The following is a 288,358-nucleotide window of genomic DNA, read 5'->3' as shown; positions in this document are numbered from 1 at the left end:
ACCTTGTATAACAGGGCGAGTCTTCAACAGGAAAAGTACCCTTTGGTAGCTGATGCGAACCGACCAGGGAGACATCCAGCATCCCCTTCCCTGCCCAGGCCTCCACCAAGTCCCCTGGGACAGCTGGAGACAACATCCTCCACCCACACCTCCGGGGCCGCCTGGGGCAGAGGCCTGGCAGGAACACGGGGTTCCACAGGGGCCCTTCCAGAGGGAGGGTGGGAAAAGGTGAGTGACTTCAGAACAAATAACCTGTGTCTGGTTGGTTTAGGGGCGTGGCTCTTTTCTTTTGCAGCTGTGCTCTCCCTAAAGGTTTTCCACCCCCAACCCAGGAAGGTGAAGCCGCCCCCGGGGGTCAGAATGGGCTGAGCCATCCCATGGGTGCCACTGGCCTTGGTGAGTCAGCCCCTAGAGAATGGTGAGCTGGCTCCTTGAAGGGAACAGAATGGAGGCTAGTGCTTTGGAGGGAGGGAGAAGAGAGTGGCTCAACCGGAACTGGGGTGTGTTAGTCAGCTCTTTATCGCTGTGACCTAGTTACTTGACAAGAACTACTTAGGAGAGGAAAGATTTATTTTGGCTCAGGGTTCCAGGGCTCCAGAGGGTTCAACCCATGGTTGGCTGGCTCTGAGGCAGAAACAGCATGGTGGAAAGGTGTGGCAGAGGAAAGCATTCAGCTCATGGCAGTCAGGAAGCAGAGGAGAGAGAGAGGGAGAGAGAGAGAAGAGAATGTGTGTCCAGGAACTAGATACAGTCCCCAAGAGCACGCCCAACCCCGTGACCTACTTCCTCTGCCATTCCCCACCTGCCTATTTTCCACTACCTCCCATCAGTCCATTCAAATGATCAATCCATCAAATGGATTAATCCACTGATAAGGCTAGAGCCCTCATGATCTGATCACTTCTCAACCCCGCCCCCTGCCCCCCACTCTGGACATTGCTGTACCAGGAACCAAGTCTTCAACACATGAACTTTTTTTGGGGGGGTGGGGGGTACATTTCAGATCTAAACTGTTACAGGGGGCCACCACAAAAGGGGCAGGGGATAGGTATTGGAGTCTTACTCAAGCAACACAAGGTCAGTCTTCATCTTGTCAGTAGCTCAGTGTCCTGGTTTGGGGGTGCAGAGGAGCTATGCACGGTATACCTGGAGACTGAATTCCTTGCTGGTGGCACAGGCCTAGGGTAGTGGCCACAGTGGACAAAGACCCAGTCCTTTCTCAAGTCGTAGAGAAGGACTCAGCTCCCAGCCCCTGGGTGACCCTGAACATGACCCACTGAAAATGACCTTCCCAGTGGAGGCAAGGCATGCAGATGGAAGTGAATCCCCTACTGTAGTGGGGGGATTGCAGGGAGACCTCTGCAGTGCTGGACTTGCACTGTAGGAATGAGTTCAAGTATTTATTGCTTGTCAAAGACAATTGTTTTTTTAAGAGTTTTGAATTTTTTATTTGAAAAACAAAGAAATGTTTCCTGTACCAAGGGATTGTGGAAGAAATGGTACTGTGTTGGTTGTCTTTGCTGGTGCTGATTTCAGGAATGTCCATGTCCTGTGTCCCCAGTCATGCTTCTAGAGTCCCACTTTTGCTTCTTTGAATTGCATCAGAGCTCAGCCAAAGGGAGGCTCCAAATGAGACTAAGTAACAGCTCACTTTTATAGAGAGGTGGGGAGGAATCGGCTGATCTAAGCTCTTGAACAATGTTTCATTTCATCTCAACAACTGCATGAGTTAAAAGCTGTTATGATCCCCATGTCATGGGTGAGGGTTATGAGAACAGATGATACAAGGAACAGTTCAGAGTGGCAGGCTGGGTTGGAGGTGGGAGGCTGGTGCCAGTCTGGATGTGGCTGCTGCCCAACCAACTATGATCGTGACTTGTAACTCACCACGGGGCCTCCACTTTTCCATCTGCAAGCGGAGATGGTGTAGCCCGACACTGACCACCTCCCTATTTGTTGATTCCACCTGTGGTGACGTTCTATGGGGTGGGGAGGAGCTCATACTCCAGGTAGGCCTGAGTCAGAGATGTGAGTTGAGCACCTGCTTCATTTCTCTGAGTCTCAGTTTCCCCATATATAAAATGGAAAGAGTTAGACTTTATAGTTAGGAAGAATGAATGAGCTTGTAGGGAGAGAGCCTTGTGTCTGGGGCTGGATCAATGTCACATCTTTCAGTTTGGGCTGCATCAGGCCTTTCTTTCCCTCTGCTGGTGGGGAGTAAGATTGGAAGGCCCTGGGCTCGCCTCAGCCTCAGCCATTGCTGTGCTAGGCACTGGGACACACTTGGCACTGGAGACTCCCCTTGTCTTAGGGACCCAGATAGTGTCCCTCTTTCATCCCACTGTCACTCACACACCTGGCCTCCTCCAGGTCCATCCCTCCTGAGCACTTCTCTGTGCTCAGCACTGGGAAACAAAGATGGAGAAGGCCCAGCCCCTGCCCCCAAGGCTCACAGTCTCCTAGGGACACCCAAGATTATAATATCAGATACCAGCACCGTGGAGCAGGAAATAAGCTACTCCATGTCCTCTCCTCTGAGTCAAGAATGAGCTGTAGTGAAAATATTTATGACAAAATGCTAAGTGAAAAAAATTCAGTGTCAACCATGTGTATGAAATATCTATGATTCTGTCCATAGCTTCCATGAACCTGGCAGCTGAGGTTGGGACCTTTGGAAGGAACTGGGGAAAATGGGTAGGGATAGTGCATAGAATTTTATATAGTTTGCTTTTTATTTTAATGCTAAGTTTACTTTTTAAGAAAAGTTGATGTTGGGAACGATCCCAGTTCTATAGCCTTGGAAGCTGTGAGGGGGCTGGGACTGGTCCCGCTAACCAGCTCACCCGGTAGAGCATGCTACGCGGCCCCAAGAGTCTGTGGGTTCATCCCCACACGTGTTTGTGACAGGTGCACTTGTAATCATGATGTAATCTTAGTAAGTGTGGAGTTAACCAAGGAGAGATGAGGGGCATAAGAATGAGTGGTTTCTTCCTCTGATCTGCAGGTTGGATGCTTTACAAACACTTGAGAAAAGTAAGTTGTTTTATAAAAGTCAATGTCAAACTGGACATGGGCACGACAGCTGTAAAAGGTTGGAAACCCATTTCCAGAGGAACCTCAGTTGCTTATTTCACCCATGTCTTTAAATCCTGGCTCCACTGAAAGGAAAACAAGCCGGAAATCCCAGCTATGCATTATGGATGTGATTTATGCAACAATAACAACAACAAAAATGCTGATGTGGACTTCACTGAGTGGCTCATTCTCAAATTCAAGGCCTGGAGCCCGACATCAAAGTGTGGTCATCAAATGTGTTTTCAGTTGAAAGCTTTAGATTATCAGGCCCATTTCCTGTTTTGGTCTTATGTTGCTGTAACAGAATACTACAGACTGGGAACTCTGTCATGAACAGAAGTTTATTTGGCTCATGGCTCCTGAGGGTGGGAATTCCCAGATCAAGGGGCCACATCTGGGAAGGGCCTTTGTGTTGTATCATCCTATGGGGGAAGACAGGAGGGCAAGAGAGCATGTGTAGGAGAGAGAGAGAGAGAGAGAGAGAGAGAGAGAGAGAGAGAGAGAGAGAGAGAGAAAGGCTGAGCAGAGGGGAATAGAGTGCCCTTTGTCGGGAACCCACTCCTGTGATAAGTAACCAGCCCCTGTGATGATAGCATTAGCCCACCCTTGAGGATAGAGCCCTCATGACCCAATCACTATTCTTAGGTCCCTCCTCTCAGCACTATTCCATGGGGAGTTAATTTTCCAGCACATGGACCTCGGGCGCACATTGAAACCTTGGCAGTTTTATTTTATGATTCCCACTTTGACCGTCTTTTTCGATTAACCTATTCTCCCTGGGCCAGAGGGTTTGGCCGTAGACCTGTGTTTAGCAGAGGCCCTGTGTCTGCCATTACCTTTCTTAGGGAGATTCCTGAGATATTCCCTGTTCAATTCTGGTCCCCTTGAGGAGGGGCAGGTTTTCCCTTCATTGTCTGTCCCCTCCAGTGTCGAGGTGTGCTGGGCAGTGGGTCACTCTAAAGTCCACTAAGGGCCCAGCTAGGCCCATCCCCTTCCCCTTTGTCCCCACCTCTTCCCCTCAGATGACCTCTGGCGGTGGGGTGGGGGGACTTTACTTACCTCCTCTGTCCTGCAAACACAGATCTGAATCTCCTGGCTGTACCTCTGAGAAGACTTTACTGTAACCTTGAGACTTAATTGTGATCTGGGAGAGGGAAATGGTGCTGTGGGCACCAGTAAGCTTCAAAGGGAAGAAAAGTCCCCAGAAAAGGCTCCAATTCAACTCAGTGTTTGGATGACTGGATACACGAGATGTGGCCTAGTCATTCAGTGGAATATTACTCAGCCTTAAAAGGAAGGAAGGAAATCCTGACACAGACTACAGCACAGATGATGAACTTTGGGACCTTATGCTCAGTGGAATCAGCCAGTCTCCAAAGGACAAATATGTATGATTCTACTTACATAGAATTCATCAAGTCGTCAAATTCAGACACAGAGAATAGAATGGGGATCGCCGGGGACTGGGGATGGGGTGGGGAGTTGTTGAGCCAGTGCTGAGGTTCAGTTTGAGACACCAGAACACACTCCAGAGATGGATGGCGGATGTGGTGACACAATAGAGGGAATTTATTTAAGGCCGCTGAGCTGAACACCTAAAAACTTACTAAGATGGTAAATTTTATGTTATGTATATTTTCTCATGAAAAACAAAGAAAAAAAAAAAAAACAAAATGAAGACCAGGGCTGGGCTGGGCATTGCTTCTCAGTGCTTGACTTCCCTGGGACACACCCTGATTATTTCTGGGGGTGGGATTGAGGATACTGTTGAGTTTTTCCTTGAACCTTGATATGCTTAATTAATGCTCGGTTAAAGTAAAAGTACTCATTACTTTAATAATTTGGGGTGTGGAGGACAGCATGTTAAGAATTAAAAAAAAAAAAAAGTGAGGGTATCCGGTAGGTCAATTGCAGTTCTCAGCCTACTTCCTCCCAGGGCCTGGGTCTCTTCTAGGAGGGTGGAGGTGCTGGGGTCCCAGGGTGAAGGGCAATTCTAACCTGAGAAAGACCTAAAAGGCCCTCCCTGCACCTGTAACTTTAACCTTGATGGCTTCCACTTCCCCCTGTGCCAGAAGAGAGGGTTGACCCCTGCTTTGCAAACCCTCGAATTAAAGATGGAACAGTCTCTGTCCCTGGAGACTCAGCCTGAGCCCATGGATGGATGGCGCTTCCTCCTTGGGGCTGGAGAAGGTGGTGAGGAAGCCATCTCTCTGGTTGTTGGAGGGTGGGGGGCATATGTGGCAATGTGGGTGCACAGGTATGGGTATGGATGCAAGTTCACAAGTGGATGTGGCAGGTCCATACTTGTGCACAAAGTGCAAGCGAACACTTGTGCACACACACACACACACATAGGGGACCAAAGTTCCCTGAAGCCCTTCTGTCTGCTAAGCCCAGGAGGAACAGTTTCTTCCGGGCTTTCCTCTCTTGGCCTTCTATCCCTTTTCTATGCAGATCATGTCAGTCCCCTGTCCTTTGTGGTGTCTAGGGTACAGAGGTGAAAGCCAGCCCTGAGGCTCTGTGTCTAGTGCCTGGGAAAATGCCTGTCCCAACCCCTTAGGGAGCCTGTGTCCACTTCCACTGTGGCTTTAAGCCTGGGCCCAGTCAGCTCTTGCAAAATATATCCTACAAATTAGTATACCCAAGATATCTGTCCACTCATTTTGTGTTTTAATAGTAATTATTTGGAGTAGTTAGGTTGAATGTTGTAACAAATAGATACCCCAAAGTTACACTGGATTGGAGGAGTTCTTTCTGTACTTCAAATGTTAATTCATTTGTTACTTGTAACTGTCACAAATTCCATCCGCTTGCAACTTATCTTTACCCTCTATTGCCATGGCTTTTGCAGCCAGAAGTTCAGAAATGTCATGTGGCCAAATTAATCTCTTGTGGTCGGTGCATTTTTGTTTTGGACTTGGGAATTGACCCATAGCTGAGGCTGCAGCCCCAGTCACATGGAGTTGGACTATGTGTAAGTTGCATGCTCAAGGACAAGGATGGGGGCCCAGGCTGCTCCGGAGGAGCTGCCAGTTCAATCCCTGCACCCCCAAGGGCAGAGTAAAATGCCTGCTTCTCCCCAGCCCTGGCAGGGGCACTGGGCTCTCTGCTGAGTCAGAGCCCCCCACCGCCCGGCCCACTCTGCTGACCATGCCAGGTGGGTCCCCCTTTACCCACCATCATCTGCTCTCCTTTTGGGACTGCAATTTGACTTTTCTGCTCATGTGCTTCCCCATAGTTGGACTTGTTCAGCCAAGCACATGGCCGGTCTTCTAGGCATTAGCTCCTCTGCCACCCAAGGGGAGCAAGCGGATGGAATTTGCAACTGTTATGAGCAACAAACAAATTAACATTTGAAGTACAGAAAGAACTCCTCCAATCCAGTGTAGCTTTATGTGTGTGTGTGGGGGGGGGGTCTATTTGTTACATCATTCAACCTAACTACTCCAAATAATTACTATTAAAACACAAAATGAGGGGCTGGGGTTTGGCTCAGTGGTAGAGCACTTGTGTACCATGTGTGAGACACTGGGTTCAAACCTCAGCCCCACATAAAAAAATAAATAAATAAAATAAAGTGATTGTCCACAAAATGAGTGGCAAATATCTTGTGTATACTAATGTGTAGGACATATTTTGCGAGCTGACTGGTCCCAGGCAGAGCCTCAATGAGTGGTCCTCAGAGGCAGTTCCTGAGGACCCTGGGACGTGACTGTGTGTGGCACTTTCCAGGAACAGGTCTTTCTGAAGCTGGGTCTCCAGAACAACTGCGACCCATTAGGGAGGGTGTTTAGCTGGGCTCTGGGCTTGTCAACAAGGATGATGGAGGTGGAGGTGATGATGATGGTGGTGGCGATGGTGATATTTTGTTTTTTTGGAGTTCACGGGGACTGAGAGAAGAGATAGAGTTTGGAAACGAGGAGGAAAGCTGGGGAAATGGGTTCAGCACATTTCCCTTCTATCTGTGGGCAAGGAAGTGCCAATCTTGGGCTCTCTTCCCTATCTCTTGGAGACAGACAGAAATGTCAATGACCTCTGCTAAGGGAGAAAGAAAAGGAAGTAAAAAAGAAGGAAGGGAAGGAGGAGGAGGAGACCGGGGGGGGGGGGGGGAGGGAAGGAAGAAGGAGGGCAGGCCCTCTGTAGTCCTAACAGCCCAACACATGGCCTCCCTTTGGGTCACATGCAGATTAACTTTGTGTTGGCCAGGGCACATGATGCATTGTGTATCTTTGTAACTTAAATTTTTTTTTTGGTGCTAGGGATTGGACTTGGGACATTCGACCACTGAATCACATCCCCAGCCCTATTTAATACTTTATTTAGAGACAGGGTCTCACTGAGTTGCTTAGCACCTCGCTTTTGCTGAGGCTGGGTTTGAACTTGCAATCCTCCTGCCTCAGCCTCCCGAGCCGCTGGGATTACAGGCGTGCACCACCACGCCCAGCTCGTCAGATCTTTAAGAGCTCTATGACACCATGGAGTAGATAGCCATGTAAGAATATAATGTAACCATCTTCTATTGTTGTACATAGGGTCATTTCCCGGGTCAGGTTAGATGTTGTAACCATTGCTTCCTCTCAATTATTTCCTTAAGTTATACTATCAGAAATGGGGTATCTAAGTAAAAGAAGATGAATATTTTTATGGTGTTTTAAAAGATAGTTGGCAAATTTCTTTTCAAAGATACCATGTGCTAACGGGTAAAACTTAAAATAAACTTCATATAATTTTAAAAGAAAGCTCACCAGAATGTGTCTTCAGCCCTTGTAAGGCTCTGGCCTTAGGGTTTCTGGAAGGTTCTAATCAGAAGCTTTATTTGGGGGGTGGGCAGGGTGGAGCAGGCGGAAGGTTCATGGCTGTCTGACTGATAGGGTTACTCCGGACGGTTTCTGGCTGGTGTAAGAGCCTCTTATGCAGGCTCAAGTCTGGGGAACTGGCATGAAGCTGGTGGGGGTTGGTGTCTCAGAGCTTATACTTTAGTCAGGGAGGAAAAAGCAACTGAGATGGCTGCCCAGAGTGTTAGGCCTTACGGCCCCAGGACCTCTTGGGGTACAGGCAGGTCTGGCTTCACTAGGACCAAGGAGTACTCTGAGTAGGTGGGCAACTCTGCCCAGACCAACAGCCCATCTAGAAGGTTCTTGGATGAGAGGCATTCTGTTCCCAGCTCGAACACAGCAGGGGCCTTGGGGAAACCATAGGAACAAGAGTCCATTCGACACCACAGTCAGAGGGGCAGCCAAACAGTGCAGGCAGTGTCCCCTGCCCACCTAGGACCTTTCTCACTGTGCCTGGGCCCTTCCAGGGGCAGACAGGGCCTCAAGGCTCAGGAGCAAGGGGGAAGGTGTCCCCACAATGTCTAGGCCTCAGACCCACGTATGTGCCCAGCAGAGGCGCCTGCCTTTTCTGTGGTTGCTGTTCCAAAACCCAAGCCTTCTCTTTTGCCACCTCAGATGCAGGTCAAAGCATCAATCAGCAGGCGCCTGCCCAGGACATGACAATGGGCAGTTTCGCTTCCCCTCAGGGAGCTGGGTGGAAGGCTATGTGGGGACAGGAGCCTGCAAGGACCTATGTCTCATTACTCAGAACAAATGTCAGATAAAACCCAAACCACTTCCTGGGTGGAGGTTGCAGGTGGGGGGCGGCAGGGGGTGCCTGGGGTGTCAGAGACTGGCTTTCTGACCTCACATCTGTCACCACTGAAGTGGGCTTTGGGGCTTCTCAGGTCAGCAGTGTTGAGGACGCTTTCCTAAGACTTTTGCAGCCAAGCAATTCCAGGTCAGCACCATCAACAATAGCTAATACTTAGAAAGGGCTTTTCACTTCCTAACTCATTGCTAGGTGCTATTCTCATTACTCCCATTTTGCAGACAAAAAAGCTGAAGCACAGCAAGGATAAGGAACTTCCCTGAGGTCACGTAGTTGGTGAACTGGGAATCAGACCAAGATAATCTGACTCCTCCTGTTAGTGTGATTTTGGGGTCCTCAGGGTTGCTTCGAGTATCGGCTGTTATTTGCTACCTCGACTCAAAAACTTGGTTGGCTGCTGTAACTGGAACGGAGGTCCAGTTGCTCTCCCCACAGTTGGCCAATTAAACAGAGACACAGCTGTGATTCAAGGAGGGTGTTTTATTTGAAAAGTCAGCTCAAATAATTTAACTTCCTGATTTTTCCTAGACTTAGAGGTATAATTTAAACATCCCATGGTCAACACTTGTTCTACATGATCCCTCTTATAGCTGGGGATGGAGCTTAGTGGTAGAACATGTGCTTAGCATGCACAAGGTCCTGGGTTCAATTCACAGCACCACAAAAACAAAATAAAACAGAACCCAAAAAACTCTCGTAATAATTTGGCTTGATAATTTATTCAAAACAGGGGTTTAAATAAGTTCTTCCTTTTTTTTTTTTTTTTGGTAGTGGGGATTGAACCTGGAGCTGCTTTACCACTGAGCTACATCCCCAATCCTTTCTTTATATATATATTTTTTTATTTTGAGGTAAATTCTCACTAAGTGAGAGCCTCACTGAGTGGCTGAGGCTGACCTCAAACTTGTGATCCTCCTGCTTCAACCTCCAAGTTGCTGGGATTGAAGGTGAAGAATACTACTAGGCCCAGCAAGTTCTTCCTACCTTTAATCTAATGAAAGAAATCATTTCTGGTGGTTAATGTTTTTCCCTGCAGAACCTTACCACATATTTTATATGCTTATGTGGTACTAGGCAACCTATCTAGCTCAGAGCTGCGTGACAGCCCCCATGCAGCTATTATAGAGAATTTCTTCCATGCAGGACCAAGGCCTCACTAGATTATCAACAATGCAATTCTACAGTGTTCTATTCTTCAGGAACAAAGTAGGAAGGTTACCTGGGCAAAGGTGAGATGAACAGGAATGCCTGCTACAGTGGCAGTAACTTCCACTGGCAAAAGTTGAAAATTTAGAGAATTTATACCTTTTCTTTTATTTTTTCCCTTCTTCAAGAAGTTGCTATATATTTCTGTACTGATAATACCTTCACTGGATCAATAAATTCAGTATAGGAATGGAAACTTCTGTCTAAAGAGAAAAAAAGGCACTATTTTTAGTCTTGGATTATATTTAAAAATGTGATGGGAATAAAATGTTACATTACTTTGTGTTCAGATATTTAACATCTAATTATTTGTTTATTTGTTTGTTTGTTTCTGGGGATTGAACCCAGGGGTTTTTAACCACTGAACCACAATCCCAGCTCTTTTTTTATTTTTTATTTAGAGATAGGGTTGAGTTGCTTAGAGTCTCACTAAGTTGCTGAGGCTGGCTTTGAACTTGCAAAAATCCTCCTCCCTCAGCCTCCCCAAGTTGCTGGGAAAACATTGTGTGCCATCATGCCTGTCCCATGTATCTAATTCTTGAGATAAAAATGATGCATTTTTATAAGTAAATGGCTTTATTTCTTCATTTTTCTTAGTGCAACCCTTTAATTTATACGTTTTGCCATCAGCACCTTTTCATGCTGCCTTATAAAGATTTTGTGTTGAAGGCTGAATATGTGGAGAGGAGATATTTATGATTATGCAGTGAGTATATGTAGTCACTAGATGAATACTCAATATTTGATTTGGAAGGTATCCATAACTAACTATGTAGGAACGTACTGTAGGTACTTAGATATGTTCATTTAATCCACTCTTACTCATGGAGAACAAATACCTGTTTCCTTTAGACACAGCCATTGCTGGGGCGTTCTAAAGGTTTTCTATGATAAATATAATAATGCATCACTTGCAGGTGAATCAATCGAACCCTCAAAATAATGACATCCACAAACTGAAGCCAAGTTGTACTTTAAAAATTTAGATTGTAAGTTTCCTCTCTTCTTCCTTTTCTTTTCCCCTTCCTTTTTTAAAAAAAGAATATTTTAAGTTGTAGATGGACATAATACTTTTATTTTATTTATTTATATGTGGTGCTGAGGATCAAACCAGGGCCTCACACGTGCTAGGCAAGTACTTTATCACTGAGCCACAACCCAAGCCCTGCTTCCTTTTTTCTTATACTTAAAAATGTGATGAGAATAAAATGCCACATCACTTTATATAGAGATATTCAACGTATCTGTATATGTTATAGGTGTCTCAAAGCTATTGCCTTCTCTGAAAATTTGTTTCTAGTTCTGGAAAAGCCTATAAACATGGCCTTCAGTTGCCTTCCTTAAAACACCAGTGGTTTGAGCCTGGGCTGGTGGGGCATACCTGTGGTCCCAAGACTCAGGAGGCTGGGGCAGATGAATCACAGGGCCAGCCTGGGCAACTTAGCAAAACTCTTAGCAACTTAGCCAGACCCTCTCAAAATAAAAGATAGGGAGGACTGGAATATAGCTTGGTGGTGGAGCACGCATGGAATCAATCCTTAGTACCCAAAGCCAGAAACAAAACAAAACCCTACCAGTGTCCCCGCTTCCTGGTGCTGGGGATGGAACTCACGAGCTCTCTACCACTCGGTCACATTCCCAGCCCTGTTCGTTTTTTGTTTTGTTTGGGGACAGGGTCTTACTGTTGCCCAGGCTGGCCTGAACTTGTGGTCCACCTGCCTCAGCCTCCAGGGACGCTGGGATTGCAGCACTGTGCTCCCACCAGCGAGTTTAAGGAAATAATATTGATTTTAAAATTCAGTTTGGATATATTCAGTTTCGAGATTTATGTGGTGAACATTACAGGGAAAGGTCTAATAAAAATGTTGGGATGCTCAGGATCTGATGTGAGACATATATATATATATCGCCAAAAATTTCCTAAATTTGATAATGAGTATGTCCAATGATAAATGAAGCTAAGTATTAGTACTAGCAGAACAGAAAAAAAATGACAAAACAATTTAAATGTTAAGCATCCTATTCACCAGACTGGTACTGTTGCCAGCACTGTGGCTATAAAAATTAACTTCCGGGGGTGGGGGGAGATGATTTCTAGGCTCTGTCCTAAGTGCAGTATGGCTAATCCCAAAATGAAGGTGCATGGCTGGGCCTGTGATCCTGGCCACTTGGAAGGCTAGGGCACAAGGATCACAAGTTGGAGGGCAGCCTGAGCAACTTGGCAAAACCCCGTCTCAACATAAAGGTTAAGGGGGCTGGGGATGCAGCTCCGTGGTAGAGACCCCCTGGGTTCAATCCCTGGTACTGAATAAAAAAGAAAAAAGAAGATACTACAGGAGTCCCACGTCAGAGAGCACACTTGGAGGGCAGAAGGTTCTTGGAATTCCTGGCAAATTAATCAGTAAAGAAGCAAAGCAAATAGCTACAAAATAGTGCTTTGTGTAGCTGGAAACAAAAGCGTGAGGCAGACAGGGGTGGAGGGGTGACAGGGTCAGATTGTGGAGGCCTGGATGAGGAGCTTGCACTTTATCTGTTGATAATGGGGAACCCCTCAAAGCTTTCAAGCAATGAAATGATGTCATTTTTAGTTTTAGGAGGATCTGATTGTAGCTCCATATGGAGCAAAGATAACAGCAATAAAACATGGCCCTGAACTAGGGCACGTATAGCATTTAACTATGTGGGTATATGTAAGTACAAAGATAGATAAATTTATGTGTGATCCCAATGATGGTAACATCATGAGTTATTGTAAAGTTAAAAGGTCATTATTATCATCATTATTATTATTATTTATTTTTTATTTATTTTTTTGCTGGGGAAGAGTACCGGGGATTGAACTCAAGAACATTTGAATATCGAGCCATATCCCCACCCCTATTTTGTATTTTAAGTAGAGACAGGGTCTCACTGAGTTGCTTAGCACCTTGCTTTTGCTGAGGCTGGCTTTGAACTCATGATCCTCCTGCCTCAACCTCCTGAGCTGCTGAGATTACAGGCGTGTGCCACCATGCCCAGCAGGCTGATACTTTTTGAAAGATTCTTTGGTCTTTTATAACTCTCCTGAGATATGTATTCAAATCCTCTGCTTATTATTCTCCCAGTGTATTCTTTTTTTTTTTTTTTTAGGGAGGGTCCTTCCTTCCTTCCTTCCTTCCTTCCTTCCTTCCTTCCTTCCTTCCTCCCTCCCTTCCTCTCTCTCTCTCTCTCTTTCTTTTTTTCTCCCTAGGGATTGAACCCAGAGCTTCACATACGCTAAACAAATGCTGTACCACTGAGCTATGTCCTCAGCCCTTTTCATTTTATGCTTGTGAGATAGGAACCTGCTAATTGTCCAGTTGAACTTGAGATCCTCCTGCTTCAGTCTCATGAGTGGTTGGGACTACAGACAGGTGCTATGGTGGCCAGCTTTCTTTCTCCAAAAAAATATAGTCTTCATATATTAAGGAAAGTCCTCTGTATATATATTTGTTGGAAACGTGTCCTAGTTTGTTTGAGTTCTTTTGTCACTTACTCTTCAGGTACTGAAGCCTGAATTCTTCTTATCTCAGCACTAGTGATAAAATTTGCCCAGAAGATTCCCTAAACCTACATAGGACGTGATGTCCCCACAGTCTCTCTTTCTTCTTCCAAGAAATTAAATCAAACTCTTATATGAGCCAGGGGCAATGGCACAGGCCTGTAATCTCGGGGGTGAGGAGGCTGAGGCAGGAGGATTAAAGGTTCAAGTGAGGCTTGGCAGTTTATTGAGACCCTGTCTCAGAGAAATAATTTAATAGGGGGACTGGGATGTAGTTCAGGAGTGAAGCACCGCTGAGTTCAGTTCCCCCCCAATCAATCAATCAATCCTAAAGATTTTTTTTTTTAATTGGAAAAGAAAGAAAAAAAGAAAAGCAAGCTCAACATGAAAAGAGGGGGACTCCCGGGACTGTTGTCACAAAGCCCTTCTTGCTGGGAAGCTGACTAAGGGTGGCGTCTGTATAGGCGGCTGATGGGGCATCCCTGATGCTCGGTTTCATTTCCAGTCTTTTTATGTTTTTTTGCAAGTAACCATAGCTAACCGCACCTTCTAAATAAGCCTTACACATAACAATTCTAAATTTTAAAAATCTACTGGACTTGGGTGGTTTGCCTTCGGCCTAGTTTTGAGATTAAAGATTAGAACTTTGGAGCAATTCAAAATAATAGCACTGGTGGGAGACAACACCTTTCATCTGCTCTTTTCTGGGGGGCCCCTCTGTAAGATGCAATTCTATGAGAAACGTCTAGAGGAATGCCTAGGCTCTGGTTTCATCTCCTGTTATGGCTCTGATTTGTGGGCAAAAATTTGCATCAGCCTAGAATAAACTGTGTGTGTGTGTGTGTGTGTGTGTGTGCGCACACACATGTATGTGTGCACATGTATGTGTGTGTGATTAATCTTGCAAAGATCTCATTATGAAACTCCATTCAGCTTGCAGCCACCAGCAAAGGATACTTCTCTAAGCACTGTCACATTTCCTTCTGTCATTGCTTGATGGCTTCCTGTGTCTGGGCTCAATTCATTCCCAGTGGGAGCTCCATTCCAGATTTTTTCTGATGTTTCCCCAACTCTACAGACTAGGAGGGCATGTGGTCTGTGTCTCACCATGCAGCAGGTGACTGTCTGGCCAAATGTTTTGCCACCATATAACAGTGGTGACCAATATCCTGTCCTACTGTGATGGGGTCCTGAGTATTTATCCCTAACCTTCTCCACTCTCCACTGTCTGCTGCCAATTCGGGCTCAGGAGTGCATTTGGCTGCTAGCAGCAGAACACCTGAGTAATGGGGAGGCATTTATTAATCTAACCCAACAAGAAGTCTGGGGATGGGGCAATGTTCGGGGTGCTAGGAGACTCAGATTCTTCCTTTCTTTCTGCTCTGCAATTCTTCCAAATCAGGCAGAATTCTTAACTGGTACATTTATGTTGAGTCAAGAAGATTAAAACAAAACAGGAGCTTATTGAAAGGAATTTTGAAAAAGGTTACAGTAGAATAAAAAATAAGCCCCAAGGACCAACACCCCAGATTATAGCCCTACAGAACCACATAGAGAGGAAACCACTGTCACCTTACAGAGAGAACATCAGATACCACAGTGTGTCTGCTGCCTGGAGCTCGGCTGCAACTGACACTGCTGCCAGCAAGTGTCCAAAATGACTTGTGACCACTGCTGCCCTCTGAAGCCTCTTTCCAGACGGTGGCCCATGAGGTTGATCTGATTGGTGGAGCCAGGTCACGTGCCTGTGCCCAGCTGCAGAGGAGGCTGCGAAGGGAGTTTTCTCAATTCTACCTCAGAGACCCAGGACTCTTAAAACTGAGAAATGCCCCCAAACCAAGTCAGATGTGAAGTGAGAGGAAAACACGGCAGGGCGCCTCACTTGCTGTTTCCACCTCTTCACTCTGCACGCCACTCCCTCTCGCCTTCTACTCCATGGCCACACTGGAATTGCTCTCCTCAGTCACCAGTGACCTTCACGTGGCTAAATGCCCCGCAGGTCCCTGTACCCCAGAACCTCTCAGCAGAACATCCCTGTCCACCTCCTGCTTCTCTCTTGCTCTCCTCCTCCGCCTTCTTCCTACTCCTCAGCCACTCCTCTGTCTTCTTAGCTGGCTCTTCTACCTCCTTCTAAATCTCAATCGAGGGTCTTATTTCTAGTTTCAGTTCAGATCTCTCCTCTGGGTTCCTCACACTCACAGATCACTTGACATTCGCATTTGATTGTTCCACCCGTCTCTCAAACTTCATGGGTCCAATGCAGAAGTCCCAGTTACCCTTTTCAATCTGTCTGCCCTTGATCAGTGTAACCCCATTTTTTTCGCAACTGGTACCACCATTTTCAACCCAGCAATTTAAGAGTTATTTTTAATTTTTCTTTCTTCTTTCTCATCTCATTTCTAGGCTGGCAGCAAGTAACATTGGGTCCTATCTTCTAAATATACAGTAGCCCCCCTATTCACGGGTTTTTTGTTTGTTTGTTTTGTAGTTTCAAGCAACTGATACCAATAGTGGTCTAAAAGTATTAAAGTTTAAGAATAAACAATTCATAACTTTTAAGTTGTGTACCATTTTGAGTAGTAGAATGAAATCTTACACTACCTCATTTCTTTTCTGCTGTAAACGTGAATCATCTCTTTGTCCAGTGTATCCACACTGTATATACTACCCACTCATTAGTTACTGAGTTATCATATCAACTACTGCCACATCACAGTGCTTATGTTCAAGTAACCCTTATTTTACTTAACAATGGCCCCAAAGTGAAAGAGTAGTGACTGTAGGAAAGTTTTTTTTTTTTTTTTGATGGTGGTACTGGGGATTGAACCTAGGGCCTTGTACATACCAGGCAAGCACTCTACCATCCAAGCTATATCCTCATCCCCAGGCAATTTGGATATGTCAAAGAAAAACCATAAAATATTTGTTGTCTTTAAGCAAAAAGGTAAATACTTATCATAGTTATGTAAATATGGGAAATATCAGTATATAGAGAGTTCTGTGCTATCTGTGGCTCCAGCTATCCACTGGGGGTCTTGGAATATATCCCCCACAGATAATGGTGAGCAATTATATCTTGATTCTCCCCACTTTTCCCTATTTCTACTATTACCACTCTCTCCCAGTAACTGTCAGATTTCACCTGAATGTTCCCAAAGCCTTCTATCAGGTCTCCCTGCTTCCACTTTAGTTCCTTATAATCATTCTCCTAAGAGTCACAGAAGAGATTTATTCCTTAAATACAAATTTGAACACATGGCTCCTCTGCTTCAGCTCTTCCAAGGGCCTTTGGATTAACTAAGAATAAAATCCACACTCTCTACTGTGGCTAGCATGACCTATACCATCTCTCCCTGCTCTCTCACTATGCTCCAGTTGGCTTAATCTTTCAGAAGGCTGAACACGACAACTTTTCTCCTGCCTCTGGCCATTTGCACATAACTACTTCTCTGAGTGTAATGTTTTTTCTTGCTCCCTTCTTATGACTGGCTCATTCTCCATTCTCCCAGTCCCAATTTAAATGTCATAGTATCAAAGAGGCCTCTGATTACCCACTGTTATTAGCCTCTCAATTCTTTATTTTCTTCATAACATTTGAATGCTTACTTGATTTGTAATTATTTTATTTGTCTGTTTCCAACTTCAATACCAGGTCCATCCTCAGATTTAACTCAACACCTGGTACTCCAAAAAGTCTTTATTGACCCATCTGGCCTGAACACTTGAGCAAATGCTGCCTGTGGGATGTATTTTTTTTTTTTTTTTTTTGTGGGGGAGAAATGCTTTTGCAAACCCCATAGCCTGCTCAGCCCACATGCTGCATTCACAACAAATTGATTTGATCTTAAACCTTTTAATAACGAGCAGGGAAATGCAGCCAACCAGCTTACTCTCAGGTGTGCACGAGCCCTGCCTACCCCATGCCTTGAATGGATGCTCTATGGTTGACCACACACTTGTAAAAGGCAGTACTCTGGAGGCCTCGGACCTCCTAGTCATCTGACATGTTGACATGTGCCGTGAAAATTCTTCAAGACCCAGGTAAGTGTATGGGGAGTACATCTCTCAGGCAGGTCAAAGGCATTTTGATTTACAATGTGTTGCCCTTTCCCTTTGGGTACAAGCCGGAGCCCATGGACAAAATGGTTCTGTTCAGGTCTGTCATTATAGGAATGATCCTGTGCAAACCCCAGATCACTCGCTTATAGCATCAGAAAAGGAACCCTCCACACATTGACATTTTATGTGTAATATTTATTAAGCACTAGCTGTATGCCAGCACCCTCCCACCACATGTCTCTATTTACAATCCTGCAAGTGAATGGGTCTGTTTTACAGATGAGGCCTCCTGCAGCTGAAGTGAAAGAGCTGGACCTGTGGCCAAGCCCCCTGCCCCTGTCAGCACCTTTCCAACTCCTCTAAAAAGAAACTGGAGCTGGGAAGGCGGCCTTTGCCTGGCTTCTCTGCAGGTGAGCTCATGCCTTGGGGGTTCCTGGGTTTGTTCCTGTTGAGGGGGTGGAGACCTGGCAGCCTCGAAATTGGGGCCAGGAGCACTGCTGCGGTCTGGCCACAGTAGGTTCTTGGGATGGGGAGTCTCTGTGGCTCCTAGAGACCCTCAGGGGGTCTGGGCCAGGCCCAGCATTTGGATTGACAGCCTCAGCACTCCTGGGCAAGTGCAGACTCTTAGAGGAAGAAGGACCTGGGAGGACTCCTCCACACTCACCAGCATTTACCGCTCACTCCACAGAGTATTCACACCTACCAGGACACTCATTACACCACTACACCAGTTAATGTTGTTGCTATAGTTATCAGTCAGCAAATTATTTTTATATAGAGGTGGGAGAATGTGGCTCATTAATTTCTGTACCCATCATGCCTGAGAAGCCTAAAGGCCAGAGGTATAGAATGAACGGATGGATAGATGGATGGGTTGATGGGTAGGTGGGTGGGTGGATGAGTCATGGGTAGATGGACAGATGGGTGGATAGGAGGATGGGTGATGAATGAAAAAATGGAGGGCAGGGAGTGAGTTTGCCTCTAGTTGCTCAGTCAGCTTAGAGTCCAACAGCATCCCAGTCCCTCTCACCTGAAGTTTCCTGTCTTCCTCCTCAGCCCTGTCCATAAATGCTGATCTCTCCTCCCACATGGGAGCACAAGACTTGGCTGGTGTGGAGGCCCTGGGATCAGAGACAGTGTCCATCCCATCCATCAGCAGAGGTGGGGCCAGGCTGTGGTGCTTGGCCACCGGCAGCAGCAGTGGTGGTGGGGAGGCAAGAAGCAGCCGTGCCTGGTGACCTGCTGCGTTAGGACCCCGCCCTCAGCTCTGGTTTCTCCTGCCTTTGTGAAAGTGCAGCCAATGGAGCTTTCTGCAAAGGTGGAACGTTCTGTGTCTGCCCTGCCCAATATGGTAGCCACGATCCTCATGCAGCTGTCAAAAACTTGAAGTGTGACTATGTGATAGAGGAGCTAGCTTTTAAATTTAAATTTGAATTATTTTAAAATTGTATTTCAAGAGCCCCAGATGAGTAGTGACTGTCATACTGAGCAGCACAACTTTGGTGGCCTGGGCTAGCTCTTCTTTTTTTTTTAATATTTATTTATTTATTTTAGTTTTCGGCGGACACAACATCTTTGTTTGTATGTGGTGCTGAGGATCGAACCCAGGCCGCCCGCATGCCAGGCGAGCGTGCTACTGCTTGAGCCACATCCCCGGCCCTGGGGTAGCTCTTCTTCCTAAAATAATTTCATCCAAGGGAGGTCCCAGGACAAGGAGGCCACTGACTCCTAAACCTGAGAACCCAAGATAGACCTGGGGAGGGGCACCACACTGAAGTGATGTTGGCAGGCATGGCCACGTGGGGCCCCAGGTGCTCCACACTGTCTCACAGGAGCAGAAGCCTTGCTCAGAACATCTCGCGTCTGAACACGCTGTGGAGAGACTACTGGTCACCTACCCATATGGCTTCACTGGGTCCTAGTGCTTCTGACTTCTAGCTGGGCATCTGGCCTCCTGGAATAAAGACCACCTGTCCCAGCCTCCCTCAAGCTGGGACCCTGTGACTTCATTCCTGTATAAAGGGTGAAAGCGGAAGTGCCGGGAGCCAGTGATTGGGAAATATCCCTAAGATAATCCTTCTTTGCCCTTCCTCTGCTTCCCCACATCCTGCAGCTTGGAGCACAGCCCTCGGGGCTAGAGTGTGCATCCAGCTGTGAGGACCAGGGGGCAGCCTGGGGGAAGGTGGAGGGACAGCTGGATGCAGCCTCAGTCTCACCTTTAGTAGCACTAGCTCACCTGCCATGGTGAGCAACCCCAGCAGGGCGAGGTTTCCCAGGCCGCCTCTCCTGTCACCTCCTGGCTCCTTGTGTCCCTGATGTTCTTGGCCAAGCCTGAGAGGCCAGGGCCAGGTTCTCTGTGTGGGTGGGACATTGGCTTTGCACATGTCTTTCCTAGTCTGTTGCTTATGGTCTACACTTTGTCCTCTGAGCCTCTCATAACCAAAACCCAAACATAAAACTAAGAACTTTTATCTCTTGAAAAGCTGGGCTCTTGCAGTTAAGCCCCAGCTCTTAACAGAGAGTCTCTTCCCAGAGTCTCAGTAGCCTCTTGTGAAAGTCCAAATGTACAAGGGCCTGCTCTGTTCCCTGCTGCGTTGCCCCCACCCTGAGGACAGTGAGTCTGAAATAACCACCTACCTTGATGGTCTAAATGTCGGGGTGGTATAAAGTACAAAAAAAAAATATATATATATCTCCTGCAAACAGAAAACAAAGTACTTTGTTAATATGTCAAAATATACTAGTCTTCGCTTATCTGCAAGGGATGTGTTCCAAGAGCCCCGTGGATGTCTGAGACCATGTCTAGTACTGGATCTTGTGTATATATATATAATAGACATACGATATGTGTATTATGTTCTTTCATATATATGTATGAATATACATTTCATATATATGATAAAGCTTGATTGATAAATCAGGAGAAGAGATTGAAAACAATAAGCACTAATAAAATAGAAAAATTGTGACTATACAGTAATAAAATTACCAGCATCACCACTCTTGCGCTTTGGATCCATCATTAAGTTAAAAGGGTTATTTGAGTACACGTGCTGCGATCCTGTGACAGCTGGTCTAACAGCTAGACAGACAGCCGGCCGCTAAGAGATGGACAGGCAGGAAGGGTGTGCGGTGCGGATTCTCTGGGCAAAGGGATGATTCACGCCCCAGGAGGGCAGAGTGGGGCAGAGTGGAATTTCATCATGCTGAGGATGGCATGCAATTTAAAACTTATGAATTGATTATTTTTGGAATTTTCTATTTTCTATTTTCAGACTGAGGTTGACCACAGGTAATTGAAACTCAGAAAGTGAAACTTTGGAGAAGGGAGGATGACTGTATTATCCTGCCACAAACAGAAATAGCTCCCTGTGCGTGGACAACGAGACTTTATTTCTGAAACGGTGTGTTCTGTTAATGGACAGGAGGCTTTTGGGGCCTGAAAGGTATTTGGATCCCGTGGGGACAGGTGGGGAGCAGAGTGGAGGGAGGGGGTGAACTGGTCTGAAAGGTTGAAGCCCCTTCTGAAGTCTTTTGGGGTCCACCCCTCAAAGCAGATGCCAGCTCAAGTCAGGTCCTTCAACACACTCACACACATGCCTCGCATGCATGCACACTCGTGTGTGTACACACATGCACACACACATTCTGTCTGCTACCACTTTGGGCCGATTTGATGTTTTTACTCTGTCAAAGAAAAACATTTCCATTTGTACCTTGTTAGGCCCTGGAGACCACAAGGGAAAAGGGAACACACATGTTTCCTCTTTGACCATTACAAAGTTCAATGTGTTTCAGCCATAAATTAGGCCCTCCATGCCCCTGCAGAAGCAGGGGGGTCTGCAGCCACCCCAGGATCCCCCTAAGGGTCTGGAGGTTACAGAGGTGATGCAGTTTTTCCTAGAGCAGTGGGTGGGCAGGGGCTGGAGCTGCCGGGTTGTGAAACATGCTTGTGATAGCCCCAAAGCCCACACAGGTGCCTGGGCTCTTCTCAATTAGGGCAGCCCCTCCTGCCAATCTCAAGGCCCAGGGGCCTCTCGGGCTCATGCGCATTACATCAGTGTGTCTGTTCTTGGGAACAACTGAATAGTGGAGTGGGATCCTCTGGGAGGTTGTAATTGAGATCTAAATGTTCATGTTTAGGAGTGAATGATGGAAGGCCAGGCCTCAGTAGGTGGGTGGGCGGCCCTACTTCTGTGCCTCGCCCAGGACTCTCAAAATTACTCATACCCTGGGTTTCAAGCCCTGACTTCAAGGGTCAGATCAAGCACATGAAGAGAGTGCTGGTGAGACCTCCCATGGAGCACCATTACTAGAAGGGGCCAACCTAGAACCTGCTCCCAACCCAGAGAGCCCAGAGAGGCAGGAGTTTTGGATGTTAACCCACTCTGCCTGAGCTACCAGTGGGAGGGGAAGGACCCCCAGCCCCTCTCAGGGTGCCAGGTCTTTCTTCCATCAGGCCCCAGCAGCAGTGAGCACTGAGGGCCAGATCCTGGGTTCCAAGTTCCAGCTCCACCCTGAGGATCCAGGGCTTTTTGGGAGACTGGCTGGTTCTGGGTTTGGAGCAGTGACAGTTCGAGGTGGTCCTGGGCAGCTTGTGCTAGAGGTAAGGAAGTACTCAGAGATTTCTGAGGCAACTGGAGTATCAAGATACAGCACATTCATAATTGAAGATAAAGTATCAAGTGAACAGACTATTGGGTCCACTGTGATAAGACAAGAAAAGTCAAAGAAGCACAGAAAGAAAGAGAGAAAATCCTTTATCATCACTGGAGGGGAGCATGAGGTCAGCATTGCAAGCCTCTTTGTGTCACTGGGTCACTGACTCCACAGGTACCCTGCCGGTCCTCATGGCCCCGCTGAGTGAACCAGGCTTGTCCTTTGGACCAGAGTTAGACATGGGCACTGGTAGTGAGGGATCATGTGACCAACCCCTTTATTCTCCATGTGGGGCATATGGATGCCCAGAGAGGGGACTCTTGGGTTTGGGGGACAGTGTGCGCTATGCCTTGGTGAGCACAGGAACCCAACTTGCTTAGGAGGAGAGGCCACCTCCCACTCAGTTTTGGATGGATGTGCATAGCTTATGTCTATCCCTGGTGGTCATGGGTGAAGACCCTGAGGTCAGAGGGGTGGGTGAGTCTTCCACAGTCAGCACAAGCACTCCAGGCCTGTGTGCCCTGCAGTCCAGTGTTATCCCTTCAGCAAAGCAGACACTGAAACCTCCAGTCCAACCATGTTCTTCCAGGGCCAGACACCACAGCTTAATGGTCGGTGGAGTGTTATTCCTGAGCCACTTTAGAAAAATTAAATATTTTTGAGTTGGCAATGCTTGCACATTGGTCCAAAATCCAAAAGGCATATGGTAAAGATCTTCTTCCCCATTCTACTTCCCGATACTTTTCCTTGGAGACAGCAGGGGAGTCATTTTCTGTATATCTCTCTAGAGGTATTTTGATCTAGTCATGCAGATCAATTATAGTTTCCTTTAACCACTTTCAACCCAAGGGACAGCCTACTATAGCCATTTCTCTTCCTTCCTTCTTTACTTTCTCCTTCCTCTTTGTCTGTCTGTCTGTCTGTCTGTCTCTCTCTCTTTTGTACTGGGGATTGAAACCAGGAGCATTTAACCACTGAGCCACATCTCCAGCCCTTTTATATTTAGAGACAGGGCCTCACCAAGTTGCTTAGGGCCTTGCTAAGTTGCTGAGGCTGGCTTTGAACCTACAATACTCCTGCCTCAGCCTCCCAAGCTGCTGGGATTACATGCAGGAGGGCACCACTGGGCCTGACAGACTTTTTTATTTTTTAATTTGTTCTAATTAGTTATACATGACCAGTGTAGTGTTATTGGGTAGAACACACTTTGACACCTCATACATAAATGGAATATAATTTCTCATTCTTACGGTTGTACATGATATAGAATCACACACATAGGGTAATAATGTCCGACTCATTCTACTATTCTTCCATGCCTCTCTGTCTAATCCACAGTACCTGTATTCTTCCCTAGCCCCTGCCCTCTTATTGTGAATTAGCATCCACACACCTTTCTTTCTTTCTTTTTTTTTTTGATTCAGTGCATGATGGGATCATTTTTCACGAAGAGCAGCCTCTTTCATTTGAATGGTGGATGGTATTTTGTCACAGTACCTGTTGCTGTTTGCAGAACTTGAGGAGGCATCTTTACATGAGGTTCCACAAGGCCTTGGGTAGATACACTAGCATTTACTTAACTAGCCCCCTATTTTTAAAATAAAAAAAAAACTGGGATAAAATGCACATAACAAAATTTACTACTTCAATAATTTTTAGGTGTGGATTTCTGTGGTATTGAGTATATTCACATTGTTGTGTCCCCATCACTATCATACATCCCCACAACCCTTTTCATGCTGTAAAGTGGAAACTTTGTATCCATTAAAAATGAACTTTCCATTCTTTCTATCCCTATGATTTTGACTCCTCTAAGGCACCTTGTCTGAGTGGAATCACATAGGATTTGTCCTTTTGTGACTGGCTTCTTTTACTTAGCATAATGTCCTTACAGTCCCTGTATGTCACATTGTGTGCCAGAATTTTCTTCCTTTTTCAAGTTTGAGTAATATTTCATTATATGTATACGGCATACAATGCATATGTTGATAGGTGCTTGGTTGCTTCTATGCTTTTGTTACTGTGAACAATGCTGTTGTATACAATTTTCTCTTTGATGCCCGTCCCACTGGACCAGGACCTCATCTTTATAACCTCATCTAACCTTAACTTACCTCCTAAAGACTATCTCCAAATAGTCATATGGCAGGGGTGGGGTGGAGAGTTAGGATTTCATCCCAGCAAATTATTTCCATATCTGGATATTGTCAAGTGCCACAAAACCTAAGGTTCAGTGACCTACAGACTCAGCACCTTTGGCCCAAAAGCCTGGGCATGTGAGAAGCCGGGCAGGTCCTGGTTTCATGATGCTTTGCCGTGACCTCTGCTTGACATGCTGGCCGTCTCAGAGCTGCCAGGCTCTCGCCCAGCTCTGTTGGGGCATGAAATCGTCTAGTTTTGTCTTCCTAATTAACAGTCACAGATGCAGCATGTCTTGGATGTGCTGCTTATTATTTTTGATAAATGGCTAGCCTCTCCAGAAACTGCCTCCAAGACTGCTGTGTCTGAAATCCCACTCGTTCTAGTGGATAGGGAAAGGACGCTTTCATGGTCGGGTTAAATGCGACGTGATCTTGACCTTAGGAGCTGCCCCTTTTCTGAATTAGTCGCTTCTGCAGGCGTCATTCCCCTCTGCAGATACAAATCCATGATTTCCAAAACCTCTTGGAACCAAACCACTATTTGGCCACCTTGGCAGTTCCCCGGCTGGAGGGCTAATCAACTTTGACATGTGCTCAAGAGCAATTCCTGTTAAGAGATGTTGCTTCCACACAATTGCTCACAACCCTGCACATCCTTGGCCATCCATCATCCACACATGTGCATTCCTAGAAGTGTATGTCATGAGGATGGCTTGGCAGGCAGCATCCTCTGTCCTTCTTTTGTGTGGCTTCAAAGTCTAGAAGGTGAACAACTGGATTTCCTGCTTCCCTTGCTGCTAGAATCCCAGATGGGAACTGGGTTCTGCCCAGTGGTGTGCTGGCAAATGCTTAACAACCAGCCCCCCCCCCAAAAAAAATAGTAAAAAGGAACCCTCCCTGGCATGGAGTGCTTGCAGTCGACTCCTGCAGTGAGGATACCCCCGCCGTGGTCTATTTCAATCATGCTGGTCACGTGGTGTCTCTGGACGCAGGACTGGAGTTGCTGTGCATGCTTGGCTCTGGCTGGGGAGAGCCGGCTCCGGCGCATCCCGACTTCTGCCAATGCATCGCACGCTGCTAGGATTTGGGGCCAAGACTCCTCCTGCTGCGTTTGGCCGTTTCTCCTGGCGAGCAAAGCCGTGAGGCTGTTTTTCCTGTGGCAGGGTTCCACTGGCCATGCAGGGCGTCCGAGGGGTGAGGAGGCAGCTCGGAGGCCGCCCTGCTGGCTGACCGGGCCAAGGTGGCCGCGCCTGGCCGGCTGGTCCCCAAGCCCTTGGAGCATCCTCCCACAGGCCCTCCCCTGCCGGCTCCTCCAGCCTCTCAATAAAACCGTAAGCCCCTCATTTCCTGTCTGAACCCCGTTTTGCTCGCAATGGTTGAGTGGTTTCTGTTTCCTCTAACTGAAGCCTGCTGATAGGAAGTGGAACCCGAAACCACACTTTAATTTTTTTTTTTTTTTTTTTTTTTAAAGCAGGCGCGTCCTCTAAACGGAGCAGAAGGACTTCACTAAGCTGGGAGGCCCTGGAAGGCGACCATGACAACTCTGGCGCCTCTTAAGTCGGGTCAGTTCCCTGGCTCTGGAGAGGAAGCTGAGAGGGACACACACCCCGTCTAGATGGCTCCACGGGCCACCTACACACACGAGGCACAGCTAGTTAGATGGTGGGTTCTCCTAGTCCCATGTAACCGCACGGGAGTTCTGAGAATGTGCTGTTTGTCACTGCAAATGTCCCCGAGGCTGAGTGAACTGAGTTAACGCAGGAGTTTCTCATCTTCAGGGAACAGACCACTCCCCAGGTGACGTGGGCAGGAGGGACCTGTGCACCTGGGATCCCAGCAGCCTAGTGAGGTGGCCTGACGTGGGACCTGTAGAGGCTTTCTTTTGGCAAATGAAGGAGCCCCCTGTGTTAAAGGCAAAGGCCTCCCGGAGAAGGAGCCTGTTGCCAGCTCTCAGCACCCTAGCAGGAGTGAAGTTCCAGGTCCTTTCTAAGCTGGGAACAGGCGCAGGGTGGAGGCCCAGGCCTGGTGAGTCGAACAACGGGACTGTGGGCGTGCGGACCACACAACGGACACCCACGGAAGGGCTAGTCTGGATGGGGCCCCAGGAGGTGGGAGCTGAGCCCTGGAACAAAGTGGCTGAGAACTGAAATCTGGCAGAGTTGGCCTCGGGCAGCTCTGACTCTTCCTGCGAGCCCTGGACAAGCCTCTGTCCTCACAAGTTTCTCCTGAGGATGGAACAAAATAGATTAGGGACATAGAAAGTAAGGGTCCAGGGTGGGAGCTGTCCACCTGGGTAATGAGGTGCACCGTGTGGGAATTGAACCAAGCTGAACTTGACCAAGGCCACTGGGGCTTTTCCCTCCCTCCCTCCCTCCCTCCCTCCCTTCCTTCCTTCCTTCCTTCCTTCCTTCCTTCCTTCTTTTTTGGTACTAGGAATTGAACTCAGGGGCCCTCGACCACTGAGCCACACCCCAGCCCCATTTTGCATTTTATTTAGAGACAGGGTCCCACTGAATTGCTTGGCGCCTCGCTTTTACTGGAGCTGGCTTTGAGCTCATGATCCTCCAGCCTCAGCCTCCTGAGCCACTGGGATTCCAGGTGTGTGCCACTGCGCCTGGCTCTGCTGCGACTTTTCTTATACTGGACACACTGGACATGACTACAGACTCCACCCACAAAAAAAATATATTTTGTTGGTCTAATTTCTAGACAGTTACTAGGGTTATTGTATCTATATGCCCCAAATCAATAAGATTTTATTTCTGACCTCTTAATAAACTTTGTCTTTTACATGACATTTAATTTGGAAAACTCCTAGATGTATAGCTGGTTTAGAAACATGCTTTCCTACAGCAAGTTGTGAAGGATCTGAAGCCACCTTGGATATAATTCCTGCCTCCAATCTCCGGGGTCCTCTGAATTCTCACATCTATCAAAACAGCAGATTTAATAGAACCACGTTAGCCCAGGGATTGGAAAGAACGTAGATTCACACCCTGAGTTACTTCAAGCTGGTCTTTCTACGTGACCTTGAAGTTTTTATTAGTGCTTACAATTTAAAATGGTGTAAGGGCAAACTGCAAAGCGTGTGTGGATTTTAAGCCACAGATGAGCTGTTTTACTGTATTGGAACGTTATCTTTAACATTGAGACGTGTGCCTTTAAAACTAGTATTGCTAAGTTGGAACGTGTTCTCTTTAATTTAATACTGGAGTGAATCAAGAAAATTAAATATTACAGAAAATGTAGTACTTGCCCAAGTTTTATTTTTTTGCAGATATTTTGGCTTTTTTTTAATGACATATAATTCATATTCCATAAAATTTACCATTTAAAATTGCACAATTCAGGAGTTTTTACCTCCCACTGTTGGTTTTCATTGTTATTTTCCATTTCCTCTTCCTGTAATGTTTTGCCAAGGATGTTTTGAAGAAATGGTTTTCTAGCTGCAAATTCTTTTAACTTTTGTTTATCGTGGAAGGTTTTAATTTCATCTTCCATCCTGAAGCTTAATTTCGCTGGAAACACAATTCTTGGTTGGAACCCATTTTCTTTCAGTGTTTGAAATATGTTATTCCAGGATCTTCTAGCTTTCAGAGTCTGTGTTGAAAGATCAGCTGTTATCCTGATTGGCTTACCCCTAAATGTGATCTGCTTCCTTTCTCTTGTAGCTTTTAAAATTCTCTCCTTGTTCTGTATGTTGGGCATCTTCATTATAATGTGTCTAGGTGTGGGTCTCTTATGATTTTGCACATTCGGCGTCCTGTAGGCTTCTAGGATTTGGGGTTCTGTCTCATTCTTCAAGTCTGGGAAGTTTTCTCGAATTATTTCATTGAATAGATTGCTCATTCCTTTGGTTTGAAACTCTGTTCCTTCCTGTATCCCAATGACTCTTAAATTTGGTCTCTTGATGTTATCCCATATTTCTTGGATGTTCTGCTCATGGTTTCTTACCAGTCTTGCTGAGCTGTCTATGTTCTTTTCAAGTTGAAATACTTTATCTTCATTGTCTGATGTTCTGTCTTCTAAGTGTTCTACTCTGCTGGTAGTATTCTCAATTGAGTTTTTAAGTTGGCTTATTGCTTCCTGCATTTCTAGGATTTCTGTTTGTTTGTTTTTTATAACCTCTATTTCCCTGTATAGTTGATCTTTTGCTTCTTGGATTTGTTTATGTAATTCATTGTTGAAGTGATCTTTCATTGTCTGATTTTGCTGTCTGATGTCTTCCTTGAGACTCCAGATCATCTGAAGCATGTATATCCTGAATTCTTTATCTGACATTCCATCAGCTGCAGCTATTACCTCTTCTAAAGTTGAGTTGACCTGCAATGCTTGTGGTCCTTTCTTTCCTTGTCTCTTCATACTGTTCGCGTTCCTTTCTTCTTGGTGAAACTGTTGTGCTATTGAATTTTCCCCCTATATATTTATATTGGTCTTGTATAGTTGCAAAGTCTCCCTCGCAGGCACGGGCGGCGGCTCTGCCCCTCCGCCAATTGGGGCAATGTGCCTACCACGCCGGCAGGCCGCTGGGCCTGCTCTGCCAGTCGGTAGCAGGTCCGCCGTCCTTGCAGGCGCGGGCGGCGGCTCTGTCCCTCTGCGGGCCGCTAGGCTTGTTCTGTCGGTGGTCGCAGTTCTGCCTACTTTGCAGGCGCAGGCAGCGGCACTGCCCCTCTGCAGGCCTCTGGGGCTGTACTGCCAGTGGGTCGCAGGTCTGCCTACTTTGCAGGCGTGGGGGGGGGGCGGCTCTACCCTTCCTCAGGCCACTGGGCCTGTTCTGTCTCTCGGTTGCAGGTCTGACCTGTTCTGATGGTGGTCTCAGTTCCGATTACCTTGCAGGCGCGGGGGGGAGGGGGCGGCTCTGCCTCTCAGCAGGCCGCTGCTCCTCTTCTGCCGGTGGGTCGCAGGCCCGCCTACCTTGCAGGAGTGATTGGAAGCTCTGTCCCGCCGCGGGCCACTGGGCCTTTTCTGTCTGTGGTCACCCTTCCCCTACCTGGCAGGCGAGGGGGGTGGGGGGCGGCTCTGCCCCTCAGCAGGCCGCTGGGCCTGCTCTGTGTTTGGTCCCAGTTCCCTCTACTATGCCGGCGCAGGGGGAGGGGGCGGCTCAGCCTCTCAGCAGGCGGCTGCTCCTCTTCTGCCGGTGGGTCGCAGGCCCGCCTACCTTGCAGGAGTGATTGGAAGCTCTGTCCCGCCGCGGGCCACTGGGCCTTTTCTGTCTGTGGTCACCCTTCCCCTACCTGGCAGGCGAGGGGGGTGGGGGGCGGCTCTGCCCCTCAGCAGGCCGCTGGGCCCGCTCTGTGTTTGGTCCCAGTTCCCTCTACTATGCCGGCGCAGGGGGAGGGGGCGGCTCAGCCTCTCAGCAGGCGGCTGCTCCTCTTCTGCCGGTGGGTCGCAGGCCCGCCTACCTTGCAGGAGTGATTGGAAGCTCTGTCCCGCCGCGGGCCACTGGGCCTTTTCTGTCGGTGGTCACCCTTCCCCTACCTGGCAGGCGAGCGGGGTGGGGGGCGGCTCTGCCCCTCAGCAGGCCGCTGGGCCTGCTCTGTCTTTGGTCCCAGTTCCCTCTACTATGCTGGCGCAGGGGGAGGGGGCGGCTCAGCCTCTCAGCAGGCGGCTGCTCCTCTTCTGCCAGTGGGTCGCAGGCCCGCCTACCTTGCAGGAGTGATTGGAAGCTCTGTCCCGCCCTGGGCCACTGGGCCTTTTCTGTTGGTGGTCACCCTTCCCCTACCTGGCAGGCGAGGGGGGTGGGGGGCGGCTCTGCCCCTCAGCAGGCTGCTGGGCCTGCTCTGTGTTTGGTCCCAGTTCTCTCTACTATGCCGGCGCAGGGGGAGGGGGCGGCTCAGCCTCTCAGCAGGCGACTGCTCCTCTTCTGCCGGTGGGTCGCAGGCCCGCCTACCTTGCAGGAGTGATTGGAAGCTCTGTCCCGCCCTGGGCCACTGAATTCAGGAGTTTTTAGTGCAACTATTTCAATATTTAGTTCCAGAACATTTTTGCCACGTGAAGATGAATCTCAGACTATGAACACACCCCCCTCATTCGTACTTCACTCTCTCCAACTCGAGGCCACCACACATCTGTGTGTCCATGGATTGGCCTGTTATATGGGCATTTAATAGAAATGAAGTCATATACTATGTGATCCTCTGGGTCTGGCTTCTTTCACTTAGCAAAATGTCTTCAAGCTTCGTCCATGTTGTACCATGTCAAAATTTCCTTCTGTTTAATGCCTGAGTAATATTCCACTGTGTGTTTATACCACATTCTCAGTTGATAGGCATGTGGATTGTTTCTACCTTGTGTCTACTGTGAATAATGCTGCCATTCATAAGATTTTGTATAAACCAATATTTCCATTTTTCTTGGGTATATGTGTCAAAGTGGAATTGCTGGTCATGTGGAAACTCTGACTTTAAATTTTTTTGTGGTACCACAAAATGTCCTTCTAAGTAGCTGCACTGTTTTAAATTCCCACCAACAATGGACAAGAGTTTCAATTTCTTCATAATCTCACAAAAATATTTATTATCTGCTTTTTTTTAAAAAAAAATTGACATGTCAATTATCAAGAATACTAGTAACAATAAATGTTGATGAGGATGTGGGGAAAAAGGCACACTCATACATTGCTGGTGGGACTGCAAATTGGTGCAACCACTATGGAAAGTACTATGGAGATTCCTCAAAAAACTTGGAATGGAACCAGCATTTGACCCAGTATCCCATGCCTTGGTCTATACCCAAAGGACTTAAAATCAGCATACTACAGTAATGTAGCCACATCAATGTGTATGGCAGCTCAATTCACAATAGCTAAACTATGGAACTAAACTAGTTGCCCTTCAACAGATGAATGGATAAAGAAATTGTGGTATATACACACAATGGAATAGTACTCAGCCATGAAGAGAAATTAAATTATGGCATTTGGTGGTAAATGGATGAAACTGGAGACTGTCAGCTAACTGAAATAAGCCAATTCCCAAAAAAGCAAAGATGGTGGGTGGGGAGTGGAGGTTCACTGGATTAGACAGGGCAGGGAGCAGATGTGGGAAGGAAGAGAGGAGGGGAGTGGGAAAGACAGTAGAATGAATTGGACATGACTTTCCTGTGCTCATATATGAATACACGACCAGTGAAACTCCACATCAGGTACAACCACAAGGCTGGGAAGTTGTGCTCCATGTATGTATAATGTGTATAATATGTCAAAATACGTTCTACTGTTATATATAACTATAAAGGACAAATAAAAAAATAAAATCATGCTAAGTTAAATTAGCCAGTCCCCCCCTCAAGAAAAAAATTTCGACATTCTATTTGGTGTGATGTGACGGCTCATTGTGGCTTTGACTTACCTTTCCCTAATGCCTTGTCGTGTACCATTTGGCTATTTGTCGTCTTCTTTGGGAAGATGTGTATTCAGCTCCTCTGGCCATTTCTTTCTTTCTTTTCTTTATTTGCTCACAATAGTTCTACATAACAGGGGCGTTAATTTGACACATTCATAGATGCGTACAGCATAATTTGATCTGTTTCGATCCCCAGTACTTCCCCCTTTCCCTCTCCTCCTCCAGCCTCCCTCCCCCTGATCTTCTTCACCTACTTGACTGGTCTTCTATTTATTTATTGTTTTTATAATCGCGGCAATATAGTTTTACAAAAAAATGGAATTCATTGTGATATGTTCAGACATGCATAGAGCATAATTTGGTCAATTTTATTCCATGGAATTGAATGGTCTTTTTATTCTTGAACTTGAAACATTCTTTAAAAAATTCAGAGACCACCAGAAACAAGTCCCTTATCAGACGGATGATTTGGAAAACATTTCGTTCTATTTTGTGGATCGTCCTTTCACTTTCTTGGTATCCTAAAGCACAAAAGCGTTTAATTTGGGTGATGTCCAACTGATGTATTTTAGAAATTTCGGTGCTTAGGGTATCCTCTTTAGGAAAGTGTTCTTAAACCAAGGTCAAGACACTTTATGCCTGTTTGCTTCTAAGAGGTTTTTAGTTTTAGGTTTTTACATTTGATCATTTCATGTTACTCTTGTGTGGTGTGAGGAAGGGGCTCAGAGTCATTCTTGTGTAAGTGCATATCCCTTTGTCCCAGGGTCATTTTTTGAAGACGATTCTCTCCACATTGGCCTGACACCATGTTGAGAATCATTGCACCATAGCTGTAGCTTTTTGAGATTTTATTTGTTTTCCCCTCAACTGCTTATTTATTTATTTCTTTTAAATTGAGTGGCACACTTTGGCTCCTCCTCTGGTTTCGGTTTGTATTCCTCCCTCTCTTTCCCTTCCCCGGGAGTTGGCTGGTGCCTTGGTTCTCTTGCACATGCCTGCTCCAGCAGGCTGGCTCGGGCTTCTTCATAGGGTCCTGGGTTCCAAAGGAGTGAGTGCCACCCAGGCCACATTCTATCAGCCACAGAGTCACAAGGATTGGAGAGTAGAGGGTGGAGAAAGAGATTGTGCGTCTTGATGGAAGAAGATGCAAAGAATGTGCAAAGAATCTCTGACCATTTTAAATTCATCACGATCTCTAAAGACACCAATGTGTAGTTATTAAGAATGAGGAAATTCCCCTGAAGAGTCATACAACAGTATATGAAGAGAAAGGACTTTTTTTTTTTTTTTTTTTGGTGGCACTTGGATTGAATCTAGGGTCACATGCCTACTAGGCAACCTCTATCTCTGAATTACATTCCCAGCCCAGAAGGAGACATTTAATAGAGACCTGGATGGAATGAGAGAATAAGGCATGGATAGAATATTTAAAGCAGGTGGGAGAGCATGTGCAAAGGTCCTAAGGCAGGAAAGTGTTTGGTATATTTGAGGAGTAGCACAAAGATCGGTTTATGGGAGCAAGGTGGGGCTGTTGTGAACATCAGTGAGGTAAAATATGCCAAAGTGTTTTATTATTATGGGATTTTATTATGGGATTTTTTTTTACTGTATATAACATAGTATGGAATAATAGGTGGACTGTTTCTCACTACTTCAATTTTCTCCAGATGTTTCCAGAGGATGGGAGGAAACAGAAAACAAGATGCATTCAACAATAACACCCAGCGAGGTCAGGGGCCTCCATAAAGTACTTTCCCCCGAGGGCCTCAATTCTACTCATGTCTGCTACTCAAAGCTGGTGCTGCCTCAGCACCTTGGCCAGTCCTTCCAGTAGACCCAGCACCTGCCCCAGCCTCAGCCTGGTGGTCCTCCCTGTGCGCTGCAGCCGGCTGGCTGCCCAGTGTGCAGGGCCCCAGGACCCAGCTTCTCCTAAGGCTCATAGAGGTGCCAGTGCAATCTGAGAGGTGCAGAGCTTGCCCACGGGCTGCTCAGGCCCTGGGACCTGTCCCAGGCTCCCTGGGAACACTGTCCTGCTCCGAGCCAAGGTGCTTCCAGATCCAGGGGAAGCTCAGGTGCTGGCTTGGTCACTCACTGTTGCTCTGTGACTCTCAGTAGGTTACAGTTTGGATCTTGAATGTCCCCCAAAGGTTCATGTGTTGAAGCCTTGGTCCCCATCCTATGGTGCTACTGGAGGTAGTGGGACCTAATGGAGGGGGCTTTTGGGCCCCTGGCATCTTCTTCTATTTGGCCACTATGATGGGAACAGATCTCTTCTTCTACTTTCTTTTTTACTGATGACAAATCAATTTTATGAAACACTGTTAGGGAGAAAGGGAATGTTTCCAATCCATACCAAAAAACAAAACAAAACAAAAGTAAGTGAATACATTTTTGCTGGGAGCCATTAGCCAAGTAAGTAGGTATGACAATTTCCTTGCCAGCGTACCCCATGTTGCAGTGACATTGAATGTAGGTGACCTTGCTCAAGGACCAGGGCGGATTAGGGTATTCCGGGTTTAAGATAATCGTGTTTAGGGCGTTCCCAGTTTAGGTTCCAGGTTTAAGGTTTAAGATTATTCCTCCTGGGAATAGGGCGTATCCTGCTGCCTGAGTTCCCCTTGAGTTCTCACGGGATTCAGACAGTATATTTTGGGAGACAGAAGCCCAGTGGGTGTGGATTTGGGCAGAGAACGTGGATTTGGGCAGAGAACGTGGATTTCCCCAGAACGTGATTGTAGACGGCTGGTGTGAGTTCGGGAATAAAGAGTTGCTGTTTGAATCTACAAGCTGTGTGGTGGCTCGTGATTGTGTGCCCAGCCAGACTGCAGCATTTGTGCCCAGCCAGACTGCGGCACATTTTAACTCAGCTTTCAATTCTAGATGTTTAAGAATATTACCAGACACTAGTATGGCAGTATGTATAAACGTGGATGATCCTGCAATCTGTATACATGGTAAAAATAAGAATTCATAACCCACTTGACATATCATATTTCATACATTTGAATCAAATGTATGAAATATGATATATCAAGATCATTGTAATGTTTTGAGCAACCAATTTAAAAAAAAAAAGAATATTACCAATGTGTGTAAAGAAATGCTCACTGGTTTTCTGGGCCCACTCGTTCCTCCTAAAATCACTCTCTAAATGTGTCTGCAATCTCCCACTTTCCCAAGTCCTCTAGGAAGAGTGTGTGCATATTTAAGTTCCAACCCTCCAGCCCTGTCTCTGAATTTCACATTTCACGTGGCTCCTGGCACATTGGCATATTCACACGTGCGTGCCTTTCTCCTGTCTGTCTGCTGTCACTCTGTTTTGGTGGATGCAATCCCCACATCTTCAGAGGGCAGGTTGAGCTTCCTCGCAGGCAGTGATGTGACACTCTCTTGGTTGTTACTTGAATTTGTGTGGCGTGTTTCCTGCTGCATTCTTGAGCAGGTCTCTTCTGCCACAAGCTGTGGCTATGGTATACTGGGCTGCCACAGGCCCAGAGCAACAGGGCTAAAAGACCATGGAGGGAAAGCTCTAAAAACAGAATGAACCTTTTTCTTTATGAAGTTGATTATCTCAGGTATTTTGTCATAGTGATAGAAAGCTGACTAACTATCTCTTATGGTTTTGTGATTTTGTCTATTACAAAACAATAGGAGATAAAAACAGGATCATGGGCATTGAAACGTATTTTCAATTAACAACTGACAAGTGTTTAATCCACAAAACACAGTAGAAAATGTAAGTGCTCTTCACGACGTGACTTATCATGGGCTTATTGAAAACTTTTTCCCACGGCGTGCTCCAGGGTTACAGGTAACTGGCTGGCAGCAGCTTCCTTTAGTCCTACTTGGAAGACTTTGGAAGATTCTAGGTCCAACTTCGTCTGGAGAGAGAGCCACCAGGAAAGCCCTCTGGGCGTGGTCATCCCAGGGCGCTGGGGCCTCAGGACCTGGGAGCTGCATCCACACACAGGCCAGGTAGCCAGCTCTATAGGAGGCAGCTCAGGGACCAGTGTCAGTCGGGAGCTGGGCCCCACTCTGGCTCCCTGGCTGCCCTTGCTCAGCCTGTACAAGGTCTCTTTCATTTCTCACTCTTTCTCTCTCTCCTCCACCTGCCCTTTCTGTTTCGGTTTCTCTTTCTCTTGGCCTCGCCTCTGTGTCTCTCTTCTCCCTCTCTCTCTCTTGCTCCAGATTCTTGAAGCAGAGCCTCTACTGTCCCCCCTCTGGCCTCCTAATGATGAACTCCGTGTTTGGAAATCTCGGGGCTGGGGAATAGCAGAGGGGAGACTTTCTCCTCTCCAGGCCAGCTCCATCCCTGTTGGAGGGTCTGGCCCTGCCTGCCCTGTGGCCCTCCTCCTGTGTGGCCTCTGGCCTCGGCCATGGGCCTGTCCCTGGTGTGTGGTGCCTTGGTGGGACCTGCACAGCTGGAGCACGCCACCAGTGCTCTGGCCAGCGTGTCTCTTGCAGGCCTGCCCACGCTCTTGGTTCCTCTCTGGGGAAACACTTTATTTCTTGGTCTTCTGTCCTTCTGCTCTATATCTAGTTGCTGTTTCCTCAGACCCTGGGATGTAGGGATGTAGGTGGACACCAGGGCCTGTCCTCTTGAGTGATGGGGCTGCCAGAGCCATGCCAGTGTCACAGTCCAGGGAAACAGCAGGCCTCTAAGTCACAGCGACCCAGTCTGGCTGAGCCGCACAAATGTGGTGTTTCAATATTTATTTTTCATGGCCGCTGGTTAAATAGCAGCTTTCACGTTGGTGGGGGTAATCCTGAAAAGTAAAAATAAATTAGACCTTCACCTTGTCAGTAAATCCGACCAGTCCCTGCTGGGGGAACTCTGGGCCTAGTGCCCCAGATGTCCACGGTGAGTGGTGAGCCAGAGATCGGAGGGCCCAGGCCGGGAGCCAGGCTGGCCTGTGACCACGGCTCCTTACTGTGGCCCTGCCCTCCCTGGCTTCCTGGCGGGCCTGTGCCAGCTCAGTGGCCTCCTGCTGGGCTCCTCCATGGCCAGTAGGCCCAGCAGCCAGGACAGGACACAGCAGGGCTCACACAGGCACTCTCTGACCTCCCTGACCTCAGCCTAGGTCAGCAGGTTCTGGCTGCTCTGAGAGGCCCGTGTGACCCCGTCTGCACCGATTGCCTCGGAAGCTGTCGGGATCCGTTTGCCACTGGCTCCAGGTCCTGGGCTACACTACTGGCCACCCTCGATCTGACCTACGCTGGCCCTGAAATGAGGAGCAGCTCGCGTTGGAGGACGTGGCACTCTGCATCCGTCCTTTACTGTTGATCCGAGAGTGGGGTACGGGGATCCTCGCCCCACAGCAGAACGGGCAGCTGGCCTTGGTGCGTCCTGGGGGCTCTGCCACAAAGTCCACAAATGAGACCTCTCTTGTCACTGGGCCTGGCATCCCCCCGGAAAAAGGACTTTCTTGGATCAAGGTTGTGCATCTCATCTGAGAGGAAGCTGGAGGGGCGGGACTGCCCCGGGAGGAGGGCTGCCCAGAGGACAGACCACCTCAGGCCTACGGGGCTCCTGCCTCCTGCTACGCGGACCCTGCCATAGTGACTGCTGGTCCCGGAGACAGAGGCTTCCCTCCCTTTTCAGCTGTGAAAACAGGCTGAGGGGGCTGGGGTTGTGGCTCAGCGGGAGAGCGCCTGCCTTGCACATGTGAGGCCCTGGGTTCGATTCTCAGCACCACATAAAAATAAATAAACAAAATAAAGATAATTGTGTCCAACTACAACTAAACATAAAAAAAAGCAAAGCAAAAAAAAAAAAAAAAGAAAACAGGCTGAGAGGAGCCAAGACCCTTTTGGGCTCATAAAGGACAGTGTCTCCAACACAGCACTCTCGGTATCATCCACTCTCTTCTGAGTGTCCCTTTGTTAAATTGCTTATTATCACCTGTCAACATCTATCACTGCTTTCATCAAACCCAAATGGAGCTGGGCGAGGTGGCGCACACCTGTCATCCAAGCAGCTCAGGAGGCTGAGGCAGGAGGATTGCAAGTTCAACGCCAACCTCAGCAAAAGTGAGGCACTAAACAACTCAGTGAGACCCTGTCTCCAAATAAAAGACAAAATAGGGCTGGGGGTGTGGCTCAGTGGTCGAGGGCCTCGGTACCAGAAGAAAACCTAAATGGTGCTGGGTCACCCTCTGAACCCATCTTAGAGGGGAAGAGTCTCTTGGTCCCTAGTGTTGACTTCAGTTGTTTTTATTATGCTGTTACTTAAAGACACACAACTGTGAAGTCAAGCCCAGCCCCCTGATGTGTACAGCTGTCACAAATCCATGCCACCCAGACCAATTTTCAAATTAAATGCAAACAAAATGAAAAGAGGAATGAAATTCAAATGAAGAGATTTACTCAAAGAGGAGGGGACACAGCTTGCTGCAAGGTGGTGTCTGCTTCTGCACCAGCTCCCCCGGGCCCAGCCCACGGGTCTGTGGGTCCTTTCCACCGTCGTCACCTGAACTCCGAGGAGTGTGCGCCTGCACAGCTCTGGGTGTTGTCACGGTCCTCCCCTTCCCTGATGGCAGCCTACTGGCCCACTAGGATCTGACCACAGCAAGGTGAAATTGTTGGGGAGCACCGTGGAGCTGGGGTCTGTGTTAGTGCTGTGACCGTGTCCTGTTCCTGAGCAGATTCAATTGTGGGACCCTATCCAGGGAAAAGCTGGGGCAGGACTGGATGGAGGGACCTCAGGGCTTGGTACGGGGCTGGGAGCCGTGCGCTCGCAGGGGAAAAGCTCAGAGGCACAGGCAGTGAAATTCCTTTGCCCAGATGGTGGGAGAATCTTGTGGCCTCCAACTTACAGCCACATGTAAGTGGGTGAAATCTGAATGACATTCTGGTCCTTTGTCCTAGGGATGGGAAATTGGCCCTTACAAGGGCAGCGCGTATGCCCGGCTCCACAGGTCCCCCTGCAGGCTGCTGCCTGGTGGCCTGGGCCCCTCAGAGCCAATCTGTTGCTGGTTGTTACAGGCCTTGGAGGTCCTGCTGGCCTTCACTGCTCCTGACCATCCCCAGCCCCTCGGAAGGAAGGTCAGGGCAGCCAGGCAACCAGGTTCTTTCTTTCTTTCTTTCTTTCTTTATTTATTTATTTTTAGTTCTCAGCGGACACAACATCTTTGTTGGTATGTGGTGCTGAGTATCGAACCCGGGCCGCACGCATGCCAGGCGAGCGTGCTACCGCTTGAGCCACATCCCCAGCCCCAGGCAACCAGGTTCTAAGGAAGGACTGACAGACAGGGGAGGGCTCCCCACCCCGACCTGAGAATGACTGACTGGTTGGGATACCAGCCCCACCTCCTGGGCTGATGGACAGAGCTGATGTCCTGTCTCTCATCTCCCTTACCCCATCCAGCCTCCTCTTAGAGTCCCACAGAGTGAATGGGCCTCCAAGAAGTGTGAGACCCTGTGTCTCTCCAGCCTCCTGCTCAGAGCCTCTCTATCCACTGGCTAATAGTCCTCGACTCTCTCAATTGCTCTCTGCTATGGTCTGAATGTACCCCCTAAAATTCATAAGTTGAGATTTAATTGTGAAGATGGTGGTATAAGGATGTAGGGCCTCTGGGAGGTGATGAGGTCACAGGGCAGAGCCCTCAGGAATGGGGTTCGAGCCCTTATAAAAGGACTTGAGAGAGTGAGTTCATTCCTGTGTTAGTCAGATTTTTGTCACTGTGACAAAATGTCCAAGAAAATCAACTTGAAGAAGGAAAGATTTATTTTGGCTCATAACTTTGAAGGTTTCATTCCAGAATCGCTTGGCTCTGCTGTTCCTGGGTCCCGTGAGGCAGAACATCATGGCGAGGAGCATGTAACGGAACGAAGCTTCTCACTTCATGGCGGCTGGGAAGCAGAAAGAGTGGGAGAGGGAAGAAGAGGCTGGGGGCAAGATGCGCCCTTCCAGGGAGGGCCCCCATGACTGACGTGAAGGACCCCCCTCCACCTAGGCCCCTCCTCCTGCCATTTCACCACCTCCCCATCGTCATTCAATCATGAGCCCATGAAAGGACTCACCTACTGATGAGATGAGAGCCCTCGTGAGCCCATCACTGCCACCTAGGTCCACCCCTGAGCACCGCTGTCCTGGAGACCAACCTTCAACACATGAGCCTTTGGGGAACATTTCAGGTCCAAACCACAGTCCCCTTCCATCTCTCCGTCATGTGGGGACACGGTGTTTATCTCCTCTGGAGGATGCAGTGACATCCCCATATTAGAAGCAGAGGATGGACCCTCACCAGACACTAAATCACCTTGGTCACCTCCTTCCAGCCTCCAGAACTGGGAGAGATGAGTTTTTGTTATTTATACCTTTACTTTATTTATTTATTTTTATGTGGTGCGGAGGATTGAACCCAGCGCCTCACACATGAGGGGCCAGTGCTCTACCACTGAGCCACAACCCCAGCCCCTAATTTTTGTTATTTATAAATCACCCAGTTTTTACATAAGTCTAAACAGACCAAGCCACCTTCTCTGGTTAACAGCTTCCTAATCTGTGAAATGGGTCCATGTATGGATTCCAGGTGATCCCGATCCTCTGCACTTTATTCTCTCTGGCTTTGAGACGTATAGAACATGCGTCCTTATCGTGCCTGAGTCCCTCACTGTGGGCAACCCACGGAAGCAGTAACTACATAAAAGCTCTTTGGAAGGATTCCTGGCAAGGCCAAAGTTAGGTTGTAGCCTTGGATCTGTTTTGGAAGTGAATGATGCACAAATTATTAATAAAGAAAGGCAAAATATTAGAATGTTCATGCCCAGAACCATGCTGACGAGCAACAGAGAACAGTGCACACACACCTCCCCCTTCAGATCTCTGCTTCACAAGAGTTGCCAAAGTATTTACTTTTCCAGAAAAGAACCTGCCTCTGGATAGGGGAGGGTCCTCTGGATAGGGGAGGGCAGAGCCTATTCCTTGTCAAACTATGGGGATAAAACGGCTGTTCTTCAGCAGGTAAGAGGAATCTTTTTAGTTCCTCTCATGCAGAGACTTGCCTTTGATAAGACCACGAAAGCGAGAGACCCTGGATAGAGCCATACCTGAAGCCATCTACTCAGACATCTCAGTTATATGAATCTATAAGCCCATGCATCCCCCCTTTGCTTCTTACAGAGGTGGCTTGCAGCTGAAAGCATCTCAACAGGTATAAAGACCAATTATGTATGGAGTAAGAGGAATAAGAACCTATTCACCTATCTACTCACAAGCTGTTCTTGTGCTAGGCCCTGGGTCAGGGGCTGGGGGCACAGGGCGAATTACATTCTCAGACACAGCCAAAGTTGCACTGAGTATTGAGGGGAGGACCAGGTGGGGGATGACTGCGTCAGGCAGGACATCCCAGAGGAGGTGACATAGGGCTTGTCAGAGAAGAAAACCTGGGTAGGCACAGCCCATGCCGTTGACTAACCCGCAGGGTGTAAAGAAGCCGCAGGGCTGAGCTGCGGCAAGCCTTCCCTGCACTGGGGGAGGGTAGAGGGTGGGAGGACAACTGCTGCCCCCACAGGCTCTTGGGGGGGGGGGTGCAGGGCTGGCCCTTCTGCCTGGAGTGTTGGCAGAAAAAGCAGGAGAGAAACTCAGGAAGACACGCATGGTTGGGAACAGCGGGAGGGAGGAGGGGAGAAAGCCATTTCTGTCCAGCCCCAAACGGCAAAGAAATGACTTTCTTCTTACACAAATTGGACTTCCGTGAGTGCAGGGGGTGGCGGGGGCGAGGCTTCATGCCGTGTTTTCTGATGCCTCTCCTGGGCTGAGCAGGGCCTGAGCTGCCCGACTGCTCATGGCTGGTCAGGCTGCCCCAATGCCACAGCCACTGACCCTGTTGGCTCAGCCCTGGGTCCCGGGCTTCTGTGTCCAGGCTGAAGAAACTTGGCTCCTATGCAGTTTTCCAAATAAAGTGGTTTTTATAGAATTGGGGTTGCTGCTTCTCATATTATTTATGCATTTCTCCCCCCATCTCACTTCCCCAGGGCAAGTCACAAAGGGGCCTTTGTTCTCTGCAAGTTCAAAGTCAGCTCCTCCAAAGGGAAACTTAGGGGCGATTACAAGGAGGAGGCTCAGTTTTACAAGGGCTGGCTGTCAGAACAGAAATATGGTTCACGTCAGGGCTCCCGTGGTCTGCAGGCTGCAGAAGCCGTGTGAATAGATTTCCAGTGTGACGGGTCGGGGGGTAGCACAGCAGACCAGGGGCAGAGGGGGAGTAGCTCGCGGCTGCCTCGGCACATACTGCCATCCTCCTGGCCTCAGTTTCCTCGCCTAGAGAAATGGGCGTTTACGCACTGAACTCAAGCAGAGCATTCAGGTCAGCTCCTTGGAGTGGCTCTCAGAACAGGGTAGTGGGGCTCAGGTGTACCCCACATCCACTCCTGCCCTCCTCAAGTTTTGAGGGATTGCATACCCAGATCTTTGTTTAAGGGGAAAAAAATTAACAAAAGTTTGCAAAGGGCCGGCCTAGATGATCCTGAAAACCCTGGGGGATGCTGGACCCCAGAGGATTGTGAGGGGCAGAGACTCAGAGCCCAGGGACACTGTGCAGCCAGCCTTGATCAGGGCAGCTAGCCTCTCTGGGCCTCATATATCCTGGAAATATGTTTGTCACAGCTGCCCGATAGGAGCCATGCCTGGGGTTGGGGGCCTGCACTGTTTAGAAGTACAGAGGTGGTCAGGCCATCCCCTCCTGGGGCACCTACTGCGTGTGCCAATCTTGGACAGATGGGAAAGCTGCCTGTAGAGCCTGGCACCCTGGTATCCACACCTTCCCTCCCTGAGAGGAAGTGCAGCAGGGGCTCAGCACCATCTTCCTGGACTGGGACTCGGGCTCTAACCCTACGGGATGCTCCAGCTCTGAGACTGCAGTGGGGAACAGGCTGCAGAGAAACAAGGAGCCACAACACTTGCAACCTCAGCCAAATTTGGCTTCTTCTTACCATGGAGGCCCCCAGGGTGGGGGGCCTATAGGGATCTTGGTTGCCAGCCTTGTTGTGGGGGTCGGGACACAGCAGACCCAAAGGGACCCTTGGTGAGGATGTTCCAGTTTTCTCTGCCACACAGTTGTCCTAGGACTCATGCCCAGAGGGGGGGTCCTTGAGGCAACAGCCCTGGTCTCAGATGCTCTGGAGTCTGGCCTCTCCCCACTCCCTTGGTGGAGCCCCTGCAGGCCTGGCCACCAGGCCCAGGGTCCAGGCCCTTGCAGCTTTCCCTTTGGCTCCTTCCCAAGAAAGCCTGGGAATTTGAAAATGGTATACCCCAGCTACCTGTGCTTGCTATGGTGGCTGTTCTCCAACCACGGTGGGTGGAGTCAGAGCAAAGAGTCAGAGCTGCACTGGGGAGGCCAGAGTGTGTTTATGCAGGTCCATGATGGTGCAGGCAGGAAAGAGTGCTGAAGGTGGGAGAGAGAGGGCTTCAGGAAGACAAAACCCCACTTAGCCTACACCCTCTCAAGAGACATTGCTCTACCTGGGGAGGCCTCTGGGAGAAGGGAGAGTGGCAGGGAAGGGAAGTGTGGAGAACGGTGATTTGAATCATGGTCTCTCTGATTCCAGCTGTGTTGGGCTGGGAATTTCCTGTGCAAAGGTGCAGGTCAAGATGGCCCAGTTGCTATGGTGACGCCTACGGAGTATGCAGAGCTGAATCAGTCAGGACCTTGAGCTCAGGCACTAGCTCCTGGGGATAGAAAATTCTGAGCATAAAAAGATGACCCCAATGTCTCGCCAGTCCTGCATCCTTCAGACTGCCTGCTTTGAGGAAGCTTTCCCACAAAAAACCTTTTGATGAAACATATATAAGTGTGCTGTACTACCCCTGGGTCATTCATCCTCCACCAGGGATGATGACCCACCTGGCACCAGCTTTTTCTCAACGTGTGTCTGTTTGTCTTTTCTTCATTCCACATCAACTCTCACCAGGTTTTGAATTAACAGCCATGGCTGAGAGCAAAGATGGGGCAGCAGCAGGAAGGAAGGGGGAGAAGGAGGGAGGTAGCTTCATGGATGTCAGAAGTGGAGGGTCTTGGAAGTCCTCCCCACCTGGTCCCAGGATTTCAGATCTTTCCAGAGCAGAAGCCAGGCCCACTTGGGGGCTGATCATGAGGCCCATGCATGGCTTCTCAGAAATGGCCCTTCCAGAGGCTGTCAGACTGTGGGTGAATCCTGGGGACCTGAGGCTTGTCCCTTGGGCTTCCCTATCTCAGCTGCTGCTGGCCACTGATTTCCCTGGTAGACATCTGCTCAGGGAGCTGAGATGGACAGGTCCTGGAGAAGTCTGGTGCAGGCCAGGGGCATTCTGGGAAAACTACAGCTCAGTGTTGGCTCCTTCTCACACCATTTTGCATAAAAGCAGTTATTTCCACATCACAGCAAGGCCACCTGTGGGTTTCAGGTAATCTCTGGGGTTGTCTACCCTCAGATGCAATGCACTGTGGGAATCTGGAGGCTCCCAGGTCCACCTGGGGAAGGTGCTGGGCTGCAGATCTCCACAGGTCACAGTGAATCCCATTTTACACACAGGGAAACCAAGGTTCCCAAAGCTGGTAGAGGTTAGCATTGGGGTTGCAGGTCATGCCAGAGGCTGCTGCCTCCAATCCTGGGTGCTCTTTACGATGTGATCCGGGAGGGGCACTCATATTTAACATCACACCACAAGGAGCTGGCTCGACGCCATGTACTTTACCTAGTACCTAGATAAACTAGATACTAGTTAAACTAGTTACCTAGTTTAATCCCCACCATGTCTAGACAGTGGGTACCAATCCATTTTGCAGATAAGAAACTGAGGACCAGAGAGGCTAAGCAACCTGTGATTTAGGATCACAGCTCAGGTGTGCTCCACCTCAGAGATCTCATCCTGTGGGGCTCTGATGCCTTCCTGTGCTGCCTCCCCTAAACCTCTGCTTGGCTGCCCAGAAGATCCCCTGGGGAGCCTAAAAAAAAAAAAAGGCTTCGTGACCTAGGTGACGGGTTTTCTCAGAGCTCCCTGGGGCCTTCTCTGCAGCCCCATTGAAGTCACAACTCAGACAGGAGCCTTTTCTGCTCCCAAGGCCAGGCAGGCCGCAGCTCTCCAGCTGGGGAGCAAGTCAGGGAGCTTGCCCTGGCCTTGCATGCTTTGAAGGAGGTCAGTCAGGGCCGGTTCAGCCTGGGCCTCTGGGATTTTTCTCCTTGGATTTGGGATGTCTGCTCAGAGTGAAATCTCAGCATTTCCGGCAAACAGGCTGGGCCTATGCCACCTCCTCCAGCTTCCTGACCACCCAGCCTCCTGCTGGATGCTTCCCCACCCCCACCAGCACCTGTGTTCCTGCCCGCCCAAGCTCTTCCTCCCGCCTGTCGCCATCTGGCACAGCCTAACTCACTTATTGTGTGCTTACTTATTTATGTCAGTCTTCCCACCTGAGCAGATCTCCTTGTGGAGGGATCTCATCTGCGGTGTCTTTCAGGATGTTCCTTGGTGGGTCTTGGACCCTGGGAGGCATGTGGTCTGTGTGTGGAGCAAATTAATGAATGGAGAGGGCGGTCTGCTGCACCCTGATCAGAATGCAAATGTCATGTCTGATTTGAAGCTAAGCCAGGATCCCCATTGACTAAGCCACTCCTAAGAAACCCTTGGCCTGAACAGGAAAACACCGAATGAAATGTCCTTCCAGTCCAAGAGCCTGTGGTCCTACCTGAGACTGGAAGGGGCTGGCAGACTCTATGCCCGGTCGGAAAGGGCTGGACCCTGGCATCTGGGAGGCTCCTCTCACCTTTGTACCTTAAAGCCATCCCTAGGCTGCTTCCCTGAGTAGGGGGTAAACAGGTGAGATGTGCACATCCCTTGGTGAAGGAGAGACTGCCCGAGCTGAACATTTCATGCTTTGCACTGTAAGTTGTGCCCTTCAGCTGTGGCAGATGGACACCCTGATATACCCTGCTCTCATTCCCAGCATGGCTGTGGCTGAGCCGCACACACTTGAATTCAAAGTGGGCAGCCAGGTACCCAAGTGGGATGCTGCCTGCCAGCAATGTGGGTAACCCGGCCCCCCTCGCAGAGGCCTGCTCAGCCATTGACGCCTTTCCCGAAAGTGCAGGGCTGGCCGGGCAAGAGGCTCTCTCTAACCCTCAGCTCCCAAAGCTCTCTGAACCTCTGTGTTGGAACCACTGTGACCTTTACAAAGCCCCCATGCCTAGGTCCCCATCAACTAAGTCAGAGGCTCTGGGGTGGCCCCGGCCTGTAGTGTCTTCGTGCTGAATTGCTGGATCCAGCTTTTGGCTGTTTCCTGTGGTGGTCGGCAAAGGGCAGTTTGGTGATACACAGGAATACCAGGATAGAGTTTTTGAGGTTGGAGTGGTCCCAGGAAAGCTAAGGTGTCTGATCATCCCCTGATAAAGGGAAGGCCGGGAGTATCAGGGAGCGTTTCCCAGCTAGGTGAGGTGGGGACATTCCGTTCATGGAGGAGGATGAGGACTGAGCAGAGCTGGGAAGTAAAGCAGGTTCTAGAAGGGGAGGCTGGTCACACTGGAGGTGTGTCCTCGGCAGGTGCCAAGGGGCCACTGTGGGGGGTGGAGTCAGAAGGTGTGCTCCAAGAAAAACACCGGGGGAGGCTGGTCACACTGAGGGGAGCCTCAGATGCCCCATTAGGGAGCTGGAGTTTTAGGCTGCAGGTAAAGGCAGGAGCAACTCAGTCCTACTGCGGTGGAAACCCAGGAGACATCCCAATAGTTATAAAAGGCCACAGGTGGCAGGTTTTGTCAACAGGTCACCTCCTTTGCATCACGTGGGCCCAGTGCTTGTCACGCTCCACCTGCTGGAGCTGTGGTGGTCTTGAAGCAGCTGCTACCGAGCCCTGGCTCATCCTCACAGCTCCAGACAGTTCCAAGCTGACTATCATTCGTGGACCTTAGCCAGATAAATAGGTCACGGAATACGGGTCCCTGGGCTGCAGCACCTGGCCAGCCTGGGCCATATGGCAACGGCTCTCGGGCCTTTGTTCAGGGACCCCACACCTGGCTGTGGAGGAACCAGCTCCTCATAGCTGGGGGTCCCTCCAACCTGAGCTTCAAGGGAGATGCCTCATGAATTGTGCAGGAGGTTAATTGAGACAGGGTGTCATCCCGCAGCTACTCGCTGGTACCGATAAGGCCCTTGAATACCCAGGCCTCACTTTTCAAGATATTTGGTGATATGATGGATTATTTTGGGGAGAGAAATTTGGAAAGTCTCATGCACAAATAAATACGTAAATAATAAATAAATAGTAAAGACAGACAGACTCTCTCTCCACACGTGACCTCTCATGGTGTGCTTTGACTGAGCCCTCCAGCAGTCTCCTCTACGTGTGGTAGGGTCTTCCCACAATTTTGCAAAGCAGTCTGTTCCCTTGTCCCCACGGATACCCTTTTCTTGGACTATGGCAACTAATTCTTTGACTCCTGATTTCTCTGAGCTGAAAACACTGAGACTTTTTTTTTTCTACCAGGGATTGAACCCAGGGGTGCTTAGCCACTGAGCCACATCCCCAGTTTTTTTTTTCTTTTTAATTTTGAGACAGGATCTCACTAAGTGCTCAGTCTGGCTTTGAACTTGCAATCCTCCTGCCTCAGCTTCCTGAATTGCTGGGATTACAGGCATGAGCCACCATGCACGGCTGAGGCAATTTTAAAAAATTGCATAAATAATTTTACAATGCATTATGAAGTCAATAAGTGTCTCTCAATCAATTCTGGGAGTGTTGTTGTACTGTTTGTGCAGTAAGTATCAGGAGAAGAAAGACAATTTCAATGCCAGTCTGTTGTTTTCATCTTATAATTTTCCTTTTCATGATCCTTTTTAGAATTTGTGTGTGTGCGTGTGTGTTGTTGGGGACTGAACCCAGGGCCTCACCCATGCTAGGAAAGTGCTCTTCCACTGAGCTCCACCTACCATATTATGATCTTTATGGTTATTTCTTCAATGCTGCTGTATTCTTCTAGGAAGTAAGCACATCCTACTTTACTGTCTTCTGTCATTAGCCATGTACATGATTTCCAGTTTTACCTGAAATAAATAACACTGCAATGAACATCTGTAGGCATGTGACTTTTTTTTCTTTCAAAATATATCCTTATGGGGCTGGGGTTGTGGCTCAGCGGTAGAGTGCTCTACTAGAACGTGTAAGGCGCTGGGTTCAATCCTCAGCACCACATCAAAATAAATAAATAAAATAAAGGTATAAAAATATTATATTAAAAAAAGAATACTATTAGAAAATATATCCTTATGATGAAATTCTTTGATTGGAATTATTGGGTAAAACAGAAGAGGCATTTTCAGGGCTCCGTAAGCGTGATGTCAAGAGGCTTCCCGCCAGCACACAGCCCTGATGACAGTCTGTTTGTGTTTTTTTTCAAGCTTTGCATTCCACTCTTGGTTCTCAGGAGCAGCAGTCCCTGCACCATCCTCAGGATGGTCACTCTAGGAAGACAGTATTGCTCTAGGTGCATTTTACTGCATGTAGGCTTGTTTTTTTTCTTTCTTTCTTGCTTGCTTTATTTCAATTTTAAAAAACATAATAAAAAAAAATCCCTATTTCTAATCCGCTTTCAGCTCTTCCCAGTCATTCAGTTCAGACCTTGATCTGCAGTCCTCCAGACCTTCCCTCCTGGCCTCGCGCCTCCAGCCAGCCCTCCTCTCCCCTCCTCTCTCTCCTCAAGCTTCAGAATTGCTTGGTGGCTTGCTGCGTGTGCATACTCCTGCTCCACTCCAGATCTGGGCACCCGGAAGCTCAGAGAGTCAGGCCTGGGGACTGAGACCTTTCCCAGTTCCCAAGTGAACCATCCTGTAAGAGAAGTAGGCTTGTCGTGGCCTATTCCCAAAGTTCTGGCCTTGCCTGCTCTCTTGTCTCATTTTCTCCTATTTGCACCTGTACAATTTGCTCTCCAGTGGACCCTCTTGGGGGCAGCTTCAGGGCATAAGGATTGGTGCAGAGTCTCAGAAAGGAGGACGAGGATACAGAGAGGACAGGTGGTCTGCACCCAGCCTGGCCCTCACCCATCCTGTCCTCAAATAGGCCATCATCATGGAGTTCATCAGGGTCCAGTAACATCAAAGAGCTTATCAATCACCCCCAAAGTGCATTCACACCACACACAGAGATGCACACGTATGATGGGTCCTGTAAGTCACTCATACCTCTGCCTTTTTCGGCATTGGCTGTGCCTTGCTAGGCCTTTCCTCTGTCCTTCTCAGTAATTGGCCCAGAGAGGCCCATCTCCTAGGATATGGTCCTTTTATCAGCCTGGAGCAGGCTCTTGATGAAATGGTTTGGTTCTCTCAATGAACGCCAGCTAAGGCCAAGTGTTTCTGGGAAATTGGGTGCCTAGTGGAAGAGAAGCAATTGGGTAGCAGGGAAACCCCAGGTTAGAATTGAAAATTGACACAGAAAATCCTACTTCATACATCATGCGTGTGTGCGTGTGTGTGCGTGTGTGTGTGTGTGTGTGTGTGTAGTCATCCCTTGGTATTCATGGTGGGTTGGTTCTAAGGCTTCCCTTTAGATACTGAAATCCACAGTTGCCCAAGTCCCTTCTATAAAATGGCATAATGTTTGTGTTTATCATATCCTCCAAATACTTTAAACCATCTCTACGTGACTAAGAAACCTAACACAATGTCAATGCTATGTACGTAGTTATGTTGTGTTGTTTAGGGAATAATGACAAGGAAGAAGGCCTGTAAATATTCAGTAAATATGCAATTTTCTTTCTTCAAATATTTTCCATTAGTGGTTGGTTGAATCTACAAATGCAGAACCAGCATATGTGGAGGGCAGAATAATTCCTCCCCGCACATCACTGCAAAGGCTTGGCACAGACTCAGGTACTGCTGGATCTAGGAAGTGATGGTTGAAGTCAGACCCTGCATGGCTTCACTCTTGGAAAGGCCTGCCCCCACCAGGAGCTCCAGGCTAACAGTCACCTCCATGGGAAGAGGACTTTCCCCCCATTGACTCTGTCTAACCAGTTCCTCAAGATGGTCTCCCATTGACCTGGATCATTGCCTTGGATCATATGCCCATTGTTATGGTTTATATGTGGTGTCCCCCAAAATCTCACATGTGAAACAATGTAAGAAGGTTTGGAGGAGAAATGATTAGGTTATAGCCTCAACATAATCAGTGAATTAATCCCTGGTGGGATTAACTGAGTGGTAACAGCAGGCAGGTGGGGTGTGGCTGGAGGAAGTGGTTCTTTGGAGTCTGGAGTCTGGAGAGTGGAGTCTCTCTCTGCTTCTGATCACCATGTGAGCTGCTTCCCTTTGCCACACTCTTCCGCCATGATGTTCTGCCTCACCTTGAGCCTTGAGGAAGGAGCCAGCCTTCTATAGACTAAGACCTCCAAAACTGTGATCCCTTAAATAAACTTTTCCTCCTCTACAGTTGTTCTGATTGAGTCTTTTAGTCACAGCAGTGAAACAGTTGACTAAAACACCCATCTTGACCCCATATCTACAGCCAGGGAAAGGACTGACTGGAGAAGCCTCAGTCATGAACTTAGCCAGTTTGGTGCTGTGATAACACACTGCGGTAGACTGGAGGGGTAAACACAAATTGGTGTTTCTTACAGTTCTGGAGGCTGTAAATCCAAGATCAAGATGCCAGCAGATCTGGTGTTTGGTGAGGGCCCACTTCCTGGTTTGCAAACGGCCATCTTCTCATTGTGTTCTCACATGGCTGAGAAAGAGAGGGAGAAAGCAAGCCCCTGTCCCTCTTAAAAGGGCCAGACTCCCATGTGAGGGCTGCACCCTCCTGACCAATCACCTCACAAAAGCCTTACCTCCATATACTGTCATGTTGGGGAGTAGGCTAAACACAATAAAACGTGGGGGACATAAACATTCAGTCCATGGTAGGCTGCCATATCACAGCCTGGGAGGCTCAAATAACAGACGTGTGTTTTCTCACAGTTCTCAAGACTGGAAAAGATCAAGCTCACTTACAAATCAAAGTGTCAGCAGGGTTGGTTTCTTCCAAGGCTTGTCTCCATGGCTGGATAGACCCTCGCCTTCCCCATGTCTCCACACAGCCTTTCCTCTTTGTGGGTCTGTGTCTTACTCTCTTCTTTTTAGAAGGGTATCAGTTTTATTGGTTTAGGGCCCACCTGTATGATCTCATTTACCTTAATCACCTCTTTAAAGACCCTCTCTCAAAATATAGTCACATTCTGAGGTTCTGGGAGTTAAAACTTTTTTGGTGTGTGTTGTGTGTGGAGACACAATTTGTTCTGTAACAGAAGATAAGGTTCCCATCCCTAGATGTGCACCCAGGCAACACCTGCATGGATTTTTGTCCCCCCAAGATTTAGAGCTTTTTTTTTTTGTGGGGGGGTACTGGGAATTGTACTCAGGGGCACTTGCCCACTGAGCCACATCCCCAGCCTTATTTTGTATTTTATTTAGACAGGGTCTCGCTGAGTTGCTTAGTGCCTTGTTTTTGCTGAGGCTGGCTTTGAACTCACCATCCTCCTGCCTCAGCCTCCAGAGATGCTGGAATTACAGGCATGTGCCACTGTGCTCGGCTAGCGCATGGGTTTTTGATGGTCCCGAGGTCTGACTTCTGTGATTGGCATGACCTCCCCTAGTGTCCCACATGAAGGGAAGGAGAGGGCCCTGGGCAGGGAGATGCTAATGGAGTAGGTATTGAGGGGAAGGGAGTTCTAACTCTGAGGTGTCAAATCAAATGTCTGCAAATGGGTAATGACCATATCATTTGGCTAATATTGGTAGTAAGCAAATCATCCAGCTGGCCTTTGACATCAAATGACAAGACTGGTTTTAAAAAATAGCCCTTTGCGGGCTGGGGTTATGGCTCAGTGGTAGAACGCTTGCCTAATGCTTGCTAGTGTGTAAGGCACTGGGTTCGATCCCTGGCACCATATTAAAAAATAAATAAACAAACAAATAAAATAAAGGTATTATGTCCACCTATAACTAAAAAAATATTTTTTTTAAATAGCCATTTGCTAAAGTATAGTCAGCCCTAAAGAGAGAATGATTTACTTCCTGAGTGCATTTTGGTCCATGCTGAAAGTCCCCTGAGAATGTGGGGAGAACAATGTCAGTCATTTTGGATTAAGTGCTCACTGTCTGTGGGAGATGTGTGAACTGGTTCTCACAAGTTGGCCATGAGAAAGGTCAGTCCCTTGAGTGGGTTCAGTGGTGGCTCCCAGAAAAGTATGTCCACATCTTAATTCCTGAAACCTGGGAATGTGGCCTTAGTTGAAAAATTAGATGTACCGAAGTTAAAGATTTTGAGATGAGCTCATCCTGGATTATATGGGTGGGCCCTAAATCCAATGGTGAGCGTCTTTATAAAAGAGACAGAAGAGGACACACAGGCAGATAGAGGACACTTCCGTGTCATGGGGGCACAGATTGGAGTGATGTAGACTCTAGGAACATCAGGAGCCTTGGAACAGGCAGAGTGAAACACCCCCAGGGCCTCTGCAGGTGAATGGGGCCCTGGGACCCCTCAGATTGGGACATCTGACTCCCAAACTGTGAGATAATAAGTTCCATTGTTTTAAGCCACTAATTTATGGTAACTTAATTTGGCAGGCCCAGGAAACTAATATAGTCCCTGAAAATGACATCATTAAGATCTTTGGATCAGGGGGTAGTAATTAAATGGAACTTGATTAAATTGAATTGATTGCCTATTTGAGAACAGCCTGCACTTCAACCCAGTGAAGTAGACACAAAGAAGAGGATAAGTGAGCCGTAGAAGAGTCTGTGAGAGAGGGTGGCAGCCTGCGGGGCTGGGTGCAGAACCCAGCTCTGCTCTGGTGGCATTTGCAGTCTAGCAAGGCTGATAGGGGAGGGGTCATCAGGAACAATCGCGCCATCAAACTAGTGGTGGGACAGAGGTGTGGAGATAGGAGAGCTTATACTGGGGACTAGAGAAGAGTGATGTTTGGATTTTGGAGGGTGGCGCGTGGGGGCCTGGAGGAAGGGGCATGGAGTAGTTGGAGGGCAAACGTATTGAAGGTACAAAAGCCCAGTGTTCTGCATAGGCCAACTACCAAAAGGCAAAATTATAACAGATTCCGTTTAAATACCTTAATTGGCTTTTATTTATGATTATAAAAGAGAATAAGTGCTCCAATGAGCTGAACAGAGAGCTTGGCTTTAGAGACAGAGAAGGGCTCAGGAAAGCAGAAACAGCACAACAAGGAGATTGGTTGCTTCACGGTAGCTTTTCTTATAGAATTAAAACAATTTCTTAGCCTGATAGCTCAGGTAAACTGGGCTCTTTGTGATTGGTTGCTGTGGATTACCTGGGGCTTGTTTATTTTTATTTTTTTTAAACTGGCCTGTTTCAAAGTTCAGATTGGTCATGTGGCACTTAGCATGAGTGGCTCCATTCTGGTTTGGCCTGGTCAATTGGGACCTCGTGCAGGAGGTTAGTCCAAAACAAAAGCCTCCTATCAATTTTATTTTGCAGGGCTATGACTGACAGCTAAGAGGACAGACTAGATAGGACCTCACAGGCCATGCTGAGGGTTGCTGGCATCACCAAGAAAGAGGAAATGCCAGCTTCTGACATTGAGAGCTGAATTGGCTCCCTGAGCTGAGCTTGTGTTGTTGAAAGTGCCTGATGTTCCCAGCCCCACCCTGGTGTCCTCAACCTCACAGAGCGCCAGCATCAGGCCAGATCCCCCTTGACTAGGATGAAGCATAACAGAAAGAGGTCCCTCTATCAGTGTGCCTAAGCATAGAAAACCCAGCTCACTGTGCACAGGACAGAGTGCAGAGATGCCTGTCAGCCCTCCTTGCAGATAAGAAGTGTGGGGATGTCCACTCTCAGAATCAGCCCTGCTTTCTTTCTTTTTTAAAAAATATTTTTAGTTGTAGATGGACACAATACCTTTGTTTTATTTGTTTATTTATATTTGGTGCTGAGGATTAAACCCAGGGCCTCACACGTGCGAGGCAAGCACTCTACCACTGAGCCACAACCCCAGTCCCTTGTCCCTTTCTGATTGCACCCGATTTAGAGCAAAGCCTGCCTGTTAGAACCCTGTCCCCCCAAACTATCTCCTCAAACGAAGCCCTTTTCTACCGCCTTGTGCCGGGCACCCACGGCTGCCCAGGTGTGCGTCCTCCCAGTGACATCAGGCAAAGCACACACCTGTTCGACTGTCATGGTTTCTGGTGGCATTTACAAGAAGCCAGGGGTTGGGGAGAGGGGGATGTGGGCACCTTCCTCTTTTCCTCCATTTCCTCTTTTTTTTTTTAAATTTAAAGCAGAATTTATTATAGAAAAATATTTCTCTATCCACATAAAAGATGATTGCTTTTGAAGATTTCTTTTTTCTTTTTGAGGTATCTTGAAAATTCTTTTTATTATTTATATATGACAGTGGAATGCATTACAATTTTGTCTACTTTTCTTTAAAAAAAATCTGACTTTCCTCTTGCTTAGGTTCTGACTCTTCCTAATCAGGGAGCAGAGCAGAATAAACAAACACAGATTGGAAGCTATTATTTGACCATTATTGTCATTGTCACCTGGGGTTGACTCCCTCTCTTCTCTGGGCACTGAGTTCTTCATGGGCTGCCTCAAGTCACTTGTTTCATCCCTAGCTCAGTTGGGCCAGGACAGCGGGCTGGGTTGCAGACAGGCCAAAGACAGTGCCTGGAGACAGCGTGAAGACATATGGCTTGTTGGGGAAGGCTTTCAAGAGATCAGTGACTGCTCCAAGAGGAGTTTAGTGGCGACAGGCTGACTGACATCATCTCTGTCCCTCACAGTGTCTCCTCCCCCTCTATGTTTTATCCAGATGTGGGCAACTGGATAAGTGACACATATTCTTTCCACGGTTCCCTCGGTTGCAGAGGGGTCTGATTCTCTGGGCTGTACGAGCGCCCTCAGCAGCAGCATTAGCTTGCTTGGTTGTAATGAAGTTAAAGATTTTGAGATGAGCTCATCCTGGATTACCTAGGTGGGCCCTGAATCCAATGTCTGACCAGCCTCCCAAGGAGCACCTGTCCTGGTGTCCTTGCGAGAAAGTAGCTTTCTACAGTAACACTAACTTGCCCTGGTTCCCATTGTGTGCAGGAGAAAGCCAGCGTCCTTAAAATAATATGTATTGGACTTCCCAGCCCAGGCTTGCTCTCACTGTTTCCCTAACGTGGAGATTTTGGAGTGGGGGCGGGGGGAAGGGGATATTCAAGGATGTGGTATTTTACTATCCTCCCCTTTTTTAGGGACAATATACCACTCTTCCTGGGGAAGGCTCTGCTGGCTGGGTGAACTTGACCAGAGTGAACTCACTTCCATAAGTGTGTGTGGGGGGTCCCTCCAGCTCTCTTTTAGCTGCTCCACTCATGTCCCTATCCACTGCTCATGGCCACGTTGCTAAACCATGGGTCCTGACTTTGGGGGTGCCGTCCGGCCTCGCCTTCAGTCTGCTGTCAGAGCTGTGTGCAGGCCCATAGTGTGTCCTCAGATTTTCTAGTTATGGAGGTATTGATGCACCTCATGGACCCTCTGTGTGGGTAAGGACTCAGGAGCCTGCAGGGCCCGTCTGGAATGTGGAGTGGAAACAGCTGCGGTGCTGCTTCAGAGAAACTTTTGACGTGTTGGACGTGCTGGGCTCCCAGCATCTCCACAGGGCTGCTCTGTCTTGAGCGGGTCAGTAGTTCTGGGCAGGAGGAGGGAGCCTGGAGCCCTTCCCATTCTCCTTTCTGCCCTCATCCCTGGGAAGGACCTGTATCCCCTACGTCTCAAAATGTGCCCAGAATGAATGAGCTTTTGTGCCTTTTACTCCTGGTTCATTCTTGACTCTGCTCTTGGGCCTGAGGACAGAGGGTTTGCATCTGTCCCACTTCTCCTGGCACAGGGAGCCCCAGCTGTCACAATGGAGTAATGCTGGGGAGCTAGTTTTTTTTTCTGGCTGAATCTGCTGAGCAAGGGTCCAGAGTGCCCAGGACATAGGGCTTCTCATGGTGAGGAGCAGCTGTGACAGCCACCTGCACCCTGGGAGCCTTTATCATCCTCAGCTCTAGGCAAACGGACCCAGGGTATCCTCCTGACAAGTATGACCATTTTGTCTGAGGGGACATCCCAATCTCCCAGCAGTGGCAAAGCAGGCTTCCAACTCCTCAGCTGCTGAGATGCCTACTCTGCCCAGCAGGGAGGGGAAGCCGTGCCAGAGCCCAGCTGTGGACAGTCTGCAGTGTCCAATGCCATCACTTAGAAAGGGTGTGCATACAGCCAGGGACCAGCATGCCCAGGAGAAAGAAGCCAGTTTTCTTCCAGGAAGTTCCCGCCAAATCACACTTATTGAAGCTCTTCACTGAATCCCAAGAGAAAGACCCTTTGCTTCCAGCCCTGAGTGTAGGATTCCTGTTCTCACGCAGACTCTCTTCCAGTGAAATTTGGAGGGGGGCCTGGCCTTGAAGCCTGCCACCCATTGTGTGATCCCAGGCAAGTCACCAACAGGAAATCTCTGAGTGTAAGTTGAGCATTTTGTTCTGACCAAGAGATGGAGATTAAAAATATAATGAATACATTCAGGAGAATATAGAAGATCAGGCAACTATAAAAAAAAGAACCAATTAAAAATTTTCAAGACTAGACATGTTTGTCTAGCCTCTGTTTTCTTATTAGCAAAATAGGCTAATGTACATTAAGCAGTTTCTAGATTCCAGGGCTGTATCTATAGCTCTCTTACCTCTGGCATTTGATTGTCCAAACACTGTGGTGGCCACATGGATAATGACTATGCTAGTGCCACTGGCAAGCTCCATGGGTCACTTATTTTCTTTATTCTGATGCAAAACTCCCCACTCCTCAACTGTAGAGATGGCTCCTCCTGTTGCTGGGGGTCCTTCCTGTGGATGGTTCTTAATTAGGCTTGCCAATTGGGAGAGAGTTAACTGCTAATTTCACACCCCAAATTAAATGTGCATAAACTCGTGTAACCAACAAGAGAAAAGAACTAATATTTTACTGAAAAATCTACTTGGGCTGAGTGATGCACACACATTTTCATATTGAATCTTCACAGTAGTACTGTGAGATATGGTTTGAGCAGCCCTAATCTGAAATCTGAAAGGCCCCCAAATCTGAAATGTTTGGAGCACTGACAGGATACTACAACTGAAAAATTCTACTCTATGTGAATTTGTTTCATGTTCAAAATGATTAAAGATTATTAAAGAAACTATAGGATTACCTTCAAGCTATTTGTATAAAGTATACAGAAACAAACAGATTTAGTCCAGTCCCCAAGATATTTCAATGTAAATTATATGTAAATAGACGTTATATTGTCTTGTTTGGGGAATAATGATGTCCTATAAAAAATCTGTACATTTGGTGTAGGCACATTTTTTTCTCCAATACTTTTGATTCATGAGCACAGGGGATAAGCTGTACATCAGAATTTTTACATATATGGTCACTTGTGTGCTATTCTCCAGTTTTGATATCAACTTTGTGCTGTTTTTGGAAAATATATTGGTTAATTTTTGTATGCTCTGAAATAGCTGACCTCACATGGTTATTACCTGTTTCTTGGAGATCAGATAGAAAGGGCCTGTAAAAATGGCTGAACCTTGGGGCTGGGTTGTGGGTTAGTGGTAGAGCGCTTGCCTCGCATGCATGGGGCATTGGGTTTGATCCTTAGAACCACATCAGTTAATAAAATAAAGATATTGTGTCCATCTACAACTAAAATTTTTTAAAAAAATGGCTGGACCTGAGTACTTTTTTATTATTATTATAGTTCAGTCTTTTTTTTCTATTCAAAATCTTTTTATCTTCATCTACCCAAGTTTTTAAAATATCTTCTTAAGAACTTTGGGAATGGGCTGGGGTTGTGGCTCAGCGGTAGAGCGCTCATCTCACATTTGCGAGACCCTGGGTTTGATCCCAAGCACCACATATAAATATAAACAAGTGAAATAAAGGTGTTGTGTTCAACTACAACTAAAAAATAAATATTTTTTAAAAAAAGAACTTTGGGAATAAGTTTCAATAATTTTGTCTCCTACTGTTTCTTTTAGTGCTTTTCTAACTAACTCATGCTCCTTTGGGGTTTTCCGTTGTATGGTTTTGCCATTCCTGCATCTAATCTCCCTGTCTCTTCACTCTTCCTTTATACATTTCATGACTTTGCTGTTTTGTGCTACATTCTGAAGACTGCTTTGGCCTTAAATTCTGGGAACTTGCTTTTCAGGGTTGTCCGTTTGTATTTGGACAAACATGTTTAGTCTTGAAGATTTTTAATTGGTTCTTTTTTTATAGGTGCCTGATCTTCTATACCTTCTGAATGTATTCATTATATTTTAATCTCCATTTCTTTGTCAGAACAGCTCACTTTCTTTAAGCATTTTATTTTTTTAGTTTGATACCTCTCTTTTGTGACGGATTTTCAAGAAGTGCTCAACCTATACTCAGATTTCCTGTTGGTGCATCTATAAATAGTTTATCTATTTATCTCCAGCAATTGTGGGTGAGAGGTGGGACTGTGCAGCCAGGTGGTGTGGACCCCTGATTCAGCACCCTAACAGTCAACTGGGGCTTCATTCTGTCCCCTACGCCTTCCCTGAATACATTGGAAGTACCCCAAAATTTGCTTGGATCCTATCCAGAATCTGGGCTTTGGTTTCCCCATCCAATCAAATCCCAGCTCTTTTATAACTCTGGCCCCTGAGGGTATTCCTGTTCGGGATAAATGGATCATTCAAAAACAGAGGCTTAACACAACAGTCATTTTGATTGTTGTCTCTCATGGCTCTGGAAATTGACTGGGTTCAGCCAGATGGCTCCTGTTCAGAGGCTTTCATTGCAGTCAGTGTTTGGGGAAGACTCATGGGGTGTCAGGTGAAGTACCTACACACACCATTTCCCTGTCTTGGGCTTCCTTGCAATATGGTGTTTGTGCTCAGCCAACAAGGCAGAAATGGAATCAGTTGTTATGAGTCACCTTGTCGTTTGGCTTCATTTCTGCTGCAGAGACCTGCAAAGGTTCCGGGAGAAGAAAATTTCTGAGAGTGTCAGAGTCTTTTGTTAAGAAAGGCCTGTGGGATGGAAGATCTTCTGTAGCCATCTTACAATCAGGAAAATCCCCCCTTCCCCTAGCACTGCCAGGAATTAGTTTATTTTCTTAAACACATTTTCTACACTTTTTTTTAAGAATTTAGGCAGGCACAGAACCAGGAGGCCAAAGCTTGTGCTTATCAGTCACCTTGACATAATTGCACCTCATGGTTAATTGATTCTTAGCCCCACCCCCATACCCCCGACGCCATTCTATTGTGTTGTTCATGCCATCTCATCTTTTTTGGTGTGCTAGCAGAAGTGGTACTGCATAAATGCACTCCCTGGGGAGAGCTGGTATGGTGCAGGCTTGAGGTGGAGGCCTGTTCCCCTGACCTCATCCAGTAACTGGAAATGGGGTCCAGTTCCAGCAACAACCTGTGGACCTCAGGGCTCATACACTAACTCAGCTGGCTTCCTCTATCTCCAAAGTCTCATATTGTTATTTTTTTTTTCTAGGGGGTGATACTATGTATTGAACGAACTCAGGGGCACTCAACCACTGAGTCTCATCCCTAGCCCTTTTTTTTTGTTAAAATTTTATTTAGAGACAGGGTCTCACTGAGTTGCTTAGCACCTCACTGTTGCTAAGGCTGGCTTTGAACTTGCAATCCTCCTCCCTCAGCCTCCTGAGCCACTGGGATTACAGGCATGCTCCACTATGCCTGGCTTCAAGGTCTCTTCTTGACCACCAAGATCCCACAGAGGGGAACACTCCAGGGAATTCTCACTTGTGCTCCTCCATACTAGAGGGCCACTGCTATCCAGGAGCTGATAGATAGAATTTCTGGTGGGAATGATTCAGTCTATTTTGAATTCTCTCTTTTTAAAACCCCAGAATGAGTGCTCACATCTTGTCCTTGGTGAATCCAGTCAGTAGCGTGAGCATAGTGTGCGTTAGCACTGGGCTGCCCTTGTTTCTCTCACTGGCTCAGTGTTCCTGCAGAAGGAGGCTGGCAGGCTGCTCATGGTCCCTCCAACATGGAGGTGTTGCATGGTGAACTGAAGTCTGCACCTGTCAGGCTTGGGGAGAAGTGGACGTGAGAAGGGCTTTGCAGCCCCCTGAGGCTACAAGAAGGGACTGAGAGCTCACTGCCTATGCCTGGGCACCATGGTGGGAGCTCAGGGGTGGAGGAGATGGTCAACTAGGCTCAGCTCAGCAGGGCTCCAGATTTGCTCCAATGCATACTTAGGACCTAAATGACGGGAGGAACCTCCAGACTCAAGCTCCTGCAGAGAGGGAGGCTCCTAAAGAGAGTTTGCTTTCTTTTGAAAGAAGGGAAGCCTGAATTCTGTAGTAAGGCCCTTCATTCCATCATACTAATCTTTTCTCCTTCCACTGAGGTCGGGGGTTGTGTCACACGCAGCTGGATTAGTGCTGTGTTTGGTCTGATGTGACAATTAATTAATTAACTCATGTGACAACATGAAATCATGACAAATGGCCTCTTTAATCCCAAGATTTCTTAACTTTTCAGAGAAGAGGAAATCTGGCAACTACATAAGATCATGGGAAAAAAAACCGGATCTTTTAAGTTCATTCCCACATGAAACCTGCTGATTGAACAAAATGGGCAAATACATGCCTGACCCTTTGGTCACAGGCACAGAACTGCCCAGAGCCATCTGTTCAGTGAGGCAGGACTGTGAGTGGATGTTTTGAAATCTGCAAGGGTTCCTCTTTGAATGCTGTTGACTCAACTCTGCCTGGATCTCTGCTCCTTCAGGCCATCTGCAAGTAGCACTGTGTCCTGGAGCAGCATTTTAAAAAGCTGATTTGGTTCAGGCTTTTAAAAAATCAAAACAAAACAAACACCCACCCCCGCAGTGAACAACAACTTTTTCCCAGGCTGGCCAGTGCCGTGGCCAGGTTGCCCCTGGTGACAACACTTTTTGAGTTGGCGGTTTCTCTAGGCCTTTGTTTCCCAAGTGTACAACGGGATGGTAGAGGGTCAAGGTCATTTCCGGCTTCACATTTCTGGGAAGCCAAACCCACACCTCAGGGCCTCTCTCCTACCATTTAGTCCGGGATTGGCATCTTGGCTGGGGAGAATAAGAGCATCTGTATCATGGTTTCCCAGGGCCTCTTGCCTGCAAACAGATAATCTGGTGGCCAATGAAGGCAGCTGCTGACCACTTGTGGCCTTGGTTGCTACTGGCCATTTAGGTCCCTAGAGCTGGGAGTCTTGCCCAGGCTGCCCAGCCCCCTGGCAGACCTACCTCTACAGCCCCAGGGACCTGCTTGCCATCATTTTCTTCTTTCCTGGATACTTCCATTCATCTGTCTACTCCTAAAGTTCAGAGCAGGTGATAGAGTAGAGTCTCAGCGGCAGCCAAGGCCAGAAACGAGTGGTGAAGGCAAGGTGTATTTCCTCTCTAAGTGTGCCACCCACAGCAGCAACAATTTGCATTTGATGCTTCTGAGCTTTTGGTTGCCATGGTGACCCATGACTCTTGAGCCCCCATTTATCCATCAGGCCCAGAAACACCCATCACATCCTGGCAAATCAGTCCTGGAACTCCACCAGTGTGCATGGCCAGTCTTCAGTCACCAGTGCCTTCCTTAGTTCCAGAGAGAAAGGTCAGCTCTGCCTGGCTGGGCCACTGACTTGTTCCCTGAGCCAAGGTTATGGGGGCTCATGGTTAAGCTGTCTCCCACCCCAAGAGTTAGCTCTCACAGTCCCTGAGCCTGTGCTCACATGCTGAAATAACTCACCAACCAACCCTTGACCTCCCAGGTCCCAGCAGCCTTGTGGAAGTGCAAAGAGCAAGAAAATAGGCTGGTACAGTTTTCTGAACTTCTTGCTTGGCCACCTGTTCCAGTTACTGCTGTTTCATAACAAACCACCCCCAAACTTGGTACATGACAACCACTTTTCTATACTGTAGTTCTGTGGGTCTAGAATTTGGAGACAGTGATCAGGGTGATTTGCTTCTACCCTGTAGTAGCTGAGACCTCAATTGTGAAACTCCATGGCTGAGGAAGATTAAACTGCTAGAAACATCTGAAGGTGTCTTTTCTCAAGTTTGCAGCAAACCCCGGGATGATGGCCGTTGATTGGCACCTCAGCTGGACTGAAGGCTAGAATGCCTGCACATGGCCTCCTTGTGGCTTGAGCTTCCTCACAGCATGGCGGCCTCATCATAGTCAGACTTCTTGTCTGGTGGCTCGGAACTTCAGAGGTGAGCACTCAGCTTCACTGCCTGTTCTAACTGGGCTTTGGAAGTCATGTTGCTTCACTTCCAGCACATTCTGTTGGTTACAAGAAAACTGCAAGCTCCCAAGAGTCGGGGGGAGGGATGGAGACTCCACCTCTGAATGGGAGTACAGGATACCTCTTGTGGCCATGTAATACACTGCCTTCTGGCTTCCCTTCCCACTTGGCCCCAGCCACAATCTGCACTGACTATCTTGGCCAGGCTCTCCCCTGCCTTATCCTTTTCCTAATAGCTGCTGAACAGACACCTCACAGGCCCAATAGTGACTGGGCCACAGAGCAGGGTTGCCATGGTGACCCATGACTCTTGAGCCCCCATTTATCCATCAGGCCCAGAAACACCCATCACATCCTGGCAAATCAGTCCTGGAACTCCACCAGTGTGCATGGCCCTTGTACCTCTATCTTTTTCACTGAAGCAGGTTCAGGGTCAGCTATAGCCCACAGGGCATTCCGTTTAGTGGAATATCCTGGCCTGCCTCCTTCACTATCCACGGTTGTTCATGTGATTTTGGGTCTTGTGTTTCTTGGCTTTTAGCTTGTGGTTCTGGAATGAGGGGAGCCAGGCTGAGCCTCATCCCAGAGCCAAGCAGTGTGAGACCCGGAAAGCCCTCCAGTAACCCAGAGCTTCCCGGTGGACAGCCTCTCTTCTGTGCCTGACTTTAGGGGGCTTTGGCCATTCTTTCCCCTGTTTAGGGAAGGGGCAGGCTGCCCTTTGCAGAATAATTTCTGTGTGACTGACATTATGGTAACTGCAGATACTCCTCTGTAGCCTTCGGTGGCTGAGAAGTTCTGAGGAGTTTTGCTGAGAACAGTGCAAGGATTAGTAGGTCCATCTGTGAAAACTTGGGGCTCTTTAGAAGGAACTCCAGAAGGAACTTTTGGCCAGAAATGTTCACAGGAACGTTTTCTCTGGATTTCCAGATTCTATCTCCACTATTTCTCTATGTGCCACTGACCCTCAGATCCTCAAAATGACCCCTGTGGACAGAGGTCCCCTATCTGGGTTTGCACCTGGCTATGGGGCCACATGCCAGAGATACTAAAAGCAGGTGCATGCACAAACCGTGACATGCACCCTTGTAAGCAAACACTTGTACATGTACACACACCAAACTTCACAAGCTTGTGACGTATACAGAAAACCCGAGTTACAGTAAAACAAAATTTGTATCACACAAGGAATGCAATATGTCAATTAGAAAATTCCAAGAAGATAATTTTTCCCTTCCACCCAGATGGCCCTCAAACCCTCCAGGGCTCCTTGGGTGTCTGTATTTACATCCACAAGCAGCCACAAGTGTTCCTTCTTCCCTAGATGGGATCCTACTTGGAAATACTTGGTAAAGTAAACTCATCAAGCCCACAAACTCTTCTCAGAGGGCCCAGGAGCACAGGGGCATCCATTTCTCAACTGGCCCTGTCCCCTGTCTGGGCCAGGCAGAGATGGTGGGAGGACAGGGGCCCTGCTGCTGGGTTTAGGGCGCCCCCTGGCTGCAGTCAAGGAAACTGCTTCTGAGAGCTGGCCACGTAGGGATGAGGGTGTAGATGCTGGGAGGAGAGAGCTGGGGAGGCAGGCAGCGAATTTCCTCCTTCCCTAAGCTCCAGAGAGGGAGAGGAGCTCTTATATTTTGGCAAACAGTAGGTTTACTTGGCCAAGCCCTGGGTTGCTGGCCACTGTGGTTGGTTGAATTCTTTCCTTGCTGTGGGAGGGGCAGGGCCCAGACCGGGGCTTTCCCCAGGGGCCCTGCCATCTGTCTGGTTTTAGGGAGACAACCCCAAATTTCTGGAGTCACAAGGAAGCCTCTGCACCACAACCCCTAAGCCTCTACGTTCAGGGCTTACCCTCCTATCTCCCCAGAACATGCAAATCCTCCTGATTCTAGAAACTAATCTCAATGCATTTCCTTCCTGAGGAGTGGGGGAGGGGAGCAGGGTTTAGGGAAGTTTTGTCCACAGCCAGCCCTGCCTTCAGCAATTAGAGTTCCTCCGTCGGGCCTTGTTGTTGCTTGGGGTCTGTGAGACGGGGGCAGTTGGGTACAGGAGCTGAGGAGGAGAATGTCCTTGGACAAGCCTCTGGGGTTGGGTCTCCTCCGTGGCTTAAGTGGAAGTGGGCATGAGGCCAGATGTGATGCTTACCCTGAGCATGCCAAGGTCTGGAGGCTGTGAGAGACAGCGTGTGCATGGATGTGGGTGGCATGGGTCTTCAGCTAAGGTCTGTGTATGTCCCTAAGAAGTACTGGCAGGAAAGGCTCAGGGGCCTCCTGCCTGCACATGGCTAGTGTGATGGGACCCAGGGTGGGAGCTGAGGCATCTTCCTGAAGCCCTGGTCCTTGAAGGGACTTTGCCGTGAGGGGTTTGATCCCTATGGTGTCCGCTCTGCACATGTCCTTTCAACTTGTTCTAGGTCTGGGTAGGCCCAGCCTTCTAGAACCTGGGTACCACCTGGACATGCACACTCACGGGTGAGTCTACTGCAGGGCACAGAGAACTTCCATTTAACTGAAGCCCCCTTGTGTGTCCCTACTGCTTAGTGCCACCACGTAAATCTTGAATCATTTTCCTATCCTGTCAGGGAGGAAAAAAAGATGTCAGAGGCTGAAAAAGTTACCTTGGATCTGAGTGGGCAATGGGAAGAAACAGGATTGGAACCTGCGTCTGTGTCTCCAAACCCTACCTTGAGCAATAGTCCTTAAGAATGGGTTCCTTTGGTTGGGGTACAACCCTAAGAGGGAGATTTGGAGAAAAATCCTGGGTATTGGGTTTTTGGAGTTTAAAGGACTAAGCAGAAGCCCCTGTTCCTGGCCACACTTCCCATTGCACAAGGGTCTTGGGCTCTTCCATTCTGAGTTGCCCATGGCCTCCATCACAATGGAGCTTGGGAGTTTGCTGAGTCCATGCCTTTGGATCTTCGTCACAACCTGAGAGTCAGGACCTGTGGAAGGGCTGGAGGTACAGGAGAGAGGGGCTGCCACAGGCCTCTCACCTAGGAGGTGGAGGAAGGAGCCAGGTTCTGGTTTTCTGACTCTTGTCCCAGAGGTGGCTCATCACAATGCTCTCTGTCTTCAGTGGATCTCTATTTGGGTCTCTGTTTCCCCAATTATGACCTCTGAAACTAACAGTGAATGAAAGGGTAAACAATGTAGGAAGCCTAAAGTACAGGAATCCAGGGGGCCTGGGCCTTGTGTGGGACCTGCGTCTCTGTCGGGGGCATTTCCCCACCTGTGAGAAGGCTGGCTCCAGCTCATTGTCTGCTCAGTGGGTCCGTGGAGGAGCAGAAACTTTGCATAGAGTGTTGCAGATACCTAGTGTACCTGAGATCAAATTTTATTTTTTATAAATAAAATACAGATAATGAGTTGATACACCTTCACTTCTCCAGTGGCACTGATTGAAGGCTCTGGTGCTTTGATGCAGCTGTGTCAGAGGTGGAGGTGTTTTCTAGTTCCTTCCACCTCATTCTCATGCCTCGTTCCTCCTCTGGTTGCCCACGGCAGACCTGGGTAGAGACTACATTGCTCAGAGGAAGGGTTGACATGGGCTGGCCTTGAGGATGGGGGAGTCATTCTGAGCTGGGGGTGGATGTCATCTCACAGCGCATCCTGCGGGAGGCCAGGCTGAGGAGGAAGTGAAGAGGCTGGCCCCTGTCCCTATGTGTGGACGCCAGGAACACTGAGCAGAGCTGTTTAGGATCTTCTTTGGGGACTGGCCGGTGCCCAGAATTCAGGGTGCAGATGTGTCTCTCCAGGTGCAAGCCTTAGCCTGCCTCACACTCTATTGAGACAGACTGTCAAGTGCCTGGAATGACACCAGAGAGGGAACTGAGTCTGAGCCCAGGGGAGAGAGACTTAAAGTTCAAAACCTCAAGTATTACCTGGAGTCATCAGAAACAAGTTTCTATTCTGGCCGCAAGCTGAATAACCACAGACCCTCACCTATTCAGACCTCCATTTTATCAGAAAGCAATGAAACAGTTAAGCCAGCTGGTAGATGGTGCTCAAGGGCTGGGAGGATATGTACTGAAGCTCATGAAACTAAGGAAACAGATTATTGATGCTCCAGGGTTGTAGGAGAGTGGACACTCACAGCTCTTGCTGTGTCTCACTGTGCCAAGTCATCCTCCACTGAATCCTCCCATTTTACAGATGAGGAAGCTGAGGCCCTGCTATAGTTTGAGTAAGTGTCCCTCAAGGTCTATGTGTTCCAGTCTTGGTCCCCAGGATGGTGCTATTGAGAGGTGGTGACTTTTAGGAGGTGGAGCCTAGTGGGAGGTCCTTGGGTCTTACCGTCGTGCCTTTTAAAGATATCTTTGGGTCTCTGGCCCATCCAGTCTTTCTCTTTGCCTGCTGGGATGTGTGCTGAGCAGTTGGCTCTGCTGTATACTCCTTGCCAATACCATCTGGCGCCTCCCCAGAGGCCCAGATCAATTGGTCTACCCAAACTTGGACTGGAACTTTCAGAACTGTGAGTTAAAAAAAGCCTTTTCTTTTATGAATGAATTGTCTCAGATATTTTGCTATATTAATGGAAAGCTGACTAACATGGGCTCCAGGAGCTACAAAGTGGCAGGCCATTGGGGTTGGAGTAGAGAATTGCCAACTTCCCCAAATGATGAGAGTGACAATAAGGGCCCAGGTCATGGCCACAGGGGGGCTTGCTGTGCACTGAGCTAGTTAAAGAGTTTGTTCGTCAGCAGGGGACATAGACAGTGATGAAATGTTGGTGCTGCAGAGATGGGGTCCCTGGTGCAAGCTGGGAGTACTCGGAGGGACCATGCCTTCTGGGAGCATGGTGGCTGGTATATCCCAGAGCTGATGGAGCTAATGGAGACGTGGAAGTTGGGATGCCAAGGAGCATGTGGGGACAGGTGTCAAAGGGGATATTCATGACAGTCATTAATCCAGGCAGCAGAGCCAGCAGAACACACGGGGACACCAGCATTTACCAAGTGCCTCCTGAGACAGCTCAGTTGTGCAGGAGGCAGCAGCCTGTGTAAAGGGAGAAGTGGGCATGTGAGTCTGGGCCCTGCCCTGCCCTCGGCTCTCCTAGGATGAGAACTCTTTGCCCATCCAGACCTCTCCTTGTTGCCATTTTCCTTGAGAAACTCCTAGCATGGGAAAGACAGAGCAGGAGACATGGCATGTGTGTGCAGGATGGTGCTGGTGTTGAGGGCTGGTGGCAGGTTGGGGGCACATACCAGTTAGAATGGGCTGGGGGAGCTCAGGTAACAGCACCTTCTAATGTTCGTCAGCAGGGTAACAGCACCCCGTGGCCCCAGCCACAACTTTACTTACTACTCTTGACACATATCCATGGCAGGTTGTCTGGGTGCGTGTCTTTCTAGGACATGGGCCATGAAGACACTGCAACTCATGCTGTGGTTCTAGGGCAGAGGGATGGAGCAACCTGGGGTCTCATACAGGAAATGCAGGGCTCTGGCTATGAGTGAAGATGGGTGCCCCTCCCCTCAATACTCATTTTCTGCACTAGTCACATGGCCTCTCCCCACCCGCTGACTGACCACCACGGACCAAGGAATGCACCTTGACCATCTGGAACAGCAGTGATGACAGCCTTGGTGGCAGAGACCACCAATGGTAAAGTGGACATTTACTTTATTTGTATTCCAACCATTATTCTGATTTCATTTTTCAAAACATGTATTCCCAAGTGAGACTTCGAAATACCCCAGTCATCTTATCCACTTTTTCACTTACTCTTTTTTTTTTTTTTTTTTTGGTACTAGGGCACACTTAATGACAGAGCCACATGCCCAGCTCTTTTTTTTAAAAAAAAATTTATTATTAAAAAAATATTTTTCTATTTTAGATGGACAGCACATATTTATTTTATTTGTTTATTTTTATGTAGTGCTGAGGATCCAACCCAGTGCTTCATACATGCTAGGTAAGTGCTCTGCCACTGAGCCCCAGCCCCAAACCTTTATTTTTTATTTTGAGAAAGGGTTTCACTTAAGTTGCTTAGGGCTTCACTAAATTGCTGAGGCTGGCCTTGAGTTTGTAACCCTCCTGCCTCAGCCTTCTGAGCCACTGGGATTACAGGTGTTCCCTGCTGGGTCTGGCTTCGTTTATTCTTTCAGGTGTTACACCTTAACTTGGTTCAAGCACAGGTGTTAGTCATGCTGGTACTTCTGAAGACACAGATTTGGTTTATAAAGTGGAACCTTTCACAACAGGACACTTGTATTTCCCTTAAGTAGTTTTCAGACAAGAGCTTGTGCTGCCCAGGGGGTCCTTCCCAGGCAGGGGAGGGGGTGTCAGGATGGGGGATAAGGGAGTGGGTCTTGGCCCTGGGTTGGGGGCTGGGCTGGGGCTGTCTCACACATGGCTTCTCAGTGGAGTAAGAAGAGCTGTGGCTGTTTCGTGGAGAAGCCAGGGCCACAGAGGTGGGGCAGCTTGCCCAGGGTGGAGGCCTTAACCTCTCAGGACATTAAAGCCATCGTACCCTATATTTGGGGATTGAGCAACTAGGCTAGACCCCTGCCCCCTCTGCAGCTGTGGTGTGGGGAGGCAATGACTGCTTGTTGTCCTGGAGGAATCGCAGCCCATACCACACCCTGCACTTACTGCCCAATTAAGCTCTGGGGCACGTCTGGCCCCACCGCGTTCCACTCCATCATTGGCTCTGATCTCTCTGCCTGAACTTGCACAGAGGTTTGTTAGGGCCAGCTCAATTGCTAACTCACAGGGCTCTGGTTGGGTTAATGGAAAATATATCTGAATATTTAGGAATTTCATTTGGAAGCCATTATTGAGAGTTGAAAAACATGGGCTTGAACAAGAAAGTGGGTTTTTTCCCCCCATTATGTCATGAGAAGCCTGCAGGTGGGCAGCCAAGGTTGGCACGAAGGGTGCCTCTCAACACCAACCCCAGGGAGTGGCCTGAAAGGAAGAGGGGGGAAAGGGACAGGGTCAAAAGGTCTCTTGCTGACCCCAGTTCCCCTTGATGGTGCTCATCCTAATCGTATTCTGGACACATCCATATCGCCCCTGGATGGAGCTCAGCCTCAGGACCACCCCACCTGCAAAGTCAGCTGGGAGAAGAGGCACCAGCAAAATCAGGGTCTGTTACTGAGCAGAAGGGTGCAGCTAGCAGTTTCTGCCACAGCGATTGTCAAAGTGTCATCATAACTAACGATCCCCCTGCCAACTCTTCAGTTCTGTCTGGAATACAAGATATCAACAGGCATTTAGAGGTGGGAGGCCCCAGGGCCTGACTTGCTAGAATCCCTGGCTCTTTCCAGGGCAGCAGCCTGCTGATGCCTGGGGATATTTCATACCTTGCTGTTTTCCCCTGAGCCTTGGGGAGTTTCTGGGTCCACACATCTCCTCAGGGGCTTCCCTGGTGCTTTCGGTAGGAGGAATGGCAGGATAATAGCCCTCACTCTAGCCCTGAAGGCGTTGAGCAGGGAGGTGGGTCTGCTAGCCTTCCCACGTGTCATTGCAAAGATCCCATGAGTTTGAGCAGTCAGCATCCTGGGAAGGTGGTGGCAGCCCTGCTGATGAGTGGTTGTCCAAAAGGCCACTGTTTTTCCAGGTGCAGGGCAGTGGGTGGGAGGAGGCGTGGGTGTTGTCTGCCGGTAAGCAGAGGCCTGGGCCCTGCACCTGGGCTGTACACCACCTCTGGCAGGAAAAGGGTGTACCAGGGGCAGAGCTACTTGGCCTTGGCTGACTATCCCCAACTCCTCACACCTGACCCCTCCTGTGTCCAGCACTGGGGGCTCTGTGCCTGTAGCCCAAAGACAGCCAGCATGGTGACAATTCAGCCATGAGCATGAAGATCAGACAGACACAGCAGGATTGTTGGAACCTCAGACCCTCCCTACGGAGAGACATCCACCCAGGAGAGGGGCAGAGGGAATTCCTCATTATCTCTAGAGACTAAGGCTTAGGCACATCCTTCTTGGGGTCCAGGGGTGAAGTCCCTTTCGGCCTGGATCACCACCATGAAAAGGCACCCATTCAACTCAGAGTGCAAGGGGGAAGGTACAGAGTAAAAATGAAGGGTCTTGTCCTCTAAGGAGCCCTTAATTCTCCTCCCCAGAGGCAACCTATGTCCACTAGGTTCTCGGGCATCCTTTGGGATACTCCTCATGCACACGCGCACGTACCTCTACAGACTTTTTTTTTTTTATGTAAATAGCACTGCACTGCAAGCTGCTTTTAGAAACCCATCACACTTATTATGCCTCAGAGAGCATTTCAGACCAGCACAGTTAGCCCTGCCTCCTCCTGGAACGGCTGCTCGCACTGTTGCACGTACAGGAACTTCATAACTTCTCTCCTGAGAGTTTTGGTTGTTTCCTGTTTAGGGCCATCAGGAATGATGCTGCGATGAACATCTCTGTTCTATATTTTTGAGCACTTTCACAAATATTTCAGGATCAAATGCCTAAGTGGAACTGCTTGGTCTAAGAGTATTGCATTTCAAATTGTGGTAGATTCTGTGACAGTACCCTCTCATGGGTGGCTCCAAACATAGACTTCCTCCTCTTTAGTCCCTCCTCCACTCAGCAAAGTGCTTTTGAAAGATTATTTCATAGTCCTGCTTAAAACAGCCAGTAGTTGCAATGGAGACCTATACTTATCATTCTGTCCCTGGTGGGCCCTGGGCTCCTCTCTTCACCGTGATCCAGCCACACCAACTTTCATGATCCCTCCAAGGCGTCAGCTCAGTCCCGCAGAAGGGCCTTTGCACATGTGACCCCTTTCAGCTGCTGCCGAGATCTCCACACAATGCCTCCGTCTCAGATGGCACCTCCACATGCCAGTCTTTCCCAGCCTCAGTTAAATGTGGCCGTAGGCTACAAGTTTCCTGATTGTATTGGCTAGCATGCCTTTGATTTCATCTGTGTGTTCATAGCCACCTCTCCCAGGAGAAGTGAGCTCTTGGAAGCAGATATTCTTGTCTCACAGAATATTCTCACAATACAGATTCTCTTGCTTCCCAATATTCTTGTGATTTTCACTGGGTAATAATGACAGTGCCTGATAGTAGATACTCAAGAAATAATTGCTGGCCCTTTGATCTTTTCAATGTGTGGGTAAATGGCACCGTATCATGACTTTTTGCTTACAGTTGGGTGAGGTCCAGCTTTAATGTTTATGGGCCTGTTTGCATTTCTTACTAATTCAGCTGCCTGCTCACACCCTTCACCTTTTTTTTCCTATTGGGTTTTCTCATTCCTATTGAGGGGTACAGATGCTTCAAACATGATAAGTGAGCTATTCACCTCTCATTTCTGTTGCTATTTTTTCCCACTTGATTGCTCACCTTCAGACTTAGTGGTAAGTTTTCTATTTAAGTTTCTATTTTTTTTTTATGTAGTTAAGTTCATGAACCATTTTCTGCATAATTTCTAACCATGGTGTGAAGGGTCCCTGTAGGTTCTCCTCGCACCAGCATGGACCCAGGTCAGGAGGAGAGTTTGGAGAGGTAGGTTGGGTGGTAGAGGAGAGATGGTGTTCTGGCAAAGTAGTCTGGCTGCAGTAAACACAAGGCACAGGCATTGGGTGGGGCACATACAAGATCTGGTTTGCATTTGGGGGGTAATTAGGCAGCTGTGGGGCCCTGAGAAGAGAGGAGAGGGAGAATGGGGATCTCTAAGACCATGCTGAGAGGCCAGGATGGAGCAAGACTGTGGAGTGGGCAGGAGGTATGGACCTCCAGTTCCCCAGGACTTGGCCCAGGCTTGTAAAGGGAAGTGGGGGATTTGTTTTCCTAGGTCTGTGACTGACGGTCTTTGTCTCTGCTCATGGACACCGGTATGAGGCAGCCTGCAAGCTGGTAGCAGAGGGCTGAAAACGGGCTGTCCGTTCCCACCCGGGTCAGTGAGTGAGCTGGGAAGGACCCAGGTGTGTAGCTGTCCCAAGCACTCAACAGACAAGAGACCGCGGTTTCATTCTTGAAGGTCTGTTTATTTTCAGATAAAAGGAGTCACATCTGTCTGCACACCCCACAAATCATAAGTTGGACTTTTATAATTTAATTTTAGAAAAAGGTTCATCACCTTGAGCTGGAATGTGGTCTCACATTTGGACTTCCACTCTGGTCAGGCAGTCTCAAATGGCAAGTCTTGGCAAAGATGGGGATATGGGTGCGTACGATTTACAAAACTGCTCCCTGTCGTGCCCATACATCCCCGGTTAACGATTTCACTTTTCATAGTCTGCTGTCCATGTGTGCAGTAAATGTTGAACAAATACATAATTTGGTAGAAGCCCCATACCATGTGATTTCACAACCAGAGGCCTGACCACTGAGATATTACTTAATTTGCTAAAGTGATAAACATGTGCAAACAAACAGGGCTTGTGCTCAGCTGTGTCCAAGTTTATCTTACTAAGCATAAACACAGGGCCCTTTGCAAATCCTGCTGACTAGGTTTCTCCTTCCTTTTGTTGGTGGGAGAAGAATGTAAAGGCCATCGGGTGCCCTCACACGGGGTTTTCCGGCCGTGGCACTTAAGGGAGCTCATTCATTCCCTAAGCTTGGGCGACTCTCCGTGCCCAGGGTCCTTCTGGGGGTTTCTCACACAGAGACTTTGCCCAGATAGATACCCGATCTCAGCTCGCTCAAGCAGGGCCCCATGCTCTGGGGATTTGAGCTTGGGAAATGGGCCGAGTGACTGGGGTCTCTACGGGGGAAGGGCCAGGGGTCACAGCCCTCCTCCCATCCTGCCCCGAACGGCTCCTTAACAGGGAGGCTCTAGTGTAATTCCATCTGAGACAGGGAGGGCCCATTATGCCAGGAAGGCCTGGCCCCCCTTTGTGGGACCCAGCCTAGAATGGGGTCCCTCCCACTCCTGGAAGCTCATGGAGGAGGCCCCTCCTGACCAGACCCCACTGTCTTCCCTTGGGCTCTAAAACCAGCAATAGGGGGACAGGGTATTCAGGTAACTGCCCTGCAGAACCTGAGAACTCCCAAACCACAGCCAGGCAGGTAACTTCTCAGCACTTAGCAGCACAGGGTTCAGGGCAGAACTCCATCCGTTCTCTGGATCCTGGGAGGGCTGCAGACAGGGGGCTCAGGCGGCACCCCTGGGGCCAGCTGGCTCCACGCTTGGGTCCTTCCACGGGAATTACCTTCTCTTGCGTGTGCAAGCCTCCAGCCGGCCCAGCTCCTCGTAGGACTGGTAGAAAATGTCAAACTCCCTGGCGCCCCAGCCCCTCCAGACAGCCAGGCACCACTCTGTGTTCTCGTTTTCAAAGCCGCACACCACCGTGTCCTTTGCCACCACAGCTGCGTCCACCAGCACCCTGCAGAGAAAGGGGGTCTGAGAAAACCCATAGGGGTCCCCACTTAGTGGGGGACAGTACAATCACCCTGCACACCTTGGAGTGGACAGAGCTGGCTAAGGGGGTTGTGTGTGTCCCCGTCTGGCTTTGGGATGTGCTTGGATGCTCCCATGTGGTTGCAGCCCGGAGACTGAGCTTTATATGAAGAGTCCCGAGGGGCTGAGGGCAGCAGTTCATGCTAATGGAAATTATTGGAAAGGGACCAAGACCCTGGAAGGCCACTGATGCAACCAGAGCAAGCACCTTTCGTGCCTTCTTCGACCTTGAAGTGTTCAGAAAATACCATTGACCTGAACTCCTGCTGGTGAACGGCCCACTATGAAGTCTGGGCTTGTCAATTCCCTTGCCAAAAGCTCAGTGGGATTCTTCTTCTCTCACTGCACTTCCATGTGCTTGGAGGACACAGGGTAATACATTAGGTAGAAAGCCTGCTGCCCCACAGTCATAACTGTATACGATTTTTTTTGGTTTTGTGCATGATCTGTGTGTGCATAAGTTTCCCTTTGGGCCACAGTAGGCAGCTCCTCCATGGACTTCCTCTGCTGGTGGTCTCTCTATGGGCTGGTGGCCCACCTCTAGGAATGTAACTATCTATGTCTTCTCTTTCTGGGTCCAGTATATGTGCCTTGCTGAGCACTGAGTGCCTTCTGTAAATCAGGATGTCCAGAAGCCTTCCACTTCCTAGTGGCCTTGCCAGGTCCTGACTCTGAGCTGCTGCCCAGGGTCTTTTTCCCTATAACCTGGCTTTTTAGAAAAACCTAGCTTTGGGGGATGAATATGAAAAAGAATACCAGGTAAAACTTAAGGGACACTAATGACAGGAATTCCAAGGTTCACTGAGCTGGGTTCTGCAGACCCACTTGATCCCAGAAGTCCAACCTGCAAGCTGGGAACTAGTTCAGCTCAAGGCTTCTGTCCAAATCTCAGCCAGGGCTGGGGATCAAACCCCAATATCACTTCTATAAGCACTCACTGACCAAGGGTCACTGGCTCCAGGACTCGCCGAGAAAGCTCAATGTTGGTGGTCAAAGGAGTAGAATTGCCATGGATGTCTCTTTGGTCATAGTTATGCTCTGGGGGAAACAGACTGAAAGGGATTTCTCTAGCCCCTTATGTTCCAGACGAAATAAAACCCTTGCCCGTGGATTTCTGCTCACACTGCATAGAAACAAGACTAATATGACGTGGAGGTGTTCCAGTGTGTGCATGTGTGTGTGTATGCACAAACACACCCACATGTGCCCACACAAATATGTTTGAATGGAGGGCGCTTTTCACAAGAGAGATTTACCATGTGGGGCCTCAGAGTCAAAGTGAGGAAGCAGACACCACTAGAAACTGTAGTCCTGCGCCAGTCTTTCCGTGGAGACCATGTTCTGGACAGGCCTTCCCGCCCTGACAGCCTCCTGGTGGACACAGACATGCCTGTTTAGAGTCATGCCCCCAGGCTTGGAGATGGCAAAGAGTGGAGTGTGCCTGTGTCATCTGGCCCTGCCTGGTGCTAAATGGGTAGGAAGGTCACCTCTGGCAGGGCTCTCCTCCTTGGCAGGAAGGATACTTTGAATCACCTGGAGGGATCCCTATTTTAATTGCAATTGGACTCTTGTCCTAGAGGCACCCACCCAGCAAGGTGCTTGATCTACAAGTGCACTGGGTACTCCAGAAGCAGATGGCCCTGGCCAGTGGCTAATGCTCTATATACTGGTATTTGCTGAGCTCCTGGGAGCTGCCTGGAGGACCCCATCTTGTTCCTGTTTTACCTGTGGCTGCAACCACATGTTGTTGGATGGTGTTTACTTGTGGGAACAGAAGGGCAGGAGGGACATCAGGCTGTCCTATAGGACCTGGGGTGGGGTCTCAGGTTCCCTACACTGCTCCCCTGGATCCCACAGAAGCCCCTCCCTCAGCCTTACCCATGAGGAGTCAGCTCTCGGGCTTTTAAGACAGCAATGACACGTCCCCGCTGGGCACCTGAATCCTTCTCCAGGCCAATGACAATAACATCTCCGCCACGCCTAAGAAACCAAAACCAAGAGGGGCAAGTGTTTGTGCATGGCTGGCCGTGCTCTCTGGGGGGATGGTGCTGTGTGCTGAAAGGCATGGCCGCCAAGTAACAAATGTGCAGTTTCTGCTAAGGTTTTAAGTTACGGAGAAGGTACAGCCTGTGAAGCAGATAAAGAACGTTCCCAGCAGGAAACCCAATCACAGTTGACTGTGGCTCTCCTTTCGGGGCACCATAACTCTCTAGTGGGCAGATGAGCTTTTTCTCTGTGGCCATTCTAAGATTTGCTAAGGAGATCACTCCAGATTCCAAAACTGAGGGAGCAAATCCTTGGAAGAATAGGCCCTGGTGGGTCTGGACATTATCTTTAAAGGAAGCCACAGGGTTCTGCTCGCCTCATCCCCAGAGCAAGAGCCGTGGCAGCACAGGATGGCGACCCTCCGCCCCCACCAGGAAACTTACCTGGGGACCCAGATGAGGTCTTTGACAGCGAGGACCTTCACAGCCTGCAGGTGCTGGCTGAACGTCTCCCCGTCCATGGGGGTCAGGTCGTGCTCAGACCTGTCGGAGGCAGCACTGGGCTCCTGCAGCCTGTCTGATTCCTCATAGTCAGTGGAGAAAGGCACACTGGAACAGCTAGCTGGGGAGCTGGGCAGGCTGGAGAGGGACCTGGTGGCCCTGTGAGGTGGGGAAGAGGAGTAGGAGGACATGGAGCAGTAGTCGGTCAGCGAGTCCTGGTGGGTCAGGATCTGCGTGCCCAGCTCCTCGCTGTACATTATGCTCACGTCTGCGATGAAGTCTCCATTGGGCCCCTTCAGGCTGGTTGTGTGGCTGCACGGGGGTTCCGGGCCTGAGGGTCGCACGGGAAACATGTCCCTAAGGGGGCTGGGGTCCCCGCAGAAGTATCGGGCACACAGCTGGTAGGTGGCCGAATGGTACATAACCAAGGAGTTGGCCTTGTCGTCCAGGCACCAGACAACCTCCTCCCCCCTGCAATCTGAGCTGCACACAACTGACATGACAACTGAGGGGGCCACATAGGGCTCCAGCCGCCTGCTGATGTCCAGGGCTATGCAGTCAATGACAAGGAGGCCCGGCCCGTTGCTGTACCAGACCTCGGACCCACTGTTGACCACCTCCATGGCCTTCACTGGGTAGGGGTTCTGCCGTGTGTCTTCGTCAGGGATGCCAAACTTGGACCTGTTGGCTGTGTGGGAGCACAGGTAGCAACAGCTGTCATTCGGGGTGCCCCGCACCACGGGAAACACAGCTACAAGCCCATCAGCCAGGCCAGCCAGCACCAGGAAGGAATTCTGTGGGGAGGAGAAAGGGACGCATGAGGCCTTTTGGTCCCCCCATTCCAGGAAAGAGAATGCAAACCAGACTCATTTTATATTTGCCCCAGGTGGGCACATGATTTCCACTAATGCACCCAGAGAAGCAAAGCTCTTAGAAAGGCTGGGGTTGCTAGCAGAAGCCTTTAGGCTAGGGTACAGAGGAGGTGCAGCCTTGGCCCAGCAGAGCCACCCCCAAACTCCTTCCTATGTGGCAAAGGATGTGCAGCAGAGGAGCAGGGCCTACATGACCAAGTGTGGATGGATGTCAGCTGGACCACGTACCCACCCCTGCTGGGGCTAGCTTCCTGCGGCATGAGCAGCAGGAAGCTGCCTCTCCTTTGAGGCCACCAAGACCTCCCTGAGAGGCAGAGCATGGTGCCCTCCCTCCTAGGAACACTGCTTAATAACATGACAGAGCTGTAGGCATCCTGGGGGTTCACCCACGCTGGGCAGCATGCTCCATGAAAGCAGAGACCACGTCCCTGTGCCCACCACTGTCCCCTGGGCACTGGCCTGGCACAGAGAAGAGCTGTCTCATCCATCTCTGTGGCCCTGGTACTCCACAGAGTTTTCTCTTCAAATGGATAATACATGTTTGCTGAACTTATTCTGGAAGAAATCCCTCCCAACTCAACTCTCTCCTAAAAGTATGTCCTGGCCTGATTTCCAGCTTGACTCCTCCTCTGAAATGCCCACGGGACTGCTGACATTGATGGGGTCTCTAGGGTTCCCCCAGGCCTGCAGTGGAGCATGATCTCTTCTGCAGTCACCCAGCGGAGGTCTCTGGGCAGAGGCCAATGTTGCAGGGATAGTGTTGAATGCTGGGCCCACCCCAGGCTTCCCCAGGGCAGCAGGGGTGGGCAGAGCTCCACAGAACAAAGGCAGAGTCAGGACGCAGCAGGATCCAGGCCTCCTGCCAGGGAGGGTGAGGGGCAGAAAGCAGCTTTGTTGGGAGTCGGGGCAAGTCAGGGGGTTGGGCTGTCCAAGGTAACCGAGTGACTGGCCTGGGACTCAACATCCAGGGAAAGAAGCTTGAAGAAAGTTTATCAAAATCCACCTTCGGGATTTTTGGAAGGATTTTAGAAAGCGGCCAAGGCAAACAGGCTTGCAGTTCTATCTGCAGTCCTGGTTCAGCCTGGCCCGCGTGGTGAATGCCACGTCCTGGCTGGGTGAGAACGTGCACGTGCAAGAATGCAGGGGTCTGCCCTGCATGGCCGTGGGCAGGACGGCCTCCGAGAGGGCGGGCACCCCTCACAGGAGGCTCTGCACAGAGCCGGCTTTATTCCCCCTGGTCGTGTGGGAGGTGGCACCCTGGCTTGGGGCTCTGGCCAGCGATGGCCTTCAATAACGCTTTGTGTCCTGCTCTCCTGTGCTCTGGTACAGGCCAAGCTGCCCAGCCCCAGGCATGGGGCCACAGTCATAAATGATCCTGAGGTTCATTTCATACCTGTTTCTTCTTCTTCATTTTTAAAGAAATGAAACTGGAGCAGGGTGAAGAGAACTCATATATTTTGCAACTGTCAGGGGGTCGTAATAACACAAGTGCACCCGCCTAGAGCTCTGGGAACGTTAAGCCCAGAGATCCACTTCACTATCTCTTAATATCCCCGTTTTACAGATGAGGACACTGGAATGGAATGATGACACTCAACACGTTTTAATAAGTGACACCAGGAAATGCATGCATTGGCAAGGGTGTCTGTGAATCAAACAGGTCCCTGGGGCGGAGTCAGAATTGCCTGAGCAGTGCCTGGATCCCAAGAGGGCCACAGAACCTGGGAAAGTCAGGCAGCTGCCCTCCACACAGTGCAGCTTCTGTTGGTGGGTCATGGCCCCTGCGATCTTGAGAACTGAATAGGAGGGAGTATAGAAGAGGTGTGTGTGGAAGACTGTTCCTGGCAGAGGCTGGATGGAGAGGTCCCAGCACAGTGTACTGCAGTATGGGGAGGGTCACGGAAGCCAGTGGGGTGGGGGGTCTCTAGATAGCTCAAGGTGTGGCATAGCTGGCTGAGCCTGGGTTGAGGAGAGCACTACTTGGTCAGGCCTGGGAGGTTGAGGAGATGAGTCTGCCAGGCCACCCTGGGCAAAAGAAGAACTGAGGTCTGGGGTGGACAGTGAGAGGCTGAGAGGAGGCAGACAGAGGGGAGGAGAACTGGCTGCCCTACAGGTGAGAAGCTGGACCTGCCGGGACATGGTCACTGGTACTGGCCAGTGCTGGTGGAGAAGAGACTCCTGATGTCACTGCCATCACAAGGGCCTATGTGCATCTGGGGGCTTGGACCATTTGCTCCAAAATCACTGTCAGGGGTTGTGGCATTTGCTTGGGGTCAGTAGGCTTTCTATGCTAATGATGGCTAGCCACCAGTGTCTCTAAGGTGGACTAAGCCCATGTGCCCGGGGCTAGGTGATCCAAGAGGGTGTGGCTCTACTACTCCCCAGTCCAGACCAGGTGGGAGGCAGACCTGAACAGGGAGGGGAAGTCAGAGGCTCGCACGCCGCCCCCCCACTCACCTTTTTAATAATAGGTACGGCCAAGAAGCAGGTGACAATAGCTGGAGTGTCCAAGGCCCGCTGGGGTGTGTTCAAAGGGCACATGCCCTTGAGGCTGTAGATGTAGATTTTCTGGTCCTGCAGAGACAGACGAGCCCACTGTGAGACCCCGAGCAGAAGGGACTGCCATTTCCTACCAGGGTGCGCTTGGCCTCAGGGATCTCCTTTGTTCCTTAAAAACTAACTTGGGTTTCTGGTTGGTTGTTTATATATTTCTGCTCTTTGTAGAAACTTTGAAAAATACAGAATAGTCCAGAAGATAATAAAATTGCCCATAATCCATTATTTAGAGGAAATTACTCTTGGGGTTATAGGACACAGCACCTCTGTGGGTCTTCCACGGATGTTTATGTGTGTATGTGGTACTGACAAAAGTGGCATCATAATACAATGACAATACGCCAAGGCAGAGCCCTTGTTCTCACTTCCTCTATGAAGGATGATGTTGGAGCACCTCTTGATGGCCTGTCACTTGGGCGTACTGTAATTTGGCAAATCTGTTGTCAGAGAAACTCTAAGTTTTCACTACTATGACTTATATGGGCATGAGTATTCTTATAGATTTCTCCGTGTGTGGGTGTGTCTTGTTTACTTTCTTAGGATAATTCTTAAAGTTGAAATGACCAAGTCTTAAGTGACATGACTATTTTGAAAATCTCTGGTCTGTATTTCAAACATATTTTCAAACATCGCATAGAAAGATGGCAGCAACCTATCCCTTACCATAACTCCAGAGCATTTGTTTTGGGGCATTTCTCCCCAGAGTTTTTTAGAAGTCAGCTCCTTGGCCTTTCAGTGGTTCCCCTGATGTGAAGGCAAAAGGTTTTAGAGCTTAGAGGATGTGCCGTGTGGAACCAGCACATGTCACCAACCTTCTGGGTTTCTCCTCCTGCTGAGAGTCTACACCTGACTCTCCACCTGAGCTTGGCTGCCAGCAGCAGGTGGGGCTGAGCTCCTTGCTCACTTGCTGCTGCCTCGGGGCTGATGGCACTGCTCTGAGGATGGCCTGTGGATGACCTGGGGTTCCCTGAAAGTCATGTTGATGTGGGCATCCTTTATTTTTATGTATCTAGTTCCCCTGAAGGCTGCACTCTGGTAGAGCCTGCTCTGGGGGGTTACCTCGGTGGCAGTAGGCGGTTACCTCGGTGGCAGTCCACAGAGAGCTCTGGACCTTGAGCTGACAGCTCATCTTCATCCCAGCACAGGTCATCCTCTGCACTTCCAGAAGGCCTTTCTCAGTGTTTACCACCGTGTAGTTCCTGCGATCAGCAGCAACATGTGGTCAATTCCCCGTGGCCAAGGGGCCACCTCCCTCACCCATGCCTGGTATATTATATAATATAATGTGTCCTTGGAGGAGGACATCACCTTTGGGCCTTGTTTGCCCCTGGAAACTAGAGCACATCTGAGAGGTCAAGGTCCCCACTTTATGCCATTGGGTGGGCCTAGGTTCTGCCTGCTCAGTAGTGATGCTTGAACATTGCAGGGAAAGAATATTCCCAAAGGAAGAAAGATTTAAAAAAAAATATGTATTTCTTAGTTGAGATGGACACAATACCTTTTATTTATTTATTTATATGTGGTGCTGAGGATTGAACCTGGTACCTCACACATGCTAGGTGAGTGCTCTACTGCTGAGCCACAATCCTAGCCTGACTTTTTTTTTTTTTAATGACTTTTGAGGGTTAAGAAAGTTGTTCCCAGCCTGAAGAAAAGTCACTTCCACCCAGACCACTCACTATCTAGCTATCTTTCAATGGCTAGACTGTGCCCACAAGGGTGGTCCCTTGAGCCGAGTAACAAGGCCAAAGCTAAAGACAAGATGGGTGAATTCCAAGTAGCCTGGTGTGGAGTCTCCAACCGTGTCCCCGTCATGAGTCCTCTGAGAGCTAGTGAGCAGTCATTTACGAGAGCTGGACCTTGGGTGAAGGCCTGGCAGTCCCAGCACCACTGCCTCCCTGACATCTCGGGTAGATGTCCCCTGTGTCCTCTGTACAGAAGAGGAGGTGAAGTCGGGGAGGCAGTTAGTTATGCGTCCCAGAGCGCACAGCTTTTCTCCCCAATTCCAGAGAGCAAGTTAAGCTAGTGATCAGGAATCCACACTGTAAGATGTTTCCTGCTGCCATGTTTTGGGAACCTCGCCATCTTTGACTGATAACACGTGATTTGCAGATGATAAGAATGGGCAAACAAAACAGCAAACCAAACTTCCTTCAGAGTAATATTTGTCCACATTTTCTCCATTCTTTTTCCTCACGTTGCAAACAGCTTTCACTTAGAAAAAAATTGAAATATGAAAGACAATAAATGTTATACCCCTATTCCTTCCAGTCAGAATTTTGTCACAGGTGGATTGTGTTTATCAGCTTGCCCTTTCTTTCCTCCTGCCTCCTTTCCTTCTGTAATTCAGGGATAAATCACAAGTTCTGCTCCACCCTGACTCTCCAGGCTCCCTGCCCTGTGCATCTGGCCGGAAGCCCTCCTCCCTTCCTGTGAGCTTGTCCTTCTTCAGGCTGGTGGGGAGCTTTCAATAACCTTCATAGGTCAACAAAGAGGCCTCTCTCTTCCCTCTGGGAATGAGCTTTCTGTGTCCTGAGCAGAGCTATCTCCAATACCCCATTGTGTGTACAGGACTGAGAAGATAAAGAAAGCATCCCCAGGTGTGTGGAGCGGGGCCCAACCCAGCACCAGCAGGACAGGTTGGCTCCGGAATCCCTTTGACTATCTCAGAAGTCTCTGAGGACATTTTGTTTCTCATGTGTCAAATGTCCCAGGTTCATGTCCCACCCCAGACCTGGAATTGGCCACTTCTCCTCTGAGGTCTGCTTCCCTTCATTACTTAGAGACCACCATCTGGTCCTCGGGGTTCATGGGTATTTGGTTGCTTATTGTTTCTAGGTCTCTTCAGTGGGCACCAAACCCAAACATTTCCCAAGTCCATGCAATTTCAATTCAGAACTATAAGGTTTCTACTTACCTTAACATCCCATTCCCATTTTAGCTCATGCTGAAAATCATGGTTTCCAATGACAACAACATAATTACTCATTAACTTTACCCCACAACCACACGATATGTTAGAATAACAATAACACTGCCACCAAAAATGTCATTACTGAAGACAGTGTAATACACAGTCATCTCCTGTATCCACAGGGAATTGGTTCCAAGATCCACTGTCTCCATACACTCAGGTCCCTTATAAAAAAATGGCAAAATATTTTCATACTATCTTCCCACGGAGTTTAATCCTCTAGATGACTTATAATACTACAGTGCAAATGCTATGTAAATAATGCTCATACTCTATTGTTTAGGGAATAATGACACAAAAAAGTTTATACATGTTCAGTGCAGATACAATTAAAAAAAAATTTTCCCTCAGCAGTTGGTTGATCAGTGGATAAGGAGGGCTGGAGGGCAGCTGTGCAAAACTGCTTTTTTTTTTTTTTTAATTTTTTTTTTGGTACCAGAGATCAAACCCAGGAGCACTTTACCACTAAGGCATTTTTAAAATTAAAATTTTTTTAAAAAATTTTGAGACAGAATCTCACTAAGTTGCTTAGGACCTTGCTAAGTTGCTGAGGCTGGCCTCAAACTTGTAATTCTCCTGCCTCAGCCTCCCAAGGTACTGGAATTACAGACATGTAAGTGCCACTATGCCTGGCTAAAAAATTGGTTTTTATTTTATCCTTAGAAGTATCCCAGCAGGATGGTATACTTATTGTCCTTTTTAGAATGACTCCTTTCATTAAGGCACCATTTTTTTTAGTGTGTGTCTATGTCACAACCCTCTGTCCCAGTGGCATAGACTCTGATGCACATGGTACCCAGACTGACCAGAGAGAATGGCAAAGTCCATTCCATTGGTCTCATTACTACCCAGGCTTCACTTTGTCTAGCCTTCCCTCACTTTGGCACCTGAATATGTTTGCCACAGGGCTCATCAGAAGGCTACTGTCAAAGATGTCTCACTAGGTAAGTGAGAGGCAACACACACTGGCTGAGACTGAAGGTTCTCGCACAAGATGGTGACTTCTCAGGGATTTGTCTTTGACACTTCCTTTCTCATGCCCTGGCCTCTGTGTCCTGGGACCTCCTGCTTGCTCTTCAGTGGTCTCTTCCCCCTCTATCCCAGCCACCCTTGCCCAAGGCTGCATTCCAGATCTTGCTGCTGCTACTGTGTCCCTCCTGCCCATGCCATGCCAAGCACCTGCTGTCTGACCACCTCCTCCAGGCTTGTCGGCTCACTCCGCCTCACACCATTACTCCCTGAAACTCTCTTACTCTACCTCGACCCTTGGCCTTCCCTGGTTTATGGCCTCACTTAGGTTCCAAGTCCTTCTCTGTCACACAATCACTTCCTTGAAGGCACCCTGCTCCTGTGCCTGACAAAACCCTGGCTGCTGAAAACCACCTTGTCTCCCCTTCTGCAATTTGAGAAGCGGAACAAGCTGGGGAAGGTCACATAACCAGGCTGGTGGGTCTCATTTCAAACCCAGGACCTCCAGCCTGAAGTAGGCCTCAGCACCACCCTGCGGCACCCTGGACTTCCCCAGGCCCATCGTGTACCCTCTCCTTCCTTCTGGAATATCCACAACCTCCCTCACTGCTTTTCTTCTTCCTGCCACTTCATTGAGTAAAGGAGCTACAACTGGACTTCCTATTGCAGGGTGACCCTCCTGCCTGGCTCTGGGTCCCCTCCTCTCACTCTGCAGTGACTTCACTGCCCACTGCAACATTATTTAATGTCCTGCATCACCAGGATGCAGACGGCTTCCTCTCAAAGCAAACTCTCCCTGACTTGTGTTCCCAACACACCATCCTTTTTTCCTTTTTTGCCTCTCTTAACCCTAAAACTGTACCGTGTGTCTGTACATACTCAGTTTTCTCTCTTCTTGCTCTCTTGAATGGACTCTCACAAAGTCTTGTTACCCTCTGTCCATTAAACAACGCTCACTGTGGTCATCGCTGATTTTCTGTTCTCCAATCACACCCCCAATACCAGTAGGACAGGACAGGCATCCGGGGGTTACCTGGATTCTTCTTTTCCATCCCAAAACACCACGGTGTATTCCTGGCCCTGGGATGAGAAGAAGGCTGTCTGCTTCCCACAGGGCAGCATGTACATGAAGGTGGCGAAGGTCGGGTCCTTCATCTGGCTCACCACGGACAAGGCCAGCGGGCGCTGAGGGACAGAGGTCTCCTGGTCATGAGCATGTCCATGCCAGTTCTGCCCATGAGATCCGCTGTCTCAAGTCAGGTGGGCATGAAGGAATTTGTCGTTCAGGACCAGATCCTAACAAGAGGCTCAGAGGATTTCAGGCACCAGAAACATACCCAGTTAGGCTTCTGGGTCATCATTGGCCAAGCATCTTGAGCTCAGCTGGTCAGGTCAGCCTAACCCCAACTATTTCATGCCATTCCTGAGGATATACACTCTTGTGAAGGGTTTTTCTCAGACCCTGTTTATTCTCAGCACATTAAACTAGCTCTGTCTGATTTGATAAATGAATTTAACCTTGAAACGTGGGGCTTCTCCCTATGAATAATAAAATAGCTTTACTACTGTACTGTGAACCTTGTTTCTCACAAGCAACCATTCCCCCCATTACTTTACAAAGAGATACTTAGATTCCCTCTGCTCTTGCATTAGAGGTTATGTTACTATAAAGGAATTGGTACACATGTTGAATTGTGCTCAAAAGTTATGGATTTCAGAGCATTTTGGGTTTGGGGATTAGGTATACTTAACCAATAAAGTCTATGCAAATATCCCCAAATCTGAAAAAATCAAAAGAAAGTTCATTTTTCCTGAGAATAATACACAAAATGATACTGGGTATGTTAGGGGCATTAAATATCTCTCTATAGAAGAGGTGATCAGAGAAGGTTGCCTGTGATTCTTAGTAAAGGGTGGTGGGCAGCCATACACACATTTGCCATTGAGTCTGCCACAAGGACAGGGGTCCCAGGCCCCAGGCACTGTGCCCGCCTTCCCCTCTGTACCTTTTCTGGTTTTGTGTCCCAGCACTCCATCATGAGTGCCTGGAGTCGATGGAACTGCACTTCCTCTGGCTGCCCCAGAATGGGGCGGATGCCCTTGGACAGCTTCTTGGCAATCTGAAGCTGGTGGTGGCCCAATGCAGGACGCTGTCCCGACAGCAACTCGTAGAGCACCATCCCATAGGAGAACATATCTACCTGGGCAGAGAGGCAACCAAGTCAGGTCTCCTGCCTGAGCCCAGTGGCTTTTGGCAAGCTGGCCCTGAGGTGGAGGAGCAGGGAGACAGACACAATTAAACAAGGAAAACATGGGTCCTGCTAAAGGAAGACCACCAGTGATCCCTCCACCAATTCATCCATCTATCTCCATCTGTCCATCCAATCAACCATTGGTCTTTCTGTCCATTTATCTACACATTCTCCCATCTACCTATTCATGTATCCTTCCAACCACCTGTTCTTTTATTTATCTACCCATTTTCTATCCATCCATCTACCCATCCACGCATCTATCTGACTACCTGTCCTTCTGTGAATTTATCCATTCATCTTCCCGTATTTTATTCTTCCCATCCACCTATCTATCTGACTTCCTGTCCTACTGTCCATTAATTCATTCATCCCATCCACCCACCCATCCATTCATCCTTCTAACCAATAAACTCACAGTGAGAGCTTGCTAACCTCTAGGTATTGATTAAGGGCCATAATGATGGCAAGACCCTTGGCTTAACAGGTTTTGCAGAGGGGCTGTGTATGTAACTCATAGACTGGGAGTATCTCCTAGATTACAACCTGTGTCTCTCATTTTAATTTTCATAAAAAGGCCCACCAAGGAAAGAATTATACAGGTACCTGCATAACTTATAAGGGTCAAGAAATAACTTTCAGCAGGAGAATGGCTGAGAAAAGACTGGAAAAGTTTTAATGTGACTGTTTCTAATTAAAATCCAAGTTTTAGGGTGAACACCTTATCTGTGTTATGTGCTATGAAGAAGCTCTGATTTCTGTTGCTTTGATTTGACTTTTGTATCTTGAGCAACAAACACAGGTGCCAAGTTGATATGCTTAGGTCATTCTCAAAGCAACTAGTCAATGATCCATCTAAGAATCACCCAATAATCAGAAATTGCAGATGAGGGGAATTTCTATGCTGGGTGATTAATTAACAAGGCCAGTACTAGATGCAGCACAGTGTGGCAGAGATAATTTCAAGTTGTCTGAGTACTTGCATCTACCAGTTATCAGGGAAGAAGATAAACATTAGCTATTGTCTGAATTAAGACTGGCTATTCTGGGGCTGGAGTTGTGGCTCAGTGGTAGAGTGCTTGCCTAGCCCGTGCAAGGCCCTGGGTTCGATCCTCAGCACCACATAAAAAAAAAATAAATAAATAAATAAAACAAAGATATTGTGTCTACCTACAATTAAAAAATATTTTTTTAAAAAAAGACTGGCTATGCAATTGCCTGGGGAAGCCATAATGGTCCTGCTAGAATTTTCTGTCCTCTGGTTTGGCATTTGATTTGGCCAGCACCTTGTAGCCAGCCCCTATGGGCTAGTAGCCTTTATCACATTTACTCTATCTGCTTCTCAAGAGCACCCTGCAAGGATGGTCTTCTGTCCTCATTTTGTACATCAAATGTCATAATTGAGTCCCAAATCCAGAGCCAGTTCTGTCTCAGACTCTTTACAGCCTGTACAATGTTCATGAATTGAGGTTTGACAATTCTGAGCCTAAGGAAAAGTCAACCTTGTCACGAGCAGATAGAGGCCCCTGCGTCCTTCCCACTTAAGCCAGAACCTCCCTCACTGAGCAAGGTCAGAGCAAGGTCAGAGAGAGAGAGAAAAGTGCTGAGGGGCTGCTGAGCTGGGAAGCTCCAAGGGACCGTTAGGACTGTTTGGCTGGCCTCAGAAGGGACTTGGGGCGGGGCCAGGGACAGCAGTGGGTTGGGCAGGTACCTTCTCATCATACACGATGCGAGGCCTGATCTCTGGGGCCTGGTAGCCAGGGGTGCCCTCCACACCCAGGGCTCCCTCATGAAAGGACTGCCGTGAGATCCCGTAGTCAGACAGCTTGATGTTGATGTGTTCTTTGACATCCAGGGACCACACCAGGATGTTGTCCGACTTCAGGTCGCAGAAGATGATGTTCTTTTTGTGCAGGTAGGCCAGGCCTGAGGCAATCTGGTAGGCTATTTTTTGGGTGAGCATGTGTCCCAGGGGCATAAAGGAAGAATCTTGCAAGAAGAAAAAAAATATAACAACTTTAAAATCCATCAAAATTTCGATTTTTTTTGGAATAAAATGAACATTGTGGTAACTGTCTCCCATTCTTCCATTCTCTCTCCTGCTATCGTTTGTTCCCAAAGGCCCGTGTGTTAAAGTCTTGATTCCCAGCCTGTAGCACTACTGGGAGGTGGTGGCACCTCCGAGAGGTAGGACCTAGTGGAAGAAAGTTAGGTCACTGGGAGCATGACCTTGAAGGGCCTAAGGGGACCCTGGTCCCTCCCCTCTCCCTTTCTGCTCCCTGGCCGCCACGAGGTGGGCTGTCTTCTCTCCCACCATGATGTACTGCCACCACTGGCCCAAGGCAACAGGGCCAAGCAACCAGGGATTGAAACCATGAGCCAAAATAAATCTAGCCTTCTTTTAAGTGGCTTTTGTCAGCTATTCTGTCTCAGTGGTGAAAAGTTGGCTAATCCATCTCCCAATACTCTAAGTCCCACTGGTGCGGGCTATTTTTCAAGATGGACAGAGAATGTTCTTTTTAAATGAAATGGTATTTCAAATAGAAATGCTCCTGTGAGAGCTCCTTTCATGCCATCTCATGCTTGGAATTGCTGGTGTTTTCACTACAAGGGCAAGGATTCAAAATCCCATTAGTTCATGTCAGGTCAGGGTGGTCTCGCTCTGGAGAACAGAGCTGCAGATACAAGAAGTTCATTTTAAATTTTCCCTTTTCACGGAGGGAGAAGGGACTGATTTTAATACCATTTCTTCTTTAGTCCAAAGATACCAACTTTCATTCTTTTGGCAGCTCTTTGGAGTTTAGTCAGCATTTCTCAAGGTAAATTCCTTTTAAATTTCTTAAAAGATTCAGATATGTTACAACGGAACCCAGGGTCTCAGACTTGACAATGGTGGGCAGCATAGTGCCTTAGTCAGAGAAGGGATTTAGTTTCGTAGCTGGTGGGCTTGGGGTGCCAGCTGCTATAATTTGGGCCCACCTGGGGCTGCCTCATTTAAGCTCGATGCCCTCTCTGGGGGCTATTATTATCTCTCTTATAGGAAAGTAAAATAAGCAGGTTATGGCAACCAGGATTTGGAACCTGGTTCTGGGACTCTAGAGTGGGAGGTCCTCAGGCCCTACCAAAGTCACCATCAAGGGTTTAGGCCTGGTGGGGAGCCTTGCCATGGGACTGGGTCACTGAGACCACCTGTGGCTCTCTACTTTTGTACCCAGACAGCCGGGTCAGCCTGGGGGGAGGCCTTGGGCCCACGGCCTCCCTGAGGCCTGCCCTGCCAGCCCCACTGCCCTGGTGGCCTCCTGGAGGCAGGGCCCAGGCAACCCCCTGGAGGCTGTCCTCTGAGTGGCCCGTACCTTTGGCGTTCTCAGACAGCACCGTGTTGAGGCTGCTGAGCGGGGCGAGCTCCAGGGCGAAGCAGAGCGGGTGGATGCTGATGCCGATGAGCGACACGATGCAGGGGTGCTGCAGGGCGTGCAGCATGCTGGCCTCCTGCCGGAACTCCGAGAAGTTCTTCATGGCATCTGTGGCCCGCAGGTGCCTCAACATGGTGTCTGTGGGGGACAGCATGGCCTTTAGCCACCCAGGGAGGACAAAGGGCTTGGGCATGGGTGAGGCAGCCTCCCAAGGGCCACATGACAAGGGGGGCCTCGCAGGATGGGAGGGGTCAGGTGGGGCAGGGATTTACATCTTAAGGCACACACTGAATAAGGGATTGCAATGTCATTGCCCAGAATTTGGCACCAGGGGGTGGTACCGTGGGCTGATGCTAAGCCCCCTCCTTTTCAAGCACTAAATGTGGCCCTGTAACTTTTGGCAGTCGCCGAGTACCCACTAAGGGCCACCTGGCCCTCTTGATGGAGGACTGCCACATGTGCCCACCCTTGTCACCCAGAGAGGGCTCTCACCCCAGACCCATGGTTCGCTACCTAGGAGTCCCAATTATGTCTTCTTTCTTTTGCATCTGTGGCATCTCACTCAGCAGCTGAGTCAGGAAATGTCTGGAACAAGTCCCCTTAACAAGGCCCCTTCCTCTGTCCCCTCAAGGATGCTAAGGCTTAGGTTGCTGCTAGTAGCCAGGATCCCTAAAGGTGGAAACCCCAGAGCCCAGGGCCACTGGCCTGTGACAATCATCTCAGGCCAGAGGAGACAGGTCCGGGAGGTGGTGGGTGATTTCCAACCCTACACTGTAAACTTCTTCCATTACCCTTAAAATTCATGACAGCCTGCACGAGACCCTGGAGGGGTCAGGACACTGCCCGCCGGGTGTGACCCGCATACACAGAATCAGCTGGGCCCTAGGCCACCAGGCAGGGTGCATGCAGGCCCTGTTTGTCCTCTTGTGTTCTGACTGTCTTGTCCTCTTGATTCTGTCTCTCCTCTATGTTTAGAAGTTATAATAGGTGATTGTTGGGGGTGAGAGTTTAAACAGCATGAAAATCTGCGTGATCAAAGGCACTGGCTGTGCCAGATCTGTGTGTGCAGCCACTTGGTTCTTAAGTATAAAGGTTTTGTTTTCCACATTGGGTCCTTAACCCATTAGAAATTTATGGTGTGCAATAAGATTCAAATCTGCACTCCATTTGGCGTGTCTTCTCCCCTGACCTGCTGCATCATCTTTGCAGTCCGCCAGCTCCCTGCCTGTGCAGGCCTAGGCCTGCCCCAGAAGGAAATGGCCTTAATGTCTGCAGATTCACGTCATGACATTTTCAGGGCAGTCCTCTGCGCTTTGTCTTCTGTTGTCAGTGTTCTCAGTTCTAGGATTTTCTCATTGCACGTGCATTTTACAGTTAATCAAATTACATGTAGATACGCCCTGTTGGGATTCAGAGGAGAACTAAATGGAATGATACGCTGGTTATTCCTTGATACCACATGGTTTTTATTTTATGGTTTTTATCATGGAGCACGTTTGCTAATGGGTCCTTGTTGTATATAGGGAGACTGCTGAATTCGGATGCTCTTCTCACATCTAGCAATTTCAGGAAGCCCTGATTGGCTCTGACATTTGTCAACCAAGTCTGTTAGATCTTCTACGCAGAAAGTCACAGTCTCTTCAGACAATAATAAGTTTGTCTCTTCCTTTCTATGTTCTGTATATTTGTCTGTGATTCTAATTTTGCTACCAGGAGTATAAATTAGCTTTATGACCGCACAGTTGACCTATTCTGAGCCAGGGGCAGTGGAAAATGTGATTTTCAGCAGGCTGGATGGAGGACTGGCTGGGCATTACATGGCACCATGGTTGGAACATGTCCCCTGAAGTTCACATTTTGAGAGCTTCATTCTCAATGCAATAGTGTGGGAGCTGGAGCCTCATAAGAGGTGACAAAGTCAAGAGGGATCTGTCTTCACAAGTGGATTCCTGTGGCTGTCTCAGGAGTGGAGTATTATCACAGAAATAGGCTTATTATAAAATAGAGTTCGGCTCCCTTTTTGCTGTCTGGCTCTCAGACTTTCTTAACCTTCAAAGGCCCTCACCTGATGCCAGAGCCACCCTCTAGGCCTCCCAACCTCTAGGACCTGAGTACGTTTCTATTGCTCAGTAATCCCCAGCATGTGGTATCGTTACAGCAGCAGAACAGGACTAAGACAAATGGTGATGGGTTCTTCTTGGTGGAGAATATTCCTGAACCATCCATGATGCTTGGGGCTGAGTATGCTGCCTCTAAGGTGGGCAAGAGGAAGCTCCTTTCTTTGTGGTTGGGCAGTAGGGGAGAAGCATTCCAATCCATCCACTGGGAGTGCCCACCTTCCTATGCTCTGTGCCTGTGCCCAGCTCAGAGCAGACAGATAGGAAGGTGGTCTCTGTTCTTGGGGGGCTCTTGGCTAGACAGGAGACTCATCTCTAAGAGTGACCCCTAGGCCTCACATGGCTTGGCCTTCCAGCCAGTCCCCCAAACTGTCAAGCATGAAGCAGAGCTGCCTTGGGGCTCACGCTGGCCTTGCCCACCCTCCTTGCCTCCTATACCATATGTGTGTCACCTCAGGTGCCCCTGAGGTGGCATGGAGTTTGACCAGAGAAAGCAAATATCTGGGGGGAAAGTAGTGTTGTGGTAGGGCCCCTGTTACCTGCTGGAACATTAGCAAAATTCTTAAATTTCTTGATGTGGAATCGCTTCACAGCCACAGGCTGGCCCTGGTACCGGGCTCGGTAGATGACAGTGCCACTGCCACCTTGGCCCAGGATGCTGCTCTCGTCCTCACTGTGCTCCAGCTTGCTGTTCTCCAGGAAGAGCCTGCAGCATACACAGCTCAGGGTCAACCCAGTGACCACACCCTGGGTCCTGGGCCAGGTCCTTTGTTCCCCACGTGAGAGTCACAGTTCAAGCTATCTGTGTGGATGGACCAATCTGGGTTAACCCTGGACCTGCCACATGCCAGTGGGCAAACCATACCTTGCTAAACCTCAGTCCCCTCCTCTGTGAAGTGGGCTCATAATAGGAGATGACCAGGACATTTTGATGACACCAGGCTGAGGGTACCAAAAATGGTGGGTACAGAACTAGGATCCCTTTGGATGTTTTACTCTGAAAGATTTTGTGCTTGGACAGTTAGCATCCCTCAGACTTACTCACACTGAGCTTGTCTCTCTACTTTTTATTATGCCAAGACTGTGTATGCTGCCATGCGCTGCCTGGCCAGGGTCCCCACTATGCCGATTTCACCCAAGGGCAGGGAGCGTCAGCCACCTCACTGGTCTTTGTGTTCTAATCCTAGTGAAGAAAGATTTCGACCAGGCTTTTGAAAATACTAGCAATTGCTCCTGGACTTGGCCTTCTCTGCAGATTCTTGGGGAGTCTGGAGGGTCTTGACTTAGAAGGCCAGGGCTGCATGGACCAGTGGCCTAGAGACTTCCCGGCAGCCCAGATGGAGGCCAGGACAGAAGGGGCAGGATGGCAGGTCCTCTGTGGGCTTTGATGCTCAGAGGCTCTAGGGCTGGCATGCAAGGCCTGGGCCTTCATGGGTGCCCTTTGTTACCCCAGGTCTGAGCCGTTGCCAGGATTCTCAGAGTCTGCTTCTCATTCCTTGAGACTCCTCTTTCTCTTCAGAAACATTACAGTGAAAAGGCAAAGCAGGGAGCCAAGAAGGGAGGAGAAGGCAGCCAACCTGCTGAAGTTCACCTGAGTTCCCCAGCACCCTGGCAGGTCCCCATCCAGGTGCCCCATCCAGGCAGAGGTGAATCCTGCACCTGGGCCTTCCTGACCCCACTGGCCTGGCCTGCAGATGGGGTTGTTTTCCATGACTTTAGGAACAGGTTTGTGGTTGTTCAGACTGCACAGCTCAATCACATCACCATCTACACCCACTGCAGCCCTTAGGGGCGTCACAAAAGATGGGCTGGAGTTGTTCTCCAAGCACTCAACAAAACCACCTCTCACCAAGGACAGGCATGGGGAGCTGTGGGAACACTGGGGATCCCTCTGGGGCTTTCTGTTAGGACCTGCACAGATTCAGGAACTATATGCTTTTGTAGGAGCCACAGGGCAGAGTTCTGCCTGCCAAACTCCAAATTTGGGGGGTGTGATGGTTTGGGGCTGTAGTTGGGCCCCAGATGAAGTCTGGAGCACCTCTGTTGAACTGTGAATCCTATTCAGATTGTCAAGGTTTCCAACTTCCTGTCAAATAACTTCATTTCAGAATTCTACTACAGCCTGATTTGATTCAAACCAACAGGAACAGTACAATCTGGCTTCTCAAATTCCACACAGTGAATTCCACATTCAGTTGGGGTCTCTAAGCTAAGATGTAAACATAGCAAAGTACAACAAATGAAAATTCAAAAATTTGAGGGGGTCTCTAATTGGGCACCTCCCTAAAAATATCAACCTGATATTTTTATCAGATTGTATATATGTATATATTGCATGTATATATTAAACTTCCCATGATCTCTGATAACTGAGAATCCTCCTCATGTTAAAGATCTAGGAATGAAGGGAAGTCATTTTGCAAGAGTCATTCATTTGTGAGATTATTGGGGATATGAAAAGAACTGCAGGAATTATCTAATGTAGGATGCATTTCCTTTGTTTATTTACTATTATACTTTTGGTGCTGGGGATGGAACCTGAGCCACATGCAGGCTAAGCACGTACTCTATCACTGAACTCTACCCCCACTCCTCCTCAATTCAACAGTCAGCCAGAAGCATGTTTTGGAACCCAATTCTGCAAATTCACAGAGTATTCCACATCTGCTTGAAGTGATATAGAAAATGAGAATACAAATATTCTTGTGGGAAAAAAAGGGGGGGAGAGTTAAACGTTCTTTAAAGAAACCAGATACAGCATGCATCCCTTTCAGCGAGAAATCAATAGGACTTTAGAACTCCAAAAATGCTGGGAGCCACTTGATATCTAATCATCTCCAGGGAGACCAAATCACAGATTTGGTTTCCTATCCACCAAAGAAGATGCCATGTTTTACTGAGGACTTGGATTTTGTTGCCATTACCAATTGGGTGGGACCACAGAATACTTCCTCCAGCATCTTCTCCCAGTTATCAGTCATGAGCACAGGTAGAATCAACTGTAGAGCAGTTAGGGGACAAAATGCTCAGCCTTGGGGCTGCAGTTGGGAATAAGAATTTGCCCAAAGAGTAAAATGAGACTAGGTTTGGGAGCATTTTCCTTCCTAAGGGGCTGGAGCACAGCTTTTTTACCTTCCATTCTTCTAGCTGGCAGAGAGATAGGAACTAGAAGAAGTGAGGACTAGTTCAGCAGAAAGGAGCTCTAGCTCATGAGAGGGGAAGAAAGGGCAGTGGTCCCAGATAGCTTCACCTGCGAGGTGCCCAACTGGGCATGTTTAGGCTGGTTCCCTTTTAGGTTCCCTCCTGGTTCCCTTTTAGGATGGAGACCTGAGATCTGATGGGAAGCAATGGCTGCCACCTCAAGTTGGCTACCATGGAGTGACCTAATGGAAGGGGTCTGCCCTGGGATTGATGGGCACCTGCATGGCTAGAAGCATAGCCCTGTGACCTGCACCTGTGTCCTGGGAGGGGCCCTGCAAGCATACCTGGCTGGGAAGTCTGTCATGAACAACTCGGGCACCAGTTCCTGGAGTGGCACAGGGAGGTCTGGGTGTCTAGGGCAGGTGATAAAGTCCCGCTCGATGGCTGTCAGCACACAGTCTTCCATGTCGAAGTATTGCACGCCTTCTGATTTCTCACTGGGATCCTTGTGCTGGGCCCAGGAGGTCTCACAGACAGGGCAGGGCACATATTGCTCCATGAGGGGTGTCCCATCACTTTCTGTGGCTGTCAGGGCTAAATGGGGACAGAGAAGGAGAGCTCACAGGAGGTAAGGTGGCTGCAGGTGGGTCTCCTGAACAATAAGCACCTTGCAAACCTGGACCAGGTGGACCTTCACAGCAGGGGTCTGGCCGCCTTGCCTGGATCCCAGGGAGAGTCCAACACTGAGTGCCATTGTTCATTGTGAACATCCATATTCATCATGAGTCCAAAACTCAGTGCCTTTTTAGACAGTGCTATTGTTCATCATGAAAGATGTTACTTGAGAGTAGGTAAGGATGCACCTAAGAGCTGCCTGGTGGTCTTGGTCCTGAGCAGGGGCCTTGAAACCATGCACCCATGGAGAATCTGGTGGAACAAGTGAGAAGGAGGGCGGGAAACCCACCTTCATGGCTGGGGATGAATCTGAGCTATACTCCAGCCATCCAAACACAGCTGGCATAAGGAACCATTCTTAATATTAGACACAGAAGACTTGAAACTACTATGATGCTTTCTAGAAGAGCAATACAGGGAGAGGGAATCATGAGTACAAAGGATAGTAGACAAATCTAGTCATCTGACATGGGTTTCCCTGAGCAGAGGACATAACTTTTCTGTGTGCCTCTGATGGGTGCAAAGAAACACAGGTGTGCAGGCGCCCTTGGGGCTGGCCAGCAACCTGCTCTGTGCAGGGTTAGAGGGGAATGCCTACAACTTCCTGTGTACATTTGACTTCCACAGGCATCCCACTGGGAGTGGCTCTTGGCCACTGGCTGGTGGCGCTGGCTCCATGATGCCTTGGCTGAGGTGCTCACCTGAGTCCTTCTCACCTCAGGTGATTGTCTAATGAGCCCATGGGTCAAATTCCCCAGCAACTGAAGGTGGGGGGCACTATTGGATGGGGAGCTGCAAAGTGCCCAGAGGGCTGATGTCAGCCTAGGGACCCCCCTTGGATGGCCAAGAGCCCCCAAATCCTCACAAATACTGGACAGGCTTCTTTGAAAGCCCCTCTCTAAGCCATTGCTCCTTGTAGGTTACCCTCCTGCCAATACCCAAGGGGCCCCAGCCGCAAAGGAAACCAGACCCTAAAGGCTGGAATGTGTATTCAGCAACACCCTGCCACTTCTGTAAGCACTTTTCCTGATGCTGTCTTTTGGATGCAGGGATCTTAGGCAGGTGAGGAAGTGGCTCAGAGAGGCGGAGGGACTTGTCTGAGCAGGTAGTTGGTTCACTGGAATCCCAAACCTGCTCTGCACTGTCTTGGCCTCCAGTTTTCAGAGCCTGACGGAGAGCTCACCAGTCTCTCGTCTCCTCCCCATCACCCCTGACAACCTCTTCCCTGCGGGCCCCTCTGGGTGTTTGTCTCCACTCCAGTAACAAAACAAACAGAGGACCTCAACAGCACTTCAAAAAGTATTTTCTTTGGTTGAACTGTCAATGACAAAGCTGATCCAAAGGGTCTGAGAAGGGCCATGTGGGTGGTTGCTTACCACTGAGGAGTCGGGGAGGCAGGGAAGGACAGGTGCCCTCAGCTCTGCTGCTCCCTTCCCTCCCTGCCAGGGGCAGACCTCCGTCTGCCAGCCCCCTCTAATTTCAGCCCCTCTGTCTTCACGGTGTGGAGTAGCCACACTTGACTCACATGGAGCATGTCCTTGGGCCACGCGTGGGATCCAGAGTCACCTCTCTTCCCAGGGGCCCGAGTGCTGGCACATTCTCTGAGGGGCCCAGTCCACACCTTCTCACAGCATTCCCTGCCCAAGCCCAGAGCTGGAGTCCCCTGGGGTTAGGTCCCTTACCAAACGGCTACCCCCCACCTTCCCTAACACACACTGGTTTTCTTGGTCTGAATCCTAGTGGAATTTCAATTTCCCCAAAGACACAGCCCCATCTGGTTTTATAAAGAAATAAAAGGATAGTCAAAGGCTTGGTTCAAGAAAGTTCTCTTACCAGGAAACCACTGATCGATCAGGGAATTGACATGATCCGTGATAAAAGCCATCGCTGAGAAGTCCCTCATTTCTGACTGGCAAATGATTTTAATCCCTCCACTTTTTTTCTTTTTCCAGTTCACATCGGATGATTCCACGCTGCAGCCCAGAAATGAAAAGGAGACCACTGTGAGTCTGCTGAGGTGACTTGGGTGATCTCCAAGGTGGACCCCGCCCTAGGGACCCGGAGGGGCCCCATGCCCTGCAGGACTGCTAGGAGACCCCTCTGCTGGGCACTTGTGTTTGTGGGTCTGTCTTGTCCTCGTCTCCTTCCCCACGCCATCCCCACCACAGTGAAGTGGCCATAAGGAGGAGGACTTTGCTGTCAGGATGCTCAGGGTGGGCTCTGACTCTCAGATGTGACCCCGACGGAGTCTCTTCTCTCTCTGAGCCACCGTGGTCTCACCCGCCGTGGTAATGGTGAGCTTTAAAGCAAGAACATCTTCACGGTATCTTCTCACACAGCTAAGGATTCTTTGGAAAAATTCATTGTAAATATTAAATAATCATGTGCGTTGATAATTCATTAAGTCTGTTGAGCTAACTTCATGTGTGTGTCTCTAAATAAATTAATTAATAAATAAAAAAGAAGAGAAAGGGCATCTTGTCATCTTGTTAGGCCCCAGCGTGGGATTGAAGCTGAGGATCCCTCGCACCCACTCGTCTGGTTTCTCTCAGAACAAGGGGGTGGGCTGGTGGTCCCACCTCAGTGACTGTGGGAGGTGCCCACTGTTCTTATTGCTAGCTCAGTGGCTGCCCATTTCCCTCAAGTCCTGGGCTGTGGCTGCCACATCTGCTCTGACCATTCCAGTCCTGCAAAAGGAGTGTGGAAGGGGTGAGAAGATGGGGACCTCGGGGACATTCACAGAGAGGCTCTTGCATTTGTAGCAAGCTGCTGTGAGGAACCCCTCTCAGGAGCACTCTGGTGAGGCATTTCCCAGGGGGCTGTTATGGGGATCCTTGTCCCAGCACCTTGCTGAGCTGGGCTGGTGGGCTTCCAGATGTTCCTACCTGAGGTAGCCCCCATCAAAAGTGACCAGAAGCCCCTCCTGCCAATAGATGGTCTGATTTCTTTTCACTCTGAATGTGCTACAGCGATTTCTCTGGTTTCCCGTGAAACTGTAAATGGTGACTTTTCTGTTCCTGCTTTTAGTATTCTTCTTGTTTTCAAAAAGCTGAAAGACAGACAGAAAAGACCCTGCTTAAGCATTCCGTGCTCGCCGCTGGCCCTGTGCAGAGCTCTAACGAGGCCTGGGCGGCCTCATCTTGATAAATCACCATGGGCTTCCCACCCTCTCCTCCCATGCCTGCCGCTCATCCCTGCTGCCAAATTAAACGCTGCATGATCTGTAGGGGTCTCCTGGGTACCCTGGGAACAGATTTTCCAAACGACTGAAAGTAGACTTTTCTTTTTAAAAAATCTTTTCCCTCTCTGGCTTCACAAGTAAAAATTTATGTTAGAAATGTGGGCAAGGCAGAAAAACATGAGAGACCATAAAACAACAATTTAACACCCAGAAGACAAGTCATTAATATTTAGTTACCTAGAATTCCAGGATTTTAAAAAATTTACATATACATTTAAAAAACAGCCTATGTTGTATTTCTTTTCATTTTTAAGATTATCTTTATTTTATTTATTTTTATATGTTGCTGAGGATCAAAGTAAAATTTATTTATTTTTATATGTGCCTCATGCATGCGAGGCAAATACTCTACTACTGAGCTACAACCCCAGCCCTGTATTTCTAATTCTAGTATAATTTTGGGCTGAGGATGTGGCTCAGAGGTAGGTCTGTCTGTCCACCGCGTGTGAGGTGCTGGGTTCAATCTCCAGTACTGAAAAAAAAAAAAAAAAAAAAAAAGGATACTTTTAAAAAACATCACTTTTCCCATGTCATTAAAAACTCACTCGGGACTGGGGTTGTGGCTCAGTGGTAGAGCGCTTGCCTGGCATGTGTGAGGCCCTGGGTTCGATCCTTAGCACCACATATAAATAAAGAAAAAGTAAAAAATTTCACTGGCAACTAAAAAATATTTTAAAGAAAACTCAACATTCATTTTGCTAAAGCTGTGAAGTATAGTAATTTCTCAAATCATTCCCTTCTTTTGGACGTTTATATCAATGCCAATCTTTTGCTTCCTCAAATATGGCACGCTGACATGAAAAAAGCACAAAGATTTATCTGGTTCAAAATGATTTCCTCAATTCAGGTATTTAGCTGTGGGGTTATTGATTGAAGGGGCTGAAGGTTTTAAGGCTCTGGTTGCTACAGAGGAACTGGCTTTTGGAACCTTGAGACCATCATACACACTAACCTCCAGTGTTCCGCCTCTGGGTATTGAGGTTCACTCTTTGCTAATTTGATAGGTGAAAAGTGGCATCCTCTGCTGCATGAATTTGCATGCCTTTGATTAGAGATGCAACTGAACTCTTTTTACCCCTGTCACTCATCTGAATTTCAATAGGACTTCTTTCCAAAGTTTGGGTGGGGGATGCTGTTGGGAAGGATGCTTGCCTCTGCACCCAGCTGTGCCCTGCTTGTGAGCTCAGCCTCCCAAGATGATGGTGCTGGTGACCTCCCACTTAGATGCAGCAGGATGCAGAGTTCAAAGCGAGGGCAGAGGGAAGGATGAGACCTTGGAGAGACAGTGCCTGCACCCCACTGCACCTTCCAGGCGTTATAAACAAATCTCCTTTCTGCTAACACAGGCTGCCACAGTTCCTATTGATTTTCGGGTGCTTGCATTTATTTTTCTTCCACTTTAATAAAAAGGGAAGATCAAAGAACAGCTTTATGGAGCCAAGAATTTATAATTCAGTAAGCGTGTTCTAATTAGAAAGTAGCAAAAGTAAGCTCACACAGAGATCAATGTCAAAAGGATTTAAAAGGCCAGATTTATGCCAGGGGTTAACAAACTGTAGAGTGCATTAGAATTCTTTGTCCAAATCAGATAGCTGGGCCCATCCTGGAGTTTCTGAGGCAGTTGGGTTTAGGTTGGGGTGCAAGAATTAGCATTCCTTGTTTGTTACTATGCAAAGCTAATTCTGCTGATTTGGAACCCCAATTTGAGAACCACTGCTCGGGGCAAATATTATTTCCATAGTATTTATGTTGAATGACAGCAGGCCACTGCTCCATAACCCTAGCTGAACCCACAGGACAAAATTCCTTAGGTTAGGTCTTTTTTGTTAACTAGACCAAGTGTTCAAGGTTGGCTGCAGAGTGGAATCACCAGAAGGCCTTAAAAGATACCAATAACTGGGTGCCCACCACCAAAGATGCTGATTTTTTAATTTTTGTACTAGGAATTTTATTTATTTATTTATTTTTGGGTACCAGGAGTGCTGTACCACTGAGCCTCATCTCTAGCCCTATCATCTCCCAGCAAAGAACCATATGTTGAATTGGACAACCTACCAGGCACGGTCCTTAAGCCACATTAACCTCACTCCCCCACTGGCACCAAGGCCAAATTTGGGGGCCAACAGAGGTGAGGCAAAGAACCTCACCCCCCCACTGGTGCATAGACCTATCCACAAGTATGGCTGTATGCTGGACCGGTAGTCAGTGACGGGTATGATTCAATTGCAGTGGTATCAACCTAAGACAGGAGGCTGACGCCTAAAGGTCAGTTTTCCGATGACGGGTAAGAACCATATGTTGAATTGGACAACCTACCAGGAACGGTCCTTAAGCCACATTGCTTGTTGTTTAATTAATCAGAAGGGGGGAGATGCTGGGAGCCATTAGCCAAGTAAGTAGGTATGACAATTTCCTTGCCAGCGTACCCCATGTTGCAGTGACATTGAATGTAGGTGACCTTGCTCAAGGACCAGGGCGGATTAGGGTGTTCCGGGTTTAAGATAATCGTGTTTAGGGCGTTCCCAGTTTAGGTTCCAGGTTTAAGGTTTAAGATTATTCCTCCTGGGAATAGGGCGTATCCTGCTGCCTGAGTTCCCCTTGAGTTCTCACGGGATTCAGACAGTATATTTTGGAGATAGAAGCCCAGTGGAGGGGGATTTGGGCAGAGAACGTGGATTTCCCCAGAACGTGATTGTAGACGGCTGGTGTGAGTTCGGGAATAAAGAGATGCTGTTTGAATCTACAAGCTGTGTGGTGGCTCGTGATTGTGTGCCCAGCCAGACTGCGGCATTTGTGCCCAGCCAGACTGTGGCAAGATAGGGTCTTGCTATGTTGTTGAGGCTGGCCTTGAACTTACGATCCTCTTATCTCAGCCTTTCGAGTTGCTGCGATTACAGGTGTGTGCCACCACACCTGTTCCCATAGATTCTGATTTGAATGGTCTGGGGAATGGTCTGTGTTTGTTAGAGCCCCTCTGGCTGAGTCTAGTGTACAGCCAGGATGGCAAGACCATGCGTCTGAAGTCATGGACCAATGGCATCACTTGGGGAATAGTGAGAAATGCCAATTTTTGGTCCTGGGCCACATCACTGGGGGTGGGGCCCAGCAACTTGTATTTTCATTAGAACAAGCTTTCTGGATGATTTGGAGGTGGGATGACATGAGGAACCCCTGCTCTAAAGGGGTGTTCTAAGTCTGGTGGAAACTGATGGTATTCACAGGATGGTTCAAACGGTTTGTGCCTCCTGGTTCTACCTCAGTGGCATCTCTGAAGGAGAAGAGTCTTCGATCTGGTCCCACTGGGAAACAGGACATCTTCCCTCCCTCAAGGGTGCACTGCAGGTGCCCCCCAGAACCCACAGCTACCTGCAGGTCCATCTCGGCCAAGCTGATCAGCATCCGTGCTATAAATCTTTGCCAGAAGCCAACAGGAACGAAGCTCATCTTAAACACCCGCTGGATTGTGTTGGCTGTGGGGTGCCGCATGCCATGGGTGTCCAGGCCAGGTTTGGATGGAAGGAGATGTGGCAGGAGGTAGCTGAAATACATCAAGGGGACTGGTGACCAGCATGGACCAAGCTTTGCTGCAGGCCCCTGACCCCCTGGCAGAGAGCCTGGCCTGGGAGTCTGCTTCTCCAAGTGACTCAGGCTGTCCAAGTGCCTTCCACATAGGGCCTTTAGAATTCTATTTTTAGAACGACAGGGTGGTTTACATGCTGAGAATAACTGCTCCAGAGGAAAATGAAGATAGCCATAGTGAAGGTATTTACCAAAGTTTCTAAGAGAGAGACTAGAATGATGTTGAGGGAAGATGTGAAAACATCTGTGGTCATAAAAATGTCAGACACAGCAAATTGAGGTCGATTCTCGGCAAACTGGGTTGTGGTTGGGAAATCACTTAACATTGACTTTGGTTGGTGGAGGAAAAACAAATACAGCTGCACAGTTCTAAGGACAATGCAGATATCGGGGTCAGGGTAACATCTTTTTGGTCTTCGAAGCTATTTATTGTTCTTGGCCAATTGAAACAACACAATTGCCTTAAAAGTTCGAAGGTGGTTGTTTTGCGCAAAAGAGGGATGTTTTATGAGAACACTTATGGCCATCGTAAAAATGCTGCATCACTGTGTGACTGAGGCGCTCATGTCTGTTGTCATGAAACCTGGGAGGTCCTCCCAAGAGCGTGCCTGAAAACTAGCATCCTCTGTGTGCTGTGGGGGTAGAAGTAGGACAGGCACAGGGTGACCGCAGGCAGGGGCGTTGCGGGCCACCCTCTGGGTGTGCAGAAGCTAGAATCTTCTCAACAAACCTATGCCTTCAGTTTCAATCTTCTAAAAATAAATCCACTGCATTCCAGCAAACATCTTTAGAACAGTTGGGAAGAGGCTCTCTCCTAAAATTTTATGCAGCTGGCCCTTCGTAGTTATAGGTTCCATATTTATAGATTCAACCAACTCAGATTGAAAATGGTAATAAAAAAGTCTATACATGTACAGACTTTTCTTGTCATTATTCCATAAACAATATAGTATAGCAACCATTTACACAGCTTTTACATGATATTAGGTATTATAAGTTATCTAGAGATGATTTAAATTCTATGGGAGGATGTGCATAAGTTCTATGCAAATACCAAGCCATTCTCTATGAAGGCTCTTGAGTATCCATGGATTTTGGTATCCTCAGGAGGTCCTGGTACCCTATGGGTATTGAGGGATGACCATTTTAAGAAAAATTCTGTGACAGCCTGGAGGCCCAAGCACATAGGTGCAAATCCCAACCCTGACTTGCCTGCTCTGTGTTGTGAGCCCCATGGGGAGGTCAGGGTTCCCACCTGGCAGGTTGGTGAGGATTGACAGGGCTGTGAAGGTGACCCAGTGGACACAGTTGATGAGGTATTAGGTCCTTTTCAGTCACCGCAGGTCTTAGGTGAAAGGACATTCTCAACCACTGGGCTCGTGCCTCTGTCCCCTCTTTGGCCTTCTCTATCTTAGCATCCTGTCTTATTTCCTCAAGTTTTGGAAATTCCATATTTTTTTTAATATGCTCATAATTCTTCCCCTACACAGGAGGCCCTCACCAGAACCTACTATTGCTTTTTTTTTTTTCTGTTTCATCTACCCATGTCATGCTCAGCCTGTGTCTCGTGTGACTGCTTACACTGGCTGGCTGTGCTCTGGGAAAGGGCTTCCTGCTTTCCTCTCTCTTTGTGGCTATGTGCCTGGAGAAGGGAAGGAGCATCAGGTATCCCAGGGGCTACAGTACACAGCTCAGTGCACAAACAGAATCGGTGCTTTGTGAAGGCAGGGATAGATATTTCTGAAGGCAGGTCTGACTTAGAAGTCAGTAAGGCCAAAGTCTCTAGACTCTGATCACAGAAGCCAGATCTCAAGGGGAGCAGAGTCCCTGGAGAGAACAGTATACCTGGCTGAAGAGCAATTAGGAGCCGGGAAGGCTGTCCCAGGGGGTGAGCAGACAGTGAGCAAGATGGAACTAAAGAGGTGAACTATCTATGTATTTGATGAACACAAACAAGTGAAACCTAGGCAAGAAGTGGCGCCTGCAATGAAAAACTGGGCTGGCTAGTGGTATACCACTGAGACGGCCAGATGGTGGGGTTAGGGCCCTTGCCAGTGTCTGCTGAGAGCTCAGGAGTTTCCACCTGCAAGAAGTGCATATGTTCCAAGAGGTTCATGAATCCCCTGAAGGTTTTCCAAGGGACTGGAGGGGTTCATGGGCTGCAGGTGGAAGACCTGCCAATACATCTGTTTGCATTGATCCAGAAACTGTAGCAAAGTCACTGACCTTACAAAAGCTTATGATGTAAGGAGCTGGAACTCGCCTAGGACACAAGGGAACCATTATGGCTGTGCTAAGATGGAAAATGTTCTGCTATTCGCGGCACTGTGCAGAACCAGACACCCCAGCTGTGAGTACTTAACGCAAAGAACTAGCAACAACAGTACTGCTAATACCTGATGTCTTGGGAGTTCTTAGGTGTAAGAGAAACTGTGCTAAGTATTTTACATGTATTATCTAATTTAATGATCATGACAGCTATGAGTAGGTAACAGTGATTATCCCCATTTTACAGAGGAGGAAAAAGAAAATAGTTGAGATTCTTGGACAGGCTGGTTTTATGTTCTCACTCCCTGTACAGTAAGCTTCCCTGGGGACCCTGGTGATGATCTGACTGATTTTTAAAAAATATTTATTTTTTAGGTGTAGATGGACACAACACAATGCCTTTATTTTTATGTGGTGCTGAGAATCGAACCTGGGTCCCACCCATGCTAGGCAAGTGCTCTACCGCTGAGCCACAATCCTAGCCCCCATCTGACTGATTTTTGTGTGTGTATGTTGTGCTGGGAATAAAACATAAGACCTCATGTATGCTAGGCAAGCACTCTACCACTAAGTTACTTTCCCAATTGATTTTACTGTTCAACCAAATACGTAGAAAGATCTATATCTATACATATACATATATTGATATATCTGCTCTATATAGGGTACATAAATAACTGGCTCATATTTATTGAGCACTAATATTTCTTCAGTCCTCTAACCCATTGATAAAATAAGTAGAAAGTTATGTAAACTCACTGAGTACTTAACCTTGAGTTTTTTGTGTACCAAACTTAACCTTGAGTTTTTTTGTGTACCCTGAATTCCTCTTGAATTTAAGGACATCTTGAATTCCTCTTTGGGATTTCTCTTTTTAGGTCTTTGAACATGACCTCCATGAAACTGAAGCAGCAAGAATTTGAGTCTCCCTCCCACAATAAGGCCAAGTTGAAAAATCTGGGTGGAGCCTCAGGACAAAGGGGCCCAGTTTGGCCCCCAGGAACCTGCGTCTATGCCAACAGAATTTCTGATCTGGCCTCATAACAGCTGGGCCAGCTTCCCAGGGGCTTCTAGTGGGCATCCCATTGGGCTCTAGAGTTGGGGGAGCAGGGGGTGATATATTCTATGGCAGGTGTCTAACAAACGTCTGTGGATTAAGGAGACCAGCTGCTGCCTTGTGACCAACACCAGAATCAAACCCTGGAAGTGGACGAATCAGACTAGAACAAGAGCCCTTGAGCACCAAGTTGTTGTAGGTCCAAGCATCACCTGTAGACTGGGAAGCCACCAGAGGTCTGATCCCCATGTGCTCCCTCCAGGCCTGGACTGCTTGGGGTTCCACCTCAGGATAGGGGGCTTTGTAGTTCAGCTGTTCAGGAAGATGCATCCTGACATGAAGTAGCCCAGGTGATACATGATCCCTAGTATAACCACTAAACACAATACCAAGAAGAGTAGCTAAATAGCCATCAGAGGGAATGAAAATACTAAAAACAATTTTATTATATAAAAAAAGGTAGAAGAAAGTGAACAAAATAACAAAAACAGATGGAATAAATAAAAATAAATGAAAAGATAGTAGGCTTAAACACAACCATATAATTAATTACATTAAATGTAAATGAATGAAATATTCCTATTAAAAGTCAGAGACTGTCTGATAATGTGCTGATAGCAAGAGACTCATTTTTAATATAAATAACTAGAGAAGCAGCTAATAAAAGGATGAAGGAAAAAATCCATTTAAAATAAAACGAAAGAAAAAACTGGCCATTTTAGATTCAGAAAAAAATAGACTTCAAGAAAAGGACGTTACCAGAGGTAGAAAAGCTTTATAATGATAAAAGGGTTAATTCATTACAAAGACATGACAATTACAAGTGTGCATGGAAGAAGGGGCCTTGAGCAAAAGAATGCAGCTTTAGAAGCTGGAAAAGACAAGGAAATAGACTTTCCCCTAGAGCCTGCAGAGGGAGCACTGGCCTTGGGATACCTTGCTTTTGGACCAGTGGAACTGATAATGGACTTCTGGCCTCCAGAACTGTAAGAGAATACATGTATGATTATTTTATGTCACCAAGTTCACGTTACTTGTTACAGAAATGTGTAACAGAAAGTGAACACAGAGGGTGTACATTATCTGATTTCAAGGCTTACCCTGAAGCCACCATAATCAGTGTAGCTTGTTACTGGTACAAGGATAGGAACAAAGATTAGTAGAACAAAGTAGAGTCTGGAACTAAACCTGCAAGGCCGAGTTTTGATAAATGAACCAAGGTAATTCAATGAGGGGAAAATGGAAATATTTTCAATAAACGATTCCAGAACAACTGGATAAACATATAGAAAAAGTGAATCTTGGTCCTTGCTTCATACCATATTCAAAAATCAATTTGACATGGATTATAGGCCTTAAAGTAAAAGCTAAGCTATAAAGCTTCTAGAATAAGAATTGTCAAGATCTTGTTATAAGCAAGTATATATATGTGTCCCCACAGTGTGTGTGTGTGTGTGTGTGTGTGTGTGTGTGTATATATATATACAGATAGGGAAAAGAGTTTGCAAATCATGTATTTGGGAAAGAACTTGAATCCAGGACATATAAAGAACTACAAGTAAACAAGAATAAGGCTAACATTCTAATTATAAAATAGACAAAACTTGAATAGATACCTCACACAAAAATATACTACATGAAGGGCCAACAAATTTGTAAAAGGTGTTAAATTTCATTAGTTATGAAGAAAATGCAAAGTAAAACTACAGGGAAATACAATTTCATATCCACCAGGTAAAATTAGAAAGACTGATAGCAAATGTTAGAGAGGTAATAAAGTGACTAAAAAATACAACCTCTTGAGGGAATTATTGAGCAGTTTCTTATAAAATTAAGCTTAACTCATTCACTTTATGACCCAATAATTCCACTCCTCCTATTTACCTAAGAGAAATGAAAATACATGTCTCCAAAAAGACTTGGGGCTACACACAGCAGCTCTATTTATAGTAGCCAAAACCTGGTACAACCCCAACATCCACCAACATGTGAATGCAATAAATACACTGCTTTAAAGCTGTACCACGGAATACTACTCAGCAACAACGAAGAACAAACTTCTGATTCCCACATCAGCCTGGACGCATCTCAGCACATGATGTTTAGCAGGAGGTGCCACTTGGAGAACATATTGCATGATTTCTTCCAGTTATGATATTCAAGAAAAAGGAAGGTGTTGGTGATGGAATCAGAGCAATGGTGATGGCTAATAAGGACAGGAGAGTATGTGGGGGAACTTTCTGTGGTGATTGAATTGTGTATATCTTGATCTGGGGAGTTGGTTACCTGCTGTATGCATTTGTAAAAACTGGTTGTTTCAGATGTTGATGATCTGTACATTTCACTGTAAGCACAGTAGTCCCCATCTTTTCTGCAGGGGATAAGACCTGCAGTGGAGGCCTGGAACTGATACTAGTACCAAATTCTATATATGCTATATTTTTTCCTATATATACATACCTACCATAAAATTTAATCAGAAAAATTGGCAAAGCAAGAGACTGACAATAGCAATTAATGATAAAACAGACACATAAAAATGTCACAAAAATGGTCATATGATTGCTGGCATCACTACTTATATGCATTGGGGCCATTTTTAAATAAAATAAGGGTTACATGATCACAAGCAAGGTTACATCACCACAGTCAATCTGATAACTGAGATGGCTATTAAGAGATTAGCAGGGGGATAGCTTATATAGAATGGATACAGTAGACATAAGTGATTAGCAGGGGGATAGCTTATACAGAATGGATACAGTAGACAAAGGAATGATTCATGCTCCTGGTGAGTTGGAACAGGATGGCACAAAGTTTCATCATATCACTGAAATGGTGTGCAATTTAAAACTAAGGAATTGCTTATTTCTGAAATTTTACATTTCATATTTTCAGACTGCAGTGGAAAGTAAAACCTTGGATAAGAGGAGACTACTGTAAGTTTTACCTCAAATTAAAAAGAGAAATATATGAGTGTCACAATTAGGAAAAGTCCAGTCAACAGACTTTCTTCCTTGACGGGTGGCAGGGCCATGTAATAGAAGGGTAGAGTAAGGAGTGGGTGTCAAGGATTCAGAAAGAAATCTTGAGCATATAAGTTCCAGTTTCCAAGAAGGGCAGTGTGGAGGATGTTCTCAGTGGGACCAGACAGCATAGGAGAGAAAGCTGAGCTGAGTGCCATGTGATTCTTCCAGGTGGCAGCATTTGGAAGCTCAGGCATTAGGCTCTGGAGGGAGGTACTTGCAGGAAATCTGGGATTCTTTTTGCAAAGTGCAAGAAGAGCAGGGCAGCTGACTTGATGGCTCAGGCTAAGTGCAGAGGAGGATTCTACTCAGGAAGAGGTTGGTGGCAGTAGAGGAAATTGTCAGGGTCACTGCGTCAAGAAGGCTGACCAGAGGTCAAGGTTCTGATTACTTTTAGTGGAAGACAGGGAGGGGCAACTAAGGCACCCATTGGCTTTCTTGGCAACCAGCACCAAGTCAGGAGGTCAATGGGTGGCCCTTGAGGAAGAGCAGGATGCTGCTGAGAAGGAGGAAAAGGAAAAGGAGGAGGAGACTTGGTTTCATTTTGCTTGTGGTTTAGGACTGGGAGACCTGTTCATGTCACAGACCCAGGAAGAGTCCACAAAAAGAGGCATTTCACAGAATATCTCTGCTTGGCAAAGGGATGCCCTGTGATGATGGAACCCTCAGAGTAGGTGACAATGTTGCTCCCATAAGTTCATCAAACTAGATTGCATTTTGAAGCCAGGCTGTTTAATTAGGAAATACATCCTCATTGGTTATTTTTACTCACCATATAACCAAGCCACCAAACCCCCTGCCAAACTGAACCCTCTTCCAAGTAATTTTAATGCCATTCTTGTATGTTTTCCTAAATCTTTTCAATGAATCGATTTCTTTCAACTTCCCTACACAGGAGGGAACCACCAGCTGGGGGGTTAGCTGTGCCTATGCCTCAATACCCTACATAATGCAGCAGGTCATCACCAGGTGCTGGCCTGTCCCTGGGAGTGATGGTAGTGGCACCAATCCCTGGAGGTCTTGTTCAGGCCATCAGTGGCTCCAGACCCCAACTCCCTCCTCCAGGAAGCAAGACCTGCACAGGGTGGTCTGTGGCCTCACCTGTCATTGGCGACGGGCAAGGCGATCTCAAACTTGGCCAGAAACTGGAAGTACTGCTCCTCGGTTTGCTGCGTGAAGCCTGTCCCCACCAGCAGCATCCTGAGGTCCTCTGCACGGATCACCCCGTTCTTGGCCACCGACCTGGAGCCCTTAATGTTGAAGATCCTCTGCAGACACTCAGATAACCAAATGGGATCCAGGAAGTAGAGGTTCCTCAGGCCGTGGCTGGTGTCCGGGAAGTGCAGCAGCGTGCCGGTTTCTATGAGGAAGCTGATGGCTGTGGGAGGAGAGCAGGAAGCCGCGTTGGTGATGGGGTGAAAGGGAAGCTAGGCACTAAGTTTTCCTGGGAAGAATCCAGTACTGACATGCTGAGCCCCTCAGGTGGGACAGGGAACCTGAGCTCCATTCCCTGGTGGCACCGTCAGCATCCTGAGCTGACGGCCAACTGGGCTTCTACAGCAAGTTGTTATTTTCAGATCCAGCCTTTGCAAATTGCCCTACTTGCTAAAATTTGTATCCCCAAAATACAATACTTGAGGTACTTTTTCAGACACGGATAGACATGGGCTGAGCTGGGGGAAGTTTGAGTTGCCCGCCCAGGTGAGCATGTTCCCAGCTGAGGTTGAACAAATGATGTTCTGCCTTGTAGCTGCAGCTCTGGTAACATAAAGGAGTGTCTATCTAGTGGGCTATTTAGTGCCATGTTTTCTGAATTTTTGTACTTTCTGCTAGTGATTTTGTTGTTTTCAAAGGCCCCCAATTCCAGTGTTGAAATGCTGTGTAGTGTTCCTGGGCACCAGAAAGCTGCAATGTACTTTACGTAGAAAACACATAGTTAGATAAGCTTTGTTCAGGCATGAGTTTTAGTGCTGTGGACCATGGGTTCCATGTTAATGAATCAACAGTATATATTACATAAGACATCTTAAACAGGAGCACACATAAAGCAAGCTTATGCATTGATAGGTTGATGATAATGTGGCCAGAGACTCAAAAGAACCTAATTCTATCTTTCCACAGGAGCGATGGTTCAGGATTCACTAATTCAGTGGTTGAGGTAAATTTATAGTCTATAACTACCGTGAATGATGAGAACTGGTTGTAACTATTTAACCTCTGTCTCCCTACTAAACTTCAGCCCCGGGGGCTATGGCCAGAGCTATGTTCTCAATGGTCAACATAATGCTGTTATAGAGCAGCCATGTGCGTTCTCTCTGTCCAAGAAAAGAAGATGTGTGGGGGGGGGATGATGGGAAAGAGAACACCAGGCAGAGTTTTGGAATCTCTCATTCAATATTGGTTTCCCTGCTGTGCTGAGGTTCAAGCTAGAACTATCAAGTACAGGTGGTTGTGTTTCTCACACATTCCCTGGTGACCCTGGCCCTCTGCCCAGCCTCCCAGCGTTTCCCATGCTGGTGCCCACCCCCTAGGCCCACCAGACTGCAGGTCCTCATAGTCTTTGATGTCGTTGCCAGGTGTCTGCTCCACCAGCTGCTCCAGCTGCCTGTCCGTCAGGTATTGCACGTCGTCGCCAAGGCTGCGGCGCTGCTGCTCTGCCAGCACGGCCTCCTGCAGGCTGAGGTAGCTCCTAGGGACCTGGAGGACAAGTGGACGAGGCTGGTCCCAGGGTGTGCTACAGCTTCTCCCTCTCAGTCCTGAGGATTCAGGACCCTCTGTCCCTCCACCTCCCCTGTCCCACCTGGAACCCTGGATCCTTAAACTCAGATGCATGTTTTACAACATAGAGAGAGAAGTGTCCCTATCCCCAACAGCAGGAAGCAACCCTGTGGTTTAACTGAGTGAGGGGGTACCCACCAGCCTCCCTGCTAGTCGCTGGCAGCCGATGGTGCTGCCCACGTCCTTCATGTTGCACGTGACATGGAAAATCAGCTGCCGCAGCCCTTCCTGGCCTTCCAGACTCTTACAGGAAATCTCGCTGTGTGTGCAAAAATAATCCCAGCTTAATCACCATGCCACCCCTCTCTGCGAAGCACTTAGCGTCTTTGTTTTCCCAAAAGATTTATCCTGAACACTGGCAAGGGTGGAAAACTCATTAAAGGTGACACAGGAAGTTTAAGGAGGCTTTACTCTGTGCGAAGCACCATGCTGGGTACCCCTCAATACATCACTTTGGTCTGTCTTCCCAGCATGCCCATTTACAGAGGAGGAAAGTGGGGTACAGAGATATGATGTGAACCCCTGGACACAGCTGGGAAGGAGCAGACTCAGGCTGGACCCAGGGCTCTTAACCAGAGCCAGCGCTCCTATTATTGCAGACCCTCCAGGGCTATCTCAAGGCCATCCCAGGAGTCCCCAAAAGCCTGATCCTGAGAGCCAGGCTCTCAGGTCTGCAGACTGACTCACATACCAGCATCCACGGTACTTCACCCAGAGGGAACCCAAGAACCACCAGTGCAATTACACCAATGCATGTTTTATTCTTATTAGGGGGCCCTCACTTAATTCATTAAGCCTCAGTTACATGTCTTCTAAGTGGACAAAACAGCCCCTGTAAACTGCAGGCTGTCATGAGAGTCCATCGACAGGATGTTAGTGATAAGCCCAGAGCGATGGATCCAACCTGCCTGGCCCACCCCTCCTCACACTCAGCAGCTCCTTCCTTCCCCCATCCCCAAATGTGCAGCTGTCAGGACCACTAAGACTCAACAGGAGAAGTGGGACCTCGCTCCTCCGGGGTCTGTCTTTGATCAATGATCTGCAAATGGGAGGGGTAGTGTCCAAGTTCACGTCTCTTAGTGACATGGGAACCATGCACTCTCGTTACTGGCCATAGTGGGGAGGGGAGGACACAGAAAGGAAGTACAGAGAGGCATTTCCAAGCCCTTCCCTCTAGATATCTAGAGGATTCTCACCCTGCCCAGGGCTGGTCTGCTGAGCTGCCACCGGCTACCTGAGGAGCCCATCCAAGCATCAAGAGCCTTCTGCAGGCAGGTCCCAAGGAAGATGGACACATCGGCCACCAGAGCACACAGAAGCAGGAGCAAGCACGAGGATGAGGGACACTCACTGTAAGTGTTTGAAAGTGATGTCTGGGAAGCCTGTGGCTCTGGACCCGGAGGGCGAGCGGCACAGTGCCAGCACATAGGCACGCAGCGTTGCGATTCTCTCCACTCGGAACTTGGCTTCAATTAAGTCCAGGTGTGTTCCAACCACCAGCACCACAGCATTTGGGGCCTTGGCCTGTGACAGAGGACCCCACGGTTGAGAGCCATCTCCATTCATGAACAAGGATGGGAAACAGCTCCCCAGGTGTTCAGGTGAGCTGCCGTCACCATCCTGCGGCCTATTCCCTTGAGGGCCTGTTAGGCATTGAGAATTATCTGAGGTACCCTATGACCTTCTCCATGCGGAGGGTGCTGAGTTAGTTCAGCCTATGGTGAGGGATTTCTGATCCTCCAGATATTCCCTGACTGCCTAAGGCTGTGAACTGGCATCAGGCCTGCCTCACCTTTAGGGCTGGGAAGAAGCTCAGCTCTTCTTTCACACTCTGGGATGGGGGCTCTTGAATTAAAGGTTAACAAGAAAATTACAAGAGCACCCCACCCTTCAGGACCATGATGCTGGGGCCTTCTGTGAAAGCAAGGTGGTTTTCCTAACACTATCCTTTTTTTTTTTTTTTTCTCAGTACAGGGGATGCTTCAGAGGAGTGGCAGGACCCCAGTAATGCTCCGAGAACTGGGAATCAGAGAGAAGGCCTGGCATCTCCTCACCTCGATGTTAAGCAGCCAGAACTGGAGACTGGCCACGGCTTCCTCTCCCAGCGCCAGGTTCCAGACCACCACGTATAGGGCCTTGTCCGTGAAGAAGCACTGGTTGACGGTAGCCATGCTGGCGGGGCCCCCGATGTCCCAGACGTTGAATTCCACGGACTCAACCTACTTGAGCAACAAGCCACCGCAGGGAGGCATTTTAGAGACCATGGTCTTAAGAAACCACATTGAGAAAACTGAACTTTGAATTCTGTATTTGGGGTCATGTCTGAAGAAGACATAACCATGGGAAAGTTCTAGACCTCCTATCATGTCTCTTTGGAATCAGTAAGCCAGGCAAGGGAAAGAGGCACAGTTGCTTCAGGGTGGGCTCTTGGGGGTTTCTGCCTCTTGCTAACAGAGCAGGGCCAGACAGGCCCCCGTGGCTGGGGTGTCTGGGAAACACTGCAGGGCATTACGCTGGTTCTGTCACAGCTGCAGACTTAGGAGACATTTGGTGGGAGGATGCCCCCGCTCTGACCTCCTGGTCCTCATCAAGGTTTAAGCTCCCTCTGTTCAGAGGGTGGCCCCCAAACTGTGTAGGTCAGAGGGTGGCGCCCACCAAGGAGGATGGGAAACTCCCCTGATGTGGGAACCCAACACCAGAGGGGCTGTTGGATGCTGGGAAAGGCTGTGTAAGCGGTGGTTTCTCTATTGTGGAATGAGGTCACAGCTGGCCTGAGAAGCTAAGGCAGCAGCAGGCTGTAGCAAGGAGTCTCTGCGAGGCAGTGCTTTGGACTCGAAGACAGACAGCACGCTGACCTGATTTTGCATAACAATGAAAACGGACAGCTGTTCTCCACCAGCTGAAGGTCAGCCACACACAGAGTGACTGAGTTCAGCACTCACAGAGCCAGAGGCTGTCCTTCAGTTAAAGGAGGGGGAGTTTCATGATGGCAGGAAGGATGTGCACAGGAAAAATAATATAAATTCACCCCTTAGGCCTTGGACGGCCATTTGCTAAAGAACAGCTGGATGGAAATGAGACTGAGTCATTGTTAAAAAGTCAGAGCCAAAGAATGTGGAAGATCCTGGTTATTTTGGAGACCCTTTGGATGGGTATTAACTAGATTCCTTGCTGGGGTGTACTGGGTGGGCCTAATATTAATTATCTGATTGTTCTGATCATAACAGATGGGACTCTACTCTTTGTTTTTCCAAGCTGGGGGCTGAACTCAGGGTCTCACACACCTTACACACACTCTCTACCACTGAACGACAGCCCAGCCCATTCTCAAGTGGGCTGGTTTCTGAGTCTGTGTTTGAAGGTACATTCACCTTAAACGCCTCATTTCTTGAACTGGGTTTCCTTTATCAGGAAAGATGTTTACAGTGAGACCCATCTTCAGCTGGCTCTGTGCTTGGGGACTCTGGACGAAATCATGCCACATCTGGACATGGCCCTTCAGTTTTTCATAGGGAAAACTCCTTGCGCCTTGGATTCCTGGTCACCACGGGATAGCAGAAAAACACAGGCAGCAGCTGAGGCTGACACTGTTCCTAACCTGAGCACAGAGAAGAGCCAACTGCCTGGTGCTATGTCCCGGGGAGGGAAAGCCCCCACCCACCCCCACCATATCCAACAAGTTCTTTTTTCTCTTTCAAGAGCAAGAAAATGTTCATTTCCATTTGCCTGGTACTAAATGGAAAAAAGGGATGATGAATAGGTTCAGTGAGGGCTTTATTTTAAATAGAACTTTTCAGATCTTGGGGTGAAAGGCAGAGATCATGAGGGATAGAGCATTCATTTTAGGTGTGCTTTATCTAAGCTTCCCTGTTAGAGAAAAGACAAATGCTGGGGTGTTTCACTGCCTGCAGGGGTACTTTGTTCTCAGCCCTGGGAGAACCCCAACCCAGATAATTTGAATCTAATCTCTGGGGCCAGGAAGTAGCAAAGCTTGAGTACTGGTGTCTTTACAAGTCCCCCAAGGGAATCTAATGGTTAAGCCAAGGTTAAGACTCACTGCCCAGAGCCTCAGCTTAATTAGAGGAGAGAAACTACAAGCTCCCATCAAGAAGTGACTTGCTGCTGCCTTTGACAGAGCTGGTTTGGAATATCACATAATGGCCCCTGCAAACATCCTGGGCCTTGGACAGCTGAGAAACCCTGGGCTCTTTGGGAAGAAAGAAGGGCCTTCATGAATGTTCCTCCCACCCACACGGATACTGCACGCCGACCATCCTTGACCTTGGCTTTGGAGCCTGCTGGCCTCTGGAGCTCCCACTTGGTGGTCCGGATGGTGGCCTCACTGTAAGCCACCTGGGGGACCCTGCCCGTCTGTAAGATCTCCAGGAGGGTGGACTTGCCCTGGCGCGGTGGACCCACGATGATCATCTTCATCAGCTTGCATTTCTCTGCTTTCCGCAGCTGAGCACGCAGGAAAGACAGCATTGCTTTGGGACCTGTGCAACGTCATGAAAGGAGAGTGGACATCACTGCTAACATATAAAGGGAACATGCTCACATCTCTTAGGAAGAAACTAAGTCCTGTTGGGAGGGGACGTTTCTCATGTGTTCTAGGGGGATGGTTAAAGAAGATGATTGGATCTGGTGGAGACAGGGTGCCATACCATTCACCCCAATGATGACGAGTCAACGTTAAGAATCTAGGGACAATGTCCTTGCTGCCTAAAAGGTCACAGCTTTACTGCCTGGCCACTCTCAATATAATGACCCATGGTAACTATTGCTCTAGGGACAGTTCCATAGCATCTTCCAAATCCTGAAGCTGGAGCTGGACCCTGTGAGTCATTCACTGTTTCCACCTCTAGAACCTAGCAGGTGGACCTGGGTTATTCTTTTTTTTTTTCAAGGGTGACAAGGAAGTGATGCTCTGGGGACAGGATATGGAAGTCCTACCTTCCTTTCTGATCTCTGCAGGCACATTGCTGATGCTCAGGTCTTCAGTGTCCAGTTGCCATAGGTTGCCCAGCTGTCCCAGCTCAGGAGGGAGCTCTCGGAGGCCAGGGTTGCTGAGGAAAGAATACACATATGTGTGCACACACGCATACACGCATGCACATGCAGCTCCCATCAGCCTCTGCAGCCTGAGGAGGCAACCACTGGCCTCCACCCCAAGCCCTGTAAATCAGGCCCTGATTTCAGGTAGCCCATTTGAGTACCAAGTCCAAAGCCTTTCTTCCCGGATGCTCAGTGGTAGAAAGGGCAGTGCTGTCTTTTGCAAGTCCAAGTCCCTGTGGCTTAGAGCTGGATGCCCTCCTCCAATTCCCCTCTCTTATCTTCCAATTACATTGCCATCAAGAGAATTACTGCCTCCTCTAGGAAAGGCAACACATCTTCAATATTAATATAGTATTTCATATTTTCATCAAATTTTACACACTGCCTAAAAGCTCCAGCAGTGTCCAGCACACAGTGGGTGCTGCGGAAGAACAAGGACGCAGGATGGAGTGGTCCTCGTGACAGCCCAAGTAAAGCAGCTGAAGCAGATATCCTTCTCACTCTGCCCCACCTCTGGCCCATGCCCACTTCTGAAAACCCCACTACTGCCTCTACTGACAGCTTCCCTGGAGGCAGAGCCAGCAGACTTCTCTCACCACGCACTTACTTTCCCAAGTAGAGCTCTGACAAGCTCTTCAGCAGGCAAACAGATGGAGGGACTGCGTCAAGGTGGTTGTCATTCAGACAAAGGACTTCCAAAGACTCACTCAGGAAGGCCGGGAATTCCAGCACACACGCTGTGAAGACAAGACAAAGCAGACCGTCGTGTATTTTTAAAATAATTCTGGACCATGACAGCATGGAGGCCAGGTGGGTATGTAAACCAATACAAGCTGCAGAGGGCTTTGTGGCAAACCCTTCAGAGTACAATGCTCATCTCTCCAGTAAGGCAATTCTCATTCCACAGACATCCTTGCATGCATGTGTGGCGAAGATGTGGCAACAACGATGCTTGATGGCATGCTGCTTGCAACAACAGAGAGAGGACAACCTATGTGCCCTTTATTGCCACATGTCCACAGGGAGTTGGTTTAGTGAATAATGGAATAATATGCAACTATTACAAAGCATGGGGCAGTTCACGTGTGTAGGTCTGAAGTGATACCCAATAGCCAGTGATGAATTGAAAAAGCAAGATGCAGAACCAGGTTTCTAGAAGGCTTATTAGTGTGTCAGAAAACATCTGCAGACATGCACACACACATACACTCACAGTGTGTGTTATATGCATGTACATATACCACACATGCACAAATGCATATGCATGAATGTTACAGATGAAAACACAGTTGTTAGCAACAAAAAAATTCCACAATTGTCTCTGGAGGAAGGGTCTTATTAGAGGATTGACTGTTCAAACCATGCCCTTTGGTACTGTTTGAAAATTCTGTTTTCAACTATACTTGTATTATTTCTTCAATTAAAACAAAGCTAGTTAACTAAAAAATAATACTGTGGGCTAAGTCTTTATGTTGCCTAAGATGGCACTGAAAAGCGGGCCAACCCTTTAGTATTCAAGGGACTTCATTAATTAGGCTAATTATGAAATTACCATTAAAATCACGTCAAATCTGCCGTTTCCAAGGTACCGGAGTGTTTGCATTGAGCAAAAACGTGCAGTTGGGGAAGGGAGAGAGCTTGGAAAAGGACACTAATGGGAATCAGAGGTTTAGATTTCTGCAAAATCTCTGAAGTGTCTTCATTCTCTCTGGGAGCTTAGGGAATTCAAGATAAAAGGAGTGCCTCAAAGTCCCCTCCCTGGGTTCCCAGCCAGATGCAGAAGATGAAGAAGCTAGAATTCTTTTGTTGGGCTGAAGCCATGTTTGGTTGCCTTTGATTCCCCCCACCCCCAACCCCAAGCTCTGGCGTTTCTCCACACGTGGAGCTGTAGTATCAATAGTAATGGGACAACCTGACCTCAGAGAACATTCTGGAAGAGAGGACTGTGGCATACCAAGCTCGAGGTCTGGGAAATGTACCCAGCTGGCTATAATGCCAATGAGACTCACTGCAGGGGCCCCGTGGAAATACAGTTGCAACAGACATTTAAAGATGACTTTGTACTAGACCTCGTTCCATAGGAAGATGTTCAAAAAGGCTGCTGCTGCTTCTTTTTTTTCCTCTTCAAGGAAAAGGGATGATCAATGTCAGCCTGCATTAATTCACATTTTTCACGGAAGAACATCCATCAAGAGAAAGATTTGCTTTCTTCCCAGAGAAAGGGAACATTCTGAACACCTGGCCTCTGGGCTTTCCAATTCTGAAGGCTTCCCCCTGTGTTTATGAAGCCTTTTTAAGGAATGGATGGGTGGAGTGAGGAGCTGCTGTCCCAGACGGAGCAGCACCTGCCACACACCTCCTGGCCCAGCGTGGAGAACTATGGAAACGGGGCTGGCAAGAGCATGGCTCGAGGTATTTATGAACTGTAATTATTTATTCATAAGTTATTTATGACTCTGCTGGTCTGAATTTTACCGTAAAAACGGCCATCCAAATTATTTTTGGACAAGGCTACTGCAAAAATATGACCACTTGAATGTACGTAAATCTCTCTGGAATTTCACTATCCATCTGCAAACAAGTTGTCTTTTATAGATAATTCTTTACCCCAGGGTCAACATCCCTGAGACAATAGCCCTACTGAGAAAAAGGGTTCACAAGCCACCCTGCCCCCGCCCTCCGCCTTCTTTTCACTCAAGTTCAATCTTCTAGAAGAAATTGAAAAAATCAAGAGGCCTTTGTCATTTGCCAAAGCCATGACCCACCTCGGCCAGGAAACCTCCTGGGGGTGTGGCCTCTTCTCCCCGGTCCTCAAACAAGCTCTTATGGGTCACCGGCAAAGCCAATTTCATCAGAATGGATGCATGTTCCTATGGAACTTGCCATGTGTACTGGAAACTTCCTGTCTGGCATTTTCCCAAGGGAGTGGATGGTTCCACTGAGTCAAAGTCCCCTAGAAGGGATTCTGCACTTCTAAACTCCAGTTAGGTACCTTCTAACACACAGGGCTCAACCCACATGTGGCTTGCAGGATCAAGATCCATCCCAGATCCTCTTTTCATGCCCATCACCCCACTTGGCATCAACGAGAAGATGGTGTTTGTTTTCTTTTCTTCCCAGCCTGCACTCAATTTCTGATGTCCTAAGGCCCTTCATTTAAAAGGGACCAGTTATGAAATTCATAATTGCAATCCTCTATTAGTGTGGTGAAGGATCTTTTCATCTGTCTCCTGGCAGTTGTGCAAACTGCTTCTATCTGTTGCTTCATTTTTTTCCCCCATTTTTTTTTCTTTTGCTTATTGGGATTTTTTTTTAATCAACTGGTAAGCATTCTTTCTATATTAGGGACATATGCCAATTTGTGTTGCAATAATTTCTGTTGTAAATGTTTCTTTTCATCCTGTTTGAAAGATGACTTTGTTTATAATACCTTTTACTTTTCAATTTTTACAAAGCCAAATATATATTTAAAAAAAAATAATTTCTGACTTCCCGGCTAGCTTTTGAAGGTCTTCATCACCCCTATATTATACATATGTTCTCTTTAATGTCATTTCGCTTTTTTCCTTTTTCACTTAGATCTGTTATCCACATGCACATGATTTTGGTTAATGTAAGGTAGGGAATCTAATGTGGATTTTCTTCTTCCAATTAGGCAGTTATACCAACACTATTTATTAAAACAACAAATATTCTTTTCCATTAAATTGAAATGCTACCTTTATCATATATTAACATCCTTCACAGTTGTCCCTCAGTGGTATTGATTCAGGACTTGTCTTCTGATGCCAACATCTGCAGATGTTCAAGTCTCTTATATAAATGGTGATGGTGTGGCATCTGCATAGGGCCCACATACATCCTCCTGTTGACTTTGTCACCTTTAGACTACTGGTAATTTCTAATGCAATGAAAATATTAGGTAAATAATTTTTATATTGTATTGTTTATGGGATAATGACAAGGAAAAGATCTGTATGTTTTCAGGATTTTTTTCCTAATATTTTCAACCCATGACTGGCTTGAACCTGCAGATGTGGAACCTACAGACACAGTCAGCTGACTGGATTTACTTAAATCTATTTTGGACTCTCTTATCTTTTCTGCTGAGAACATTTTTCTTTTTTGATCATATATAAACACACATACTTATGTGTGACTGACCTGTTTGCATACAATGTGTACATACATACACACCAGCCCACCAAAAAGTGCAACAGAGCAACAGACCATTTAGTTCACCTCCTGCAAATGTGTCCTGGTCTTTCTGGCCAATTCCACCTCACACCATTTGTACTTGTGAATATCAATCTATGAAACTGAAGGAGAAATTTACATTACATTTTAAAATTACCTAAATATTGGTTCTTGTTTTAGGAAATAGCACCCTGAGGGATATTTCTGAGTGTAACTGGCTTTAGAAATCTTAGCTTTGATTAAAAAAAAAGTTGATCTCACTGAAGTAGAGAACAGAAAAGTGATTACCAGAGTCTGGGAAGGGTGTGGAGAAGGAAGGATTGACATAGGATGGTTAGCAGTAATGGGGTGCCCACAGGAGGAATGACATATAATGTTCTACAGCACAGTAGGATAGCTATAGTTGACAACAATTAATCGTACAGTTTGAATTGCTAGTAGAGAGGATTCTGAATGTTCCCATCACAGAGAAATGAATGTTGGTGGTATGGATATGCCAATTACCCTGATCCGATCATTACCCATTATATACAAGTACTGAAATGGCATACTGAGCCATTTCAGTTATTATGTTGATTAAAAAGAAAAATGTATCAAAAAGAATAGGTGTAGAAAACATAAAATGTCTTGGCTTTGAGGTTAAAAAGGAAGGATGACTGTTTATCACGAGTCCACACCTTCCCCCTGCACCTCATGGAAGAGGACAAGAACTTTCCCTACAAATATTTTGTGCTAACCTGGCCTTGTTGGGTGATCAGTACAAAAACTCCAGGCAAAGTTCTGTTTCTGATGTGTTGGGGAAGACCACATGCTCTTCCACAATCTCAGACTAGCCTCAGCCTGTGGGACCAAAGGTGGCTGTAGGCCCCAGTGGACATTGCAAGATACTACAGTATGGCAGGAAGGACTTAACAGCACTGGTCTCCCAGCTCCAGGACTGGACTTCCACCATCCTGGGCTGAAATCTCTCTCTGCCACTTGAGCTGGGAAATCAGTCAACACTTGTGCTATAGACTGGAGCATGTCCTCCAAAGGCATATGTGGAAGCTCCGACCCACAATGGGATGGAATTTGGAGATGGATTTTTGGGAAGCAATTAGGTTTAGATAAGGTCATCAGGATCCTAGGATGGAATTAAAATTTTTATAAGAGCTGGAAGACAGTCCAGAGTCTCTGTCTTTCTCCCCCCACCCTCTTCACCATATGAGTACAGAGTGAGGAGGTGGCTGTTTGCTAGTCAAGAAGAGAGACCTGATTCACCAGAACCTGCCATGCTAGAACCCCAACCTCAGATGTCCAGCCTCCAGAATGGTGAGAAAATAAATGTGTGTGGTGTAAGTGATCCAGGCCATGTATTTTGTTATGGTAGCCTGAGCTACTAAGACACCCTGAAAGGCTTGGTTTCCTCATGCCCAGAAAAGAGAACTGCAGCCCATATCTTATCTTTGTAACCTATCTAGGGCGTGCTCAGCATGCAGTAGATGGCTACCAGCATCCCTGGACTCCAAACAGGAAACAGGGCTTCAGGACACCGGCATGGCACACACATGAAATGAGAAACAGGCACTGTTCACCTGAGGATTTTTCAGCCATGGTCATCTCTGGCATTCCAACAGGGCACTGAAGGATAAAGCCCATGACGAGGCGATTCCTCCACTTGGTGGAGCAGGGACCCCGCCTACCCCTCTGGTCTCAGTACACCATCTCTCTTGGCCAGCACCCACCTGCCTCAGTTCCTGAACGCTGGCGGCCTCTGGTGGTGAAAAAGGAAATACGCTTTGTTTTAAGTCCATCTTCATTTCTGTGGGAGGAGGGTACAAGAAGAATCAAAATTTAAGGATGGCGAAACAAACCCATTAATATCTTGGTTGAGACTATATACTGGTCCATGGAGAAGGCAGGAAATTCTGGCAGCAGGTGTCTAGGCTCCTTGCAGCTAATGTACAGACATGGAGCTCAAGGGCTTTTGGGAAAGGTGTTTAGAAAGGATGATCTAACCCCAGCATGACTAGCGGTTTCCATTCTCGGGCTTTTCCATGAAGGCAGGTGTGAGTGTTTGTGTGCTGAGCCTGGCACATTCCAGGGGCTGTACATTACGCGCCCCACTCCCTGCCCGGGGTCTATGTTCTGTTGAGATGCTGAAGAAGTGACCTTCAGCAAGTGACCCAGAAGGCTGCTCTCCAGGGCCCAAAGAGCAGGCTAAGTTCACCCCCCACTTTTTACCTTTTACTGGAAAGTGTTGGGGTGGTTACATTTCTTCACCCAGTAAACACAGTGGTCAGCAAAGGCCTTTGTCTTTTGGATTACAATTGAGGTTGAAGTGAGAGACAAGCTTGTCTAGGAAATGGAGTCGCTGTTACGAGCTGAATTGTGTCCTCTGGAATTCATATGTTGGAGTCCTAACCCTAAAAACTTTACAACATGACTGGATTTGGAGATGAAGGTTGAACATCCCTCATCCAAAAGTCTGAAATCCAAATTGCTCCAAAATTCTAACTCGGTGAGCGCTAACATGCTGTCCCAAGTGGAAAATTCCACACCTGACTTCATATGATGGGTTGAAGTCAAAACATAGGCATGCTAAAGACTTTGGAAAGATTGCCCTCAGATGATGTGTATAAGAAACATAAATGAATTTTGTAATTCAACTTGGGTTACCCCTCAGGCATCTCATTATGTAAATGCAAATATTCCAAGTCTGAAAAACATCCAGAATCTGAAAGACCCAATGATTTTGAATAAAGGATATTCAAAATGTAGGATCTTTAAAGAGGCAAGAATGCTAAAACAAGTTTATTAGGATGGGGCCCTATGATCCAAAATGGCTCATAGATTTGGATACTGACACACAGAAGGAAGACCATCTGCGAACCTAGGGACAAGATGGCATCTATATGCCAAGGAGAGAGGCACAGGGAGAAACCAACCCTGGCACCTTGAGCTTGGACTTCCATGCTCCAGCACTGCGAACAACTCACTGTGTGGTTTAAGGCCCAGGCCTGTGGTATGGCAGCCCTAACGGATGGACACAGGCGCCATCCCTGGGTTTGCTTAACGGTAGCCACATGCACCTTTAGGGGTGTAGAGAGCCCCTGCTTACTTGCCAAGTTGGTTTCTGGAGAGGTCTAGAGTTTTGAGTTGTCTGCAAGTCCACTTCTCTTGAGGTGGCAGTGCTACCAGCTGGTTTCCCTGCAACCTCAGGAACATGAGGGCCTGAGAGAGAATGGGCGAGAGATAAGCAAAGATGGGGGTCAAATACAAAATGGGAGGGTAGTCCAAGGAGAAAAGCCAAGTCAGTTCCCCCACAAAACTCAGCCAAATGGCTGTAGCCACTTTTACAAGGATCCCAACTATACAGGGCTGGAGAGTCTCTGAAAACTCATGAAATTATATCAAACAGAGAAGATGAAACAACGTATGCATGGAAGAGCTTCCCTGGAAATCAGTGAGATCAACTGTCACAGAATGAAAGGAGTCCAAGCACCTTCCAGGGTTAAGGATTTCTAAGAGTCACCATAAGTGGTGGACCTCTCCTTGGAGGAGCGCCTAGCCTGAAGCACACAGGATCACCTCTGGGGAAGCAGCATGGTGCTGAGCACCCTGGGCCTCCATGTTGGACTTTGGGAGTGCTGTAGGTTGGATCTGGAATGACTCCCACAGGTTCATGCGTTAAAGGATCGGACTCAAGTCCATGTGCCATTGTGAGGCAGTGGAGCTCTTACAGGGTAGGCCTGGGCTGGGATTGCAGCTCAGTGGTAAAGCACTTGCCTAGCATATGTGAGGCATGGGGTTCAATCCTCAGCACCACATAAAAATAAATAAAATAATGGCACTGTGTCCATCTATAACTAAAAATATTAAAAAAAAAAAAAAACAACAGAGGTAGGGCCTATAAGGGAGGTCTTCTGATCACTGAGGGTGTGTCCTTGGAGAGGATAGTGGGACCCTACCTCCTTCTTCTTTTTCTTCCTTTTGAGTATCAACCACGAGGAGAGTGGCTTCGCCCCACCACAAGCTCCCTCACGCAATGTGCCACCTCACTACGGGCTCCAAAGCAAAAGGGCCAACCAATTATGCACTGGAACCTCAAAAACTGTGAGTCCAAAGAAACCTTTTTTCATTACAAGTTGGTTATCTCCAATATTTGTTCCAGTAATGGAAAGCTAACACAGGGAAACAACCCCATCGTCCCGCGACCCTAGCACAGCTGTACCCATGGACGCGTTCTCCCCACCTTCCCATCTTTGCTCCTGACCATGTGTATTTTTGATAGCTGAACTTTTCCTTCACTTTCCCCCGCCTGATTTGTCTCAGGAAAATCACATAGATTTCACTGTAAGCTGGCGTGATTTTTCTCACCAAAGCTGAAAACGAGAAAGTGCTATTAGACTTACATCAAGCTGAAAAAGTCCCAGGGGAACTTCTTTCAGTGCATTTTCTGAAAAATCCACATCCTTGAGGTGATTTTTCCAAAAGATAGCCATTTTGTCTGGCAGGGATTCCAGGGCATTTTTGGATGCTTTACAACATTTCTAGGAGTTTGATGAGAAAGAAAACGAATATTAATTAGCTTTCTCAATGCAATGGGGCCTATAAGACGGCTTCCAAATTTGATGTTAAAAGCAAGACCATTATAATAGGGCTCTGTAATAAATGCGGAGTACTGTGGGGAACGAGGCTATGAACTCTCCTTGCCCTCACTGTCCTGCCCTTGCTCCAAGGAAGGGATGGGAACGGCGGCGTTTCCTGGGGAGACGAAGGTGGCTCACAGTCCTTCTCCTTCATTTCAGAACATCCGGCCCATTGTCCGTGGAAATAATGGAACAATTCAGAACCATGCTCTCGAGAGAAGCTGTTTTCCCACACACATATGGTCAGACTAGAAATGTTAATGCGAGTGATGGAGAATTTCCTGGTTTAAAACCAATAGTACCAAAGCACAAATATTCTTTATGCCACTCCATGTTCCATTTGTTTTAACAAGAAAAATTCCCCAGAAACAAAAACACCATTCAGTTGGCAGCGTGGTGAATGTAGATTGTTTCTTGGTCTTATTTTATAGTGGTTGCAAGAGAACTGAACCTCCCTTTGTGGGCAGAACGATCCTCCTCTGCCAGGATGCAAGCTGCTGCTCTGGAAAGCTCTGGGGGTGTCACTGTGCAGCTTTGACACCCAGAGCCAAGAGGGCTGCCTTACAGGTGAGCTGCTGGCCTGAGACACTTTGGCTTGCTGCAATGCTAAGTGTCAGCATCACTCAGCTACAACATGCTGGCGACAGTCCTCATACCCACGGTGGCCACCAAGAAGATGAAGTGAGAGAACGAACTCTCTGTGAGGCTCCCATGACATGCAGAGTTGACTGTGGCTTTCACGATTTTTGCTGGGATACTAACCAAAGGGCAGGCCCAGGGCTCTGGAAATGCCTTCAGGTTGTTTCTGGAGACATTCAGACAACTGAGTGACTTGAAAGAGTGCAGGAAAAGGGCGGGGAGCTCTGTCAATTTATTGTCAGACAGATCGAGTTCCTGTAGCTTCCGAAGACCAATCCAGTTAGTGGCTAGAGGGGAAGAAAAAGCATGAGTTGGTTAAAAATATCCCTGTCAGGGAAAAAAAAATGACTTAATTATATCAGGTCACTGATGATAAAACATACCACTTTCTTCTTCAAACAATTTCTCTAAGTAATTTTTGGAAGCTGTCAGTTTTTGAAGTCTTGAGAGGTGCAAGAACCCGGGTGGGAGGTGGGACAACTTGTTGCTGGAAATGTCAATTTCAAGCAGCCTGTGGTTGGGGAAGAAAAAGTCAAGGCAGAAGAAGAAAGAACAAAACACCACTTTACATATTTCTCCAGAAACAAGGTGTACTTTTTTCTTTTTCTCCTTGCACATGGTTAGAGAGCATGCTGGAAAGGTAGTGCACATGAGTAATTGTTACCAGCCTTGGCATAAAGGAAAATCAAATCTTTCCTTTATGAACCTTAGTCCTGCTGACTAACAGGGATTAAAACCTTTCCCAGGCATTGACAGCAAAGTGAGCTGGTGTCCTGACAGCTGAAGACCACGGAGCAGGGCTTTTAATCTTTTGGACCCTTGCAGAGCCATCCATCTGCCCATCTTAAGGACTTTGCTGCATGGCCCTGGCTCTTTAAGTTTGTGATGTTCAAAGCTCACGTGTGAGGTCCATATGCCGACCCCAAGCTCTTTCCAACATCCTTTTCTCTTACTTTAGAGACTCAGCTTTGGCAACCAGCTTAAATCTGAGGTCTTGCAGGTAGGTATCCTAAAGGAATTAAGTGTAAACCTTCCCCTTTCCATGCAACCTCAGGAGAAAGGCTCAGCCTTCTCCAAGGCCTCCAGACAGTGACCCACACTGTCCATTTGATGTTAAAGTCCTATGGTTTTGACCCTTTCTCTGAGGTCCTTTCCACTTTCTCTGGGAGGAGTGAAATCATCCACTAGTTCAGGAAGCTTCTGCCCATCATCCTGTGCAGGATCGAGATGCCTGTCTTGGTCAAGCAGTTCTGTGCAGCCTTGAGTGAGCTGTATACCTTGAGCCAGATCACCTCTCTAGACCTTTCTGTGTTCACCTGCACAGGGGCCGGGAACTTGTTCCCTTGTGCCCTATAGCTTGTATAACCATAGCTACAACCTCCTGCTCTCATTTTAGACAGAGTTTCTGTTTTCAAAACCACAAAATACAACCAGGGAGCCCCTGCAGGAGGACAGTGGTGACAACCAGCGCGCACCTGGAACAGATGATTTCATCTGATGACTGCACGCCAGGCAGCTCTCCCAGGTGGTTGTCTGAGAGATTCAGCTTCCTGAGGTTGATGAGTCCCCAGGGAATGACTGAGGGGAGGGAAGCCAGGCAGTTGGCAGAAAGATCGAGCTCCGTGATCTGGCAAGAGATGTCTATGAGCCAGTCGAGATCCACCCAGGGCAACCTAAGGTGGGACCACTTCACACGAAGTGCCTGGTGTTAGAGAAAAAGGAAGAGCACAGTCAAGTGGTGAGACCAGGACCAATGCAGGTGTGGAATGAAGCAGGATTCCTTCAAGGGCGAGTCTGTGTGCCCATCCCAGACACAGTCCTGAGATGCTGGGACTATGTCCATCTTGTCTCCCAGTACCTGCCATGGTGGCCAGCACCAGAGGCATATCTGTTCTGATCTGCACCTGCAACCTACAGGTAGTTGCATGGTTACATCAACTCACTCTCCAGCCTCCAGGGGGCGCCAGTGGACTCAGAGCCAACCCTTAAGGGGCTGGTCCCAGTCAGGGCAGAAGCATGGCAGGAATTGTGTGCAAAGGAGGCCACCGAGGCATAGAGGAGCCTCTCCCAGATTGGATATGCAGGTTAAGGACCCCAACCTGGCTTTCTGAGTCCTTTCAGGGCTCTCTTTCCCATGATTAGGGCAGCTGTCTTCTGCAGCCACCCTCACTGTGCCAGACCACGTTGCATGCTTTGTGGACTGACTGCTTCCAAAGTGAGAGACTGAATATACAAATGATCCGTGGTGACACCATATATGAAAACAGAACTCTGACCCAAATCCACAGGAACCTGCCCAGGAAACCAACCTCTGTAGCTATAATAAATAGCCCAGAAAGCTAGCCGGCTGCAAGTCAGATACGCAGATATGCCAGTCTGGTGAACTAAACAATAATTTCTATGATAATTAGTCCAGAATGGCTAAGACTTTATCAATAAATGATAACTTCCCTAATTTTTTTTCCTGCTTTGGACTTACAACCAATCAGAAAAACTAAAATATGCTCCCTAACCAATCCTACAGTATGTCCTGCTTCTTGTGAGCAGCCTCAGCCTTTCAAGGAATAGGCACCCCCCACTCCCACCAGCCACATAGGAGAGACCTGCCCTTTGTTGCTTTCCTATTCCTCTCCTACTTTAAGACTGCCACATGCAAGTGACAGAGACGGATATCCTGAATGTGGTCAGCCCAGAGTGAAGGCTTTCCTCATTTGGTTGGTCTTCGTTTATTTCCATAAGAGGAAGTCAGGAAGTCCAGTGGTTTGCTGGTGTGGGGTGGCAAAAGGGATCTGGTTAAACACATATGAGCAGACTTTTCCTTTTTGATTATCAAAGAATTTGGGGCTCAATTAGGTCTCTGAGGAGAGGAAATCTGCTTTTTGGCTTGCTTCTCCAAAGCAACTGGAAATCTGTAACGGAAAATTAAAGGAGCAGAAATATAAACAAAAATTAGTGCTTTGCAAATGGGAAATTTAAGAACCCACAGGGACTGTGGGAAAAGTACCAATGATGTGGGATAAATTGGCTTTCAAAATCTGGCAGCAGCAGAGGTGTTCTTAGATGGCCACTAGATGGCGGTGTGTACTTGTCTTTATGGCAGCCAAATCCGGAAAGGCTGGATCCATACATACTCCTTCAAGCTCTGGTCTGAACCAAAGGAATGATCAGGCTCCAGTCCCGGCCCCCCAACCCCGTCCCCCAGTCTTTCTTCCCTTTTATGTTAAGTTTGAAAAAAATTTAAAAACTATATTCACGAATTGTTAATATATTGTCACATTTGCTTTTTCTCTTCTCTACAAACACATCCACACCCACACACACACCTTACTGCTTGCTGAATCATTTGTAAGGAAACAATACAAAATAACACTTCACCCCTAAATCTTCAGCACGTATTTATGAAGAACAATGATATTTTAGTATATGAGCATATAATTTTCAAGAAACATCACACCAATATTATCAAGACAATAGTTCATGTTCGAATATTCTCAGTTATCCAAGAAATGTTTTCTATAACTACTTGTGTCCTGATCCTGGGTCCCATCGAGAACCACACACTGTATTTACTTGTCATGTCCCATTATTTTTCTTCAATCTGGAAGAGTTCTCATGCCTTTTTGACATTGTTATTGCCATTTTCCAAGCCATTCCAGTTGTCTTTATAGAATAATGGCCTAATCTGAATTTACTCAATTGTTTTCTTCATTTAGATGAAGCACTTTGGAGACAATGTTGAGTCCTTCCCACTGACTCCCACCAGGGGGCAGTAGATGTCATGTGATTTTACTATTGTTGCCAAGTTGGATTCCCTGGTTAAGATGGTATCTGTCCATTCTTTCATTTTACCTTTTGTGATTAACATACAATCTGTGATTCTCTGACACTATGTGAATACTCTTGCTCCTACATCATTGCACCCAGTGGATTTAATATTGTCACTCTTGCTCTGAATCAATTAATACAATGGTGGTTGCAAAGCTGTGATTTTTTTTCCCCCTAAATGATGTCTGTTTCTACCTTTATTGCTTGGCATTCTTCTGTGCACAAGAGTATTCCCCCATCACATTTAAATGTCATTCTGGACTCATATATCCCTTTTAAAAAAAATTCAAAGCATCATGATCATTATTTCTTTTGATGTCTAAGTTGTCCCCAATTTTCCAGAGGGAGTCCCATCTAGGTGGCTTTTGTGTTCCTTTAACATAGCCCTATCAGTTTCTGGGTGCTTCCTTACTCCCAAGCAAAATGACTTGTTCTAGTTTCTTATGCTGTCCAAGTCCAATGCCTGGAACCAGTCCTGATTCCCTTTAGTGGAAAATGGAATTGAGAAACCAAGATCTGGGTGTTAGGTGTGCTTGTCACTGCTGGAGTGACACTGCTTCTCAGCCCATTGATCTGACACAGCTCTAAATTTACCATGAGTGCGTTCTGATGCCCAATTCAAACTCAGCACATTGTGTTCTTCTTAACCTTTCATTAATTCCTAACTGCACCACCCTTTACTTTGGTATTGTTGGTTTTAATCTATTAAATAAGTGGTTTGGGTCAGATGATGTCCAAGTCACTTTTGGACCCAGGGTATTTTCTGGCTGCTGGTCTGCAAAGCACTGTGGGCTCCCCTCACTGGGGAGTCTTGGGGTAAGCCTGTGATCAACACAGCAACAGGCTGAGAGGAAGGTCACCAGGCAGTCTTTGCAAAGCCAAGTCAAAGAAAGCCTTCTACAGGGCCTCGCTGTCTCCATCCTGAGCTCACAGAGACATACCTAGGTCCTGGGAGTTGGGGCCAGACAGCTGGACGCCAAACCAAGGTGTCCAGATTGCATTCCAACTTCTTCCACTCCCTCTGTATGGCCATGGTGATTGTTACACATCAAACAATTTGGACACAAACTTAAAACAGCAACCAAATGCAAGATGAAAAGGAGGTTTCAAAACCAACCAGGAAACTGGTTTTTGTTTTTAACTTTGACAACAGATTTTAGGTGTCTGTGGAAAGTCTTACAAATAAAAATTTGCAAGACAATGAGAATAAACAAAACAACAGGAAAGAATTTGAATGTTACTGTGACATGAGCTAAATGTGACACAGATGAACTAGACATCCTTGGGAGACAAGTACCGAGGTTGCTCTGTGTACCACGCTACAGTGGTAACCTCCTTACATCTCCATGTCTCCTGACCTGGAGGTGCAGCCTTGAACTGCATAAGGAGCAGGGCTCAACCTCGGTTTGCTTAACTAACTTCATGAGATCTGCGCAGCTTGCAGGGGGAGGTGGACACTTTCTCAGGCTTCATCCAGCTCAACTTCTCCTATATTAATTCCCCCACTGAATCTGTGCTGCACTGACTCAAACCATAGGTCATCTTCCCTGCTCTGACAGGCGGCCTAGCCAATCAGAACCTGGATGAACACACCTCCCATGCCCTGGACTTCCTTTATGGCTCCACGTGATGTACACCATGCAGCAGACACTAAAATGTTTGGGTACAGAGAGAGCACACAGCCCCCAAGACCTGCAGGCCCTCCTTTCTATATAGCTCTAATAAGATCATTCATCTTAAAATATCAACTAGATTATCTTAAAATGTCTTCTAAAATTCCTCCAACTGCTCTCCCACCCTAGCTTTGCCTTCAGCAGAAGATCCTCACGCCTCCAGGATCTTCCCCTAACCCATGTTTCCGACTTCCATTCTCATCCTCTTACTCTACAACCTCTCTCCGCCTGCCCAGAGCAGTAGTTGTCCTACATTCCTGCTGTTTGCGGGACTAATTTGTTCTAGGTGAAAGAAGTGGAGCAGAGGAATCAAGGCTGAAGAGAATCGACAATCAAAGCGCAGACACGGCTTTCCTGGAAAGGAACCACAGGGCTCAGAAAGTGGGTCCAACCCTGGCATTCACAGGATGGGAGTGAGGGGTAAGAGGATGTGGACTCACTATGGGTAACTGTCCCAGGGTGCCCAAGGGCTGCCAGGTCCTCTGGGGCTCCAGGTGTTCCCCCTAGGATAGCGTTGTCATGGTGACAGAAAGTGTGGAGATGAGAAGGCTGCATGAGAAATACAAGGTTGGCTGGGCCTGGAGCCAAGAAAAATCTTGAAAACACTCCTAAGAGCTTGCCTCCTTTAGATGGTGGGTGTCCTAAAGTCAGCAAGGGCTCCAAGATTCCATGGGCAGGGTTGATCTGTTAACTGTTAAGTGTTAACTGTCCTACTAGGCAGTGGGGTGGGAATAAAGCTGCAGCACCACAGACAGAACCAAACCCAGAGAGGTTAGGGTCCAGAGGGAAAGAGGTATGCACATGCACACTTGTGCATGGTGTGCCTCTCGGGCTGCCCTAGCTCAAGGTTCCTTGATCTTCATGGACTCATATGAGTACACAGTAGGTGGGGGGACCACCCAGCTAAAGAAGAATGCTTCATGGAAACCTTCCATGCTTCTTTGGGGTGACCATCCTATCAGAAGAAAATCACCAAGAAGAATGAATGGCCATGTGTACTACTGACTTCCTTAGACACTGGAGAGAGGAGGAGGCAGAGGCTGCTGCCAGGTTCTAGAGTTCCTTTTAGGTCCTACCCCAGCTGGGTTTCTTCATGACCGACACCTGATAAACTCAAGTGCAGAGAGAGGTGGGAAAAGGCAGAAGAGGTTTGAAAACATGACAACACTCTTGGGAGAGTCACACGGCAAAATGGTATCTGGGTTAGACAGAGGTGGACAGACACGTAAGGCTTCCACCGGGTCTTGGGTTGGTTTGGGAACTCTGGATTACACAATGCATTGTCTATCTGGTGCACAGGCATCCCAGGGTGCTTAAATGTTCACAAAATGCCACAAAGAAAGGAGAGAGAATGTCCAATTAAAATGATGTCCACGCACTTGACACAGAAACAGGCCCAGCAAGCCCTGAAGTGCTCATTGCTTATTTGTGTTTAGTCCAGGCATAACAACAATAAACAAGGGTCTGGGGAAGCGCGGCCAGCCATTGCATAATCCAGTCCATGAAGGCTGAACTGCAAAATCAAAGACAGCTGGCTGCAGACTCCCACCAACTCAACGGTCAGCCACACCCACCCCTGTGTAAACAGACGGAAAATGTGTTCTTGTTTGTCTTCCAGCTTGAGCCCTTTAAATGGCAGGCTAAATAAGAGGAAGTACCACTCTCCCCAGAAGGCCCAGAATCATGACTTAGAAAGCTTGTCTTCTTAGGCCTTGGTAGTGACTGGGATGGTTTCAAGAGGATTAGATGTGTTTAAGGGCCATGGGTTCCCTACAGAGTGATGCACAAGGATGGTCTCCATGGAGCCTGCTGTCCAGGGAAGCGATTATCTATCCTGACACAAGGCTTCTGGAAGTCACTGGACACACATGGTACTGGCCACCATGACATCTTTTAAGTTTCGATGTCAGTTAAACCCTACTGGTGAAAGAAAAAAGGGCTCATCGAGAGGCTGGAGTCCACAATGCTTTTTAGCCTGGTTTTGAAGCTCTGGAGATTCAGGCTGACTCAGAAAAAGATTCTTGGCTCCTGGCACAGCCAGGTGTGCCTCTGCCTGATTTTGTGTTGACGTTCACGCCTTAGCAGGTCTCTGCCGACCCCATAAGGCAGAACTCATAGCTCTTCTTGCTCTGTTCCCAGCTCATTGTTCCTGTTGGTTGGTCTGTGCTAGACATCTGTAGGTAATTGGGTCAGGTCCTCCCCACTGGAGACTGAAAGTCCCTCGAAAAAGATGTCCATTCAATTAAGACACACATGTTAAAAAGGCAGGAATACACGGAATGTTCTATGATTTATTTTTCAATCCTTGGTCCATACAAACTCAAGTTTTGGAGGTAAGCAAAGATTCCTGCAATGATGGTGGAAGACACTGTCCCCTTGTTGAGCCAGCCAGTAAGACAAGAGCCATTTTTATAGAACTAGCGAGCAGCTGGAAAAGGTGCTCAATCTACTGGTCTAATTTAAAAGGAATCAACTCTCTCAAAGGCCAGAGGAACAAATCAAAGATACCCCCAAAATAAAGAAGCTCAGAGCAGCAGACCCAGTGACTCTGGGCCCCAGATGGTGACACGTGAAGACTTGTGCCAAGTCAACTGAGCAAGGTCAATGACAGAAGAGAAAAAAATGATGGCTGAAGAAGGGGGTCGGTGCACTTGTGCTGACAGGTTGGGGTAAATTTCAAGCCCGCCAGCAGGGAACCCAGATCATCAGGAGTGGCTCTGAGTGAGAGGGATCCACCTGATAGAGAATGAGCCATGCAGGGACAGCAGCTCTGTCCCCACCTCCTTGTGTATGCCAAGGCTCCAACAGAACCAGAGTAGGCTGTGCCTTGACCTTGACCCCAGATAAAATCCTCAGTGAAGTCTTCTAAATACCTACTTCTCAAGTCTCTGTATCTGGTGGAAACAGGCTGTTAAGGTGAGGGAGGACATTGACAAAGATGGAAAGGACATGGAAACTTGACTGCTGTTGACCTAGCACATGTGGCTGCCCATGGAGGGTGAATCCAGGCTACGTGCAATGGTTGCAAGGTTAGGGCGATGGATTGAACGTGTCCCTCCAAAAAGATATGCTGAAGTCCTCCCATGCCTCATACCTCAGAGGGTTATTAATTAGAATTAGGGTCTCTACAGAGGCAATCAAGTTAAAATGAGGTTATTAGGGTGAGCCCTCCTCCAGGGCGACTGGTGTCCTTATGAGAAGATGACATGAAGACACACAGGGAGAATGTGGCCATGTGACAGGAACGATGCATCTATAGCCAAGGAACTTGAGCATTGCTGGCCAATGCCAGAAGCTGGGAAGTGCGGCAGGACTCCCCCCTCAGAGTCCTGGAAGGAGCCAACACTGCCCAGACCTTGATTTTGAATTCCGGCCTTCAGAAATTCGAGAGAAACAATTTCTGCTGCTTCCAGCCACACAGGTTTTGGCCTTTGGTTATGGCAGCTCTGGGAAACTCACACACATGGTGACACATGAAAGGAGGTGGGGAGGAGGAGTCAAGACCTGAGATTCCCAGGACATCCCACCAACAGAGCCTGCCGATGGAGACGGGAAAAGAAAGTACCAGATTCTTGAAAATCTGCAGGGCTGCCTGCTGAGAGAGTAGGTTAGAAACATACCACTGAAAGGCAGAGAAAATGATAGTAAAATCAATTAGGGGAGAACCTGTGAGGACCCTGTGGTGTAAAAGCAGAACTTCAGAAAGGTCTTGAGAAGAAGAACCACAGAGAAGAGGGAAGGGAGAGATGAGGAAAGGGAGCAGATATCCTTCTAATCTCAGAAGGGTTTCAGTTAATTAAATGAATGCAGGAGAGACAAAAATGAAACCAGTCCTGGCCCAAGAGCATGTTTGCTAAAAATGTTGTAAATATCAGAATTAGCACTGGTTAGCTGCCAATATACTGTAAAACAAACAAACAAAGGAAACATTGCCATAGAAGCTCAATAAATGAGAAATGTTAAACACAAAAACAACTTACAAGACTAACTTCTGACTATACATTAAGTAATAAACACAGCAATCTATGCCTGTAAGCATTCTGTGATGGACAATTTTAGGTGTTAAAAATATTTTAAAAATCCATATAGCTGGAAAAGCATTATTTCTGGTGTTCCACTTCCTATCCCCCACCCTGTGGTTCTGGGGACTGAACTCAGGGCCTCACACATGCTAGTCAAGTGTTCTACCACTGAGTTACATCCCAACTCTTTTTAAATTTTATTTTGAGGCAGGGTCTTGCTTTTGATCTTCCTGCTTCAGCCTCCTCAGTAGTTGGAATTGCAAGTGTGTACCACTCACCATGTGCAGCTGCATTCTTTCTTGTTGGGTCTGTAAGTTGGTGGGCTAACTGGTGGAAGATCCCATCTCAGCATGGGAAGGTACAATCCCATCAGCAAGGGGCCCAGATAGAACAAAGTAGGGAAAGGTGACTTTCTTCCTCTCTCCTGGAGCTGGGATGCTCTTCTCCTACCCTTGGATACCAGAACTCTAGCCATCGGACTCTAGAACTTACAGCAATAGTCCCTGGTTTCTTAGGCTATCAGACTTGACCTGAGCCAATTTATCAGCATCCCATGGTCTCCAGCTTGCAGATGGCCTGTAGGGGGAATTCTCATCATCCACAATTGCATGATTCAGTTCCTCTAATAAATCCCCTCTCATGCATCCATCCTACTGGTTCTCTCTCCCTCTCTGAAGAACCCTGTTTAAACCAGGTACATTTGAGACCAGACTCTGTAGGTGAGCAGTTTGGAAGCTGAGCTAGGATCGGATGGTAACACCCTCTTGGCAACTCCTTTAGGTGTGTGAAAAGCACATTTTCACCCTGACTCTAAGCTTGACAGTAACCCTTTAAAGTTGGTGTACTTTTTCACAAAAAACTCAAGAGAGGTGACCTGTTCAAAGGCCATAGGATCAGGATGGCAATTTGGATGCCTGGTGCTTGATCTATTTCCCTTCTACTGTGCCCCTATGTTCACCAATCATGGGAAAGCTGACGAAGCAATTCAAAGGCACTAGGAGAGAAAAACCAAGGCAGTGCAATCATGATAAAAGACAAAGGACTGCGACGCCCAAATGCCATGATGATGAATCTTTATGTTATGACACAGGACAAAATGGGTAAAAGAAACATGGAAATGCAAGAAAGACATTAGCAGAATGTAAGAGATGAAATACACACAAAAAATAGAGAAATTATAGAATATATATTAAAATAGCAATGGGAGATCGACAAAGGATGGGGGCAAGAGAAAGAATTCTGTTTTACATACACAAGAAGCTTTCTTATCGATTAATTAGATTCTGAGATATAAAGGAAAAGCAAATTTAAAAGGCAGGCTTCCTATGCACCTTATCCCTTGTCATATGTATCTTTTGCCCAGAAGACAAGGTAAAGAAAGAAACTAATGAAGAAAGGAAAACAAATATGCCCGATTGTTTGGACATTAAATATACTCTTTTAAAAAATGCTAGAGCGGATGAATAAAAACCAGCACCCAAGAGAGACACTTTCAGAATATGAAAGCTTCACAATTAATGGAGAAGAGAAGGTACAACTCAGATCACAGTAAAAAAAAAAAAAAAACTTGTAAAAGTGAAACAGAGAACTTGCCTCACTCCACTTTGAACAGAAAGTTAAAAGACAGCAGGAAAATGAAAATAATTAGACTAAGAAAAGAAAGACCAAAATTAAGTTAAAACAATGAGGTCAACACATAAAATCAATTCTAGGGTGTTTGAAAAAATAATGAAACTGTCAAAACTCACTTCAAAATAAATAAAGTATCATTAAACGTAGGCTGTCTCTCTCTCTGTACACACACACACACACACACACACACACACACATATATATATATATAATATATGAAAGCGATACACATAATTTTAAGGACTAAAACATGTGGTATTGATGGAAAAAATAATAAAATAAATGAAAATAGTGAAAACGACACTAAAACAAGTGATGTAAAAATCAGATTTACGTTAAGGGAGATTTTGTCCCCCGCTAGAGATAACAAACCAGCTGGCTACACTGACATGCAAATTTTACTCACAAACATAAAGATACTTTAGAAGGAAAAATACTGTCTGAGATAAACAAGGAAAATAACTAAGGAATCACCCCCAAAGGCTGTTCATCCAATATAAATTGTTTTCAATCAAATCTTTCAAAGAACAAATAGTCCCCATGTTACATAAATGGTTCCTTAATGCAGGACTCACTTCGTTTTATGGGTCAAAACTAGTAATTTTGCAAGGGCCATTAAAATTCCAGCACCGTTACATGTATGTACATGGATGCAAAAAATGTAATAAAAGCTTTAAAAATAGAAAACAACTAGACCAAACTCAAATATTTCACTGTGGAGGACAAATAGGGTCTCAAAAAAACAGCATGGTGGCCACTTAGGGAAAACCCAAAGCACCTTCCAGCACAGGAAGGGAAACACAGTTTTCCTCCTTTAATCATTGGAATGTCAAAGTTATTTAGGAAAATTTGTTACTTTGTCTTCACTAAAATTCTTAAAAGCAGGTAAAGAGAGGGTTTTTATCCCTAAAATCAACATTGTACTTGTTTTTCCTGTAGCATTTCAGTTATTCCTTTTAAAAAATAGGAAACTTACAAGAAATTGCTTGTCATCTGTTCCAACTTAGGAATTTTGCCAAGAGCTATTTGAGAGAGAAAAGCAAGAAATAAAAATAATTGGGTGCAGTTAACTAAGCCATTGAATTTACTAGTAGGAGAATCCTCAGTTTCCTCAACTTTTAAATAAGGACAACAATTTTATCTCACAGGAACGAATAAGAGATTAAGATAGATTACTTGGCAAAGTGCTACTGAAGCTGTGATGGTCTATGTAGATAGAAAGGAGGCCAATGCACATATAAAATTTCAGTCATCCATCCATCCTGCTATTCACCCACCTACCCACCCACCCATCCATCCATTCATCCCCCTATTCATTCATGCAATTACCCATCTACCTATTCACATGCAACCATCCATCAATGCAATACCCAACTCCCATCCATTCATGCAAACATCTATTAATCTTGTTTCAGGCCCTACACTGTGGGGGCACACACAGTGAACAAGAGTGGCCAAGGTCCCTGTTTTCACGAAGCAGTCCAGTCCAGTTGAAGAATTGACATTTAACAAGAATGCCACCCAAACACACAACCCCAAACTTTAGTAAGTGCTATGAAAAACCAAAACCAAAACCAACCAACCAACCAACTAACCAAAAAAACCGGACGGGAAACTCTGAGAGACATAAGAGTGTGTGACCAGGTTGTGGGTTAAGGAAGATTTTCCTGAGGGTGTTGTGCGAGGCTAAGGCTAGGATTCGTAGGGTGTCCCTGGGTTAAAGAACAATGTAGAGTGCTGAAGAGGCAGGCACACTTATTTCCTGGTTGGGAAGGGTCCACCTGCTGGTATAGCATTGGACAGTATTGTCTCTCCTGTGCTATTGGATATTTTGGGTAGCCCCCAATTCTTATAAATGCAGGCTTTCATCGTGTTTGTGATTATGTCCTAGAGATAACTTTCAGAAAAGAAATATCAAACTCAGAGCAGCTCACTGGGGGAGAAAAAACTTGTATAGGTTTTATCATGTGATGCCAATTACTTTTACACACATGGGATCAATTTATAGTGGCAGGATCGTGATACTGGTGCGCCTATTGCTCCACGGCCCTGCCAAATGTCTTACTCAATGTTTCTATTTATTTTTGCTAGTTTAATAGGAGTGACAGTATTTTTAAGTTGTTTTAATCTGAATTTCTGTAATTGCCAGTAAGGTTGTATATGCCATGCCATGATTTGCTGTCTGTGTCTTCTGATGTGTAAATTAACTGCTATGTTGCTTAACTTCTTAGCCAAAGGAATCTGCGAGCAATGCTACTGCCAAGGTGTAGATACGGCCTGGTTGCTTCTGAGTTCTAGGCATTTGGTGATAGTATTATGATATTCATCTAGTGTTAGGACAAGATGAATGCCTACTTGAAAGATGCCTACTTAAAAGATCCATTATTTGGAAACTAGAGAAAACTGACGCAATACAGTTGTCTCCCCTTTCCATGGCAGATGTGTTTCAAGACCCCCAGTGGATGTCTAAAACTACTAAGAGTCTCAAATCCTGTATATTAATGTGTTTTTTTCCTACAACTTTTGATACAACTTTAATTTATAACTTAGGCACAGTAAGAGACTAACAATACAAACTTATAATAAAATGGAAGAATTATATCAAAATACTATGATAAACATTGTGTGAACGCTCTCGCTCTCTCTCAAAATATCTGAATTGCCAGCATCACTACTCTTGTGCTTTGGAATCCTATGAAGTAAAATAAGCTTTACTTGAACACAAGCACTGTGATATCCTGATAATTAATCTAATTACTGAGCCAGTTACTAATTAATTAACAGTCAGGTATCATATATAGCATGGATACACTGGTCAAGGGGTTGATTCACATCCCAAGTGGGATGGAGTGGGACAGTGTGAGACTTTATCACAATGCTCAGAATAATATACCATTTAAAGTGTATAAATTTATTTCTGGAATTTTCCTTTTAATATTTTTGAACCAAAGTTGACTACTGGCAACTAAAACTGTGGAAAGTGAAAAGCACAGATAACAAGGGACTACTGTAATGGGCTGAATTTCTCACAAGGCAAAAGAGAATTGATGGAAAGATGCCTGGAACAGTCCTGAATTTGCTTTCATGACTTTCAGAGGGCAGCTGAGGGCTTTCTCTTCCTCATAAAAGTTGGTGGTGAAAAGGCCAAGACATGGGGATTCAGAGTCTGCTTCCCGGCATTGCCTCTTACCCACGGGAGCCTTGCTGGTTCACAGATTTAAATCTGGGAGTGCCAATTCCCACCTCTTCCACATGAAACAGTACCACTAGCTGTGAGTGGGATATAAGAAACCAAGATGGTGGCACTGGGTGTGGAAATACTGTTGAAAGCACAAAACTCGTGAATAATACCCTTTGTACCAAATATGAGGCCTTACTTAAGACGAGAGTGCCCCCCAGAGGCCTTAAGTGTCTCTCAGGAAAGGCTGGCAGCCCATGGCCATCAGACACACTCATGAGCGTGTGCTCAGCTGACACGATTAGCAGCTTCCACAGGCTCCAGCAAAGGCAGAGAGGCCTCCTTTGCTGCTTCCCACCCCTTTGTGAGCATTCTGCAAATACAAATTACAGATCCACTGGATCACTCAGATGAAGGGCCTTCTTCAGCACAGAAAGTGTGGCTGTGCTCAGGCACTGACACAGGGACACGAGTGGTGGCTTATCCAGAATTTTTCAGTTACATAAGCCAGAGCAAATCCAAAAACATAATAATAATAATAATTATTATAAATTCCCCTTTAACTTCAAGTTATTTGCCAGATTTGAAAGAGGAAATTAACAATTTCCCCACTGGGTTGTTTCAAAATTAATTTTGGCTTTCATTTATTTCCAACACTTAAAACGGCCCCAGCAAACCCTGCAGTGTGGACCTCTAACTGCTGAACGGGGATGGATACTGTGGTTATTCTAGGACCTGGTTAAGCCTTTCCTGGCATTTCTGCACTTTCGTGCTCCTCTCTGGGTGTAAAGCAATAAGCTATTTTTCATGGCAACAGACAGAAACACTGACAGAATGTTCTCCACGAACACAGGCTGTCTTATTAGACATGCAGGCAAGAGTTGGCAGCTCTAAGAGGACCACTGGGCAGCCAGGGAAATGGCTTTGCCAGATCCAGCTTGGCTTTACTTTTGTTCTTTTAAAATACGATGGAGCAGACCAGACCGTGCAGTCTGGCTTCTGGAACCTGGTTACCCAAACACCAACAAAACCCAAGGAGCCAGACACTGGCCATGGGAAACCCTCTGTTGCCAACGGAGGTGGATTCTGGAAGCTTGAGAACCAGGCAGTGCCGGGCCTAGAACAGGCAGTGGAGGGTCACTGTCACCAGACTAGCTGTGGCTTCCATAAAGGCAGCAACGATATTAAAAAATCCCTACTAGCCAGTGGGGGAGGCAGAGCACAAACACACAAAAAACAAAATGGCACAGAAGACGATCACCCTAAAATGTCACTGCATGGCACCCAATGACCTACTCACCAGCCCTGGAGGTAACCCATGTCACGAGAGTCCCCTGGTGGGATTATTATTTCAACAAGGTTATTGCCGTGGAAGCCAGTAAAGTCAAGGGAACTTTCAGGCCACGTATAATGTCAACAGAGCACTCTTCTTATGCCTACCATTAGTAATTAAATATTCCAAACCCCAAATGTCAGTTCAATCCCATGGGATATCTGGAAAGGCAGGAGAGCTTACCTCTGGCTCCTGAGTCATTGTTCCCTTCCAGACCTCTCCAGGCAACCAGCTCCCTCCTCTCCCCCGCCAGCAGCCCAGAGGGAATGTGCTATTGCAGGGTAGAGGTTGAGGGGCAGCCAGACACATCCACTCTAAGGCACTGGCCTTTGAAATTCACTTGAATCATAAAAATAACACCTGCTTTAGGGAAGCCCAAGGAATCCTTATGACTCAGGCTGTGCTGAAATTTCATTTCCTCTTCTGATTCGACCCAGAAAAGCCAAGGAGAAGAAAAGCAACATTGTCTTTTCTTTGTCTCTTCACTGGCAAATGCAACCATCACTTCCGTGCTCTTTGCCACCCTTGACACACATGGTGGGAGTCACCCTGCAGGACAGATCACAGGCTGAGATGCCGACTGTTTCTGCTTTTAACCTCGGGCTAAGAAAACCAAAACCACTGCTCTCAACCCTGGTGCATGTGGGAATCACCTGGGGAATTTTTTAAACTTCTGATGCTGGGTCCCATCTTCAATATATAGATTTAATCAGTGAAGGGTGTGGCCTGAACATTGAGCATTTAAAAACTCCCAGGCATTCTGATGTGTAGAAAAGTGACAGTCACTGGTCTCCATGAAATCTGGGAAGTACATTTCAGAAATTGGAAAAGGGGGAACAGCTCTGGCTTCAGGAGATACAGGCTTTGGTCTGGGCATCAACCTTGTCTAGTATTTGTTATCCTTGAACAAGTCATGTAAATCTTAATACCTCAATATTTTCATATGCAAAATACACTATATTCCCTGTGATTCTTACTGAGGTACAGAGAGGACCAAATATGATGATAAAGGGTTGTGAAAAATATCCGTTATAAAATAAAGGCAAGGGTTAGATGATCATTATTTCTTTTTGCATCATGAGGCTAATAATAATAGTAACCAGTGAACACTGATTAATATTGAGCATTTACTGTGTGCCAGGCCCTGTGCTCAATGGAGAGCTGCCCTCCACAGTGGGTAGAATTCTCTTTGCTTTATAGCTTGAGAAAACCAACCAAGACACAAAGGGATAACAAGGTGCAGAAAGTAGAATGCCAGTATTTTTAGAAACAAGGAAATTAGCAGGAATAAAGGAAGGGTGAAAAAGAAATAACAATAAATATATACAAAAAAGAAGAGTGCTAGGTTATAGATCAATGGTAGAATGCTTGCCTAGTATGTGTAAGGTCCTGGGTTCCATTCTCAGCACCATTTTTTAAAAAAGTGGGAAGAATAAACCAATATGGCAGATCTCATACAAATGTGAAGTGAGTAGGGTCTTCTTTCAAAAGACACACACTCAGGGTAAAAACTGAACACAAAGGAAAAAAAAGAATATAAAAGTCAGAGAAAGCTTCTTCATTGACACAAAGAGAAAGAGGACAATATGGCCACGGGAAGAGTAGATTAACTTAGTTTGTAGTACAGAGGCACCAAGAGGACTAAAGTGTTATTTGATAAAATGAAAATAAATATCTGTAGGTGAAAAGTCACAAACCAGGTATGTGAAGCAGGCCTTATAGAAACATAGAAGAATGAGAAAAAATTTAGTAGAAGTGGTGGGAAATATACATAAGAGTAGATGTATATGTATGTACATTTGAACATGTACAATTATGCATCCATATAAGTATAGATCACTATAACTGTATTTTAGATTCCGATAAAGTACAAATAAGGGCTTGAATAATAATATGAACTATGAGCTACATTTAGAGAAAAAAATAGAAACAAACAAATATTCAACTCAAGAAATCTGAAAAAGGAACTATAGCCAGGTTCCATATCCATGGTTTCTACATGTAGATTTAACTAATCATGGATCAAAATCATTTTAAAAAGACTGCATCTGTACCAAATATGTACAGACTTTTCTTCTTGTTATTATTCCTTAAATAATTAGAAATAACAGCTAGTTATATAGCATTTGCATTGTGTTATTATTCATATAGAGATGATTTAATGCATTCAGGAAGATGTGCATACACTGTGCAGAAATACTATGCCACCTCATAAAAGGGACTTGATCATATGTGGATCTGGGTATTGTGGGGGCTCCTGGAACTCAACTGTACAACAATAATAGGTGATGTCTGTCTATTAGGTAGGTCCTTGCCATGTGCTAGACATTGCTATTAGAATGCAACAAATAGTACCACATTCAATTGTCAAGAATCCTCTGAGACAGGTGCTTTTCCCCTTTTTCAGATGAAGAAAGCAAGACACACAGAGGGAGGAAGTATCAGACAGAGCCAGAGTAGCAAAGCCTGGATTCCATAATAGAAGAGGGAAGTATAGTGCCAGGGTTTTGCTGTGACTTCACCATCAACAACCAAATACCCAAAGAGGACATATGAAGGGAGTTAGTCCAGATGAAGCTGAAATTAACGAAATACCAGATAAAACAAATCGTAAACATCAATAAAATTTTTCAAGTTCCTCAATAGGAACACTAAAATACATAATCATTGGCTGTTTAGATTAAGTTTTTTTTTTAGAGAAAAAGTAAAACAAACAAAACAAAACAAAAACAAAAAACAAACTTTAGCATCATAAATGAAAAGAGAAATATAACTGCAAATCCAGAAAAAGAGTTACAAGGAAAATAAAAGCAGCGCCATAAGGGCAAATCAAAAATATAAAGGAAATAAATGATTTTCTACCAAAATTCCATCTCTTTAACTACATGTTAGGGAACTGATCAATGACTTTAAAAGAAGTCAGCAAACAAAGACTTGCTTTATCTAATTAACTTTAACATCAAAATTTCCTATAAAACATTTCCAGATCATAACAAAATAGAAAGTTCCCCAAATCATGTGAAATAAGCATGATCTTACATCAAATCGCAATAAAGCAATAACAATAAAAAACTGTAGATCAAGTCAACTTCAAATATGGATATAAAAACTGTCAAATGTATATATAAAGTGTCAATAAAGTGAAATAAAGTGAAATCCAGCAGTTAAAAATAAAACAACTAGTGTTTATTACAGGAAATCAAGGTTAGGTCAAAACTATCATCATCATTTATTAAATCAATAAAATAGAAAAACTATATGAATATATCAATAGTGATGAAAAGGGCATTTGACAAAATTCAACAACCTTCCTGCTATGGTTTGAATTTTAAAGGTCTCACAGGCTCATGTGTTAAAGGATTGGTGCCTAAGCCTTCTAGGAGGCAGCCTAGTAGGAGGAAGTTAGGTACCTGGGGCTTGCCTTTCCTTGAATGGGTATTGGGTCCCTTGCCCCTTTCTCTAGGTTTCCTGGCCACCATGACATAAGCAGCTTTGCTCCACTAGGTACTCCCAGCCACAGTGCTTTGCCTCACTATAGGCCAAAGTGATAGGACCAGGTGAGTATGGACTAAAATCTCTTAAACCAGGAGCCCAAATAAACCTTTCCTTCTTTTAAGTTATTTATCTCAGGTATTTTGACACAATGACAGAAATCTGAGTAGTACACTTTCCTAATAAAGACTTTAAGCAAAAATGAAAGCACAGGAACTATCTAAACACGAGAATACACTTACCAAAAGCCTATGGAAATGGTAAATTGCTGACACTAAGACCTTTAAAATTAGAAACAAGATAGATACACCTGCTATCAACATGATTATTCAACTTTCTAAATTTCTAGTGATACACAGTAATACAGAGAATACAGTAAGTTACATAACTATTGAAAAAGAACAGACAAACTTGTTTTCAATTTGCAGTGACTTAATCATATACCTAAAAAATCTCAAGAAACTCTACTAAAAACCACCTGAATTAATAAGAGAAAATGATGACTGTCTAAAACATAAACAAAACAAAACAAACCCTCTTCTCCATCCGAACACCAGTAACATCAGGATGGAAAGGGAAATGGGAAATATATATCTCCCACTGAAATTGTGGGAAAAAAACAATAAAAAAAAAAGAGAGTTCCAAGATCTTTAGAAAGACAAAATAAAATCTCATTAAATGATGTAAAACCTGCATAAGCAGAGTGACTGACCATGGGAATTGTACAAAATCGAACAAGTGTCTAGTCTAATAAGTAACTTAGAAAAAAAAGTGGAAAACTTGCATTAACAGATTGTAAGACTTAAATAAAATGCCTATAATCAAAGTAGTGTGGTATTCACCAGAAAGAGAGGAAGCGGCCAGTGTACCACTACTTGCAAACCCAGAATGTATACAAATATAGGTAGCAATGCTGATGATGACATTTCAATTCAAAGGGAAAGGGAAACCTGAGTTAAAAATATGCTGGATTTCTTAACAGCAAAGGAAATAATCAAGAACGTGAAGAGAGAGCCTACAGAATGGGAGAAAATTTTTGCCACCTGTACCTCAGATACAAGATTCATCTCCAGGATATATAAAGAACTCAAAAAACTCAACATAAAAAAAACCCCCAAATAACCCAATCAATACATGGGCTAAGGATCTGAATAGATACTTCACAGAAGAAGAAATACAAATGGTCAATAAATATGAAAAAAATGTTTATAACATTACTAATAAATAGAGAAATGCAATTAAAACTACTCTAAGATTTCATGTCACTCCAGTCAGAAAGGCAATTATCAAGAATACAAGCAACAATAAACGTTGGCAAGGATGTGGGGGAAAAGGTACACTCATACATTGCTGGTGAGACTGCAAATTGGTGTAACCACTCTGCAAAGCAATATGGAGATTCCTCAGAAAACTTGGAATGGAACAACCATTTGACCCAGTTATCCCACTTCTTGGCATATACCAAGTGACAGTGATGCAGCCACATCAATGTTCATAGCAGCTCAATTCATAATAGCCAAGCTATGGAACCAATGTAGGTGCCCCTCAACAGATGAATGGATAAAGAAAATGGAGTACATATATACAGCCATAAAGAAGAACAAAATTATGGCATTTGCAGGTAAATGGATGGAATTGAACTGGAAACTATCAAGCTAAGTGAAATAAGCCAATCCCCAAAAACCCAAAGGCCAAAAGTTCTCTCTGATATGCAGATGCTGACTCACAATAGGCAGTGAAGGGGAGTAAGGAGTGGAGGGTTCACTGGATTGGACAGGGGAAGAGAGGGGAGATGGGAATGGAAAAGACAGTAGAATAAATCAGACATAACTCTTCCTGTGTTCATATATGAATACATGACCAATACAACTCCACATCACGTACAACCATAAAAATGGGAAATTATCCTCCATGTATGCATAATCTAACAAAATACATTCTACTGTCATGTATAACTAAAAAGAATAAAAAAAATATGATGGAGGGCAACCCTTATAGAGTGCCCCCTCGCCTTGTGGGAGTTCTGTGTCTTTTCTTCTCATTTGAAAAAATCCTACTCTTTTATGCTCATGATTAATTAATTAAAATAATTAAAAAATTAAAACTATATTGGAATAACTGGCCATTCATCTCAAGAGAAAGACAGACATGAGAGCCCCTTCCCTCATACAACACATAATGATAAGAACCAGAAAAAATAAAGTTTAAAAGGTTAAAAAAAACTGGGGGGATCCAAGATGGCGGGCCAGAGGGAGGCAGCATTCTGAGCGGCTCCTTGACCTGGGACTTAAGGAGTGAGAATACTGCTTTTCTGTGAGTGATATTCCTGCTCCCACGCAGGAATCCCAGCCACCATGCGGTGCAGGGCTCCAGGCCTCAGCATCAGAGTGGGTCTCCCAACCACTCCTAAACGCAGGACTAAGGTGCCTGAGGAGGACCATCAGCATTGCACCCATGCAACTTTCGGCCACCCACTGAGCAGAAATTCAGGATGCTGCTCAAACGCAGGACCCCAGGCAACTACCCACAAGCAGGATCTCCCGCTGCCACTTCCATGTGGACCCCCATCGACAACTGAAGGGCTCCCCCTGTCGCCTCCATCTTGGGATTCTGCAGCAGTGGAGATAATCCCCTACACGTGGTAACCTGCATGCACCTGGGAACATCACACAGGCTCTGAAGAAAGCCAGCAGCCACACACTGCACACCTCAGAGCTAGTCTCTGAACTCAGAGTCCACATCCAACACCATCACCCCACTCCCCCAACCCAATGCAATACCCCATCACTGAAAACAACTGCCTCCATCTCGGGTCACCTTCGTCAGCATATTTAGTGGGGGCAGCTCCCAGTTTGGAACTCTGGCTGGCCAGAGTTTCTAGCTCCTGTCTCTCCCCAGCAGCACTAACCTGGCACAGTGACTGCCTAACATGAAACAGCTCTCAGGGGGCAGGTGCACAGTGTGTCCAAAGTGCCCTTACTGCTTCCTAATAAGGGGCTGGAGAGAAAGGCCCCTTATTAGGGAGCAGTAAGGGAGAGAGTGAGTGTGATACAGTTTAGAGACTCACACAGAGACCAGGAACTGGGAGGTCTTCAAGTGACATAAGGAGATATGACGAGGCACTCACATCACATTAGTGGGCCCAAAAAGAGATCCTTGAGGTGCAGTCTCCCTCGGGAACCAGCAGGTGCCACGCCCCACTTCCAGGTGCCCCCCACCCAGGACCAACCCTCCACCCTGGTTACTATCACTGTCCTGAGGGCAGAGATAACTATAGTGGTACTCCCTTTTCTCCACAGAAAATCTTAACTGGGCTTCTCCATGGCTGATTTTGAGGCTGTCATCCTCAAAAAACTCTTTTGTGGAGACTCCATAAAAGAGTTCAATGTAGATAAGCTTCCTATTTTTGTATTACCCTATTTTACTTGACTGCTAGCCTGGAAGAAATCAGCACTCCAGGTGCTGGACACCCCCTTACTAGTTTTTCACAAACATTTATCCAGTATAGTAGTTTGTAGAAATGTGCAAACAAGGCCTCTGGCCTTGAGCTGGGGCTTCACAGAGATGTCTACATTTTTAAGATAAGTTACCACCTAGGCTCCATGGTAACAGCTGGCAGGGGGAGGAAAGAGAGGGGAGAAGAAGCTCTCCCCTTCTCAGGTGTTGTCCTTGAAGGGTTAACTTGCCCAAAACAGTGAAAGAAAAAGATGCTTTTATGTGAACTTCTGCAGACTGTGAATTTCTGAGCCCCTCCCCTTTCATGCTGGGTATAAAATTCTGAAACTCCCTGAACTCGGGGTTCAGGGGATTGATTGATTACAGCAAAAGCTGTGCCTTCTGAACCTGGCTGCAGCCAAATAAAACCATTTCCTGCTACCTTTGGTGCCCTGTTTGTCTGTCCCTATGACAATACCAACTAACAACAGATGACCCCATCTATTGGATGAGAGGAGAAGCAGGAAAGAGACTGATCTCCAACCAAAACAATTCTTATCTCTTCCTTTGAGATTTTTTTTTCTTCTATTCCCTCTCTACTTTCCCGCCCTCACATCCCCAACATATGGGAAACCAAGTACTTTGCATGAATTAGGATATTGACGACTGGGATGACTGAACAGTATATTATAGTTGTGTTATATATTCTTTTTTAATATTTATTTTTTACTTGTAGTTGGACACAATACCTTTATTTTATTTATTTATTTTTATGTGGTGCTGAGGATCAAACACAGGGCCTCGCGTATACTAGGCGAGCACTCTACCACTGAGCCATAACCCCATATATATATTTTTTATTTTTTTCTCCAATTTTTACTATTGGAATATTTTTCATTTTTTAATATATATATATGTGTTTTTTTTTTAATGTACTCTACTGTCTTCCCACTTACTTATCTATCCAAAATTACTTCCTCTCTATTCTCCTGCTACTAACCTTCTTCTTTAGATTTCTCTTTCACAATTCCTAAGATATAATAACTCTATATCCTCACCTCCTACCTCCTCAGCATATCTTTCTACTTCACCCCCAGTTCTTGTCTACCATCAAAACTGTTAACCCTTTTACAAACCTACTGATTATATTGTAGATAATAATTGAATACACCATTGATCACCATTGTGACCAAACTGTAAATGTCTTAATTGCAACAATTTGTTTTTAGGTGGTATTTTGTTTATTTTGAGATCTTATAACATTATTCTTCCCCTCAAAGGAGAGGTATTGGAACCTTACAGGGGCATATAAGCCTATAGGGTAAAAACCTCAGATCCACAGAGCTAGAAAGGAAGACACACAATCAACATGAAAAGACAAGGGAAGAAACATTTCAAGATACCACATTATTGGAATCCATGGCAAGCCTTGCAGAAGAAATTACAGAGAAGGAGTTCAGGATGTACATAATTAAAATATTCTGTGAATTAAAGTATGATATATGAGAGCAAATACAGATAGCAAAAGATCATTACGACAAAGAGCTACATAAACAAATAAGGAAGCAAAAGATTATTTTGGTAGGGAGATTGAGGTTCTAGAGAAAAACCAAACAGAATTCCTTGAAATGAAAGAAACAATAAACCAAATTAAAAGTTCAATTGAAAGCATCACCAACAGAGTAGACCAACTGGAAGACAGGACCTCAGACAATGAAGACAAAATATATAATCTTGAAAAGAATGCGGACCACACAGTGAAAATGTGAGCAGAACATTAAAAAAATATGGGATAGCATAAAAAGACCAAATTTAAGTGTTATTGGGATAGAGGAAGGCATAGAGTTCCAAACCATAGGAATGAGCAATCTATTTAATGAAATAATATCAGAAAAATTTCCAAACATGAAGAATGAATTGGAAAACCAAATTCAAGAGGCTTATAGGACACCAAATGTACAAAATCACAACAGATCCACACCAAGTCACATTATAATGAAAATGCCTAACATACAGAATAATGAGAGAATATAAAAAGCCACAAGAGAAAGGAATCAGATTATATATGGGGGAAATTAATTAGATTATGTGCAGATTTTTCAACCCAGACCCTAGAAAGCTAGAAGATCCTGAAACAACATATATTGAGTGTTGAAAGAAAATGGATGCCAACCAAGAATCTGGTATCCAGCAAAATTAAGCTTTAGAGTTGATGATGAAATAAAAACCCTCCATGATACACAAAAGTTAAAAGAATTTATAGCTAGAAAACCTGCACTACAGAACATCCTTGGCAAAATATTCCATAAATAGGAAATGAAAAACAATAATGAAAATCAGCAGAGGAAGGTATTAGCCTAAAGGGAAAAATTAATCAAAGGAAAAAATCAAGTCAAGTTAAATAACAAAAATAAACAAAAATGGCTGGGAATACAAATCATGTCTCAATAATAACTCTGAATGTTAATGGTCTAAATTCACCAATCAAAAGACATAGCCTAGCTGATTAGATCAAAAACAAACAAACAAAAGACCCAACAATACAACAATATGCTGTCTTCAAGAGACTCATCTCATAGGAAAAGACATACGCAGACTGAAGGGGAAAGATTGGGAAAAATCATATCACTCATATAGACTGCGGAAGCAAGCAGGAGTTTCCATCCTCATAGCAAATAAAGTAGACTTTAAGCTAAAGTTAATCAAAAGAGCTAAAGAAGGACATTTCATACTGTTCAAGGGAACCATACATCAATAAGACATAACAATTATAAATATATATGCCCCAAACAATGGAGCATCTATGTTCATCAAATAAACTCTTCTCAAGTTCAAGAGTTAAATTGACATAAGACAATAATTCTGGGTGACTTTAACACACTTCTTTAACCACTGGATAGATCTTTCAAACAAAAGCTGAACAAAGAAACTATAGAACTCAAAATACAATCAATAACTTAGACGTAACTGACATATATAGAATACTTCATCCAGAAATGAGCAAATACACATTCTTTTCAGCAGCACGTGGATCCTTCCCTAAAACAGACCATATATTATGCCACAAGGCAACTCTTAGCAAATATAAAAATGTAGAGATACTACCCTGCATTCTATCAGATCATAATAGAATGAAATTAGAAATCAATGATAAAATTAAAAAAACTACTCCAACACCTGGAGATTAAATAATATGCTTCTGGATAAACAATGGGTTGCAAAAGACATCAAGGAGGAAATTAAAAAATTCTTAGAGGTAAATGAGAACACTGATACTACATATCAAAATCTCTGGGTCACTATGAAGACAGTACTAAGAGGAAAGTTCATTGCATGGAGTTCATTCCTTAAAAAAAGAAAAAGTCGACAAATAAATGACCTAACACTATGTCTCAAAGCCCTAGAAAAAGAAGAACAAACCACCTACAAAAGCAGTAGAAGACAGAAAATAATTAAAATCAGCTGAAATCAATGAAATTGAAACAAAAGAAACAATTGAAAAAATTGACAAAACAAAAGTTGGTTCTTAAAAAAAATAAATAAAATTGACAAACCCTTAGCCATGCTAACAAAGGGAAGGAGAGAGAAAATTCAATTTCTAGAGTCAAACGATTTGCCCAAATTGAATCAGGTGATATACACAATTTAAACAGATCAATTTCAAGTGATGAAATAGAAGATGCTATCAGAAGCCTACCAACCAAGAAAAGCCCAGGTGAACACACAGCCGAGTGCTATAAGACCTTTAAAGAAGAACTAATACCAATACTCTTCAATTTATTTCAGAAAATAGAAAAAGAGGGAGCACTTCCAAACTCATTCTATAAGGCCAATGTCACCCTGATTCCCAAAAAGGCAAAGACACATCAAAAAAAAAAAAAAAAAAAAGAGAGAAAACTTCAGACCAATATCCTTAATGAACATACATGTAAAAATTCTCAATAAAATTCTGGCAAATAAAATACAAAAATATATCAAAAAAATAGTGCATCATGATCAAATGGGATTCATCCCAGGGGTGGTTCAAAACAGAAAGCAATAAATATAATTCATCACATCAATAGACTTAAAGATAAGAATCATTTGATCATCTCAAGAGATGCAGAAAAATCATTTGACAAAACACAGCACCCATATATGTTCAAAACACTAGAAAAACTATAGACAACAGGAACATATCTCAACATTGTAAAAGCTATCTATGCTAAGCCCCAGGCCAACATCATTCTAAACAGAGAGAAATTGAAAGCATTCCCTCTAAATACCAGAACAAGACAGGGATGCCCTGTTTCACCACTTCTATTTAAAATAGTTCTTGAAACATTGGCCAGAGCAATTAGACAGGCGAAAGAAATTAAAAGGATACACATAGGAAAACAAGAACTCAAATTGGCACTATTTGCCGACAGTATATTCTATACCTAGAAGACTCTAAAAGTTCCACCAGAAAACTTCTAGAACTAGTAAATGAATTCAGCAAAGTAGCAGGATATATCAACACCCATATATCAAAGACATTTCTGCATATCAGTGATAATTCCTCAGAAATGGAAATGAGGATTACAATAGCCTCAAAAAAAAAAAATACTTGGGAATCAACCTAACAAAGAGATGAAAGACCTCTACAATGAAAACTATAGAATGCTAAAGAAAGAAATTTAAAAAGACCTTAGAAGATGGAAAGATCTCCTTTGTTCTTGGATAGGCAGAATTAATATTGTGAAAGCGACCATACCACCAAAAGCACTATTCAGATTTAATGCAATTCTAATCAAAAGACATTCCTCATAGAAATAGAAAAAGCAGTCATGTAATCCATCTGGAAAAATAAGAAAACCAGAATAGCTAAAGAAATCCTTAGCAAGAAGAGTGAAGCAGGTAGCATCACTATACCAGACCTTAAACTATACTACAGAGCAATAGTAACAAAATGGCATGGTATTGGCACCAAAAAAGACTGGTACAGAATAGAGGACACAGAGACTAACCCACATAATTATTTTATATTAGACAAAGGCACCAAAAACATGTAGTGGAGAAAAGATAGCCTCTTCAACAAATGGTGCTGGCAAAACTGGAAATCAATATGTAACAAAATGAAAATAAAGCCCTATCTCTCACCCTGCACAAAACTCAACTTAAAGTGGATCAAGGACCTGGGAATTAAACCAGAGACCCTGCATCTAACAGAAGAAAAAGTAGGCCCAAATTTCCATCATGTTGGATTAGGCCCCAACTTCCTCAATAAGACTCCTGTAGCCCAAGAATTAAAATCAAGAGTCAATAAATGAGATAGATTCAAACTAAAAAGCTTCTTCTCAGCAAAAGAAACAATTAGTGGGGTGAATAGAGAGCCTACAGCTTGGGAGAAAATTTTTACCATTCATACATCAGACAGAGCACTAATCTCTAGGGTATATAAAGAACTCAAAAAGCTAAACACCAAAAACCCAATAACCCAATTAATAAATGGGCCAAGGAACTGAACAGACACTTCTCAGAAGATAATATACAATCAATCAACAAATATATGAAAAAAATGTTCAACATCTCTAGCAATTAGAGAAATGTAAATCAAATTACTCTAAGATTTCATCTCATCCTGGTCAGAATGGCAGCTGTTAAGAATACAAACAACAATAAGTGTTGGCGAGAATGTGGGGGAAAAGGCACACTCATACACTGCTGGTGAGGCTGCATATTGGTGCAGCCAATATGAAAAGCAGTATGGATATTCCTTGGAAAACTGGGAATGGAACCAGCTATCCCTCTCCTCAGTGTATACACAAAGAACTTAAAAACATCATACTACAGGGACACAGCCACATCAATGTTTATACCAGCACAATTCACAATAGCTAAACTTGGAACCAACTTAGATGCCCTTCAGTAGATGAATGGATAAAGAAAATGTGGTATATATACACAATGGAATATTACTCAGCAATAAAAGAGAACAAAATCATGGCATTTGCAGGTAAATGGATGGAGTTGGAGAATATAATGCTAAGTGAAGTTAGCCAATCCCAAAAAACCAAATGTTGAATGTTTTCTCTGATATAAGGAGGCTGATTCATAGTGGGGTAGGGGGGGAGAGCATGGGAGGAATAGATGAACTAGATAGGGCAGAGGGGTGGGAGGGGAGGGGAGGAGGCATGGTGGTAAAAAAGATTGTAGAATGAGATGGACAACATTACCCTAAGTACATGTATGAAGACACGAATTGGTGTGAATATACTTTGTACACAACCAGAGATATGAAAAATTGTGTTCTATATGTGTAATATGAATTGTAATGCATTCTGCTGTCATACACAACAAATTAGAATAAAAAATTTAAAAATGTGAAAAACATGAGTGAATAAAAGTATCATAAATTCTTTAGGAAAGTGTTTATATAAAAGTGGCAGGGATATACCCTTTCTATCCAATCTGGATGCCATAAAGAATAGAAACATATTTCATCATATATTCTTAAATCTTTGTTATCAAAAAGATAACAGACAAAAGAAAACTAATAGTCTGGGAAACATATTGGCAACATATAGGATCTACAAAGGCTTAGAATCCCTAATATATGAAAGACTTTCCAAAGTGGAATGAAAGAGATAAAGATATTTGGAAAAATAATCAACAAACTTTAATAGGCAGTCCATAAAATCACAAAGAGCGTATGGACATTTGAAAAAACATTCAATGAGTATTAATAATTGAAACACTTAATAGATATCATTTTACCTATCAGGTTGATAGGAAGGAAAAGGCTTTGGGATATCAAATGCTGGCCAAGGAATGGGGATAGAGAGTCCCAGATGTTGCTGGTCAAAGTGTGGCTGACCACCATGTGTTTGAGGCGGTGATTCCAAAGCAGTCCATTTTTAGAACTCTGATCATAAGCAAATATACCCTAGTAAATCAGGCTACATACTGCAAGGCCCAAACCAGGAATACTCCAAATGTGAACCCACAAATGAAGGGCTGAGGCCACTAAGCTACACTGACTCTATAAATCTAAGGCACGTGTTTAAAGGAACAGGTTTGCAGCCACCTTGACTGATCCAGAATGAGTCTGTGAAAGAGTAGTAAGTTTTAAGGAGTCAAGTTGAAGATACATAATGCAACGTCATTTTTGTTTTAACACAGAAAACTAACGAAGCCCTAGAGAGGTTTATAACTGCTTTTATAGCTTTGCATAGGGAAAGATGTGACGAGATCCTAACCAGGTTGCTAAATCATTTACTTCAAAGAGGGAAGGACTGTAATTTTTATGACTTCTCTCCTCTGCTTTCACTTGTTACAACACATGTAACTTAATTTCAGAATTTAATAAAGGAAATTTAAAAACCAGTAAAAAATTATGGCCCATTTAACCGATTTTGGGAAAATGCCCAAAGAAGGCCTTGAGAAAGCAGTACGTGAAACCCCGATTTGGGATCCCCCTGCACAGGCAGTGAGTACTCACAGATTTTCCTGGACGACTGCTGGGCAAGTCACTGGCTTCGATGAAATACTTCCTGAGGAGATGTTTGCTGGGGTCAGGGCTGTCCAGTAGGATGTAGGAACAGAAGAAAGCCCCGTGTCTAAGCAGGAATATGGCAATGTCTTCATTCCCTAAGGGGACAAAGCAGAAGGCAAAGGGCATTCCCGCGTGGACTGCGCCACTGTTGTCCAAGATGGCCAATTCCACAGCGCGGGGTGGGAGCTGAGCAGCTCTTATCCTGGGTGAGCTTCTCTATGACGTCCCCAGATGCACTGAGTTCCTGGCACTGAGAGGATTTCTGTGAGACTCTGCCCTTTGGAGAGTCATACAAGTCATACAATGTCACCCTCATACAAGGGTGACATTTGGCACAGTTGGTCCCCATCACTGAAATTCCCTGACCAGGGAGAGTGAAGGTAGGAGGAGGGAGGGAGTCAGGGAGGGAGGGTGCAGACAGTTTGAAAAAGAAACAGAACAGGGAGTTGTCTCCACAGAGGTGCCGTCAGAGTCAGGGATGGGGGTGAAGCCATAGTCCCACATCTGGAAAAGGGACAGTTTTTAGGGCGGGACCCACCTGACTTGATGGCTGCATAGAGGGGCAAGCGGACGATGACAGGGAACTCGTTCTTCCTCACCGCATAGCTCTCTGGGTCGGCCCCGTGGGTCAGCACCAGGAGCTTCACCACCCCCAGGTGCCCCCGCTGGCAAGCCAGGGCCAGCATCCAGTTCAGCAGCCGCTGGTGGCTGCAGGGACCTGGTGAGAGATGACAGGACAGGGGGAAAATGGCACTGGAGGGTACTGGTTGCTCACACTTGACCGCTAATATAATTGAGCTGTTCTGTTTCTAGTTGAAAGTTGCTTCTGTTGGGTGGACAGTGTTTTCTAGAATTGTCCATCTGAGTTGTATGTGACGTTTCCCCACATCATTCATTATACTTCCACCTGCTGGTCAAATAATGCCAAGTGAAGAAAAGCAGGATTCACAATGACACAGTATATTTGGAAATTAAGAATAGAATAAACTTCTCCAGCATTGTGATATTCTCTCTGGGTAGTAGGATTCTGAACTTTACCTGGACCCTTGACCTCATCCCCGTCTTGACTTTGCTCCTACAGCAGCGTAACAAACAGGAATCAAGCTCTGGAGACAGGCAGTTTAGGGTTAAACTATTTTAGGCATGTCATTTTGAACAAATTCCTTAACCTCTCCACCTCAGTTCACCCAGAAGTAAAATGGGTATAATAACACTCATTGTCTAAAGCTTAATATGAGAATTATATAGCATAACGTACACAGAGTGCCTGAATCGGTAAATCTAATTCACTATGTTACGTTATCACATTATTAGAGTACTAACAATGCTCTGCTCTTTCAAATTTTCTGCAATGAGTAATAATTTTCTTAAAAAAGCTTTGACAAAAGAAGTTAGGTCTAATTCTGCAGGCTAAATGATTTAGAATTACTCCCTGAAAGAACCGCCTACTTAATTCCAGGATGAAATAACTGTAGCACATTGAAGAACAGGGACAGTGTGGGCTGAAGAATGACAACATCTTCATGTTCAAAATAGCACAGTATCTTCTGGACCAAGTTGCCATGGAGAAATGACCTCATCTTCTGAAACTCCCCAGCAGCATCATGACATTTTCTCTTTCAGAAGTGTAAGGTTCTTAAAGATCAAAGTGTCCCCAGGCATGGAGAGGGCAACCTTCCCCTCCATGATAGGACATTGACCAGCAAATGGAGAGGAGGATGGCAGGAATTGGAATTCATCCCATAAGGCATCTGGCATAGTGTTTGGGCTGTTGGTGGTGCTAACTGAATGTCCCTTCTTCTGTTGCTAACAAGAATAAATGATTCAAGGCATATTATCAGAAAACAAGTGCTCCTTAATCTATTTACTGAAGGGATATCTAAGTAAGACAAATACAGTAAGTGTGATGCTAACACCTTTTGAGATGTAGGTGTGTCAATCTCAGATGGCAGGTGCTATATTTCAAAACTACCATTTTAAGGTGAGGAAACCAAAGCTCAGAGAGGTTGGGAATTTGTTGAAGGTCCTGGAGTTGGTAAAAGGGCAGAGTTGAGACTTCAATTCTGCTTTGTAAAAAAACAGAGTGTTCTATTAACCACATAAACCCCCTACTTGTATTCTCTGAGTCCTAAATTCCACACTCAGAGAACACCCCATTTTGGTCTCTACCCTTCCTCCTCCCTGATGGCTAGCAACCAGAAACTACATCATGATATGCTTCAAAGGACACTCTCTTCACCCCACCCCTCAAACTCCTTTGCCTCTAGCTACCTCTTATCTTGGGTCCTACTTAGCTCCTGACCATGGCTGCCTTCTTCCTCTAGCTTGGGAATTCCCACAAAGCACACAGAGCCTTCTTCCTTTCTATCTCAATATCCTCTGCTTGGCCAGGAGCTATTAAAGGACTAGAATAACTTAAAAAGAAAATCTCCATGGCTCTGAATTTCAAAGGGTGCTCAGTACTTGGCAAATATTCAATAAATATGAGCTGTAAGATTAAGTGGTGGAGTCAGTTGGTATAGATTCTTTGGGGCTAGAACAGGGTCCATCCTGGGAATTCCTTAAGAGAGAGCCATCTTTTGGCTCCTATAGGGTGCCAAGGCTCCTGTTTTAACCTATAGCGGTAGTGATGCCAGCCCAAACTTGTCCATAATTGCTGAGCCGTCACCATAGAAACTATAGGAGACCAGGACACCCTGAGTTTACCAGAGGGAGAATCACAAATGCAAAACAGCATGGTACATCCATACAATGGAATATTATTCAGTCACTGAAGGAGCTATGAAGTTATGAAAAGACGGAGGAAACGTAGGTGCATATTACTAGGTCAAAGAAACCGATCTGAAAAGGCTGTCTACTGATGATTCCAATCACATGACACTCTAGAAAAGGCAAACCTATGGGGACAGTAAAAAGATGAGTGGTAGATGCCCATAATCCCAGTAGTTTGGGAGGCTGAGGCAGGAGGAGTGCAAGTTCAAAGCCAGCCTCAATAACTTAGTGAGGTCCTAAGCAACTTAATGAGACTCTGTCTCAATAAAATATATAAAAAAAGGCTGGGGATGTGGCTCCCTGGGTTCAATCCCTGGTACCAAAAAATAAAAATTAAAAAATAAAATAAAATAAAATAAACCAGTGGTTTTCAAGGGTTGGGGGGAAGGGGGAGAAAGAAACAAATGAAGAACAGGATATTTGGGGCTGTGAAACTATTCTATATGATAAAGTAATGATGGAGAGATGTCATTACATATTTGTAAAAACTCATAGCCTATGAATAAACCCTAGTGTTAGCTATAGACTTTAATAATAATTTTTTTTATTTTTTAAAATTTTAATTTGTTATATATGATAGCAGAATGCATTATAACTCATATTACACATATAGAGTACAATTTTTCATATCTGGTTGTACACAAAGTAGAGTCACACCATTCGTGTCTTCATACATTTACTTAGGGTAATGATGTCCATCTCATTCTACCAACTTTCCTACCCCCATGTCCCCTGCTTCTCTCTCCCCCACCTTTGCCCTATCTAGAGTTCATCTAATCCTCCCATCCTCCCCCCCACCACATTATAAATTAGCATCCTTAAAACTGAGAAAACATTTGTTTTTTTGTATTAATGCTAATACTTAGCATTATATTCTCCAACTCCATCCATTTACCTGCAAATGCCATGATTTCATTCTCTTTTAAAGCTGAATAATATTCCATTGTATGTATGTACCATATTTTCTTTATCCATTCATTTACTGAAGGGCATCTAGGTTGATTCCACAGTTTAGTTATTGTGAATTGTGCTGCTATAAACATTGATGTGGCTGTATCCCTGTAGTATGCTGTTTTTAAGACCTTTGTGTATAGACTGAGGAGAGGAATAGCTGGGTCAAATGGTGGATCCATTCCCAGTTTTACAAGGAATTGCAATACTGTTTTCCAGAATGGTTGCAGTAATTTGCAGTCCCACCAGCAATGTATGAATGTGCCTTTTCCTCCACATCCTCACCAACACTTATTGTTGTTTGTATTCTTAATAGCTGCCATTCTGACTGGAGTGAGATGAAATCTTAGTTTTGACTTGCATTTCTCTAATTGCTAGAGATGTTGAACATTTTTTCACATATTTATTGATTGATTGTATATCATCTTCTGAGAATTGTCTATTAAGTTCCTTGGCCCATTTATTGATTGGGTTATTTGTCTTCTTTGTGTTAAGATTTTTGAGTTCTTTATATATCCTAGAGACTAGTACTCTATCTAACATTAATATCAAGAATTAATAAATGGGATGGATTCAAACTAAAAAGCTTCTTCTCAGCAAAAGAAACAATCAGTGAGGTGAATAGAGATCCTACAATTTGGGAACAAATAATAATGTTTTGATGTTAGATTATTATTATTATTTTTTAATATTTATTTTTTAGTTGCAGTTGGACACAATACCTTTATTTTATTTATTTATTTTTATATGTTGCTGGGTATCGAACCCAGGGCCTCACATGTGCTATAGACGAATGCTCTACTGCTGACTCACAACCCTAGCCCTTGATGTTAGATTATTAATTGCAAAATGTAGGAGACTAATATAAAATGGGGAAACTGTGTAGGAGGAAATATGGAAACTTGTACTATCAGTTTTTCTGTAATCCTAAGGCTGCTCTATTTAAAAAACCCAAGCTTTATTATCTATAGTCTTTATTATTTCCCCATGAGTCAATGGGAGTGAGACACGGGATTGGTGCTGTGGTTACCAGGCAGTTTCAGTTAGATTGTCAGTCGGATGCCCCAGATTTACTCATCTCCTTATTGGTGAAAGCATGAAGAGATGAGAATTCCTGGTAGAAATGTAAGAGGGTCCCCTGAGAGGTGGTAAGGAGCTCACGTGCTGTGATTTACCTGCTAAGGACTCAAGCAATTCATGTACAACTTCAGTGTGCCCCAAATGTGCCGCCACCACAGCTGGGTTGTCATCGGTGGGTTCTGTTGGCAGCTCCACCTGTTTCTCGGAGAGTAGATACCGGACCATCTCCAGATCCCCATGGGCTGCTGAGATGCTCAGAAGTTGACCCTGGTCAAAACATAATAGTGCTTCAGTGAGACCAGCTGTGTTTGGGATTGCCAAGTGAATCAGCTTGAAGTGTTTCACCAAGCCTGTGGGCAAGACTGGGGCCTCTTTGCCAGGATGACAATGCCTGCCATGAGCAGCCGTGCAGGCTGGAAATATGGCTGTCGGAAGTGAGAGGAGGACAGTGGAAGTTCACCTGGGACTTCAAAAACCTAGTGCAAAAGGGTAAACCAGCTCATTAATAATTCTATGTTGATTACATACTGAAATAATGATTAATTTTTTTTAGTTGTAGATGGACACAATATCTTTATTGTTTATTTATTTTTATGTGGTGCTGAGGATTGAACCCAGGGCCTCGCACCTGCAAGGCAAGCACTCTACCACTGAGCTACAGCCCCAGCCCTGAAAGAATGATTTTTTATCTACGCATAGATGTTCATAGACTTATGATGAGCTTATGTTCCCAATAAACTTATTGTAAACTGAAAATGCACTGAACCCATTTAACCTACCAAGCACCCTAGCTTAGCAATGCAACACACTGTCCCGAGCCAGCTGTTTCTCCGCCTGACCCTGCAGCTAACTGAGAGCTGTAGCTCACCACTGCTGCCCAAATCATGAGAGAGGATGGAACCGCATATCACTAGCCTGAGCAAAGAGAAAAATTCAAAATTCAAGTACAACTTTCACAGAATACAAATGATCTTCACACTATTGCAAACTCCAAAACTCATTGTCAGTCTTTGAAAATTAGAGACTGCCTCTTTTCAGGTTAAATGAAATAATGTTATTACCATTTCTTCTGTTTTCCTTTATTTCCTCATTGTGGCTTAGGAAATTTGTTAATGCATATGTGGTTCACATTCTATTTCTACTGGACAGCACTGCTGTCAACCATCTGCTTCATAAGCACAGGGAGCATAAGAGTGTCCCCTCTCATCACAGACCCAGGGCTCAACTGCCAACTGATTCAGGCTGATTGTACCTTACAAAAAGACAAGCTCTGTGAAGGACCATTTTGCAAGGTATTCATAAAAGAAATGAGACAGGTGAGGGCAAGCCACAGATATGAACCAAAGGACAAAGATCATTTAGGAATACACAGTGGGATTCTTTTTAAAAAAAATATTTATTTTTTTAGGTGTAGTTGGACACAATGCCTTTATTTTATTTATTTATTTTTATGTGGTGCTGAGGATCGAACCCAGGGCCTCGCACAGGCTAGGTGAGCGCTCTACCACTGAGCTACAACCCCAGTCCTCCACACAGTGGGATTCTTGGTTGGTAGTCCAGAGGAAAAGGGGATAGGCTGGAAACTGGACACGAGCCTAAGTTCCTACTTCATCCCAGCCATTTTGAAAGGTAAAAACTGTATTGAGACAGGAAGAATGTTAATACATGGACAGGGAATAGAGGTCCCCAGAGGTTTCATACCTCGCTCAAGTTCACAGAGCCCAGAAGTGGCTGTCATGGACTAATGTAAACATGGCCCTGACTTTTCACAGGCTCCCTGGGTGGGCAGAAAGGCTGCTCAGGTGCAGGCTGGATACGTATGTGAAGTGTGTGACTGCACTACTGAACCTTTATGTCCTCCTGGAATGTGGCTGCTTCTTGTGGACTTGACCATTAGCATCGTCAAGGAGGCATGTAGGGAACCCAAGGTGGAATGAGACAACCAGCGGCATCAGAACAATTATGGAGGACCTACTGTGAGTAAGAGGCACTTCTGAGCAGAGAGGATGGCAGGGGTGACTTTTGGCTTCCAAGAATTTAAAGTTAAGTTCAAGGCAGGAATGTGCATAAAAGAACCACCAACGAGCACATGTTATTTGCTGAACAGTTTAGAAAATAAGTGTCTTGGGGTAGGGGATGTAGCTCAGTGGTAGAGCACATGCCTTGCAGGCGGGAGACTCAGTTTGATCTCCAGCACTGCAGAAAAAAAGAAAAAAAAAAGAAAGCCAGGGGTCTGGAGTTCGCTTTAGGGTGAGACGGGCAGAAATGGGAAAATGGAAGCCAGGGAAGGGAACTGATATTTGTCAAGCTCTGACCACATTCCAGATGCAGCACAGAGTACTTCATATGATCACTCTGATCCACATACCAGTCACACAATGTTGTTACCTGTATTTTCATCTTGTAGATGAAATGAAAACTTGTCCATGGTCAGGTTTTATGATCAGATCCCCCCACCCCTACCTCAAGTTGACTTGCTGTCTGTGCAGCTCCAAAGCCCATGTTCCCTTCATTCCATCCAAGAAAAAGAGGGATTTGGAGGACAGTTCAGTTTCAGTTAGTGGAATGAATGGGTTGCAATGAGCGATGTCAAGTGAGACAAGGGACATTTTCAGGGATGGAATGATTTGGAGGACAGTAGAGAGTTGTGTATTTAATATGACCAGAAAAGAAAAACCTACTGCCTGCTGCTCTGCCCAGGGTGGGGCCCATTAGCCCTGCCATTCCAGGAAAGCACTTGCATTATGGAGAAAAACCACAGTGATTGATTAAACGACTAATACAACTAACAGCCGTCTAGACTCCAGTGGGTTATAGGCTTAAAAGCTCCATCCTCAAGAGTTGGTAGGAGATCTCACTAAGCCAGCCCAAGGTCAAGAGGGATCCAGAAGGTGGGAGGAGCTGGAGCTGATTCTCTGGCTGGAGACAGCCCAGAGGCTCTGGAGTATGTATTTAATTTAATTTAGTAAAAAATAAAAAATAGATGACTTTCTATAGCTCCATCAACTAACGCCCCTCTGCAAAGGAAAGCTCTCTCACAAGCTTTCCAGGGCATGTTTATCCATATACACTCACAGGTAGTCTGTGCAAAACCAAATGTTCTTTTTATCTAACTCATTATAACTTTTTATCAGTTTATTACATAACCTAGAAGAATGAAAAAAATTAGAAGTGCTCAGTTTCATGAACTCCCACTTGATCGCACCTGTGTGACTGGTCCCAAACCAAGGAGCAGAATAGTGCCCTGAGCCCAGAAGGACCTCTATGTCTGTTTCCTGTCACTGCCCTAACAGGAGGAACCACCATCCTGACTTCCCACACCAAGCATTCGTTTTTGTGAGTTTTTAAAATCTATGAAAGTGGAATTATATTTCACTTGTTTTTATTTTTTCTTTTCACTGTTAAATAACTAGAAATTCACGGGATGTTGCAAAAAATAGTAAATGAGGATCTGATTAGCCTTCATTTGGTTTTCCCCAATGGTAACATCTTACCATCATCAAAACTGGTAAGACCATTTTAGTAAGACCTGTGTATATAACTCTGACACTATGTCACACGTGTAGACTTGTGTCACCACCGCAATCCAGACATGAAACTTTCTTTTACCACGGGAATCTCCCTCCTGCTACCCCTTTTGAGTCTCCACACCCTGAGCTCCAGGCAACCACTAATCTCTCTTCCATCTCTGTCATTCTGTGGAATTAAAAGTGGAATCATATGGAACATGACCTTGGGAGGCTGGCTTACCTTCCACTCTGCATAATGCCCAGAGACCTACTGAGTTGTTGTACATTTCCATAAGTATCTTTATATTGCTTAGTAGGACTCTGATATGTTTAACCCCTTGTCAACTGAGAGTTTTTGATTACATCTAGTTTGTGACTATTACAAATAAAGCTGGCACAAACAACCGTGCACTCATTTTTATGGGTACTTAAGTTTCACTTCTCCAGAATAAATGTTCAGTTCAATTGCTGGCTCATAATGTAAGTGTGCTTCTAGTTTTTTAATATACTACTAAACCACTTCCGGAGTGTCTTCATCACTTGACATTCTCACCAGCAATGTATGAGAGATAGTTTCTTTGTATTCCCACAAGATTTTTTTTTTTCACTATTTAGTCATTACAATGGGTTCACAGTGATTTCTCATCATGGTCTTAATTTGCATTTCCCTAATGGTTAAGGATATTGAACAGCTTTTCATGTGCTTATTTGCTCCCTATATACCCTGTTAAAACAAACATTTCTTCATGAATTCATTCATTTCCGAACTGGATTTTTTTTTTTTTTTTGCTTTTTAGTGTTAAAGTTTTTAAAATTCTTTATATTTTCTAGATATGAGAACTTTGTCAGGTGTATAGTTAGCAAATATTTTCTCCCTGTCTACAGTTTGTCTTTTTATCCTCATAAAAGAGAATTTTTCACAGCAAAAGTTTCTAATTTTGAATCATCTGATTTATCAACTTTTTCTTCTATGGATTGCTTCATTCACACATTTTCTATATAGGTCATCCTCTGCAAATAGAGGACAGTTTCAGTTTTTTCCCTGTCAGATGTATTTCATTTCCTTGCCTTATTGTACTGGCTAGGACTTCCAGTATTACACTGCATAGTTTCTTATTGAATATAATTATAACTATTCTTGAATGGAACTTGGGGTACTGTATTAAGAGTGGACATCCTTGCCTTGTTCCTGATCTTAGGGGGAAAGAGGTCCTTCACCATTGCTATGGTTCAAATATGGTTTATCCCCTCCAAAACTCCTATAGAATCTTGCTTATCATTGTGGTGGTGTTGGGAGGTCCAGCCTTTAAGAGGTGATTAGGTCACTGAGAGGGATTGATGCCTTTATCAAGGGAGTGTGTATGTTCTGAGAAGACCAAGTTGTTATTGGGTGAACTTGCCTCTTGTGTTTCAATCTCCTCCACATGCATCTGCCTGTTCTTTGCTTTTCTGTCATGTTATGATGCAGCAAGAGAATCTTGTGAGACTCCAGAACCATGAGATCAAAACCTCTCTTCCTTATAAATTACCCAATTGTGGGTATTTTGTTAATAGTAATAGAACACAGACTAAGACCACCATCAGGTATGGTATTAGTTGTAGGTATTTTGTAGATTTTAGATGAAGGAAGTTCCCCTTTATTTCTAATTTTCTGAGAATTTTAAAGTCATGAATGGGTATTGAATTTTTCAAATGGCTTTTCTACATAAATTGATGTAGTAAAGCAAATATTCTTCTTTGGTCTATTAATATGGAGGATTATGCTGATTATTAAATATAGAATCAGTCTTATATCCCTGGAATAAGCCTCTTTGGTCATGGTGTGTATAATTCTTTTCATTTACTGCTGAGTTTTTGCATCTATATTCATGATGGAGACTAGAGATTGCTCTTTTTCTTTTTATTTTTTTGGAGGGAGGGTCACTTATACTGTCTTTGTCTAGTTTGGGGATTCTGGTAATATTGGCTTCATAGAAATTTTGGAATGTGTTCCCTCCTATTTTCTGGAAGAGACTATATGGAGGATTCTACAGTGAAATCTTCTGAGCTATAGATTTATTTTTTAGAAGGTTTAAAATTACAAATTGAATTTTCTTAATGGTTAAAGAATTCTTCAAATTATGTGTTTCATATTAATTAAGTTGTGGTAGTGTCTACTTTTGAAAGATTTGTCCATTTTATCTAAGTTGCCAAATTTATGTACATAGAGTTGTTCACAGTGTTCCTCTATTATCCTTCCAAAGCCTCCAGGATCTGTAGTCATATTTCCTGTTTCCTTCTTCATTATTGGTGATTGTCTCTTTTCTCTTGTATTTTCATTTTCATTCAGTTATTTTGTTTTAAATTTCCTTTGAAACTTTCTCTTTGACCCATAGATTCTTTTAAAGTATGTGGTTAGTTTCCAGTCCTTAGAGATCGTCCCATTGTCTTTTTGTTATTGATTTCTATTTTGATTCCACTGAAGTTGGAGAACACATTCTGTATGATTTCAATTATTTTAAATTTGTTGAGGTTTGTTTCATAGCCAAGGTTATTGGTTTATCTTGATATATGATATGTGGACATTTGAAAAGAATGTGTATCTACTGCTATTGAATGGAATGTTTTATAAATGTCAGTTAGATTCTGTTGGTTGATAGTGTTGTTCTGTATTCTGGATGATTTCCCGTTTAATTGTTCTATGAATTGTTCAGAGAGAATGTCAAAACTTCTAGCCCCTAACTACAATTGTGACTTATTTAGTTCTCCTTTCAGTTATATCAGCTTTTGTTTCATAATTTTGGTAGCTCTGTCATTTGGTGCATATGCATTTAAGACTGCTATGTTTTCTTGGTGGATCAAGTCCTTTATCATTATAACCCTATGTGTCCATGGTAATTTTTCTTGCTCTGATACCTACTTTTCTGGTATCACTATACTATAGCCCCTCTTACTTTCTTTTGATTAATGTTTTCATAGTATATCTTTTCCCATCCATCTTCTTTCAACCTACATATATCATTGTATTTTAAATGAGGTTTTTTTTTTTCTTTACAGACAGTATACAATTGCTTATGCTTTTTTAAATCAATTCTGGTAAAGTCTGTCTTTAAGTTCATGTATTTTGACCATTTGTGTTTAATATAATATTTAGATGTTAAGGTTTAAGTGTACCATGTTATTTTGCTTGATTGTTTGTTTTCTGTTTGCTCTCTGCTTCATTTTTCTGTTTTCATTTCCTGTCTTCCTGTGAGTCCCTTAAAAATTTTTGAATTTCATTTAGATTAATTTATAGTGTTTTGAGCATTATCTCCCTGCATAGTTTTTTAGTATTTGTACACATTACATATTATATTATACATACAATACATAGATACACATTATATCATAGATACATAACTTATCAAAATCTACTGTTTTCAACATTTTACCAGTTTGAATGGAGTATAAAAACCTTACCTCTTTGTATCACTTGACCCTTCTTCATTTATAAAATAATTCTCATCTTAAACATTTTCTTTCTATATATTAAGAACTATGTTAGGTAGTGTTATGGTTTCTGCTTCAATTTTCAAATTGAAAATTTATTTCATTTAACTATATTTTTGCTGTTTCCATATTCCTTTTTCTCTCTGGGTATTCTAAGCTTCCTCTTTTTGTCATTGTCTCTGGGTCTACAAAATTTCCTTTAGACATTCATTTAGGGTAGAGTGTCTGGAAATTAATCCTCTTAGTTTTCCATTATTCCAGAATGTCCGTATTTTCCCTTCATTCCTGAAGGCTATGTTCTCTGATATATGCCATTCTGAGTTGACCTTTTTTTTTTTTTTCCTTTCAGCACTTGAAAAATGTGCCACTTTCTTCTTGTCTTTTGGTCTCTGATCAAGAATTCACTGTCATCTGAAATGTTTTTTTCCTGCGGTCAATATATCTCTCTGGCTGCTTCTCGATTTTTGCTTGCTTTGTTTTCTTAAATTTGACTATGATATCTTAGGAATGGATTTCATTAGATTTGTTCTGTTTGGGATTCATTCAGCCTCTTATATCTGTTTTTAAAATTTACCAAAAAATAAAAAATAAATAAAATTTACCTTCTTTTGGCCATTTTTCGGAAGTTTTCAGTACTCTTTCAGTCCTGCCTTCTTTATACTCTCCTTCTTGGACTTTGATGACATGAATATTAGCTATTGGGTCTACTCATTTATTTACAGCCTATTTTTCTCTTTCCCTTTCTGTTTTTTTTTTTTCTATTTGGGTAATTTCCATTGTTCTACCTTCAAAGTTTACTATTTCTTTCCTTTATCTTCTCTGTTCTAGAATTGAGACCATCCATTTTTTTTAAACTTCAGCCATAATATTTTTAAGTTCTAAAATTTCCATTTCGTTCTACTGGTATCTTCATTTTTTTTTTTTTTTTGCCAAAACGTCCCTTTTCTGCGATTTTCTATTTTTTCATTTATGTGTGCTCATAATTTGGAAGCATTTTTTATGATGTCTGCTTTAGAATCCTTGTCAGATATTTCTAACTTCTGAGTCATCTTGCTGTCAGGGTATGTTTGTGTCTTTTTTCATTGAGTTTGAAATTGTTATGGTTCCTCATATGACTTTTTCTGTCTTTTTTTTTTATTAGAACCAGAGAATTTGGGAGATATATTTTAAGACTCTGAATCTTATTTAAGACTTGAATATAGACTCTACTAACTGCTCTGGTATGTCAACAAGGGTGCCACCTCATTACTATACTAGAATTGGTTAACACCCAGGGGGAGGGACTCCTAATTATTGCCGGGCACAGGTTGGACTTTGGGTTCATCATTAGGCTTGCTATAATTCCTTGCTGGCTTGGAGGAGGAGGAGTGTCTCCTTACTGCCAGATAAGTCAGGAGAAGATGGAAATCCAGGTTTCCCACATGGTCTCCACTGATAGGGGAGATTTGTTACCACCTGGAAGGGATCAATATCCTAGCTCCTTCCCAGACACCCTGGAGGTAAGGAAGATTGGGAAAGATTGTTACACACTGGCAAAGGTGAAAGTCTAGGCTGTCCACCTGGCCTTGGCAGATGAGAGGTAGGGCTGGGGTTGCAAGTATTCCTGTGGTATGTAAGTTGGCTATTGCCTATAAATTTTCTGCTTGCCCCTTGCCTGTTTTTTTGGCTCAAGACAATAGGTTTTCCTTGGGCATTGCCTGTATGAGTTTGTGAAAACCTCAACATTCTTATTTTGTTTTGTTGGAGTGCCACATGGTTTTCTATGGCCGGGGCACAGACATGTTTATGTAGCCATCTCCTCCTGTGGATGGAACAGTTAGGCCATGGGCCCATACAGAATGGGGGCCCTTCCCAAACACACTGTGAATTCACAGTCAGAGGGATTGCAAATGCCCTCCCCTTAATTCTCAAGCATGTTGTACCCTGAGACTCTAAATCATGTAAGAAATGCTTCTCCCATGGAAAGCCCTGCCTCTGTACCCATTAATAGTTACCTAGCATAGCATACTTGGTAACACAAAACAGCAATTCTTATACAATGTAAAATTGTTCTCTTTGTTTTCCATTTTTCTTGGTCAATGTACCTTGTCAGAGATTGATTGTTTAGCTCTTAGTAACCATTCTCTAACTTGTACTGAACTAGGGTTACTTTGACCCACTTCCCTTCTACTTATGCCAATCTGGAAAGTCCTGTGGGAAATACCAATGTACCCATTGCATAGTCTCATTACCTGTCCAATTCAGCTTCTGTACCTGTTTGCTTGCAGCAATGTCAACCTGGATGTGGCTTTTTGTCTTTAAATATCCTAAAATGCTCAGGCTCAGGGCTGTTCCTAGCAGAGACAGTTATCGGTCCTGCAAGGGGCAGTCACAGTCCGGCCGGCTAAATAAAGACTCTTCAATTTGGACAAAACTGGGACTTGGTGTGTTTTCTGAGCGACCTGCCCCACAACAATACATTCTCAATTCCTACAAATCTATGCTAAGAAAATAACTTTACAATAAGAAAAGAATTATGCAAAAACATTCAACACAGTACTGTTTTGTAGTAGTAAAAAATTAGAAATAATCCAAATATCTAAACAAGAGAAGCAGCTGGGTAAATTATGGTCTCTCTACCAGATGGAATATCACACAGCCATCAAAGGTGACATAAGGAATTTATAGTCACGCAGAAAAATTTTGACATATTATCTAAGAATAAGAAGTACATGCAAAACCATATTTATAATATAGCTATATTAGAAATAACAACATATGCTCAGATCAGCAAGCTGGAAGAAAAATACACAAAAACTGTTAAGTGGGATTGTTTGTGCTAGAAGCATGGTTACATTTTTATTCTTTTCCCCTTACTTTTACAGCTTTTCTAAATTTTCTTTTTTAAGCTTGTGCTATTTTTATAATGGAAAAAAAGTGTAAAAGAATACAGTTGGTTAAATTCACAGATGGTATTTTATTCTTTACATGTAAGTTACCCCACCTGTGTCTTTTAAAGGTCTGATATTGAAAGAACATCATTATCCAAAGTGCATGTATGAAGCCACGAATTGGTATGAATACAGTTTGTATACAACCTGAGGTATGAAAAAAAGTGCTCTATATATGTAATATGAATTGTAATGCATTCCACTGTCTTTTATAAATAAAAAAATCATTTACAACCAAAAAAGAAAGGTGGCAAGGGGTCTGCTTCTGTGATGACAGTCCCTGAAGAAGTTGACTTAGAAGGAATGGTACCCACAAGCAAAATGAGGTATTTTCAGGACACAATAAAAAAAAAAATCCCCATTACGATCATGCCAATTATGGGCTGGGGATGTAGCTCAGTTGGTAGAGCGCTGGCCTAGCATGCCCAAAGCCCTAGGTTCAATCCCCAGCACCACACACACACACACACACACACACACACACACAGACACACACACACACACAGATGTCAATGAGAAATGAATCTTAGCAGTAACCCTCATCCAACCCAGGACTGCAGTGGTGGCCCTGGGGGTACAAATCCCTCCTACCTTTTCCAGCTGGGATGTGCTCTCCTCATAAGCCTCCTTGAGCAGGTGGTGGGCCCTGCTGAGGTCTCCCTTCTTGTATGCGGTGTGAATGTCTTCTGTCCTGGGGGACTGTGCTGTGGAGTCCCCGCCTGTTGCAGACAGCTTGCTGCCCATATCCCCGGCACCTGCATGGGAGGAAGCACACACACTGTGTCACTGTCACTGCCAGTATGCTCAAGAGTGACTGGAGATGACAGCAGAGGGATGTGCTGTCCGTGACATAATTCTGGGGGCTGCAGGAAGAGAAAGGATTGCCCTGAAGTGCTGTCGTCACCAAACTTCGTCACACTAGGGACCTGCTGCCCTTCAGGAAGAGACTTTCTGGGGCTGGTGCCGAAGCCAGGCTGTCTGCTCACCAGGCAGTTGAGCACAGCTCTGGGGATTCTGCCGTGAGTCTGCCACCTGGAGCCACTCCAGAGCCCAGGGGAAGCTGCCTGGTGTGGGGCTGCTGGCTGACTTCACAGACAGCAGGGGAGGAGCAGGGGCTTTGGGGGGAGAGCAGGTGGCCCAGACAAACTGCCCCACTGCTGTGTCATTCTGAGGGTGTGGAAATCTATAGGCTTTCCCAAGCCCCTCCTCCCTGTCTAGAAAACCCCACAGAGGCACAGGACTTAGGATCTGCAGCACTCACTTCACTCCTGCCCATGAACAAATAGGGCACGCCATGATCTTGGGCAATTCCCTGAAACTCAGAGCCTCCAAATGTGATCAGACCAAGGGTATGACTGGCCCAGGATGTCCCTAAGATGCCCCCTGGTTCTGTCACTCTGAACTGAACTGTGGCTCTTCAGTAAAGCATTCCTGTTTTCTAACAGTGGACCCCAAGGGAGGAAGGTACTGGGCTGCTCCAAGCCAACTGAGCACCTACTGCTGCTTGGGAGGAGAGACCAGTCTCTAAGAAAGCTTCAGTGCCGCAGGGACATTTGGTGAATGTGGACACTAACTGAGCAGCTGGGACACTGTTAAAACCCTGCTGGGTACTGAGACAGAGAAGTACGGCCCCTCCCCTGATCAATGTCCCACTCTAGAATAGAGGTTCATAATTAGGTGTCTATGGGACCACAAAGGATGACAATTAAACTTCAGAAGTTCCCCAGATATCTTACAATGTACACAAAATTCTCTCTCTCTCTCTCTCTCTCTCTCTCTCTCTCTCTGTGTGTGTGTGTGTGTGTGTGTGTGTGCGCGCGCAGTTTTCTCTCATGAAAAAATTCAAGGTTTTTACCAGATTTCTCAACAGGTCAGTGAACCAGGTCAGTGAACCAGAGTTAGAGCTTTCTCTCTATAGATGTTGCAGGAAAAACTCTACAGAATGAGGACTCAAATTCTGATTGTGTTGAGTGGGAGCAGAAATAGGAAGATAATTCTATTCTATTAATTTTTGGCCAAGTTTGCAAAGCCAGGAAGAGACAAACTGAGCTGGGGGTAATCAGTTCCATCGTTCTGTTGTCTCATTGAAGAGATGAGTAAAACAGGCTTTATCTTGTCTTTTTCTTTCTAATGTAAATACTGAGTTGACTTACAAACACATGCATCACAAAAGTAAATCACATAGTAGCAGCTAGCATTTGGAAAATTAGAAAAAAATTTAATTTATTTAGAGAAGAATATGCTAAACTAGGATTTTAAATGTCTCCCAAAGCCCTTTGATAAAGGCTTGGTTCAGACACTGGTGTTATGTGGAGTGGTGGAGCCTTTAGCAGGTGGGGGACTAGTGGGAGTTCTTAGGTAATCAGAAACATGCTCTTTTAGGGGATTTGGGGAAACATCTCTTCCTTGCTCTCTCTTTGCTTTTTGGCTATAAGGTAAGGTTTTGCTTCACCATGTGCTCCCTCCATGATATGCTGCCTTGCTACAGGCCCCAAACAATAGGCCATTCAATTATGGACTGACAACTCCAAAACTTTGAAACAAAATAATGCTTTTCTCTTTATGAGATTTTTTTGTCTTGGGTATTTTATCATAGTGATGGAAAACTGCTTAATGCACCAGAAAAATGACAAGCTTAGAAATAAATTTAGCAAAAGTCAGGAAATATCTATACACTGTAAAGTATTGCTGAGAAGAATTAAGCAAGAACTTTATAAACGGGAAGACTTCTAATGTTTGTGGATTAGAAGAATGTTAAGATGTCAATTCTCCATGATTTCATCTATAGCCTTAATTTATACCTAACATTAATTCCATTAGGCTTTTTTTTGGTGCAAAAATTGACAATCTGATTCTCAAATTCATATGTAAATTTGAATAACCCAGAATATTCAAACAGTCTTGAGAAAGAAGAAAGATTGGAGAATTTACAGTATCTGGATTCAAGGCTTACTGTAAAGCCATGGTAATCAAGACAGTGTGGTACTAGTATAAACTAACAGCTTCATGGATATAAAAGAGAGTTAAGAAATAGACCCATCCTTGAACATACAACTGATTTTCAACTGGGGTACCAAAGAAGTACAGTGGGAAGAGCAACATCTTTTCAACAGATGGTGCTGGTATAACTGATCATCCTCTTTGAACAAAAAGATCCCTGTCCCCTGTTTTCACCATACATAAAAATTAGTTTGAGATGGATAGTGGCTACATCTAATGGCTAAAGTCACAAAGCTCCTAGAAAAGCACATAGGAGAACAGAATTTGAGAGGAAACAGTTTCTTGGATAGGTGCTTTGGTTTGGGTGTGGTTTGAGTATCCCCCAGGGGTCCTCTACGATTAAAGGTTTGTTCCCCAGGATGTCACCATTGCAAAGTGGTGGAGGCTTTAAAGGTTTGGGATGCTTGGGAGCTTCTCAGGTCGTTGAGGGTGTGAAGAGGGTCATTCCTATGTGACCCCTGGTAGTTCTCATAGTCCAAGATGTGATTGCTTGTCTGATTCTGTATGCACTCCATCATCTGCCATTCACCAGGAGTCCTTAACACACCTGACCTGATGCAGGGACTTACACCTCTAAAACTGTGAGAAAAACCTTTTTTTTTATCAATTGCCTGTGTCAGTTATTTTACTATAGTGAAGAAAAACCACCACCGTGAAAGGAAAATTGCTGAATTATTCTTCATCAAAATTAAAACATCAGCTGATCTAAAGGTACCACTTAAAGATGAATAGGTGAATTAAAGACTGGAATAAAATACCTATAAAATGTATGTCTGAAAAGGAATGGTATCTACCGTATAAAAACTCCTAAAACTCAATAATAATAAAAACAAGCCAATTAAAAATGGGCAAAGATATGAATGGTGGAAGATATTCAAAGGGCTCAATATTGTTAGTCATCAAGGAAATACAAATTAAAACCATAATGTGATACCATGATACTCCCACCAGAATGGTTAAATTTTTAAAAAGACTGACAGTATTGATAAGGATAGAACAACCAGAATGCTCATGTTTTATTGATTAGAATGTAAAAGGTTACCACCACTTTGGAAACAAGTCTGGTGGTTTTAAAAAAAACTAAATATATACTAACCCTCTGAGCCATCAATGCCATCCTTAGATATTTATAAATATACACCAAAAGTTATACAAGAATGTTCAGAGCAATTTCAGCCATAATATTTCCAAATTGTAAATAGCCCAAGTGTCCATCTATAGGAGAATGGATTCAACAAATGTGGTACAGTAACTATTCCACAATAAGGAGGAAATGACTGACAGGAATCTCAAAACCATACTGCTGAGTGAAAAACCATACATGAAAGTGATGCCATTTATATTCTATTCTAATCTAGGTTGGGGGAAAAAAAACTCAGAAGAGTGGTTCTTGTGGGCAGGGTAGGCAGTGACATTTTTCAGGGAGAGGGGATAAGTACATCTTCTGGGTCTATGACTCCAAGTCTTGGTGGAGTTTGCATCGCACAGGTGCTTTTCTTGTCAAAACTTGTTAAAAAGTCCATTTAAGTTTGGTGAATTTCACTTCACATACATCTTACCCCAAAACAACTACAAAAATATCAAACATTAGTCAATAATATGCCTACTCAAGTATATAAGGTTGAATTACACAGACACTTGAACCTACTTTGAAATGCACTAAAAATGAGATTGCAAACATGTGGGACAGCAACTGTAGAACATGTTTATGGTGCGCCATGTGGGGGCAGATCTGTGTACTCTGGAATTCCATTCTTTTTTTTTTCTTTCTCAGTTTTCAACTTTATTCTTTTAATATGTTTTGGTCTCCAGAATGTCCTAATTTTAATTAAGTTCAATTTGTTACTTTTCCTAAATCATGAGTCTCTTTTATGTCTTATTGAAGAAATATTTACCTACTCTGATGCTATAAATATTCCTCTAATTTTTCACTTAAAAGCATTATTATTAACAATTTACATTTAGGAAGTGTAACTACTTGGGAATGAATTTGGTGGAGTGATCAAGGTTAGTTTTTTCATTATGTAGATATTCAGTAAACCAACCACCATTTATTAAAAAGACTCCCCTGTTGATCCATTGTAACGCAATGGCAGCTAAATTAATGTACAAATGACAATTTTCCTGTGGCTCTGTTTCTTGATTCTTTATTCTGTTCTAATTTTTCCAGTCTTTGGTCAGGACCATATTATCTCTTTAGCTCACCTCATTGTTTCCCTTCTTTCTGTATTTTTTGGTTCCTCAAATTCTCATTCCTGTGATCCCTCTGATATCTTCATGAACTTGCCTCCCTCCCCATTCTCGAGTTTTTATATATTGTTCTTAGCAGGATGGTTGGTCTCTCAATTTTCTCCATCAAAACTTAAAGTGGAATCCTAGAGCCATTGTTTTAAAACAGATCAGATTGTATCAGTCCTCCAGTAAAAATCCTGGGAAGTCTGTCATTACCCATAGAGTAATATCCAAACTCATACCAAGTCCCCAAAGAAGTCCCCTGCCTACCTTCCTTCCATCTGGTACCATTCTGTGTCTTGTTCACTATTTTGCTCAGTTGGTGTTACCTCTCTCTGGGGTGCTTTCCTCAGGAACGTTTTATTATTCAGATCTCAGTTCAAATGTTATTTCTTCCCAGAGGTTTTCTCTGATCTATCATGGTAGTATAATCCTTCCTTGCCCACCCCTTTAGTGTCACATCACCTGACTTTCTTTTCTTTTTTTTTTATTATTTATATATAACAGTGGAATGCATTACAACTCTTATTACATATGTAACTAGTTCCATTCTTTACTATGTTTTTGAAATTTTTCACAATACCATATTTGGAGGAAAGGTGAGTCATAATATCATATCCTAAATAAGACCTGCCATATGACATACAGAATGAGCTCCACTATGGACCCAGAAATCCTGCTCTGAAGGAAGGCAGAGCCATGCTGCTTACAGAGGAAAAAGTCCTTCTTGCCAGGATCTTAACAATTCCCAAAGCCGTGGTTTGCACTAGTTCCCAGGGAATTTTTTGTTCTGAAAATCCATGAAAATGGATGGTCACCAGACAACTGGGGTTATTCCTCAAATGTCAGTGGAGGGTTACAGGGTCTGTGTGGAGATTACCAGTTTCTTTGGCTGGGTATTTTTGGAAAGAGGAACCAGGAGAAGGCTTAGTGTGAAGTGGTAATACATGTGCATGAAGCAGTTTTGCTTTCCAACATGCTTGGACAATCCCCATAAATTATTTATAGTCAGAGACCCTGAGACATCTGAGAGCAGACCAGAGGGAGAGAGGCCATTAGCAGAGGCGAGAAGGAGGTAGAATCACCACAGCATCCTCCATCAGAAGGGGGCACTTAATTATGTCATGACTCATCTTTCGGAATTAAACAAATATTCTCCTTATTTAGTAAAAAGCAAGTGTATGTGTGTATGTGTGTGCATGCACGTGAGAGAGTAGGTACAAACTAATCTCTTCTGTTTGGTTTAAGAAAATAAATACAAGTGAAGCTCAAGTGAAGGGACATTGTGAAGGTGGGACTCAGGTCACATGCAGGTCACATGGTGAATGTGAAATTTACAAGAGTGATTTAAAAATATTGCCCGTGTTTGTGGAGTAAATGACATAATAAGAATCTGCAACTTGCTCAGTTCTCTTTACATTGTTCAATGTTGTGTTTTTTTGGTTTCAAATCTGACTTTCTTAAATTGTCTGGACACCACACGGCCACCCTCACTGATCCTGTGAGCTGGAACTCTAGTCTAATCAAATTGTTGGAAGGACACAATGGGGCTGGGAAAATACCAGTTGATGTGCAGGCATTTAATCTGTGCGGCCAATCTCATTTAATTTTAAGAAATCGTAAAGAGAATGGTTAGCAAACCAAACCAAACCAAAATCCCCCCAAATTCTAATAGTAAGCATTAAAGATGGGCTGTGGGGAATTAGGAACAAAATTAGGAAAGACTTTTCTTCTTAATTTTCCAAATTATTTACAGTGGAATCATAACACTGCTTTATTGAAAACTAAGAAATCACACAGGTAAAAACAAACACATCCTCATTGATAAAGCTAAATAATGCATAAATATATTACAAAAAAGGGCAGAAACTGCTCCTTACCAATGTCAGACATCTTCTTTCCTTGGAGGAATATAATTTCATAGAATTTTTCCCCCCAAATTCTAGTTTTGTATCTGAGAATTGGTTACTTTTGATTTAAACTTTAAACCCTGGGGAATGGATTTATACTATTCGAGATTATTCAGGTTTTTACACTTATTTAAATTTAGTTATTTGTCCTTACTCATCAATTTGTCCAAATAGATTCTTTTATGCCATAGCACATCACAGTTCTAAATATATTCCTCATGCAGATTTAAAATTCATATTAAAGCATATAAACCTCCCAGACTGATTCTATTTCAATGAGACATTAATGTTCCAAATAAGTAGCAAAAACCACAAGGAAAATCATAGTAAACTAAACATTAGAATAGTTTAGTTGCAAATTTTTAAAAAATTCCCTTTTTTGTTTTATTATAATTCGTGTCACTGTTTTCCTATGTAGCAATTAAATTTTCAAACACACAGAGAACTACAAATGGGATTCCCACTTGCTTTTAATGCAAACTAATATATTTAACCAAGTACTTACTTAAGTAAAGAAAGAGAAGGATGAACCAAAAGCATGGTTCATTTTTTAGTGGTGCTCCTTGTTTGATTTTAGTAGAGTCAGAAGTATGAACCAGTGAGAGAAAAATCTATATGTAGATTTTAATGTAGCAAATGGCTAGAGTTATGGACATAGTACATAGAGTTAGTCGAGAATACAGAACATTTACAATACACTCTGGGTGAATAAGTGCACTATTCTTGGTTGATAATAAATGCTTGACTTGGCTATATCCTGGTACTTCAATGTGCTAGATGTGGAGTAAATTAAAGTTCATTATGTGAAGAAGTATTTTAAAACCTGTACAACCAGATTATCATTTTGTCCTTGATAATCACTTTCAATTTAGCATCCCATTTATAAATAAATACTTCCAGTATTTATGTTCCATTTAGTCAGCCATTTCAAATAGAGACGAGTATAGTTGCCAATAACTCAGTCTCTAAAGACCATTTCCTTAATTCTTGTTTTAGGAGAACAAATTATTCTGACTATAGAAATCGCTCTTTAATCTTTCATGATTTTGAGGGCAATAAGGAAACAGAATTATCCAGATATAATAGGGTAACTCTTGACTATAGGAACCATGTCACTTATTGCGATAGCTCAGTGTGCTATTCAAGCAGACCCTGAAAGACACCTCCTTTGTCTGTCAGTCTCTGAGAATGTTCTGTCCTGATGTCATCCTCACCTTTTCTTCTAAAACAGAATTTACTAAATCATCTCTCCTAATACAATGATTGGAATAAACTTCTCTATCAACTATTTTACTCTACAAATGCACAGCAATGGAGAGGTGATAGGAAAGTGGCTTTAATTCTGTTAAGTTCTGACTTTGGCTGTGTGTGTGTGTGTGTGTGTGTGTGTGTTTTCTCTCTTCCCCATCAAAAAAAAGTATGTACAATGGAAGACAAATACTGTTTATCAGTTCAAAACGGGTGGCATTCTCACATTTGAGAGGAGCATATTTGTCTCTTTGAAAGGACACTGCCATTTCATGTGCACATCTGTGAAATTTTAAAAAACTGCATTCCCCTCCATCAATAGAGTAACAAAAAGTAAAATTGCTCCATTGATCCAGAGCTCACTGCATAACAAACACAAGTAAGTAAGCTTTAGGATGCTACCAACCTGATCATAGTTGTTTAATGATCTTCCTGTGCCATCCTCCACAGAATCCCCAGTGACCACAGTGCCGGGGACAGCAGGATGGCCTGCCTTGGAACTGATGCCCTCCCAGCCTCTGTGGCCCTGGGTTTACAGTCCTACAGCGGGCCGGGTGCTTCTCTCTTTCCCAGATATCACCCGAAGGTTTCAGCCTCAGCAGCAGTTTTCATCTCTGGGTCGCGTTACTGTGAAATCCAATCCTCTATTTCTTCGGGGAAGATGCAGAGGTTGCAGGGTGTGTATAGGGGGAGGATGACACAGCCCCCAGGGTGACCCTCCGCGGTAATTCCTCCCTGGCTCCAGATGGCTGATCCTCAGCACCATTCTACCAGCCACTCCACCAGATCAGAAAAGAAAGCAAAGAGCAAGGGCCGGCTGGGAGCTGACACCGACCAGCTGTAGCTGAAAGCAAGCATATCTCAGTCCAGCAAAGCTTCCCTGCACAAACTTACAACTTCTCTGTGCCTATTTCCCCAAACCATTGGAAATTTTTTGTTAATAAAAAGGAGACTGGTGGTTACATATACAGAGAGTCCATGGGGAAGGGAGAAGTTGTGTCAAAATCCTATTTTTCTTTAGCAACAAAAAATACAATTATTCCTAAAATAATTGTTGTATTCCCTTGACAGTGAAATTTTTACAAAATGCATTACCAGCTAGAGGGTGGTGCAACTGGCCCATTGTATGGTATGACAGCCATTGTGGGAGACTTTGCAAATGACATGACTATTTCAGAACGCAAGGAGAAAATCCTCTATGAGAATCCCCGAAAAGGTTGTGCTGGTTCACTCAGTCAGTGGTTTTATCTCCTCAGTATTAACCTGAAGAATAATGTAGCACTGAACTGTGAAACTGCTCTCTTTAGCTAACTGTTGAGGGAAGAACCAGCCAATCAGGAAACTGGTCAATGCCAGGGAAGTAGGGAGTGGCTTAAAGTGATGCCCACGGCTTGCAGGAATGGGACTGATTTCCGTGATTTAATTGAATGTTCACGGCAAAACTATGAAAGAAGTGTCCGGGCAACCATTTCACAAATGATAGAGGCCAAGATGAGACATTGGCCTACAAAGTTTTAGAACTAGAGAGAGGCTGGGGCAAGAGTAGAAGCAGCACTTTCTAACTCCAGAGCCCGTGGAGTTTCCATTCACCTGCTTTCCAGTGTAGGACCTCCTATAATTTCAAATGAGGGACTATTATGCAGCCATTGAAACTGATAATAATGAAGATCAAGGAGTAGTATGAGAGGTACTTAGCTTATTAAGTTTAGGCATAGGATACGGGACATACACTAGAAAACACAGAAAAATACTTAACAAAGAACACTGATTGACAGTCTTAAAAAATCTACAGAATGAAAGCATTAATTTCAGGTTTGCAGACTATGTGTGATTTTTGGGAAAAAAGCAAGCTCCTTATGAGTATATATAATATATACAGTCTTTTTGTTTGTACCAATGGAGTCTCTCTCTCTAGAACACCTGAAAGGTACACATAAAATGATAATGATATTTACCTTTAGTAAAGGAAATGGCTAGAGTCTTTTTCTCTTTGTGTTTTTCTGTGTTTTCAACCTTTTTCTCTTTTTGCACCAAGATTATACTGCTTTTGAAATTAAGGAAAAAATATATTAAGAGACAATATATCCAGCAAAAAATGAGCTACTTTCAACCTGGCTTAATGAACTCGTTCTGTGATGGGATTATCTTCACAGAAGCATCTTGTATGCACTTAGATACACCCATATGTTGTGCTAGAAAAAAAGAAAGAGCAAGAAAATCTCATGGAATAGTAATTGATGCAAATGACCCAGATTTTAAAAGATAAAATAAAATGGTCTATAATAATACTTCATGTTTCAGCAATGCTATTTATTGAGCCCTGTCAGATGCTCTGGGAAACACCCTGCTTACATCTGTCTTCCTCTCAACACCCATGCAAGGCTGGGCTTCTCAGTACCACTTAACATGAAGTGACCACTGCTCTAGGTGGTTAGGGAAGCTGCCCACTCAGTTCCCAACAGCAGAACTTAGACTTGGACCCTTGCCATCAAAGCCCACACTTCTGCATTCTAGGCTGCGCATTCCCAAGCAAACATGAGATCCTTATTCTGCATATAATGTAAGAATTAATCCTGCATGGTAAGGACATGGTAACTAAAAGGTGAGATGAACCTATCTCGTTGGATGGAAAAACCAGAGAGGAAATAGGAAACAATTCCTCCATGACTTTTTCATGGTAAAAGGGAAACACAGCAATCCAGAGTTACAAAGACTAATTCTTTCCTAAATTTCGATCCTCTTCCAAAAATTCAGTTACTTAGTGCTTATTCATTCTACAGATATTTAATATCTCCTATATGCTGAGCTAGACCCTGGGGACACATCTTGCTGAGACAGGCAGGAACAGTTCAACTGCAAGCTGTATTTTCCCCAAAGTTTGCTTTTAAACATCTACAGCAGAATCCATGCCCTTTATCCAGCTAGGATGCTTGAAGGGACTTGGGGTGGTCAACAGATTAAAAACTAAGCTGGTAAAGAAGGAAAAACCACTTGAGAAATGAAAATCACAGAAACAGGACAGTTCCTTTACATCATACCCCATGACTACAATATAAAATGGTATAATATGAAGACATAAACGATTTAAAAAATCATTCCTAGTCTAATATTCAAGGAAATGATTGTGGTTATAAATACTGGATACTCTCTGACACACCAATCCTGCTTCCAGAGAACTGACTCCAAGGGAATAATAATTCTACACATTTAAAATGCAGTCTGAAAAAAACTAAACAAAAGCTATATGCATAAATACCATTAATCAAAGAATGGAGACTATAACAATTATGAAATGCATTAAAGTAGAGAGATACAAGTCAGGTGTAATGGTGCAGTTACTTGGGAGCTACTTGGGAGGCTGAGGCAGGAGGATCTCAAGTCCAAGGCCAGACTAGGCAACATAGCAAACCCTGTCTCAAAATAAAAAATTGCAAAGGCTAGGAATGCATCTTAGTGGCAGAGCACCCCTGGGTTCAATCCCCAGCACAGAAAAAATAAATAAATGAAAGTAGACATATAGCAACTACATACACAGGAAAACCAAACCAATAAAGAAAATCCAAAAATGACTGTATTATTTTCTTATGCAGTGAAATTTGAGGTTATTTTTTTGAAAAATGTTTTCCACTATTTTTTCTGATCATTTTCCTGTTACTACTATAATGATAAAATTTTTAAAAATATGCTTTTCAGGTTAACGAAAAAATTTTTTTTCCCTAATTGAACCCAACTTCCTTTTGGCAAAGATAGGCACAAAGGAAGAGAGAAAATATCTCAAATTAAAGGGAACATTTAAGATAAGGCACCAAGCCAGGAGTAGTGGTGCACGCCTGTAATCCCAGCAACAACATGGGAGGCCAAGCCAGGTGGATTGCAAGTTCGAGGCCAGCCTGGGCAACTTATTGAGATCCTGTCTTAAAATAAAAATTACAATGGGCTGGGGATGTGGCTCAGTGCAAAGTACCCCCGGGTTCAATTCCCAGTACCACAAAAACGAAACAAAACCATGAGATGAGGCACCAAGATTTTTCCAGTAGTGTCTCCTACTGAGAACTGTGCTAAATAAAACATGTGGCGGACAGAAAGAACCGTATTCAAATAGTGAAAGTTGGGTTTAAGCCCCAGCTTGACTCTTGAACAGCTTCCTGGTCTTTGGCAAGCATTTAAAAATATCTGAATATTACCATTTATTGTAAAAGGAGAATGGCACATATAAAAGATTGCACAAGGTTTGCCAAATAAATAAATAAATAAAAGAACAGCCAGCACACGAATGGGCCCTGCCCCTTATCCCCACTCCAGGTGCCTATGAATCAATTAATTGTTCTCTCATTTCCTCCATGGCCCTCAGGTTTCCCCTCCCTTTTCTGGAAAGAGCTCCTGCTCCTTCCCCACTTATTAAAATACTCCTGGTCCCTCGGGACCTCACACAGATAATGCTCCCCAGGGAGGACTTGGGGAATTTCCCATTGGGCTTCCTTCTTGTCCTTCCACCTGTACGTGGTCTGACTTGGATTGTGGACTGCCCGTCTTGTGAGGGTGCCTGTCAGCCTCCTGCTCTGCCCATGCGCTGGGTCCCCACTGCTCATTTCCATGGATGCCTTGTTCATTCGAATTGACATGACTGATCTCAAAGGCTTGAGGAGTGAGAACACCAGACATCATAGTTTTTAGACCATGGGCCAAATATCTAACAATTTCAAATAACAGTAATAGTAGGGAGCATGTATCTAGAGAGCACTAAGGGTAGGGCTGAGTTCTGATCACTTGCCATACTCTTATTCAGATGATCCCGACCACAAGCCCTCTGAGCTGGGTGCTGTCGTCATCTCTAGAACCTAGCTGGCCATGTGCCCTGTGCACAGCAGGTACTCACTGCAAATATCCTGACTTCAATTTATTGATTCCCCCCTCCCAGAGCTCTCTGCATGTCTTAGTGAAGGGTTCAGCTGTAATCCTGTCCTCTGAGTATTGCGTATTATGGCCCCCAGAGCACAGAATGCTCCTGGTAAAAGAGAGAATGGCTTCACTGTGGCCTGCGCCCCTGGCTTGCCCAAGAGTCAGGCTGTTTCTATACAACACGTGTTGGGCTCATATTAGGTCAAAGTTCACACTGTTTCATGATAATATTCTGGGACTTTCCAATTCATAAAAGGATCTGAGACCTTAGATACACAAACTGCACAGGACTATATGGTTGCAAAGTATTCACAGAGAAAGAGGCCCCAAAGCACAGAGAGCTCCGGAGAGGGACAAAAGAGCGGGACCAAACATGTCGCAACTAATCTCACCCCCTACTGTTTGCACCCAGTTCTGGGGCCCTCCATTGCCTTCTTTTCCCTCCTTCCCTCTACCATCAAACAGGAGATGACAAGAGCTAAGAGGGTGTGTGGTCAGAATCAAATTAAAGCGAGTACGATAAGTGATCAGAACTCGGCCGAACCCTTAGTGGGCTCTAGATAGGTGCCTCCTACTATTACCTTTATTTGAAATTAAGCCAGACATTTGGCCAGTGTCTACAAACTATGAATTCTGGGGTTCTCATCTTACTCCTTAGGCATCTAGGATCAATCATGTCAATTCAAATGGACAAGTTGGTGGTTTTCAGAATCTTATTTACTCAGCTCTGGGTCAGATATGAGTGAGGCCAAAAAGCAGAAGACAAAAGGCTTCAGTGCTAGGGAGCAGAGGTCTGAATGCACCCAAAGTGCCCGAGCTTCAATTCCAGACAGGACAGCATTTGTCAGTAGGCAAGTTAGAATCCTACCTGCTGCCCCGCATATGGCTGAGCCTCAATGAACATTCAGTACGCACACGATATGTTGAATGTTGAAATATTGAACCCTAATTGTTTACTTTGGCAGTGCTCTTATCTAAAAATGCTGCTTCATACCACTACCAAAAAATCAACAAACACAAGGGAAGACAGCATAAGAGGGGGGAAGGAAGAACAGAAGTACAGAACAGTAAAAAAAAAAAAAAAAAACCCCAAGGAAATAGCAAGAGTAATTCTTTACATAACAATAAGTATTTTAAATGTAAATGGATTAAAAGTTCTAATCAAAAGATACAAATTGGCTGAATAGATTAAAAATAACACAGGAATCAACAATATGCTTGCCTATAAAACACTCACTTTACCTTTAGGGACATACACACTCTAAAAGTGAGGGAAAGAAAAAATATTCTATATAAATGGTAACTAAAAAAGTTCAGGGGCCAGGCATGGTGGTGCACGCCCATAATCCCAGTGGCTCTGGAGGCTGAGGAGGAGGATCGTGAGTTCAAAGCCAGCTTCAGCAACAGTGAGGCGCTTAGCAACTCAGTGTGACCCTGTCTCTAAATAAAATATAAAATAGGGCTGGGGATGTGGCTCACTGGTCGAGTGGCCCTAAGTACTCCCCCACCAAAAAAAGTTCAGAGATGGTTACCCTACATCAGACAAAACAGACGTTCAGTCAAAACTGTCACAAGAGATAAAGAAGGCCACTATGTAATGGTAAAGGAGTCAATTCATCTTTAAGGTATAACAATCTTAAGTATATACACACCCAACATTGCAGCACCTAAATATATAATGTAAATATTAACAGAACTGAAGGGAGAATAGATGGCAATATAATAATAGTAGGGGCTTTTAATACTCTACTTTCAATAATCAATGGATCATCCGGACAGAAAATCAATAAGGAAGCAATGAACTTGAATAATGCTGTAGGCCAAATGGATCTACTAGAGATATACTGAACATTCCATCCAACAAGAGAATACATATTCTTCTCAAGTGAACATAGAACATTACCCAGAAAAATCATATATTGGGAGGTTGGGATATAAAAGAAGTATTAACAAAGTTAAAAAGACTGAAATTATATCTATTACTATTTCTGACCACGTGGTATAAACTAGAAATGTGATCATAGGAGGAAAACTAGAAAATCTACAAATATGTAAAAATTAAACAATATGCTGTTGAGAAATCATGGACCAAGGAAGAAGTAAAATAAGAAATGAACACGTATCTTTAGAAAAATGAAAACGGACACATAACATACCAAAACTTAAGGGATTAAAAAAAAAGGAGTTCTAAAAGGGCAGGTTACAGCGTTAAGTACCTTCAGTATAAAAAGACCTCAAACAATAAATTTATACCTCACGGAAATACAAAAAGAACAAACAAAGCTCAAAGTTAGCAGAAGGAAGGAAAGAAAAAAATTGGGCAAAAATAAATTTAAAAGACTAGAAAGACAATAGAAAAAAATCAGTCAAACTAAGAGTTGTTTTTTGCAAAGAAAAGCAAACAAACTTTTGGCTATACCAACCAAGAAAAAAAAGAGGAATCACTAAAATAATTATAAGTGAAAGAGGAAACATTACGACTGATAATATAGAAATACAAAGGATCAAAGAGACTATTATGAACAATTATAGATAAAAAATTGGTTACCTAAAAGAAATGGGAAATTTTCTAGATATATGCATCCCACTAGGAATGAATAATGTAGAAATAGATAATGCATCTACATCAATAATGAATAAGAAGACTGAAACAGTAAAAAATCCTCCAATAAAGAAAAGCCCAGGGCCAGATGCCTTCAAGGGTGAATTCTACCAATGTTTAAAGAAGAATGCCAATCCTTTCTAAACTGTTCCCAAAACTGAAGAGAGCAGAACACTTCCAAACTCACTTTATGGGACCAGTATTATCCTCTGACTGACACCAGATAAAAACACTACAAGAAAAAAAAAATAGGTTAATATCTCTGATGAGCACAGGTGGAAAAATCCTCAACAAAGTACTGGTAAACTGAATTCAATAACCACATGAACACCATGATCAAGTGAGGTTTATCCCTGGAATGTCGGAATGATTATTCATATGAGATCAATAAATGTGATACACCAACAGAAAGAAGTATGAAAACCATATGGTCAGCTCAATGGATGCAGAAAAGGAATTAGGTAATATTCAATATCCTTTCACAGTAAAAATTCTCAACAAGTTAGGTACAGAAGTAATGCACCTCAATGTAATAAAGGTCATATTTGATAGATCCAAACTATCATCATACTCAAAGGTGAAAAACTGGAAACTCTTTCTCTAAGATTAGGAACAAGAAAAGGTTGCCGACTCTCATTACTTCTATTCAAAATAGCCTGAGTCAGAGCAATTAGGCAAGAAAAGGAAATAACAGGCATAGAAATCAAAGACGAGGCATTCAAATCATCTCTGCAGATATATGAAGACTCCACCAAAACACCTGCTAGAACAGTAAAGTTCCAGGACACAAAATCAACATAAAAAATAAGCTGCATTTCTAGACACCAACAACAAACTATCAGAAAAAGAATTTTTAAAAAATCTCATTTACAGTAGCTAAAAAATACTTAAAAGTATATTTAACCAAGGAAGTAAAAATTCTGCAGGCTAAAAACTATGACATTGATGAAAGAAATTGAAGACGACACAAATAAAAAATACCCCGTTTTTATGGATTGGAAGAATCGATATTGTTAAAATCTCCATATTTCCTAAGTTGATCTTTAGATTTCATGCAATTCCAATCAAAGTCCAATGGCATTTTCAACACAAAATAGGGGGGAAAAAAGTCCTAAAACCTGGATGGAATCAGAAACAAAACAACCCCACAAATGGCCAAATCAATCTTGACAAAGAAGGAAAAACCTGAAGACACCACACTTCCTGATTTCAAACTGTATTACAAAGATGGAGTGATCAAAACAGTGGGTTTCTTGCAAAGCAACAGACAGATGGGCCAATGGAATAGAATAGCAATCCCAGAAATAAATTCACACATAATAATCAATTAATTTTTGAGAAGGGGACCTGGAATATACAAAAGGAAAGGATTATCTCTTCAATAAATAGTATTGGGAAAATTAAGTCTTCAAGTAGAAAAGAATAAAAGTGGACCCTTATCTTATATCATGCACAAAATTGAACTTGAAATGGATTAAAGACTTAGATCGAAGACCTGAAGCTCCTATAAGTAAACACAGTGCAAGAGCTCCTTGACATTTTTCTTGGCAGTGATTTTTGGGATATGACACCAAAAAGCATGAATAAACAAGCAGAAGTACATCAAAACTAAACAGCTTTTGCCCATCAAGGAGTCGATCAACACAGTGAAAAGGCAATCTACAAAACGGGAGAAAATATTTGCAAGCCACGTATCTGATGGGGGTGAGAGTTCAAACTACATACGAAACTCATATGATTCAGTAGCAATAACGATACTGCTACTACTACTACTACTACTATGATCAATAATAATTTTTTTAAATGGGCAAAGGATCTGACTATACATTTTTCCAAAGAAGATACAAAAGCACAAACATACATGAAACTGTACTCAACAATGCTAATCTGGGAAAAATATAAATCAACACTATGAGGTGTCTTATGGCTTAGATCTGAATGTCCCCCTAAAGGGACATGTATCAAAGTCTTGGTCCCCCTCCAGCAATGTTCAGAGGTGTGGCCTTTGGGAAGTGACTGGATATGGGGGCGCTAACTTTTCACTGGATTAATACATCAGTGGGTTCATAGCTGAAGAGACCATTGGGAGGTGGTGGAAACTGTAGGAGGTGGGACCTACTTGAAGGGAGTGGTCCTTGGGGTACCTTCACCTCTGACTCTTACACAAGATGCCACCTCACCTGTTAGGAATGGCTATTATCAAGAGACACAAAGTGTGACAATGGTGTGGAAAAAAGTGAACCCTGTCCACTGTTGCTAAGAATGTAACTTAGATATGTAACTAAGTTACATACCCAAAGGAGAAGAAGTAAGTAGAGACATCTGCTTCCCCATGTTCACCACAGAATTCTTCACAATAACCAAGACACAGAAACACAATAACCAAGATACAGTAAGTATCTGTCGATGAATAAATGAACAAAGAAAATGTGTGACACAACACACATACACACACTGAAGTAGTATTCATCCTTTTAAAAAGAAGGAAATTTATTGCTTTTTGTGGTGACATGGATGAATCTGGAGGACATTATGTTAAGTGAGATAGAGCAGGTACAGGAAGACAAATATCACATAATATTGCTTGTATGTGGAATCTTAGAGCCCAACTCAGAACCAGAGTAGAAGAGTGGCTTCCAGGGGCTGAAGGGTTGGGGGAATGGAGAGGTGTTGCCCAAAGGGTGCAAACTTTCAGTTGAGAAGTTCTGGGGATCTAATGTATAGTATGGTGACTATAGTTAATAATCCTGAATTGTATACTTGGAATTGCCTAGAGTGTAGATCTTAAGTATTCTCACCCCCACATACATGTGAACATGTACACATACACAGACACACACACACACACACACACAGATAACTAGTGATGTGATACATGTGTTAATTAACTTGATTGTGGCAATTATTTGACAATGTAGACATACATCCAATTATCATGTTGTATACTATAAATATATATTTTTTATTTGTCGATTATACCTCAATAAATGGGAAAAATAAATAAAAATGCTGTTTTGAGAGATCAGCTAAGGTTCAAATGAGTGACCTTAGAATTCATGAATTTTGCCAGGTGTAGTGACACATATCTATAATCCCAGCAGCTCAGGAAGCTGAGGCAGGAAGATTGCAAGTTCAAAGCTAACCTCAGCAAAAATGAGGCACTAAGTAACTCAGTGACACACTGTCTCTAAATAAAACACAAAATAGGGCTGCGGATATGGCTCAGTGGTTAAGTGCCCCTGAGTTCAATACCTGGTACCATCACCCCCCAAAAAAAGAAAAATTCACAAATTTTGTTCGAAGATCTTGCTTTAAGCTCAATACACAATAGCTAAACTACAGAAATGATCTAGATGCCCTTTAACAGATGAATGGATAAAGAAAATGTGGTACATATACACAATGGAATATTACTCAGCCTTAAAGAAGAATGAAATTATAGCATTTTCAGGTAAATGGATGGAAATAGAGAATATCATGCTCAGTGAAATAAGCCAATTGCAAAAAACCCAAAAGCCAAATGTTTCTCTGATAAGTGGATGCTGATCCATAGTGGGGCAGGGGGATAGAGAACAATGAAGGAACTTTGGTTTGTGTACTGGGGAGTACGGGAGGGATGGGGCTGTGGGGATGGGAAGGATGGTAGAAAGGAACAGACACTATTACCCTGTATACATATATGATTATACTACTGGAGTGACTCTGTACCATGTACAGCCAGAGGAATGAGAAGTTTTGCTCCATTTGTGTACAATATGTCAAAATGCATTCTACTGTAAAATAAATAAATTAACTATAAAAAGATCTTGCTTTAAAATATGGGAAATGTCCAATAACATTCCCAGAAAAGAGGTAAGCTTTATAGTTAACATCATTGTAAATCCTAGAGGCAATGTCCACAGTTAATTTTTTGGTTACTCACTGTAAAAATCCTTGATGAAGGGATTTTGTGATAAAAACTGGATGTTACCAGAAGCCAGACGATGATCTGATAGCATCTCCAGGGAGAAGTGCTAGTGTGGCAAGCTGATCCTCTCCTTCTGAAGGAGAGTGGCCCGGGGCTGCTGTCAAGTCTGGAGAGCCACGTCTTCAAGTGAACAGTGGGCTAACTCATGGTGCTTATATGAGTGCATGAACATGTGAAAAGAGACTCGATCAGATCCACTCCTCACATGATACACTAGTACAATTCCAAACGGATCAGAGATAGGGTGTAAAAAATGAAACTTTGTCAAGTATTAAAAGTAAACACAATGGGCTGGGGTTAGACTCAGTGGCAGAGCACTGGCCTAGGATGTGCGAGGCCCTGGGTTTGATCCTCAGCACCACATAAAAATAAAATAAAGGTATTGTGTCCCACTACAACTCAAAATATTTAAAAAAAGAAAACATGATTGAATTCCCTTTTAACCTGGGAGTGTGTAAACCTCTTAACTTACTTAAAATCCATTCACTTTTTCTATTTCTATGAAACATGTCATTGGGATTTTCATAGGTGTAGTGGCACCCCTTTCTCCATAGAAGTGTCTTAACTGGGCTTCTCCAGAAATCTTCACCATGGCTGATTTTGGGACTGTCAGCAAAAGAGTCTCCACAAAAGAGTTCAATGTAGATAAACTTCCTATTTTTATGTTGCCCTATTTTACTTGACTGCTAGCCTGGAAGAAATCAGCACTCCAGGTGCTGGACACCCCCTTACTAGTTTTTCACAAATGTATCCAGTATAGTAGTTTGTAGAAATGTGCAAACAAGGCCTCTGGCCCTGAGCTGGGCTTCACAGAGATGTTTACATTTTTAAGATAAGTTACCAACTGGGCTTTCATTTTTTTTCCATTTAAAATGATGTTGGGACACTAGTATGGCAATATGTAAATCAGTGGATGTGTAACCGATGTGATTCTGCAATCTGTATACGGGGTAAAAATGGGAGTTCATAACCCACTTGAATCAAAATGTGAAATATGATATATCAAGAACTATGTAATGTTTTGAACAACCAACAATAGAAATTAAAAAAAATAAGGAATTCAGAATGCTTTTTCCTATGGAAAAGCATAAACTGTGGCTAATTGTAGATGAAATAGTACTGGACAGCATGATACTCAAGCATGTTTTTTGCTAAATGGATCATTTTGACGTAACCTAGGACTCCAAGTACAATTGAAGGACACATTCCACACTTCAAAAACAAAAATGTATGTATAAATAAAATTTGGGAAACACCAGTTTCTGAATCTCAAAAAAAATAAAATAAAATAAAATGATGTTGGCCTTGTGGTTATGTGCCCCTGAGTTAAGTGCCTTGGGTTTAACACATATAGCTTTTATAATGTTGAAGTATGTTCCTCCCATCCCTAGTTTTTCTATTGTTTTAAATATGAAGAAGTGCTTTATTTTGTCAAATGCTTTTTCTGAATATATTGAGATGATCATATAATTATTATCTTTAAGTCTATTGATGTAATGAATTGTGTTTATTGATTTCTATATGTTGCATCCCTGGGTTGAATCCCATTTGATTGTGGTGGAATATCTTTTTAATATGGTTTTGTATGTGATTTGCCAGAATTTTATTGAGAATTTTTGCATCTATGTTGTTCAATAGGAATATTAGTCCGAAGTTTTCTTTCCTTGATGTGTTTTTGTCTGGTTTTGCTATCAGGGTGATACTACTCTCATAGAGTGAGTTTGGAAGGGTTCCACCCTTTTCTATTTCATGGAATAATTTGAGGAATATTGGTGTTAGTTCTAAAATCCCAATGAAATTCTTCATGGAAATAGAAAAATCAATCATTAAATTCATTTAGAAAAATAGAACACCCAGAATAGCCAATGCAATCCTTAGCAGGAAGAATAAAGCAGGTGGCTTCACTATACCAGACCTTAAACTATACTACAGAGCAATAGTAACAAAAACAGCATGGTACTGACACCAAAGCAGACATGTAGACCAATGGTACAGAATAGAGGACACAGAGACTAACCCACATTACAGTTATCTCATACTAGACAAAGGCGCCAAAAACATTCATTGGAGAAAAGACTGTCTCTTCAACAAATGGTGCTGGGAAAACTGGAAATCCATATTTAACAAAATGAAATTAAACCCCTATCTTTCACCCTGCACAAAACTCAACTGAAAGTGGATCAAAGAGTTAGGGACTAGAACAGAGACCCTGAGTCTAATAGAAGAAAAAGTAGGTCCAAATATTTACCATGTCGGCTTATGACCTGACTTACTTAACAAGATTCCTAAAGAGCAAGAAGTAAAGTCAAGAATCAATAAAGGGGTTGTATTCAAACTAAAAAGCTTCTTCTCAGCAAAGGAAACAATCAACAATGTGAAGAGACAGCCTACAGAATGGGAGGAAATCTTTACCACATACACCTCAGAAAAAGCATTAATCTCCAGGATATGTAAAGAACTCAAAGAAACTCAACACACACACAAAAAAACCAAATAGCCCAATCAATAAATGGGCAAAGGAACTGAACAGACACTTCACAGAAGAAGAAATACAGTCGATCAACAAATAGATGAAAAAGTGTTCAACATCTCTAGCAATCAGAGAAATGCAAATCAAAACTACTCTAAGAATTCATCTCACTCCGTCGGAATGGCAATTACCAAGAATATAAGCAACAATAAATGTTGGTGAGTATGTGGGGAAAAAGGTACATTCATACATTGTTATGTGGGACTGCAAATTGGTGCAACCATTATAGAAAGCAGTATGGAGATTCCTTAGAAAACTTGGAATGGAACCATAATTTGACCCAGCTACCCGCTCCTCAGTTTATACACAAAGGACTTAAAATCAGCATATTGGGGGATGGGGTTGTGGCTCAGTGGTAGAGCACTTGCCTCGCATGTGTGAGGCACTGGGTTCGAACCTCAGCACCACATTAAAAAAAATAAAACAAAGGTATTTGTGTTATCTATGTCTAAAAAATATCTTTTTAAAAATCAGCATACTACAGTGAGACAGCCACATTAATATTTATAGCACCTCAATTCACAATAGCTAAACTATGGAACCAACCTAGATGCCCTTCAAAGATGAATGGATAAAGAAAATGTGGTATATATACACAATGGAATATCACTCAGCCTTAAAGAAGAATGAAATTATGGCATTTGGAAGTAAATGGATGGAACTGGAGAATATCACGCTAAGCGAAATAAGTCAATCCCCCAAAACCAAAAGCCAAATGTTTTCTCTGATATGCAGATGCTGATTCACAATAAGGTCGGGGGAGGGAAGAATAGAGTTTCTCTGGATTAGACAGAAGGGAGTGAAGGAAGGAGAGGGTGATGGGAGTAGGAAGGACGGTAAAATGAATTGGACATTATTACCCTATGTGCATATATGACTACACGACTGGCATGAGTATACATCACGTACAACCAGAAGAATAAGTTATACTCCATTTATATATGATGTGTCAAAGTGCATTCTACTGTCACGTATAACCAATTAGAGCACATTAAAAATCATGTAAAAAAATAAAAACCCATTTGCAAGAAGAGATTGGCCAATTTTTAATGTGGTCAGATTAAAAGCATATACTTAAAAAACACTTTAAAAAGTGTACGATTCAGTAAGTTCTAATGTATTTACAGAGTTCTATGATCATCACACTCTGATGTTAAAACACCCTGCAAAGATACCCCAGACCCATTTGCAATCACTCCCCACTTGCCTGGTCCCGGCCCCTGACATTCACTCACCTACTTTCTGTCTCTATGGATTGGCCTATCCCACAGAGTTCATGTGAACGGAATCATACAGTATGTAGTACGTGGCTTTTATGACTAGCTTTTTTCACTTGCATGTTGACCTAGGTTTCAGTACTTCATTCCTTATTTTATTGATTGATTGCTGGGGATGGAACCCAGGGCCTTGCCCATGTTATTACTGAACTACACTTCCAGCCCCATTCCTTATTATTGCTGCATACTATTCCATTGTACGGGTATACTAGACTTGTTTATCCATTAATCAGTTGATGGATGCTTGTTTTTCTCCCACCTTTTGAACATTAAGAATAATGCTTCTAAGATAATTTGTGTATGAGTTTTTCGGTGAGCATGAGTTCAGTTCTCTAGGGTATATAACTAGAAGTGGAATTGCTGGGTCATATGGTAACTCTATGTTTAAATTTTTGAGGAACTAACTGCCAAACCATTTGCTAAACCAGCCTCACCATATTACACTTCCATCTGCTGCCATGACCTGCAAGGATGTTAATTCAGAAACCAGAGAGGGGCAATGGAAGAAGAAAAAAACACACACAAACATTGAGAGAGAAAAGTGGTGGGAAATTGGACTGTGATTCAGAACAGTGACCCAGAGCTGGCTCCCCATGTTTATTATATAGGTTTTATCATCAAAATTTTTTTTTTGTGAGAAAGTTTCTGGAAAGCAGGCAGGCTTGAAGGTCACAGTGCGGATGAGACATTATGGTTACCTTGCTATGTTCAGAATCCTCTATCCCTAGGAGTCAGTGTCTGTGATTCAAGGTTAAAACTGATCTCTCTGGATGTTTTCCCAGAAAGACCAAGGGCTGACGTCACCATAGCAACTGGGAAATGTTAACCCTGTACTTTTGCACAGAGGAATGTTAACCCTATACCTTTGTACAGGGAAATCTCAGTACAAGCACACCACAATCATGAGGTAATCAGACACCTTGATTCACATCTCTGTGCCCCACAATCTGCGACGTACAAGGGTTCCAATTTCACCACATTGTCACCACCACTTGTTACCATTTTTTTAATGTCATCCATTCTAGTGGGTGTGAAATAAATGGTTTTGATTTGCATATCTCTGATGACTAATGATGTCGAGCATCTTTTTGTGTACTTATTGGACATTTAAATTTCTTATTTAGACAAATTTAGATCCTCTGTTCATTTTTAAGTTGGGTTGGTTTTTTTACAACAATGTGAATATGAGATCTTTGTAAGATATATTTGCAAATACTTTTTTCCTATTGTATTAGCTGTCATTTCACTTTGCTGATGATATCTTTTCAAACATAAAAAATTTTTAATTGATGACGTCCAATTTACCTATTTTTCTTTTTATCATTTATAAGAAACTATTGCCTAATTCAAGGTCATGAGATTTAGTTTTGTTTTCTTCTAAGAGTTTTATAGTTTTCTCCTTTACATTTAGTTCTATGGTCCATTTTGAGTTAATCTTTGTACATTGTACTGGTGGGCTATTATGGTTTGGCTGACTTGTGTATCACTGCAGGCTTGGTCCATAGGGTGATGATACTGGGAGATAGTGGAAGCTTGGGAGGTGAGGCCTAGTGGAAGGTCCCTAGGTCATTAGAAGTGTGTTCTTAGAAGGCAGTTCTCTGTGTAACCCCTTGGTAGTTCTTGAAGAGAATTGCTATCACAATCTGACTGGCCCCACCAGCTCTCTCAGCTCCTGGTTCCACAATTCATTGCTGGTTCCCTCATGTGCTTTGACTAATGCCATCCCCCATGATAGGATGCAGCCAAGAATGAGCTGACGCCAGCTAAATAAACCTCTTCTACATAAGTAGCCTGTGTCAGGTATCTCAAATAGTGACTCAAAGCTGACTGATCCCTGGAAGTCTAACTTCATTCTTTTGCATGTGGCTCTTCCATTGTCTCAGCACCATAGGTTGAAAGGATGAATACTTCCTCATCAAACTGTCTTGACATCCTTGTCAGAAATCTTTAGACCACAGATATGTGGGTTCCTTTCTGGACTTTTAATTCAATTCTGTTGATCTATATGTCTATCTTTATGCTGCTTCCTGGTTCTACCTAGTCTTGATTATGTCGCAGGGTAGTACGTTTTGAAATCCAGCAGTGTGAATCCCAACTTTGTTCTTTTTTAAGATTCTTTTGGCTACTCTGGGTCTCTGGCATTTCCTATTTTTAGGATCAGCTTGACAATTTCTGTAGAGATTTCCACTAGGATTTTGATAGGAAGGAACTACATTGGATCTATAGGTCAAATTGTTATCATAACATTAACTAAGTCTTCCGATCCATGAAAATGGATTATTTTTCCATTTATTTACGTCTTCTTTATCTTCTTCCAATAATGTTAGTTTTCAGTGTATGAACCTTATACTTTGTTATATTTCCAATTGTTTTATTCTTTTTGATGTTATTATAATTATTTTCCAATTTCATTCACAGATGATTCTTTGATAGTGCATATAACCCAAACTGATTTTTACATTTTGATCTTGTTTGCTGTGAACTTGCTGAATGAATTTATTAGTTCTAGTTGAAGTGTGTGTGCATGTGTATGTGTGTGTGTGTTGTTTAGGGTATTCTATATACAATATCATGCATCTGCAAATAGAGACAGTTTTACTTCTTTCATTCCAATCTGGATGTACTTTCTTTCTTTTACTTGACTATTGCTCTGGCTAGAATATCCAGTGTAATGTTGAATAGGAGTAGTGAGAATGGACATCCCCCTATCTAGCTCCTGATATTAGGGAGAAAGAATTAAATCTTTCACCATTAAGTTTGATGTTCATTGGTCATTTTTAATAGATGCAGTTTGCCAGGTTGAGGAAATTCCAGCAAATGAGAGTATATTTTGAGGTTAATTAAAACAAAAACACAATATGCCCAAACTTGGGTTATGCAGCTAAAGCACTGATTAAGAGGAAATTTATAGCTGTAACTGCCTGTGTTTAAAAAAGAAGGAAGCTCAAATCAATAACCTGATCATCCACCTTAAGAAACTCTAAAAATAACACACTACCTCCAAGCAAGTATAAGGAAGGATATAACAAAGACTAGAGCAGAAGTGAATAAAATAGAGAACAGAAAAACAACAGAGACAGGAACTTTGAAAAAAATCAACAATACTAACAAATCTTCAATTAAAATGACAAAGAAAAATAAAGTGGAAGGTGTAAGTTACAAGAGCAGGAATGAAAGAGGAACATTACTACCAACATTACAAGAATTTCAAAAAGATGATAGGAGACTACCATGGACGACTGTATACTAACAAATTCAGTAACCTAGAAGAAATGGATAAATTCCTAGCAAGACATGAGCTAGCAGCCTGACTTGAGAAAGGACTGAAGTAGACTTTAACAAGTAGAGATTGAATCAGTAATCAAAACTCTCCGCCAAAGAAAAGCTAGGTCCAAAAGCCTTGACTTGTGAATTCTATCATATGCTTAAAAAAAGAATTAATATCAACTTCCCCAACACTCCTCAAAATAGGAGGGAAAACTTCCTAACTCAATCTATGAGGCTAACAGTACCCTGACCCCAAAGCCAGAGAAAGACCTCACAAGAAAATGGTAGAACCATATCTCTTACAAATATAAATGCAAAAATCTCAACAAAATACTAACAAACCAAATCTAATAACATAAAAAGGATTATACACCATAATCAAATAGGATTTGTCCCAGGATTTCAAGCTTAGTTTAACATCAATCAGCATAATACATCATATTAATAATGGAAAAAAATGCAATCATCTCAGCAGACATAGAAAAAGCACTTGATAATATTTAACACCCTTCAATGATAAAACAAACAAACAAACAATGAGTAACTAGTGATGGAGATTTGTTTGTTAACCCACTGGTTATTTAATAGTAAGTTATCAATTTCTGCATATTTGTGAATTTCTCAATTTTCCTTCTGTTATTGGAATGTTATTTCATTCCATTGTGGTTACAGAACATGTTTTTGTATTATTTCAATCCTCTTAAAATTATTAAGGTTTATTTTGTGGTCAAACATAAAATGTGAACATGAGGGGAAAAAAGAAACCCAAAACGTCACACCTCAAAACTTACAAAGAAGGTAAAAAAGGACAAATGACAGATAGGAAAAAAACTGCAACTTGTATTACAAAGAGTTAATATCACAGAACAGACGTGCTCTCACATTGCTGGAGGAAATGCAAAATGGTGAGACCTGTATGGAGGGGAATTTACCAACACCTAGCAAAATTATGTCTGCCTTTTCACCTCTTTGCCAACACTCTTCAAGAAATTTATACAAACAGACACAAAAGCAAAATGCAAAATGATGTCTGCACAAGGCTATTCACTGCAGAGTTATGCAAGGAAAACAATCAGGATGTCCATCTGTAGAGAAGTGGCTAAATATACTCTGGGATGTCCTTAGGGCAGGTACTACATAGTGGTAAGAAGGAATAGAAAGAGTTCCAGCCTCTAGGGAGTCTGGTCCAGGATGTGATTCTCAGTGCAGATCCCATCACCTCCACCGCAGGGCACACATCCCAGCCCTGCCTGGCCCTGGGGCGGGACCTGAGCACACAGGAAGACTGAGGCTCAGCAGAAACTACATGCGGAGCCTGAACCCCACCTCTCAAGTTGCAGCTGGGCAGTGCTGGGGTGCAGTCCCATCACAGTTCTTTGTGCTTTACTTGGTTCTGACCGTGAGGGGACACCTGTTGGTCCTATAGAAAGGCAAGAGCCATCTCAGAGAGAGGCCTGCTCCCTCCTCCCTGCCATACATACCCAGGGAACATGCTGCCAGAAACTTCCAGAAGCCCTTTTGAAATCTCAGTACATCCATAAGTCATGTTTGGAAGGTGGGATCAAGCCCCACAGGGGGAGGTTCCCTGACTCTACCTCCCAGGCAAGGGCAGGCAGGGTGGGGTGCTGGGGCTCAGAGGTCTGCACTGGAAAGGGGAGAAGCAGGGGCAGATAGACAGATGGACACACACACACACACACACACACACACACCATAGGCTGGATTTAGAGACAGCACCTAGGTCCTTTCTTGAGAGAATGAGTATCAAAATGGGGGACAGACAATATTCTGTGAACTTCTAGGGAAGAAAGGGCTTGGCAACAGAGTTTAGGACGTTGACTGAGTGCTTTAAAGAGAACTCCCTGTGGACACCTTTTATAAAGGGTTAGTTGCTTGATTTTAAGATTCCAGGCTGGAATTTCCTTTGCATGCATCACTGTGCTCATGATGTCATGGGGGCAGCTCACGTTTCCCTGGATCTCACATAAATATTCATTTCTCCTCCTCTCCTTTTTAAAGAAGTGGATTTTAATGTAATTTCTGCAACTTGCTTTTTTTTTTTTTTTTAATTGGCACTCGGGGCTCTAGTAGATTCCTTTCCATGGTAGCTGCAGACCTCACTAATGGACCCTCCAGACATTTCCAGATCTCTGTCATTCCCTGCGATGCTGCCTCAGCAGCCCTGTGAACTGCATTTGTAATTCTGCTCACCAGTGGAAGAAGCAGAGGAGGTAATTTTTTTAAAAAAAATATTGTCAATTTTCTTTCAAAATGATGCACCAGTTAGAGCATTACTTCTTAACTCTATTAGTTAAAAAAAAAGATTTATGAAAAATGATACATTAGATAATATCAAGCTTTCTTGTTTTTTTTCCTCCCCCCAACCTGTATAGCAAAATAACATCTCACAGTGGGTTTTTTTGGTACTAGGAATTGAACTCAGGGACTCGTAACCACACAGCCACATCCCCAGCCCTTTTTAAAATATTTTCTTTTAAGACAAGGTCTTGCTAAGTTGCTTAGGGCCTCACTAAGTTGCTGAGGCTGGCTTTCAACTCGAAATCCTCCTGCCTCAGCCTCCCAAGCTGCTGGAATTACAGGCGTGCATCTTGGCCTCCAGCTTCAACAAGGTTTTAATTAGCCTTTCTTCCACAAAAATGGCATGAATCATACTTTCACGTTTATTGATCATTTCTATTTTTTTTTTCTAGGAACTACTTTTGGTTTTCCTTTTATTTAAAAATTGGAATGCTTTTTTTTTTTTCTCAATGATTTGTCAGTGCTCTCTGCAGATGGAGGGAGTCAGCTCTTCATGGAGTATGTAGAAAATAGCTTTTGCCTGGTTCCTGCTTGGCACTGAGAGGGGCTTTGCTACAAAAACAAAAAACAAAAAACACTTCTAGTTGGTATGTTGTCACATTAATTAATCTTCTCCTTTATGATGTCTAGGTTTTATACTTAGGGGGGGGGGAAAGACCTTCCTTATTCCAAAATTGTCTTAATTTAATCACTTTCCTAATTTTTTATTAGTAGAAATTTTGATTTTTAAATATTTGGTTAGTCTGAAATTTATTTTGGTGTGGAAGTGAAAAAAACATGCTATTCTAGGCTATTATCAAACTTACTAAGAAAAATTGATGTGAATTTTGGCCTATTTTTTAGTTACTCTTCTATTCTTTTATTTTCTCTGTGCTTTTTTGTCTAGTCTCCAACTCTACTCATTACTGTAGTGTTGCAGTAAATTTCATCCCTCCTCTCAGCTCAATCTCTCCCACTTGAATTTTCCAGGCTATTACCATAGGGTTTATTTTTCTTGGTAAAATTAATGTTTTTCATGTTCCCGCAAGAAATCCTGTTTGCATTTTAATTGCTACTACATTGCATTTTAGAACTAATTTGTGCAGAACTGACAATACTCAGCATTGACAATATTAAGAGCATCTCTGATTATAAGTCTTCTTATGCAAGAAGACATGTCATTTTGTTTATTTAAAGGTTCTTCACATCCAGAGTTTAGCGTTTTCTTCAAGTAGATCTTAATATGTTTACCTAGATAAATTTACCTAGATAAATTTTATTGGGCATATTCATTTAGTAAATAAGGGGTGAAAACAGACCATTTTTTTTTCTTATAGCCCCTTGAACATTGAAAGTTTTCATTTCAGTTGTCTTTGTTCTTAAGTGTATCTTGGTCAGGCATTTAGTCATGTATTAGCAAGGTACAGTGCCAGTGCTGATCCCCAGAAATTGATAAGAAAGGATGTGAAGAAAGGTTTTATAAAAAGGTAACTGTACTGAGTTCCTACACAGCTAAAGCAAGCTCAAGCCTCACTCACCGTCAGAGCAAAGCACATGGAAACTACACTGAAGGCTGATGGGCAGCTCAGTGGCTGAGCACCTGCTAAGCATGGCTCATGGCCCCCAGCTGATTCCCAGCACCAAAGGAAACAAACAAACAAAACAAAAAGCAACCCCCCCCCCAAAAAAAAAAAGTAAAAGAAACTTCCCAAATTGGTAACCAATGCTACTGTCAGGCCTACAGAGAAACAGGCCAAGCACACACATTGTCAGGCTAAAGTTAAATAGGAAAAACCCTCACAGAGGGCAATTTGATGATATCTGTCATATTTTTAGAAGCATGTACCCTTTGACCCACTCATTGCTTTGGGAATTTATTATGCAGATATGCTTACATACATGTGAAAAGATAGCTAGGATTTTCATAGCAAATATTAGTCCAATTCCCATTAAGAGAAGAGTATGGGGCTGGGGTTGTGGCTCAATGGTAGAGTGCTTGCCTGGCATGTGTGAGGCACTGGGTTTGAAGAAAAAAAAAAAACCTTCTTCAGCCCCACATAAAAATAAATAAATAAAATACAGGTATTGTGTCCATCAGCAACTCAAAAGAGAGAGAGAGAGAGAGAGAGAGAGAGAGAGAGAAGAGTGTCTATACTAAGTTCAGCCCATCTACCATAGAATATTATGTACTTGTCAAAAAGAACACTGATAATACCTGTTTGGTACAAATGTGTGAAAGAAATAGGAGGTCCAGAATAGTGCTCATGATCGGCTACCTTTTGTGTAAAAGATGGAAAAAACAAGAATCTATATTTGTTTTGCTTGTGTACATATAAAGAAATTCTGGAAGGAAAAAATGATCTAAGAATTGTAGATTGATACTCATGGTTTTTGAATCATGTGACTGTATTGCATAGTCAAACAACTAAGGTTTTAAAATGTAGCCAGGAGCCGCAGAAGGATGTTTCAGTCTACAATGGTGGCCCTGTGAGATTATAATGGAGCTGAAACATTGCTACCACCTAGTGACACTGTAGCCATTACAAGCATCCTAGTGCAAGGTTTTGCTCCTGTGGTGACGCTGGTGTAAGCCCTCTGCTGCACTGCCAGCCAGGTAAGAGTACAGCTCTCACCGTTAGATACAGAAATACTTGATAGTAATAAAGAAAGATTGTGTTACTGGTTTATTAGATTACACTTTCATCATTATTTTAGAGTATACTCCTATTTCTAAAAAAAAGTTGACTATAGAACAGTGTGCTGTGTTATGCTGGGAGCAACTTCATACATCTCCTGTTTACTGCATCTCTCGATTGCACTGTTTCCTCTTGTGGTTGATTTATTGTGTTATTTTGCTTATTGTGGTCCTAGGAACCATAGGGGACACACACACACACACACACACACACATCCCATATAGCCTAGGTGTGTAGCAGGCTCTGCCATGTAGGTTTGTGTAAGTGCACTCTATGATGTTTGCACAACAGCGAAGTCACCTAACATGCATTTCACAGAACACGTCCTAATTGCCCAGGGAATTGTGCCTGAGTTGGCGAGGAGCACATGAGGCCATTCACCCTTCCTTCTCCTCCGCCTGTCTTTACCTTGAACTTGAGGGTGTGTATATCTACCTAAAGATTGACTCCAGCTGATTTGTTTCAACGCTGGGACTGTCATTTACCTTCTGAAGGCAAAAGCAAACGTGCTATATATATAGATGCAAGTCAAGATCAGGGGTCTCCTGTACCTGTCCGAATTCCAGGTTGATGAATTTCATGTGCAGATTTGAGATGAATGCAATGGGTGATTATGATGTGGCCTCTGAAAGGTTCAATTCAATGCCAAAAGCCATTCTCATAAAAGATAGTGCTTAGTAGACGTGACCGCCTGCCTCACAAAGCCCAAGGAGATCTGCAATCTGCAGCGGTCTACACTGCTTGTGGCCCGGGGTTTTACTGTGTGGCCAGCTGAACTGAACCAACACTGCCCTGTGGTGGTCACATCGCAGCGATTTTTCCTGCATGGGAAAGCCCACTGGTATAGTGCAAATTTGCAGGCTAGACAATAGGCCTCTCTCTTTTTTACATGACTGATATTCTGGTTATTAAAGCTAAGCACTCCAAGATTCCTCCCTAACCACAAAAATCCCAAGAATGCTTGGGTTCTACTACCAAGACCCTGCACTGCCAAATCCTGACTCACCGCCTCCCTTCATGATTTTTCTATGACGTGTGTTCAAGGCACTATGAATGGCTTGAGGCTGAATATTTAAAAGATACCAGCCCTTCCAAACAAAATGATCAAAAAAGGCCATGGACTGAGGGAGGAACTAAGCTTATTTTTAGTTAGAATTGAAAAAAAAAAAAAAAAAGGGGAACAAGAGAAAAGAGACATTGTCTAAGGTTGAATTTAGAAAAAGAAATTTCTGATAGCTTATTTTGGCAACTTCCTAACGCTACCGCTTGTTTATTTAAATTTGTAGAAATCTTTACGCCATTAACAACAAAGAAAGAACTTTTTTGTTTTGTAGAAATTTTAGGGAGAGAGAATGGAAATATTATTTTGTAAAGGTGGTTAGCAAATGTTCAAAGGAAACTGATTACTTAATCCTTTCGATACTAGTATTGTCCCCATTTACGAGTAGAGAAATGAGGTCCCCAGAGATTAAGTGGCTTGACCAATGGTAAGATTTGCAAGCCTTTGGCTTGACTGCAGAATTCTTGGCTCCAAAGCACTAAACTTTACTGCCTCCCTAAATTGGTTTTTATAAACAAGGATGGAAAACAATCACTTAGCAAGCTATTGCAACCAACTGAAGTAAAACAAAGAAATTACCCATGCACTTAAAGAAACAGTGACCATCTTGTCCTTATCTTAAGAAGGGTAAATTAATTTATTTTGCAGTGACAATTTAGGACCAGAAGTCTCTCTCTATAAAGTCCCAATTTAGAACATACTAGGGAAGTGTGTGCATATTTTCATTGTCATTTCTGAGTTATTTTGTGAACACCCCAGGAAGAAATACTTTCCTGACTTTCTCAAAAGGGACTGACTGCACAAACTGATTGATGGATGGATACTCTAAGGAGTTGAGTTCTAGAAGGGACAGAGGGGCTTCTCTAGCCAGTGCTCCCTCTTGACCTGCTCGCTGAAAGCAGAGAGCCCTACCACTCTCCAAGACTGCTGCCAATAACCAGAGGGGCTCCCTGCATACCATCAGCCTTGTTTACTCCATGAATTTTAGAACCTCACACTGTATCAAGTGTTTTAAACTTCCATAAGACATACAAGTTTTAAATTTGCAGGGGAAACATTCTAAAAATAAGCAAGGAAAGTTTTACTGTATTGAAAACACTTTGATTTAATGTTAGCAAAACAATTTTAATTAAAACAGTTAATTTTGATGATTTCATTTGACGGATGTCAACTTTCAGCTGTATACATATTTGGAAAAATGAGGACTGACCATGTTTTAAATTCCATGCCAATAATGACTTAGAGCCAAAATCAAAGACATTTTTTTGAAGATCCCCCCTTTTTATCATTGTAATGCTACTATCATTTTTGTTAATAGAAATAAAGTCCAGGTGAGGCTACAAAACTTGTCCACCAGAGAAAAAGAAAAAAAATATAGGCCAATCATTGAGGGTCCACAAGCACACACTGTAGTATTGGCACTTAGCATCCCACAAAGAGATTCCAACTATATGTGTTACAGATAAGGATAAGGATGTACAAGAATCTGGATTAGAACCCAGCTCCTCTGATTGCAAAGCCCACATTCTCAACGTCATTACTCAATGTTTCCTGCAATCTTTTTACTTCAAAGGTGCCCAAGACGCTGGATGACAGAATCAAAACAACAAACTGAGCCTGGGCTGCTGTAGCCATTGCTTCTGCCCAAATATTTAGAAACTATAAAAATGTCCAAAAATACCAATAATATTAGTAGAGGAAAAGACAGAGATCTACAAGAACCAGAAACCAAGAAGCATGAGGTGGAGGAGGCTGCGGGACTTCTGAGGTTGCCTGCAATACACACAGGAAGCAGGAGGCTCCCACAGCCCCGCAGGGATGCCAGCAGAGGGGCTTCAGCGAGGGACCACCCTAGTGTGCAGGCTCCTGTGTTTAGCCCCTCTCCAGCCTGTGCCAGGCAGCAGGAGGCCAGTGGGTCCGCCATGTGGGCTAAAGAGGAGGTGTGTGGGCAAGTCCCAGAAGGTACCTGTCCACTCCCCACCCCATCTCTGCCCAGGAAATATGCTCTCGGTGCACCTCCAAGAAGCCTGCCACAGTCTTTTTGCCTCCTTCCTGCAGGCTGCGGTGACTGAGTGACTGTTGCTGGATTCACAGAAAGCTCTGGGGAATCCCGAACAGGAAGATCAACATCCAACCAGGCACCCACAAACATTTGAGGAAGGGCAACCCCATAAAGGAGAAGAATCAAACTTGACCAATAGAGCCAGAACTCAGAGCAGGCTCCAGAAGGGCAGGAAGAGACCCTCCCCACCCCCACACAGGGTAAAGACAAATTAAGTTCCCTGTTTATGTGGCCAAGGCTACAGGCTCATCAGAAACCAGGCAGAAGATGTACCTATCACAGCTGCAGCTCTCAGGCTGAGTTCCTATGGGAAAATGAGCAGCTGACGGTGACAGTGTCTCTACAAGGCAGGGTCTTGTGAGATCTAAAAGCCTGAGTTACTTGCTGTGCCCTTACGTTATGATGGGGGAACCTACAGATATGCCAGTCACCGAGATGAGAAAGACTTGGGCTCTCTTGTTTCACAATGAAATTTGCAAGTGTCCTTTTTTTTTTTTTTTTTTACCTGGAGGAAAAGACTGAGTCAGCACCCAAACTTTCCTAAGCAGCATTTTGGACTCCAGCTTTCCACCATCTCTACCCACAGCCAGTGTTAGTAGAGCAAGAACAACCTCAGAATAAGCACCCCTGGCAATCTGGAGAGACACAGGAGAAAGTGGAATCCATAAGCAAGAATCAACTAAAAATCTTGGAAATCAAAACTAGAAGAGTTGAGCTATAAAATGCATCAGATGGGCTGCCAAGCACAAAGAACAGGGCCGAAGGACAAGTCAGTAATTTGGAAGACCAAGCAAAGGATGCAGCAACCAAAGATAGAGGTTAGAAGTAGAAATTAAAAAAAAAGAGAATGGAAGATAGAGTTATTCCTAAGAATCGCAGAGGTGCTGGAACCCCTGTAGATACCCAAATCTGCAGGTGATCAGGTCCCTTATGTAAAATGGAATAATATTTGCACATAATGTAATGCACATCCATCCTTATACTTAAATTATCTCTAGAGGGGCTGGGGCTGTAGCTCAGTGGCAGAGTGCTTGCCTAGCAGGTGCCAGGCACTGGGTTCAATTCTCAGCACCGCATATAAATAAATGAATAAAATAAAGGCCCATCAACATCTAAAAGGAAAAAAAAAGAGTATTTAAAAAATTATCTCTAGATTACTAAAAATATCTAATACAATGTAAGTGCTATGCAAATAGTTGTTCTACTGCATCGTTTAGGGAATAATGATATATATAAAAAAGTCTGCATATGTTCAGTACAGACACCATGTTTTTTCCCATATACTTTTGATTGGCAGTTAGTAGAATCCATCCACACAGAGCCCATGGATATGGAACTCACAGATACCAAGGGCTGACAGTATCTACTGAAGTTTTTCAAGACGCATCTGAAAAGAATTCTAGAAGCATATACTCTAATAAATAAGCACAATTGTCAAGTTGAAAAAAGATGAGTTCTCAGAAGTGACAGGATACTACTAGTCATGAAGTTGAAAAGGGGGAGGAGTAAATATAGAGAAAAAGATGATATTATAGAGAAATGCAGAACAAAATCTAAAGCTGGTTTTCTCAAAGAACTAATGAAATCAGCAATTTTATGGAAAGACTGACCAACAAAAAAATAAGAGAGACATGGAGATGGGAGACAAGAGTAGGCTCAAGGGGGTGCACACAAGATTTCACAAGAAATATCTGGAACAAGAGAGGAGACCGAAATGTGCATTAGAGAACTGAAAATCATGAGGTCACCAGAGGAAACAGGGGTCCTTGGAGAAATGGCACACTGCACATCTAGGACAGAAAACGGGCAACCTTGGCCTGTAGCTCTTCATGTCAGAAATCAAAGAAGTCATCAAAGATGCCTGGGGTCATGCCAAAAGACAGAGGAACCAACCTGAAGGACCTATTCACCAAAGAGCAACAACAAATAAGCTAAACTCCATGAGTTCATAATGATAGCCCTCACTGGTCACCTCCGAGAGGTGCTAGTGAATAGACTCATTTTCAGAAGAATGAAAGGGAAGGAACCGAGTCTTAATCCTGATGTTCTCATACAAACTATAACTCAAGGACTGTAGTTGACGGACAGTGCTCTTCTTTAGAGATAGCTTTCTGCTAATAAGTGAAGAAGGAAAGACAGACTTAAAGTCTCACTCCTCTACAACCCCAAGTTATAAAGTTTATCTGAGCAACAATGGGTGACCCATAAAACTATTCAGTGAAAAGCCAAAAATCCATTAGGAGTTTTAATGATCAAGCTGACAACTAAAATCACTGGCAAAATCTAAACATCAAAGAGAAACCTTCCACATTCCTTAACTCCTGAGGTGAGGCCATAGGAAGCACACACACCATGATTGAGTGTTCTTGCCAAAACATCTTCCTGAATCTAATCAAGCCTCTGGATCTAAGAAAACCACAGGGAAGAGGCCACACACAGGGATACCATTGTTAAAGCCCAGACTGTGGGAAACTGCAAAGGATAATGTGGCTTTACCAACAATGAAATCTCACAGAAAAAGAGAGTGAGTGAGAAAGACAGAAATTAAGAGACTTCACTGTACTGACCCAATAAAATAAAAGGATGTTGATCCAACAAATCTGTTGGGGGAAAACAAAAGCAGTCATAAAAATGAAGTAAGAGAGAATCACGGATATTTGAAAATTGACTAGATAGTATTAAAATGAGACTTTTTTAATTTTTTTTAAAGTATGTTAAGTGTATTATAATTTTTTAAAAAAGACTTCTGAGGCTATAAACTCTGTAATTGGGCTCCAAATCATCTGGAGAGAGGGAGAAGGGGAATATACGTAGATCAAGATTGGCCATGTGTGAAAATAGCTTAAGTTAGATGATGACTACAAAGAGGTCCATTAAATTATTCTCTTTAATTTGTAATGTGCTCAAACTTTTCCATAACATAAAATGTTTAAAAACTAAGATAGAACATAATATTTCAAACTTCTGCAGAGGCTCAAGACTTATAGGAATTTTTAAAAATGTTGTTATGAGTCTAGGCCTAAGAAACTGTGGTTTCTGAGGTTTAAAAAAAAGCACGGGGTGGGGGGGGCGGTCGGGGTATTGGGGGGGTTGGATCCGTATTTGTCAATTCTTTGGAAGACAGGGCAACTGGAAGACAGGACAGGGTTGGTGAGAATATTTTGTACTTTTGAATTTTATATCAAGTTTATGATTTACATATTAAAATTAATAACATAATTAAAATATATCTTTTAAAATACTGATGTCACTATGAACTTCATGCTAAAAACATTGGAAAATCCAGATGAAATAGATGATTATCCAGAAAATTGTGTAGTCAAAATTAACTCAAGAAGAAATGAAAAATGTAAGTAAACCTGTGACCTTGAAAGAAAGAGAATCAACGGTCAAATTAACTACCCAGATAAAAGGACAATGCCTAAATGGTTTTATAGGCAAATGTTGAATGCAACTTCTTTGAAAAATACAGTACATACATTCATCCCTTGGTATTTGCAGGTAATTTGTTCTTCAGCTACTTGGGGAAAAAATATCTATAGATACTCAAGTCACTTGTATAAATGACACAGTACTTGGCGTAGAACCTACATATGTCCTTCCATGTAATTTAAATGATCTCTAGATGGCTTATAATATCCAATACAATGTAAATGATATATCAATTATTGTTATACTGTTTTTTTAGGGGATAATGACAAAAAGCCTGTACATGTTTAGGGTAAACACAATTTAAAAAAAAATTGCGGGGCGGGGCGGAGTACTGGGGATTGACAACTGAGCCACTTCCCTAGCCCTATTTTGTATTTTATTAGAGACAGGGTCTCACTGAATTGCTTAGCACCTTGCTAAATTGCTGAGGCTGGCTTTAAACTCACAATCCTCCTCCCTCTGCCTCCCGAGCTGCTGGGATTACAGGTGTGCACCACTGTGTCCAGCCTAAAAAATTATTTTTGATCCTCAGTTGGTTGAATTCATGGATATGGAACTCAGGGATATGCTGGTACAACTTACTTATATTCTATAAACTTCATCTTGACTGAAAAAGCAAGCTGCAAAAAGACTGGCATGGTATGAAAATATTTACTCACAAATTTTAAATATGGAAATTGTTCTGAATGCAGCTGTCATTACCAAACCATGACACTAGCTTCTGCCCTCTTCACCCTTGTCCAATGAGCCAGCTTAGGGGTGTCCCCATCTCCCAGGTGAAGGGAGAGCACCCAAGCCCAGTTTCCCACAGGTCTAGTGCCTCCCACCCTCCATCATCGAGAACTTCACATCCCAAAGTCTCAAGTCGTCACTTATAAGCAGCAGCCACCACAGCTTGCATGTCACTGATGCCTTCTGAGAGGGGAGAGCCAGGCTGGACTCTTTGCTGAACTGAACCCACCTCTGTCTAGAAGACATGCTGGCACACCTCCCTGTGAGAGAGTGAAGCCTGGGGACTACATGCAACTTTATCTCACAGACTCAGGCCTTGTAGTTTGTTTCCTCCGTGAAGCCTGTTTCTTAACCCATGGGTGGTATTGTGGGATTCAACGCTCAATCTTGCCCAACAGGTGGCACCCAGAGAGGACCTACTTAGGAAGAAACAGTCTCATGTATTTATGGACATACACATACTTAGCATGGTATAAAATATGGTAACGATGTCACACTAACTTCCCAACAGTGGCCACCTCTGGAGCTGAAGAAGAGAAAGCAGGGAGAGATCCAAAGGGCTCTAGCTGTACATGTAAGACATTGATTTCTTGCCATAATTTTTTGAAAGAAAAATGACAAAACATTGGTTAAATCCGAGTGGTGACTACATGATCCCTCTTTCACTCACTTCTCATAGCTAGTCCACCAGCAAGTCCATGGTGTATTAAAGAGGGCCACTAACGGTGTGCTGTTCTTCCCATTAGAAGGTGGGACCTATTTCCTTCCCTGGGCTTTATCTGAACAGGACTTTGGATTTGTTTTGACCCCCAGGATGTGGCGGAAGTGGTGCTGTGCCAGTTCTGGGTCTAAGCATTCTGAAGGCCTAGATATTTGTGTTGCTGGACTCTGAAAATTCCACTGCAGGCTGTAAAGAAGCCCAGGCTAAACACTGGATGGTGAGAAAGCATGTGGAAGAGAGAGCAGTCAAGTGGAGGAAGACTGAGGAGCCAGACAGGTGGGGGAAGCCTGCCAGGTCTTAACCCAGAGGAACCTGGGAAATAAGAGTGCCATGTCAGGCTGGTAGGTTCTGGGGTGGTTTGTTACACAACATAAACACTTGGAGCTTTCTTTGGAAACATATTCCAGGTCCGTGTTCTTCTCCCCTTTCTACTTCCTGTCTTGGACTCTGCCTGGTGCCTTGTCGCCAGGGCTCAGGAAACAGCCTTTGGACTCCCTTATTAAGAATACACTGCTGCTCTGGTGTTTCCATAGCTATTGGAACAAAACCTGAGCCCATACCGTGAAGGCTCGCCTCTCTAGTCCTGCTCAATGCTCTTGTCACTCTGTCCAATCACGTGGGCCAGTCTGCTATTTCTCAAACAGGCCAAGATCATTCCCACTTCTCAGCATTTACGTTTTCTGGTGTTTTGCCAGAAATGCCATTTCCTTTGATTTTTATGAGACCTGTCTTTCTCATTCTAATCGCTTGGTTCTGATTAAATGACTTCTCTCTATAGACTCCCTCCCAGTGCTCTGCTAGGTCTGGATGTGGTTCGTCCCCTAAGAGTTCATGTGTTGGAAACCTGGTTCTAGCATGGTGATGATGGGAGGTGGTGGGACTGTTAAGAGGTAGAAACTAGTAGGAGTTGATAAAGTCTTTGGGGGTGCAAACCCAGAAGGGATTATTGTGGTTCTCTTGATCAGTTAGTTCTCTTGACTACAGTTAGTTCTTGAAAGAGAGGGTTGTTATAGAAGAGCAAGATTGGCTTCTTCATGCTCTCTGGCTTCCTGTCTTGCAATGTGATCTTCCCTTTTTTCATGTACTCATGCCACTGTGAAGCCATTCACTGTGAGGCCTCATCAGAGCCAAACAGAAGCTGGTGTCATGCTCTTGAGTCTTTAAATTTGTGAGCTAATTAAATCTCTTTTCTTCATAAAGTATAAGCCTTGGTTATTTTGTTACAGTAATAGAAAACTGTCTAACACATGCCCTAAGCACATATCTCTCCATTAGTGCACCCTGGTTAATTTTCTTTATGTCCCTTTCTGCTCCTAAAGGTGGAGCAAGTTTATTTATTGTTTTTTCCCTGGAAGACAAGCATTATGAGAATATTTTCCTGGTTTCCTAGGTTCTCCATAGAAAGCTCTGACATAATGTTAAGTGAATAAATGTGTACCTGAAGGCTGGGCATATCCTTCTTTGTTGTTTTCAGTATATTCAAAAAACATTCTTCTTCCACCTTCCCATGACTCCTTCCTTTTGGTTAATCCAGAAGATGTGATCACTTGCCCAGGAATCTCAGATTCAATGTCAACATTTCATCCAATGCTACAGTTTTAATGTGGTTTACCACCACAAAAATTCATATTGAAGCAACACCTTGAGACCTAGAAGGAGATGAGCCAGGGTTGCCCTTGTGAAGGGATGAATTCTGGTCTTGAGGACTGGGTTGGGACTCACAGGAGCAGATTAGTTCCTGAGAGAGTGGGCTGTTCTAACAGAGCCCATGATCTCTTCCACATGCAGGTGCTCCTACTACATGAGGCCATCCAGCACAAGGTCCTCATTCGAGCCAAGCAGACACCAGGATATTTGAACTTTACAGCCACCAGAATGATAAAACAAACAAACCTCTTTTCTTTATTAATGACCCAGTGCCAAGTATTCTGTCATAGCAACACAAAACAGACTAAAACAGCCAATAACAATGAAAAATGACCTCATGGGCTTTTTTTTAGCATGATCCTGCTCAATGCTACCCACATCAAGCAGCACTCTCTGGTTTTCCTCCTGTTCTTTGCTGTTTTTTTTTTTTTTCTGCTACAATTAGAAGCACATGAAAGCAGAGGCCACATTCCTATGGTGTTCTCAGCATCTACAGCACTGTCTACTGCAAATTGATATGTAATCATTGAAATAATAGTGCTGACTTAATAAAGAGAAACAAAAATCCAGGCCTCAGATGATGCAAATAATTTATAAAAGCCAAAAACAAAACAAACAACAACAAACTTAAAAAACAAGTACCAATGAAGAAATATCCTTTGCCAGCATTTTCATGGACTTAGCAAGACAGGAACCTGCTCTCCATGTAATTTACAGTCTTTTCCTACAAAATAAACTGTTTGCAAATTTCCCTCATACTGTTTTGAATCATATAAGTATTGGTTTGTCTGGAATTCATTGTAAAAATGTTGACTTTAACAAACATGTTTAACATTCGGAAAAATGAACAGAAATAAAAATTAGCTAAGATGATAGGATTCACATTAATATAAAATAAAATCCAATTAGGATTCCCTGGGAAACTCAAGAACATTCTGTACACATAACATAGGAGTAGAATGCAATGAAAAGAAGCAACTAAGTGCAGGAGAAAGCCTTTAGAAAATAAAAACAAATACCAAAATGAATGTTCCACAGAGATGCTGGAAGATAAAACCAAGGAAATCTTTCCAACTTTAAGAAAGAGAACAAGAGTTGGAAAATCTGAAAGAAAAGATAATATATATCTTAACTAGTAGGAATTCCATAAAAAAACAAGCAAAACTAAACAAAAAAAAAAAAAGAGAGAGAAAAAGCAGAGGGGAAAATATTATGAAAAAAAAAATACAAAGGAATCTCCGGGCCTGGAAGGAATATGTGTCTGATCTACCCAGAGCCAAGCAGCATGAGTGAAAAAAGACTCTTGCTCAGGTTGTTGGTTACGAAATCCCAGAAGACCAAGCCTGCTGGGAAGATCCTAAAAGCTCCCAGAGAGGAAAAGACAGGTTGCCCACAGAACCATGACCGTCAGACCACCTTGGAGGACAAGAGAGCGGGCTTCTTCAAATTCTGAGGACTGGAGTTGTCCAACCAAGAGAGCCCGGTGGAGGGCAAGATGAAGATGACCTCGGGTGGCAGTCTCTTGCCTGTGCCTCCCACAGCCCTTTTTTAGGAGTTCTCTCACTGAGACTTCCCAGTTAGACAAGGTCGTCGGGAAGCAACAGCTCCTGGTGGGAGGGGGAAGGTGGATAGAGGTCGAAGGGATGAAGGGAAAGATGCTCACTCTGGAGAATGGTCCTGAGTCTCTCCAGGCAGAGGCATGAAGATGGGAACAAATCATTTAGTTATGAAGACTCATCTCATAGAGAAAGGTCAACACCCATATAACAAAGCGTGCAGAGAGCTTGGAGTAGGAATGTGAAGGAAATATTCATCCAACATGGCAGGAGGGCAGCAGACCCTGCCCCAGTGGGTCAGCCAGAGAGTGCAGGCACGTTCTCTACATGGAGAAGCGATAGTTACCTAAAGAACTAAATCTAGCAACAGCACATAAAGACACTGACACGGGGACAGGGCCCTGCTAGTCTTCTTATGTTATAATTTTTGTTTTGTACTGACTTGTTGAACCAGGGGTGAGTAGCACTTTGAAAAATGTTAACATGCTTTCTCTGTTACATCTGCTGGGGCTTATGCAGTAATATGCAACCCTTACAATAATAGGCAACATTGAGAAAGACTCTCAAGTGACTTTACTAGGGGATGGTAAAAATCAACCTAGCTGTTTTCACACTCAACTAACGTGGTACACACAGAGAGCTCTGACATACCAATCGTGAAAAAGTTGCACAACGAACATGTTGGACTGAATTTAACCCACGGAAAATCAAGAACACATACCAAAAGAATGATCCTGTGTGTGTGTGTGTGTGTGTGTGAGATAGCGCATGTGCGGGAGCACCCGGGTCTCACTGGTATCATTTCAATCTACAAGAGAATGTGTGGAATTTCATACAAATAACTTTTTCCCTTAACCTTCAGGGAGGAGTCAGGACTAGGGAGAATGCTCCTGCCCTATGCTAAGCAAAGGCTCTTTGTTCACCTTTTATTTTTGAGCCCAGAGGTGCTGGGGTGTTGGCACAGAGACAGGCCACTGCCCTCGGGAGCTGTTTAGACCTGGCAGCTGGGACAGGGGCAGGAAAGCCTCTGGCCTCTGCCCTGGCCTCTTCCCACCCAGCACCACCAGCCCCTGAGTCCTCCATCTCTTAACCTCCACAGGTGTGGGCCACCTGTGACCACCCACTTCTCTCTGAGTGCTCTCACCACTGTCTCAAGTCCAAAATGAGCTACTAACAGAAACTTTAGTGTCATTATTGCCACTTTGTATTCAAATTCCAGCCTGAAATTTACATGATCACATGGTTCTATTTTTAAAATAATAGACTATTTTTGAATGCCTTTAAATATCTCTAAGTCTCTAAAAAGTTCATAGTGCCACAGAAATTAAGCTATTTTTTTTCCCCTTGATTCTTGTGAGACAGACACCCCGACAGGTGATATTTTAAGACAACACTTGGCAACAAGCCCTTGGGTGCTGGATGACAGGTGGGGCTGGAAAGAAAAGTTGCTGGGCACAACCTGAGCCAGGATCAGTAAACTCAACTGCAATCCTGAAAAATCCCTTACAGCTGAAAATACAATTCTGACTAATGTGTGTGGTTCCTTCTAGCACATCAAGGTTATGAGCTCAGGAACATTTTTCTTGCACGTTTCTGGGTGTTCTCTTTGGTTTTGTTTCTTTTCTTCTCTGGACAAATGTCATGAATAAACAGCAAGATGGCTAAGTGGAATCAGGACAAACTGAAGACAAGGGTGGCCTGGATGGTGAAGAGACCAAGAATTGGGACTTCCAAGAAACACAGATATAACCTCAGGGGTTACATCCTGATGATCCCCTTGTAAATTGAAAATGTCCTAAGTTAAAAACGCATTTAACACACCCTACCTCCCAGACATCACAGCTTAACAAGGAGCTCACTATCGAGCATCCCTTGCTCCCCCTGGGACAGCATGGCTGACTGGGAGCCACAATTGACTGCTGCTGCCCAGCATCACACGACAGCACAGGGCCACAAACCTTTGCTTGGGGAAAAAAGATGGTAATTCTGAAATATGGGTTGAACTGGATGCATACCATTTTCACACCACCATAAAGTAGAAAAATCACAAGTAAAAGACCATTGTGAGGGGGAACAGTCTGTCTTGGTAGCTCCCTATAGTCATTCATCAGGAGTCCCCAAAATGTATGTGAAATTCATACACTAGAGTTTAGATTTAAATGTTATGGGTAGGGAGTCTCCATTCCCAGAGAACTGAAGAATTCATAACACTTCCTAATAATGGCTCCTTTGAGGTCTGACTCATGTGGACTAGGAATCCAGACTGATGGGTGACAATCCTGTCCCTGTGCACAGGGATCTGGGGATGTCCTTGTAGGCATCTCCCTGCTCACAGGCCATTGACTTCTTCTTTGGGACCCAGAAAGAGAACTGGAAAGAAAATCTTTTCTGGATGCCGAATGCATACTGCGTAGGCCTGGGCCATCAGGCAGGGCTGCCTGGCCAACTCATGTAAAAGGAGGCAGGCAGGGGTGGGGGCTGAGGCTTGAGGCTTCTGGCCCCTGGGAGAGGGATGAGAGGGTGAGGGTGCACCCTGGAGCCCACCCACAGCACAGTGGAGGAAGGGGAGATGGAAGGCAGCTCTTCCTCTGGTCCCAGGCAGCCATGGCCTAAAGATTTGTTGGAGTGATAGCCAAATGGAAGGTGTTAAGTTGGAAGAGCTGTTAGCTATGAAAGGAAGGGAGATGAATTGGCCTAAAACTGAACCCTCAGCAAGAGCAAGGCATCTGCTTTTAGTTATGCCAAGAAAGGGGTAAAGAGGTTCTGATCAAACTCATCAAGTGGCACTGAGTCCAGTGAGAGCAGGGCACAGACCTACAGCATCAACTTCCTAATAGAAAGGCTGGCATCGTTTGACAGGCAGCCAGCTGCCCATTGCTAAAAGTAAGTAAATGATGAAGCCGAGATCTAAGCCTCAATTAAAGTTCATATTAAAAGCTGCATCAAGCCCAGAGCTGGTGTAGCTGGGCTCTGCTTTGTGGCATGAAGCGCAGCTGTGCTAACTGCCACCTGCATGGATGGATGCTCACAGCCATTGCTCCTACCAGCCGGGCCACCACTCAGTCCTCTTTTCTTCATCTCACTCAGTAAGGGCTTTGTTACTGGATGCTGGCTGCCCTCCCTGGAGAGGCCCAGGGTGCTCCTGCCACCAGGTTGGAGAAGGGTGCCCCATTGACCATGGTCAAAGCCCCTTCCAACCACTCTTCCATGGCCCAGAAAGTATAAGCAGGACACCAACAAGAGGGACATTTAAACATGTGGGCTGTCGCGTCAGCGTAGATCTGTCCCTTGGCCCATAAAGAAGGCAAGCTACGACCCTATGGGCACTTCCTAGTTCAGAGGCAAGAAGAGCCTCTACTTAAGCAAACCACTTGGCACTTAGATTAAAAAGTTAGATTTTTAATACAGATCTGAAAAATGCCAAAGCGGGTGGGGGGGAAGGATATTGCAAGTAGCAATGTAACAACCTGGGATTTGAAGACCCTCTGGAATGTTCCTCCTCCTCCTCTGGTCCATGCTGGGTCCGGCAGCGCGCAGTGCTCTGAGAGGCAGGCAGCTGTGTCAGGGCTTTCAGAGAAGAAGCTAGGACCACTCGCAGAGAGGTGGGGTGTGGAGTGCCTCCAGGATGGGGTCCGCCCAAGCACCCCCACTTTCCACCATCCAGGAAAGTCTCGGCTGAAATTATCTGGAAGTTTCCTCACTTCTCTACTTTCCCGGGTGCCCCACCTCGGCTGGCAGAACAGGTTTTTCCACTCTGGCTGGTGTCAGATAGAGGAGGGACATGCTCAAGAATGTCTAATGACATGTTTGTCAAAGCAGTTGGTCAGCAGCCCTGTCCAGTAAGGAACTTGCTGACCTCTCTTCTGCAGCCTGGCCCACTGGGAACCCATCAGAGCTTTCGAACATTCCTCTTGCACTAAGTGGGAGCTCATTGCTGATGGTGCTCATGAGATTAAGGCTGTGGCCTGCTTCGCTGAGACACAGTCGTGCTATGTAGACATGGTAGGTCACACAGTGGACACACTCACACATCCATGGGCTTTTTTTCCTCACTGTGTTGCTGAGGCTGGCCTTGAACCCCTGGGCTCAAGCGATCCTCCTGCCTTTACTTACCCTATGGGGAAGCTGGGACAACAGCCACGTGCCACCGCACCCAGCTTCATTCATGGGCTTTGAAAGAGTGAACCACTCCACAAACACAGGAGGTGAGGTTGTCCAAGCCAAAACAGGTGCGTGTGAAATACAAAATGCTATTACTAACAAGCTCAAAAGTAAAGCAGGTTTTTAATTAAAAGTTTGGTCTTTTTCTAAATTATTCTTGCAAATGTAAGAACTTTTGTCATTTTCAAACATATCATCTTCTAAGGATTTTTAAAAGCTGAGAGATTTGCCCCTTCATAATTTGAGTATCAGTTGTCTTCCTGCTGGCAGCCATGTTTTCTTAACCAGGATTGGGAATTAGGTCTGGAACAGTCTTCCCTGAGAAGAGATGGGTGGATCTCGGTAGGCAAAGTGGGGCTGAGAAGCAGAGGTCCTCCTGATCCAGGAGATCCACAGAGAGGGTTAGAAGGAACAATCCACCTCTGGGGACCACACTGAGAAAGTGGATCCTGCAGAGGACTCGACTGTAGGTGTATTGAGTCAAACACTCCCCCATTTATTCAAAAAAGACATTAAGGGGAAAGAGGCCCATGAAATAATTTGACCTTGGATGTGAACCCACAAGGCATGCTGGTTAGGTTCTAATGACAAAGCCATTGACACTTACAAAAAATAGCAATTGAAAAATAACCGGCAATATCAGTCTTATGATTACAAAAGTAATGTAACAACAACAGATGATGCATGTTCATTTTAGGAAACAGAAAGACTACAAAGCACACTGACCCCACCCTTTGAGCGTCACTTGCACCTGTATAGGTGTTGATATAGATGGTTCCTGACTAATATGGTTCCACTTACGATTTTTTTTTTAAACTTTACCATGGTATGAAAGTGTACCCACACAACCATCTTGTTTTATAATTTCAGTATAATATTCAACAGATTACATGAGATAGTCAATACTTTATTATAAATAGGCTTTGTGTTACACGATCTTGCTCAACTGTAGGTTATCATTAGTGTTCCAAGCATGTTCAAGGTCAGCTAGGCTAAGCTATGGTGTTGGATAGGTGAAGTGCATTAAATGCATCTTCAACTTACCATGGCTTTATTGGGACATAACCCCATCAAAATTTTTTTTATTTATATATGACAGTAGAATGCATGACAATTCTTATTACACATATAGAACACAGTTTTTCATATCTCTGGTAGTATACAAAGTATATTCACACCAATCCATGTCTTCATACAGGTACTCTGGATAATAATGATCATCACATTCAACCATCATTAATTACCCCATGCCCCCTCCCTTCCCCTCCCACCCCTCTGCCCTATCTAGAGTTTGTCTATTCCTCCCATGCTCCCTCTCCCTATCCCACTACGCATCAGCCTCCTTATAGCCCATCATAATTTAAGGAGCATTTGGTATTTATACTCTGTAAAAATGAAATCCAACATGTGATGTATTAAAATTGGAATCTACAATGGGGGTGTCATAGGGTTCAGTCTCTGAAATTAATAAATTTCTGCTTGTTAGTTAGCTCCAGGGCTAGGGCTCCCAGGCTCAGTCCTGTTGTTACCACCTTTAAAATGTGAGGATGGAGTATGAGCATAAATCTTTATAAGCTTCCTTAAGGGGATTCAGTTACTATCATAATTCTTTAATATACAATTTCCTTAATGCTGAGCCACTGGAAAGAATTTTCTGATGTATTGCAGGCCACTTTCTTCTCTTTTTCTTTGATTTTATGGTTTGTGTGTTAGGTCCCTGATAAACACCTCCCTCACCCACAAGGGTTTCAGGGATGCCACTTCTCTGCCCTGTTTCCTACCCCAAGCAGCTAGCACAGTACCCAGTCCCATCATGTACCCCACAGGAATGATGGGGAGACCTGAGATTCCATGGTAGAAAATGGCTTGTGAGGGCAGAAAAGTCTTCAGAACCTGCTATGGGATCATAGCTGTCAGGGAGAGGGGACGAACCAAGGAACAGTAGAAAACTCAGACACAGATCTTTATGGGAAAGAAATGGAGGACTGGGGATAATCAGTGCTTTCACCTCTAGGTTCACATTAAACATTTTCTGGTTATCTGTTCTACCCCAAGTCTGGAAGGTGGGTTTGGTTCCAGTTTTGTCCAGGGCCCATCATACCCAGGTCCCTGGGACATGTAAGAATCAAAGGAAGATCCCTGGGGACTTAGAGAGCATCATCTTAGTCTTGCTACTCATGAGCCTGAGTGAGAGGAGACAGTTAGAAAGGTAGATCTCCATGCCCAGACTTACTCAATGAGACTTCACATTTTACAAGATCCCCAGGGGACATATGTGTACTTTAATATCCCAGAAATCTTGTTCTATTGTACTCAAACCATTTAGACTAGTTGATTCTCAACTTTGGCTGCATTAAAATTATGGAGGAACTTTTTTAAAATGCCCAGACCACCAAGATACTGTTCCAGTGGGTCTGGATGGGGTCTGGGAATCGGCGGTCACAACACAGTGACTCTGTGGGCCAGGGTTGCCTTTAGATCACCAGATCTTGACCAGGAAGGGGATGGGGCAAAGGCCTCTGCAGATGATACAATCACCTACCCAACAAGCCCCCAGTGGTCCCAGCATCCCTGCCCCGACTCTCATCTCTCAGGACAGCTAAGAGAAGCAGCAGGTGGGAAAGTAAAGCGGCAAGTGTTCTGGAAAGACAGAGGTTCTGCTCCAAAATCAGGAATAGCATTCTATCGTCCATGTCACCTTATCTCACTCTAAGAAAGCAAGATACAAATCAAACACTCTGGCAACATTTGTGCTGGGAAATGTCAAAGAGCAAATACTTCTCCCATTTCATAATTTGACTTATGTGCAAAGAAACCTTCTAGAAACTTCACCCTTATTAGCTTCTAAACATTTGAGATGGAGAAAAATTACTTACACTGAACAAAACATTTGCTGGACCAGTGCCCATTTATTAATACAGTTACAAACACATAGGACCTTTTGAACCCAATGTGTTTAAACCCAACATGTGGGCCTCTCAAATCCAGCTTGTGGGCCTCTCAAATCCAGCATGATGGCCTCTCACACCCAACATGGGGGCCTCTCAAATCCAGCATGATGGCCTCTCACACCCAACATGGGGGCCTCTCACACCCAACATGGGGGCCTCTCAAGTCCAGCATGAGGGCTTCTCAAACCCAACATGGGGGCTTCTCAAATCCAGCATGAGGCCCTCTCAAACCCAACATGAGGGCCTCTCAAATCCAATATGGGGGCCTCTCAAATCCAACATGTGGTCCCTACCAAACCTCGAAGGACAGACTATTAGAATGAAAGTTCTAGAAGCCAGGCCAGGTTCAGATGTCAGTTTTATGATTTATGAGTTGTTGACCATGAACAAATTTCTAGACCTCTCTTACCCTCAAGTTAATCAGCTATAAAACAGAGATAAAAGTACCATATTCACAGGTTGCTCTGAGGATTAAATGAGATTATTTGGTAAAGCATTGAACCCAGAACCTGGCATGTACTAAGATATTAACACATATTTATTGTTAACAATGTCAATGATACTGTGTTGGTGTTAAAAATGGTACAACTTGGGGAAGGGAGGGGGCATGAGGGTAGGAAAGATGGTGGAATGAGATGGACATCATTACCCTAAGCACATGTATGAAGATACGAATGGTGTGACTCTACTTTGTGTACAACCAGAGATATAAAAAATTGTGCTCTATATGTGTAAAATTAATCATAATGCATTCTGCTGCCATACATAATGAATTAGAATTAAGAAAATGGCAAAATTTTAGTGGAAAATCTTTAAAATGTTCATGCCCAATAATCTGACTTTCGTAAATCTATTTTATGGAAATAACCTGAAACTCATGTATAAAAAAGATAGAATGGAATGCTTTTGCAAAGTGTGAACAATTAGAAGCAACTCCAATGTCTAATAGAAGAATAAGGATTAGGTCAATAATTTTATGTAGTAGTCTCATATAAAATGATATTTCATTTAATCACATGAGCTAGGTGGTAACTTGGGTAAACGTCAATAATAAAAAGATTAGGAGGAGAAAGTAGCATACATTATATGCACTTTATAAGTACCACAAAGTTAAAACAATGTCTCTTAATGACAGAGAAGCAGACGAGATGAGAATATGCCCATATGTTAACTGTTCTTAAATGTGGCACAGTAGGACTCTGGGTAATTTTTTCTTTGCTTTTTTGAATTTTTCTTTAATGCAAACACATTATTTTATAATGCAAAAACAAACCCCCATTTTTAAAAGTCCTCTAACCAACATAAAATAATACCCTAATAGTTAAGCCCACAATAAATTTTATTCATGGCCCTTCAATTTTTAGAATTTAAGTAAAAATCCCAAGATATATTTTATGATGAAGAAGCACCAACTAATTGTCATTTTCTTTCCTTTGGTTGAAAACCCCTTGTCCTTATACAGCCTGAACTCCCTACAGGACAAGCATGGCAGCTCACACCCAGGCCAGCATGGCTAGTTCCACTCTTACCATTATGGGTCTCCATGGCGCGTTCTGGACACACGGTTGATCCCTCCGGCCCCACACACCAGTACATGCTGGGTGGTCCCCGCGACATGCCAGCCATCAACCCTCGAGGCAGCCAATCTCCAAAGGCAGGTCCTGTTGTTGTCACCGCCACCGCAGCTGCCCAGGTGGGTTAAGGCACGGACACACAATCATGGTTGAGCAGAGTTTTTTCTCCTTCTGGTGGTGAAAAACATCATAAAATAAGGGATTTTGTAACTCAAGTTCTTTCTTGCACCCCCTGCAAATAATTTCTATTTGTATTGGTCCACTGGTATTTCCTTTCCTTTGCAATATTCTTCTTCACAGTCTATCTGGCCAAACCCTTCAGGTTAGAACTGCGAAAGGACGGAGCTCCCCATATCCCACTTCAGCACTGGGTTTAGATCTTGTCTCCCCAAGAAGAAACCCTAAGCAATCTCAAAGCATTTGCTGGTAAAGGGCTCAGTCATCATTCAATTAACACATATCTCCTGTCTCTTGTCAGGTAGCCAGGCCCTGTGCAGGGCCCAGTGACATCAATACGGCTCAGTGAAGCTTCTGCCCTCAGGGTCTCCTGCTCCAGTTGGTATGGGCAGATACGTGTACAGATGGACACAATACAAGTCCCCGCCCTTGCCCAGGATAGATTCTTCTGGAAGTCAAGAGGTAGGCATGTAATCCCAAAAGGGCAGTCGGGCAACAATCCCAGAAAGAAGGGGTCTGGAAAGAATAGTTGCTGGTTATGAAGTCAAGTTGGGTTGAGTTTTGGAGGCTAACAGAAATAATCCCCATAAATGTGCTTCTCTCCCAATAGACATGTGGCAATGCCTGGAGACATTTTTTTTTTTTTTTTTTGGTTGTCATAGGAGGAGAGCGGTGCTGACAGGCATGCAGTGGGTAGAGGTCCAGGATACTACTAACCCTCCTACAAGGTACAGGACAGCCTCCTGTAACAGAGAATTATCTGGACCCAAATGGTTCCACAGTGGAAAACCTCAGTTAGATGAAGACCAAACTCTTAAAACAAACTGTGACAAACTCCTGAGGCCATGTGCTGCTCTTCCATGCTGGGCTCCCACTAAGTTTGGAAGTCCCCTCAACATGAATGCCCATTCTGCTCTGCTGGTTAAGTGACCAGAAATGTCTGAGGGCACAACTCAGGCCTGGTACAGGGATAACTGCATGACAGGACCATATTACTATATCCAGTAGGTGTTCCAATCCATGTTCCTATAGTCTATTGTATACATAAAGTACAAAGTCATTGACACTGAGACAGACAAGTTCAAAATGGGGAGCGATGGCGCAACCAAAAAAATTGGTAAAAAATTAGAGTCATGTAAATAATGCCTAATACTCTATGTAAAAGCACAGTATGGCTGTCCAAGGTGTGGACTCCCTGTCTCATGTTATCAGTGTGATCTCCAGCTGAAACTGACACTTCTCAGTTTTCTTATCTGTTAAAAATAGACATGCACCCTGATTCTCCCACTACCTCTCAGGTTGCTGACAATTTAATAGGGCAAAATTTCTACATTCACGTTCTACAACAGGGCTGGTGTGGTCTTTATCTGCAATGTCAACATGAGGGCTTGGGTAGCCAGCAGGGCTGAATAAGCTCAGGGTGTCAACACTAGAGGGAAGAGGCTCTGTCTCCCCAGAAAGCAGGTTTTGGGAGGTGCTCTGTACCATGTGGGCACCAAGCAAGCTACAGAGGAGGGCTGTAAGAGCGCCTGGAATTTCTGTCTAAAAGCCTGGGAGTCAGGCACCTGGCCCAAGTGGGCTGAACTCTTCAAGGCAGGAGAAGGTGGGAGCAGGAGGCTCTGACCAGGTGGTCTTGCTTCTTATGAACCTTGCTGAAGCAAAAAAAGGAATGGTTTAGAGAAACACATGTTCTTGAACTTGGGGAGCCTGAAAAAAATCCAAGGAGACAAAGACAAATGACAGAGTTGGATAAAATTCAGGACATGATTACTCTTATAAATTGTGAAACCCATTTTGAAAAATCAACTTGAAAACAGGAATAGGGAAAACCAGCAAGACAGAATCTGTTATAAAATAAAGGCTCCAAATCACACGTTGATTTTCAAAATCAGAGAAGCACAGTTGCCATCTGCTTCCAAACACCTCTCTGAAACAGCTACCAAACATACGTAACAACATCTCAAAGATCCCAAAAGTAGATGTTCCTTCTCAAAACAGAAGTCTTATCATGTAGTGTTTACTCCCCCTAAAAAAAAATCTTAAAAATATTCTACTCTAACCTTCACCCAGAACACTTGGTTCCCCTTTCAGTTTCTTTTTTCAAATCACTGTACTAGTGGAGAACTTTGTCACTGGAGCAGTTTTTATAATTATAATTAGTATGTTGGCTTAGACCCTAAGGTAGAAACTTTAAGATGAAGTAACTCAAGTTTTGCTCAACCTTTGCCCTCAAACAGATCTTTGCTTCCCCCTGCTTCTTTTGGATTCAGACCAATGCAACAAGTCATGGTCATAAATTATATCTTTTCTTTCATTCAATGTCCTAAAGGAGGCTTCAAGAAGTTTCCTGTAGTAATGATTATTTTGATAATTTTTAAACATGTCCTCAGTTTTCTTTTGCCAACCCTTTATATCTGCATTAATAAATAAACTTAAGTGCTCAAGAGCAAAGAAAACAAGGAACCTTGTATTGAGCCCTTTTGGTGAGGAGTGAACTTCATGGAACTGGAAGGGAGGCCAAACAGTAAAGCAAGTAACTGCTTTAAAGTCTTTTTTTTTTTTTTCAGGAAGTTTAGGAAAAACTGTGGGTACAAATGTGTTAGAAGACCCTTGCAAGTGAGGCATGTTAGAAATGTTCATATCCTCTAGCTTTTGGAATCAAAAGCCTGGTCAAGATCAATGGCTCATGTTCTAGACATCTCTGCAGTGCTTTGGGCATCCCCTAATATTAGCTTGCCTACAGAATGTGAGTAATGAGTTTGTGGACATCAAAATATCATGGAGCTGCAGGCTAGAGAAATATATTGTTCTCAATCCCAGATGAGCACAGAAAGGTTGGGGAACAAAAGTGCTCCATGAGTTTGAAAGTACAAATGAGTTAAGGCTCTCCATTCATCAGCTAGTCTCCATGTGCATCATCATGCCTGGGGCACCTCCTGCTCAGTTTTGAGCATAAGGATGTGGCAGTGAGCAGAACAGATATCATTTTTGATCCCAGGAGCTCTGGTGAAGACTGTGAGGTAATTAAAGAGAAAGGAATACATGAACTGTGGAGAATGCTCAAATGATGTAGAACAAGGGATGTGTTGGAGACAGTGGGTTTAGAGAGCGTGGCTAGGAAAGACCTTCAAAGGCCATGTGAAGAGACCTACAGCAGCAATGCAGAGGCCCAGAGCTAGAGAGTGAGCTTGGCCACGGTGACTGGGTGGCAATGGCCTGGTGATGAGATGGCAGATGTCAGACCATCTAGAGGTTGGGAGGGGAAGGAATTTCCTTGGATTTCATGCCAATTGCAAGGGAAAGGTATTGAAGGGTTCCATGAAGAGGACTGATAGGATCCCATTTACCCATGGGGGACACACACACAGACAGCATCATCTGGCTGCCAGACAGAGAAGAGAGAGGGAGACTAATCATACAAGAAAGAGATGGTGGTAGGTTGGACAGGGTGGATGGCGTGAGAAAGAAGATAGACCCGGACACATTTTGGGAGACCCATCAAGATTTGGCAACAGACTGGATTTAGGGAAGAGGGAATAGGATGAGGATAACTTCTAAGTTTTGATTTAAGAAATGGTGTTGGCGGTGGGGACATTCCCAGAAATGTGAAAGCTCAGGGAAAAGAAGTCTGGCTGACTCTAAAACCTTCTTTAGGGACAAACTAAGTGTTGGTATGTAATTAACTTATTTTTTTCCTTTTAAAACCTTAGTAAAGATAATAAAAACCAAACCCTAAAAGGCATTGTGTAGGTTTTCCAAAATCCCTTTAGTGCCCAGATACCTTGCTACCCTGTAAGTGACAAACTTAAAAATAGTGGATTTGGTGATAGGATTGCTAAGAATATAACTATATGTCCCTGTTTCTCTACTTCTTCAACTGTTGCAGGGAGATGTATTTGTAAGATAAAAATTTCGTGGTCTCAAACTATAAACGGCCATATTGAGATGCCCATAGGGGTCCCCAAATTCTCCATCACAGTTTTTCCACCGACCTCCAGCCTTCCCCTGGGTCCCTACCAAGGAAGGTCACCTGCTGAGGCAAGAGCCATGGCAGATTTTATTTGGACCAAAGGTGTTACTCCTGGGCAAGGAGCTCTCTCTCCGCAGACCTGAGCAGGGGAAAGACGCCCTCAGCCATCCCATAACACCAGACTACTGGCCCAAAGAGAGACTTTCCTTCCCAGCACACATTCGTCTGCACTCTTCCCCATGCTCCATGCTCGCTCTGAGGTCTCCCCAAGTTAAAGAATGGTTTTCTCCAAAGGCTGAAGAAAACCTGCTGACGCCCTGATGTTTCCTACTTTTGTCTCTTGCACTGCCTCCCTCCCACCCGCGCCGCGCGGAGTTGCGGGGTTCCCTGCCTGGGCCCCCACACACTCCCTAACCTGCCCGCTGGTTGGGGTCCGGGCGCGGCCAGAGGAAGCAGGGCTGTGAGGCGGGGGTCGCCCCGCGCTCTCCACGCCCCTCGAGCTGTGGTCCTTGCCCCCTGGGTAAAGGCTACCCATGCCCAAGCACGCGGCCGCCTGGGGCACGGGCCTGGGTCACAGGGCACGCGGACGGGTGGGCAGGCGGAGGTCAGGGCTGCACGCGGATTCTGGGCGCGGGCCGGGTCGGTGGGGGCGCAGGGTTCCCGGGCCCGCTGCAGGAGGCGGCCAGGCCCCCACCCCGGCAGGGTGCGGGTCGGAGGAGCACTTACCTGCGGCGGCGGGGTAGGGGCACGGACGCTATGGGACTGCGAGGCCGGACCGGGCGGTTGGACACCAGCGGGCGGGGGCCTGGCGGTTCCACCGCCCTCTGCCCACCACGACTCGGGCCGAGCGCGCCGGGGCCGGGCCGGGCCCAGACGCACTTCCTCAATCCTGCGGCCGGCGGGCGGGCGGGGAGGGCGGGAAGCGGGCGGCGCAAGAGTTCGCAGGGCAAGGCCGCGGCACCCGAGGGTCGAGGGTCTGCAGCTGATGACCTTCTCCAGAATGGGCAAGAGGAGTCCCCTCAATGGCCCGCCGCGCTTTTCCTAGCTGTAAGGAGTAGGTGATCAAGTTCACTGCTTGCCCCTGGAAGACGCCAGGACCCTAGGGCTTTGCAGAGCTAGGTCTTCTTCGGGTTTGGTTTCCCGCTCTCTCCCCTGGGGTCAGGCACAGTTATAAGATTTGCCGGTTTTTTTTGCTCAGTACAACTTTCACACTGCACTCTAGGAGCAGCAAAATTGGCAGGTTAATTCAAACTTGTATGTTGGCCATCTGTTCTGGTTGTAAATATTAAAAAGACAGTGAATATTCATTTCTGTGGATCCGTAAGAGAACAATATAGAAGTATTTTTAAAACGTTAATATTTTGTAAAGTGCTCTTCTTTTGCTAATTTAATTACAGGTGTATATGCGAAGATGTAGCTGTTTGGTGAATCTTTTAATTTTTAAATTTAGTTTTATTTATTTTTTTGAGTGAGGGTTTTCACTGTTGGCCAGACTGGTCTTGAATTTGTGAGCTCAAGTCATCCTCCTGCTTCCACCTCTCAAGTAGCTGGAGTAAAAGTGTGAGCCACCACACTTGATTGGTGAATCATTTTAATGATCTGCCTGGGGCGGGTGGTAGAGGCAAATAAAACATGGTGGAATGTTGGCAATTCACCAGGATTGGACCTGTCATAAGGGTATTCATCAAGTCGTTGAAGCATATAACCAAAAGCAAACCTAAACATTGAAGCCCATGTTGCAGGTAGGATTCAGATTCAACTTCACCTGTCTGTCCATCCAGAAAAGAATTCTGCTCAGAAAAAAGCAGAGGGTTCTACAACCTGGCAGGACCAGTACCTTAGACTATTATGTAATGTCTCTCCTCAAATATTCCCAGGACTTTGCACAAACCACAGAGACAAATTGCAAAAACCCTCACTGCCATTTCACAGAATCCGGGTCCCAGTACGACCTCAAGGACACCCCAGGCTGCGGTTACTTGGTGTCACTCCTAGATTTGGAGTCTAGTTGGCAAGGGGACCACCTGGCAGCTCTGCTCCCAAGAAGCTTCCTCTCAAGGCTGTCCAGTAACAAAACGCCCTTCCAAAAGAGTGGGCACAATTTTGCAATCCCGTTCTCACCACTGAGGTCCTCTTACCAGTTTGCAAGAGAAGCAGTATGATTGCTACGAAAAGTCCCTAGTAATTTGCTGGGCGGGGCAGCCACAGTGTTGCGTGAGCCCCCCCGACCGCCTAGTGGCGCCTCCAGGGCGCACCGCATCGCCATCTACCGCCACCGGGAGGAAGTGCACGTCCAGGGCCTGGGCTGACACTAGGGGGTGTGTGGCCAATGCTGATAGGGACAACTTAACTTCCCTTTTAAAAGAGTTTGGGACTAGGCTAGTAACTGTGCCTAGTGTAGAAAAACATTTGGTATATTCGACAGGAAGATGACCTGTTTGGAGTTAAATGACCATCATTTAACTCTATCCATTAGGCATGCAATGTAACTAGTTTGTACAGGAAATTTGGTACCAGGCAGTTAATTTCTTTCACTTTTTGTCATTTGCTGACCCATGGACTTCTTCCTTTTGCTGAAATCCCACCCAGAGTTTCAGCATCTTCTAGTTGGAATGACCCCTTTTACATCAGCTGGAAGCCACCTACTTCCCTGAACTAACAATCTGCCTTTTGAAGGTACAGTAACTACCTGTTCTTTCTGTGTCTTCTAACTATCTTTCTTCAATTGGATGCTCAGCTTCCTCAGACATTCCTATTGAACAATTTTAAAACACCCCTTATTATCTTGAGGCACTCCACATGGCTTGGGGCAAGGGACAAAGACTTTAGAAAGTCTCCATCCACTAACAGGAGAACCTATGGCACTCCAAAGTGTCCACTTTAAGAGAATATACCCACGCTCACTGGCACACAAGCACACATGTATAACACATGTGTGGTACACATGCTCATGCACACACACTCTACATCCTGTTGTCCCTAGAATGGTTCCCTTCAGGAAGACATATACCAGAAAACTGAATGAAGGGGAACGTCATTTTTTACAATTTTCTGCTTTCACTTGGATTGAGAAATGAGATGTTGCTAAATACATAGGTAAATGCACACCAAACACCTAGGTCATTACAGAGAAAAGTGACAAAGCAGACACTCGTGTTCATGTTGGAGATGCAACGTTTTCCACCAATCCCCATTTTCTACACTCACACCATCATCACTTTGTGAGACTCTAAGAGACTCAGGCAGGTTAGATGATGCCTTAAACTTAGTCAACCAAGACATAGAACCTCTGAGGCTTAGCTCCCTGTCTGGTCAATCCCAAGAGCCATAGAAAGGGGTTTTACACTCAGGTAAACATTGGACCTGATCAATTGAGGAATGTAATTTTATTCATGTCATTGATCCTGTTTTATTACAAGCCATATGGTACAGGAGTTCTCAGACAGGCTTACCACAGAATTAAAATGAGTTTCGTCCATCAATTAAAAAAAAGATAACATTTCTCAAATATCCGATTTTATTTTATCATTGTTGAACACAATCTGAAGTTAGGATCAGAATTCCCAGTCTGATAGACTTATAAGCCATACCATAGGGGTAAACATTAAAAGAAGTGAATTCTAATATTATATAGATTTCCATTTCTAAATACAGTATATTACAGAAGGTTAAATACACCACCTCTGTGCACTTACAGCTATAAAAAGATACATTAACTATATCAATTATAAATAAGGTAGCATTTCATATTAAAGGCATTATTATACAATGAAAGGATAGGAACCCTCTAATGTACTACTAAGAAGGTTAGTGTCTATAGTTACTGGAGATACTGCAAATTCAGTGTACGAAGTCAAATCCTGATTTAACAAGTTATTGGTAGTACAAGTGAGGAGTGTTAACTGCTGGAGAAGAGAAGGTGAATTGCATATTGCATTTCTCTGACAAGGATGACAACCCTAATTCAGACATGATTGTCTTTATACACACTGGTTCTGACAGAGTTTCATTTTACAATTGCCCACTCCAACTTAATCCTCAAACATAAGCACCATTTTTCCTCCAATGAGAAAAGTACTAGTTAGTAACAAGAAAAGTACCCAAAAAACACAACTTAAGTTTGGTTTGGTTTTTAAAGCTATGTGGGAATGCTTTCAGTTTTCCAAGTTAAAACATAGAATTGCACATCATTTGGATACACAAAGGAAGAAATTGAAAATTTTGTGACCTGTTAGTGAACTTCTCAGGTCACTTGGATGAAGACCCAGTTCTTCTATGGAATCCAAGTGTTATTTGTTAATGATCAGAAATTAATACCAAAATAGGACTTTCGAAAAACAGGGCTGTATTCTAACAGCAGTCTTTCCAGTTGTGTACATTTTTACTAACCTAAAATAGGTAATGGAACTAGAGAAAAGGAAAAGTGTATTCACTTATCAGAAACCATTACTGAATGTGGTGTCAATGCATAATTTGTAAAAGGGAGTCATTGTCAAACTTGGGACGTAATTATCTTAGGATTTGCTATGTTGTTGGGGTAACAGAAATTGGGATCCTCAGCAGCAAAGGTGACACTAACATTGTTTTTAGCCAAGAAAGTGCCTTGGTTAAAGTAGCCTATCACATAGTTTTAGAGTAAGCTCCTTGGGATGTTGATATGGTCATATTCCTAAAGCAGTATTGATTTCAAGGTGAATCCCATGTTCAATGTCAATATGCAGTCCTCCAAGACCCATACCTGTGCATGCCCAAGGCCTCTGGCACCCTTCCATGGTATGTGCTTCCTAAAAGCTCCCCACATCAGATCCTCAAAATTTTCCTTTTTAACTTAGTGCTAATCCTTCCCTTCTGTATGATCTCTCCCCTTCCTCAGAATGGGGGGTGGGTATTGTCCTGTGCACAGGCAACCCTGAGAAGACCACAGGTGTGGGACCCTGCTTGCAGAACATGCAGGGAGCTCTTTCCCAATTCCTACTGGAGTCAGATTCAGCAAAGCATTCTGAAGCAACTGCTGGATACTTCGAGTCCTGTTTCTTGTTAGCGGAGCCCTGAGTGTCTTCACTATCTCTCACATCTGGCCTAAAGGCAAAATTAGAAATGGCCAACAGCTCCCTCCCCAGACAGGACTGAATTTCACACACGACATCTGGGCATCCACATTGTTAGGTCAATAAAATGTGAGTGTGAGAGGAGAAGAAAAAGCATTCATTCAATCTCCCGTAGATTGAAAGCGTCCAGAAGAAAGTGTCCCGGGAAGGTCAAGCATTGTACTTTTTTCCTTTGGCGAGTTTGATGTGCCACATTCAGCTGTCCAGAGTTTGAGGAAGGAGCCCTTCTTTCCTTCAAGGGTTCTTGTCATCAAGTTTGATGGTGACAGTTTTCACTTCTGTATATTCAGCCAGGGCATATTCACCTCTGTGATGACCGAAGAGAAGAAAAGTCAAACTGAGAATGTCCATTCACAGTTCTGTGGAAACTGTTCTAATGCCTGATTACTCTACTGGGCAGTTTGGGGTTGAGGGTTCTACAAAAGTTTGAGATTGGGAGGAAAACTCTGAAACCTGAAGAAAGTAATAGCTAGGATGATGATGAGTTTAAGTAACTGGAAATATGTTTAAATATAAAGGTTTTTGTATGTGATATTTTTGAAATAGAAGAATTAAAGGTTCACCTTCAAAAAAATGAAGGGAATTAAAAAAAAACAACACGAGGGGAATTCTCTTGTTCAGGGAATTAAGAATCAAAGAACAGGGCTTGGGTAGGTGAATAAAGAGAAGTCAGGGATCAGAAAGGACAGGGATGGCTCATGCCTGTAATCCCAGCAGCTCAGGAAGGAGGCTGAGGTAGGAGGATGTGAGTCCAAAGCCATCCTCAGCAACTTAGCAAGATCTTGTCTCTAAATAAAGTATATATGAAAGGGCTGGGAATGTAGCTCAGTGGTTAAGCATTCCTGGGTTCAATTCCTGGTATCAAAAAAAAAAAAAAAAAAAAAGAAAGAAAGAAAGAAAGAAAGAAATGACAATGGATTTATAAGTTTTAGGTGGTGATATGGAGCTGCATGAAGAGACAGAAAAGAATGAAGTCTAAGGCTACTGGCAGATGATATGGCCAGGGAATCACAGGGACAGAACACTGGGAGGGCACAGCTGGGGACCAGCATAAGAGGAACGATGCCACCTGGTGGGGTGAGGGGCAGATGCTAGCACAGACTGGACACACAGCCTTTGAGTTGGCGCCCTTGGTGCAGTTCCTTTCTTTAAGTCATACAGGAGTCAGGGGCCCCTTCCCAGCACATGGGCCAGACTTGTGGCAACTCCCCTTCCCAGAACCAAGAAGCAGCTTCGGCTGGGTTTAAATTCCTCTATAGCACCCGCTCTGCTGTTAAGTAAAGAAAAGTTGTGTGCTTATTTAGGAAAAGAGGTAGAAGTCAAAGTGGTCCCTGGAGGCTCTGTACTAGAAAGACCTGAGATAGTCTCATCCCATCCTTGAGACCGGAAGTCCTCAGAGTGTGGTCCCCAGGCCAGTGCTGTATCTTGGAACTTGCTAGAAATGCCTATGCTTAGGCCTTATTGAATCCTGCTGTGGCCAGTAGAAGAAAGGCCCTCCCCAAAGGGTCCATGTCTCACTGCCCTAAACCTGAAAAGACTTAGGTTACATGGCAAAGGGGAATTAATATTGTTGATGGAATTCAAGTGACTAATCAGTTGATTTTAAAATAACCTGGATCATCTGGGTGGGTCATATGATCCTTAAAAGTGGAAGAAGAAGGCAGATAAAGAGAGAGTAAAATAAGACACAGGTGCAGAGAGATGCCACAGTGCTGGCTTTGAAGGTGAAGGAAGGGCCATCAGCCAAGGAGGAAGGACAGCCTCTAGGAGCTAGACAGGGCATGGATACACACTCCCCCAATGGCGTCTAGAGGGAAATGCAGCCTACTGACACCTTTATCTCAGCTCAGAGAGACCTGTGTCAGAGTTTTATCCTACAGAACTGTAAGATAATACATTTGTGTTGTTTAAATTACTAATTTTATGTAAATTGTTACAGCAATAATAGAAAATGAATATACCTATTGAATTAGAAATTCCAAGGATGTGGCCCAGAAGTCTGTTTTAACCAGCCCCCAGTGGATTCTGATGCATGCTCAAGTTTGAGAACCACTAGCTTAGAACTATGAAGGTCAGTCAAGTGCTTTGTCCCTATTGAGCCTCAGATTCATTATCTGAGAAGTGGGAATACTATAACCTCCTTGCAGTTATAACAATTAGAAACAATTCATGTGCTAGATAAAATGTGAATGGTGGAAAGTAATATTGTTATTTTATTAATAACGTGTCACTGAGATTTTTACTTAGTTTCTTAAATATTCTTTCATCATCAAGAACCCATGATAATGAGTGAATTATTTCATAATATTTTTCTAAACACACAAACAGAATGCTAAATTCAACTTCTGTAACACTGATACTCCACTTAAAAAGTCCCTAAAAGTAGATGGAAAACTAATATGTATATATGATGTGTATAAATTATATAATATTCATTATATAATTTATAAACCTGTGTGGGAATAGGTCCTGTTTTCCCCAACATATAAAAAGTTCTTACAAACCAATTGGGAAAACAAAAATGACCAAACAGAAAAATCCAAAAGGACATAGTTTGCAAACCAGAAATGCAAATTCTGAAAAGTGTGAAAAGGATACTCAACCTCTCACAATTAAAGAAATGCACACCAAAACAGTGGTGAGCCTATTTGTCACGTGGCAGAGCAGTCAATTTTTAGAAACTTATTCTGAAAACAATCTTCTACAAGTGCATAAAGATTCACACACAAGGAAACATAGGCATGGTTTGTAATAGCAATACACCTTGGAAATAACACAAAAGTCCATTGCAGGAGACCATCACCAAGAAGAATGGAAAGATAACCAAGACCCATTCTGAAGAGCAAAGAGTAGTTTGCTCTCATTTCATCTAAGACCAGAAAATACTTGATTGCTTTCATAGAAAACCTACAATACGAGCACAAAATGTTGCATTGTAAAAATTCAAGGTTGTTAATGACTTGTCAGATTTCTAAATAAAAGTAAAGAAAGTGATGAAATCCTATTGTATTAGTATATAACTAATAAATAATACAGAATTAAAATCATTCTTGTAGGAATAAGTACATTGATACCCCCATTTTTTTTTCTGTTTCTGTAGTTGTTCTAGTTCAAGTTCTTGCTGCTCTTATCAACCCATTGTGGCTCATCCACCTGGGCAATCAACGTCACTCATGAGCCCAGACTTTCTCCCAATAAACCTCACCAGAGCACCAGGGGGAAGGGACTGGTGACTGTGTTGTTCACTGTCACATGTTCTGAACTTAATGTCATACCTGAGCATCAGAAATGCTCAATAAACACTTGCAAAGTGAATGAATAAGTGAACAAAATGAACGAATGACCAGCAGTTACCTCGAACAAATGAGGTTGAGGATCAGGGAAAGAAGAATTTGATCTTCCCCATGTCTTATTATGTGGAGTTTTTATTACTGTCTCAATTGTATTACAAAGCAAAACACAGAACTTAGAGGGGGAAAAAAGAAAACAGTGACAAGGAAGGAAAAAAACACAGCAGGCTCCATCCCAAGACTGGACTAGAAACAGATCCCGGAGGGGCTCATTGGTGGGCAGCCAGTAACCAGCCCAGCTCAGGCGGCCAGGTTTGGGGAAAACCGTGGAATCTACCGCATGGTGCTCCAGAATGAAAATAAAGGGGGAACTTCTTGCAACATGAAGACATTAATTAGAGATGATTAAAAATAGAAATAAGTTTTGAAGGCAGTTTCCAGGCTCCTTGTAAATATTTTAAAAATATTTTATCAAAAATTTTGGGAAAATATATGTCAAGGATCCAAAAAACAGACATTCAAAAAAGTTTCAACTGCGGCTAACCAGAGGGACAGGGCACGGGGGTGCTAGCGGGTAAGGACACCATCGGAGTGGTGGGAAGGGAGATGAGGAAACCGTGCAGGGAATCAGTTTGGGACATACAAACTAGGCATCAGGTGACCCCATGTGCCTTCCTATAGCTTCTACAAATAAGGACAGTTGCTTTGGGGACTGGAGTTCTTGCTGCCACATCTGGCCTCTGAGGGGATCCGAGTTCCCTAGCCCTCATGACCTGACTGGGTGAAGACAGAAGGTCAGAGGAGGCAAATGACCACATGAGCCCTGCTGGCTTCACTCCAGGTGGCTTCCAGAGGTGACCCTTGCCCAGCAAGGCTCTCTACTGTGGGGGGTCCAGGGACCAAGCTGCCAGCATTTATTCCTTGCTCTGCTACTCACTAGCTCTCTGGGCCATTTGCTCATCTGAAAGCAGTTGTACCCCCTCACAGATTGTCACAGGACATGAACTAACATGCAGGGCTTTCACAGAGCCTCCTAGAGTCTGCTCAGCAAATGCCGGTTGCGATCAGCACTATGGAGGATCCTGGAGGGAACCCAGGTGACCTCAGTCTGGGCCTCCTGTCTCAGGTGGGCAGGCAGTTTTAAGAGTTTATTATGAAATAGAGGCTCAGAGAATGCAAAGAGACACCAGCCGGCCACCAGGGGGAGGAAAGAGGCTGCTGCAAAAGGACTTCATGATCAAGAATTTACTAAAGTTCCTTGAAGGGGAAACCAGTTATAGAAATAAAGAGGATGCTCTCCACTCAGACACGCAGATGACTCCGGGGCATTTGCCATCAGTTAGATTAGAAAGAAGGACTGATATGATACGAGGTCCCTGATTCCATGCAGACTGGTCAAGAGCAATTGCTCAGGGGTGGAAGCCAGCTCTGTTCCTTTATAACAGTATCTTTAAAACAGTTCCTTTCTAACACTATCTTCAAGTATCTACAAGTAGAGCCCTTAAAGGCCCCACCAAGACCCAAGTTACGGGGAAGCGTTTGAGTGTGTTCCCACTAGAAGATGTGCAAACAAGTATAAGGTAATGCATTTGTATATAAATGACCCAAACTGTTTAAATAAAAGGAAGAACTCAAGCTCTTAGAAATGTCCCAGGAACAGCCCTGGGGTGTTGTCACAGATGGTTCCCTAGGAACATTGAGCCTACAAGATGTTTGTCCACAAGGCTAATAAAATCCTGAGCAGCACCAAGAAGGAGATGGGGAAAGCAGCCAGAGCCAGCTAGAAACCACAGCGTCTCCACCCCTGGGGGCACTCCATCCAGCTCTGGACCTGGGCCAGATGCAAGAAGGCCTGTCCATGAATCTCAACCCTACAGAGCTCATTTTCCCAGCAGGCCAGAAAGAAAGGAGATGTTGGAGGGGGTAGGTGGTGGGTTGGAACACACTGATGGGATCTGGAGGCCCAGCAGGACTCCCAAAGTAGTATCAAGAAGGAACTAGATTGACCCATGGTGTGTCTCTTGGGGCCTCTGCTGGGCTCACAAGATTCCAAGCCTGACTTGGGTTTGAATCTATCTTCCTTGCCGAAAGTGGAGATTGTGCATAATGACAGCCTATGCTTGGCAAAAAGTGCGCTTTTTCAGAGCTCTGTGGCCTCCTCTGGCAAGCCTAGATCAAGGATTTAGGGAACATGCCCTGTAGGATGAGGGCTGGCAGGAAAGCTGAGGCTGGAGGTTGGTCTTGTGGCCTGGGGGAAGTCAGGTTAAGGATGAGGGTGGGGAATGGACTGCCAGCCTTCGTGACAGGGCTGCCCCAGACAGAGCGGGTTAGGGGATCAGGTGAGAGCTCAAGTTGCTGCACTGCAATTCTAGTGTATCTTTCATTCCTAGGTGGGCAGGTTTAGGGTGCCAGAAACACTTACAGTTCTCTGCCATTCCCCGACATTTTGAAGCCACCAAATGGAGCCTGTGCATAGAGTGCATTGTAGCAGTTGATCCTAGATAAAGGATGAAAAGATACTGAGAGTTACCTGGAGAAGACCCCACCTGCACCTTGGGTGCTCCAGTAATTAGACACTTAATTGCTTAACACATGGCCTTTGGCAAAATTCCAATATTAAAACTCAGTGAGTTCCTAACTTCTGCCTTCTTCTTTCCACCAGAAGCTAAAATTTGAATATAGTTCAGCCCAGAGCTTTTCATTGGAATAGGAATCAAATGAAAAGACAAGCACAAAGAAGAAAAATATTATGGCCTAAGGGAATAAGAATTAGCTTTGAAATAACACAGACCTGACTCCAAGTTCTGCTTCCTGAACTACGAGACTCTAAGCTTGTTACTCAAACTTGCTAAGCCTCAATCCATTCATCTTTAAAATGGGAATTACAATATATAATCTTTAGAATTACTGGTGAGGCAGGAACTAGTATCCAGACTTTGCAGATGAGCATGTATTGATTTTTGAATCAGAACCAGAGTCAGGTAGTCAGCAGAGTTGATCAAAGGCATAGGCCCTGAAGCTTGCTCTGCCTGGTACAGCTGTTCCCTTTCATATATAGATTCTGCAGCTTCAGATTCGACCAATCTTAATTGAAAATTTTTGAAAATAAGATTGCATCTGTACTGAACATATACAGATTTATCCCTTTGTCATTATTCCTAAGAAATACGATATAACAACTATTTACATAGCATTGATAAAAGTATTAGGTATTATAAATCATCCAGAATTCATTTAAAGTATACTGGATGATGTACCTAGGTTATATGCCCTAACTGTGCCATTTTATATAAGAGACTTGAGTACCTTATACATTCAAGTATATAAAGGTCCAGGAACCAGTCCCCTAAGGTTACTGAGAGATGACTTTACAGTACATGACCCTGGGAAAGTCACTCAACCTCTCTGTGTCTTGGTTTCCTTATCTGTAAAATGTGGTACCTAACACCATAAGGGAACCCATTTCAGAAGGTAGTCATGAGGCTCTAGCAAAGTGCCCACACAGTGGGTGCCACATAATATACAATTAGATGCTCTCTGCTAACAGAGAAATAGCCAAGGACCCAGCCAGCAACTGAGGGGAGCCGACACACACACAAGCACTCAACTCACCAAACTGTTCCAGACTCCAATGCAGAAGCCAATTTCAGGGCTTTGTCCAGGTTTTTGGTGAATATAGCCGCTGTGAGTCCATAGTCAGTGCTGTTTGCTCTTTTTATCACTTCTTCAATATTTTTGAACTTCAGTATTGGCTGCACTGGTCCAAAAATCTATGATTAATTGCAAGAAGAGCAGTGAGAGGCATGTTTGGGTGGAGATGTATGCTCCGAGCAGGTGTTTCCCTGGTTGTATGCCTTTTTCACAAGTTCATGTGTTAGGCATCATCTACATTAAGTGTCTAATAACTGGGGCACCTAAGATGCAGGTGGGGTCTTATTCATGGAGAAGAAGGAACAGTAGACATCTTTCTAGCTGCATGATGGTTGAGCTCTGAAGAAAAGGATTAAAATGAAATAAAAATAAAAAATAACAACCCCCCATATGTTGTATTTGCGATCTGTCTTTACGATCAGGGTTTCTGAGAACCCCCTACCTTGTGGGCAGGTGGGGTGCACAGAAGACAAACTTCCAGGTGCCTTTTTGGAAAGTTATCTCTAAGGGTGTCCCTAAGCAGGGCTGTAGGACTGTGTGGCCCAGCCTCCTGGTGCTGCTTTTCCACTAATGAGGACACCCTAACATGTTTCCATGATATCTCCTAGGGGAGGAAATGGGACAGTGCTCACACAGTCTACAACCCAGCAAAGAAAAGGCAGGGAAGAACTGAGAGCTTGCACATTTAAGGGGTATTCTGAAGGGAGCCTGCAGTGGATTTAATGTTAGGTATGAGTCTGTCTCCGCAGGACGGTGCCCAGTCTCTGGAAACACATTCCCAGGTTCCCCAGGACCTCTCATCATGGGGATGTTTAAGGAGCTAAGCTTCGTGTCATCCTGGCGGTGTTAGTAACCCCTCAAAATCTCAAGGAGGAGCACCTGTCCAGGGAGCCCTCCAGCAGTGCTCATTCTTTCACGTGCCCCAAAAGATCACTGGGTATCAGGTCTTGTCCTAAAAGCCCTGTGCAGGAACGTGCTTCCATCTGCCTACCAGTAGGATTGGAGGACAAGGGTAGATTTACACTCTTATGGGGTCTCCTTAATTTCCATCATTCCCAGGAATGGCCCTGATGGAAAACTTCAATGAGAATTCTTGCTGGGACACATTCCTCGAATGAGCACTTGTAATTTACGCTTTATCTGGAGGAACTCAAGACAACTTTGAGCCCTGAATTTACAGCTGGATTCCTGGCAAGACCCACAGGTGGAGGCTGCTTTCCACACGTGGGCTTCATGATGAACTCAGGGATGTGCTAGAAGACAGGGGAGGGTGGCTACTCCCCAGAGATCCAGAGCAATGAGTGGAGACTGAGGCTAGCACCAAGTCTCTGGCTGGCATCCCATCCTTAGGGTGTGCCAGAGACCTGGGAACAGGGGACAGGAAGTATCTCCTTAGGGGCCCTAAGGAAGAGAGGAAAGGCCACACAGAAAAGACAAATGTTCATCCACAAAGACTTCTGATGTTTCCGGGCCCTTATAGGAGAATGGTTTGAAGGACCCCTGGGGCTACAGCTTTGGCTGCAGCCACACACACCTCCTCTTTGGCAATCCGCATGTTGTCCGTCACTTCTGAGAAGACCGTGGGTTTGATGAAGAGCCCCCTGTCTTCTATGGCCGAGCCCCCACATTCCAGTTTGGCCCCTTCATTCTTCCCACTCTCAATCAGCTCCAGGATTTTGTCAAACTGTTTTTGATCAATCTGCAAAACCCAGAAGGGAATTAAGGCTCCTCCCCGTGGGGCAGGAGCACCATCTTATACTATCAATGGCCTTTGATGCTGGCCTCCCCCACATGCCTTAACCAAGCCCTAAGTCATATAACAACCATGCCTCGCAGGCAAATGTGCCTCCAATGCACAAACCTGCGCCCTTTGGACCAGGGGAGACCTGGGCAATAGGCTGCTCTCACCCTCCCCAGGTTTGGGGTTCATTCACCCATCTGATTCCCTTCTCCATGCTGTGAGGCCGGCCAGGGGGTGAAATTGGTTTGAAGTTCTCATGTTCTTTGCTTTCTCAACACTTTGCACCCCGCTAAAGTGGCTGAACTTAATAAATAAAAAAATATAAATCAGCTAAATTTGAATCTCAGAAAAACAACATATGATCTTTTTTTTTTTTAGTATAAGTATGTCCCAAACAATATTTGCTTGAGACATTTATTAAAAATATAAAAACATTTATAAAAATATTGTTTGGGACATACTTGTGCTAAAAAGGCCTTTGTTGTTTAGATGGAATTCACATCTAATGGGTATCATGTATTTAACCAGGCAATCCTGCTCCCTGCTCACTTAACACCATGGATCAAGGGAACTGTTCTGAAATTCTCCTTTCATGGTGAGGAGACATGAGCAGGAAAGCTGATGGCCCTACCCAGCAACTCTGGAAGCAGAGTAGAGTGAACTTCAAGGTGGAGCAGAGGGGCTGCTCCTTGGTGGGTGTGGAACCAGCTCTTCAGAAAGGCTCCACCTTTTCTACACATACATTTTTTAATTTAAATATCTTTTCTTTTTTATTGGTTCTTTTCAGTTAAACATAACATTAGATTCATTTTTATATAATTATAAAAGCGAATATAATTTGTTCTAATTCAGTCCCTGGTACATCCCCTTTTCCTCCCCACCTCCCTTCCCTGGTTCCATTCCCTCTCCTTTACTGATCTTTCTGCTGTTTACTTTTAGTTTTTTTTTTTGTTGTTGTTGTAGTTAGTGTCTTGTGGATGTACACAATGGTGAGATTCACTGTGGTATGTTCATTTCTGTACATAGTAAAGTTAGGTCAGATTCATTCCTTTCCTATGTACAAATATGAATTTGCCATCTTTTGCTATCTTGTCTAGAGGTCTCCTTGGCTGGAATGTGCCCTGTACTATAACCTAATACCCGATTTGTGGACATGTTACTGTCTGTGAAAATGGTCCCCCTATGGGGAACAGCTCAACTGTAAAAGTGCTCTTCATATTCCCCTCCACTGGCTTTCTTCCTGAAATCCATGGGATCCCTATTCTCCATCATGACTCTGTTGACAGTGCCCTTCCTTGTGGACCAGGGGAGACAGAGCTTTAATAGGTTTACGGTAGCTGAGATTTTTAGCTAGGAGAGCTGGTTTCAGTCTAACGATGTTAAATAGAGAAATAAGTAAACCCAATGGTGCATCTCGGTGACTATCTCCGAGGAGCAGGCTGGCTTTCTTAGAAGGGGAGGGTGTAAAACGTGTATGCCATTTGACTGAAAGACTCATGAAATATGGATCCAGTTTTAAAATACTGAATCTGATCCATACCTCATACCTTATATCAGGAAAATTCCAAATAGATCAAAGATGTAACCATAACCAATGAAAACATACAAGTTTTTCAGTTCTCTCCTGTGGGAGACTGTCCTTGCAAACTCGGAGTGTTGATGGCCTATGACTTGAGATACACAAGCCAAAGGAGAAAAGATTCATAAATTTGAGTACGAAAGAACAAAGGAAGGGAGAAGAGGAAGCAAAATCATAAGCAAAGTAAAAGGACTTTGAAAAAACACTGACAAGTCCTAAAGAAAACGAATCTCTCTAGTGTATCTATGAGGAGGTCTTAGAAGTGATAAGAAAATGACCAATATACGGGAGAAAAATATGTAAAGCATTTTCACATTGGATAGAAAAGGAAACACAAATGGCTTTTAAGTATATGACAAAATGTTTTCCCTTACTATTTGAGAGTAGAATGTACATTAAAACTAAATAAGGGCTGGGGTTGTGGGTCAGTGGTAGAGCGTTTGCCTAGCACATGAGAGGCACTGGTTTAATCCTCAGCACCATGTAAAAATAAATAAATAAGTAAGTAAAATAAGGCATTATGTCCATCTACAACTAAAACTTTAAAAAACTAAATAATAATCCATTTTTAACTCTCAGGTGGGCAAGAATCCATATTCTGTTGGTAGTGTTGGGGAAAAAAGCTTATACAATGTGAGTATGCACAAAAATTGGTTTAATGTGCTGTGGAATGTAATTCAACAATTACAAATGTGTTCTCACTTAGCAACACTACTTTGGGGAATGGATTTCCTTGTGCCTGTATAAAATCACACTGAGGCATTGTGTGTGGCTGCACACACCCACATGTTCATGGGAATGTTATTTAAATTTCAGTGGCTTCATATAGCAGAATTTTACGTGCACGTATAAAAGAACAAAGCAGGTGCCCGTTGACAGATATAGAAAGACCTTCAAATTTCTTGCTAAGATACAACACAGTGCCAAATGGTAGAGCTATCATGGTGTATTTTGCATAAAAATGAGGGAGGAAATCAGAATACATGTCCATATTTGCTTGTATACACATAAAGAAATTCTCCAGGTATACACCAAAAATTAAGAACATGGGATACCCATAGTGAGGAAGAGCAAGAACCAGGGGTGTTAAGTGGGGAGGGTAGGAAAGAGCACTTTCACTACAGACCTTTTCACAAATCTAGGGCTTAGACCACATGCGTGTATTCCCACTTGAGAAAATGATGAGAACACTACAATGGATCCAGTAATAGCTCAACTTCTCTCTGTGTGAACCAAATCTTGGCTTAAAAGTTCCAGGTGCTGCTGTCTCCCTCCACCTCCCTGGGGACCAACAGGACTCACTTAAGGGGCTTCATCAGACCACAGATTCTCACTGGCTGCTGACCATGTTCCGCCCGGAAGACCCTGTCTGTCTTGCAGGCAGCACTGAATCCCAGTGAAAACCCTACACATCTGAACACTCTCCCTGGTGAGTCCATATGGACACACTGTTTAAATCTAATAATCATCCCATGAAACATCAGCTGGTGCCTTACAGTACAGGAAGAAGGACCTGCCAGGAAGTGAGATGACGGGGCAGGGCACATCACCAGAAACATGGAAATACAGCCCTCAGAGGACTGGCCCAAGGCTCAGCTCTACTCTCTCTCTGCCTGGGAGGATGCCTCTGGATCCTGCCCTGGCCAGGTGGCCTGCGTACTGTTTATGCGCCTGGTTGCTCAGTTGCCAAATAAACCTGAATGAGTTTGGAGTGCTCCAGCAAGCGGCTCTCCAGCAGTGGACACTGATCTAGGTCAGCTAGCTCTTTTACAGGCATGAGGCAGACAGGACTATTTAGACAGCTGTAAGTCCTCTCAGAATAAAATCTTATTACCGTGGATGAAAAAGCACTTGGGGAGAAAAAAAAAAAAAAACCAACAACATCCTAAAATAATAAGCTGAGGTTAGATGGCTTAAGTGAGCTTTCAAAAGGACTTTGAACAGCAGCATGAAAGCACAGATGAAATCAACACCCACCGCCCTTGCATCCACGCCCTGGGAAGAGCTTGGTATATCTGGCTTCACGAGTCAGGACTGGAGCCTTGGAAAAAAACTAACAAACAATGACAGGGTAAAAAAGGGTCCTTAGTCTGGGGGTCAGCTCACATATTTCCCACTGTTTCTGGATTACCTCAAAAAATCACAGTGGATTTGATAATGACTTTGTGGTAATGTTTGCATTGAGAGCTGAAATCCAACCAAGGCCATAGACTGCCCCATATTGCTGACTGCGAAGTCTGTGGCTGCTGCTGGGGACGAGGGATGTTGGCCATGAGTGGAGCTGCTTCTCCACCATAGCATGAGGTACAGAGCAGCAAACTCATGAGCTGGAGCCAGGGGAGGGTGGGCACTAAGGCCATAAAACCACCCCTTGTTCCTATTTCCCCAGTTAGACTCTCCCCACAGGATAGATAATAAGACTTGAAGTCACACATAGACATTCATGCCACCTAGATTGGAGGACTGTCATTTCATATTTCTTCCTTTTAAATATATATGGAAAAACACCCTACCTCTCACTGAATAGCTCCTAGGTGTCATGAAATTCTTGTAATATTTATCTGTTACTCCCATTTCCCAGATAAGGAAACTGAGGGGTGGAAGGATCATATGACTTTCACAAGGCCACAGAGACAAATCTGAGCTCAGATCCACAACTTCTTGTGTAAACACGGGGTGCTGATGCAGTGGGTGAGCAGTGAGCTTTCAGGATAGATACCAGCGGGTAAGTCACAGACACGGGATTTGAAACGTCAGGGCTAGAGCAAGGATTTGGCTAAAAGCAGTAAGTTGCTGCCGAGCTCCATTTCAATAATACATGGGATGGTCAGGCTGTCCTCTTTTAAATATTTATCCATCTGCTTCACTTCATAATTAGTAAGAAAGCGATACAGGATGTGCCCTTTTAAAGAGGTTATTAAATCTCATGGTTACCGTCATTTTCATCCTGTCCTTGGCTTTCCAAACCAAGCCTCCAGAGACTTGTTCCTACTGCTCGGAATGCATCCCCATCCCCAGAGCCCTCTCTATCCGGGATTCTTTGGTTTCTGATGGTCATCTTGTGCTACAGCACATGTGAGCTCGAGGGCCTCCAGCCAAGACTGCTGGCTCCTCTGTTGCCCTGGCTGCTCTGTGCTGCAGGGAGACCACGCTTGGCCTGACGCTCTGGTCTGGCTTAGGAGAAGGACAGTACACTGAGAGGACTGGATGCTGCAGGCAGATGGCCTTTTGCCCTGGGAACTTCTCCTTCCTCCGGAGGCCCTGTGTCTCTGTGTGTCCACCCCCATGTCATAGCCCTGCTGAAACCCGATGGGATCATATAGTTGATGGGCTTCTACACAAAAGCCTGTAGTGTGTGGGGACTGTGTAGGGCCACACGTCTGTTCTGTTCAGTCCCCAGAGGAGCACCACATACGCAGACACTTCAGCGGATTACCTGGGGCCCCTGCTCGGTTTTGGCATCGAAAGGGTCTCCCACGGGCCGTTTCTTGGCGTACTCCACGCTCCGCCGGACAAACTCCGAGTAGACCTGCTCCTCCACGAACACCCTGGAGGCAGCTGTGCAGCACTGGCCTTGGTTGAAGAACACTCCCTGATGGGCACACTCCACTGCCAAGTCCACTGGAGGGGGCGGGCGGGCAAGGCAAGAGGAAGCGATTAAGTTGTTAAAGAGGCCTGGCGACAGCTGCAACTCTAATTGCCCACACAAGAAAACAGGCCCCAGGATGGCTGCAATTCAGAAATTAATTTTGTTCTCAGCATTTCCCAGAGAGGATGGGAAAAAAGGATTTTCAGGTCTGGGGTTAAGTAAGTCCCCTGCCTGCAGGACCTCTCAGGACCTCAAATATGTTAATGGGCACAGAGAGGTGTAGCACCTTCCATGCCCCTTGCCCATGGAACTTTCTTCAGCCCTTTTTCTGAAAGACTAACTAATGTTCCATGGAAAAAAACTCGGGCAAGTTTTGATGTGGGCCAATTGTAGGAATTTTTAAAGGACTCAAACTTTTCCACCTTGAGTGAAAGAAGGGTCTTGTAAGTAACCTGATGCCATCTATGACTCAGAAGTTTAAAAAAGGCAGGGCTTTAACCTCAGGCCTGGATCTGAATCGTAGAGCCAGTGCTGAATTAGTTGCTAAAGCCTAGCTAGAAGGCTATACAGACAGATTTGGGGGGGACATGCTTGCTGGGTGAAGATGACAGTCAGATGTCATTTACATTTACAAATTTACAGAAGGGCTATTAGTGCTCAATGGTTGGCTGGTTTTCCAGCATCTCATACTACTGCTTGCTTAAGAAATGAAGCTTCCCTTTACACTGGGCAAAGGCACAGGGTCCCAGGAGGCATTGGAAGGTGATTCATTCCAAGTCCATCCGAACAGCTCTGAGGGATTCTGCCCTTGGACTTGAGAAGGAGGCCATTGCCATTGGCGGGTTTGCCTGTAAACTGTGGTGGTAGCAGGACAGCGCATCATAAAGCTGTTGACCCTCCCTGCAACCACCACCCCTGCAGCTGGGCTGGGTGCCAATTTACACAAACCCTCCCCCAAGACAACTAATTCATTCCTGCACCCTGACAGGAGCTGGGGGTGAGGGCTGAAGTGTCAGGGAAGGGTGGTGTGTTACCCCTGATATTATGTCAGGATTTAATTTCATGGACTGGCACTGCCCAGATTAGGAATAGGAGATGGCTCCATAGTGTGGGCTTTCTTTCTTTCTTTTTTGATCCTTATAAAACCAACTCCCAAACAGAATGTGTCCTGTGACTTTTTGGTTATGGTTGTGACTTTTGTGCCACAAAAGAACAAGAAGGAGAGCTGGAGTGCAGATGAGGACCCCAGACACAGTGGCCCAAGAATGCAAAACAGGAGTCCTGACTCTTTTGGATGAGAGTTTAGAATTCCAAATATGAGCTGCAATAGGGCAACACCCAACAGCTCCATGTGGCTCTAGAGACCATGAGCAATACTAATGATGCCTCCACAAGGGAGCACCAACCCAGGCAAGAAATGGGCAGTCCATCTGGTGCTTGTTTCCTTACCCTGCTTCTCTCCCACTGAAAACCAGCTTCAGGAAAAGGAACTGGTATCAGTCATTCACACCATAGCAAGAAATTGTGCCAGGACCATTTTTTAGCCCCTCAGGGATATTTGCCATTCCAGCCTTATCTGTGTGTGGAATGGAAGGTTTTATTCTTTATGACAGGAATTTCTGGCAGTAGTGAACACACAGGGGAGGCCATTCTTTAAGGCAAAGGTCCTCAAGGTATTGGGAAGTCATACTTTTTGATAGTTGACCCTGTAGGTAAATGAAGGCCCAGTATAGTCCTTTCTATCCTCTTCTAGACATGGCAGCCAAGAATAGCATATATTTTAATATTATGTCATGCAACTCTAGCAAGATTCCAGCCACTCCCTAACTGCTGTGCAGGTGGCTTTCCCAGGGAAGAGACAGTACCCAGACAGACCATGGGCTTTTTTTTTTTTTTTTTTTTAAGAGTCAGTTGCCACCATCTTTCTCTGATTTATCAATCAGGCAGGAGACAAAGAAGGAAGATACAACTCTTCAGAGAGCCTGGGAACACTGCAGGAGATTCTGACTCAAGGGTAGAATAACAGCTGCTGAGAGTGAAGAACACCTGTCTCCCCACTTTCCCTCATTCTCTTGCCCCTTTTCCACCCTACAGGGAGTCTGGGTTGGGGGGAAACTAGGCCTGTCTGCTCCTCAGGGCCCCAACTGCAGCCTGGCAGAGTCAGGAACATGAACTTAATCGTGAGGGGCAGCGTCAGGCAGCTCCTCCAGCTTCTGCCCTGGCCATGTCTTTCTCCAATGTAGCTTTCTATCAGCAATAGAGCAGACGGTGTGATCTCTATCTGCCTGGTCATGGCTGGCAGGCAGCAGGCTGGCCCAAGGCGGGAAATACCCCCACTGACTGTGACCATGTCTCTCTCAGCTGGTCCTGAATGCAGGCCAGGAAGTGGGGCAGGATTTACAGATGTTTGAAGTTCCAGAATAAAAGCCCAGAAGGGACAGAGACTCACAGTCAGCATCAGCACACACGATACAGGGGTTCTTGCCCCCAAGCTCCAATGTCACCCTCTTCAGATTGCTCCGGGAGGCGGCTTCTTTAACCAGCTTTCCAACCTTCAGGACAAAAAACAAGCCAGATTAAACCTTGGACATAACTTAATGTAGCTGAAATGTACATGCTAGCCAGTGTCGTGGACCAGCCTGGCAGGCAGCACTGCAGGGCCAGGGCACTTGCCTCTCGGTGGGGCCCTAGGCCTTGATGGAGCTCCTGTGGCCTCGGCCAGCATCTCCCCTTAGACTGATCTGACAACCTGGAGCCACTCCACTCATAGGTGTGGATGGGAATCTCTGGATGGCCCTGAGATTCGCCCACGGGCATAGCCATCTACTTGCCTTCCCAGAACCTGCCCCTCTGGACCCGGCAGTCTGGCCCAGTGCATCTGAAAAGGGCTCAAGATACTGAGATATTGAGGGGCGACTCCTCCACCTCTCAGTAGTAGTGGTAGTAATAGCTGAAATTCCGACAGCCCAGTAGGGAAGGCGTGGCTCTTTGGTATAATTTGAAGGACGTTTTGAGAATTAGGACTGAAGCTAGTAGTGGGCAGGTGGGCAGAGAATTGAGGCATGATGAAGAAACAGGAGAAGAATCCATCAGACAGCAAACAGTAACACTCAGCCTCCCTCCCGTGTCCAGTGGGGTCTCTCCCATGGCCCAACGCCTGCCTGCCCTGGAGTGGAGGGTTATCCAGCATGCCTCCATGACTTAATTTGAGAAATAAGTAAAGCAAGACACTAAGGATGTTAGAGCCGGAAAGACGCTTAGAGACCAAAGCTGATGCTGAGGCCCAAGAGCTGGACAGCTAGCAAAGGCAGGGCTGAGGCTTTTCTCCCAAAGCCGGGGGAGGAACACATTTTAAAAACCAGCAAGCTCGGACTGGGCATGTAGCTCATGGTAGAGGGCTTGTGGAGTAAGGCTTTGGGCTTCTTCCCCAGCACTATGAAAATAAAATAAAATAGACTACAATAAAATCTTCAAGCTCATGGGTGATGGCCCAGATGAGGTCTGGAATCCATAATGACAATACTAGTCTCCAAGGGAAGTACAAAAGCAAAACCAGCCTGTCCCAGGATGGCAATTTACAGCGAGGTGGGGTGGGGTGTTGAGGGCAGCGGGGCTGCAGGGGCAGTTTAAAAGCACCTGGTTTTGGAGGTGCCCTCCGGCTGAGCAATCCCTGGGACCACAGAGGCCATTTGCTTGGCCTTGGCTTTTGAGTGAAGCAGGCACCTCCCAGCTGGACTTATGGTTACCCAGAGAAGGCACAGGACGTCTGCATAGAGGCGTGGGAGGGGCGGGGACAACTTTGCTGCTGGGTGAGAAGGCAGGGGAGCCCCTGGAGGGCAGGAGCCACGGCTCTGTCCTGATGATTGGACCAGCTATTCAGTTCAGTGTCCTGAGCACCCACTGCCCGTCGTGGCTGTAGGTTAGAGCCCAATTTAATTCTGACTACACTCTTACATGATGCCCACCGTGGCTGTCAAAGCAGAGGACACCAGCACCCTCCTTTAGGGTTCTAGAAGAGGGGGCAGGTTCCTTATTGGATTAAATTAGAATGGAGGTAGGAGTGTTTGTGACATGGGAAGCACTTATTCATTTCTTTTTTAAGTACAGAAGATTATTCTCATTAAAAAAATTCCAAATACAGATGCATATAAATTAAAGGGGACATCTGTGTCTTTTCTCATTTCACATTCCAGGATCTGCCCCAGAGATGGCCATTGTCATTTCTTGGGAATCCTCCCAGATGGTTTCCATTTCCATACACACATAGGTTTACTAATGGGATCATGTTGTAGTTAATTTCCTACAGTTCAGTTTTTCGTATCTCCTAATAGGTCATGGACAGTTGCTCTTGTTATAATGACCGTATGACATTTTAAGAGCAGATGTATTTGTGAAATATGTCCTTGAAGGTTATGAGCACATCTCTCCAAAGCACAGTGATTTCCTTAACGTGGAGTCTCTGAATCAAAAGTTTTCACTTTGAAATTTTTTAATCAATACTGCTAAATCTTACCTTCCACTTTAGGGACAGTATTGATTAGTGTCTGTTTTCCTATATTCTCAACAACACCACTTCAGTTTTTACCAAATGGACAGACAAAAGAAGAGTGTGAATTTCATTTGAACATGCATTTCTCTGATCACCAATTAACTAGGTTAAATTATTAGGCACTCAGTATTTCTCTGTGTTGCCCATTTTCCCATCATTCTTTTTTTTCCTTTTCATTGATTTATAGGAATACTTCACATATGAAGGATACAAACCCTTGGGGATCTGCATACTTTACAATGGGCTTTCTCCCAGTTTGTTAGTTATCCCTTCATTATGTTATTGTGTGTGACATGGATGTCTTACATTTTTAATTCATCTTCTCTTTCAATCTTTTATTCTAAGGCTTCTGAGTTCTATTAAATATTTATTCAGATTGGAAACTAGACTAGTGACTTTTTTAACTGATTGTTATGAACTAAAACATTATCAAATTTAGAAGCAAAAAATATTATATTTGAATTCTTAAAGGAAATAATTGCAGGTCTCAAGTAATATAGCTGCTGCCACTTGTGCCAGCAGTGAGGAGGGGTACCTCTGTGGAGCCAGTGAAGGCTATCTTGTTGATCTGAGGGTGAGAAGAAATTGCTGCTCCCACTGTGGGCCCAAATCCTGGCACGATGTTCACCACACCTGGAGGGAACCCAACCTGGGAAGAAAGCGAGATGGCATCAGAGGAAGAGAGCAGACCAGTGTCAGTCACAGATGATGCATGGGTGGGGAAAGCTGTGACCGTGTGATGTTCCCACGCAGAGCAGCATCCCCATAGCAAGCCTGGGTCCGGGTCACACACACACCAGGACCTGGACAAGGTCAGCTCCTGGGAGCTGACCTGGATTTCTCAACCCCTGCTGCCAGCCCAGGGAGCAGGCAGGGCTCCTCCAAGAGGGAGGGCTCATGAGCAAATAAATGCACAATGATGCCACAAGGTGGCACTGGCCCCCTTGTAGAAAAGTACCATTCAGTGTGTATGTGTGCATGCAATAGTGTGTGTGTGTGTGTGTGTGTGGCATGTGTGAGTACACATGTGCATGTGTATGTCAGTGTGTAGGAGTGTGAACATGTGTATATGTGTGTGCACGTGCATTGAGGGGACGAGAGGCACTTTGTCACAAACTCCCAGGCTCAGAGGCACCTGAAAAACATACAAAAACAGAAGGATGCAAAACATCCTTCCCAAGCAACGCTGTTCACATTTAAATTAATGTTGCAAATAGAACAAGAGATCACTCCCTCCATGTCCTTTGCTTATTCAGCCTGGCTCACACAGGAGCTGGCAGGGGCTGCCACTGCTTTCACACTCACGCCCTGTTTTTGCACATTCAAGGGCTCCTCATAACCAAGAACACTCTATACTGAACAAGATAGAGGATGCTACTCCCGACTTGTCCCATGCCTTACTGAAAACATATGATTTTAAAAAGTGAAAAGTTTGGGACACAGTGCTCAAATCTCTACTTTCCCATTTTTTCAGTCGTTATTTTAGAATCCATAAGTGCGGTCAATGTCATGCTCAGGACCTACATCACTGGCCAAAAGAAAGGGAAAGAGGGATTTATTATCCATTGATCCAACCTTGATCACAGGAATACAGGACATGCATCCCAGTCCCATGGATCCAGCAGAAAAGTGAAAGGAAAGGACCTCTTCTCCCACCCCTCTTTTCTTCCTGTTTCTTTTTCTAAGTCTTTGCTATATATACAAGTTGATGATGGAATGAATAAAATAGGTTGCCAGATGGGTCTGGGAGACAGTGTCCCTGTGGGGAAGATGGTTACCGGCAGAGAAGAGGGCACTGATGGGGAGGCCCCTGGAGCAGACTGGATTGGCTGTGCTACTTCAGCTAGCATGGATAGGGTCATTCCTCCAAGAGAGAAGAGGACCATTTTACACCCCACAACTCCACAGCCCAAAGAACCCCCTGGATATTTGGCTCCCTCTCGGGTGACCTTCCTGCAAATCCTCTAGACAAAAACATTGAGTTTTAAACCATAGGTTTGAGCCCGCAATAAAAGTGGCATGCTCTCACTGGGACCACTGGGAGGGATGGCATTTCTTCCAGCTCAGTGACCACAAGCAGGAGAAAGAAAGCGCAGCTGCCAAGCCAAACACAGGGAACTGCTCGTTTCCCACTCCATCTTGAGCTGGCTGCCACTGTCACGTCCTGTGACAGGGAGCGGTTCCTAGGAGTGGGAATGCGATCAAGAACACATACTATTTTCTTTTTGGATGTCTTACCTCTTTGATTAGAGAGCCGAGATAGAGGGCGGTGAGGGGGGTCTGCTCGGCCGGCTTCAGGACCACAGTGTTCCCACAGCAGAGAGCGGGCGCCAGTTTCCACACCAGCATCAGCAGAGGGAAGTTCCACTGGGACAGAGCACAGGGAAGGCCTTGGGGGCCCAGGTCCATCCCGCCCCCACCCAGGTGCCCAACGATGCCTCTGGGGAGGACACCACTTGCTTTTCACCATTTAGGTTTTGGGTTGATGGGTGACACAGGAGATGCCATGGTCAGAGCTACATGGTTACCCAGTGCTTCCTAAACTGTACCTGTGAGGTCCCGATGGCTAGGTAGCCCAGGAGGAGTGAATTCAGCTGGATCTATTTGACATTCCCCTCCAAAATGTTTGCTGCGGGGGCGACATCCTCCCTGCCTCCTGAGCACTTTTTCAATCCTCAATTCACTCTGCTGACTGCCTCCCTATCCCCCAGCCCGATTGCCACATTGGGCACCTGGGCTTCCCAAACAGATGGGCAGCATCATTGCATGCTTGGGGGCACCTACCAGCATTGGCACAGCCCAATGGAAGCCCCAGCCCCTCAGCAGCCAAGGCTGCTAGAGCAGGCCTCTGCCACCTGACACAGGTACTCATCTCCACTTGACCTCTGGTTCCCACCTGCTCTTTTTTTCCAAGCAGCCCCACTTTGTCCAGGCCAATCCTGTTTGGAACCCCTTTTTCCTGTTGAACTTGTCTTTTTTAAGGCCCAGCTAAAAACCACCTCCTAGGGATACTGGTCATTCCTAACCACTGGCTGGAATCTACCATGCCTTCTGCCAACACCTAAAGCTGGCCTCTTGAGAGAGAAATGGGGTCTAACCTATCTCAAGAGCCCTTGCCTTGGAGTACCAGGCCACCAAACACAGGCACAATCAGTACTGGCACAACGCACAAAACACACACCAGAAGTTGGCTCCAAAGGACACAGAGAAGCTGGGTGGGGTCTATATAAGGGTCTATCAAGAAAAGCTGTCAGACTTACTGGCGTGATGGCCCCACACACACCGATGGGCTCATGCCTGGTGAAGCACACAACATTGTCATCTGGAAGAAAGGTGACCCAGTGGGCAAGAGTACTCTCACTTCATCAAGGTTAAGCATTTCAAGCAGTAAGACAGGAAGGAAACCCGGAAGCCCACGAGGGTGCCAGCTCCAAGCCTTGTCTGTTATACAAGGAGTGATTGGAACTTAACTTCAAAAATGAAGTATGTTCCTTATGAGAGGAATCAGCACAGCACCATTTTGCAGGGGTGAGGGGTGGATGAGAAAATGACTTGGAGGGGCTCTGAAAGGGCCACCTGGGGGAAGGAAAAGACAGAGCCCCAAAGAGACTCCCCCATGAGGCCAGAGTCTGTCCTGCTTGACTCACCTGTGGGGATGGTCCTGCCCTGGATTTTGTCTGCCCACCCTGCAAAATATCTGAAGGTCTTAATACAGCCCTCCAGGTCAATGAAAAAGGCGTGAAGGAATGGCTTCCCTGTGTCCATCGTCTCCAGGGTCTGCAATAACAAGATGACATCCATTGTAGAGGCAGCTTTCTTTTATCTGTCAGGTTGGTAAAGATGGAGGAGAAGACACAGTTCCAGGACATCGATCTATGGACCTCAGTCCCCCGTGTCACTTCAGAAAGCATGACAATAAATCGAAATTGACCTAAGACCAGCCGGGGCTGCTTTTATTGCCAAATGCCTAAGGCTGGGGGCTCAGCTAGGGCCTTGGGCACATGCTGCCCTTGAAGGTTCACCAGAAGCCTCATTAAAGGTCCTCCATGCCATTTGGTCTTCATCTAGACCACAGGGACCTCAGCCCTCTGATCTGGACACGTGAGCTTGGACACGACACGTGCTTTCCAAGGAAGCTCTGGGACATTTGGTAGTGAGAAAGTGGCTTCCTCTAACAAAAGAGAAGGGGAAGGCATGAGTTTTCCCCCTCTCAGCAGGGCTGGCCAGTATGGCTCTGGAAAGGGTGATGAGGCCCAGAAGGCTGCACCACCAGTACAAAGATGCTATGCGTCCTAACTTCACTGGTGCAGCCGGAAGCAGAGCCGGGAGGGAGCAGCTCGTGGACTGCGGAGGGAGGTGGTTACGCAGGGCGAGCGAGCGTGCAGCAGCTCAATGCAGGGATTCTTTTCTATTTCCAGCCTGGGGTAAAGAGAACCCCTTTGTTTCTTAGACAAGCAACCCCAGTGGAGTCCAGCACTGAAACTGCCAGTCATCTGTCTCTGCAGGAAGTGGCCACCCTGACACATAGCCCAGGGCTGGATTCCTGCGGAAGCATCAATGGAGTGAGATGATGATGTAAAAAGGAAGGCAGGCAGGCAGGAAGGAAGGCCTCTGCTCCTATGCAGGGCTTTGACCCTAATGCACGGGCATGGGTCCCATCCCAAGTGCGGCATCTCCATTCCCACTTAAAGGTGCGGATGGTGAAGCTGACAGAGACCAATGACTCAACCATGGGCACCCACACAACCAGCACTGAACTTGGGGTGTCCACCAGCACAATGACTACCATTTGGGTGGCTGCCCGGGGGACATTTGATCTTGGAAGACTTGAGAAGCTTGGGTCTCCTCTATAATACCTTTGCTTCAGGGATGAGCCAACTCCCCTCTAAATTGGGGGTTACCCTGATTAATGCTAGCTGAGAGGCCTTGAGTAAGACCTGAATCTCTCCCTGCCTCCGTTTCCTCACCTGTAAATTAAGAATAACAACAGTGTCTCCTTTCTAGGTTGGTGAGAGTGAGGAGACAGGTACCTAGACTACTGTGTGTGCCTTGCAAGTAGTCCAAAGGAGACCCATGACTATGATTTTCCCTTTAGGTACTATGCAGGTGCTTGGTGACTCTTGCCTGGGGGCTGGAGAAGACAGGGCTGTGAGGGTCCAGGGTGTGTGTCCCATCCCTAGCAGGCGCCACTCAGGCCAGTGTGACATCCAGTAAACTCTTCCTTTGGCTCCTATTGATTCACATTCCAAGGTGGAACTTTTAATTTCCCAGGAAAAACTTAGCAATTGAAAATAATACCAAAAAGGTCTCTAGGACACAGCTACTCCAGACAGAATCTGCCTGTTGATGGAACCAGGAGTTTATTCTTGACTCTTTTCTGGAATAAGACAAGGGAGAAGACTTTAACTTTGTGGGTAAATTTGCAGCGTAACTGTTAACTGCCTCTGATCCTGGCTTTCCACCTTTTGCTGGGTGACCTTGGACAAGTTACTCTCTTTGGTCCTCAGTTTTCTCATCTCTTAAATGGGATAATAAATACTGAGGTCAAGGACTTACAAGCCAGCTACATGGAGAGCATTCAGTAAGTATTGGGTGTTTTTTTTTTATCATTAGCCTCATCATGAACTTTCTGGAGTGATAATATGAATTTTCCAGGTTAGTTTTATGGAATCTGTCCAAGAAAATTTCAGGTCACAATAGGTTCAGACAGAAAATTCTTAAAAAACAAAAAAAAATTCCCAGGTGAAGGAGTGGACAGGAACCTGAGAAACCAAGTGCTAGCTACTGAATGGAACAGTTGCCTCTTAAGCTACTTAACAAAAGAGAAGGGGAAGGCATCCGTTCCTCCCTCTCAGCAGGGCTGGCCAGTGTGGCCCTGGAAACAGCATCTGAGCCCAGAAGGCTGCACCACCAGTACAAGGAGGCTATGCTTCTTTATGGTGGTGGCTCAACCAAAGGAAACCACGGCTACTCCTAAGTTTATTCACATTTTTGGAAAAAGAAAAGTGCCTTCTGAATAATTAAGACATAGCAACCATGAGATACTGAAGAAGGACAGGAACGTGTGGCAGGTGGGAACTGCCCTGCATAGCCTGCATATCCAGGCTTTTAAGCAACAGAACCCAGAAATGGCACACAGGTCGACAGGGAGAAGCTGCAAGAGAGCCCCTGTTTGGATGCTGCCAAAAGGGGCACCCAAAGAGCCAGAGCCTGTGCCTGGGGTGCTTCTGCAAGGGAGAAAAAGTCAGGGGCCACTGGATTCCCCCACATCTGTTTCCAAACATTGACCACAATAAACACCCAGCTCTGTCAAACCACTAAGCCTGCAAGAGAATAAGAAGGAGCGAAGCACTTTCTACTTGGGAACGCAGGAAACCATATCAAGGTGGAGAGTGAGGAGCCCGCCTGTGATGTGGCTGGAGTTTCAAAAACCATATTTGCCTGTAATTCCCTTGTCCCTTTCATGTCGTGGCAAAGAGCTGGATCTTATTTCTTGTGGACAGCGAGGTTCTGATGGCAGGGGAGATTTGCTGGGCGGCGCCCGGAGTTCCTCCAACGCTCCTCAGCTGCTATCAAAACACAGCCACGCTGGGACAATGGGGCGGATGAAGAGGAAGGTGGCCTTGCAGCGCTGCTGCTCCCAGGATGATGCTGACACTGAGGACAGGGTGGGGAGGGGTGCCCAGGGCACATCCTCTCCAGCCTGCTCTGAGTCCACACGACATTGCAGACCGATGAGCTCATGCAGGGTGAAAACAGAAATGTTTTTGAAAAAGCCAGTTTGGCAGCTTGAGAGTCGAGGCTGGCTTTCGGAGCAGGAAGAAACCAGAGGCTCTGTGGAGAGAAGAGCTCGCTCGATTGCTGGGGAGGAAGCTATCCTCACCCGGATTCAGATTCAGCCAACAAACCACTGGCCACTGGGAGGAAAGGAGGGAGGGAGGGAGGGAGGGAGGGAGGGAAGGAAGGAAGGAAGGGGGAAGGAAAGGGGCTCTGGTTTCTCCGCAGAGGTGCCCTCAGGGAAATGCACCCAAGAGTTCCTCTGCCTCCAACAAACATACTCAGGGACAAAAGCAACTCTATGTCCTGGCTGACACCAGCACTTAAACAGGTGCTTCTTGTTCTCAACATCAGAAAAGCTGTTTTGTTTTTTTTTTCCCAAATCAAAGGCCCCAAAGAAAATTCCTCTCCTACAAACTGAGCCTCAAGGTTTAGAACAAGTTTTAAAAACAGGAGTCTGAGCATACAAAGGATGGATGTGTAGGTTGCAAGCCGGTGGCCCTGAAGTGTCCTCTTATCACCCACCTCAACACAAACAAAGTTCTGAGGATCCTGTTAAAGAACACATTTACAACATATGAAGGCCTTCCCAGCCCCGTCTCATGGGGCATTCCAACCTCATGGGCTGGGCAGCAGATGTCCCCATTTTACAGCCGAGGAACTAAGGTATCTAAAAATTAGTGGCCAGTGGGCATGTACCTGGGTCTTCACATAGCAATATTACAACCACTAATATTATAACTGTTATAACCACAGAACTATCATGTAGTTAGTGCTTGCTAAATGCCATGAACTCTGTTAAGGATTTTAAATGGGAACATTCTTACAATGCTTAGAAATCATTATTAGTGAAATTTCACATGAAGAAATAAATCTCAGAGATGTTAAGAAACTTGTCCAAGGTCACATAGCTACTAAGTGGCAGCGCTAAGATTTAAGCCCAGATCTTTCATTCTCTGAGGTTTCCTATAACCAGGCTATCCTGCCTTGACCACCACTCCACACAGGCTCACCCCTGCTCAATTCAGGAGTAATACAGAAATGATTTTAGTTTATTTTTTCTATAAGTGATTTAATAAGTATAAGAGCCCTGCCCCACAACCAGCACATTAAATCTGTAGTTTCATGCATATTATTACAGCAACCACCTCCCATATCCATGGAGGACATATTTTAAGTCCCTTCGATACCTGAAACTGCAGAGAGTAATAACCCCATAATACTATGTTTTTCATATACACACACATGCCTATGATTCAGATGTAGTTTATAAGTCAGACACAATGAGAGATTAACAATAATAACTAAAAGTAAAATAGAACAATTATAACAATACACTATAGTAGTTATTTAAATCTTATAAATTGCTTCTTTTTCTGGAATTTTCCACTTAATATTTTTGAGCCAGGATTGACCCTGGGTGAGTGAAGTCATGTAAAGGGAAACCTTAGAGAAGGGGGGACTACTGTATTCAGGATGAGGTTAGATTGAAGTTTAAAGGAAGTCAATGTGAAAAAGAAAAAATATTGAGTACATAAACATGTAGGTGGGACCAGGATACCACCCAGTCACGGTCCCTACGTGAAATTCCCCAAGTCTACTCACGGCTAGGATGGCGCGGTCCCTCTCCATCAGGTCAGCCAGCTGGTGCAGCAGCCGGCCACGACTCAGGGCATCCAGGCGGCGCCACGGGGAGCCCCTCTGGAAGGCGGCTTGTGCGGCCTCCACGGCCTTGTCCACATCAGGCTGAGTGGCCAAAATGACAGAGTGTCATTTTTGATGCATCTACAGTTTGGGACCACTCTGCTGTCAGTGACAGAGAACAGCAGCGTGGAGCCACTGTAGCACCGAGGAGGGTCCAGCACAGAAGCTAAACTTAAGTCACCCAAATGTAGGAGTGGGGGTGGGACTGCACCAAGGATCTGTCTCCAAAGTTTGCATGGATGTGAGGGAGTGGGGGGGTGCTCTTCTCTTTTTCCTTTGTATCTTAAGTCTTTTACAAAATTTCTACCACGGCCAAGTATTAACCTCCTTTCTGATTCAAAGAGCATTTTAATAAAGTCACCAACCTTGACTCTTTTTCTTGGTGACTCAACTATGAAAAGATTTTCCACTGTGGCCCAAGAGGGCTGATGGTGGGGGGTGGATTTATGCTTCTGTAGATTGAAGAGCTGATCACATTTCAAGAGTCCGCAGTCATCTGAAGTCAGGCAGCGGCTGTGACAGCCATGAAGGCCTTCTTCTGATTTCAGCCTCATTGTACCCCATGGGTACAGAATTGTTGCATCATTTTATGGACAAGGAGCTCTCTTTTGTACACTGAGAATAATTACAAAGGAACTATTTTTTGTTGCGGTGGTGGTGGTGGGAGGGGCTGGGGATTGAACCTGGAGTCTTTTGAGCACTAGGCAAGGGCTCTGCCATGGAGCCACACCTCCAGCCCTGAATCGCCTTAAAACGAAAAAAAGCCAGAGTTATCTAGAAGAGCATCACCTAGCCTCATTTTCAGGAAAATGGGCCTCAAGGTTCTGTTTGCTGATGGCTAATGATCCACCCTGAAGGTCGCTCTGAGTCCCTACCCCTGGGGAGGTGCATCACGCAGTGAACTCAGGACATTAGTCAGGAGGGGACTGCACCAAGGATTGGGACTGTCTCCAAAGTTTGCATGGGGGTGAGCAAAAGCTTTGGCATGGGAGATACTGGGTCACTGGATTCCTTGTTTTGGGCTCTGGGGTGGAGGCCAGGACCTCTCCATCTGCAGGGAATGGGTGGGGGCAAGAGTCTCAGTTTCTTCCCTGATGCCCATGTGGGACACTTGGGAATCATCAAGTGGGAATCCCATTTAATATCATGCCCTCCCTTCCAGGGCTCCTGTGCTACTTTCTTAGAAAACAGAGCTTAGGATAAGAAGTCACATGGAGGGGTGTCCATGTGGGTGAACCACTGTGCATTGCATGTGTATCACAAGACTTTCCCTGGTGGGAGAAAATCCAAGCCTACCTCACCTACACAACCATTACCTGACCATTTCAACATCACTAATACACTCATTAAGAATATCTATTCAGCCAGGTGTAGTGGTTTAGGAGGCTGAGGCAGGAGGTTCTTGAGTTCAAAGCCACCCTCAGTTTAGCAACTTAGTGAGACCCTGCCTCTAAATAAAATAAAATATAGGGCTGGGAATGTGGCTCAGTGGTTAAGTACCCATTGGTTCAATCCCTAGTACCAAAAAAAATGTATCTAAGCTGGGCATGATGGTGCCTACCTCTAATGCCAGTGCCAGCTACTCCAGAGGCTAGGTCAGGAGGATCATAAGTTCCAGGCTAGCCTTAGTAATTTAGCAACGCTGTGTCTCACAATAAAAAACAAAAAAGGGATGGGGATATAGCTCAGTGATACATGGCCTTGGGTTCAATACCCAAGGGTGGGGGGAGAAGAAGAAGAAGAAGAATATAGGCAAAAGGATTGGTTGAACCCAGGAATTCAGGATCAGCCTGGTTGATATAGTGAGACCCCCATCTCAAAAAAAAAAAAAGAGTGTCTGTTCAGTATTCTAGTGGTTGAAGAGGGGGTCATGTTTCCCTTTTTTCTGTACAAGACCTTTAATCTTTCAGGTCAAAATACACTTTATGGCCTTGAAATATTCGTTAGCTTCTATAGGATAAAATAGACCCTGTCTAGCCAACAGGGTTACATAGACTTCAGCTTTACACAATCATGGAAGTTTCTAGTACAAAAGAAATCTGATGGTTACATGATATTATTACTACCTCCACATAACTTGGATTGTAACTCTTTTTTCCTGCAAGTGTATTTTTTTTTTTAAGTGTCTCCTGCCAGAATGCTGCGTTTGGTGAAACACCCCAGCCGGAAATGCTTTCTGGAAAGAGTCTTTAATGACTCCAGGTTCAAATAATTGATAAAAACCTTTCCTTTAGCCACGTGATGAGGATAGCTGAGGTCATCCTCATAGATGGGGAAACATCTATCAAAGGAGAGTGACTCTTTGCAAAGACCGTCTGTAATTGATCCCATTCAAGAACATGTGTCTGAGTTGCACATACCAACGGGCCAGTGCGATTACCCAGGCCCTATCCCCAGGGTGGGCCCAATCTGTCTTACAGCTAAACCACACTGCTTCCTTATCCTTCATTTATCTATAATTGAATTACTGGGGATTGGGGGTGGGGGGGACCTACCTTATCTCCTTCTTCTACTTCACATATTTTCTCTAGAGTTGAAGGGTTATATGTGGCAAATTTTTTTCCACTCTTGGATTCGTGCCAGTCATTGTTGATAAATATCTAACCAGGAAAGGAAGTGTAACGAATTAGGTTTAAATCAAAATCATATAATTTCAACATGCTAAGGACCTTAGGTAACGTCTTATCCACCCTCTCTCCCACCTCCCCCTGGATGTGTTACAGATGAGACCTGGAGAAGACAGAACATCCTGTCACATGACCAAGTCACCAACTTGGAGCAAACTCAGAATTAGAACCCAAGTTGTCAAAGTAGAACTAAAATTGATTGGAGTTTTTCTCAATTATTTTTTTTTAACAATAACCTGGATTCACAAAGGAAAAAGCTGGGTTAAATTGTTAAATAGAGGGTGTAGATTGAATCCTATACCCTCATAGACTTTGGGGGAAGATGAAGCAGGTTTGGGTATAGAAAGTGGTGAGCAATCTGCCTGCCCCCAAAGAGTGTATAAGCAGTGAGTGTCCCTGTCCTTCTTCCTTCTGCAACCCCAGCAGGACTGACAGAACCTTGACTTATAGGAGGATTGTGCCATAATCCTCTAGTCTTCATAAACGCACATCAGCACATCCTTCCCTTGCATACCCTTTTAAAGATCTATTTTCCTGTTCGGCTTGGTAAAAACCAGTGTTGGAATACAAAGTTAAAAATCTGGGATAGAAAATTTTCAGGTTATATTAAGTCATGTAGCAAAACACTGTTGATATCCAAAACTCAAGAAATAATGCACAAAAATCACTTCACTGGAAGCCTCGATTATCCAAAATTACAGCTAAAAAATAAGAATGCAAAAAAAAAAAAAAAAAAAAACCGACATCATGAGCAAACTAAAAAGAATTTGCAAAGCCTATACACGCACTGAGATGTATGTACTATTTACTCTTAGTTTCCTCTAAGTTTTAACCACATTAAAAGAAAGGGCTTTTGGGAAAGAATTAGGAACAGAGATGATGGATAATGTACTAAGCACCTTCTGACAGCACTGAGGTCCTGGCTGCCCTGAGAGAGGACAGATAAGGTCCTGCTGCATCTCTGGGAGGGCCTTGTCAGCACAGTCTGTCACAGGGAAAGACCCCAGTCGCAGAAATCACACACAATGCCTTCCATCATTCCTAAGGACAGAACTAGCGCATTGGGATTTCATTCTTGTATCTAGATGATATCATACACATATATTTGTATTCTGCTTCTCTTTGAGTTGTTTAAAAGAAGAGTTGTATCACTATGGGGCCGATTTCAATGACTGTGAATTTGATTCATTGGGAACACTTGACTCTCCAATGACGACAGACGAGAGAAGGGAGCCATCTCCTCCAGTGTGCGGCTTGGTTACTTCTCTGGAGTAGGCCCTGTTGTATCAACTCCGCAGCTCATCGGGAAGGGAACCCAGGCTGCCTCTGGTGAGGACCATGCACAGAAGAGAGGCTCTGCCTGGCAGGTGGGCAGAGACCACCTGCCCTCTCTTTTGGAGTCCAGAGCTGAGAGCATCTGGTTCCAGAGGAACTCGCCCATTCGACTTCTAGAAGCTCAGCGCCTTCCCTGTGAGGCCGGGCCCCCAGGGAAGCATGTGAGGAAAAGGCCAGGCTTCAATTACAGGTTCATTCTTCCAGCTGAAACCAAATCCAAGAGTCCACTTTTGCCATGCAGCAAGTAATCAGTCGGTAACAGTGAGAAATTAATAAGCGGAGAAGAGGAGTTAGGTTAGAGTGGGGAGGAAAGTGTGGCCGGGAAGAGAGGCCCATTTATAGCAAGATGAAATTTCGTGGGTTAGATAATAGAGACGGTCAGCGAAAATTGCTGATTCTAGGCCTTCCTGGTATCAATTCCAAGGGGGAGGGAAAGTGAGAAGGTGGCAAGAAAGAATATAAATAGGGGGGATGGAAACAGATTGCAACGATCGGATGTCTGCTATACCTCATCTCCAAGCATGCGCCTCCAAAAAAAAAAAAAAAAAATTTTTTTTAACTTGGTTGCTTGTGACATTGATCCATAGTCTTTGCTAACTGACAATTAAAAAAAAATTCAAACCGCTTGACTCTAACCATATCTCCTCATCACAATGTTTTTAATTTAGCAAAGTTATTTTCTTTATCCTACCCTACGAAGCAATCTTGTAAGTGGTTTCTACTGTTGGTTTTTCTCTCCACTAAAACATAACAAAAACGCAAATAAGGAACGTAGTCTACTGACAACGCTGGCCGTATTGTTTTGAACCCCAAATCAGGATAAAGGGTCTGGAAGGGGATTGTTTTTCTTGACTTGTGAACTGGTGTGAAACAAACTTTATCGGGTATAAAATTAAGCAACGTTGAATTGTAGACAGAATTCACATTTTACGGAAGGATCAGCACAAAGCTGGAAGGTGTCCTGAACAGAGGTTGAGATGGTGGTCACACAAGTGAATCCTACTGGCATCATTTTCAGTAATTTCCACTGGGTGTCAGGACACTCAGATAAGCTCAAAAAGAATATGTTTTTCAGGAGATTTGGGGGAATTTTATTTTCCATAAAAGAGATAATATAAACTGGCATTTGAACGAAGCACAAAACTTTAAAAGAGAATCTCTGATGTTGGAGGAAAGTTTATAAAGCAAGAGTCCTGTAAAATGAAAGGGGCTGGTATCCTCTGAGGTCTGTGGGGCTCTCTAGAGGGACCTTACCTTCCCCTCACGAAAATCACATTGCATGACCCTACTCTCAATGTTAAAATCTGGGAACAAGTGAAAGGCTTTGACAAAGACCTCCTTCTGGAAGCTGGTTCACCTTGGAAATCACACCATCAAGGCCAGGGCTCAAACTGATCCTCCAAGACCGAGATGCACCAGTTTTGAAAAATAGCAGACCATTGCTGGCTCACATGTTCCACCCAGCCAACTGCTTGCCCTGGGCCTCCATGCTGGACTTCAGCCTCTCTTCCTCCTCCTCTCTACTTATTCCCTGGGCAGGCAGCCCCACTGCCTCTCAGCCCGAGTCTTCCTGACCAAGGAAGGAGTGTCACCCACAGCCACTCAGGCTGCTAAGGAGAAGCCTCTATGGACAAGAGCAGAAAAAATTAAGCTAGTGGCAGGGACAGAGCAGACAGCAACATTGTCCCCCATGAGTGTGAAAGGTACACATGGCGTCAGGCAGTTGAAGCCCTCTAAGACTCCCAGCTCAATTCCTTCATCTCACTACCTTTCCTTAGTACATGGTAAATCATACATCTTCTTTTTAATGGGCAAAGGGGACACCTTCTAGGACAACAGTCACTCATTGCTCTGTGAAACTCCTAAATTCCTCCTCCAAAAGGGCTGCATTTACACACCGAAATGGTCCTAAGGAATCACAGAGAAAAGGGGAAACTTTTCATGTGTGGCTAGATTACTCGGACAAGACTAATAAGGTACAAAGCTAAAGGACAGTCATACCTTCACTTTCTGTTTCTATAGTTTTACAAAACTCTTTAAAAAGCAAAACGCCACCACCCAAAAATGACAGCAGCCAAACACCGCAGAGTTAGGGTCTGAAAAAATGAAGGCACTATTCTAACCGTTCCCAGAATTTGGGTTGGAATTTTCCCTTCGAGGCTGATACTATTAAGGAAACTACATTAAAAACAATTTTCAGTCTTTGCTGTAGATTACAGAGCCGTCTGAAAACAGTCAATCTAAATGTCAAGTAATTTAAATGTCTACACAGCCCACTTTGGGAATTAAGTGCCAAGAGACGAAAACCTGAAGGCCACACATAATGGCCTGCCACTTTCTTTGCTTGATTAAAATTATTTGAGAGAGATAATTGCTACTTTTGAAAGTAAAATCGATGAGGGAATTTTCTAAGCATTGTGTTAGCTGGAATTGGTAACTCCGGACAAGAGGAGACAAAATTGGGAGAAGTAAAGCCATAGGTGCCTTGGGCCTGAGTCCCTGAAGCGCCCCCTCCCAGTCAGAGCAGAGGGAAGAATCCCAGACAGCCCTGGGGGTGTCCTCTCTCAAGACAGGCTCCTGTCTGCTGCTCCCTAGTTCTCCTTGGCCCCTGCTCCCAGCATCGCCATGTTCCTCTGCCCCAGGCAGGTGATCTCACTGCTTTGCCAGAGTTCCAGATCCTAGGAAACAGCATAAAGAAGCAGAGAGCCCAGCACCGCAGGGTTGTGACAGAGCCTGGGAGCTTCGACCTTGCCACACACAGCATCCCCAGACTCAGATCTGGAACTCTGGGGAACATGTTCTTGGTCTGTAAATACCAGGACAGTTTCATCAGTGAACTCCTTTTTTCTTTCCCAAGTTCCGCTGGTACGCGGGATACAGCTAAGCATAGAAGGTGGCATTGCGTCCCTCATTGCTTCTGAGGTCCTGCTGCCCAGTTTAGGCTTCCCATGTGGTCCTTCCTCTCAGACTCCTGGGAATTCCCAGGCACCTCAGACCCTCCCAAAACCCAACTCTTTCAACCCAGGAAGCCATCCTCAGGGTTTGCAAAGAAACTACAGTGCTGCGAGTCACCTCAGGGCTCACCTCCACTCGCTTTCAAAGAGGGCCCTTCAAGGGCACGTCGGGACTGCCCTGGGTTACAACCCTGCACTGTCTTCTCACCCTGCTTTGAGGCTTAGAGCCCCGAGCCCCGAGCCCCACCGCCTTCGAGCCTGCCTGGGGCGCGGGTTTCCACCCGGGATGCCCCCTGAAGGGTGCGGTTTCGGGAGGCGCTGGCCCAGGCAAAGAAGCTTGGGTCTAGGAAGAGTCCAGAGAACCTCCCGCCTGCTGACTCCTCGCCCCGCGCCCCCGGCCCAGCTCAGCCAGGAGTCAGACAGCCGTCGGGTGGGAGGCCTCCACCTCACCTTGGTGAACTTGACCTCCAAGTTGTGGATGGGGCGCGGCAGGGCAGGCGGCTTTCTGTCCAGCTGCCCGTTCTCCAAGGCCCCGTTGGTGGTGGCCATGGCTCTTCCGCGCTCGGCGGCCCGAGGCGCCTGAGTCTGCGGCGTGCCGGCTCAGCTGGGGCGGTGCGCAGCCTGCTCGTGGGGTGACAGCTCCGCGCTGCTTTATGGAGCGCCCCACGCCTCCCGCCCGAGGGGGCCGTCTAATTGGCTGCAGGACCGTAGGACCGGAGGGCGGGCGGGCGGGCGTGCGGAAGGGAGGGGAGGGGGCCGGCCCGCCTCACCCCACCCCGCCCGCCGCCCGGGAGGGAGCCCGGCCATCCCCCGCCCGGCCCGGTGTCGGCTCCGCGGCCCGCGTGCGGACCGCCCGGGCGGCTGCGCCTCGCGCTCTCGCCGGGTTGTTGCCCTTGGACAAGCTTTGCCAAGCGCCGCGGGGCTCCGGAAGTCCCAGAGGTGGGACACCGAGCCGGGGCAGGGAGCTGGGTGCAGGGACCGCAGCAGCTCTCAGCTGTCTCCCCGCAGCCGGGCGGGTTTGCACCTGCCGCGCCCCCTGCCCCCTGCTGATCCGCACTTTCCCAACTTTGGCCCGCGCGCAGCGGAGGTCGGTAGCTGTGGGTTCTGGTAGCGCCGGAGAGAATGGGCGTCTGGCGGGGCACCCCCAGCGTCGCTGCCTAGGAGCCTACGCTTTGGGTCCAGCTGCCAGGCCAGCGCTGGCAAGACAGATGCCTGCTGCACTCCAGCCCTCCAGAGCCAGGACGCGGGTGTCCACTCTGGGCCCGGCTGGCCCGGAATTTCCCAGCGGCCTTGGGGCATCACAAACCAAGCAAAGAAGGAGAAAGAGAAGTGTGAGGCCCTTTCTGCGTGCGCTGAGCTTTGGAGTCCTGGTGCCTGCTGGGCCTCTTACCTTTGCAGGCGCATACCACCATCCAGTCCAGCACCTGGGGTGAAATTATTTTGATTTTTAAAATGCATAAATTTTACCTCGATTAAAATGATTTAAATTTAAAAATGATTAAAATAAAAAGCAAATTCGATCTTTGCAGCTAATTGTTTTCAGAGTTGAAGCTTTTGTCCTGTATGTTGCTCATAACTGCCAGGGAGAGCGAGCCACATCCAACTTTTCATTTTGCCATTTTGGAAACGCACCACCAAACCTAAGGACTTGCCCCAGGTCCCATGTGAGACATAGAAATGGCTTCTCATGCATGCCATTCCTCAGGTGGCTGGAACAATGATTCAAGGTATGAACTCCCCATAAAAACAGTGATTTTATATAGGCTCAGCCCCTTCAGTCCATCTCCTTGTGCTAGTAATCCCAAGTGATTGACAATTGCGTGTTGGGGCTCTCCTATTTTCCTGAAGCTTCTTCTCAGTGTCCATCTTTGTCCCCTTCCAGGCTGCAGTATCACTGGGTGTCTTCTGGATAGCAGGATAAGTTTTTAAGCTTTTGGAAAGTGACCATCTGACCATCGGCCACCTGATGGTAGAAAGGGCTTGAGCAATTATAGGTTGAAATATGCAGGTGAGGCTGGCAAAGGGGGATAATGGGACTGCCGAGTGGCCACGGCTGACCAACATCTGTGATTCTGTCTTTGATGTTAGGCACACTAACACTAGTGAATCCTAGAGGGAAGCCATCTCTTTTCACAGGTACTCTTGCCAATTCTTGAGCTCCCTGACCTCCTGACTGGCCCTGTGGCTCCCACTTAGGTCTCCTGAAAACTCTGGGCAGATGTCTTGCACCAGCACATCTGACTGGATGCTGAACTCCAGTATCTGAAGACCTGTGGGAGCTATTGACAGACCCTCCCTGCACAATGGTCAGGGACTCTAGGCGGGTGGGTGAACTAAGCTTCAGGGGGTGGCAGCTAGAGAAATTTTGAAACTGAATTCCCATTCCAGGAGTGTATCTGGGATCTTGGATGTATTGCACTTGTCCAAGGCTTAACAATAACAAGAACAATAAATCAGAAAATTTATAGAGGAATTGTGCTCATTAATTGCTGGATAAATGGTGGGGGGAGGGAAGATGGGATTGGGACTTTGAACTCTTCTCCTTTAGTGTTAAGAGCTTGTTTGCTCAAAGCTGCCACTTTACCGGCTGTGATGTCAAGAATAGAAACCGCCTCAGCTCACACCCAAAGCCACCCTCGTGACCTGAGGCTTCTAGCCTTGGGAGCCAATTGCAATGGCATCCATTGGCTCACCTGCAGCTCCCCATGTGATACTAGGAGCTTGAGATCAGAGCAAACACTTAGCAGGCAGCCCTGAGAGGGCAGGTCAGTGGGGTGGGCCTGTCTCTAGGCTTGTCTAGACCAGTAGGCTTTACCTCTGCTCCCCTCAGCTTGCCACTCAGTAGCAGGCATGAAGGTAAATGCTCTTCTTTCCATTTTACAGATGAGTAAACCGAGGCATGTGGATACTTGCTCCAGACAATACTGTCATGGAAGAGCCAAGGGTAGACTGTGTGTGTGTGTGTGGGGGGGAGGGGGCAGGATGTGAAGGAAGGGTTTCTCTTACATTCCTCTGTCCCATTCATTCATCCTTAGGCCTCAGGTGCCTCCATGTCACTGAGGCCACATAAGACATAGTGAAGGTACAAAGTGCTTCACAGGTGCAAAAGCAGTGGCAGCATCCCTCGTAGCTGTGTCTGTCCTAGAAATCAAATCCTATGGTCTTGGCCTCAAAAGTGGTGACCACATAAGGTTGGAGGAGGAGGGAGGACTTGCTTCTGCTTGCAGAGGAGTTGCCTGAGGCTTGTGGTGGTGGATGAAGCCCCTTCTGACCACATCCCTGTCCTGATTCTAGCTGTGTGCCTCTGGTTTGGACATCGGGTTTCTCTGAAGTTTGGATTCCATTTCTGTGATCTCCTTCCCACTTCACAGCATTTGGGGAGGTTCAAGCAAGATAACGCTGTGAAAGAGGGCTTTATAAACTCTAAAGTGCTATGTATTTGCCAGGTCTCAGTTTTCCTATTCTTGGGGACTGGTTCCTCCCAGCAAGCTTTTCTTCTTAGAAGTCAGCCAGCTACCTTCACTTCTCTTTGACTTGCATGAACTTCCCCAGTCAAGGACTGGGGGAAAAATATTTTTATTTTTGCCTTCAGCTCTGCATAGCTGCTTCTGTCTGCTGCTTGGCTTCTTGGCATGTCAAGGGATCTAAGTCTAAGACATTGTACATTGAAGGGTCTGGTTTGTTTGTTTGATAAACACTCAATAAGAGTAAGCAGGAGGGCTGGAGGCTCAGTGGTAGCGTGCTTGCTTAGCTTGCACAAGGCCTTGGGGTTGATCCCCAGCACTGTAAACAAATAAGTAAATTTAAAGAGCAAGCAAAGCTACAGTAAGAGAAGTCAGATAACCTTCCTCACAGTTCAACAATCTTTAGACCATAAGCATTTGTGAGAGATGTTAAGGTATGCAGCAAATGTGATTCATAGGAATGATGAGGACAGCAATGGAGCCCACTCCTTATTCTACTTTATTTCAAACCTGGTGTTTGACTGTTGCTGAAGAATACCCAGGATGCCCAGCATCCCAGAGCTACCTTTTCCCACTGAGGTCAATCCTAGTCATTCAGTGACTAGGAGTCAAGGTCAGGTCTTGGGACCTGTAATATGCACTCTGAACTCTTTCCTGGCTCCTTGGTTAAGGGTGATTTGTTGATATAGGGACACCACTTATAGCTCTGAAGTGGCCTGTGGTGGCTTGAGGGAGGTGAACTAACCTCAGTTTTCTTGAGGTGACATGTGTCCCTGAGGGAAGATCTACTTCATTGTGAACACCTCCCTGCTGCTATCAATGAGGTCGGTTCCACACTTAGTGTGAATGTCCAACATTGCCTAAATTGGACTTGAATGAGCAATTACTTACTGTTCAAACTCATTATAAATCAGGACCCACAAACTTCCCCCACCGTGTTATAACACCATTCTGTCCTCAGAGAACATGCAAACAAATCTGCTTTCCTGCTGAGTTTTTATCAGTATGTTAGTCAGTTTTCTATTACGGTAACAAAACACCTGAGATAATCAACTTAAATGGAAGAAAGATTTATTTTGGCTCATGGTTTCAGAGGTTTCGGTCCACAGTCACTTGGCCATGTTGCTTTGGGCTTGTGATGACCCAGTATATCATGGCAGAGGTGTGCAGCAGAGGAAGCTTGTTCACCTTGTGGTGGCTGGGAAAAGAAAGAAAAAAGAAGACAGAAAGGGGTCAGGGTCCCATTATCTCCTTCAAAAGCACACCCGCAATGACCTAACTTCCTCCCACTAAAGGTTCCACTACCTCCCGATAGCCCAACAGACCAAGGACTGAGCCATTAACCTGTGGGACTTTAGTGGACATTTAAGATCCAAATTCTAGCAATTAGTGGTCACAACAGAGGAAGGAACAAGGGCTTCCCCACTGCCCTTTCAGTTGCTTTCTCTTCAGCCCTGTGGCTCCCTTCTGGCCCAAGGGAAAATCTTGCACGTATGTATTAATCGGAGGTAAATTAGACTTAGACTAGAAAAAAGCAAACAGAGAACTAATTATTCAGAAACAAAGAGAATACATCACAATATTTGTGGGCCTGACCTCACACACACAGAGCCTGGCAGTTCATGGCTTCTCCAACTTTCCCCTAGGTCTACCTTCCAGTGGTTGAGAGTTGCGACAAGGTCAGGAAAGAGCATTGTGGGTAAGGGTGATGGATGGTTGGCCACCCATTTTTTTCTTCTTTCTTTGCAGAGGAATCCTAATTGCTGAGGTCTAGCAATGAACATTATTTACCAGCCTCTCTTGCAGAAAGGTGAAGAAAGAAACGTAAGCTGAAATCTTGGGTTGGTTTTCCATGGGCAGTGTCGGCTGGTGAATTCTTTTTCATGTCTGCTGCCTGGAACAGACAAGAGAGCTGGGGCTGCAGCAGCTATCTTGTGATGAGAAAGTGATTCTGAAATGCAATCAGAAGTCAGAGCAGATACATAGGGAAGAGCCTAGGTCCCTGATGACTCTGGAATCAGTCCTTTAGCCTTGGAATTCCTTCCCTGGATTTCTTTCACATGAACAAAAGGTAAATCCCTGTTTTATTAAAGCCTGCTATTTGGGTTTTCTGTTATATATGAAAGAACTTAATCCTGAGCAATGGAGATAGAATTTTGGTGACCCCACAACATCCACCCCACTGCCCTATCACTATGATAAGAAAAATAAACTGGGCACAGTGGTACACACCTGTAATTCCATGCATGACTTGGGAGGCTGAGGCAGGAGAACTACAAGTTTGAGACCAGCCTGCAAAAGTTAGTGAGACTCTGTCTCAAAATAAAAAAAAATTAAAAGGATTGGGAGCATAGCTCAGTGATAGAATGCTCTGGGTTCCATCCCCAGTACAGAGAGAGAAAAAATGAAAAAGAAAATGAAACTTGAGTGGAATAATTATGTTACCTTTGTACAAAAAGAGCAGCACGTTAAAAGAAATCTCATCATTATCTCTGCCATTTTGACTTCAATCAAAATGTCTAGAGGTACCATCTTTACATCAAGATGGAATAAATGAACTGGTTCATTAATTCACTCACAGTTTCAATTGCCTACACCTGATGGTGAGGTCCTACCTAGGGAAGAGAATTTTTGGTACAAGGGAACCAAGCAGGGAGCCACTGTCCTATGGTGGCCTGGGTGTTGGGTATGCTGTGGAGTGTTAGCTACTTAGGAAAGTACCAACACTGAGAGCTAATGTGGCTGCACAAGTCCCTGGGCCACCCAGTCCAGCACTAGATCATGTAGCAAGAAGTCAGACTTTCAGTTTTAAAGTATACAAAAATATCACTCCACAGAATCACTCTTCTCAATACCACCACAAGACGTTCTCCACGACTCAAGGAGTTGTTTGCAAACTTTCTGACTTTCTTCAGAATTCAAAGGCTCTGAATTTTGAACCAAACTTAAATCTTTTTGGGGTTTGAGTTCAATTTATTCTGGACAAAACATGCTTCCTGGTTAGAAAGAAAATTATTTAAGGGGGCTTACAAAAGAAAGGGTTCAGGAAGATTCTTGGACACAAAGTGATTCTCACTGAACAATTGTGCTGACTTAAGCCTAAGTGAATCAGAAACATACATATTAAATTTCCTTTGAAATTCACATGGGTATAAAAATGTCGGGAAAGGGGTCTTAACAGTGTGCATTTGCCAAACCCAAAATGTTTGAAAAATAATTTGACTGTGTTAAGGTTTGGCAAGTCACTCTTGGGTGCATCGCTCTTGGCCCCATAGTGACAGCCCTTTCCTTGCCCTTCAGCAGAGACCCCCTGTAAAGAAGCATCAATTACCCAAGAATCTTCCCTTGGAATTTTGCCATTATTTGAATCCTGCAGTGGAGACCATGATGGGTGGGGGTGGGGTGGGTGAGAAGAGATGGTTAAAGTCTGTTCTCACGAGATTTCCTGGGGAACTCCCCCTTGTACTTATGTCTCTGTAGTATAAAAATTAATTGGGCAGAGCTTAAGTTCCCCTGTAACCATAAGTCTCTATAAAGCATGTAATATCTTATCATATGTGTAGGTGTACTAATCAGGGAGCATATTCATGTATTTTTTCCTCTAGATTTTCATATGGAATTTTAGTGATCCCACAACATCCATCCCACTTCCAGGGGATTGAATTAATGAGTGTCGGCATTTTCCAATTTATGTTTTTCATTATTGAGCATGTCCACAAGCATTGAGTTTTTATTATATTACATTACATTATGTTATTTTGTATATTAGATTATGCTCTACATGAGTGCAAACATAGTTTATCCATTAAGCAACAATGGGTTGGATGCAGTGTATTTTCCATTGGTGATAGTAAACAAGCATACATATTAGGAATGAAACACAGAATTATAGAAATTACATGGCTTAAAACTTCATCTTAGGAATTCCATAGATACTTCAGTTATTATGAATTTCGCCTCCCCCTTTTTTTTATCCCATTAAGTACCAGATTTTGCACCTGTTCATAATGTCCAAGGGGGCCTACTGCACTTCTCCTGTTGGCCACTAGATGTCATGAGACCAAGTTGAGTAGGAAGTTAGGATGTAAGTTTCTTCTACTGCAACACATACGCACTTCCCAACTTCCAAACAAGCGGCAGAGCAAAGGTTTATTGACAGTAGAGTGTCCAAAACTTCAGCTGTACCATAGACACAATCAGAATTGATGATTAGCGTCCAGAGTAGTCCACAAAATCCCACTTTTAATAAGCCATAAAATAGGTTCCTAGCTTTGAGATCAGACAGATGTGAGAGCTGTTCTCGGCTTGGGGTGAACTTGGGCCTAGCACCTGGTCTTTATGAGCCTCCTCTTCATCTTCTGAAAATGGGATTAATGGTTATTTTTTAGGAGGTCGTGGGGATCCACCAGAGAGCTGGTGTGATGTACCAAGCACAATTGCAGTGAAACGGACAAGAAGACATCACTGTGGCCCAGCTCTCGACTGATTCCTCAGGAAGCCCAGAATAGTGTCCTGCCTGTGCTTGGCCCTTAGGATCACCCCCACCTGGCTGCTCTGTTGGGTCCTCAATACCCACCCTAGCCTCATCCAGTCGAGTACTCTCCACAGGCAAGACCCTCTAATGGAAATTTGTTAAGAGATGGCAAAACAATAAATACTACCAAAAGATAAATATGTTTGAACCCAGGAGGTCAGCCTAGCAGGTAGACAATGGGGAGGACTTTTGCTAGGGTATTTATCAGGCTAATTATTTAAATGCCTTTGGCCTCAGATTCCTTGTGTTAAGAGAAAGATGGTGGGCATCCTTCATAGGATGAGAAACTAGGGCCAGTTCTTGCAGGGTGTATGGTGGATGCTCCATTAAGTCTTCTGAGACTTCTTACTGGGGAGACAGACTACAGTCCCTTTCTTCAGCCTTAGCCATGAAACCTCCAGCTGGGTGGAAAGATTCTCAGCCTTTCTAGAACCTTCTTTCTGATCCTGTTTCTGAGTAATGCTACAGGTTGCTTTTAGTAGCTCCAGAACCCTGGGGACAGAGACTGTAAGGTGCTAACTCCAGGCCCTTACTTATATCTTCCTGGCTTTTGGCTTCTAAAAGCCCAGATTTGCCCTGCTGTGTTTCTCTCTCTCCTCTTTTATCAGCCATCTATCAGGGCTGATTCTTGGCTATAGGGTTTCTTTCCTAGGCTGCCTCTCAGGCATTGCTTGGAACTGCAGCATTGTGTAGACAAGGACCATCAGAGTGTCTGATTCATTAGCTCTGTCTGCTGTGAGCACAGGCAAGCCCCCAAAAAACAACTTTCTCAACTATAAAGGGCACAAGAACAGTCTGAGATCTTGTTAACAGGCATGTTCAATTCATGGATCTAAAGTGGAGCTCAGGATTTTGCATTTCTAACAAGCTACTAACACATGTCTACAAAGTGTTCTCTCTCCTTTGGCAGTTTTGACATCTCCCGGGAGCTTGTTAGCAATGCAGTCTCAGTCCTGGCCCTAGACCCTGAGATAGAATCGTCAGGTTGACAGGAGCCCCAGGAGCTTCACATGCACATTATGGTGTGAGAAGGACCGCCAGGCTGAAGTCTGGCTAATTTAGGAAAAACAATTCCTGCCCACTCAAAATCCATCTTCTCAGGATGCCCCAGATGACTCCTTCTCTTTCCAGTTCTTGGTTTATTTTCAGAGTGGAAATTTGATGACCCACCAAGAACCCAAGGAAAGTTCAGTACCCATCCCTGTCAAGATCCCATCCCATCTCCAAGAGATGGCTTTGCAGAAGTTTAATCAACACAGTTTTATATGACCAAGGTCTAGAAACACCAGGACAATGTTATTAAGAAGAAGTGATATTTTTCATTGCATTGAATAAAAATTGTTCTTTTAGTTACATTACAGTTTGGATTTGAGGTGTCCCCTAAAAGCTCATGTGTGAGACAATGTAAGAAGGTTTAGAGGAGAAATGATTGGATTATGAGAGCCTTAACCTGATTAGTGAATTAATCCCCAGATAGGGATTAAGTGAGTGGTAACTGAAGGCAGGTGGGTGTGGCTGGAGGAGATGGGCATTGGGGGCACAGCTTTGGGGTATATATTTTCTATCTGGTGAGTACAGTCTCTACTGCTTCTGATCATCATATGAGCTACTTCTCTCTGACACACTCTTCTGCCATATTGTTCTGTCCTCACCTGGAGCCCAGGGCAATGAAGCTGGCTGTCTATAGATGGAGACCTCTGAAACCGTGAGTCCCCAAATAAACATTTTCTCCTCTAAAATTGTTCTTTTTTTTTTTTAATCATAGTAGTGAAGAAGATGATTAAACTATCTTGAATTCTGGGGCTTGAGTAAGGCAGGCTCTCTGTGCCCACAGGAGAGGCTGAATCTTACCAAGACAAGATCTCCACTTTGGAACATGAGGACCCCAAGGGAAACAGGGCATGACAAAGAATTCCCCCCGAATGTCAGAATGGAGCATCAAAGGTTCAACTATATAGCCACTGGATAGTCAAGCAGTCAAGAGGTGGCAGAATAAGGAGATAACCGCAAGTATCAGGCCCAGGGGGTAAGACAAGGGCAGAGATCTCTGAATGAGGTCAGAGCAACTGCCATGATTCAGGTGTGTGGTTTAGATGAGGGCTGCAGATGGGCCAGTGGCTGGCAAGCTGTCTTGTGTCCCCAGCCCTGCCCCACAGCAGACCAGGATACTTTGTGAGAGCATCAACTCTAGGCATTGTGTATATGCCAACTTATGGGGGAGCTACATTATAATGCACATGTGACTTTATATATGCAAAAATAGAATTATGCATTTATCTGTGTAGTTACTCCCTTAGCCTTGGTTATCTTTACTAGATCAAGCTCCTGTATTATGTTATGGACTTGAGAGATTAAGTATCTGATTCTGGTTTTCTCAGCTCTAGTATTTGCTCTCTCTTATACCTGAAGTACCTGGCAACCTGGCAGAGGTTGCTAATCCTCAGCTTCCTCCTCTGTAAAAGGAGATGGTTTAGCAGTAGACAGTTATGGGATAGCTTGGTGCTGTGATGTTGGACTATTATGGAAATGGACACTTCCATAAAAAGATGCCAGGGGAGGTTGGGTGTGCGGTCATTCTCTACCTGCTCAAGAAAAGCATCTCCAAGGCCACAGCACATTCACTGGCCAGCATCAGGATTATTTTTGCTCCCAGTGGAATGGAATTGAAGGTTGATTAAGGAGGAGAAATTCTCTGGACACCTGAGCAAAGACTGGAATAGTAATAAATATAGCTGTCCCTCCATCCCTGTGGGTTTTCCATTCATGGCTTTAACCAACCACAGATTAAAAAAAAAAAAAAAAAACATTTGGAAACAATATTACATCTGCACTTGATCAGTGGATTTAGGTATCCACAGGGGGTCCTGGAACCAAGCCCCCATGGGTGCTGTGGGACAATTGTACTGTCTAAAGCAAAACCACCTGAAGCTTGAAGGATCATGAAGGAAATAGAGGAATACAATGTAGCACCATAAGCAGAAGTTATTTTACAGTCAGTAAAAAAGTATTGTGTGAACTCAACTGCAAAAAAGTGGGGGGGGGAAGTGAACAACTTCCAATGAATTACCAAATGGCCCCAAACTATGAAAGTGCTAAAAATAGGTCTAATTTTGGTTGTGACTAGGTAGTTTCTTGCCTACTTTTTGGATGCAAGAGAAAGACCCCAACCTTTTAGAGCTGACAGATTTCCTTCCAGAAGCAGTTTAGAGAGCCATAAATATCTCCTCCACCCTGACAGAGTACCCCATCTCCATGCTGTGTGGCATCCCCATGTGGGCATACTGCATTTGGGGTGTTGATCTCAAGAGGGAAGCCACATTTTAATGATTGCTGTTCTTAAACAGAGCACGCAGCCACGGGCTATTATACAGAGCTATTTCGGCTCTTCCCTGTATATAAGGATTAATAGACTTATTTTTTTCAAGTTGTGCAGGATCTATTGTTTGGGCTATATGTGTTAAATATTTTTAAAAGGCTTGGGTTAATAGCTGGGCATATCATTATTTGTAACAGCCATTACTTACCTATATCGTTTTCTCATCTTTTAAGCCATCCAATAACTTCTTTTCTGCTAACCTTTGTGATTGAGGGAACTTATTTTTGGTAACTTTCCCAATCCACAAAACCAATCCCATCTTAAGGTGGAAAAGTACAGTGTTTAACAATGGCATCACTGTTTTTTCTTTCTTTTTTTTTTTTGTTGGTGACACGAAAATGTTAAAGCCTGACCCTGACACTGGTTGCTTTTGAAAGGTACTGCCTTGTACAAAATAACAAACCAAATCCCAAACTGTCTGTTTACGGTTATCATGGTTCACTTCATTAAGCCATAACTCTGATTGCATTCTTTCTCCTGCCCTACCCTGAAGGCTGAGTTCTGAGGCCAGGGGGCTGGGCCAGCTGGGAACTGTGTGTCTAAAAACACATTTAGGCAAAGGGAACTCTTGGGCTTTGAGGGACCTTCCCTGCGGGGCTCTGCTTCCCCACCCTGAGTACCTCATTTCCTGAGGCTACTGATACCTACTGCACCTGCAGAGATTCAGCTGAGAAAGCCCCCGTGGAAGAAGGTGAGGTGCCTGCCCAGGATAATGATAAACAGGCAGAAATTTTAAAGAATGTGCTGGAGTGAACAGAGGAGCCCAGGGTACTGGGTGACACAGTATGGATGTCCCTAACCCTCCTTCTGGCAGCCCCTCTATCAAATCACCCTTCATCTTGTTGACAGTTTTCCCAGAACCCGTCGTTCCTGGCTACCAATGACAGATATAAAATATTCAGATGAGAAACCCTCCTCAACCTTGAGTGTGCAGCTCCAAACAATGTGCATTTTGGCAGAGTTCTAGCCTCAAATGCATCTTCAGGGTTTGAATGTTCCCACCAAAACAGGTTGGCACTTAATCCCTAACATCATACATCAATGGCATTTGTAGGCGGAGCCTCTGGGGGGGGGGGTAATTAGGATTTGATTAAGTCATGAGGGTGGGGCCCCATGATGAAATTAGTGGCTTTATAAGAAGAAGAGAGACCTGGCAGGCACACTTGATCTGTCCCACCAGGTGATTGTCCTTGGGTCTCTACAGAGAGCCTCCATCAGTAAGGACTTCCTCAGGTACAGCCCCTTGGGGATTTGGCCTTTCCAGCCTCTAAAATGGTAAGAAATAATTTTCTTTTCTTTATGAATTAGTCAGCCTGTGGTATTTAGTCATAGCAGCAGAAAACAGATGAAGACAAGGGATATCTGCTATGGTTTGGATGTGTTCATGTGTTGAGAGTATGGTCCTCTATATGGCAGAGTAAGTGGTGGGGAGACCTTAAGAGGTGAAGCCTAGTGGGGCGTCTTGTCATGTGATCTTTCCTGCATGAGCTACTGCATGATGCTATCTGCCACGAGGTCCTCACCAGAGCTGGCACCATATTCTTTGGACTTTTAACCTCCAACACTGTAAACTAAAAAAAAAAAAAAAATCACCTGTTTTCTTTACATAATACCCAGCAGGTATTTTGTTATACCAATATAAAGCAAACTCAGACAGCATCCCTGTTTTAAGAAACTGAGTGAGGAAGATGAGTGAGGGCGGGTCATGGAGGTAGCTGTGCCAGGCTCCATTCTTACCCTCACTAGTTTGGGACTTTGGGAAAGGCCCTTTGTCTCACGCAGCCTTGGCCTCTTCACCTATAAAATTCTGAGAGCTTCACCTACTCAGGGGTGCAACAGCTAGTCCTTAAAATTGGCCTCCTGGTGTCCACATGTTTATGATGTCCCTTCCTGTGCTAACTCTGGGCTGACCTTGCTACGGTCTTATCTAAGAACTTACTGAGTGATTCTGGTCTCTCTGGGTCTGTCTCTTAAGGTCTTCTAGCTTCTGCTTCTGCACTTTGGGGGTCTCAAGCCTCCTTGTCAGAGGTCCAGATGTTCTTCAGGAGTCACATATGGAAAGGCCAGGTGGAGAAGGGGAGGCCTTAAGATCCTAGAGAAAGACAGGTCCAGCTGTCTCGATGTCCTGGCTGAGCTTGGCCCCTACCCACCTCTACCTAGCTCTCTGAAGACATGGGAGAGAGCAAGGTTTGGGAGAGACCCAAACCAGGCCAGCAGAAGTGCTTCCCTCTGATCCCCAACCAACCTTTATAATCATGAGATGAGTTTAAAATGCCTGTTGTTTCCAGCCCTGGGTGTTGGGGTTGTTTGTTATGCAGCAGGTCACGAGCTATGGAGCTACCTGAAGGTCAGGGACGACAACTTGCCTACACAATTCCATGCACACACAGGGAAGAGTTAATGTGAAATTCCACAATAGTGTGTGGCATGCAGCAGGTGCTCAAAAATGACTGGTTTTGTTATAAATAAATTGACAGGGGTTTCCTGTCTGTATGTTCTAATTAGTCTAAACACTGACTTCTCGTGGGTCCTGGCTTGATATCCTGGATTCTTGTGTCACTCCATGGAAAAGGGACTCCCAGTGAGCACACCCACGGGCAGGACCACACTTCAGGGGCTTCTTGTTCAGCATTTACAGGGCTTCCAGGTACTGGTGTCCTAGCTCTTACAGAGCTCAGAGGAGCTAACACACAGGGTGAGCAATTGCAAGTGTGAGCAGTGCTGTGGAGAAGCACAGAACAGGGAGGTCTTGAAGAAGTTTAGTGTAGTTCAGCTGCTGGTGATGAAGACTGGAAACCACGGTGACTTAGGATAACAGTTTACTTTCATAGAACTGCAGAGATGGGCAGTGTAGGCTTGGCCAGCCAGCTCCACAGTCATTCTTCAGAGGGCCTGATCTCTTCTGTCTTTGATTCCACTCAACCATTTTAGCTTCTAACACCCATCCTCAAGTTGATTCCAAAATGACTGCTAGAGTTCCAACCGTCATGACAACATTCCAAGAAGGAAAGACAGAGAAGAAAGCCTACCTACTGGCTTGATTCTTTTTAATTTGAAGAACTTTCTCAGAAGCATCCTCCCACCCCCAACATCTTTTGCTTGACTACATATATGTGTAAATTTGGGAAATGTAGCGTTTTTGCTAGAACAATTGCTGTCCCAACAATTGTTGAGATCTGTTAGTCAAAAACAAAGGGAAATAGGTATTATTAGGTAAGTAACAGTCTTTTTTTTAATCACAGGGAATACATCCCCCCTCACCGCAGAAGCTTGTGTCAGGGAAATGACATTTTTTTTTTTTTTAAAGCAGAAAGTATGAGTCAATTAAGCCAAAAGTGCTGTGGATGGAAAAATCCAGTCTCTACATAAAACCTAGAGGTAAGGTAAGTTATGGGTCCTTCAAGGAACTCATAGGAATCCAGGGTAGACCTCTTGCCACTGATAGAACCCCCTCTATCTGTATTCAAGGTCTGACTTTAGCTTAAGACTGTGGAACCGTGAGCCTCAGGCTGGGTGCAGCTTAGTGGCAGAGCACTGTGCCAGCTTCTCAATTCCACCCCAGTCCTGAAGGAGGTACATCAAGAATCTCCCCGACCACTCTGCACCCGAGAACAGACTTGGAGGATGAGGGAAGTCCAGGATCCGAGGCTCTGTAACACCAATGGGGAAAGAAGAACTCTCAAAACTAGGAAACACAGACCCTGGCTTTCTCTTTTGAGCAGAAGTGGCCTTTGATGAGGGACAGGTGACCCTCTAAAGCAAAAGCCAGAGAGACCACGGCTGTGAGACTTCTGATAACTTCCAAAAGGACCCAGCAAGCCCTACCTGTTTGTCAGCTTAGTATAATAAATGCATGAAACAATATTTAAAGATGACATCCCTTTTCATTCTGTGTTCTTTAGCAATGATTACCCTAAATTCCTTCTGTTCTGACCCTGCACCTCAGTTCAGCACATGAGGGGGTCTGAAAGGAACTCAGCTAGATATGCAGGCCAGACAAATGTAAAACATGTTCATTTTATTTCTCCTTTTTTTTTTTTTTTTTTTCTTTTTGACTTTCAACAACTGGGCCTGCCAAGCCCACTTCAAGGAAAGGAACTGCATTTTAAGTTCACCCCTTTTTCAGGTTTCCGCCTGTGGTTACCTTGCAAGGCGTCTCAGGCCCTCCGTGTCCCTTTGCCGGCTGCATCCCAGCTCTTCCTGGCTCCATTCCCCAGCACATCTGCTGTGGGCTGAGGGCCCAATAATTGTCCATTAATGGCTCTGTCCAGAAAGGCCTCCGTAGCTGCACAGCTGGAGACGCAATGTACCCAACACATACACTCCCGCTGGTCTCCCACCAACCGTGGCCAGAGAGCCATCGGAAATGGGTTTACTGGGAAACCATTTGCCTTTGTAATGCCATAACCACGCAGCCCCACTCCACCAGCTGACACAGCCCCAAATATTTCCTTCTCTCATGAGCTTCCCATCCTGCACACAGTGGCTGTTTGGAAAAGTGTGGTTTGGGAAGAGGAGGAGAAAATGGGAGCCTGGGAACGAAAGAGTGTTAACACAATCATTAGAGGTCCTGGTTGCTGTATATATTGGGCAAAATGTTTATGGTTGCTCCCTTAAAAAGAGCAATTTTAAATTTGCCCCAGGCATTGGTATCAGGATCTGACTCTGGTTTCTTAGAAGGCACGGCATTGCTTTACTATGCAATAGTCTAACATAACATTTAACCTTTTTTAAAGTTTGAGCCAGGGTATTCTTTGCACATCACCCTTTTGCACACATGCACACACACACACACACAAGGAAACACACAAGAAAACATCCAGTAAGTGATTTCACTCTTGCCAGTGTCCAGGAGTGAGTCTATTTGGTTTTTAGGGAACTCCAAAGAATGGCTTTGTCTTCAGGATCAGTAAGTGTTGTCTGATGCCCATCCGTTCCACTAGACTGTGACATGTCAGGGTGGGAGGAGGTGGCTGGGCTGGTGCAGATGGAAAAGTCACAGCTGTACATCCAGAGTTGCCAAAGACTCAGAGAGACATGCTAACCCCGGGCTGGGATGAGAGCAAGTGCTTTTGGCCTTTTCATAAATGATGCTTAGCAAAACCTTCCCCTCACTATCCTCATCACCTGTCTGCAAAATCCTGTGGAACCACGAAAGCCTGGAGCAAGGGCCACTTTCTCAGGAATCTTTTTTCCTTCCATACAGAATCTTCTACTTTACTCCCCACTTAATGCCATCTTGGGAAACTTCTGGAGCCCTCTGTCAACTCCGTCTATGGTAATGCTTGGTTATTCACATGTGAGTCTCCCACTGGTGGGGAGTGAGGGACCATGTCTTGGTCACCCAAGAATTCTGGTGGTTTAGAATTTCCTAGAGCCCTTTGGTGCCTCAGTGAATGCAACTGAACCCTCAAATCCACAACTAGGGAGGGTGGGGGAAATGTGGCTTCCAGCTCAATTCCCCATTTTCTACCCAGTTTCAGTTCAGACTTGGACCTTACCCTCTAGGCACCTCCTATTTCTTGCTTCTTCCTGAATCTGCTCTGGTGCCAGATCCTACATTGCCACTTTTGGAATCCCTCAGCCCACTTGGGTTCTTCAGAGCACACAGTAGGTTTGGAGAGATAAATATGAGGATATCCTTCCGGTCATAGTTCTTGGAAGCTGGCTGAGCATTTGGGACTGGGGCAATGCTTATGAAGAGGTAAAGAAGTGGTTACGTAAGTGGAGACCCAGAGCACTGCCCAGAGTTCTGGGCAAAACGCAAGATACGGCTGGGGTGTAGGTCAGAGGTAGTGGGATTGCCTGGCATGCACAAGGCCCTGGGTTCCATCCCTCATGCCACAAAAAATAACAATAAAATTCCAGGGTCTGGGAGTAGTTTTCTAGGGACGTTCTGAGGGCTTGTTGGATAACCCATGCTTGGCCCTGGTCCCTGAGGACCTTCTTCCTGGGGCCTGCCATGGTAGGGAATGTACAGACTATGTGCCCCTCCCCGCCAGCCTCTGCCCAGACACAGGCATGTCTAACAGGGCCATCATTGGCTGTGTCCCAACTACCTGTGAGACACCACCAGTCTCTGGCGGCCTATGTCGTAAGTTGCTACCAGATCTTCCTGGGCCTGGCCTCTCCTCCCCAGCTGGCTTGACCAGTCTGAAAGAAAGGATTGCAGCGAGAAACTGCTTCTCACCGGGTTTTGGAAACCACGGCTGGGCATCAGCAAACAGCGTTTGCACAGGGCTGTGTTTCCCAAGTAGATGGTTAATCTCTGGGAGGGTGAAGGGGAAGTGACAGAGACAATAGGAGGCATTGTGTCTTCTCCCAGGAAGCTCTGCTTTGTGTTACTTTCAGGGAAGTTGACTCTGGGGCAGTTCGGGTCTGTTCCAAAGCAACAGCTTTATGTGATTAGTTAGGCCCAGGCCAGGACCATCCCGCCAGCCTTACCTCATTAACAACACCGCAGGGCCCAGGGTGCCATGGGGGGCTCTGTGCCCTAATTCATCAGGCTGAGACTAAGCGTAGGAAGTCGTAACAATTTTCTGAGAGCCAAAGCTGTCGGTGGAGGGAATGCAGCTTTGATGTGGGACCCGGCCCTGATGAGGGTCGACAGCTGGGGACCATCAGTGCTAAGGAAGGTGGCATAAACAGGGATGGCATTTGGGATGTGGGCTTTTGCACCTGGGTCTGATGAAGTTTGATGGGGTTTAACACATGCAAACAGTAGCTTTTGTTCTGCAGGACAATGGCCTTCCCCGACCTGAGCCCAGGCAGGACCTCTGATGGTGGCAGAGTTTCCTCCCCGTCGCCTCTTGTCACTCTCCTTGTCGAAGTTTAATTAGGACAACGAGCTTTCACAGGCTCATTTCTCACTTCACCAACTTTCTAACACTTCATAACGAGGAGGCTGGAGCCTGAGGCTGGGAGAAAGAGAGGGGGCTGTGGGCAAGGGGAGTAGGACCGTTGAGAGGGCCAGGAGGGGCCAGGCAGGGGTGTCGAGTGGAGAAGATCAGAGCAGGCACAGAGGAAGCTCCAAACCACAGAAGATCCTTGGGGAACTGTGGACTGATCTGGGAAGAAAAGAAAATAAAACAAATCCTAACCGGCCTTTGTTTTCTGGGTGGCCAGACAGTAATTTCCCTAAATTCTCTATGGTTCTGGAAAATAAAGCAAAGGATCAATCATTGTTGACTTTGTGACTTTCAGAACTGGATTGTAGGGGTGGGGCCAGTACTTAACACCTTAAAGTCCTCTCCAACCCTTGCATCCTCTCCCTTGAACGGCTCCCATGGTGATCTGGTGGTGCTGAGCCCCTAACCCTCTCTTGAACTAGGTTCCACAGTCTTCACCTGGACTGGGACATGGGAGAGTGAGTTCCCTGTTATAGACAATGGCATCCCACATTAATGAGGCTATTCTGCTGACCTCGAAGGAGATGTTGACTTTGTTGGGCCCAAAGAGTATGAAGAGCTCAGGGTAAAAGGACAGATAATCCCTGTGTCTCCTTGTCTACATCAGTCAGTACAGGTCATGTCATGCTGCTGTAACAAGCACCCACGTGGTTTATTTCTTTCTGAGGCTACACATCTACACATCTACAATGGGTCAGCTGACGGCTCTATATCATACCACCTCCAGTTCTGGCCACAAGTTAGTGGAGTAGTATTCCATTATTCAAAACACTGATCACTGGTCTAGTAGAGGAATAAAAACAGTTGATGACAGCACTCTGATGCTTGAAGTGCCTTCAGAGGTAACAAACATCTGTCTTACTCAATGGTACAGAGAAGTTACATGTGTATATATCTAAATTCCAAGGAAAGGAGATGGGTCATGCTGCCATGTTTCTGGAAGATAGAACCAGGAATATTTGGTTAGCAGTACTAAAAACCTACTGTTTTTAGTTATCTATTGCTGTGTAACACATTTGCCCCAAACTTAAAAGCTTAAAGTGATAACCTTTTGTTTTCTTACTCAGGGATTTGGGAGCAGCTTAGCTGGATGAATCTGGCTCAGGGTCTCTTATGAAGGTGACTAGAGCTGCAGGCACCTGATGGCTTAACTGAGGCTGCAGGGTCTGTTTCCAAGATGGTCATCCACAGGGCTGTTGGCAGGACACCTCAGTTCCTTCCCATGTGGGTCTGTCTTTTGGGAATCCTAAGTGTACCCATGACGTAGCAACTGGTTTTCCCAGGAGTTAGTGAAGAGAGAGAGAGAGAGAGAGAGAGAGAGAGAGAGAGAGAGAACAAGCAGGAAGCCACAGTGCCATTTATGACCTGGTTTTAGAGTCACATAACATTTATTCTATGAGTGAGAGAAGCAAGGTACTAAGTCTAGCCCACACTTAAGCAGAAGGGTATTATACTCTAATGATACAAATATATTGAATTAAAAAAATGATGTTGCTCTGGTTGTTTAGAAAAGTTGTTTGTGGCTAGGATATAGGTCATTGTTATATATGTGCTCAGCAGGGGTTTCATCTCCAGCCCCAGAAAAAAAGAAAAGAAAGTTGTCAGTAAAGATAACAGAATCCTTTCAACCCCATGTCTCCCGTATTTCTAGAACTCTTGGGGGGGGGGCGGGTATTCTGGTTGTCACATTTCCTGGAATTCAGCCTAGTTAGAGCCCAAAGCCCAAAGACTCCTTCTGGGGCCCTCAGAGAGTCTACATGTCAGTGAGAAGGCTAGAGCAGGGCTGTCACAGAGGAGGGCAGGACATCATGGGGTGGGGGTGGGGTTGCTAACCTTGAGGACAGCAGATCTCCTTAAATGGTCTTAGTCTTCACATTTTGGTCAAAAATTAGAAAAAAAAATAAAACAGAAAAAGAGAACATATAGAATTTTATCCAAAGGAAAAGGCTCAGATGACCAATAGGCAAGTACTATAAGTAATGCTCAACTGAGAACAGGATGCAGGGTGCTGGAGGCAGCCTGATCCTAAAAAAGTCTTCCTGTCCCTTGGCTGTGCACACATGTGGCTGAAAGCCCCAAGGGAGTGAGCTGCCAGCCAGGCCCCTTGCCCTGACCAGTGTGGGTGGAAAACGGTTCACCCCAAAAGGCTCCAGCACCTTGTCCAGCACCTGTTTAGCCTGGACCAATAGAAGGTTCTAATAACCCCATTTCCTTCTCTGGAAGGTAAAAAATGCCCCCCCCACCCTTCCCCCACTTCTCTCTCTCAAGCTGTTCTCCTCCTACTTCTCCTGTTGCTCAGTCTCAGAGTCTTTTCTTTTGGGGACAGTTTGCACTCTGACTTCAGTGATGAGACTAATCCCTGGTTGCCATTCAAAAAGTGGTGACTAGACTCCTGGTACAACTCCTTGGAACGTGTTTGGCACAATTTATCAAAGCTGCACATGCTCAGTGCCCCAGGAATTCCTCTGCTGAGTAGACATCCATGGAAAACCAATGCACATGTTCTGTTATGGTTTACATCTGGAATGCCCCCCAAAAGCTCGTGTGTGGAAGACTCAGTACCCAGTGCAGCATGTCTAGGGTGGGACTTTTGGGAAATGATGGGTTCCTGAGGCCTCTAACCTCATGAATGGTTTAATCCATTTGATGGGTGAATCATTTGAAAGGACCAATGGGAGGAGATAGAAACCATAGACAGGTGGGGCGTAGTTGGAGGAAGGAGGTCAGTGGGGGTGTGCCCTTGGGGACTATATCTTGGCCCCTCTTCCTCTCTCTGTTTCTCTCTCTGTTTCCTGGTGTCACACCCTTCCGCTATGATGTTCTGCCTCACCTCATACCCACAGCAATGAAGCTGGCTGACCATGGACTGAAACCTCTGAAACCATGAGCCAAAATAAACCTTTCCTCCTCCAAGTTGTTTGTGTCAGGTATTTTGGTCACAGTGATGAGAAGCTGACTAACACATGCTCAAAGATGTGGACAGGAATGTTCACAGCAGCTTTATTCTTAAGAGCACTATGTTAGTCAGTTCCCTGTTGCTTTGACAAAATGCCTGAGATAAACAACTTGAAAAGGAGGAAAGGTTTATTTTGGCTCACAATTTCAGAGGTTTCAGTGCAGGGTTGCTTGGCCCTGTTGCTTTGGGCCTGTGGCAAGGTAGAACATCATGGTGGGAAGCAAGTGGTGGAGAAAACCTGCTCACTTCATGGTAACTGAGAAGCAGAGAAAGAGAAGGGTCTGAGGTTCCAATATCCCCTTCAAGGATACACCCTCAATGACCTAACTTCCTTCCACTAGGTCCAACTCTTAAACATTCTATTGCCTCCCAATAGTGCAACAGGCTGGCAAAACTCTGACACATGGCCTTTGGTGGACATTTAAGATCCAAGTCATAAAATTCTACCCCCAGCTCCCAAAGGCTCTTACGTTGAAGGTTTGGTTCCCAGCCAATGATGCTGTTGGGAGATGGTGTAACTTTTAGGAAATGGGACTTAGGGGGAGGAAGTTGGGTTATTGGGGCTCTGCCCTTGAAGGGGATACTGGGTTACTGGTCTCTACCTCTCTCTCTGAGCAGCCGTGAACTGAAACCTCTGAAACCATGATCCAAAATAAACCTTTCTTCCTTTTAAATTTTTAATCTTAGGTACTCTGTGACAGTAACAGAAAGCTGACTAACACAAGTACCAACCAGAAAATACCCAAATGTCTATAAAAGGTAGAACAGATAAATAAATTGTAGTATATCTACTGAAAGGAACAGGATACAGCAGTGAAGATACAAAAGTCAATGTGGATGGATTGCAGACACTGAAAGAAAGAAGCTAGAGTTTAAATATCACAGCCCCGTTGTGTGAAATGCAAGGATGGGGAAAACTATTCTGGGAGATATAAATCAGGTGACTTCCTTGGGTGAGGTGCTGATAAGAAGGGGTCTGAGAGTCTGCAAGGGCTGGGAATGTTTTGTTTCTTTATCTTGGTGGTGGTTACACAGGTGTCTACACAGGTGTCTACGCAGGTGAGAAAGGCACCCTTTAAGATGTGCAAGGGAAGGGGATGTGACTTAGTGGCGGAGCCCCTGCCTAGCGTGTGCCAGGCCCTGCGTTCCATCCCCAGCACCCCTCCCTCACCAAGGAGAGCTAAAAGAGGTTTCCTTAACAGCAAAGAGTTATTCCAAAAAAATAAACAAAGAGAAAGGGGGAAAAAAAAAAGAAGAACAAATGTCACTTTGCCTCCTGGACTTTGAACTTTGGAGTCTTTCCAAGAAGAAATAATTTTCAGAGAAAAGGCATTTCAGCCGTAAAACTTTCTGCCTTTCAGGAGGGGGTCCCTGTCCCTTTGCCTCATGTTGAAGTTTGTGCAGCAGCAAACAGTTTCAACTTTCAGATGTCATCTTCCAAGCAATGAGTTCTCATTATGGTCTAATTACCCTGGCTATTGGAGACAGGAAATGAAAAGCTAAGCTATTGAATTTGGTGGAAAAAGATGAGAACAGCTTCCCACTGATATTTTTAAAGTTTCGAAAAAGATCACCATTCAGTCTCCTCAGGGCTATTAGGTACATTTGAAATTTGCCTAATTAAATATTTAAACAAGAAACCCAAGAAAGAACTAATCCAAGAAAGTGTAGTTTCCCTCTTTTGGACAAATAAAAATAAAATGTGTGGGATGTAAGCTATAAATACATTTTATATTTTAAAATGTCTAAGTACATATTTGCTTAAGGAATTTCTGCCCTTCATGGTAAAAAATAATATATGGAGTATATTTCCCTCTGAAAGATATAAATATACAAATAAATATAAACCACTCAATTTTTCTAATTGTGTAATGAGTTCTGTTCAATAGGATTCCTTTTGCTTCTAATAATATAGTTTTCATGAACAGTCTAGTTAAAAAAATTAAAAAGTTGTGAAAGAGATCACAGGGACAGAAACGTCCAAGAAATAGATGTGCTTGCTTTTTCTGTCCAGAACTTTCTATAATAGTCATCTGCCAGCCATCCTCACTTCTACCCCAGAGAGCATTTCTTCTAAGGGGACAGCAAAAAAGTAGATCCCTAACTGATTTCTCATTGTTCTTGTAAAATATATGTTATGCCTACAAGCCCAGAGAATGGGCCCCCATGAGAAGCATTTCCATGTCTTTCTGCTGCCAATCTCTGTGATATTGGATACTACAT

The 288,358-nt window shown here is 44.9% G+C and overlaps 2 protein-coding genes across 3 annotated transcripts; both read right to left on the bottom strand.

Annotated features, from left to right (window-relative positions):
• Positions 1-71,846: 71,846 nt before the first annotated feature.
• On the bottom strand, positions 71,847-226,898 carry Lrrk1 (leucine rich repeat kinase 1). 2 transcript variants are annotated; one of them, XM_027955966.2, is made up of 34 exons: positions 226,720-226,884; positions 221,802-222,017; positions 170,616-170,779; positions 160,213-160,384; positions 155,853-156,032; positions 155,261-155,409; positions 126,684-126,910; positions 125,592-125,719; positions 125,332-125,495; positions 124,333-124,470; positions 123,039-123,151; positions 121,663-121,739; positions 116,349-116,478; positions 115,640-115,752; positions 114,968-115,182; positions 112,741-112,905; positions 112,038-112,210; positions 110,825-110,945; positions 110,446-110,605; positions 109,010-109,286; positions 101,345-101,516; positions 97,623-97,786; positions 96,571-96,710; positions 94,407-94,656; positions 91,461-91,627; positions 88,745-88,942; positions 87,103-87,380; positions 85,146-85,340; positions 84,173-84,324; positions 80,278-80,395; positions 79,098-79,214; positions 75,712-76,562; positions 75,161-75,262; positions 71,847-73,208 (listed from the first exon to the last, which is right to left on the bottom strand). In XM_027955966.2, the coding sequence occupies exons 2-34, from the start codon at positions 221,896-221,898 to the stop codon at positions 73,031-73,033; spliced, it is 6,045 nt and encodes a 2,014-aa protein (XP_027811767.2). In that variant the 5' UTR covers positions 221,899-222,017; positions 226,720-226,884; the 3' UTR covers positions 71,847-73,030. The 2 variants fall into 2 exon arrangements, with proteins under 2 accessions (XP_027811767.2, XP_071464770.1); XM_071608669.1 differs by lacking the exons at positions 71,847-73,208; positions 75,161-75,262 and having other exon boundaries at positions 76,476-76,562; positions 80,256-80,395; positions 226,720-226,898.
• Positions 226,899-229,492: 2,594 nt separating this feature from the next.
• On the bottom strand, positions 229,493-265,507 carry Aldh1a3 (aldehyde dehydrogenase 1 family member A3). Its single transcript, XM_027920659.2, has 13 exons — positions 265,348-265,507; positions 260,477-260,581; positions 257,883-258,023; positions 253,148-253,277; positions 252,761-252,822; positions 251,739-251,867; positions 250,036-250,149; positions 247,401-247,503; positions 244,799-244,983; positions 239,577-239,741; positions 238,004-238,161; positions 236,814-236,888; positions 229,493-231,408 (listed from the first exon to the last, which is right to left on the bottom strand). The coding sequence occupies exons 1-13, from the start codon at positions 265,444-265,446 to the stop codon at positions 231,336-231,338; spliced, it is 1,539 nt and encodes a 512-aa protein (XP_027776460.1). The 5' UTR covers positions 265,447-265,507; the 3' UTR covers positions 229,493-231,335.
• Between the last annotated feature and the right edge of the window lie 22,851 nt (positions 265,508-288,358).

The sequence above is a fragment of the Marmota flaviventris genome, chromosome 2, assembly GCF_047511675.1.
Source record: "Marmota flaviventris isolate mMarFla1 chromosome 2, mMarFla1.hap1, whole genome shotgun sequence".
In the NCBI taxonomy this organism is placed as follows: Eukaryota; Metazoa; Chordata; class Mammalia; order Rodentia; family Sciuridae; genus Marmota; species Marmota flaviventris.
This window is presented reverse-complemented; position numbering and strand designations above follow the sequence as displayed.

Excerpts from the sequence above, each read along its gene's own strand:
- Lrrk1 (XM_027955966.2), bottom strand. The coding sequence starts at position 221,898 with ATGGCTGGCATGTCGCGGGGACCACCCAGCATGTACTGGTGTGTGGGG. Across the intron at positions 124,471-125,331 it reads AGCCCTGGGCCTGCCCTTTG|AAATGTTGTAAAGCATCCAA; the intron begins GTTAGTATCCCA and ends TCAAACTCCTAG. Across the intron at positions 87,381-88,744 it reads GCTGTCTGAGAACGCCAAAG|ATTCTTCCTTTATGCCCCTG; the intron begins GTACGGGCCACT and ends TCTTCTTGCAAG.
- Aldh1a3 (XM_027920659.2), bottom strand. The coding sequence starts at position 265,446 with ATGGCCACCACCAACGGGGCCTTGGAGAACGGGCAGCTGGACAGAAAG. Across the intron at positions 258,024-260,476 it reads AAGTAGAAGAAGGAGATAAG|CCTGATGTGGACAAGGCCGT; the intron begins GTAGGTCCCCCC and ends TTGGCCACTCAG. Across the intron at positions 231,409-236,813 it reads TCGGGGAATGGCAGAGAACT|AGGTGAATATGCCCTGGCTG; the intron begins GTAAGTGTTTCT and ends CGGTCATCACAG.